The 288,358-nt window shown below is 46.6% G+C and overlaps 1 long non-coding RNA gene and 1 pseudogene across 2 annotated transcripts; one reads left to right on the top strand and one right to left on the bottom strand.

The window, feature by feature from the left end:
• Nucleotides 1-76,627: 76,627 nt before the first annotated feature.
• LOC138504704 (uncharacterized) lies at nucleotides 76,628-273,159 on the top strand. 2 transcript variants are annotated; one of them, XR_011279912.1, is made up of 5 exons: nucleotides 76,628-76,711; nucleotides 186,302-186,383; nucleotides 191,633-191,714; nucleotides 260,775-260,959; nucleotides 273,066-273,159. It is a non-coding gene; the product is annotated as an uncharacterized lncRNA (long non-coding RNA). The 2 variants fall into 2 exon arrangements; XR_011279913.1 differs by lacking the exon at nucleotides 76,628-76,711 and adding an exon at nucleotides 76,927-77,011.
• LOC138504702 (DNA replication complex GINS protein PSF1-like) lies at nucleotides 160,786-161,413 on the bottom strand (annotated as a pseudogene).
• Nucleotides 273,160-288,358: the final 15,199 nt, after the last annotated feature.

Here is a 288,358-nt window from a genome sequence, read left to right as displayed (position 1 = left end):
TGCTGGAGTAAGCCTGAACTAATATTAACTAGATACCACTCACCCTGAACCTCCTGAAGGGAATTAAAAGCATTTTCAGCATATTTCTCACTTCATTGTCACCATATTCAAAGCATTTTGCCTGTGTTTCAAAACTCCTATCTGTTGTATAAGCTGCTGGGGGGGAATTGAACTGAATTCTATTTGATTGCATTCCTAAGAACTGTGTGCTCTCATCTTCATCTCCTTACATTTCATAAAGGGGGGGGGATGAATTGTCCAAGAAAGTGATTACATTGTCTTTTGCTGAAATCCTATCAAGTTATTTTCTGTACTGCATTTTCATTCCACATTGTATCTATTTGAAACCATAAAAGTATTGTTGCTATCTTATCCATCCTATAACCACTCATCATCGATTATAAAGAAGTGTGCTAGTGCCAGACTATCCATTATTGATTACTGCTCAGATTAAGTGTGATATTCAATTATTAATTTATTATAAAGTGTGATCTATATATATATATTGTTTAAATTCTCAAATAAACCTTTTAAACTTGCAAAACAGAACTACTTCTTGGCTCCGTGGGGTCAGGGGGATTCCAAGAGAGGGGTGTTATATAGGGGTAGTCATCCAGAACTCATGAACTGGACACAAAGATATATCAATACGGGTTTCCATTCAGTATCCCAGAGTAGGCATTGACTTAGCTGTAGTGTTGAAATGAATCCTCTTACAAATTGGGGGCTCGAGCCGGACGTCTGGGTTAGATCTATCACTTGTGCAGATTAATACAGTGTGCCAGCTGACCAGATACACATATCCGGTCGGATCACCACGCTGTGTTACGCTGTAAAGCACTCCTCAAAGGAACGCTCTAAGGAAAAGGTCTGTTTTGCAAAAATAAAATACAAACTTCTGTAAGTCAGGAAGGAACTCAAATTCCAGAATGACGACCTTGGTAGATATGAAAATAGCCAGAGAACACTTCTTACATAAGCTATTTGTGAGAGGTGAGTGGACTCATCAGGACCAAACGGTCTGGTTGCAGGCAATCGCGCAACAGGTCACTGTAACAGGGTCAGATAAATGGGGGCATCAGGGTCCCCTACATGTGGCCCTGAGTGAACTATATATGGCCCCTAAGGCTAAGAATGAGCACCACAAGATTGCCAGGGTAGCGGCATATTCATATTTACATATGAGAGCCATGCAGGGCAAATGTGCTGAAGGCCAAGATCTGGCGAGTAGGCAACTGCTGGCATTACAGAAGGCCCAATCTGATCTGGACTCTTCTGAGCAGAGGCTGCACAGAAGCCAGGAGTCCGAAAATGAGAGTAGACAGAACATCATTAAAATAAAGAAGGATATGGATATCCTGCAACAGGAAAAGACAGACCAGGATACCAGAATTCTGGCTTTGCAGAAGGAACGCCAAGACAGTTTGGACTCTCTACTGCAGAGCCAGAAAAAGCTGGAGCAACAGATCAATTTCAACAGGGCATGCACAGAGCAGGTAGCCACCCTGCAAATCCAACTAGACAGAGAGAAAGAGGAGAGCAATAAACTGATCCTGAAAGACCTGGATACCCAGGCAGAGTTTGATCAGGAGCGCCAGAAAGCTGGTGCCTTCCAAAGGCAAAGGGACGACCTGGCGTCACAAATTCAAGCTCTTGGTCAGGAAAGGGACACCTTAGGCCAGGAAGTCTGCCACTTAAGAAGAAAAATGGAAGAAAATCACCTGGCCCACCAGGGACTGGGTGACCTCCAAAAAGAACACCAGGACTTGCTAGAGCACACCAGGAGGGTGGAGGAGGCTCTGGCAAGACAGGAGCAGGCCAATAGGGACACAGCTCAGGAGGTAACCCTCCTGCAGCAAAGACTGGCCCAGTGCTCCAGGACCAATCAGGAAACGCAGAGAGAGAATGAGGCTCTCTGCCAGCACAATGATAGGCTCCAACAACAGGTAGCGATGCAGGAGAGACTGATAGAGTCTAGTAAGGCCTTAACTGAGGAACTGAAGGCGCAGGCTCTTGCATTGCAACAGGGAGCAGGGGCGGATAGAGACCAGGTTCGCTGGGAAAGGGAAACTCCTGAGCATAACCTCAGGAGCCCTAGTACCAGAGGCCTTTATCTCTCTCAGTCCCTGGACTCTGCCACCCCCATGTCCCCTGGCGCACATGAGCACTGGGCCACAGGGATGGCAGATTACTATCCAGCCAGAAGCATGGGGCTCATAGGCCAGTACATCCCAGGAATGGATGGGCGGGCATCTGGGTATGGGCGCCCAAGCACAGTGCAATTTAGTGGGGAACCCCAGGAGAGTAGGCCCATTAAGGGCATCCTGAAACCCTCTGCCCAGTTAGGTCAGTGGGGGGTACCCATCAAATCCTGGCAGCAAAGAGGAATCTGAAGACTCCTCTGAACGGTACAGGACACAGGAGACCAGGTCCCCACATTCTGCCAGCCACTCCCAGGCTCGCAGAATCCAGGAAAACCTGGAAGATCAGACAGGAACCTCTGGGAGCAGTGCCTCTGAGTCAGAGGATGAATGGACCAGGGTTACCCGAACCAAAAAGGCCAATAAGGCAAAAAGGACCTTGCTTAAGGACTCATTGAAACAGATTAAGGCAATCAGGAGTGTCATCACGCCTTATCATAAGAACGCCAAGTATTCTGTTTTGGAACACTTGGAGCTCTATGAGCAAATGATGGAGACCTTTCATTTGAAGGACAGCCAAAGCTGTATTCAGTATGTAAAGTGGACATTCTCCCCAGAGTACTCAAGTTTCTTTGCGGGGCTGGAGAACCAAAATCATTCATGGTGGTCCACCTATAGGGCGGCCATCTTGAAACATTTTTCTGTGCACAGAAATCCCCAAGAGGCTCGCAAGGCAGCCTACAATATGCAATGTGGGGAGGATCAGGCCCCACAAGAATTTGTGCAAGAACTGAAACGTGCCTTTGCGCAGACCACCAGAAGGGTGCGCACAGACAGCAGAGAATTTGTCAGTACATTTTTCCATGCATTGCCCAAATACATAATGACCCAGCTCATGAGAGATTTTCATGAGAAAAGATCTTTAGACTGGGTCATTGAACAGGCTACCCAGATCTATGAGGTGCAGAAGCCTATCGAAAATAAAAATAACGCTCTGAAAAACCCCAAAACCAACAGCACCCCTGCTGCTGCCAAGGTGGCAGAGGTAAAGGTTGCCCCCGTTTTAGATTTGGAGATGGGGGGGCCTAAAAACCTGCCTGCACCAAATAATTCACAGCCCAGAAGGCCCTCGGGCCCGTCACAGACAGAGAGTCGAGGAGGTAGTCCCACAAATGGGGTCCCCCGCTCCCCTGACTATGTAAGTCCCCGCTATAAGGGAAACTGACCAATCCTGGGTTATGTGTGGACTCCTCCAGCCCAAGGGGGGGGATCCGGCCAAGCACCTAACCCAGGGAACTTCCCTCCCAACTTCCCACAGGAGGGCAGAAATTCTCCAAATCCTGGGCAGAACTTTTTCCCCAGGTATCCACCCAATTTCCAGCCCCAAAATCATCCATCCTTCTTTCCCCAATTCCCTGAGCCCAGACAACCTAATCCGGAAGAGGGGAGGCCCAGGGTGGAGGGGTACCAAAATCTTCCCAACCAGGGGTACTACCAGAGAAGGGATAGCTACCCTTCCCGGGATCAGCCCAGGGGAGATAATAGAGCCCTCTATCAGCCTGAGCGGGTTTCACAACTTGAGCGCCAGGTCCGAAATATGGCACGAGATCTGGGTCACATACTGAGGGCTCAACAGAACCCTCAGATGAGCATGCCACCGCAGAATGCCCCAAACTCGGGACCTGGTGCTCCAGAACAATGACGGGGGCAGCACCCCGATAACCCACCGGTTCCCAGGGAGGAGGCACAAGGGGAAGGGGAGTGTAAAGCCTTGGAGGAAGCTTCCTTCCCAACTTGTAAACAGCCCCTGGAAAACCAGGAACCAGAAACAAAATCTCCTGCCCCTAAATGCCTGCCTCCCAAGGAGCAGAGGTGGGGTAGGAGAAACAAAGGACCCAAATAGACCCACTTTGTGGAGGAGGTACAGGTCTTCTAATTTGAGGGAGAGGGATCCTCAGAAGATCCTGGGAAAAGGATCTTCTCCTTCAGAGATGGGGGAACTCCTCCCAAAGAAAAATGGGTCCCAAGGGATTCCAATCCAGACTGAGGAGATATGGAGACTGAGCTACCGCCGCCCATCATCTCATCCCAGAACCCACAATACCAAAATCCCCTGGTTCTAACTCATCCCGGTGACTGCCTCCAAAAAGGGGGGGGCGGCCCTGAACTGGAACCAGGGAACCCACAATGGCTCTGATCTCCAGTTGCCAACTTTTTCTTTCACATTCCCAAGACTCTCCACAGAATTCTGCCCAAATCTCTTTTCTAGCAATGTCCAAAACCAGAAAGTTAGCCCACCAGTTGTCCAAAAATGTGCATTATCTGTGCCCCCTTAAGGAGAAGGAGGGAAGATACTATGCCCCGGTACAAGTACAGGGGCAGGGTACAATTTTGGCACTGGTGGACACTGGATCCCAAGCTACCCTTCTGTCCAAAAGGGCCTTTGAGGAACTAAATGCAGGAAGGGGGGAGAATTACCAAATTCCCCTCACCTCTCTTCCTGGACAACTGCAGAACTTTGACGGGAAGGAAATTCCCGTTGAGGGGACTGCAGGCTTGGACATTAAAATTGGGCGACACAAGGTGAAACACCCGGTCATAGTAGTGACTCCAGAGGGCACCCCTTGTTTACTAGGGAATGACCTCCTGAGAAGGTTGTCACCCCTAATAGATTGTGTAAACAAGATCCTCTGGACCCAGACTAGCCGACCAATAAAATTAAAACAGAGTGTCAACCATGTTAGTTTAAACGGCACCTGCCACATGGTTGAACAAAAATCTGACCAAGTAGAATTTCACTTCCAGAACAACCAAACTCCAGACGTGACAGTAATAGCAGTAGGACAACAGACTGGTGATGGGGGGTCCTCTCTATTTCTGAAAATCAACCTTCCTTCCAGTTTAAGATGGTATTCCACACTGGAAGGAAACACTCTGAAATTCTTCACCAATCCACAATCAGAAACTCCCACTTCTATAGTCCAGAAAGATGGGAAATCAGCTCAGAGCCTGGCTGATATTCAGCAAATTGGAGAGCAGTTGTTCATCCCTGTCCAGTTAAATGATGGGAAGGACTCTGTTCTCGCTCGAGTGTGTGTGAACAACGGTAAGAGCTTCATCAGCGAAGCCATGTTCCTCCAACTCCCAAAAGCTCCAGCCATTCCCACATTCAAACTGATAGACAAATGGGAAATGGACCTGGAAGCACCTAATTCCAAACATCTCCTGCCAAGCAGATGTATGCTCAAAATTTCCATTGGCAACAAGAGCATAGTCCATAATTGTTGGGTCGTGCGAGACGTCACTGCCGCCTTTTACTTAGGCAGTGACATTCTCAATCGCTTTGCCATTAGTTTGGACCTAATAAACTTGAAAGCTTGGTCCCGATTAGCAGATAATCCCATGGGCTTTGATGATCCAGAAAAAGCATTTAGGTCAGCTCAATTGCTACCTTATGCAGTTGAAATTCAGATCAAAGAGGAAGTCACCATCCCAGAAAGGACCCGACAATTATCCCTGGAAGTGAAAGTTTAAAGAGGACAAAAATTGCAAAACCCTGATGCTTATATACATCTAAATGCTTCTCTCCAACAGCAAGGGTTGGGGGTAAACCCAACACCATTAGCCAACATAGAACATAACACCATTCCAATAGAGGTGGATAGCAGCGACTTAAAGAGTATTACTCTAGCCGCAGGCACCATTATTGGAATGGCGGTTGATGACCGACATTTTTCAATTGATTTAGGAAATGAACTGTTAGGAAATTACTGTTTTGACAGTGACAGTGATGACAATACAACACCAGACAGGATTTTCACCCGGCATGGGGGGAACTTCCTGCTGTACACTTCCTGCCCTTATGGTAAGGAAGATGTGACTTGTGACTTCAGGAGGGACGAGGTGATTTTCCAGGTCCATGAGGGTTGCCTTTCCCACCTGAGGCCTCCAGTACAAATCAGCACTCTGACCAGGGACTTCTCCACCCAGCTGGAGGAGGCCGCTGAGATAGCCAAACTAGAAGTCTTTCAAGGCTTCAGGCAGATGGTGGAAGAGAGAGTCAACCTAGCTGATGCCTGTGTTACTCTGGAACAAAAGCAAAAGTTGAAACAAGTTTTCTTGGATTTCCAAGATCTCTTTGCGGTAGACTCATATGACTGTGGTCGCACCGACATCCACACAACAACAATCCCCACGGACCCTGGAATGACTCCAGTGTTTGTGAAGCAATATCGTTTGCCTCTTGCATCCATGGAGTCCCTCACTGAAATAATTAAGAACCTTGAGTCCCGGGGAATAATTTGTCCAATACACAGCACCTTCAATAATCCGGTGCTGGGAATATTGAAGCCAAACGGCCAGTGGAGACTCTGCGCCGACCTCAGGGAGCTCAACAAACGGGTCCATACTTCTTGATGGCCTTTGCCCTACATTGACCAAGGGCTGGCCCAGATCCAGGGGTCACAGGTATTCACTGCAATAGACCTGACCAATGGATACTGGACTGTGCCTGTCAGTAGGGAGGACCAATACAAGCTGGCTTTTACCTTTGGGGGCCAGCAGTACACATGGACCCGGACTCCCTTCGGATACCTCAACTCCGGCAATGAATTCAACATTTTCCTACACAAGGCCATGCCCGACCAGGTTGCAAGGGGTAATCTGGTTTATGTAGATGATGTCCTCATCAAAAGTTCATCTGTGGAGGAACACATAGCGGAGATCCGTTATGTTCTGACCCAGTTGAGGGCCGCCGGAGCAAAACTTTCCTTTCATAAAGCACAGTGGTGTAGAACCTGTGTTAATTTCTTGGGGCATGAGATTACTCCTCAGGGTCTCTGTCCCCAGGAAAAGAAAGTGGAAGCACTTCAGAAACTGAAAGACCCCACAACTCTGCGGGAACTAAGGAGCCTCCTTGGACTGACTAATTACAGCAGAAAGTTCATTGAGGGCTAGGCAGAGATCACCAGACCCCTGATTCATCTCCTGAAGGGGGGGCTCAAGTGGTAATGGAGTCCAGAACAAGCAGAGGCAGTAAGACAACTCAAAAGAAGCCTCTCACAAGCGCCCTGCCCAGCTTACCCTGTCAGAAACAAGGAGTTCTTCCTGGAGACAGGATTCTCTAATACGTGCTTGACGGCAGTATTATACCAAAAGCATGACAAGGTCAATAAAGTAATCTCCTATGCGAGCAACACTTTATCCTCTGTGGAGGAAAAATTCAACGATTGTGAGAAGGCACTCCTGGCAACGGTGTGGGCATTGAAGAATTACCGCCCGTTTATCCATGGGGAACACATCATAGTGGAGACTCCACACCAGTCTCTGCAATATCTCCAAAGTGACAGAATCCGGGCCGGAAATGTGAGTAATTCCCCAATTACTTCCTGGATTCTGTCAATGCAAGGCTTTCCTGTGGAGGTCAGATATGGCCAAAACAAGAAGAGTCCCCTCACGCAAGGTCTGGCTGACTTGCATGATTGTGCCAGAGAAAACTGTCTCGAGGACGAAAGTCTAAAAATCAAGGACAGCATGGAGGCATACCTTAATTCCACAGTAGTTCATGCCCCGCAAGCGGCTTAATGAACATGGACTTTGCGCACACGTGTGGTCTGGGCAGTAATGGGGTGTGTTGTGCCCTGTGCTTTAAGGGACTTGGGGGGACCCACATTTTTTGCTACACCACTGATCTGGCTCTCCTCACCTTGAACACATTTAAGTGTTATGTGAATGTTTGAGAGGAGCCGCAAACACAACCAGGCCCTGCTGTGATGCAACACTATTTAAGAAAATAAGCGCTGGACATGGTGTCTCAGAAGTGAGAGAGCAATGGAAGGACTCACCCCTCCCCACGCAAAGTCCTTCTTGGAAAGGGCTTTGTGGAAGGTTCATTCACAGGCTGGTGCTGGGGGAATCATTGAATAACAAATCTCAGAAATAGAGCTCCGACAATCATAGATGCATTGACCTCCACTCCAGAGGGGAGGTCAGCCCCCACTTCCCTACACCTCACCCTGTTAAAAATGATTGAAGAATAGTGTATCCAAGCCTAGGACATTAAGGTGTTATGTTCGGCTCTAGGTTGTGGGGGACAACATGTGGTTGCTTGGACTCAAAGCTGAATGCACCCAGAGACAGATGGCCTCAGCTTACACCCGCACAATAGGTTTTTTTCTATCGTAGTGGTAGCTAACTCATCAATACATTTATAACCAGAGAATTTTGTTGATACTCAATCCTGGTCAATGATTTAATCTTGGGTAAACAGACAGCACACGCCTCCCCAGGTCAGTGCTTTTTTGGCTTGTGACACATCATGCCACAGAGAAGGAGTACTTCTGGGTCCATTGATCTATTGATGTTTCATGAATTAGTTTAGCTTGCGTTAAAGATTTTGGTTACCCTGTTACAAGTACTGCATTATGTAAGTTTTACATATAAGCCCCACCTCGAATCTTGCAGTAAAATTCACCAAATGTGTGATCGTGGACAAATCACGCCTCCCTCTGTGCCTTGGTTTTTATATGTGGCTGAAATGAGAGTGCCTGGAAACACGAGTGTTAGACGCATCTGAAGGATTGTGTGCCATCACTTTCCGGAATGGCATGTAGGGGTTGGGTCAAATTACATCACTTCCTGTGATGTCATCAGAGTTCAAGGGTCATGTGATGTCACTACCACTACCCAGGGACGTCATTTGGGGGTCGCCAGAGGTCGCAACAGCGACCTCTGCCGATTCCCTTGCGACCTCTGTAAACATTTTGCGACCTCTGGGTTGAAAACTGGTTGAAAACTATATTTTAAATGCAGCAAGGCAGGCGCTGCATTTAAAATATAGTTTTCAACCAGTACTGCTTTGCGCGGCAAGGCAAGCTCCATGATGCGTGCCTGGGGGGCGGGTGTGGCTCCACTAGGTCTGGAGGCTGGCTGGAGCATGCAAGTTCATGGTTGCATGGCAACCATGAACTTTGTCCGACCTCGCCTCACCTCGACTCCGCCATGTTGCATGGCTGGAGAAGCACCTCTGGAGGTGGGAGGAGCGGAGGATGCAGCCGAGAAGAGCCGCGTGGTGCAGAAAGGGGCTTGGCCATGCACGGCCTCCTCCACCGCCAGAGGAGGCTATTCCCAGGCACCGCTGGGGTGCCGAACCGCCTCAGGACCTGGTGCGTCTTCCCGTTAGAGGCAGGGGCAGCCCGCTGACCCGGGACCGCAGCGCTCCCTGTCGCCACCTGGCAACAGCGATATTCAGCGACGAGCGCGAGTACCAGCAGGCTTGGGGCACCAGTGTGTGAGGAGGCACAGTCGCACTCAGTGAAGATGTTGTAAAGCTCGCACTTAGCCCAGGTAGTACGTCCGTTTTTCCATTTGTTGTGTTTAAATAGAAGTTCAGTTTTCAGAAGCTGGAAAGTGACATTTTTGCATCTAGAAAGGAAAGTGGGTCTTTAAATAATGCAACAGACTTGATGAAAAGAAAAATAGATGACCAACGTAATCCTTTGGGGTCTTGGTAAGAAAATGAGTAATGCGTAGTTCATGACAAGGTTGTGGTTGTTGGTGCCTCGTGCCCATCCATTATCCGGAAAGTCTTTTGGGATTGCTTGATTGCCCTCTCTCAAAACATTCCAAATGTTTTTCAGTTCATTGCATGTGTTATAGCTTGCTTTCCCCAGAATTAGGGTGCAAACCAAGTAGGAAAATGGGGTACCAACGCCTTGTGTGACTTGTCACCATCACTCATAGCAGGTTTGGACTTCGCTTTCTCATAGTTTTCAGTTCACTATCACTTTTCTCACCAGCAGTTGCCAATGTGAGCCTATGTAGAACTGTCAACAGTCCTGCGTCTCTTGTTGAAATGACCTCCATGAAGCAGTAAATCTATTTTGTCTGTTCTCATTGCTCTCCTCTTCATGTTGTGTAAACACAGAATTCAAATGAATTGTCAAGCATGGGAATCTCAAACTGCAGTGGCAGTTGTGAACTTTCAAGCATGGAGGGGGTTCACTACTCTTTTTGCACTGAGCAAGGGGAGTCATAAGTGTCCCAGAGTGCCATCCTTCCCCAACCCTACTACTCTTTTTGCACTGAGCAAGGGGAGTCATAAGTGTCCCACAGCGCCACCCTTAGCTCAATTGAACGAAATTTGTATATTTCATTTCAAGATAAGTTCACTTACTCTGCATATATTAATGGGTGGCAGCTTTTGATTTTTGCTACAGGGGAAGAGATTCCCCCACTGAGTGATGCAAGGGAGCTTTAACCATCTCCAGGTTGAAACAGAACATTTTACAGCATATTTTGCAGCGGGAATAGAAAAGGGCCATATGATTTAAACTCTCTGAGCTATCCAATTGTGACACAATATTCTGTAGAATCAATTGTGCAGTTAGAAATAAACATTTATGAGGATATCTAAACACAAACCTCACAAGTTCTTTACAAACTATCTATCACTACAATTATCAGGTTTATTACTGCAGCATGACATATCCCTGCTACTTCTAAGCACTCTAATAATAAGTGTTATGTTAATACGAAATGTTACCCCATAACCAACACATTACCAAATGATGTGGTATGCACATTTAAGGATAGATAGCTGGTAAGACAGCTCAGTGCTCACTGCTGGGGTACTTTTCTGCATGCTGGTTGCCTCTTTGGTTTTCGTTAGGTGCATGTTGTATTAGTTTAAGTGTAATTGTGCACCATGACCATGTGTTGCCATTTTCTTCTATGCCAGGTTTCTGCATCCTGTGGCACAGGACTGGGAGCAGGATGGCCGCAGCATACCAACACCAAGCAGGAGCAACTTCTATTGCCTTGTCCGGAACCTCGAGATGACCGTAACTGCAGGCAAGCCAAGGTAAGTGTAAATGCTTACATTCAAAGTAATTTGGTAATATGGTCATATACACACTGATATTAACGCTACATATGGTGATCCGTTCTTGTATGAAATGTATATCATATTACAGTGAGATAACCATATGTTAGTGTACTGAGGAACTGTGCTATGTGATGCCACTTCTGTTTTGTCAAGGGGCGAAAGGTTGTGTGCCATCACTTCCCGTGATGTAACTTGGGGGCGGGGTCAAATGACATCACTTCCTGTGATGTCATCGGAGGTCAGGGGTCATGTGATGTCACTTCTGCTACCCCTGGCATTTTGGTCAAATGACGTCCCTGCCACTACCCCTGGCATTTTGATGAAATGGCATCCCTGCTTGTTGCCAGTGCTTCATTGGGTGGGGCATAACAGCAATGACACAAAGGGCACTGGAAGGATACTCACTGAGAGCAGTGCTATTATGAGCCACACAAATCAACCCAACAGCCCCAAGCCATTGAATGAACGTGCACTTTCTTGGACAGAAATTCTGCATCAGACCTGTGCATACTAAAATTCACCTGCCATTTCCTTTTCATGTTCGTTTTCGATTTGTGGCACAGTTCATGTATCTCTCACAACAGTTTCCAGCATAAATTATGAAGTTCAATTCTCTTTAGTTGTGGAAATCGTGGGCCACTAACTAGCCCCCTATTCGTTCTTTTCTGCACCCTCTTTGCACATTCGTTCCCTGTAATATAGCATGAACACTTTTTCAAATGCACCTGCCCATATCTTATCTTTTGTAGACACTGATAAATGCTCCCCCAGAGATTTGTCCACACCCATGCATGACAGCCTGACACACTTTATTCCCTTCTTGTGTCTTTCGTCTACTGCCGTTGCTTTCGTCTCTGCTACTGCCCCTTCCTGTCAGCTGTGTATGTTTCATTCTCAGTGTATCACTCACCCCATCCTCATGCTGTCCTCCCGCACCATTTCCCCCATTGCCGTTGTTCATTCCATAGATTCTCCTCATATGCATGTGTTTGTCCTATGACATGCACCAGTCCTACTTTCTTTTCAGCTCCTTCACTCATTGCATCTCTTCCTCGCCTTCACCTTTAGTACAGCCACTTATCAATACGTGCTGTGCCATTTCCTTAGCAATCATCCAGCCCATCATGACATACTCATTCAATACTGATTATACTCATTTAGGCCACTGGCTACCGGCCAGCCGCTCCCATTACAGAGCTTGCAAGTCTGGCAGAGCCTTGTCTTCTGCGCTCTGTGGGTCTCAACCTTTTTCCATTGCCAAGTCCGATAATCCATGCCCTTCTATTGACACCATCATCCCCTAGTTGAAGAGGCATGCACCAATACCTACAACACTCTAATCGCAGTTATCTATATGACTAGAGACCTGTTCCCTTCATTCACCCTCCATCGAATCACTGTTCAGACACAGTTCACAATTTATTAAATCCATGGACTGAATCCTGATGCATCAAGCCTTTACTCCATTGACTCTTTGTGGAAGCATCCACCCTTGCTTTGGGCCCCAACCTCTTTCCAAGGCCCTCTGGGTCGTTCCTGATTCGGCAACCAGCAATGGCACCTGAAGCACAGATGTTCCACTCCTTGTGCAGCTAGCCAACCAGGCTGCTTATAAGTCCATGGAGTTGGCATGATGGGTTTCCCACCACCCAGCCATCGACAATTGTGACATTTGGGTGCTGTGTCTTGGTGTATTCATTTCTCACTCCACTCAAATGTTTCCTATCTCATGCTAGTCACATTGGCATTCTGACCCACAGCCTGCCCTTTGGGGATCAAAACACTTCCCCACGTGAACTCTTTGAGTCTCACCTTTGCTTTCCGAGCGGCCTTCTGAAAGGTAATGGCTTAGATGTAGCACTAATCAGCTAACCCGTCTCCTGATATACTTTTTCAAACACTAGCTTTGGCAAAGCCAACAGCTTTGGCTCTTGTATGGACATTATACGCATTTACTAGGCGCTGCCATAGGATGCCTAGATATTAGAAACATTTGCCAACTGTTGCCATCTTATGGCTAGGTCTGTTGTTCAGTGGACTACTGCATCCACTACAGATGTCAGTGTTTGACTTCATTGTCACAGGTTCGAATCCTGACAGGTCCATTCAGCCTATCACACTTCTGAGGTCAATTAAGTTGGATAACAATAAACATCTGTTATCTGTTTTAGCGCCAAGATAACCCTCTAGGGGTGAACATGCACTCTACAATTATACCAGTTATTTTATGGCCAGTTAGTACCATTATGGAAGAGCTTGTAAAATTGGGATCCCAACCCTACACACAAGCAAAATCTGTTGACTTTGCGAATGTCTGTTTCAATATGCTGCCTCCCCTAGGATTCTTCTGTTATCTATTGTGTTAAGGTCACTCTTCCTCTTTTCTCTAGTGTGTCTAAGTTCACTCACCCTTTCCACTAGTGCTTTCTGTTTTTCCCCCTTTCCTGTCAGTCCATCTGTTTTTATCTCCCCGCATGCATGTTTCTTGTCCTTACTGCACTCGTCTTTTCTCAGCGCGCTGCTTCTTGGCCTCTTTCTCATTGATGCCAGGAAGCACCAATATGCATGCCGAGGAAGCCAACAGAGGCTAAGCTACCTCTACATGTAGGATCGCAAACAGAGGCAGTCATGTGACAGCAGCCGTCAAATGGCAAAAGACAACCCAGCAAGGCAGGGACCCGAGCGTGGCTGGTATGCAGACAGTGGCATAGCAGCAGGTATGGGGAGAATGGGAAGAGTTATTGAGCTGCAGATATGGACTATGCTTCTTGAACACTAGCAGGAAATTAGGTTATGAATGGCATGTCCCTAAGCCTTTTGCAGTGCACCTTGATGCAATACAATATGTGATTGTGGCACCTTAGGTGTGGCACTTGATGGGTTTAACGATAATAATAATTTAACATCTATATAGCACTACGAACCCTTAGGTATCTGAGCGCTGCATATTATTACCCACGGTGTGTGGTGATCATTTATCGACCTCGGAAGGAGGAAAGGCTGAGTTTGGCCCAGCCGGTATTCGATCCTATGTCAGGAGGCTCTGCATAGATGTCAAAGCAATCGACGGACCGGCTGTAATGTAATGATGGCTTACATATGACATATCTTGGTTGCTGATGTCTGTCAGACACACTCTGGCCTATGGGAATCTCCTCATGTTCTTACATGCATCATTTGGCATGAACCAAACGTATGAAAAAGTGTTGATGGTCCAGTACGTAGTGTGCTGGTGAAGGCATGTTTGTGCCTATGGAGATCACTAGCTTGGACTGTGAAGTGCCTTGTCAGAGATGTTTAACATGCTGCGAAATTCAGTCTATGCACCATGCAAGTATTAATCAGCAGGAAGGAAAGTGTATGCGATGCAAGCATAGAACAATTGCCATGGCTCATGTGCAGTAAGAGATTCCTGCTGCACTGCTGAGGCCCACGCAGACTCTATTCTATTGTATATGAGGCAAGCCTGCACTGTTGAGGCCCTTGTGGTTCCTGTGTTGTGTGAGGGTCTCTTCCTTCCACTGCTGACGCCCATGCAGACTCTATTCTATTGTATATGAGGCAAGCCTGCACTGTTGAGGCCCGTGTGGTTCCTGTGTTGTGAGAGGGTCTCTTCCTTCCACTGCTGACGCCCATGCAGACTCTATATTCTATTGTATATGAGGCAAGCCTGCACTGTTGAGGCCCGTGTGGTTCCTGTGTTGTGTGAGGGTCTCTTCCTTCCACTGCTGACGCCCATGCAGACTCTATTCTATTGTATATGAGGCAAGCCTGCACTGTTGAGGCCCGTGTGGTTCCTGTGTTGTGTGAGGGTCTCTTCCTTCCACTGCTGAGGCCCATGCAGACTCTATTCTATTGTATATGAGGCAAGCCTGCACTGTTGAGGCCCGTGTGGTTCCTGTGTTGTGTGAGGGTCTCTTCCTTCCACTGCTGACGCCCATGCAGACTTTATTCTATTGTATATGAGGCAGGCCTGCACTGTTGAGGCCCGTGTGGTTCCTGTGTTGTGTGAGGGTCTCTTCCTTCCACTGCTGAGGCCCATGCAGACTCTATTCTATTGTATATGAGGCAAGCCTGCACTGTTGAGGCCCGTGTGGTTCCTGTGTTGTGTGAGGGTCTCTTCCTTCCACTGCTGAGGCCCATGCTGCACCAGTTCTGCTTGAGGGAAGTCTGAGCAACTGGTACGAATGCTCTGTACCTGTATTAATTAAGGGATGCCTTATGCAGAAGGTGGGCTGACAGAGCTGGAGCTTCCCAGGATCTGGGTTTGAAAGGGGGATGCAAAATGATGTTTCACATTTCTGATTGAAGCCTTGCTAAAATCAGAAGTAGACTCAACTGACTGAAGCTCGGACTGAACCTTTTTCTTTCTTCTTTTTATTTTTAATCAGTAAACTTGTGAATTGTTGTCAAAGGTTTGTAATACACGGTAGTACAAATAAAAAACAAATCCACAAAAATTATGTTTCACCTAGGACCACAGAAATCCTTGTACCTCGATTGAATTACACACCCTTCTTAATCTTCCAACCTCGCCTCCTCCAATTCTCCTCCTCAAGATCACCTCCTACAATTCTCCTCCTCCCCAACCTCATATCCTGCAATTCTTCTGCTCCCCAACCTCACCTCATACAATTCTCCTCCTCCCCAACCTCGCCTCTTCCAATTTCCCTACTCCCCAACTTCGCATCTTCCAATTCTCATCGTTCCCAACCTCGCCTCCTAGAATTCTCCTCCTCACGAACCTCGCCTCTTACAATTCTCCTCGTGCCCATCTTTACCTCCTACAATTCTTCTCCTCCCCAACCTCGCCTCTTCGAATTCTCATCCTCTCCTATTTACCCTCTCATATCCTTTTCCTTGCCCTTCCCTTCCCCTACAGTAATTTGATTCCGCCTGCATGCAGTGTTAACCGCTATATAAGAAGCCTGCAAAGAACAATGAGTAACAGGCTCACAGAAGGTCAGTCTTGGAGTGACTTAAGATGGCGAAGGCCCCACTAGTGGGCCATGGTGACGTTCAGGGCACTTATTATAAGGTTATTTATAAATCAAATGCAGGGTTTGTGTTATCATTGAATCCACCCCAGGCAATGTGGCATCCTTTCCCCGGCGTTCCCAGCTAAGCAGTTCGTATTTTGTTAAAGAACGCTTCCGGAATGCAGCTTTAAATGAAATATAGGAGGGTGAGGAAAGCAATTGTTTTCAGATAGTTCCCTCTCCTTCTCTCTGAGCGAGCTCTGCAGATTGATGGGCCGAGCCGCTAATGAAGGCTGACTCAGCTCCCTGGTGTCCTTCTCACTATTCCTCCAGGTCCCCAAATTCCAGCAGCTGCTGCTCCGCTGTCACTCAGGCGGGACAGATTGATGGCCAACCCGAGTCCATTCCTCTGGTGCACTTTGCTGCGAGATTCTCGTACATCTTCCCTTGTGTCGCCCAGCCATATCTGAGGTCAGGCTTTCAACAGGCGAGAAATGTGCCGAAATAAATCAGCGGGCAGCCTGTGCCAGCGCTGCGTTCTGGGAGGACTGGCAGACCTCAAGTGTAAGCTGAGGAAGAGCGGCACTAATAGGAAACGAGTGGCAGACTGGCAGGCAGGAGCACAGGCGTGAGGGGAGAGGGGTCCAGGTGCGCAGGGGCTTTCACATGGCTGAATTTCCCCTAGGGAAACTGATAGGCACGTTCTTAAGCACCGTTAGCCCAGCATGGGTGCCACCCTTTGATTTGCATTGCACTGGCAGAAATGGCATCATCCACTTGCGTATATGAGAAGGTGACACAGCCCAACATTTGCCTGGAGGGGGCAGGGAGGTTCTGTCCGCAAAAAGTATTGTTTAACAGTTGGTCCAAATGTTTCTTTCTTTATTTATTTTTTATTTCAGAAAAAAATAGAAAAAGTTATAGGAATTACTGCAAAGCCACTTCTGAACTCCTGAGACACTCACAATTTTTCAGATGCCACATGTGACAGTGGAGTTTTTGGGAAGTGGAAAGGGAAGTAAAAAAAATAGCCTGGTGTGGCCTAGGGTACCTGTCGAAAACCTGTCGAGGGACTTACCATGCAATGCCTGAGTAGCCTCCCTCCCGTCCCCTCCATTTATGATCCCACGCGCCCCCACTGAACAATTTTCATGTAAGGCTTGGGTAGTTTATGTCTTTTTGTCTTTTTTCCATGTGTTTTTTTTTTTTTTAATTAGGGGAATTTTGAACTAGCAACTTTAACATGAGGAGTACTCCTTAATCTCCCACATCACAAACAATGAAACAAGGTCACGAATCACTGTTCACGCCTATCTTGGAGCAACCTGAGAGCTTTGCAGATGTCAGTGTCACAACAATGTGTCTGCATGGACATAGATAGAGTGGTAGTGTTACAGCATGGGGGATTCAAGCAAGTAGGTATTAGGGAGCAACCATAGGCTTTTGTACGATAGATGGTACCTGGGGCAGAGGGGACGGTGAGAAGGTAACTTGATTGTTACAGCAAACCATTTTTCGAGTCCCAGACGTTCACTTAACAAAACACGTCGTTGTTGGTGTGAGGAGTTTGACCATCCGCACGGTGGGTGTGCGCGCGCCTGGGCTTTTTTGAACTTTTGCATTAAATGGAATGATGGTAGACAAACCTCAACAAAATGTGTGGGGCTAATTCACACTCATTCTCCTACGCTCACAGCATGACAAAGGCATAGACTTGTGTACTTTGGGATGGCACAGCCTCCAGACACAGTCACCCAGTCATATTTAGTTGGGATATGACAGCCCGGTTCATCTCCAGAAGGGGTGGGGTGGGTGACACATTTTAACACTGCCATGGCCAGGCTCCATGTATCCACCCTGCTCTTTGGATGGGCCCTGAAGCTTGTGGCAGCATTTCACATGCCAATTACAGGGCAATTCAAATGGCCCACATAGGATTTGGCTGCAGAGGTTAACAAAAGAGAAAGGAAACCCCAACAACCTTTCATATGCAACTGTTTCAACCTGAAGCCAGCTCCTGCCATCCGTATAGATGACTGTGAACTGATATGTCTGGTACTGTGGGCTTTCCAGGTGGGAAGTGCCAGAATGTCCCAGAACCCGAAACTAAGGACAAGGAAGCTGCCTGCAACAGACTCCTCCGCTTTGGATCATCCGCCTTCAAGGACAACAAAAGTCCAGTGAAGAAGCTGGGAAAAGTGCCTCGATGTGCATCTACAGATGTCCGCCTTAAGGGAGATTTACGAGCCAGTCGGGTTACTTGAGCTGCAACTGACTGCAATGCTGACTGTTTTTACACTGCAATGATTTATAGATATCTGAGACATCTCGGCCAGTGCTTCAGAAGGTTCTATGTAATTTTACCAAAAACATTTTACTCAAGGCATTTTTACTGAAAAAAAATGGATTGATAAAATACTGATTTAAAAATAATAATAATAACTTTGTGGGCACATGCCCAAGGCCCCTGTTTCCTCATCATTTTAACCCCCCAGCCCACTCCCCACCCATTTTATCCCATTACTCCCATATATACACATATATGTTTTGACATCTGTATTTTTCGGCAATTTATTTTCAGTAAAAAATGTCTTGAGTAAAATGTTTTTCGGTAACATACTGGATACCCTTCAAAACTAATCCAGCACTAAGACAATTTCTGATCGAGAGCTGCTGTCTAGGCCAGCCTGCAGCCGTTCATCCTGCTTCGCTCACCAAACTGTCTTGCTGCCTCATACCCGCACCTGACTCCCATGTTGAACTCTGTCACAGAAGCATGCAAAGTGCACTGACGCCAACTCAACTCTGTCGAGCACCAGGAACATCTACAGCACAAGATGCACTGTAGTTCTGTCAGCTGGCCTTTCTTGGAAGGCCCCTAGAAACATTTTAAGACTGATTTCTCCTTTTTTTGCTGATGCCAAGTAACCTTGAACTGTTGCGATTATTTACCATACCAAGTACTCTCCTGTCAGTATCTAGAGTGCATCACTTTTCCTTCTTTGTAGCTGTCTCTCCTCTGCATTCCTTTACAAGGTGGGTTGTATTTCATAGTGTTGCTAGAACTGTCAGTTGTCATAATAATGAAGTAGATATTTGTACACAACCTTGACTGGACTGTCCCTTTTATCATTAGGTAATAATTGTATTTTTACTGTGCTGCAAGTAACCAACCATCCATGACCCTTCATAGATAAGCCTTATGTCCCATCCATGTTAACAAAATTGGACAGGAGGTTTATCATTCACTTGTTATTCCAATTTGTTCGGATCCCTTCTGGTGCACTAAAGGTGTGACGAGTTTGACCATCCGCACAGGGAGTGTGTGCTCACCTGTTTTAAAAAAATATTTTGTCATGACATTGAATGATGGGACATGAACCTCCAAAAAATGTGTGGGGCTTATCTGCACACATTTTGCCTATGCTTGCCACACAACAAACACATAGTCACATGTACTCTGGGTGGACACAGCCTACATGCGCAGTCCTCCGGTCGTGTTCTGCTGGAATGTGACAGCTGCGGGTAAATCACAGCATCTCAAGAAGGGAGAAGGCAAAACCTCCCTTTTGCCATGGACAGCCTCATTAACTGAAAAAAGCTTTATGGATCCATCTGACTTTTGTGCGCACTGCTGGTGGCAGCGTATACTGATGAGAAGTTTATTAGTTATGAGAGGCCTGGTCGCAGAGCTATCAAAGGGGACAGGAAACCCAACACCTTTTTGATATGCATCTGTATCATCTCCCACCCCTTGTTATCATGGGCAGAGAACTGTCATGTCTGGGACAACTGTTTACAGTAGGCAACCCCCCCTGCCGGGGGACCCCTTTTCAGAGGGTAAAAGTATGTGATTTGATCGAGACAGAGTGTATGTTCATTCCACAACTTCAAGGGAGAACTGCGCTTTGATCAGGAATCAAAGAGAGTTCAATAAACCAGAGAGACCCTTTGATACACAACAGACAGGAAGATGGGAGGGACTTATTAGTACATGTTTTCACCCCTTTACATTTCCTGTTTCAAAGCACAAAGCACTCTCTTTATGACCTCAGGCATAAAAGAAGATTGTTGGTGGGGACCCAGGATTGGTTCATTAAGATATGCTTAACTTGCACCAATCACTGGGGCCCATTTGGCTTTAAAAGAGGGTTGAGCCCCTCTCCTAGTAGATCATATGAAGACTTTGCAAGGAATAACAAGAATTACCCATTTGGAGCGTGGCTGAAGGGACAGTCTGCCGTACAGCTTCTGCAAGTGAAGAAAGGCCAGGATTTCCAAGAGGGAAGCAAGCTCCCTCCCCTAAATATCTCCCAGGGAACAGAGGGAGATACAGAATCCAGAGGCCATCGAAGCAGCTCCAGAACCAGTACCCAGCCAGCATACAGCGTGCCCTGCTAGGTTCTGCAAGCAAGCTTTCTAGTTTGGAAGTGCCAGCGATGCTCTGAACCAACCAAGGACAAGGCCACTGCCTGCAACACTTTCCTCAGCTTTGGGCCGTCTGCCTTAAAGGACCACACATGCCCTGAAAAGAAGCTAGTAGGAGTGCACCACCAAGCATCAACCAGAATCCATGTTTAGGAACATTTTTGAGGCAGCCGAGCCCCTCGAGCTGCAACCGGCTGCACTGTGGACTATTGTCATGCTGCAATCACTCACGCCATCCGAGGCGCCTCAACCAGTGCTTCAGACCTGCCAACCAGCTCTGTGACAGTGATTCCTGACCCTGAACCGCCATGTAGGCCAGCCTGCAGCCTTCCATCCAGCCTCACTCACCAAACAGCCTACCGCCTTGATACACTCAGCTGTTTCCTATCTTGATCCCTGTCCCAGAAGCTGCAATGCGCCCTGAAACAGACTTCATGCTGTCGAGCACCAAGAACTTCTACAAGCACAAGATTCATTGTGGTTCTGTCCCCCTAGTCCTTCTCCAAAGGCCGCTAGTGACATTTTATGACCCATTGCTCCCTTTGCACTGAAACCAAGTAATCTTTAACTATTGACATTAATTACTTTACCAACCTCCATCCTGTCAGTATCCAGAGTGCATCCCTTTTCCTTCTTGAAACTGCTTGTCCTCTGCATTCCTTTACAGGGTGGGTTGTATTTTGTAGTGTGCTAGTACTGTCTGTTGAATAATAATAAAGTTGTTTTATTGATACAACCTTGATTGGACAGTCCATTTTAAAAATTGGGTAATATTTGTATTTTCGCTGTGTTGCATCTAACCAACGATCCACGATCTTGTGGAGATAAGCCTTTCGTTCCATCCAGGTTACCAAAATTGGACAAGGAGTTTTATAATTGACTTGCGTTCCCAATCTGTTCGGTTCCCTTCTGATGTACTAGAGGCATGTGGCTGATTGATGGATTGGCAACCAATATTCATCCGGGACCACTGGTGCCCGGAAGTTGATTCGCCACAAGAGGTGTGGGCTGATTTATGGTTTAGAAACCAATATTCAGCCCTGGCCCACTGGTGCCCCGGAAGCTGATTCAACACAGTGGGAATGGTAGTCTTGGTTAACTCCTAATGTACAAAATGTACTAAAACACTTTACAGTGATGACATGTAAAAGAAAACCCATACGTGGACATATGATGCCCTGCTGGGTCTCCTGTGAAGAATGAGCTTGGCGAGTCATTGAAACCGCAAAGGAAGAGGGAGGAAGGGGGTGTGGAGATTGACAGGTAGAATAGCAAGACACAAGTGGCCTGAGCATTATCCATTGCAGTGCAGTCTCTATTATGCTGATTACCAATTTCAATAGGCCAATAATAGATTGCCCACCTTGTTTTTCAAGCACTCTGAGATGGTAATAAGAGTGCCGCGATGTGGGCTGCAAATCATTTTTATGGACAAGTTAGGACACACAGAAAGGAATAAAAGAGTTCAGCAGGGACTGTGTGACACCGAGTGGGGAGGCAGTGAGCGAAGAGGAGTGGAAGGGTGCCAGGTCCTCACTTTAAAAGACGAATGCTTCATTCCTGCAGGGACGGATGGGAGAGAAAGGGGGGTGATCGATGAGGACATTCTCCTTACATTGAGAACCTAATGTGAAAAGGAGAAAAGGATGGGAGAGAGGAAGACTGATTTATAGGGGAATCAGGAGTGTTCCCCACAGGCCGGTGCACTTGAATGACTCCCCCCCCCCCCCCCGGGGATGGGGAAGTCAGTTACATGTCAGCAAAGTCTCAAAAGTGACAGATCGCCCCCAAACTCTACTAGAAAGATCTTTGTATGTCACATAGACCAGTTCCACCTCTGCCAAAGATAAGCACACTGTAGAAAGAAGGGGAGTGTGATGGCAGACAACCCTAATCTCCCTAAACTCTGGACACTATTCCTGGCACAAAACCAGTACCCTTGAATCAGAGGGGATGGGGAGTTGGAGAAGAAAAATAGGGGTGAGCAAGAGAAAGAGATAGACGGGGAAAGGGACAGAGCGAGAGAGAGAGACAGAGAGAGACAGAGAGAGAACGAGAGAAAGAAAGGAGGGAGAAAGAGAGGAGAGAGAGAGGTTGAGAGAGAGCGCAAGAGAAAGTCTCACGAGGTGATGTAAACATTTTATGGAGTGACATCTGCCAATATTTTTTCAAAAGCCATTCTCATCAGGCCGGGCGCTCCCAAGAAATTCATCACAATATACGTCCTTGTGCATCATCAATCTTAACCCACGTTGACTCATCTGAGCCCACGATGATTTTTTTATTTTTTATTAAGGTTTAATTGGCTCATCTGAAAATGAAAAGGCATCATTAATAGGAAGGGGTTTCTGGCGTTTACGATGTCAGGAAATCTTTAAAGATGCATGGCTCTTTCAAAAACACCTGATCAAGGACTAATTTCGATGGACACACATACCGGCGCACAGACCTCACAGTACTGCGCTACTGTTAAAAGACGCCAGCCCAAATGCCATCTACCCACACACTGTACAACGCTCTTCAGATCGCGACCTAGGTCCCCAGGTTAAACAATAAAATGAAACAATAAAAGTAATGGCTATAGACTTCTGCATCACAGGGATTGTAGCATATAGGGCTGGGGTAACCAAGGTATACAGCAAGGAAGGCTTGGTCGGCAAAGGTTTCCTCTGTATAGGAAAATTAACCTGAGCAGATGGCATGGCCATCTCGTGCCTAACTAGATTCTCCGGCCACCCCATTCTGGGACAAGAGCAACACTGAGCAGACATAATTTGCACAAAGTCATCAGAGTGGTTTATATTCCCATGAGACAAGTAAAGAAGTTATGGACTGATGCATTTGCGCCCCTGCCTCTCAACCAATGGCATTCCTCTTGAAGCATACCCTGGGTTTGTGCTAATGGGCATTAGATTTTGGGCCCATGGTCTAGAGGATTTGCATATGGTTGGTCCTGTCATTGCAGACCTGCAACAGAAGATGCTTGTCTTTGTTCTGCCCTATCCAGTCCATACGTGTCCTGTGTAGTGGCGACTCTGTCTCTATGCTATTCTTTTTGCATGTGTGCACTTTGAATCCATATAAGCTGCCATAGGAAAGAAAAGGGCCAGGCTGGTCTTGGGAATATTTTCTGATCCTGAAAGGAGGAGAGCCATCAGTGTCTGGTTAGGGACTGCTATGCATGGAGTACGATACACGTTGCTGGGTCCTAGTTTGATACTGCTCGTGTGTCCAAGCAATAGCCGTTTTGGCCTCAAAGGTCGCATTGCTCCATGGAGTCAGTCAGGAGTCAGCTCTACTTAGTTGTCTGCTCATTGTCGTGATGTGTCAGAGCTACTCTTGCGCCAGGACGGTAAAAGCTTGCTTCCACAAATGCCATTTGCCTTTTAACATCTTTTGTTCCTGGGGATTCTGATTCCCGGCCTGATCGTGCCCAACTCCATTACTCTGCCTGCTTAACTCTCACCCTTCAGAACTTCTCCTCTGCTGTGACTTCCAGATAATCTATCACAGCCCCATCTTTTGGTCAACCTGGATTCCAGCAACACCCATCACTTCATCATTTGTAGTTTTCCCGCCTCCTAATGGTGTTACCTTCTGGCCCATGGTAATCATGTAATCTGGGGGAGGGAGGCAGAGAACCAGCCGAATGCTTTGTGAAGTCTCAGCTAACTGGACTTCGTGTCTCTTCCTTCAACCCCGTTCCTACCATGTTCTGACTGCATGCCACAAATGACATGTACATGAGTGTCCCAGAGCATTTGCATTTCTGACACACCTGCTAGTCCTTCCCGGTATTACAGGGAAAGTGAGAGGTCCAGTGGCGGGCTTTCATCAGTGCGTGTGTGTTAATGGTGAGTAGATACTGTCATCATTCAATTGATTCTTGACACTGGCTGGTACCTTGCAAGCATGAGTGAGGCAAAACACGAAACCTTTGGGCTTCAGCGAGTTCAAGTGAGTCAGGCTTTTTTGTGCTTTTCCTCATTGTCAAACAAGGTGATCTCACCGGTCAGACCTATATAAAATATATAAAGTAGCACATGCATAACTCGGGACAGTCAGCAGTCAGTGTTTGAAGAGGCAGGAGCAAATGTACGGAATGCTAGAAATGTAAGAAAGCTCTACAGATAGGGGGGTAGTGAAGGATTGTAGTTTAAATCAGGTTAGAGTAGTGTAGCATTGATAATAGAGTCAAGCTACAGTTAGGTAGGATTTGGGTAGGAGTTTGTGGGGGTTGGGTTGGTATGTGGAAGATACATGCCAAATCGTTCTTAGGAATATGTTCATTCTGTAGGTGTGTGAGAGCACACCAACCCATTCCTAGTACCCTTTATTTTTGCAAGAGGAGGAAAGCACAACAAAGCATTCTTGGACACACAAACTATATTTTTGTAGGTGGGAAAAGGAGATGACAAATCATCCTTAGTCACACACCAAAGCATACTTAGTGATAGATTAATTGTATAGGCTGAGGAGAAATCATTCCGGAAAGGTTTTAGGCACATGTTTAATTTGTAGACAGAGGAGAGCACATCAAAGCTTTCTTAGGCATATGTCATATTTGAAAGCGAGAACAACAGATGCCAAGGCCTTTTCAGTTACACCTTCATTCTATAGGCAGGGGAGAGAGCACGGCAAAACATTATTTGGCGCATGCCATTTTAGAGGTAGAGCAGAGAGCATGGAAATACATTCTTGGGCACATGTCATGTTTGTAGGTGGAGGAAACCACATCAACATATTTTTAACCACATGCTCATTCTGTAGGCAGGGAAAACAGGCCAAAATCAGCCTTAAGTACCCTTTGTTATTGCAGTTAGTTTAAAGCACAGCAATACATTCTTTGGTGCATACACTTTATTTCTGTATGTGAGACGAGAGCATGCCAAAATGTTCTTAGGCACATTTTCATTATAAATGCGGAGAAGAGCATGGCAACATATTCTCAGCTGTACAGCATTTTGGTAGGAAGGGATATAACACGCCAAGGCATTCTTAGCCGCACATTAATTTTGTAAGTGGTGGAAAGGGAACACCAACACATTCTTAATCACATTTATATCATAGGTGTAGGAGACCACCAAAATATTCTTAGGCACAAATCATTTTTGTAGGTGAAGGAGACTGCATTGCAAAGCATTCTTAGACAAACATTCATTTTCTATGAGAGTATGCCTATGGTCTTTGGCGCTTTAGAAATATACAGATAGTTAGCGATAGATAGAAGCAGAAGAATATGAAGAATGTTTAGGCATGAATTCATTTTTAAGGAGAGCATGTCAAAACATTCATAGGTGCACATCATTTGTATAGGTGTGAAACATACACACCAAACTATTCTACATCACATGTTCATTTCATAGGTGGAGGACAGAGCACGCCTAATTTTAATTGGCCACATTCTCTTTTTATAGGAGAAGGGAGAGCACACCAAAACCTTCTTAGGTGTGGAACATGTTTGTAGGTGAAGAAGAGAACAACCCAAAGCATTCATAGGCACACATTCATTGCGTTGCTTTGGGATAGCACATCATGATCAATGTTAGGCACACTTGCTTTTTATTAGTTGTAAAAAGCACCCCAAATCATCCTTAGACACTCATGCTTCATTGTTTTAGGTGGGAAGCAGACACGCCAAAGCATTCTTAGCTCAAGCTCTTTTTATAGATCGAGGAGAGGGCACCAAAACATTCTTAGCCTCACATACATTTTTGGAGATCTGAACAGAACACACCAAAGCCTTCTTAGTCAAACGTTCAATTTAAAGGCTACAAAGAGCACGCCGAAACCTTCTTAGGTACACTTAATTTATGTAGTTGGGAGTTGGGAATTGAACTAAGGGTTCTGAGTCACATGTTCATAATATACGTAAAGGAGAGAGAGAGAGCACACCAAAACAATCTCCGGCACACATTAATTACATAGGCAAAGGAGAACACGTTAAACATTCCTAGTCGCATGTCATTTTATAAGCAGAGTAGGAGAGCTTGCTAAAACTGTTGTGTAGTCCTATTGTATTACAGTTGAGTGGCAAATATATCACGTTTCAATCTGCTGCAGTACTCACATGTGGTAGGGAATGGGGTGCGGGCTGAAGGAGGAATGTATATGTTGAGTTGTGTTCCCCAGCTGCAGTGGCAGACGCATGCTTTTGAGAAGTGCTGATAGCCAATGGTGTGGGTGCTAGCCTCGCTGATCAATCTGTGGCCACAGGTCTATTCCTACACATAGCACAGCCGCATCTGCCTCAAGCCAATTGCGACAATTGGCAAGACATAATTGTGAATGCACTGTTGTCACACTTTTGATGACGGAGGAGGTAGCTCAGGATGAGAAAGTTGCTCTTCCATGATCGGAGGTACACAGAACATTCCACAGATGAGGAACAAGAGGAGAACGCTGTAGATTTGGCAGCTCTAATTTCCTTGGAGTCAGGCCACAATTTGGAATGTAATGAGTATCATGCAGTATCCACTGATTTTAAATTGTGACTCGGACACATCTTCTCTGATGATACTTCAGAAAGCAAAAGAGACAGCAAGGTAGAGCAAGAGATTCCAGGCATTGACAACGCCATATGATTTTCATGTAACTTCAAGCACTGTACACATAAAGCAAGCTTCTTATCTTTCCTGTTCATCAATGTACAGTCATTTTCCAAAGACATTGAAAACAAATATGACAGCGGTTGTTTATCTCTGCAGATAGTCACATCAACAATGCGGTCAACCCTATCAGCAAAACGCATACAGTAGATACAGCAAACTTCACTGAGCAAACCACAAAAAAGGAGAGGCCAGATCAGGCCCCGTCTCAGCATCCAAAAAAGCGTGCTGTGTGGACTTAAATTGCAGCTGAAAAGCAAAAATCACATATTGTCACTTTGTCATATATGCAAAACATGTATAAGGGAAGCTGAAAAGCAATTTGGACAACGTATCCTTCTGGGCCCACATGAGATGGAATCAGCCACATGTTCGGCAAAAGTGAAAGGCGACTTATCAGCGTTCCACCTCTCAACTTCAGGTAATGGACACTTTAGCAACACTGTACACAACCAATACAGCAAAGAATCTTGAAAAATGCCATCTCTTCAGAAGTCCCTTTGGAACACCATCTTTGAGATTGTTGCTGTAATGTTTGCAATACATTTGCTGCCCTACTGCTTTGGAAAACAGTTGCTTTAAAGAGTTCCTTATCCAATATGCTTAACCTAACAGTGGTGCACAGATGTTGACTTCTTGTTACTCAGGCAGTTAACACTGATATTGAACTCCAGGGAGGAGGTTCTGTCTCAATCACAGTCCAATCCCAACTAAACGTCATGAGGTCGAATTTACCCGAAATGATCAAGGTTCAGACCAACCCAAAGATTTGATGTCCCTCGGAGTTCTGCCTCTATAGAGGTTCGGTCTCGACGAAGGGTCTGGCTCCCACTAAGACTCTGGCAGTCAAAAGCACACCAAAAAATCCAGTTTTTAGACCAAACCAAAGATTCCACATCCTTGGCAGTCCTGACTTTTTCTACTTACATCTACCTAGCGCTGGTGCCCAATGCCTGGCTTCTTCTTTATTCAGCCCAGTCAACCCCAAAAAATGTACTCCCTGGAGGTTCTGCCTCGATCAAGAACCTGTGCCCACTAAAACACCCATGGTCAATTTCCCCCCAGAAGTCCAGGGGTCAGCCAGTCCAGGGCTGGTCCTTCTGAGCAGTGGTGGAGAATATGTGACTTTTTCTTCATTCAGCCCTTTTAACAGTGACATTGTACACCCTAGTGCTTCTGTCAAACACTATTTGGCTACACCTAGCAATGGTGCCAAAATCCTGGCTTCTTCTTTAGTGAGCCCTGTTAGTGGTAACCGTGTACTCCCTGATAGTTCTGCCTCAGCCTATTTGGCTCTACCTGCCATTTGATCATCCCATGTTTTCTTCTGGACCTCCTTGTTTTTTTTTCTGGACTCTCCCAGTGGACCGTGACTATTCTTGTTTTATATTTTTGCCAAGCCTCGTACATGCCACCTTAAAACGCATAAGGGAATGCATTGAATCACCCCACCAAACATCCTGACCAACACCTGCCATGGTACCCCACTAATTACGGACCCTGTCATAGACCCTCAGGGCTGACGATATCTAACCACACTACCTGAAGCCTTTGCCCAGACTTGACACCCCAATCTTAGTGGCACCAATGTACTTGACGGAATGTATTCATTACCTCATCTGCAGGAATTCTGTATGCTCTGAGGCCCAGAGTAATCTATCGCCATTAATCAGGGCCGATTGTGCTAGACTTACAATCCAAACACCAATAACACTCATGGGCTTCATCAAGGCTATGTAATTATGCATTACACAATCAGTTCAATAAGGCACTTGCCTGCTAATTCTATGCATCTGGAAATTCAAGGGCAGAACTGGAAACCGAGCGGGGGGCATCTAACAGTTTGCTGCTTTAAACTCCAATCAGGTCACCGGCAGGCAAAAAGCCGCCCCCTCCCACCAAGGCACCGTTACCAAGGATCCTGTCTGAGCCTGTCCAAGACAGGACGAGCCACAGCGTTGGTAAACTGATGCTGTTCACCCTTCTCACACACTGTTGGAGGCTCAAATTGCAGGAAGACCCCTCAAAACTGATCCAACTTACTCCACACTCTGCACAGGGACCGGAAGGCGGGGCCAATCTGAAGCCAGTTGAATGACCTTAGCACTCAGCAGCAGCCCCCTGCACTTGGCTTGATGCTGAGCCTGTAAAGTAAGCCGCCTGCTATTAAGCATGGTTTAGGCTTCTCAGGGTACACCAGCCTTTTGTATTTCTGTCTATGCCATGTACTTACCTTGCTACACCTGCACCAACAGGCTGCACCTAACACTGACTCACCCCCTCACATTAGTGCAGCCACTCTCTTGCAGCACAAACCTATCCCCTATGCTATCTCCCCCCTTACCACCGACAATCAATGCACATCATTTACACGCCACCACACCAGCACCCTGTCACACCAATGAGAAGGATGTAGACACTCACACCTTCCCATATATGCTCCTCTAATGCACCCTGCCTACCCACCTTGCAGGAATCACCACCCCCCACCCGGACACCTCTAACACCTTCACACCTAGCAGTTCTCTCCCCCAGTCCTATGCCCTTGCAGGTATTCCCGACCCACATACTAGCAATGTTGCAGTACGGCCCGGAACCCGTGTCCTGCTCATCGCACCCTAGGCCAATCTCCTCGATAAACTACCTTCTTGGTCTGCACACGTACCTTGCCTCTGCCCTAAATTATACCACTGTCATAATCACTAAGCACACTACATCCAAGTCTCCTAAGGTTGTCTCTCCCTGCCCCGCCACAGACTCCAGCATCACACTTCCTTTTGGTAACTCAACGCTCATGCAAATAAAGGGTCACACCATGCCCTCCATTCCAAATGAGACAACCTATCTAATGCACCTCAACACCATTTGTTTCACCCTGCCTCTCCAGCACCTATCAAGGAGTGCTCCATGCTCTCCCACATCTGCCATAGCACTAACTTAGCTTCACTCTAGCACAATCACCTTATGAAAGTTGTCCCCCTTGCTAAACTACCTATAGGCTTCAAAACCACACTTCATCTGCACCCTGACACTCCCTCCTTCTCCTTCACTGGCACCTCCAGCGATCCTCCGACCACTGACCTTACCATAGCCTATGCTCCTGACTCCCTGAAGTTCTCCCCAGCACCATGCCCACCATCACCCCACACTTCTTCTTCCACTTCCCCAGACTCACGCTCTCCAGCACAGTGCACTACAGTACATGCTTTTTCAAAGGCCAGTCAGCCACACTGTATTGCTCCAGCCAATCATGCTGCCTTAGACATTAGAATTCCGCATTTAAAAGCATATCCACCCCTCACGACTGCCACCCCGGCCAACACCGCACTATCCAAAGATGCAATTCCCTCACAAAACTCTAAGCCAATTCCTGTCTGTGGGAATAGCAACTGTGCTGCCTCTAAGGTACTACCTACCTACTCCTCCAGCCTTACTGGCACAACAAACCAAGTCAACTCCAACCTCACCCAAGTCACCCCACCCCACAGCCAATCCTCCACCAACTCCATCAAACCTTAAATGCCCCTTCAATGTGCACTCATCAATGCACAATCACTCCCAGCACAAGCCACAGAAATTTGGGACCTACTCACCTTCCATAAATTAGACATCATAGCTATCACAGAAACCGGGCTCCATGAGGCATCTGGCCCTGTCATTTCCTCAGCCCTTCCCCAACGATACACCATCTACTGACAAGACCACCAGCACATAGAAGGAGGGGGATTAGCCCTCCTCCACCTCCTGGTTGACAACCTAAAAGGCTCCACCAAATCCATCCTACTTGGCGACCTCCTTGATATAAAAGACTTACAAGCCAAGTCCCTAGCAAAGGCACTAGATACCACAGGGTTCACACCACGAGTCACAAATCCCACTCACACTAAAGGCTGTATACTGGACTGGATCTCAATCCACAATCGCCCTGCTACAGTCAGCTCCAACTCCCCATGCTCATGGACAGACCACCATGTTATCCTCTTCTCCATCCCCAGACCTACTAAACAAAAAATGCTCACCACTCCCCTATCGCTGGCCCTAGCATGGAGTTCACATAAGTTAACTAAAGAGAACCTTCTACTTTATATATATTCTCCCGTCTTCACACCCCCCTTCTCCAACGACCCTACAGTCTTAGCTGAGATCTAAAACTCTACACTAAAGAAGCTGTTGAGACAATAGCCACACTTTCATCACAAAAAGCTAAGTCAGTAAAACACTCAAACTCCTGGTTCACCCCAGAACTACTGGAACTACGTGCTTTGAAACGCATTGTGCTTACTAAGTGGCAAGCTAACCCTAAAACTGAAAAGACTTCAACAAGATAGCTACCCAATACAAAAAAGCCATTATCCTAGCCAAATCCACATCCTTTAACACGAGAATTGCAAATGCGAAGTCGGAACCCAAGGAGATTTTCACAATCTTCAGGGAACTAGTAACACCGGCTCCCACCACACAGATCATTCCCAAAGATGAAAACTGGTGCTCAGGCATTCAAACAGCCATGCTCAACAAATTACACCTACTGTATAGCAAAATCTGAACTTGCCAGAATGCCCTAACCACACCTCATTACCCTATCACTCCATCCACCAATACACCCACCCAAAACATACAACTCTTTGCATTCAAATACATCACAGAACTTGAAGTGCTCACCCCCCTCAAACACATCAAACCCTCCAACTGTAAAGGTGATATTTGCCCAGCTACTATCATCAAAGAATTCACAACTACCTTGGCACCATTCCTCAACACATTCATAAATGCTTCCCCTGCCTTAAAGAAGCCTGGGTATGGCTGCTTCTTAACAAAACTCACTTGACCCTGCCTCCCCCAACAACTACAGGCCCATTACAACAGTGTCCCCTTCCTGCTAAAAATCCTTGACAAAGCAGTTTACACACAGGTCCAACACTTCCTAGAAACCAACTGCATTTTTGGTATGCGTCAATCTGGCTCCCGCCTTGGTCACGGTACTGAATCAGCACTACTTGACCTAAAAGATCAATTATGCAAGATCACACATGCAGGCAAGCCAGCACTACTCCTCCTTGACCTGCTGCGTGTGACCAAGTGGACCTCAATACTCTATGCCAACACCTCACCGGCTCAGCTCATTTCCCCCACAAAGCCACAACCTGGACCACCTCCTTCCTCGAAGGAAGAGCCATGAGAGTGTTCTCAGACCAGGCCTGCGCAGCCCCCGCCACCATTCATGGCGGGGTCCTGCAGGGCTCAAGCATCACTCCTACACTCTGCAACATCTTTACGAAACCGCTTTTTGACATCTTGGACTCCATCGGCATAGCATACACCAACTATGCCGATGAGACCCACATTCTCCTCCCTCTCTCCTGTAACTATGAAACTGACTCAAAAGCCCTCAACAAAGTCTACTCCACCATTCAGGCCTGGATGGCGGCCACCTGACTCTGCCTGAACAGAGATAAAACGGAAATCCTCCTAGTCGGCCCCAAGGAAACCTTAAAAAAACTCAACAGTCAATAAACCTCCTTCACTATCGACAACACACAGATTCTGTCTCAATCTCCGTCAAAACGCTAGGGGTCTACCTCGATGCCACACTCTCAATGTCCCGCCAAGTTAACGGTGTCACCTCTTCAGGCAAGTGCTCCACTAAGTTGATCAATATGGTGAAACCCTTCCTATCTACTGAGAATTGTCTTTCCATTGCCTGAGCCACAGTAGGTGCAACATTGGACTACTATAACGTCCTCTTCACTGGCACCTCAGCAAAAAACATAACTAAACTTCAAACAATTCAAAAAAACGCTCTTTGTGCTGCTCTAAACATACCCAAAAGGGAACACATCTCCGTTGCCAGATGCTCTGAACACTGGCTCACTGTCAAAGAACGTCTCCTATTCAAGACCCTTGCCATCACTCATAAGTGCCTCACTCACACAGCCCCACCATACTTGTCAGCGAAAATAGTGAGAGCTGGCTCTTCCAGGCCCACCAGAACACCCTACTCCCACCAACGTAACATCCCCATTGTTAAACGTGGCAAAGCGGGTGGTGCCAGCTTCCCTTTCATTGCTGCGAGACAATGCAATGCCCTGCCATCTACCCTCAGGAATAAACCTTCACATCTTCCTTTCCACAAAACCCTAAAAACAAGGCTGTTCAAATAACCCGCTTCCATCCTTATACCTCTATTTATCCTCTTGTGCAAAGTTATTATTCCGGTTTACCAGGTCCTTCTGTAACCCCACAAACCTTGTACACTGTGTATATTTCTCACCTCTGTAACTAAGCAACATATGTACCAGGTTCTTCTGTAAACACATGAAATGCATAACTGCATACACCGTTATTTGTCTCACCTCTGTAACTAAGCAACAAATGTACCAGATTGTTCTGTAACCCAACAAACTGTGTACACCATAATATGTCTCACCTCTATAACTAACATTTAGCTTTGTGCACTATACATATTTAAAAAATAAATAAATAAATACATTCTGCTAATCACACCAACCAGTGCATGTACATCACAGAACTACCTACCAGTAATCTGAAAAGCAGAGCTACCAACCCAAGCACTAATAGCACTTATGAACTTGATCATCACCTTTCAAATATGCACTAAGATATTAGTCCAGAAAATGCCCTTCCTTTTCTTATCCTACACATCTCGAAATCCCTGAGGAGAATTATATAGCGAGTAACGTTGTAACACATATTCTTTGCTATTCCCAATGATCTAGGAATGTCCCAGTAGAACAACCTATCCGGGATTCCATTTAGCAGAAATGCCGACCGAGGATGTCGCTAGCAGCGATCCATTAACAACTTTCGTTTTGGGACAGACCTGCCTTTCACCACCCGTCAGTCTTTGGCAAAACCAATCTAACCCAACAATAAACAGGGAGATACAACCCCCTCGACAAGCACTGGCAGATAAACAGGAACAAGGTCTTCCTGGAAAACACACACTCAAACACACCACTATGCTAACTCTTTCCTCTGCACAAACAAACAATACAGTGCAGCTACAACCCTCGATCAATTCAGCCTAGCTGCACATATATTACACACCTCCACGTTCACCTCAACATTCTTTAGAATGCAGCTATACTCCTCGAAATCAGCCTAGCTGCGCACATAATGTCATTCTCAAACACCAGCACCACCAGAATACAGATACCCAAGTACTTTGGTTTTGCAGTAAACATTCTACTGATCCTACACAACCACTGCATCACACCTAGCAATTGTATGCAGCTACACAAAACCTATTGCACACTGGCTGCACACATGCCAAGTGCACCAAAGCATGTTTTACTACATTACTCTCTCTACTGACCTGGAGTGCGGTCCCCGAGCGTGTCAAATAACATAACATAACACAATGGTATTATGGTGCTGTACCATGTGCCTCAAAACAACATCCTCCCTTGTCATGTTGTCCAGCTCCCCTGACTTTAATATTTGCCACAATATGTGCCTGCATGCATAACAAAAGAGCTGCTGCCTGCATGGTTTGGATTCATCTGAACCTCTCACATTTGTCTGGGCTACCCTTCAGACTACGGTTTTCATCTGCCAACCCATTACAGAAAGGGGAAAGACCATTGGAAAATCAGACTTGGTCCCATCTCAAAAGGAGCACTCCGGCCTTAACTGCCCAGTCACATCCATTCTGCATGAGACCACAAGACACCTAGGCATGTTTCTGCCTCATAAGGCATCATCAGTGATGTATAGCTTGTGTCTCTCGGCCCAACAGGCATGTAATTCATGTTTTGGCATACACGTCCCACTGAGGGTGACTAGAGAAAAAAACAAAGAGGTGATGGCTGGAAGGTTTTGATTTAATCTGAACCTCTGGCATTGCTCTGGATAAGCCTCCAGACCATCATTCTTCACCTGCTAAGCGAATACAGGAAGGGGAAAGACAATATGTAAATCAGGCTTGGCCCCAATCTAAAAAAGCCAGTCCACCCTGGACTGCTCAGTCACATCCATTCTACATGAGACCACAAGTAACCTCGTGTTCATGTGCCTGCACGCCTCATCATTCCATTTCTTTTCTCCTGCCCAAATAGTACAACTCCATGAACAACACAAAACAGGAGGCCAGACTGCTAGATGTGTGGTGCTCATGTCCAAGGTCCTTTCGTATATGGTGCCACTGGGTCAGTTTGTGGTAGGCTAGACAATGGGGGTTATGAAGACTTTTGTGCTGGCCAATTGTTATGGGGACATACGTGCCACTTCTTTCATGGTAGGCAACGAGTTGGAATGTCATCTGACACTCTTGTGTCATTACCATCACTGATCAAGGAGGGCGCTGCACTACTAGGCTCTGTGGCACATGTTATGTGCTCATCATGCACATTATTGTGCCACATGTGGTAGTGTTTGCTCATCGAGGATGCACTGCCTTTTTTTCGATGAGGTTGCAGATTAGACTGCCTTCCTCCCCTGACAGTGGCACTCTCTGGAAAGCTGAAGTACTGACACCTCCATGACCAGACTGGTGGGGATGTCATGGGTGAAGATAATGTCTGACCAGCCCTTGCGTTCTTAAGAGAAACCTGAGCCTGTATTGCCCCCCTTCTTGATCATATACATGTGCAGTAGCTTCGGACTCCTCCTCCTGCGCTTTCTGCTCTTCCGTCTGCTGCAGCTCCACCACCTCCCTATATTCCCACTTCTCCACAAATTACCCCTTCACCTCTGTGGCTACCAGACCATGCTGCTTGGGTATGACCACCTCACCATCCGCATCAAGTTTAAATGCTGGACTTCATTCTCCAGGATCTCCTTCAGTGGCTTTGCAGCTAACTCAACAGTCTCCCCCTGGCTGCTGATAGCAAGGTCCCACAAACACTATCACTTTCACATTCCCTCAGCAACTGTATACCTCTCCTCAAACTCCATCCTGCTGGCTGTTACGGCGTACCTCCCTGACCCAAAAGATGAGGGGTTGTCCAGCTTCTCCAACCCCCCACCCCGGTGCACCTGCCTCTCCCGCCGCAAGAAACAACATGTTGCTATGTGTGTGTGGCCTAAGGTGTCATTATTGAATTAAATCTCAGTTGCAGAGACATACAAATGGATTTACACAAGACTCACACAATGGGAAAGGGTTATCACAAAACAAACACAGGAAAGGAAACGTTTTAGGACACTTTTTTTGCATTTGATATATTATTTATTGAAACAAAGGTAAAAAAGAACTTGTAAAAGTACAACAGTAACTTTTTAGGATTTGGTAAATGTTTCGGGGCGACAAAGGGAAATATGGAACAGGGAAAAGTACAACTAGAACATTTTTTGGCTTTTTAATGTTTTTATCACATGACATGAAGGAATAATATACACCTATATTTATTTAATGTATGTATTTTTGAATTCGTAGCAGTGTGCTGAACCCTCAGATATCTAGGTGCTATTAACATTCGGGGAAGTGGTGTACATGTAAAGGTACAGGGAAAGTAGGAGGCGTATGTTCAGGACGGTCAGAAGTGATATAGTGTCTGGGATCTGTGGAGCTTAGGCAAAAAGCCAGTTTTTCATGTTTCTACTAAATGACCAATAGGAGGGTTCCATTCTCAAGAACAAGGGGAGAATGTTCCACAGGTTGGCATCGGTGACAGGAGAGCTTCAGCCTCCTGCAGATTGGTGATGAAAGCTGGGCACTTTGAGCAAATGGTCGTGTGAGGATCTTAGTGAACGAGATCAGGTGTAATTTGCCACGCGCTGAGAAAGGTAGGTCCAGTTTCGGAGAGGCACTTGTGAACAATGGAGAGGATCTAGAAGTTGATTCACTCACAGATCGGCAGCCAATGGGCGTCTTTTCTGGCTTCTGAGACGTGTGCATTTTTTGTAAGACTGAGGGCAGCACAGAGGGCATTGTTTTGGATGGTTTGTAACCTTTTCAGGTGGCGTACTGAAGTGCCAGCAAATAGGGTGTTGCAGTAGTTCAACTTGGCCCCAGTGTTGGCTCTGGCAATTTTGAGGCGATTGGGTATGGAGAGGTAATGCTTACTGGCATTGATCAATTTGGTTGTGTATGCGACAGTGTAGGAGATCGTGTTAACTTGACGTGAAAGGTCGGGTGAGGAGTCAAGATAGACACCCAGAGTTTTGGCACTGGGTGAGATGGGGATTAGTTTGCCGTCGATGTTGAAGGAATGTGGATCCAAGTTGTGGAGAGTGGAGGGGGAGCCAATAATGGGAATCTTGGTTTTATCGCTGTTTTCTCTAGGTCCCTCCAGAGTAGGTTGGGTCAAGGGTTCAGAATCCTGTACATTGAATCGACCCTACTTGGAATTCCCAGATATTAACTATGAAGGAGGTATCATGTAGGTGCTATATGCTACCAGTAAGTATTGGGAAGAAGAGGGTGCCGTCACTTGTAGCTGTGGTCAAACATAGTCTATGACTTTTGTTAATGTACAGCCCATCCCTTACACCTTTCTCTTCCGTCAGCATGCATTTCTAAGGTAGAAACACAACACAGTGGTTTCTGTATAGTTATCAAGCGCAGCCTGTGTAGATGGTAATCCTCAATAATTTAACTTACTTTAAGGTGATAGTGGTAGATCACCTCACCACCTACACGATAGCAGCTCAAACTTTACTTACTTTCTTTTGAATATTTCCAGTTGTGCGCATTCCTGTTTAGGGCCCTACTCCCACAACCTCCTTTCTTCACTACTACTCGCCCTGTGGACTGCTGCACTGACCATAACCCAACAACAATAATAATAATAATTTTTATCATTGAATTTCACAATGACAGATTACCTCAAGAATAGAGAAGAGGACAGTGCTGCCCTGTTTGCACCTAGGGGTTTAGATACCAACCCCTTTAAGTCTAGACCCAATGTATCGGAAACCCTTATTCAAAAATTTATCAAATTAGAGAGACTTTGCAAAAAGGAAATCAATACATATTGGGAACAGGTATCACTCAAAAACTACATTCAGCAAGATATTATACCAAGAGGCTTAAAAATATTAATTTTTCCGGACTTTGTACATAAAGATGATCAGGATCTGGCAGCTGACTGGGAAAGCAATGTCACAGCCAGCTCAGAGAACATGATGAAAATCTTGGTCATACATGCTGAACGAGAGCATGCACGAGTACTCAAAGAAATTGATAAACTAAAAATTGAAATTACAGAAATGAATAATCCAGCAAGCTCAAAAGAAAAGAATTATGCCAAGTTGAATACCAGGATGAAATCAAGTTGCGCAAATTCAGGAAATTTTATAGAGACGAAAAGGATTATCTAAATGACAGAGTGTATACCTACCAACCTAAATATGATGGAGACTTATCACAAATAGCCACACCTACAACGTCACCTGTCACATCTGACACAGACTCAGAAATTGAAACTACTACCAACCCTAACAATGAGGAAGAACAGGTAAATGCAGAAGGGTCTCGTCATCTCAGACGAGGCTTCCTGGTGGAAATTAAAAGGTATAAGAAAGGTAACCAATCAACATACAATTTCCAAAACAAACAAGTTCGATTCCAAAAAAATGTCCCTTTAGGACGCAAAAATCTCCCTACACCAACAACCTCAGAGGAGGAAGAGGAAGAGGAGCAAGGAGGAGAGGACGGGAGAGATACAAACAAAAGACTCACCAGATCCAGCTTCAAGAAAACCAAACCGAAGTCCATATTAAAAGTCTAGTCATCAATTTGTCTGATAAGCACCTCTCATCTCAACAGCTATCTGTACTCAATTATGGTCTTTCATTCGCACCATATGCCACATCTGACATGACTGAACTCCAAATTGATCTTTACAAATTTTCAAGAAAACTAAAATTGAAAAAAATCTTTCATAATAAAGTTGAAATGTACAGACCACTGGAACAACTCCCAGCCACCAGTTCCAAAAGTATACAAGAAATAGAAAACATCAATTTCCTTACCAACCTCATGGGAGAGGAACTAAAAACTGTGAGTGATATTCAAGCAGAACTCGGCATCCATCAACGAAACATGGACATCAAAGAACACAAGAACAGATCGAAATTCATGCCACGAATCACTGGAGATAATGTATTGATACATTTTACAAGTCAATCACCAAGGAAATTCACAAACATATAGATGGATTTCAACAAAATTGCTGCAGCAGGAAACAGAATTTAACCAAGTTGGAAAGACAGGCATTACAAGACATATGTGAAGACAGTTCAATCATCATTAAGGAAGCCGGCAAGGGAGGCAACATTGTCATTCTCAATAAATCAGACTACATCAAAATGGCAATAGAACATCTTGCTACGCCGGGATGTTATGAGAAACTTACTACTAACCCTACGTATTAACCTTACAAGAACTACATACCTTACTTCAACTCTGGTATAACCAAGGATTAATTTCAGATGATGAAAAGGCGTTTCTATCGATTTCCAAACCACTTATGCCAACAATCTATTTTTTACCTAAGGTTCACAAACCTTTTCTGACTCTCCCATCAGTTTGACCACTAATGAGTGGACAGGTTGGTGTTACAGAAGCACTTGCTGATTACATAGACAGCAGTATTAAACACTTGGTACCTGAGATCCCAGCATATCTAAAGGACACAACACACATGTTGCAAATACTACAAGGGATTTCCTGGAAACCCACATATTATCTAGTGACTTTGGATGTGGCAGCATTATACACATCAATCCAACACAAACTGGCCCTGGAAATGATTGACTTCAGCTTTAGAACTTACTCTGCTTCCCATTATACACATGTTCAGATGATTAAAAGCTTTTTGCAATTCACTCTCACGCATAACCAGTTTCTCTTCAATGGCGACTATTATTCGCAAATCAAAGGGATAGCGATGGGGGCAAAATATGCGCCCTCTTCTTTGGCCAACCTATTCATGGCCTTTTTTGAGGAAAGATATATTTTTCAGAATAACCCCTTCAAGCACCACATTATCAGTTGGAAAAGGTACATTGATGATGTCCTGGCCATTTGGGAAGGTAGCAAAGAAGCTTTTGAAGCATTTATGCTATATCTTAATGATAACACTTTTGACATTAAGTTCACAGGATACATGGACGCAGCAGAAATCACATTTCTAGATCTTAAAATTAATATTGTATCTGATAACATCGAAACCTGCACGTTTAGGAAAGCCACTGCAGTGAACTCTATATTGCATGCCAGCAGTAGCCACAGACACAGTGTTATTCAAAACATACCTAGAGGTGAAATGTTAAGAGCCAAGAGAAATTGCAGCCAGGATGAAATGTTCCAATCAGAATGTAAGTCTATTGGACACAGATTTCAGGAAAGAGGGTACCCAATCCAACTAATCAGGAAAACTACTGATGCTGTCAAGAAAATACCGAGATCGCAGTTACTAACAGAGAAGACAAAATTGCCCAGTGAACAATATCCCAAGCATGTTAACTTTATTACCAAATATTCCAGTGATCACAAATTTATACAGTATATATTGCAAAAACATTGGCATATCTTACATTTAGATCCTGATTTGTCATTGTACATTACTGATCGACCAAACATTATCTTCACAAAGGCAACTACGTTGAGGAATATTCTCAGTCCCTCTTTCCTTAAACCTGACCCAATTGGACAGGATAATTGGCTCACTGCAAGCTCAAAACCAGCAGGCTTCTATAAGTGTGGGTCATGTAACTTTTGCCATCATGCCTTAGCACCCACAAAAACCTTCAGCTGTCATAATGGACTTCAAACCAAAATACTTGACTTTATCAATTGCCGTACAAAATATGTCATTTATGGTATTCAATGTGTATGTCAGAAAATCTATATTGGCAGCAGAATTAGAGAAGTTCGCTTTAGGATTCGAGAACATCTTAATTACCTCAGCAGTCAGGATATCAGACTCCCATTGGCTTCCCACTGGCAGAAGCATCATCAACTGGACAACACCAAGGATATTAAATGTATTGGACTTAAACACATCAAACAACAGCAGAGAGGTGGCAACAGAGAATTGACCCTACGACAGCAGGAAGCAAGAATGATTTGCAAACTACGCTGCCTGTCACTTGGCTTGAACCAAGACCATGAACTCAATGTGTTTCTTTAAATTGTGAAAATCCAATTGGTTGCATACTGTTCCGTTACCTTGGGTTACTCCAGGTAACAGACACCAAGGATCATATATGTACAATTTACCAATGTCAGGAGTTTCCAGTACTCACCTTGAATGACAACTTTGAACCTATCCGTTACAAGTTAGCCAACATTGACAGCACTTACAGATTTGACCAATCCACCGCATTTGGTGTACTCAGCAATGTGACTATTTTTAATAGATTTAGAGACAGAAACTGTTTGCTCAGTATATGATGTTGCTACCAGTTGTACGCCAAGTACCATTTACCAATTGCAAGGGTATTTTTGCCATTTCGTACCAATGATTGTGTTCTTTTAGTTTGTATAATATTGAATGTTCTGACCTTTACTCAATATTTCCAACAGGCCCATATTTTATATCAGTTCTATTAATTCTATTGCACATGATATTTTCATACTTAGATTCAGCCAGATGAATTTGACCTTTGCACTTGCTCATGATTTAACTATTTAGCTACAGTGGTCGTGCATCACCCGTCCAGCCGAATGGGTCATGTTACCATGGGAACCCAGAGGTAATTTCGAGAATTTTAAGCTAATGGTAAACATATGCTATTTAGCCTATGATCTTTAAGGGGGCTTACCGGCTATGCCCGAGGCGCCTATACATAGTCTAATGAACCTAACTTTAGATTCTATCTATCGTCATTTCTTAACTGGTAATTAAATGACTGTCGATACCTCTAATTACTATTGGCCTATAAATCATGATCTTTCTGGTATCATACCAGTTAATTGCGGTATGCAAAACTGTTAATATATATCCTTACAGTGAACCGCCCAGGTTCCAAATACATGCATATATCAAGCCTCCTTGTCGCATTTCTTGCACGTATACCTTGCGGACAATGATCGTTTCCATTTCTCATGTCATGTTGAGAATTGAGTGTTGGATCTTATCAGGCATCCATATCACTATTGGTGAATGCGGTTCCACTAAATTAGTGCATCTCTGCAAAGTAAACGCACAACAAATGAGTATTTCCACTATTTCCGGCTTGGAAGCTGTTTCCAAGCAACTGGGTCACGTGACTATGTCACCTGACCCATCCTGTGGAGGTTACTATAGTAACCCCCATGTCACTGCCGGTGCCTTCAGCATTGGAGAAACAACCCGCCATTGTGCACACGAACATCAGGAGCCTATGCCGGTAAGCCAGGGTTGCCCCTTACTTTTCTTTCGTGCAAAGTTGATTCAGCATGTCTATATTTTCAAATCACGTAAACCCGCTGTTATGATTACCTTGTAGATTACGGCAGGTATTAAAGGGAAAGCACGTTAAACACGTGCGCTATACTTCATTTCTGCTGCATCAGCGGCACACCAGTCGAGCAACAACTACGGCTTGACTGTAAGATCGGTAAATATAACCTTTATACTATTTACAAAAAATACATGATTACTATTTAATAAACCTTTAGTGCAGGAATTTTAGGCTAAATATACACTATTTTACTTTATGGCTTTACAGTTTACAGACCTGGCCAGCTACGCTTTTGAGAATTACTCATTCCTCAACTATCACAAGCATAACCAAGAATTAACTAAGCACAATCACAACAAGGTATGACTTGATTTGACTACTATACTAATAAAAAGAGGAGCTAATTGCACGCATTATCCTCACGTTATGTTTTTATTTTTTCTTCTCTCCTGTTTCCTCTTTCTCTTTTTTGCTTTGACCCACTACCCCCCATTTTAGTTGTCTTTGGACTAATTATCAAGCTGCATATGTATTTGTATGCCCTGAGGACGGCCTTTTTGGTTGAAACACGTGTTGGCATTTCTTTAGTATTAAGGGCACTTCTTTTGCATAAAGCATTTTTTCGCAATTGTAGTAGTTCAGGTTGTTTATCGCTACCTGGCATATAGCTTGTTCAACAATGTATTTAGACATTACATGGCAATATATTATGTCTCAAGTATAAACCCTTTCTCTTACAATTGTTTAAACTCAACGGTGTATACACAGGTGTATACTGGGTTCAAATTTTGATAGAACCAACACATTGGATGTGTGTTACCTTTTCTGTGAATGTACAAGTTTACCTCTGAATAAAAAACCAGCTGAACATATTTGTGACCACTTCCCCATCCTTTTTTTGTGCAAATTTACCACATCCAGTAGTTTCTGTATAGTTATCAAGCGCAGCCTGTGTAGATGGTAATCCTCAATAATTTTACAAACACAACACATTCATGGTCCTCATTCACTGATACACCAACAAAGCTCAGCAAAACAAATATTTCTGAACTCATCAGTGCCCTATCAAAGCCAGTTTTCTCTACTAGGTGACTTCAGTGGAGCAACCTACTGACCTAGAACTCCCATAGAAAACCTCCCTTTAATAACATTGCTCCGCTCACCAAATACAAAAACAACTGGGCCGAATAAGTACACAGAAAATGGTAGCCACATGAACTCTGCCTCTTGAAGTTAAATGGAAGTGTTGTGGAGGGAACAGAAGAAAGTCAAATGAACGTGCTAATTGACTAACATGCTAATATCCATGAAAAATGCTGCAAACATGACCTCACCAGAAGCAAGAACTCTTAATACACACCACACATACCTTAGCAACAATCCCGTTTTTTGTGGGCTACACCAACCGGTAATGGGCCCGGCCCAAGTTACAGGCCCGAGAGAACGCCGGGCTCAGTGCCGTTGCCAGGCCGGTGTAGCCCATAGAATGTGGGATTATTGCTATAACCATACCGAGGTAAACACTCAAGGTGCTAATAGCAACAAAATAAAAACCCAACCGCGCTGCTTCATTTGCAGAAGCAGCCAGGGAGAATCAGGCAGGGTTGCCATGGAAATGGAACGTGGGGATTCCTTCTGAACCCCTCTTCCATGTCCATGGTTTCATCAGGAAACCGTGCGGCCGAGGCAGGGGAGCCCTGAAAAGGAATGTAAGGAGATTTTGGGGGGGGGGGAGTTGGGGACGTTAAATCGGTGGAGGGGCTGGATTAGGGTGCAGGAGGCAGGGAAGGAGGGAACACAGCAGTGCTGGGTGCAGCAACCCCTTTGGTTCTTTCAAACCCGAGCTTGCATCGATAGATTCAGCCTGGGTTGGCAGTAACCTGACTGGCTGCCACACCCATCGAGGAAGCTACTCAATGCTTGCAAATCAACCTAAGGTACTGTAAGGTTCTACCATAAAGTGATATTCTCACCAAACACACCCTGTGTTCTTCTCCTCTATCGCAATTGTATTGCAACTAGTGCATGGCCCTCTTACATGGAAATCTTGTCAATAATCCGATCTGACATCATAGTGCATGCTTGCATGTTTCAACTAGAATGCAGTGAAGATCATCTTAATCCAGTTACATTCTCAAAGCTAACATCAGTCTAAGAGGAATACACATCCAGGCCATTAACACATTTGAACTTTCAGCAACATCTACAGGTACATGACCTCTGCCGACCCATCCCACAACCAAGCAATGCCTCTCTGACCACTAGAGAGATGGCCGAATACAGGAAATCCATTCCAGGCTGACCTAGATAACCATACAACAAACGTCAGTCTTTTATGAATGCCAAAAGGAAGCAAAACAGTTACAAATCAGCATTTCTATACCTAGAACTAAGTATCATCCACAGGGATTTCCAATCTAGCTTCTGTCAACACTGTGGCTCTGGCATTCCGGGAAGTCAGGCGCTGGCAAATGTTCATCTTAATTCCCATTTGAGTCCCATAGGACTCAATGGGAATGGGGATGCCAGAAGCACCGGCACTGTTAATAACAGTGCCGGTGCTTCTGTGAAAGTTGTAGTGTGCCAGTCCGTTGTTACTGGACTGGGACACTTGCATGAGTTATTGTGTCTCCAACATCACTCTGAACCACAATGTGATGGTTAGAACGTTGTTTGATATCTTTGCGTCATTTGTATTCGTGTTTGCTTCCCTCTACTTTCTAAGTGTTTCCAAAATTAGAAAATGCAATCAGGCTTTTAGGTTTGAACTGCAATCAATATTTTCTTCCTTCCAATACAAACCTACAAGAGTTTCCCATGGTGTTTGGCACTGTTACAAAAAAGGCGACACAAGGACCATTTTATACAAGACGTAGTATATGATCAATATTTCTGTGGTGGTCTTTCAGTCTTAGACATATAACCTTGACCCACTCTTCTATTTTCCCTGTCAAGAGATCCTTTATAAACCAGTAGCAAAGCTTAGTCACTGCTTTATCATTCTTTGTTACTGCAACATGCAACTGAAGTAAGGGTTATTATTATTATTATTATTATTAGTATTAATATTAGTATTATTATTATTATTATTATTATTAGTATTAGTATTATTATTAGTATTATTATTAGTATTATTATTAGTATTATTATTATTATTAAAGGTTAGCAGATAGAGGTTGTTTTTATAACTGCTTTACTGTTTGCAATCTACTCACTATTCTTCTTGTATGTTTATTCAGCTTCTTTGTTATTGCATCAGTCTCAGACCCTCATTATAAGTTTGGTGGGGCTATGTCCATTAGAAGTGCTAAATTCATGCCGTGTTACCGCTTGTGGTAAACAGTAAGCATCTACAAGTTTCAGAGTCCAGCGGACCCTTCTGCTGTTCCCTACTGTACTGCATTGGGGAGTGCCATATTACTGCATTTGTATTACCACCTGTGGTAATATCACCTGTGGTAATGCTTTTGTGTGGGGGAAGTTTCTTTTACACAAAAACAGGTGATTTCTTTGATTTTCATTGAAGAACATCTGGAATTAGTGGAGAGGTAAAACGCCTGGTATTCCAAAATACTGAATGTTTCACCACTATTGCCAGCATCGTAATGAGGCCCTACTGTATATTTGGTATTTTTTCCTCAAGCTTTAACACATTGTTGTGGCTTGACAAAGACCCACGTGGGTTGAAAAACCTGTTGGATGTGGTTGACATAAATCTTGAAAAAGAATCATTTATTAAAGTTGCACTCTGAATGTCTCTATACAGTACTGAAGTACAAGAGCTTTTTCTGCATACTTAATATTCAGAATTGCTGTACCTTATCAAGATTAGGATACTTCCTACAAACTGACTGAGCGTGACATTGCCGATAGGAACCTTCGTATCTCAGACCTCAATATGCACTGCCACATTTAAAGATAAATCAGGCGACGATGATGATGGGAATGATGATAAAGACATGGGTAATTATCCATCAGAGTCCAAAGAGGAAGGCACATTGCTGCTAGAAAGAAGTGACACTGAGGGCAAGACGAGAATGGCACCACAAATACGGAGGCTCCGGGAGTAACTGAAGCGCACACCCTGTCTGGTCTCAGTCCCTTCAAAGAACAGCCTCCTTGTAAAAGATCATAAAACACATGACATAATTACGTGGCACCCAGGACATCACATCCACTGCTATCACCATAGCACCCGGTTGAGCCATGTCAGCGTGCTGGTATCCCGCAAAGGATGTCAAAGTTGTGCCAGTACTTTTCACGGAACCAACAGTAGCTGAATCTGACCACTTGCACATTCTGTTAGAAAATAGTGTGCCAAAGGAAGCCAGAGACCAGCTTGGGTAACACATCGATGCAGTTCCATGAGCTACGGCGCCCTGCACGGACATGTGAAGAAGTGAAGATCTAGGATATGCATCTGTCTCCTTAACATCAGACAAGCACCACCACCGGTCTACACATTTACCACTGGAAAAAATGTGGCGGTGCCATCTCTTAGAGGTGGGACTCCAGGGTTTTCCCCCATACCCAGGCAATATAAAGCAGCGATCTCCCACTGAATCAGGCATGTGACGTGATGTTGTATGTGTATGGCCACAAATATCAGAAGTCACATCATAGACAGTCCCTGCTAGCAAAATACCTTTTGCTCTACTCTTTTGTGGAAAACCCTGGATTCTGGCCACTGGTTTCTCTCTCGCAAGGTGGTTGAAGAATTCTAAAATGAGAATCTGGCCACAGTGGGGCAGCTTCAACAGCAGTGTGTGGGACAGAAAATCCACTTCACTGTAGACATTTCTACCTGTCTTCAGTGCATTGATTAAGTGACAATCACCTCACATTGGGCAGTCTTTCGTTCCTCGTGAATGTAGTTTGATTGGCACCAGGCAATGCTATGCATGCAAGGGTTTCAGGGCAGAAGCAAAGGGGAAATTAAATCTGGGTGAAGGTGGATAGGATTTGGGGAATTGTAGCTGAATTCTTGTAATGTGCATTTTCACTTTGTTTCATCAGACAATTGACCAAATGTCCATGTTCCCTTACAGATTGACAAGACAATGCATGTCCTCAGCACTGCACATCTCCTTCACCTTATGGTTACATCCATTATTAGCTTTTGTCAACCTGATACGCTCCCATTTCACATGGGTTTAGCACAACAGAAATGCACTGAAAAACGGCAGTAACGCCATAAATTACCTTTTATATAGTCAAACCTAAAGACCTCAGAGGCCACCAGTTTGCACATGTTGGCCAAGGCTACATGAGTAGCGCAATGTCAGGTCTTTAGATGGAGCATTTTTTACACTAGGTGTGATCTAATTATTTCTCCCTTTTGAGGAGACCAGCACGTAGAAAGCTGTCACAATGCATGCCTGAGCAAGGATCTCCTCTCTGGTGTACCTGCTTGAGCTAACTAACGTGGAGGTCCCATGCCTTAAATGCTGCTGATATGTAGTACAGGTTGTGAGGACTTGCTTTGTACCTTGTTTGGTGGAAACACTCTGCAAGTGTGGAAAGAGTCTTGGTTGAAACCCTTGACAAATCAATAGGAGAAAGGACACAGGCAGAAATCACAAGGGGATTTTGGGGAACTACATTATCACAATGTAATTTATTTTGATGAAACAACAATATATGCGTGTATTCTAATGGATTAAAATATGGACCCAACCCAGCGAATTTTCCCTGATCCACTTATGCTGGATGTGAATTAAACCCATCAGAGTTGAAAACGTTATAATGACTCAGAACCCTTTCCTGCCACTCTAAAATGGAGCTTAACCTTTTATTTCTGTCTAAAAATAGGCAGTAGTTTAGGCAATGACCACACAAACGAAGATGGCCATTTCCTGGTTGTGGCTGAAATGGAATTACGTGATTATTTAGAATACGAACATTTACAAGACGAAAAGGTCATATTATGAATGTTCATATTCGATGTAAGCCCCACACAGCTAAAACCCCTTTGTAGACCCTGCGCCACCCATCCACCTACTTGCCTTTTTGTGGCACACTTCAATGTGTTCCGCTGAGTCCCGGCAGCGCCAGTTCCCATCACTTCCGTGGATCGGAACCAGCGATGCAGTTTTATGCAGTTTTATTTTCTCCAAAACTTTGTTTTGGATGCGGGGGACACCCCTGCCACAACCAATTATATTATAGCAAATACGGGTGTGGGGTACACCCCTGCAACCCCTGCTTCCCTTGTTTGCTATAATGAAAACAGAATGGTTAAAATGTTCAGCCTTTTCGGCTGTACGTAATTTTGGTACAGCCGATATCTGGTCATTTCAACCATTCGTTTTTTTATATCCAGTATTTTCGTGTGATACCTGGCTGAGCGTCCCATATGGCGCACAAGGCTAGCTCAGTCCCTACATATTAAGAATGATCATGGGTAGCATAATGAATGCTCACATCACTTAGATTGTGTATTCTGGATTGTGTAAGACTATGTAGTTAATTGCATGTCTTTGCTTGTTATGTGTTTCGACATTTGTAAAACTGTCACAGGCGTGGCCTCATAGCGATGAGTGCCATTCGGTAATATGTTACTGCAATGAAATGGATTTCCTTTTGGCCATAGTCTTACATAGGATATATTGCACTCAAACTGACAGAGTAATTACACTGTTAACATGCTGTCATCGAGATGCATAGGAAAAGAAGAAGCTTTGTGTGGTGTGGAGATTTAACAATACGTCTTTTACTAGAGTTAGTTGCAGAGGATAATCAATACACGGCTAGGGTTTATTGTATTGTTGTTCTTAGTATGTCAGCGAGGTACAGGGTTGGAAGAATGAGCCATGGTGGAGAGGAAGGTTTGGTGGAAAGGGTCACTAGAGGTGCCAGATAATTGCCTGCAAGTCATGATCCTTTCAAAAAGCACTGCTTCAATGCTGGCTCAATAGAGACGCTATGCACACACTGGGTGTCATGTGCTAAGCATCTGGTTTGCCCTTCTTCTATAATTAACAGGTAAACTAATGAAGCTAGTACCATTTGTTTGTAATATTATAAATCAACCTTCAGTATTTTCTGAAAATGAATGGCATAAATCTGCAGATGGCTATATCTAATTGTATTGCAAAGATCTTGAAAGCAGATCAAAGGTTATTTTTCTTTTTTTGTGAGTGTTGCATTGCGTTGAGAATTTGTTGGCAAGGATTGGCCAAATAAATGACTGTCAATCTTAAAAAGACTGCTAGTTAGTGTAGATATCTTGCTCGTTAGGAACCAGCGAGTCATCTGGGAAAGAGTTTCTAAGGAAACAGATCTCTCGCAAGGCTCGCAAGGCACAACGGCTCGGAACGGTTGTTGCAGCCCCGGCTTTGAAACATGGTTCGGTCGTGCCGCGTGAAAATGAGATCCATTTCTCAGGAAGGTTTATTCAGTGTCTCCAGCTCGCTTCTGATAAAAAGATTGCGTGTGCTTTATCTTCCGGCAGCACTTTGCAGAGCTGGTGCTCAGCAAAGCCAATGGCCAATTTCCCCGACGGCGGGGTCATCCGTACACTCGGCCCAATTATCGGTTTTATGTGGTCATCTTGCTCTGGCAATCTGCAGTTCAGCTCATTAGTTTGCAGGCCACTTGTGTGCTGGCCTGGATGCTGCAGGTGATGAGCAGAGTCTCGTTATCTTCCTCCTAGGGCGCTCATCTCAGCACTCCAATGCCATCAGCAAGGACGCATTGTGCGTAAGGCGGAGACTCCATCCTCTGTTGCAAGAGAACGTGTTGCGCAATATTTTTGCCAAGACAAAATGAAAATGTGTCCTTTTGGACTCATTAAATATTGAAAGTTCTACATTGCAGTCCTTCCTCTCGCTCATGGTAAAGGCTGCCTTTTTATTCGCAAGTTGTTGAGCATATCCATGCTTTGGTGCTTGTTAAACCTTGTATCTGTTAGCGCCACTTGTGGGCAACACTATGCTCCTTTTCAAGTCCCCAGAGCGTAAATGGAGGTTCTAAAGACAAGCGTAAGAAAGTTACGCCACTCTTAAAGTCTTAATTCAAGCTGCATGGGATTTTCATTAAAGGAAGAGGGTGGAGTAATATAGCATGAGTAACGTTTCCACCTCCCATTTCCCATCCGCCTTCAAAAACAAATTGGTTTCAAGATTTTTATGCTGGCACGAAACTACTGATTTCCTATGAAAAAAAAACGCCTGATTTACCAGCAAAATGCCTGCGGTTTTCATAGAAAATCATTGTAAACGATGCCTGCCATACGTGCATGGCAGGGGGCGTCTTACTCTATTTGCACTGTGCAGTGCAAAGAGAGAGGTGTAAATAAAATTCCCTGGAGGGTACCTCTTTGCACGCAAGTGCAAATGTAAGCGGTTTCCGGAGGGCAATTTACATTTATGAAGCAAATGAGCTCCTATATGGTATCTGTTAATTGCACATTGTTTGCATGACATGATACCAGTATCATATTAAGTGATTCCAACACTACTCTTCATAGACAGATAATCTGTCTAGAAGTGTTGGCACCCACTTCTAGACTAGAAATTGTCTAGAAGTGGGTGCCAACTTAACCTCCCTAACCTTTATGTGCTGCCTGTAACCCTCTGTATCCTGTGCCCTTAATGTTCTATCCTTTTGACTGTAGCATTGTAGTCCGAACCTATCACTCCATGTTGCAAAGTAGACCATTGCTTCAGGGCTGTGTTCTGTAAAAACCAATAGAAACAAGCATACAATATAGAATTACATGTTACTTCCTGGTCTGGAATGCACTGATAGAGGGAGGTTAAGTGGTGGGTTCCTGCGTCCATGTCTGTGGGCCAGGAGACTAAAGCATACAGGCATATCTGCTTGGTGTCATGGTTACAGGTATCTTGACAAGTACACACAGCCCTTCATCCTTATGGGGGCAGTAAAATGAGTGCCATTTAGTAGGCTAAACATACAGAGTTATCAAAGCCAAGATTTTATTGATTTTTTGCAGAGCCAGAGGTCATCCATTCCCTCCTACATGCGTGGATCAAAGAGAGTATGAGAGCTCTCCCACAACATAGCTGACTCAGCATTCACAGTTCACATTCAGTCACATAATGATGCTTTACAAGTGCTCCCTCCAACCCCATTCGTTTTAATTTCTCCCATCACATTGATATGTCGCTGTTATCAAAGGTTCTGCACATTTTCACGAAAGATAACGCTAAGAAGCCCTGGTCACACACAGCATCGATTTCACACAGCATCACAAGAGTTAGTGATTGTTTTACACATCCTCCTCGCAGCTCTCGCTCACAACCTCCCCTCGGCACTTTCCGTGACCGGACCAGACTGGCCTTGCCTGGGGTGTGCTCTGCTCTCTGGCCATGAGCTTTGCTGGCAGCTGCAACCTGCAGAACCTCAGAGCTCCTGCGAACGGCAGGCCTTGTGTTGTGCCAGTGAAATCTTATTGTCGGCATTCAGATCAGCAGCCAGTTTTGATAAGGTTTTAACTTCATTGCTATATTTCATTTCTAGTTATATTTTTCAGCACTTGACAAAAGGGAGTGACTCTGACACATGACACACACAGTGGAACCTTGTTAAAAATTGAATGGTTAATGGATTGATATATTACACATTTTGCATTAAACGATTAACTCATGAGAGCAGTGGACTGGTTACTCCTCGATGTGCGAGTGCAAGCAGTGACTACATAACCTTTCGCCGTCCTTTCCCATGTGCAAATATAACATTCTCAGTAATGATTTTTGATATGGTTTGGGTTTCACTCCCAATCTCTAAACAGTGTTCTTCAATTCCCTATGAGGGGTGGTTCCAACAAGCTGAAAGCCTGACATTTGAGCTGCAATCCACCCATTAATAGAGGTGGGGGATAGGAACGCATTACTCCACTCATTGCGATGTATGCACAATGAAATAAGAAAGTGTTAAGAGCATCTCCCTTAGCATAGTTTTACAGGCCAGGTGTGAGTATATTGTGGTGACCCCTGTAAAGAGAATTGCATCCTGGTGTTGCACAAGTGACTGTTTCTGTTGTTTCTCCTGCAGAGGCGCTTGATTCTCTCCTGGATCCCTCACTCTTACCATCCTGCTTTCAGCATATTCTATCCTGGCTAGCACCATCTTGCACTCTTTTCTCTCTCCCCCGCAAACACACTCTCCCTCCACCCCCACTCACTCTTATCACTCTCGATCTCTTTCCTCAATCTTCTCTCCCTGTCTGTCTCCCCACTTTCTCTTCTCTTCTCTCACTAGCACTGTTGCACTAACTCTCAACCTCTCACTAGCACGGTTGCACTAACTCTCACCCTTTCACTAGCACCCTTGTATGCACCCTCATCACACCTGTTACTCTCACCTTTTCTTGTGGCCCTGCTTTGTGCTCCATCTTTCCTCCTCACACCCTTGCTTTTACATTCCTTCTTTCACCCTCTCATGCACATCTCCTCTTGCTCACGCTGACGAGCTCCGTCTCTCACTTTAATCACTCTTCTCCCTCTCACCCCACAAACTCTCTCTCCTCACACTCATTCACTTCAAACACTTGTGATCTGCCTCCAAATCGGTCTCCCAGATGTCTCCTCTCTTTTCTAACTAGCTTGCACCCTCACACTCGCACCCCCATCCCGTTGCCTCACTCTCACCTTTCCTAGCACCCCAACGTTCTCTGTCATCCTTCCTCTTACACTCAATCTTTTCACATCCCGCTATCTGCCTCTCTCGCTCAGACCGCTTCTTGCTCACTCTGGTTAGCAGGATTGCTCTCTCTCCCTTTCACTCTCTTGTACTGTACACTCCCTGCCATTCTTGCTCTCTTCCTCTTGCTACTGATGCCTCGGAGTGGAAGCTGCAAATGGTAATTAGCAAAGACCGCCAAAACTATTGGCTTTGCCAAAGCTTGTTTTGATTAGTTTGGGTTATAAGCCAAAACTATTGAGTTAGAGTGCATGTAAGGAGGAATTATATGACATGATAAGTCATTTATAACGCATCTGTACACAGCCTGAAGATGTTTGGTTATTTGCCGACCAATTGATCGCCCATGGCCAGGCTAATCCCTATGGCCATTTCCACCCAGTTTCTGCCCTTCCCTACTCAAAACACCTCCTTATGGGAACGCTTTGGCATTGCTTTAATCAAGCTTTACCATCAAACGGTGCACTTGAAGTTCCTGCCAGTGTTTTTTTTTGTTTTCTTCCTGCAGCATATTGAAAGTTAATGACTAATCTGGAGGTTTAAAATTGCTACTGGTGGAATAAAAATTCCTAAACCAGGTCTGCCTTCATCCACTCGAATTATAAACTCAAAAATAAGCATTGGCAAGGCCAACAGTTTTAGATTGTGTATATGTATTAGGCATTTGCCAGGCCCTGCTATTAGATGACCAGGTGCTCGCACCATTTTGCAACTGCTACCATCAATGGCCAGTTACTACCGCTATGGCTGTGCCTGTTTTTTGCTCGAAGTTCATGTATCCTTTGTTCCCACCCACATTCATCCCTCTGTGCTGTTCCTTCCCTGTCCTTGCTTGTTATTTTTGAGCATGTTCTTTCTCTGTTTTCCACCTACCACATCTAACCATCTAGAATAATTAACCCCCTCTTCTCTACACCTTTATCTGTGCTTCCTATTCCACTGTAGCCCACTAGCATCACCGGGCGTTACCTCTACTCTTTGTGCTTCCACTTGTCCTGTGGATCAGGCAGGTCAGGTCACGTACAGCCCAAACAGTTGGCATTGCCAATGCTTGTCATTTTGACTAAACAATTGTCAAGCCATATGTAAATGTGTAGATGCAAATACAATGATGTGAAGCCATGTCCCTTAAGAATGAGATAAGTATTTACTTTTTAATCTAATTGTACGTTTACAATTCTTTTTGGATTGCCTACATATTTTCTATTCCAGTGTATTTTTCTATCAGTAGCTTTGCACAAGTATATACCCGTGAATCCTTTCTGTGCATAACAGGTTATACATTTATAATGACCTGCTGCGGTCCTATATTTTTTTATTGCAGGTCAACACACAAGCCTGGTACGGAGGACACTGTTTTAGCTTCTCTGAGCATAGTCTGCTTACTCTGACCAATTTCACCTTTATGCACATCAAACCAGTGTCTACATTTCGGCACTAGCTGTGCAAGGTCTAGTTTTGATGCTTTGGTGCTACACACTCGACTGCCATGCATGCCAGTCCCATCAGTCACACTTTCTGACGTAGCCATTGTTTTTTCACAAATTCCCATAGACATCCTGATGTGGTTCTAGGTCATTTGGACCATGCTGTTTGCACAACCTGTGCCAGGTCCTGTTTGGATGCTTGGTGCTACGTGCGTCCCTTCCATGCACGCCTGATCAATGAGTCCACTTTTTGACATAGCTGTTGCTTGTACCCGAATTCCCATTAACATGTTGGTGTGGTACTAGGTCATTTGCTTTCTACTTTCACACCACATGGCCAATACCGTGTGTGGATCCACAGTTAGAATAGTATTATCACCAGAAAGAATGAGCAGGAGAAACTCTGTTTTTTGCTGTTGATGATGCTGTATGCCGATGTATAACTCTCCTCTTGTTCCCCTAATCAGAGGCAAAGAAAGCAACTTACTGCCCCTCATAGGATTACCCCTCACCTTAATATAGGGTGGTGAACTGCATATCTATATGTGGATGGAAAAAGAAAAAGCTCTCTGGGTGCTACCATAATAGAGAAACAATATCTAGTTGTGAGAAAACTTTGTATCATAGGAATACTGAATGTCACGTCTCCCGTTGCTCACCCCATTAGGAATCACACGATCACACGCCCCACACCACACCTAACCACAAGAGCAGTCCCTGCACACAGAAAGAACCAGCAGTTTGCCTGGCGTAGGAGGACACCAGCCTGTAGCCCCGGCGTCTACCGTCCTTCGTTTCGCTGGCAGTTGCCATGGAGGCACACTCACGGCTGGTCACGCCCATGGAGACTCCCACGGCAACCCCGAGCATCCGGCGTCTCGTGACCACGTGATCACGTCACGTCCCGCACGTCCATGGGACACATCACGTGATTGCTTAATCAGTTTAAAAGCATCTTGGCAACGTGGGTACAGCGCTTCACAGCTGATCTCGTGAGGATTATTTAGCGCGCTGGTTTACCTGCTTTTGATCACGGACTTTGCGACCTCGGACTGTTCTTGGGACTTGTCTTGCCTGCCCCTCGGATTTCTGCCTCTTGGATCCCGCTTTGTTTCCCCGGCTCCTTGACCTTGGAACTCTCTCTTGGACTGCCTTTGGATTATCCTCTCTGAATCTTGAATCTTGGAACTTGGTTTTGACCTTCTTGCCTTACTGGTCCATCTGCATCAGACCCAAGTGTGACTCACCCATGTGCCGTGAAGAACGCCTCTTTCACCACCATCAGCAGTCTGTAGCTCTCACCATGTTTAGGACCCCACCTACAGCACTCCTGGGTAAGCCTAGTTAATACTGATTGTTACCTGTACCAATTGCACTGCTCCTGTTTAACCATTGACCATTGCCTTGCAGCGGTCAGGGGGTCCTTCCGGCGTTCCTGCTACCTGATTGACAGCTCAACACACCTGTGGCCTCAAAGATTGCACAGACAGTATATCCTTTTTGTCTGTGCGGTACTTGGGGACAGAGGTACAATAATCTGCACGACCATCAAGATCAGAACACTGAACCATAGCACATCCTACTAAGAAGCAGAGGTTATTCAAAAAAAGAACAGCCATCACAAGAAAGTGGGGATCAAAAACAAATATGTAAAAAACAAACACATTGCTTTAAAAATGAGACCAGCTGTGAGGTAGTAGTCTTGATTAGCCCCATACCTTTGTGTTCTCTTGAGACTGAGGCCCCAAATAGTTATGTTAAAAAGGTTTTTGGGTCTGAAACAAATATAGACCCTGGCAGATTAGGTAGTATTTCCAGTTTTCTGCTGTTCCAACAAGTGTGGTCGACTGGTTTCGGCGATATTACAACATATGTGTCACCTTCATCAGGACAGAAGTATTTTCTATGTATACTATCCTACACTGTCTATTATGGACACTTTATATCTACTAACGGTTTTGACTACTTAAATCACTTTTACAGTAGCCAACTTATTTACAAATTCAGTTAATTTAATGATAGCAGTTTGCATCAGCTGTGTACTCCTCGTTATTGTAGCATCTTAAGTGTGCTCATATGTAGCACGACTACTCCGTCCCAGTTGGAGATTCTTCCATTTCTTATTATCAGCTTGACCGCAGATGACTCTCACCAAATGGTATGCAATACTGCACTCTCACGTGTTACTTGTAGACACCATGTAATTGAGCCAGGTAATTGCCTGTCTCCGTGTTTCCTGGCAGTTATACTCCAACCCGGTCATTCACGTACATTGTCCACTGTCGCTGTGCAAGATCTAGTTTTGATACTTTGCTAGTACACACCTCCCTGCCATGGTTGGCTGTGCGTGTGGCTTGTGTCCACAGTTGTAGTGTAAGGTATACATTCCGTAGGCTTGGCTGTAGTTTGATGGCAGTGTTCTTTTTCACATATGCACCTAACCCAAACGTACACGGCCACATTCTACTCCTGCGTGCCATCATCTGACCCTCTTTGGGGCTGCTCTACTTCTTTCCAAAGATGTGTGAGGCCCCTCCTTGGCTGCTGAAAGACTCATGGTGCCGTTACTGCTGCAGGATGCACCGGTCCTTCAGCACTTGACCACCCGAACGTTCACCTTTTGTGCCACCCTTACTGTCACCTCTTCCTTTGCCCATGCCTTTTTGGCCAGCCACACATCCCTTTCCAATATTCCTCCAGCATCTCCATCCCTGACACGATCCCTGTACATGTGTATCCCACTGTCCCCGAATCTCTCACCCATTCCCACACCTTGCGGCCTCTGTTCCGCCATCCACATCTCCAATCTCCAGTGACTAGCCCCAATCTGTTACTAGCCTTGCACTCATTAGCCTTTCCACCTCCACACTGCCATTGTCACTTACAACCTCGCCTTTTCCATATCAACCTTCACACTTTAATAAATACACACTACCTCTGCCCCGAAATGCTGCTAGCAAAAAGATGGATTTGCTTGTTTACCCAATCTACACTGATTTTGTGATAGTGAAAATTACTGATTGCCTTAGAAACACAAAATAACCTTTATGAGGGGGAATGTCCCATTCCCATGATGCCGACAGAAACCTTACTATGGCCTCCTAACAGGTTTTGTAGTGCGGGAAAAAAGTGGAGGTAATTCTGAGTGGTAGATGCTGGAGTTAGATCCTCCACTCTACAGTCATAAATCGGTGAAATTACCACTCGATAATTTTGCCAGTGGTCATTCTGCCAAAAATCCCCAAGGACTCCATAAAATTGGGATTTACACTACCTGCCTACCACCATTTGTATTCCTGTGTTAATCCCACAGGACCAAGTGGCAGTAACTGTAAATTCATTTGGCGGTATTCCAGCAGATTCACCACCGGAATACTGCCAAACTCCTCAGGAGGCCTTGGGCCTCATTATGAGGTTGGCGGTAATGCACCAGTGCTACCAGCGGGTTGACGCCACCAACCTCGTAAGACTGTTTCTGCTGGCTGATAACCCAGTGCCACGAGACAGTCCCGGCTGCCCGGGATGCCAGACGACGGGAACTGTAATCCCCCATTCTCCCACGGGAATGAGAAAACGGAAGCACTGGACCGATTGCAAATGGTGCCGGTGCTTCAGTGAAAACCATGCCTGCAGGGGCCGGTGTTCCGGGCAGGTCAGATTTGACGGGAACAACGGCCCCTACTGGCATTCTCATATCTGGAAGTCCAGAAAGGGTGCCGGTATGTTTTGCCTTTGGCACCCTTATTTCCAGACCACCAGACTTGGAATTAGACTTGTCTCCCCCTAGACCGTAGTACATACTTAGCAGGCAGGCACCAGCACCTTTCACCTTCCTTCATTCAACTAATTTATTTTTCCGCTACGCATTCGCCGAGTGGTTTACAGATGTCACCATTTGCAGCTTAGACTTTTTTAAAGACCCATTTTGTTTTCATTGCATGTGATGATGAAATCTTTCATTTTATTCTTCACATTGATTATGAGTTTGCCTGTATTTACTTTGGAAATGCAGCCAAATGGAATGATCACTACCACATGCGACTAACATGGTAACTTGAAAGGCGCACTTGATTCTGAGTTATGTGAGCCCAGTTATTCCGCAATTTGAATTCCCATAAGACTGCATGGGGGCATGACATATCACTGCATGCGGTAATATCACATTCGTTTCAGCTTGTGTGTGAAGGTAAATTACCTCTACACAAAGCAGGCGGACTTGAAGAGTTTTCGAATGGAAACTGAACATTTGCTACCAGGTAGAACATGTGATATTCAGGGATCCTGCACGTTGTACTGATACCGCCACACGCATAATGACCCCCCTAAGGGTTTGTATAATTATGCGGCGTGGAGTCCTTTGAATTGCAATGTGCATTGTCTGTGCACAAAAATGCAAAGCATGTACATACATGATCACATGTCACTGCAGAGCACCTGCATAATTTGCATATTACAGGGCACTGGAAAATGCAGAATTTGGAACGTCAAAAAGGAAATGTATTTTTTAAATAAGTTAAGAAATCCCGATAACCTATAATAGTCTATTTCTAAATTGTACTTTGTCGCTGTTCATTTATTTCTATGCATGGCGCGAGAATCAGCTAACTTTGTGGATGATTAGATGTTCAAGTACCTGTTATTTAGTTCATATTGTTGTGAAATGTTTCATATTTTTTGTTTTTGTTTGACATTTACTGATGATGTGTCAGCAGTGATTTGTAAAAATACCCAAAAAAAGTTGGTGTTTAATTCTCAGAAAAACAAACTCCCACTCCCTGCTCCTGGAGCCTACTTACCATGCGTTTGAAGCTCTGTGTGCAGCGCATCATTCTGACATTGGTGACCTGATGTGTCACAATGTACATAACTGTATATCACTACCTTATGACTATGCAGAAAACATGTACCCTGTTACCCTTTGTTCCTTGACCCTGACCTTACCTTGTACATACCTGCCTATATTGTAACATTGTTGATGTCTGTATTTTTTTTTCCTACTTTTCATGTACTTGTAACTAAGTTGAGCATATCCTTGTTTGTTTGCGCCCTGATGCCCCAGGGTATGGCGCGCCATATAAATAATAAACTAAACTAAACTAAACTAAACACTGTCTCACATACATTGAAAAGGGGAGCAGGGGAGTTTTGTGTTTTTCTTCTTATGAGTCCTCTACCGGGAAAAATAAGTCTCTGTGGACCATCTTTGAGGATTGTCTGGCCACTCATCAATATAAACAGTAAAGATGACATGCGGCTCTTGGCCAGCACTGTGTATCTGGTAGTGTCAAGCTGTCTAGATTGCCTACCATGCGTGTTATTTACTGCATTGGCTGCCCCCTCAAACCCTGTTAATGCCCACCCTGTTATCCCCTATCTGCCTCAAAGCCTCTTCCACCCTTTTTGTCCTGTTCCGGTGAAATGCCTGCATACACCTAAACCTTTTGACTATTCGGTAGATGAAATCATGTGTGCGGAGGGTGACCACATTGAAGTCAATGGTAATTAGAGGTGGCTCAGGTATGGCCAGTCTGTGCCGTCGCCCGGGGTCCCACGCTCCTGGGGGCCCTGCAGCTAGGTGCTGCCGTGACTATAAGAGTGTAAAGTAATGGTCCATTTAAGAACCTTTGTTTTGGAGACAAGGTAGACAAGGGGCATTTTATTCTGAAAGCACACACAGAAAAACGATTTGCCGCCCAAATCTGTCTTCTTTGAAGACAATTAAAATATGTTGACAAAAAAGACTTGTGCACTATCTCGATAGTATTCATATGTCTGCATTTGTTGTGTCAATTTGTTTGGGAGGGGATGTCCCATTTCACTCATATCATATAAAGAATGACTTTGTCAAACAATGCAAAAGGTTACCATTTCACATTATCTTGTGTTATGATTAAGTCTTGACAGACAGCCTTCAAGGCATTTTTGATGATTTTGGGGAATTGCATTCTCTTGTTTGTAGTCTTCAAAATGGGGTGAAAATAACACAACAGTTGTACTCTTTTTTGTTTAACATATTTCTATAAGGATTCCTATATTGCTGGAGTACTTTACGATGTGTGTACTTTTCAAGTCTGATTTATAAAACAGAGGGCCTCATTACAAGTTTGGTGGTAGCCTTGCCGGTAAAACGGCCAGGCTGCCGCCAAACTTGTGAATTTTTCCGCGAATGGGCAATTACCGGGTCATTACGGCCCTGCCGGACCCGATAATTGCCCATCCGCGGGCGCTGGAATGAAATGCTCCCCATTCCCATTTGAGCCCGATAGGGCTCAATGGCAATAGGGAGGTTGGATGCAGCGGCACTGTTCAGAATGGTGCCGGTGCATCCGACATGCTCTGCTTGCGGGTGCCGGTACAACCGCCAGGTCAGTCCTGGCGGGCGGGAAGGCACCAGTGAGCAGAACTCGTAGTTTGCCGGTCCAGTAACAATGGTACCGGCAGGGACGTCATTTCACCAAAATGCCAGAGGTAGCGGAAGCGACATCACATGACCCTCCATCCCTGATGACATCACAGGAAGTGATGTCATTTGACCCCTCTCCGAAGTGATATAGCGGGAAGCGATGGAACACAACCTTTCACCCGTTGACAAAACTGGAAGTGGCATCACATAGCATTGTACACTACGAAAAATATGGTTACGATATCACTATAATGTGATGTACATTTCATACAAGAATGGATCGCCATATGTATTGCTAAGATCAGTGTGTATAGGCCCGTATTACCAAATTACTGTGAATGCAAGCAGACGTCCATGACCAAATAATAATGATATGTTATTATATAGCACCTACGTTTAAGCGCTTTATATAGAAAAAATGTACACCCAATATCACCCAATCTGTGTTGGTACTCATTTATCGACCTCAGAAGTATGAAAGGCTGAGTTGAGGTGTTTAGGAACAGACTAAATCAGTGACTCACCCCCTTAAGTGTGCCTGAAATAAACATTTAATTAGTCTAGCAATTATTGTATAGAATTCCAGAAAGGCACATTATTTGATATTCCCATTCTTTCTTATTTATGGTCAGTGCTGAAAGTGTTAGACTTGTGGCAGTTCTGTTCTTATTTTTCTTCTTTTTTTAGGGGTCCTGAACAAGAAAGCCAGCCACTCCAGAAGTAAAGATCCTCATGGTGCTGACCACAGCCCAGGAGCTTGCATTACACACAAAAAAAGGTCGCAAGGGAGACCACAGAGGTCACAAGGGAGATCTCAGAGGTTGCAGTTGCGACCTCTGACGACCCCCAAATGACATCCCTGAATACCGGCAAGCTTACCACTACCGTTGTTACCAGACCAGCAAACTTATAATGAGGCCCAGAGTATTGATGAAAGCTAAACGTCGTGGTGAGGAGTGGAAAAGGATCTGAGGGCAAATTTGTTGTGATGATTTTGCAGGTCCATGGATGTGGGAAGAGAGGTTGTTGGACTGAAGATCTTCTACCTGGCCCTGTGGTGAGTTTCAGGGTGCAAGTTGAGATTTCATGTGGGATGACAGCGCCCACCCGCTTTTGTCACACTGCCGACTCCATCCCCCTTGGGTGTTTTTGAGGCTAGCACGCAAAAAAGCTTGTTTCCAAGTTTTCACCCACCAGTATTTGAATCGATTAACCCACAAAACCACATGGAAGTGTCTTCACAGCACACGTCTTGTATTGGTATTTTGCTTTAGGAAACTCTCCTCTAGCTGTTTTGTGTTGTTGTTCTATTTTTCCACGCATTAATTCATTTCATGAAAGAGAATGCTTATTTCTATTTTGAATTTTCTTCTTTTACGAATGGCCAGTTTAATTAAATGTGCGTATTTCACTTCAGGAATATTATCAGTCCCTGTTTGTTTGTTTTTTATTTGATAATGCGCACAAAAAACCCAGGGGTAGCAGGGCGCAGCAGGTACAAGGTTACTTAAGCTTGGGTTGCATACAGGGAATAAGAAGCATATCAATACAGTACATACATGTCAATACAGACAATTGGAGATGAAAGGTTAACATATTACAGTGTTGAAGGAGTATACAAAAAGGTAAAAAGGGTAAGCGCAGAAAAGTCATGGACTAGGTTTCAGGAGAATCATGGCCATATTAGTTGTCGTTGGACCAGAATCAGTTTGTTACCTTACATCGGAAGTTGGTATAGGGTAGGGTAGCCCTTAATGCTGTAGGCAATGCGTTCCACGCTTGGGCAGCTCTGACCGGGAAGCTAGCTCCGCCCGCTTTGGATCGTCTAAATCTATGGGTTTCAAGCAGGAGGTGGTTAGTAGCCCTAGTGTGGTGTCTGGACGATTTTCTGGTCAGTTTGGCCGAGATGTAGGGGGGTGCTGAGTTGTTGAGCCCTTTGTGGGTGAGCGATAGTGTCTTGAGAAGGATTCTGTCGCTAATTTTGAGCCAGTGGTGGTTTTTCCTGATGTTGGATATATGTTCTCTGCGGGGTATGTCAAGAGCTGCTCTAAGAGCGTTATTTTGAAGGATTTGCATTTTATTTATGATGGTTTTATTGGCTCCTGCATAGAGGGCATTGCAATAGTCCAGCTTGGACATTACTAATGCGTTAGCTAGTGTGATGCAGTTAGTTTTGGAAAGGTACGGTCTGCAGGTCCTGATTAATTTACAGGTGTACGCTGTAGACGATGCCAAGGAGTTAACTTGTTTTTTGAGGGATAGAGTGGAATCAAGGTAAAAGCCTAGAGTTTTTACCTCAGTTGCCACCTTGATTATGTTGCCATCTATGTTGAAGTTGCTATAATTGGGACTCAGTTTTTTTAGGTTGGAGTCGGAACCCAAGATCAGTATCTCAGTTTTGTCGTCATTTAGACAGAGGCCGTGGGAGGCCATCCATGCCTGAATGAGGAGGTAAATTTTGTTTACTAGAGCTGTGTCTTCGACAAAGTTGCCAGATAGTGGTATGAGAATCTGCCTATCGTCCGCATAATTAGTGTAGGTTACCCCTAATCTGTCAAGTTTGTCGAAGAGTGGCTTAGTAAATATATTATACATTGTCGGGGAGACACATGTGCCTTGTGGGATGCCACAAGTGATATGGATTGGGTCCGCTGCCGCTATGGGGGAGAACACTCTCATCGTACGGTTAGCTAGGAAGGATTGTACCCATGCTATAGCTTCACTTGAGAAATGGGCGGCAGACGCTAAGTGGTTGCATAATACTGCATGATCCACCAGGTCAAAGGCCACTGATAGGTCAAGGAGGAGGAGCATAGCTGTAGTACCTTTATCCTTCAACTCGTCGATTTGTGTCTTGAGGTCAATAAGGGCCGTTTCAGTACTGTGAAGTGGTCTGAAAACAGATTGCCGTGAGCCTAATAGTTGGTGTGTCTCCAAGTGATTTTGGATTTGGAGGTAGGCTACTCTATCGATGATTTTAAGGAGAAATGGGACTGTAGTAATGGGCCTATAATTAGTGGGGATTGCTGGGTCAAGTGTCTGTTTTTTGAGTAGGGGCAGTACCCAGGATTCTTTAAGGTTGGTAGGTCCAGTACTCGTATTGAAGGAGGCGTTAATAAGTTTTGAGATGATGGGTGCTACATCTCTGGCTGCGTCCTTGATGATTTGCGCAGGGCAGCTGTCGCCTTGGCAGTTCGATGGTTTAAGGGATTGAATGACCTTTTCAGTTTCCAATATGGAGATATTAGTGAATCTGAAGGGTTTACAGTTAGTTTGGATGGATGTGCTCTGTATTTCTTTCTGTGGGGTGGTATGAGTTTCGATAGGGCTCAAGGAGGCTTTTTTCTTAGCAATTTTAGATTGAAGGGTTGTAATTTTATTTGCTAGGGCATTTTGGATGCTAGTGCACCAGGATTTGTCCTTGGTGACATTGTCTGTAGGGGCAATTGGATTTTCCAATTCTCGGAGAATAGTGAAGAGCTCTTTGGAATTCGAATTGGCTTTACTGATTCTATCATTAAATGAATCTTTTTTAGTTTGAATTATTTCCTTCTTGTAACTTTTGGCAAAGTTGGCAAGTGTAGTTTTATTGTCAGCAGAAGGGGTATGCCTCCAGATAGTTTGAAGTTTGCGTTTTTGGATGCGCATTTTTTTGAGTTGGGGAGTGACCCAGGAGTTAAGGTGAGCTTCACGTTTACTTTTATGAAGTTTGATAGGGGCAATCAAGTCCAGCGCTTTGGCCATAGAATTGTTAAATGCTCAACTAACTCGCTAGGGTTGGATTCAATGGAGCTGGCGGTGAGAGCTGGTGGGAGTAGTGGGAGTAGTTTTCCAGCCGTGATTTCTTTTTTGCTTCTCGTTGGAATGGAGGGTGCTATTTTATTCTTGTTAGGTTTGGAAGGCTCGATGCTGGCTGTAAAGCATATGAGATAGTGGTCCGTCCATATTTGAGGTAGAATACTAGAGATGGTGATGTCGCAGTTATGGTTAGCTATCCAGTCTAGTGTGCAACCTTTTGTGTGTGTAGGAGCTAGGACATTTTGGGTAATGTCATGATTGACTAAAATGGATTTGATAGATTGGACTTGTTTGTCTTCAACGTCATTAAAGCCCAGGTTAAAGTCACCTAGTGAAAGGAGCTGGGTGGTGTCATTAATGGAATTCGTGAGGAGACTAGATAGGTCTTCCTCAAAATTGCCTAGAGGGCCTGGTGGTCTGTACACTAGAAGTATTGTTAGTGTGCTATTGTTTGCGATGGATATTTTAGCTGAGAGAAGTTCGCACAATGTGATTTCTGGGTGTGGGGTGAGTCTAGCAGCTAGCTGTGTTTTGGTTATGATGGCCAGGTCGCCTCCTCTAGTGTTAGGCCGGTCGACTCTTAAGATGTTGTAATTGTCCGGTATGGCAGTCATGAGGGCCGGGCCGGCTGCATCATGGAGCCAAGTTTCAGAAACAGCAAGGATATCTAAGTTATCCATAGCCAGTATATCAGCTATTTCAGTATTGTGTGCTATAAGAGACCTAGCATTAATAAGGGCTCCTGATTATGTAGGAGTAGTGATGGTATCTTTGGCAGATCCGGGATTAAGGTGGTTGGGTCTCCTCTGTTTGTAGTATAGGTCATCTTGTGGTTCGGGACGATTTATCATCGCTGAGGCTAGGAGGTTGGGCTTAATGGCGGTAGAGGTACGTGTAGGTACAAGTGGAGTAGTTCTTTTATTTTTGATGTCATAAAGTCGTGGTAGCCTAGCTCTAAGTCACAAGTTTCTCTCTTGCAGGTTGCAGGCGGTGAGGTTGGTGAGGGCCATTATTGTGGTGATGGTTAGAATAGTCCAGGCTAAGGACCAGGATGTAAATAGAGGGCAGGTCTGGATGGTACGCATGTTTGGTAAGAGTACACAGTGACAAGTATATTGGGCTGACCCAGTAGGGCCTGAGATACAATTATGCTGATGCTTTAGCACCACGGTTTGACAGTTTTAGTCAGGGCTAGTATGTCTATATACTTCAGAGGGGTGTATGTTGATGATCCCCACACTTTTTTTTACACTTGAGCCCTATTCATGACATTTGAAGAGCTGCAGGATTGCTTACTCTGACTGCCTCAGTACCTTTCCGGTAAATAGGCTTTGTTATGATTGCACTATCCTGCAGCAAAAGCACTTTGCCCGGTCTGGTCCAGGCCCAACCCCTGCCCTTACATCATTGGAATGCACAGTCACATTAGGTATGTTTGGATTACTTACCGGTGATGTTCATAGCTCTTTGTCCTGCTCTTCCTTTTGAGGTACCCATTTCTACAACTGATTCAGCTCAATCAGTCGGCTTCTCAACAATAACTCTCACTCCTGAGATTGTTACAATCGTAATTGTAACTGTTACAATTCAGATATTGAACGTCAATCTATTTTATCCCCACGGATATTAATGACTAATTTTGGGACACCATTTTCTGCGGTGGAAATAAAGGGGCCCCACACATCTTTTGCGGCCCAGGACCTTGCAAATCCTATGCTCGCCCTAATGGTAATCAATGCATTTCATCAAAGTTGGTGAAGGCTTTCTTGCGTGGACAAGCCCTTTGAAGTCTAAGGAAGACATTGGTGTGTTGAGAGGGTGTCAATATGTGCAGGCCGGGTGACACCCTCCAAATGCAGGTGCATTGTGAGGTCTCTACCACTTCCTCTCCAGCAAGTCCTCTGTCTTGCTCCATTGCGTTCTCTTCTATCCAATACTGGGCACCAACATTGAAAAGTGGCTTTGCTTGCTGAAGGAGATTTCTTGGTAGTTAAACAGAGGTTTTAACCTTTACAGGTAGGCACTGGCTGCGCTGAACTTGTGTGGATTTCTCTGACTTCTGCATTGTCGGATATCCAGTGTGCCTCTGTATTAGCCTAAAATTGCAAACAATGTCATTCAGTGCTTTACTATAATCACAGTGTCTATATTCTGAGCGATGATACTCAGAGCACTGGTGGCATGGAGCCTGAGACCTTCTGCACTTAGGACTGCATGGAGAGTACCTAGTAATCATTCTTATTCTTTCCTACAGTCCTCCACATTGCCAATCTGTTCGGGGAAACCTACACGTTGTATGGATTCATTTGTGAAACTGGGAATTTAGGAAATCTTTCTGTTTCTTTCAGATTTAATCAGTAGAGCATAATCCCCATCACTAATTAGCCCCTAAGGGGCACCGCCCTTCTCCAGCTGTTCATCTCCTTTCACCAGTCGCCCTCAAAATGTGTCAGTTCCCTGCTTCTCATTGGCACAAAGAGGATTGTATTTGAATTGTTGGTTGTTGTAAGGTGTGTTGATAGATGACAGAGTCATGAAAGGATTTGAGTTATTCAATGGCAGATTTCAGGCAAAAGTCCCTGTGAGAAAAACTGGCAGAGGGCTCTGGGTAGGCAGGACTTAGCATGCAAGGATGTAATGGCTGTCGCAAGTGTGACATTGATGTTCCTTAGTGACAAATGTTACATGTATTCTAAGTTCTACTTTCTATTTTCAAGTTTTGTGTTCTGGCTGGATACTCCCAGCCTGCAGTGGAGATGGGGCTTCTTGGGGTGTTTGATTCTCGGCATCTTGTTGGGGAAAAAGAGAACCCCCAGAATTCTGAAATGGGACATTTTCTGGTTTAATGAATTGTGCTTTGTAGCACTAAATTGCATTTTGCTGCATGTTTGCAGCAAATTTTTTTACCTGAGTTTAATGTGAGAACGAGTGCTGGTGTGATAGAGAGAGCAGGGTGTAACGGTTTTGGCCATCGGAAATATAACCAATATCCTCAAGGCAACATACATGTTTAGAAAGAAAATTTGGTACAATCTGTATAGTTAATATGAAGGGTCCTTATTGTTATATATGGAGCAAAACTAGTGTATTAAACCTTGAGTGAGTCTTTTTTGTAATAGTGTACCTTGTGAACTGTAGGGTGTGGGATGTTTTAACCCATGCATCCAAGCCCTACAACAGTACTGTTAATTGCTGGCAGCGGAAACATCAGAATGGCCACTGGAAAGCATGCTGATCACTCAAAACCATCTAAAAATGCGCAATAAAAACCGGAAAAATAGGCTGCCACCCACTTTTGCCTATATTAGTGAGCACATGAGGTCACTGCCTAAACCCACCATTGGGCTACACACACAGTAGCCTGAAACCACTTGGAAATAGCAATACTGATTGCCAAAAGCAACCCGGAGCTGTTTGGGAATTCATTTTATTTGGTGTCAAAAAGTGCTAAAATCATGGCTCACAAAACCACCTAAAAAGATCCAACCTTCTTGTTGGGTGTTCCAAATCATTACTGCAAGAATCCACATCATTACAATATCAGTAAGACTCATATCTTCTCAGAGCAAAACCCCCTATTTTAAAGCTATTTGATGGGAAGAAAGCTGTCAAAAATGGGTGCAGTACCGTTACTCACCTCTACCAGAAAGCCGGCGTTTTAAAACAGCCACTTTTGTAAGGTTAAACAATTGAACTCAAATTATGTCAAAGAAGAGAATTCCATCAAAATGCCAGATAGAGTGCTACACAGTGATTTCATGTTGAAAAAGACTTGATTAAAGACATGTTGCTTATTTTAAGTTAAAAATTTATTTTTTCCATAAGGAACTAGGTTGCAATTGATCAGGAAGTATCCTGATGCAGTTCAGACTTCAAAAGGCTTGCTTTTCATGAGAATCCTTCACACCTGGGGACACCACATCAGAAGGCAGGCAGGATATTGCATGGTCATGTTGATTAAGAGGGAGGAGATTTTCCCTGCAGCCCGGAGAAAAAAGACAATTGGATTCTTTCAGCTGAATAGAATATGCTGATTTGGGTGTAACTGGTCAAACAACTGCTCTGGGAGAGACAGGCCATGTGACATCTGACTCACCAAGTACTGAGGAGGAGGGGGCGGACCAGACTGAGATGTGAATTCAATTGAGAGCAAATATATGTTTTATAAAATTGCAATTTACAAAGTGTTCCAAGCTGACAGAAATGTCAAACTTTGAGATTATTAAATGACATATGCACTCACAGTTTAAGACTAAGCTGGACCCTGTGGGATGTTATGAGACCAAACCCCGGGATTTATTAATATTGTAGATACAGTGTTTATGCTAGGAACATAAGAACTTACAGTAATATGTTCAGAGAGGGTGTGTATGTCTGTGTAAAATTTGGTGCAGAACCAATCTTGGCAAACCCACCAAAATCGCGAATAAGTTGTCATTTCTGAACTAAAGCTCTTAGGAAAATCAGAGTTGGAACAGAATGTACCTTAAGTAATTTGTGATGTGTATATGTACTATGAACAACTTGTGTATATGGGAAGTATGGTTGTTATGAAAAATGTATTTTCTAGGTAAACGCAGTGGGGAGGGATGTCAGCTAAGCCATAAACACAGCATCATGATGACACCTCATGACATGCTGGTCCTTTCTCCAGTCAGAACCCAGCAATTTCTCTGACCTATCAAATCCTTAATGGGTTGGGCATGTAGAATAAGCATTCCCACCCACTTTGAAAACACATAAAAAGATACTGCTTTGGACATGGAAGGACACACTCATTTTTCCACTTTGACTGATTCCTGCGCAGCACTCTGCCGGACCAGATAATATCCAGACAGAGACTCCAGATAGATCCAGAGAACAGACTCTAGAACCAAGCTCTAGAACTTGAAGCATAGAGGCCTAATCCACAAGCTGAATCCTCTTCAGCAGGCCTAAAAATCTTTTGCAACCTGATTCTCAACAGCCGGGCTGTGCAGTTCTATTCTAGCTAAGAATTCTGTGCTAGAACCGAGGTCCAGACCCAGAAAGCAGCGCTGTAATCCAGAACCGTCAGATCCAGTCAGAGGGACTGAGCAGACGAGAGGCCGTGCTGTGGGCAGAACCAGTGCCTGAGATCCTCCTGTGGCGAGTGAAGTCCAAACCTGACCAGACCGTTGACGAGGCCCATTTCCATTCCATTCCAAAACTAGGAAGGAGTATCTAGTCTAGAACCATACAGAACAATATCTCAGTTTAAAGTAACCTTACTCCAACCACCTAAACCTGTCCAGAACTGCATTAATAGACTTGTGTGTCCATTCTGTTGATTTAAACTCTGTAAAAGCGCCATCTGTCATTCTGAAATCTTGACTTTATTTCTGAAAATCTACCTCCACTAAAACATCCGTAACTAGAAAGGAAATTTAACTGTCATTTTAAAGCTAAAATCCTCAGATTTCCAACAAACCTAAAACGACATTCCAATTCCTTATAGTTTTTCCGTAATCATGATTTACGCACGCGGAAAAAGTGCCGCAAATTGCAATTTAGCTCCATTTAATTTTCTGTCAAAATAGCTGGCTCTTGCTTTCCGCTGCTGAATTTCGTTTTCAACCTGATAATCATTCATGAATCATTGCTAGTGTTGACCCGAACCAATCTAAAGTAACTATTACGTATCCTGAATATCCTTTAGTGAATTAAAAGCATTTTAGCACATTTTCCCATCCATTGCATCACATTTAAAAGCATTTGACCTGTGTTTTAAAATCATACCTGTTTCTCTAAGCTTGCTGGGGGGGAACTGGAATTGAACTGCTTCTTGATTGTATTCCTGAAACCTGTGTGTCCTCATTTCCATCTCTTCATATTGCGTAGGGGGGGGGGGTGAGTAGTCACAGGGAAAAAGTGATTATATTATCTTTTGATTGAAATCATATCAAGTTTATTCCTGTGTTGCATTCTTTCCCATCTAGCATGTCCTTGAAACCATATAAAGTATTCTCAGCTACCTTATTCTCCTGTTCCTACTCCTAAGTGATTAAAGAGATTGTGCTATTATAATATTACCCTCTGTTGATCATTGTCAGATTCATAAGTGTGCTATCAAATATTACTTTTTATTCATAAAAGTGTGATATATATATATATATTGTTTAAATCTTCAAATAAACCTTTTAATTTTCAAAAGAAACCTACTTCTTGGCTCAGTGAGGTCAGGGGGATTCAAAGAGAGGGCCGTTATATAAGGGTTCATCATCCAGATTTAAGAACGTTTACATAAAAAATATATAAATAAGGGCTTCCATTGGGCATCCCAGACTAGGCATTGGGCCTCATTACGACCCTGGCGCTAAGGGGTTAACAGCACCGTAAAAGGCTGCAGCGCTGTTAACCCCTTAGCGCCTAATTATGAGGTCCCTTTGCGGCTCCCGACCTTAACGGCTGGTCTGGACCAGCTGTTAAGGTAGGGACCCGCAAAGGGACCTTGGAGGTAATTACGGTACCACAATTTGCGGTACCGTAATTACCACCTTCCCCATTCCCATTGAGCCCTATGGGGCAAAAATGGGAATGGGGAAGGGCAAATGGTGCATGGGGAATTACCTCCCCGCCATCCTTGGAATGGGGTGGTAATTCCCCATTGCACCATGGCGGACTCGTTACAATACCGGCAGCAACCATGGTGCTAATAGCGCCATTGGTTACCGCTGGTGTTGCAATGAGGGCCATTGACTTAGTTGGAGTGCTGAATTGAAGTCACTTACAAGGGGCACCTTATTTTGGCAGATAAATCACAGTGAGATTAAATGATTTACATAGGATCACACACTTTGGTGACGTGGTGAAGCCGGAATTTGAGCCTATTCTGAAATGTAGGTACTTAACCAGGTATCTCCCAAGCTCAAGTTGGTCCAAATTATATTAATGTGTCGGTTTGAAGACCTAAAATAATAATCTGTTTTATAGAGATTACTTAAAGAGAGCACTATTGACATGATAAACCAATCTGACAATGTATATCATTGTAGCTAGATGTTCATCAGAAAATGGAAGAGGGCAATTTTGTTTTGAATATTAAATTGGATGGAGGGGACCACTTCAGTTTGCAGTTGTGTGCTAACAGTCCCCTGAAGGCAATTTTAGCCGGTTCCACTATGTGAGGAAAAAGTAGATAGTAAAACACAGGTAAAATCACCTGTAATACTCTTTACTTCTCCTCTATTTGTCTAGAATAGTGTAAATGCTACCCACAATTAAATAATGTGGCAGCCATCTACAATGGTTTTCTTTGGAATCTGCAAGCTTTTGTAAAATATAAAAGTCAGGCGGATTCCTCAGGAATCTATTAGTTTTCCACCAGCATAGAAATATATGCTGTTGGAAACCGAAGCGGATTTGGCGTTCGCTCTGCTCTCCAACTGCACATTGCAAATTAAACAAAATCCTGTGCGGTGTAAACCGTGGCGGTAAATGGTTTTAAAAAAACCTTTTCCACTGTGTGGGACATGGAAAATGTCCCCATATGATTGCAGTTTTATTTTCCTCATCCTGAATGGAAGGATACAAATTCCACCAGGCAAATTAATTAGAACTTACAAAAAGATCTCCTGAAGACAGAGGGCCTCATTACGAGTGTGGCGGTCTGGAAACAAGCGTGCCGGTAAGCTTACCGCCACCCTTGTTTCTGGACCGCCAAACTACGAGTTTGCCTGTCAGGACGTTGCACCGGCAGGTCTGCCCTGCCAGGTGCTGCGGCCCCGGTAGGCAGACTTTTCATGGAAGCACCGGCACTGTTACCATAGAGTCCTATTGGACTTCGGGGCAATGTGGAGTTACAGAATCCGGCGCCTGACTTCACATGCCGCCGGGACTTGTAATGTCCTGGTGGCACTGGGAAGTAAGGCACCAGATTTGGTGTTACAGGGTTGGCGGCACCCCGCCCATCAGACCAGCGTGTTACCGCCAACCTGCTAATGAGGCCTAGAGAGAAATTAAATGCATGCAAGGGTCATTGTTTCAGACTGCTTGCATCTTATGCTGTACCCTTATAATATCTAGTCATCCAACAATCATAGATTTTAAAACCTTATAGAATTCTAAGGAAACAAGCATTGGTAATGCCAAAGGTTTTGGCATTTGTAGTTGATTGCATTTTGCATTTAGAATGGAGGGAAAGAATGAGGAATCACAGCACAGGGAAGAAGAATGACAGCATGGGAGGGAAGGAAGGGAAGCACCAGGGGAAGGGGAGCACTAAGGGGCCAGGGGGGCGGGGGGCATAATAAATACATGGCAACATAAGCTAGTATAAAATGCATGAAAGCTTAGCCAGCAACAGTACACAGGGGCCTTGCACAACATTTTAAGGAAGGAGTGACAGTGCAAATGGGGGGACAGAGTGACAGTGCAAATGGACGGGGGTGAAAGCACACATGTGGGAAGGAGAAACAGCACAAGGTGGAAGAAATGACAGAGCAAGGGGGAAAGAGCAACATAACAAGAGTGGACGAGCGACAGAGCAAGGGGGGAAGGAGTGACAGAGCAAGGGAGAAGGAGCGACAGAGCAAGGGGGAAGGAGCACTAGAGTAAGGGGGAAAAGGATTGACAGAGCAAGAGGTAAAAGAGCGAAAGCAAGGGGGAAAGAGTGACAAGGCAAGGGGTAGGAGCAACAGAGCAAGGGGGAGAAGGAGCAATGGCAAGGGGAAGTAGTGACAGAGCAAGGGGGAAGGAGTGACAGAGCAAGGGGGAAGGAGCAACAGAGCAACAGGGAAGGAGTGACAAAGCAAGGGGGAGAAGCAACAGAGCAGATGGGAAGGCGCGACAGAGCAGGGAGAAGGAGTGACATCCCAATTGAGAGGTGACAGACAGCACAAGTGAGGGGTGGAGGGACAGCACAAGTGAGGAGAGCAGCGAAAGTGATGGGGGCAGCTCAAGGGGGAGGAGGGACAGCACAAGTATGAGGAGGGACAGTGTACGGTGGATGGACAGCACAAGGGGTAGTTAGGACAGACAAAGGGGAGGAAGGACAGCGAAAGTGGGGAGGAGGGACATCGTAAGGAGGATGCGGGACAGCCCACGGGGTGCAGGGACAGTGCAAGGGTGAGGGATAGTACAAGAGGCGGAGGTGGTATAGCTCAAGGGGGAAGGAGCAACAGCGCAACTGCGGAGTGACTTTTTGATATATATAATTACAGCCTTTGGTCATAGTTGTCGTATGTTGTAGTTTTCTTTTCATTGCAACTTCTTACAAGGACACCTGTATGTTACCATTGCTACTGTACCTATCCAATGAGCTATAAACTGAATATGTCCTCAAACTCGTTTTACTGGAGAGGTGCAATACTACCGACAACATACAAATGTCGTCATGAGAAATAGCACTGAGATTGGAGCACTGCAGTACGAGTGACAACACACAGATGTATGTATCAGTGGTGCTGCACCTCAGGGCCGGCCTTAAGGGCAGCAGTGCCCTGGGCGAATTGCCCCCCCCCCTCGCCCTCTGCACACCCTTGGTTAACAGGGGGCGGGGCGGAAGGGGGGCGGGCCAGAATGGGCCACATTATTATTATTATATATATTTCTTTTTAAACCTCCCCGCTCCGGCGAGGAGGTAATGATAGAATAGGGTGCGTCAGCACCCTATTGTCATTAAATGAGCCTGCCACTGCGGGCGCATTTAATGACAATGAAGCACCTGCCACTCCTTTTGCCCCTCAACCAGCTCGGGGCAGCCCTTGAAAGACTCCCCCAAGCTGCCGTGGTGGGAGGGCTAATGGCACCTTTTGTGATTAAAGGTGTCGGCAGCGGCGGGTGCATTTAACAGCATAATGCCACCTGCCGTGCCTTCTCCCACAACGCCAGCTCGGGGGAGCCCTTGAAAGACTCCCCCGAACTGGCGTGGTGTGGGCAAATGGCGCCCTGGGGAGCGTGGCGCCCCGGGCAGTCCCCTGTCTGCCCCCCCCCCACCCAAGGCCGGCTCTTCTGCACCTCTCCAAAAAAGAAGGGTTCTCACAATGGCAGATAGAACATTTAAATAAAGGATTGCTTCCCGAGAGGGAAATGTAAGAAATGGGCGGCTGTACTACACCATTGTCTTCCAATACAAATTGCTTTTGCGCCTTAATACTTGAGTAAAGGAAGCGCAAGGCGTTGTCACGCATGCCCACCATCAAACGCCGCTCCGTTTATTACACTCTTATCGTCCACCTCCAGAGACGACGACTCAAAGTACTATGCAGTGAAAAGCAGGGCAGAAAACAGATTTAACCTAATCAAAACCCTTGGTGAACAAAACCGGTTCCCCCAAACAAGTCCCTTCGTGGGACAGAGTAAGAAAACAGTGCAATGGTATGCTTAACCCAGGCCAAGCTAGACATGTAAGCTCATCAGATCTCATGGCCATCACCACATCGCATAAAAGATGCGGAACACCTGCATCAACGTTTCAACCACCGTCCGAATAAACGGAAACATGCATTGGGGTGGACAACATTCCAATGAATGTCTTGTCAGATATAATAGGGAAGAGAAAAATGGGAGGAGCTCGAACCAAAATTTAAACCACTCCCTATGGAGGCAAACACGCAAACTCAAGCTACCCTCCAAGCGGATACAGTGTTTCAAGCAGCCTCATACGTCACGCCACGGTGCTACATACATACCTAGCCTAGCAGCAAAGGTGCATGTGGTAAAAAGAAGCTTTGCTCAGCGTTCAAACCAGAGATGCGAGTCGGAATCATTGACACCCCCCCTTTTTGCCCCTCTAGATCTTCGAGCCCAGATACAGGTTAGTTTGCACATAATACATTCTCAAAGCAAAAATGCCATTTGATGGTCAAAAATTCTTTGGACAGCGAGTGCATTAATAACTTGAAAGTGTTAAGATGGAAAATGAAACTGCGAGGTCTTGGAGACATCTATACCAGGCCCTATGCTAAAAGATGAGATACAGCACCCAAAGTGAAAACAGAATGCGAGGAACAAGTTTCCAGGCACAAGCTAACATATGGCAGCAGTTGAAGTAAGGTACTCGTTGCCTTTGTTACAGACTGAACTCAAATCTTGACTTCACCACTTAACTAAAGTGTGTGATCCTCCTCAAAGGGTTTTATATCACTGTGCCGTGGCTCCCCAATATAAAAGCCTGATACAATGTAATAATAATAATAATAATAATAATAATAATAATAATAATAATAATAATAATAATAATAATAATAATGACAGCGATAATTCATATATTGCAGCACGCCAGGTTAAGGGTCTCTTGGGTTGAACCCGTGACTTTATCGTTCTGGCACTTCCTGTGATGCATAGTGTATCAAGAGATCTGTTACTATCTATAGCCTCTTTGTGTAGCTGAGCGTGGGAGAGCGGTCGCCGGTGGCCCCGAGGGAACTGCAGGCCTGGAAGCCCTGCCTCGGCATCCCTAGCGGGCATCCATGAGTAGATTGTGTTTTTGGTTTAAAAAAAAAAAAAGAAAAGTTTCATCTGCGCTCGTAGCGCGTTGTTGTGCCTGCTCTCCCCCTCCCACTTCCTGGTTCTCCTCTCCCTCCTGCCTCCCTGAAAGCCCACCCCCCCCCTCTGATTGGCTTTTGCCTGCCTCCCTTCTGGGCTACTCGACGCCCGCTCCCCCAGCTCGCTTCTTTGTGTAGCTGAGTGTGGGAGAGCGGTCGCCGGTGGCCCCGAGGGAACTGCAGGCCTGGAAGCCCTGCCTCGGCATCCCTAGCGGGCATCCGTGAGTAGATTGTGTTTTTTGTTTAAAAAAAAAAAAAGAAAAGTTTCATCTGCGCTCGTAGCGCGTTGTTGTGCCTGCTCTCCCCTTCCCCTCCCACTTCCTGGTTCTCCTCTCCCTCCTGCCTCCCTGCCCGCCCACCCCCCCTCTGATTGGCTTCTGCCTGCCTCCCTTCTGGGCTACTCGACGCCCGCTCCCCCTGCTCGCTTCTTTGTGTAGCTGAGCGTGGGAGAGCGGTCGCCGGTGGCCCCGAGGGAACTGCAGGCCTGGAAGCCCTGCCTCGGCATCCCTAGCGGGCATCCGTGAGTAGATTGTGATTTTTGTTTAAAAAAAAAAAAAGAAAAGTTTCATCTGCGCTCGTAGCGCGTTGTTGTGCCTGCTCTCCCCCTCCCCTCCCACTTCCTGGTTCTCCTCTCCCTCCTGCCTCCCTGCCCGCCCACCCCCCCCTCTGATTGGCTTCTGCCTGCCTCCCTTCTGGGCTACTCGACGCCTGCTCCCCCTGCTCGCTTCTTTGTGTAGCTGAGCGTGGGAGAGCGGTCGCCGGTGGCCCCGAGGGAACTGCAGGCCTGGAAGCCTTGCCTCGGCATCCCTAGCGGGCATCCGTGAGTAGATTGTGTTTTTTGTTTAAAAAAAAAAAAGAAAAGTTTCATCTGCGCTCGTATTGTGCCTGCTCTCCCCCTCCCTTCCCACTTCCTGGTTCTCCTCTCCCTCCCGCCTCCCTGCCCGCCCACCCCCCCCTCTGATTGGCTTCTGCCTGCCTCCCTTCTGGGCTACTCGACGCCCGCTCCCCCTGCTCGCTTCTTTGTGTAGCTGAGCGTGGGAGAGCGGTCGCCGGTGGCCCCGAGGGAACTGCAGGCCTGGAAGCCCTGCCTCGGCATCCCTAGCGGGTATCCATGAGTAGATTGTGTTTTTTGTTTAAAAAAAAAAATAGAAAAGTTTCATCTGCGCTCGTAGCGCGTTGTTGTGCCTGCTCTCCCCCTCCCCTCCCACTTCCTGGTTCTCCTCTCCCTCCCGCCTCCCTGCCCGCCCACACCCCCCCTCCCCTTCCTCTCCTCCCTCTTCCTATAACTACACCCTTTGGGGCAGCCCTCTGCCCGGCAGCCCCCTGCGGCTAAGGGCCCCAAGGCCAAGGGCGACTCCTTCAGTTGCGGCTCCCTGTGTGTCTGCAGGTGTCCGCAGGGGACGCAAGGCGCCTGTACTTTGCCATTTCCACCTTGCACGGCCCACCCCACCTACACCTGGTCACTTCCTTCGCATGGTGTCTTCACCTCACTGTGTTCCACAGTTGAGGTAAACTTGGGTTTTTTCTCCCCTCGCAGGAGTCTCTAACTTAGGTGGCCTCTGTACCTAATACTCATTTACTGTTCTGAAATGTGGTAAACTTGGGTTTTTTCTCCTCTCGCAGGATTCTCTAACTTAGGTGGCCTCTGTACCTAATACTCATTTACTGTTCTGAAATGTGGTAAACTTGGGTTTTTTCTCCCCTCGCAGGATTCTCTATCTTAGGTGGCCTCTGTACCTAATACTCATTTACTGTTCTGAAATGTGATAAACTTGGGTTTTTTCTCCCCTCGCAGGATTCTCTAACTTAGGTGGCCTCTGTACCTAATACTCATTTACTGTTCTGAAATGTGGTAAACTTGGGTTTTTTCTCCCCTCGCAGGATTCTCTAACTTAGGTGGCCTCTGTACCTAATACTCATTCACTGTTCTGAAATGTGGTAAACTTGGGCTTGCCGCTCACGTCCTGCCTGCATGCTTCTCGTATCGTCTGTCTTCCCGCCCCCACACTCCCTCCTACTCCATGGTGCTCTCTATCTCGCCTATCTTCTCTAACTGCTTCTCTATTGACTATCCTGCTCTCCTCACTAAATCTGGTAGGAAAAAGTCAAAAAAGGACATCCTGGTCTCCAACCCAGGCCTCCCTATCGCTGACACCAACACTAGTGCCTGCTCTAAGGAAACTCTCACTGACATCCTCTTTTTCGTGCCTTCACCTGACCTATGGACCCTTCATATGGTCTCTGTGCTCTCTCCTTTTTCCTCTTCTCCCATTAATGATGGCATCCGTTGGAATGTCCTCTTGGCCCCCTTCCGCTCCTCTAAGGCCATCATTAATGTCTACGCTAATGGGACCGTCTTGGTCCAATGCCATCAGGCCAACCTTCACCTCTTTGATAGACGCTTCCCTCGCCTCATCAACTTCCTTTCCTCCCCTGCTGCCCCCCCCCTGTCTTCGGCTACCATGCCTCTACCCTCCCTCCCTGCCCCCTCTCGCACTCCCTCTTCACCTCCTTCTTCTACACCTGCGCAGAGCGTACCTCTGATCTGTACCCCTCCCCGGAAGTTCTTCAAGGATGGCAACCTTCTCCACTTTGAAACTCTTAACTCTCGCTCTGCCATCAAGCATTCCTCCGATATCTGTCGCCTTCTTCAGGAACTGGACCTTGACGTCCTCGGTCTCACTGAGACATGGTTCACAGCCAGCTCTGTCACGAGCTTTGACACACTCCTACCTGAAGGTTACAAGATCCTCTCTGTGCCCAGGCCCAACCGTGCAGGGGGGGGTGTTGCCCTTATCTTCCCTGAGTGGATTCCTGCCACTGTCACTCCTACGCAGACCTACTCCTCTTTTGAATGTCTTGTCTGCCAACTCTCTCTCTCTCCTAGCCATTCCCTTACCGTGGCTACTATCTATCGGCCACCTGGTCAAATTTCCTCCTTCCTCTCTGAGTGGGCTGACCTCTCCTCCTCACTCCTGTCCTCTACCACTCAACTCCTCTTTCTTGGTGACTTCAACATCCACCTAGATGCCTCCTGTCCCCCCACTGGACTCTTTCATGACCTCTGCGACTCTCTCTCACTCTCTATTCTCCCATCTGGGCCTACTCATTCTGCAGGGCACACTCTTGATGCTCTGATCTCTTCTGACCTTCCCCTCTCTGTCCCTCTCTCCACTCCTCTCTCCTGGAGTGATCACTTTCTCCTATCCTCCCGCCTCACCCTCCCTAACCCACAGGCAAAGCCACTCTCATCATTGCCACCCACCTTCTCGGTCATCCGACCCATGAAGCGTGTGTCAGTTGCTTCTTTCGCTGCCACCTTCTCGCCCCCCTCCCCCTTCGGCTGACTCCCACGCTGACACAGCCCTCTCCTTGCTCCACTCTGCTATATCTGATACTCTTGATATCCTTGCCCCTGTCATGAAAATCCGCCTGAAGCCCAAAGCCAAATGTAACTCCTGGTATGATTCGGATCTCGTCACCCTAAAACGCAAGTGCAGGGTGGCAGAGAAGAAATGGCGTGCTTCATGTTCATCCTCTGACAAACTGGCCTGCCGCCTGCTCCAAAGGCAATACCGTCTCTCTGTTCTCACCAAGAAGAGAGCCCTTATCCAAGCCCACATCTCTGTGGCATCTAACAACTCAGCTGAACTCTAAAATCTGCAAGGAGCTTGCCAACCCTGCTGCAGTCTCTACCTCTCCTGTCCCCTCCCAGGCCCTCTGCACTGCACTGGCCTCTCACTTCATCTCTAAAACTCAGGACATCCGTCCTCACTCTCCTCCTATCACCTCCCCCCCTCTCTTCCCTGCTCTTCCTCTGGCCCTTCTGCAGCCACCCCTCCTCCCTCCTTCTCTGCCTTTCCCCTTTTTTCTGCTGATGAGGTTTCCAGACAGGTCCGATCTATGAAAGTCTTGTCTAAACAGATTCACCCCTGTTCCTCCAAAACTTTCAAGGACCACATCGACTCCCTGGATCCTGCCCTGGCTGACTTTTGCAACCACTCCTTCACCTCTGGAGTCTTCCCATCCCCCCTCAAGCACTCCCTTGTGCACCCTCTCCTTAAGAAACCCTCTGCCGACCCCTCCTGTCCGGCTAACTATCGCCCAATATCCATCACTCCCTTCCTGGGCAAGCTCCTGGAGAAACTGGCCATCTCCCAGCTTAACCTCCATGCTGAAGCTGTTGATAGTCTCCGTGACCATCAATCTGGCTTCAGAGCGGCCAGAATCACGGAAACTGCTCTCCTGAACATCCGTGAGGACCTGCTCTTGAACCTCGACTCGAACACTCCGTGTGTTCTCATTCTGCTCGATCTCTCTTCTGCCTTTGACACTGTCAACCATGCCATCCTGCTCAACCGTCTCCGTGATAACCTGGGTATCACTGGTCAGGCTCTGGCGTGGCTGAGCTCTTTCCTTTCCAATCGACCCTCCCAGGTCCAACTTGGGTTCTTCCTCTCTGACATCTTTTTCTCCACCTGTGGCTTTCCCCAGAGATCTAATCTCTTTCCCTGGCTGTTCAACCAGTATCTGGCACTCCTTGCCCACCGCATCACCGCCCTCTGCCCCAACTTTCAGTGCTATGCGGACGATACCCAGCTCATTTTCAGGCTACCCTCGGCCTCCTCCTCTCCCTCCCTCATCTCTGACTGTCTGTCTGCTATCCAGGAATGGTGTGCTGCCAATGACCTCTGCCTTAATGCTAGTAAGACTGAGATCCTACTCATTGGCACACCCACTCCCTCCTTCCCTGCAGCTCTCTGGCCGGCCTCTCTTGGCCCTCTTCCTGCTCCTACCTGCAAGGCAAAAAACCTCAGGGTCATCTTCGACTCCACACTCTCCTTCTCTCCTCATATATCTGACGTCTCTAAGAAGTCACATTACCAGCTGTACCTCCTCAGAGGTATTCTTCCCTTCCTCTCCTTCCCCCAGAAGCTCACTGTCTCCCGAGCCCTGGTTCTCTCGAAGCTGGACTACTGTAACAGCCTCTATCTTAATCTGCCTGCCTCCACTCTCCGCCCTCTGCAACTCATCCAGAACAGAACTGCGAGACTTGTCCTTGGCCTCAAGCCCAGGGACCGTATCTCTCCAGGACTGAAATCTCTACACTGGCTCCCAGTGGCTGCGAGGATTAAGTTCAAAACCCTCTGCATTGTCCACAAGGCCTTCTGGGGTCTGGGGCCTAAATACCTTCAACTCTCTCTTCCTAAATATCTTCCTTCCCGAGCCCTACGCTCATCCGTCTCCAACTCCCTCAGGGTCAGCCGCTTCTCGAAGCAACGAGCTGGGGGTAGATCTCTCTCTGCGGCATCGGCCTCCCTCTGGAACAGCCTTCCTGCCTCCCTGAAACTTGAGGAGAACCATCTCCGGTTCCGGAAGCACCTCAAAACCTTCCGCTTCACTTCTGCTTTCTCTCTCCCTCTCCCCTGCTAAATTCTTCACCAAAACTGCACTGATTCTGCAACTGGGCCACTCTCCTCACCGACCTCGGTCCTGGGCCCAGTCACTCTTCACTTGCACTGCCTCCCTGGCAACCCCTGCACTGCGGGACTGTCTCTGTATCACTACAGCCCCCCCCACCCTCAGCACTTGTCTGCACTTACCTTGCACTTGCCACCAGCTGGCCCTATTTATTTATTATTTTATTTCTATTCTACTTATTTGTACTGCACTCCCCCCTCCCCCTTCCCCTTGCACTTTTTCCCTTCCCCCTACCCCTGCACTTGCGCGGTCTGAATGACACCTGGCCTAGTAGGATCGTTGTCTGTCTTCCCCTTGTTCCCCCCTCCCTGCCTCGTCGCGCCTTGAAACACTTGTGTATAGGCGCGTTACAAATGCCATATCATATCATATCATATCAATGTTCTATGATGTCACTTCTGGTTATGTCAATACATTTCCAATGTATTGCTTCTACACTTTTGCTGCAGAGGGCCTTGGAATACCTGGAACCGCCCCTGTTTAAATGACCTAGGAATTTCAAAGATAGATTTTGTTAATAGCTTGAGGACCTCCCTTTCATACCCCGGAGAGACATTGTCCTAGCTATGACAGCGGATCTGCCACCATTTGATAACATCTAAAAAGGTTCCTTGAGCTCTTTAGGCTATTAAGCAATCGTGTTTATGAGCCTAAGAGCGGGCCCTGCTACAGCCAGGAACAGACTGGCTTATTGGTAAATCGATTGATTAATCAGCTGGCTTGGTTCTCTGTAAGGCACTAAAGCATAAGCAAAACAAAGGGGGTTCTGGGAGTCTCTCTACCAGCACGAACACAGCTTGTGATATGCAAATGGATATTTCTCCTCTGTACATTGAGCTAAAACGTGGTTGCAGACTCACCCGAGTGGGCACCTTCCCAAAGAACAGGTTGTTTGGACGTGTTTGTTCTCAGAAGTGGGGCTCTCAGCCCTTTTTGTGAATTTCTAAGAACTTTGGGTTTCACCCTAAATTACCAAGGGTAATCCAGACGTGGACCCCTTGCTCACTGTGCTTAAAGAGGCACTGCTTCACCTCACCAATGAAGCCCAGCTAGGTTAAAACACGTGTCTGGGGTTGCTTTTGGTACTCTTGTTCAGAGGAGAATTGCCTTCCATAAGAGGTACAGTGAGATAAAACGTGGTTGTATATCCTCCCGAGTGGGCACCTTCCCATAGAACAGGTTATTTGGCCAGGTTTGTTCTTTTGTGAGGCCCGTTCCTGCCACTATCACCTCTATAAATTCTGTTGGGATTGTTCTTTCTGTCCTTCCATGAGACTAAAAGCATGAATTCTTCTCTTCTCTCTTTTCAGCTAGTGTATTGCTCCTCACTTTTGCTTGGTCTCCATGCATATCAGCTCACTCCCTACAGGCCTATCTATAATTCTTCTAAACATCCTCTCTTTTTCGCTCTCTCACCCCATTACCCTATTTCACCTGCTTTTGAATCTCTTATTATGTTTAAGTGTCTTCAAAGAATGGTCCCTTCTTATCTTTCCTCTCTGATTTCATTTTCTTCTCTCTCCCATTCCCTACAATCCCAGTACAAATGTCTTCACTCTGTTCCTCATCCCACCTGAGCCACTTCTCCTTCCACTCGTCTTAGTTCGGGCTATGAGGTGGGCTTTGGCCCAACCTAGAAGCCACAACTATTGCATTAGAGCACAGCTAGGGAGAAATGTTATATCACGAGGGACACAAAGCTTTTTAGGTGTTTGGTTACTTACCCACTCACTGACTGACCATGGCCATGCTAATCCCTATCACCATTCATACCCAGTTCTTGCCCCTTCCCACCCAAACCCCATCCACATGGGAACTCTTTCAGCTTGCCGTAAGGAAGCAGTACCATCAAACTTTGCACACAAAGCAGTCTTTCAAGAGTTAATGACTTAATTGGAGTTGTAAACTCTCTACTGGGATTAAAATGTCTCAACCAAGTCTGGCTTCCAAAACACTATTTATAAGCACTATATGTCTCCTTCACTGAAGGACTGTTAAAACAAGCATTGGCAAAGCCAACAGTTTGTGCTTGTGTATAAGTATTAGGCATTTGCCAGGCACTGCTATTAGATGACAAGTTACTCATACAATTTCTCAGCTGCTACCATTGATGGCCCGATAAAACCGCTGTGGCAGTGCCTGGCAAGTGTCTTTTCTGTGCCTCACTGGATGAATCAACTTCTCGGGCACCGGTGGTACAGGTGTGAATATCGGTTTCTAACCATCAATCAGCCCCACAGCTCTAATACACCAGAAGGGATCCGAAAAGATTGGAATAACAAGCACATTTTAAATGTCCTTGACCAATTTTGGTAACGTGGACAGAATTTCAGGGTTATCGCAAAAGGTCATGGATCGTTGGTTAGTTGCAACGCATTGAAAATACAATTATTACCCAATGACAAAAGGCACTGTCGAGTCAAGGTTGTATCAGAAATATCTACTTTTTTATATCACAACAGACAGTCTAACAAGACTACTAAATACCACCCATCCTATAAGGGAATGCAGAGGAAAGACAGTTTTAAAGAATGAAAAGGGATGCACTCTAGATACTAACAGGAGGGTAGTCTATATAGTTAATAACCACTACAGTTCTGGCAAGGACCTAAGTGGACAGAACCACAACGTACCTTGTGCTGGAGATGTTCTTGGTGCTCTACAGGGTCGAGTCAGCTTCAGGTCGCTTTGCAGGCTTCTGTGACAGAGCTGAAGACAGGATTCAGCTGCGGGTATCGGGCGGCAAGAGGGTTTGGGGAAGGTAGCTGGTTGAACCGCTGCAGGCTGGCCTATACTGTGGCTCAGTCGTGATCGGCAGTTCCAAAGCACTGGTCTAGACGTCTCAGATGTCTTTAAATGACTGCTGCTTGACAACTGTCAACTTTGCAGTCAGCTGCACCTCGAGGAACTCAACTGGCTTAAAAATGTCCTTTAAGGCGGATGGCTGTAGATGCTTATCAAAGCACTTCTCGTGCCTTCTTCAATGGGCTTGTATTGTCCCTTAAGGTGGATGACCCACAGCTGTGAAGTGTGTTGCAGGCAGCTGCCTTGTCCTTGGTTGTAGGTTCAGAGACCTTCTGACACATTTTCTGCCTAGGAGGTTTGCTGCAGAGCTTAGCAGGGAACACTAGGTACCGGTTCTGGAGCAGCTGGAGGGTCCTCTGAGTTCTGGATCTCCCTATTTCCCCTGGGAGATGTTTAGGAGAGGGATCATGCTTCACTCTTTGCAATTCCTGGCCTTCCTTCACTGGCGGAAGATGTAAGGCAGACTGCACCTTCAACCATGGTCCAAGGATGAGTTCTTCTTTCTTACTTCTTGTGAAGTCTTCATATGATCTGCCAAATGAGGGGCTTGGTCCTTTTTTAAAGCCAAGTTGGCCACAGTTATAGGTATAGGCTAAGCCTAGTTTAATGAACCAATCCTTGGTCCCTACCAACAATCTCCTGTATGTGTGGGGTCATAACCCAAATGTTTTGCAACATGAAAGGAAAAGGGTGACAACTTGTGATACAAAGTCCCACCCATCTTCCTGTCTAATCTTGATGAAAAGTCTCTAGCATTAATGGATCTCTCTGTGCTTCCTGATTAAAGGGGCAGGACTCCCTAGAAGCTGCAGTGAGACCAGACTCTCTGGCTCCTGCAAACCACATTTGCGTACCTTATGAATGGGGTCCCCCTACGTGGCCTACTGTGAAAACACAGTCCCGACATGACAGCTCAATGTCATTGATACTGAGGGCGGGAGCTGGCTTCAGGTTGACCCATATGAATGGGTGTTGGGTTTTCTGTCTCCTTTGTTAACTTCTGCAGCCAGGCCCCATGTGGGCCTGTTTAAAGTACCCTCTAATTTGTATTTGTATCACTGCCACCAGCTGCAGGGCCACACAAAAGAGCAGGGCAGATCCATGGAGCCTTTGTTGGTTAATTAGGGTGGCTATGGCAGGGGAAAGTTTGGTCCTCCTCCTTCCCGGAGAAGACAAAGTGTACTCCTGGCTGTCACATTCCAACTAAATATGACAGGGTGGACTCTGCCTGTAAACTATGCGCACCCAGAGTAGACAGGTCTATGCGTTTGTGATGGTGTGAGCATAGGAAAATGTGTGTAGATTAGCCCAACACATTTTCCTGATGTTGGTCTACCATCATTTCATTTAATTAAAAATGTCAAAAAGCCCAGACGAGTGGACGCCCACCATGCTGATGGTCGAATTCCTCACACTCACAAAAGCCCGAACTGTTGGCATTGCCAATGCTTGCTCTCTATTCACGTCTGCATTCTGGAATAAGCTTCCTCTAGATATTCGTTCTTCTTCCTCTTTTTCGCACTCGTTTGATGACACTTTTTTATCATCTTGAATGTTCTGTTAATTGATCCAATTTTGCTCAATTGTTGTACCGTTTCTTTTTGTAACAGTGCTTATATATTAAATTAACTACATATACTACTGTGTTAGCGCTGGGGCCTATTGTCCCATTGGTCTGGCATTGATTGGGAATCTGTCCATTAACGCCCCTCGGAGCGTTTTGCCTTAATTGCTGTCAGGAATTACTACCGTCGATGCGTCTTCCTAAAGTTCCCATAAGCGGAGAGTGAGGCCCAGTCGCTCTGCATTCTGCTCTCGGCCAAGGCTGGCCTTGTCTTGATGCAGGGGTGAAGGAGAAGAAGGGTCGCGGACCGGCCCGCTGCACATCTGCATTTGATGTCAGCATCTGTCTTTCTTCCTCTCGCTAACTCCCCGCCTCCCCGGAGACGGTGCTTCACAGTGCAGGGTTCCTTTTAGCTCGTTAGCTCGTATTTGTCCTTTCTGTGCTCCCCACCGCCCCTCCCCTTCAGCGCGCGTTGCAGAGCAGCCTGTGGCGAGCGAACCTTCGATTTTCTTAGGTGCCCTCGTGATGATGAGGGACAAAGTGGCAATCAATACCTATTCCTAGACTGATTAATCAACTCTCGTCTTACTTCCAAGGTTGCTAATCTCACGAGGCTACCGTGAAAGGGAAAGGAAACCTGAAGCGCCAATAGAAACCTTGAGCCATACGCCATCCCCTGCAATATATATCCGTGCGACCGCCAACCCTTATGCAGGCCCTCTCCAAAAGACTCCTGGCAGGATCCCATGAACTGCCCAGGTAACAGGATTATTTTGTGTGTATGTATTTCTTCGGATTAGCACCAGTCCCCATCATATAAAGCCCCCAACCCCACAACAAATAAAATAATGTTATGCAATGTTAATGTTGCTCTCCATGTGTGCTCATTTTGCACATCTGATAATGATTTGATATGTATTTATATGGCGCTGTCCGCAAAGCGCTGTCCACAGACCATTTACAAACAACTATCAGCCAACCAAATGTGGAACTCATTTATCAATCCCCGGAAGGATTAAAGGCTGAGTTGATGATCTTGCTGGAATTCAAACCGGCAACCTGCAGATCAAACAAAGATTGCAGCAGCAAGCGCTAAACTTGCTGAGCTATTTTACCAGCTCCAGCATGGGCCCGCTTTTGATAAGGGGCTCGCACAACGTGAGGGAGGGGAAAAACGGGCTGTTGCCATATCTGAGATCAGAGGAATTTGCAAAAAGAGATTCTCATTACAAGCTTTCTGGGACAGTAACAACGGTACCGGTAAACTTGCCAGTACCGTTGTTACCGCACTGGCAAACTACGAGTTCAGCTTGCGGGTGCCTTCCCGCCCGCCAGGTTTGACCTAGCGGGCGTTTCAGCACCCGCAAGAAGGCCATATCGGATGCACCGGCACCATTCACGAATGGTGCCGGTGCATCCGGCCTCCCCATTCCCATTGAGCCCTATGGGGCTCTTTTGGGAATGGGGAGTAATTATTACTGGCACTCGGCAAAGGAGAATTACCTGGTCCGCCGGGGCTGGAATGATCAGGTAGATCCCCATTGCCTGGTGCCAGTCATGTCATGACTCTGGTATTACCGGCACGACTACCGCCTCAATCATACTGAGGCCTAAATTGTGTCCCTGCCGTTGCAGACCTTGAAGTGCATAGGCAGGAATGGGGATTACTGGGGATCTGCGCCTATTTCCAGAGCTGGTGCTTGTCATGTATGTAATCCCTGGTGCACTGGATCGTCAGTAGCCGCCAAGGTAGTGCAGCAAGTTTGGCACTCGCCGCTTACATCTATTCAACACCTTCAAGATGGGGGAGACGAGGTGTTATTAAATTGTGTAATTTAATTTTATTACCTAGTTTACTGATACCCCAAGTAGCCTCTGCCACCTCTGGATTCTAATCTGTTTCTTGCAATAATGTCAATGGTGAAAACTGCACTCACTGACCTATCGTGAGGATGAGTCACAGCATCCAAACAACCAACGGTGCTGTTTAACCACGGTTAAAGGGCTTTCATGCTGCCATTCCCTACAGTCCTCCTTCTGTTTCTGAGTAGAGTCATCACGCAGCAGGCAGACCTTTCACTCAAGGAGCCTGTGTTTTTTAACTGTGGGATGTTTTTACCCATACATCCGAGCCCTACCTCAAAAACTGTGCAGTACTGGCATTGAAAACATCATGATGGCCAGAGCTTCCCAGAAAATGCACAGGGAAGTGCATGAAGAATAGGCTGCCACCCATTTTGCCGATGTTATGGGCACAGAAGGGCACTGCCTAAAACCACCATTGGACTACCCACACAGTAGTCTGAAACCATTGGGAATGGCAATGCTGATTGCCAAAAGCAACCTAGAATTGTGGGGAATTCATTTTCTTAAATCCCAAAAAGGGGTGCAGTACCAGTACTCACCACTATCAGAAAGCCAGCGTTTTAAAACCACCAGATTTTGTTTAAAACTGAATAAATGAACCCAAGGCAAGCCACAGAAAGACTTACTGAGAGGTGGATACAATCTAAAGTTATATTCTGAAGTGACTTGAAGGTTTATAACAAGACTGGCTGAGCTGTGGATTTCAGCAGTTTAAGTAAATTTGGACTGAAAGACACTAAAAACCTAACAGGGTAATTCATAGAATTTCGCAGAAAAGTGTCGCAAGCGGCTGGCCCAGAGTGTCCGCGTGCGATTGTCTGCGCCAGGCACGTGCGCTAAAACCGATTTCCGCGCACAGCGTATTCATGGATTTTAGGCTCCCAAACCAGCCGTGGCGCAGAGTATCGCAGCGACCCTGCAGCAGCGCCAGTAACGCCCACAAGAACGCCCTCGCGCAAGGAAAAGCCATCAAAATCGCTAAATCATCGCAAAGGGCTGCGCTAACCCTGGACCAGTCTACAGGGCTGCCAAACAAGGAACGCAAAGCGGGTAACGTGCATATCAGGGGTACGCGTGAAGTTATACACGCGATTAGCCAGGGTACGTGTATTACAGGGGTACGCGTGAAGTTTTACACGCGATTTGGCTGGGTACGTGTATTACAGGGGTACACGGGAAGTTCTACACGCGATTCGGCTGGGTACGTGTATTACAGGGGTGCGCGGGAATTCTCACATGCGATTTGGCCAGGTACGTGTATTACAGGGGTGCGCGGGAATTATCACACGCGATTTGGCTTGGTACGTGTATTACAGGGGTGCGTGGGAAGTTCTACACGCGATTGGCCAGGGTACGTGTATTACAGGGGTACGTGGGAATTATCACACGCGATTTGGCTGGGTACGTGTATTACAGGGGTACACGGGAAGTTCTACACGCGATTCGGCTGGGTACGTGTATTACAGGGGTGAGCGGGAATTCTCACATGCGATTTGGCCAGGTATGTGTATTACAGGGGTGTGCGGGAATTATCACACGCAATTAGGCTGGGTGGGTCCTCACAGGTGTTCCCTGTACACCCTCCACGGCCCCTGCAGGCAGCCCACAAAACAGGGGACTACCCTGCACACCTGCTCATGTCCCCCTGCACCCCCACCCCCCAGCAGTGCAGGGGCAGCCTCCACCAGGCCCCCACCCATGTCTCCCAACACGCCCACCCCCCAGCAGTGCAGGGGCAGCCTCCACCAGGCCCCCACTCATGTCTCCCACCACCCCCACCCCCCAGCATCCAGGGGCACCCTCCACCAGGCCCCCACCCATGTCTCCCACCACCCCCACCCCCCAGCATCCAGGGGCACCCTCCACCAGGCTCCCACCCATGTCTCCCACCACCCCCACCCCCCAGCCACCAGGGGCACCCTCCACCAGGCCCCCACTCATGTCTCCCACCACCCCCATCCCCCAGCATCCAGGGGCACCCTCCACCAGGCCCCCACCCATGTCTCCCACCACCCCCACCCCCAGCCACCAGGGGCACCCTCCACCAGGCCCCCACTCATGTCTCCCACCACCCCCACCCCCCAGCAGTGCAGGGGCAGCCTCCACCAGGACCCCACCCATGTCTCCCACCACCCCCACCCCCCAGCCACCAGGGGCACCCTCCACCAGGCCCCCACTCATGTCTCCCACCACCCCCACCCCCCAGCATCCAGGGGCACCCTCCACCAGGCCCCCACCCATGTCTCCCACCACCCCCACCCCCAGCCACCAGGGCCACCCTCCACCAGGCCCCCACTCATGTCTCCCACCACCCCCACCCCCCAGCAGTGCAGGGGCAGCCTCCACCAGGACCCCACTCATGTCCCCTATCACCCCCACCCCCCCGCCACCAGGGGCACCCTCCACCAGGCCCCATCCATGTCTCCCACCGCCCCCACCCCCAGCAGTGCAGGGGCACCCTCCACCAGGCCCCCACTCATGTCTCCCACCACCCCCACCCCCCAGCAGTGCAGGGGCACCCTCCACCAGGCCCCCACCCATGTCCCCTATCACCCCCACCCCCCAGCAGTGCAGGGGCACCCTCCACCAGGCCCCCACTCATGTCCCCTATCACCCCCACCCCCCCGCCACCAGGGGCAGCCTCCACCAGGCCCCCACTCATGTCTCCCACCACCCCCACCCCCCAGCATCCAGGGGCACCCTCCACCAGGCCCCCACCCATGTCTTCCACCACCCCCACCCCCCAGCATCCAGGGGCACCCTCCACCAGGCTCCCACCCATGTCTCCCACCACCCCCACCCCCCAGCCACCAGGGGCACCCTCCACCAGGCCCCCACTCATGTCTCCCACCACCCCCACCCCCCAGCATCCAGGGGCACCCTCCACCAGGCCCCCACCCATGTCTCCCACCACCCCCACCCCCCAGCCACCAGGGGCACCCTCCACCAGGCCCCCACTCATGTCTCCCACCACCCCCACCCCCCAGCAGTGCAGGGGCAGCCTCCACCAGGACCCCACTCATGTCCCCTATCACCCCCACCCCCCCGCCACCAGGGGCACCCTCCACCAGGCCCCATCCATATCTCCCACCACCCACACCCCCCAGCAGTGCAGGGGCACCCTCCACCAGGCCCCCACTCATGTCTCCCACCACCCCCACCCCCCAGCAGTGCAGGGGCACCCTCCACCAGGCCCCCACCCATGTCCCCTATCACCCCCACCCCCCAGCAGTGCAGGGGCACCCTCCACCAGGCCCCCACTCATGTCCCCTATCACCCCCATCCCCCCGCCACCAGGGGCACCCTCCACCAGGCCCCCATCCATGTCTCCCACCAACCCCACCCCCCAGCAGTGCAGGGGCACCCTCCACCAGGCCCCCACCCATGTACCCTATCACCCCCACCCCCCAGCAGTGCAGGGGCACCCTCCACCAGGCCCCCACTCATGTCCCCTATCACCCCCACCCCCCGACACCAGGGGCACCCTCCACCAGGCCCCCATCCATGTCTCCCACCACCCCCACCCCCCAGCAGTGCAGGGGCACCCTCCACCAGGCCCCCACCCATGTCCCCTATCACCCCCACCCCCAGCAGTGCAGGGGCACCCTCCACAAGGCCCCCACTCATGTCCCCTATCACCCCCACCCCCCCGCCACCAGGGGCACCCTCCACCAGGCCCCCATCCATGTCTCCCACAACCCCCACCCCCCAGCAGTGCAGGGGCACCCTCCACCAGGCCCCCACTCATGTCCCCTATCACCCCCACCCCCCGCCACCAGGGGCACCCTCCACCAGGCCCCCACTCATGTCTCCCACCACCCCCACCCCCCAGCCACCAGGGGCACCCTCCACCAGGCCCCCATCCATGTCTCCCACCACCCCCACCCCCCAGCAGTGCAGGGGCACCCTCCACCAGGCCCCCACCCATGTCACCCACCACCCCCACCGCCCAGCAGTGCAGGGGCACCCTCCACCAGGCCCCCACTCATGTCCCCTATCACCCCCACCCCCCCACCACCAGGGGCACCCTTCACAAGGCCCCCATCCATGTCTCCCACCACCCCCACCCCCCAGCCACCAGGGGCACCCTCCACCAGGCCCCCATCCATGTCTCCCACCACCCCCACCCCCCAGCAGTGCAGGGGCACCCTCCACCAGGCCCCCACCCATGTCCCCTATCACCCCCACCCCCCAGCAGTGCAGGGGCACCCTCCACCAGGCCCCCACTCATGTCCCCTATCATCCCCACCCCCCGCCACCAGGGGCACCCTCCACCAGGCCTCCATCCATGTCTCCCACCACCCCCACCCCCCAGCAGTGCAGGGGCACCCTCCACCAGGCCCCCACCCATGTCACCCACCACCCCCACCCCCCAGCCACCAGGGGCACCCTCCACCAGGCCCCCACTCATGTCTCCCACCACCCCCACCCCCCAGCAGTGCAGGGGCACCCTCCACCAGGCCCCCACTCATGTCCCCTATCACCCCCACCCCCCGCCACCAGGGGCACCCTTCACAAGGCCCCCATCCATGTCTCCCACCACCCCCACCCCCCAGCCACCAGGGGCACCCTCCACCAGGCCCCCATCCATGTCTCCCACCACCCCCACGCCCCAGCAGTGCAGGGGCACCCTCCACCAGGCCCCCACCCATGTCCCCTATCATCCCCACCCCCCAGCAGTGCAGGGGCACCCTCCACCAGGCCCCCACTCATGTCCCCTATCACCCCCACCCCCCGCCACCAGGGGCACCCTCCACCAGGCCTCCATCCATGTCTCCCACCACCCCCACCCCCCAGCAGTGCAGGGGCACCCTCCACCAGGCCCCCACTAGTGTCCCCTATCACCCCCACCCCCCGCCACCAGGGGCACCCTCCACCAGGCCCCCACTCATGTCTCCCACCACCCCCACCCCCCAGCCACCAGGGGCACCCTCCACCAGGCCCCCATCCATGTCTCCCACCACCCCCACCCCCCAGCAGTGCAGGGGCACCCTCCACCAGGCCCCCACCCATGTCTCCCACCACCCCCACCTCCAGCCACCAGGGGCACCCTCCACCAGGCCCCCACTCATGTCTCCCACCACCCCACCCCCCAGCAGTGCAGGGGCACCCTCCACCAGGCCCCCACTCATGTCCCCTATCACCCCCACCCCCCGCCACCAGGGGCACCCTCCACCAGGCCTCCATCCATGTCTCCCACCACCCCCACCCCCCAGCAGTGCAGGGGCACCCTCCACCAGGCCCCCACTAGTGTCCCCTATCACCCCCACCCCCCGCCACCAGGGGCACCCTCCACCAGGCCCCCACTCATGTCTCCCACCACCCCCACCCCCCAGCCACCAGGGGCACCCTCCACCAGGCCCCCATCCATGTCTCCCACCACCCCCACCCCCCAGCAGTGCAGGGGCACCCTCCACCAGGCCCCCATCCATGTCTCCCACCACCCCCACCTCCAGCCACCAGGGGCACCCTCCACCAGGCCCCCACTCATGTCTCCCACCACCCCACCCCCCAGCAGTGCAGGGGCAGCCTCCACCACGCCCCCACTCATGTCCCCTATCACCCCCACCCCCCGCCACCAGGGGCACCCTCCACCAGGCCCCCACTCATGTCTCCCACCACCCCCACCCCCCAGCATCCAGGGGCACCCTCCACCAGGCCCCCACCCATGTCTCCCACCACCCCCACTCCCCAGCCACCAGGGGCACCCTCCACCAGGCCCCCACTCATGTCTCCCACCACCCCCACCCACCAGCAGTGCAGGGGCAGCTCCACCAGGCCCCCACTCATGTCCCCTATCACCCCCACCCCCCCGCCACCAGGGGCACCCTCCACCAGGCCCCCATCCATGTCTCCCACCACCCCCACCCCCCAGCCACCAGGGGCACCCTCCACCAGGCCCCCACCCATGTCTCCCACCACCCCCACCCCCCAGCATCCAGGGGCACCCTCTACCAGGCTCCCACCCATGTCTCCCACCACCCCCACCCCCCAGCCACCAGGGGCACCCTCCACCAGGCCCCCACTCATGTCTCCCACCACCCCCACCCCCCAGCAGTGCAGGGGCACCATCCACCAGGCCCCCACCCATGTCCCCTATCACCCCCACCCCCCAGCAGTGCAGGGGCACCCTCCACCAGGCCCCCACTCATGTCCCCTATCACCCCCACTCCCCCGCCACCAGGGGCACCCTCCACCAGGCCCCCATCCATGTCTCCCACCACCCCCACCCCCCAGCAGTGCAGGGGCACCCTCCACCGGGCCCCCACTCATGTCCCCTATCACCCCCACCCCCCCGCCACCAGGGGCACCCTCCACCATGCCCCCATCCATGTCTCCCACCACCCCCACCCCCCAGCATCCAGGGGCACCCTCCACCAGGCCCCCACCCATGTCTCCCACCACCCCCACCCCCCAGCATCCAGGGGCACCCTCCACCAGGCTCCCACCCATGTCTCCCACCACCCCCACCCCCCAGCCACCAGGGGCACCTTCCACCAGGCCCCCACTCATGTCTCCCACCACCCCCACCCCCCGCAGTGCAGGGGCACCCTCCACCAGGCCCCCACCCATGTCTCCCACCACCCCCACCCCCCAGCCACCAGGGGCACCCTCCACCAGGCCCCCACTCATGTCTCCCACCACCCCCACCCCCCAGCAGTGCAGGGGCAGCCTCCACCAGGACCCCACTCATGTCCCCTATCACCCCCACCCCCCCGCCACCAGGGGCACCCTCCACCAGGCCCCCATCCATGTCTCCCACCACCCCCACCCCCCAGCAGTGCTGGGGCACCCTCCACCAGGCCCCCACTCATGTCCCCTATCACCCCCACTCCCCCCGCCACCAGGGGCACCCTCCACCAGGCCCCCACCCATGTCTCCTACCACCCCCACCCCCCAGCGCTGTGGGGCACCTGCCAGCAGGCCCCCACCCATGTCCAACCCATGTCTCCCACCACCCCCACCCCCCAGCCACCAGGGGCATCCTCCACCAGGACACCAACTTCCCTGGCACTGAAGCTGGTGCCCCTCTGCCTCCTTGGCCGGGGGTTGCCACTGGTGCCAGATGTTGTAGTGCCCGACATGGCAACTCCAGAGGCAGGAGTGGGTGGGCAACTGGGTCCTGGGGCTGGGCTGTGGGGCGACGGAAAAGCAGTCGGGAGCCTTTGGTTCCAGCAGGGGTGGTCACAGCAACAGCACCCCTGGCTGATGTGCAGGCAGCAAATGGCAGGGCACGTGGGCAGCAGGCAGTCAGGCAGCAGCAGATGGCAGGTGGGAGCGTGCTCAGGGTTCTGGGAGGCAGTAATTTGGCCTCCTGGGCAGGAGCGTGGTCTTTCGTGTGTGAACGCGTGGACAGCTTGATACGTAGTGAGTGATTTTGCACGTGAAAATCCCACACGTCTGCGTGTAAATCGATGAAAGGCCCTTAGCGCGTAAATGCGTATGCGCGTCTATGAAGTCACGTGCACGCGTAGGAAAAAGTTGCGTGACTCGTCCGAGTGTCAAAGCGTGTTATTGGTGGAAATAGCCCTACACGCAGAAGTGTCAAGGCGTGTAATTGGTGCAAATGGACCTACACGCAGAAGTGTCAAAGCGTGTAATTGGTGCAAATGGACATACACGCAGAAGTGACAAAGCGTGTAATTGGTGCAAATGGACCTACACGCAGAAGTGACAAAGCGTGTAATTGGGGGGAATGGGCCTAGCACGTACACGCCGCGTAAGTGACGCTGTACGTGTGGGCCTGCATATAAGGTACGTGTAGAACACCAATTCCTTGTACTGCTTTTCGTGGAGAGCGAGTGGGTGAATTCTGTACTTCTTGTCGTTTCACACGCGATTTACTTCACAGCGTTTCAAGTTCGTACTCCCTGTTACCTCTGACAGCTTTTTCTATTTTTTCTCTTGTACTGGTTTAACTGGGCCTGTTCCCTCAAACAGTGTTCCCTTCTACTGTTGTCCTGTCTCCTCAGACAGCGTACATATCTTCTTTTGCCGGGGGTGTTGCCAACCAAACGCGCTCATTTTTCACGCTCTTTTACCTGGCAGACGGTGAGTCACGCACGTATCTAACATCTGTGCTTGCCCCGTGTGTAGCCTACCCCTTCAGAGGTCATTTTAGGCTGCGTGTGACACGCATACGTTCATTCTGGTGTTACTGGGTGCCACAGCGTAGTGCAGGTTTTTCTTTCTGCACACGTGGTCTAGGAGGGGTTGCGTGCACGTCATCTCCCTTTTTTGGGCCTCCTGTGCGTTGCGTGACCCGTCATCTTTCCCCAGGGGTTACATTCAGCCTTGCTAGAGCACTAGGGTACAATTACCATCTGGTACCCAACCCCTTTGACCCCCAATTGCCCAGGACAATAGTCTACATCCACTCCCATACGCACATTAACATCACTGCCATGGCTGGGAGCCGAGGATTCCGTAAGGGTGGCAAAGGTGGAAGAGCCACAAGTGGTGGCCGTGGTGGATCCGGTACGGGGACGTGGTCGTAACTTGCAGGGTGACCCTGTCCCCCCATGTGTGGAGGACCAGTCACGGGCACCCATAATCCCCCCCTCCCCCCCTCCCGTTGAGGCTGATGTGGCTGACACCATCCATGCTCAGCCCTTGTTGGACCAGCCCATTGTGGCACCAGACCTGGCTGACTCCATGGCTGACTTCCAGGTCAGCAGGGCTACGACACGTGCGCTAGTGCACGTTGATGCCATCATGCCACGTGGATCTGGGGCAGCAAGGTCATCTGCTGCACCAAGGAGGCAGGGCGGAGAGGCTGCAGGGGCAGCTGCGGCTCCATCCACCCCAGCCCTCACACACCCAGCCAGGACAGTGTCGGTCCTAGTCCATGCTGCTGACATTCCCCCTGACACCATCACACTAGAGCCAATGCCTGCACCAACTCCCATGCTGAGTGTGCAATCCCACACTCCTGATACAGAGTCCACCAGGGCTCCTGCCCCTAGTGTCCAGAGCGGCGCAGGACACTCAGGATCACCACCACCTTCCAAGCGGAAGAGGAAGAGTGCTCGTCCGGCACAGGCTGATGCCCCAGACACGGCTACACAGTCCGGCCCGTCCAGGAAGCCCAGCTTCACGGATGACGAACTGAATGCACTTGTCGAGTATGTGTCCGGACATGACAACGAGATGGTCATTGTTGCAGGATCCAAGACCACACCTGCACAACGCCAGGCACACTGGCAGACCGTTGCGGACATCGTAAGTGCCCTTGGAATTGTGAGGCGCACAGCCAATGATTGCTATAAGCGCTGGAATGACCTAAAGCGCAGGGCAAAGAGTAAGCTGGCCTCAAGTCATGCCGCAACTCTAGTGACTGGAGGTGGGTCTCCAGTAGTAGACATGGAACTCACTCCACATGAGTCAGTCGCTGGGACCTACGTCACGGAGGAACAGATCCAAGGCGTGGGAGATCTGGCTGATTACGAGGCATTGTCCGGTGAGTGCACATGCATGTGTGTGTCATCCATGTGCATGGTGTGTGTGTGAGGGCTTCTGTTTGTGTGCCAGGTGAGAGTGTGTGCGCCTGAGTCGTATGGGTCAGCCATGTGCTTCATGCAATACTTCCTGCGCAGCTGCATTTGGCCATAGCAGTATCCCTTCTGCCAACAGTAGACATCTAGCACAACTGCACGCCAGTTGCCCTTGAAGTGTAACCTTGCCACAACATAGTTGCTTATTTTTCACTGTTCATTCAGTCAGATTGTTTGCATTCCCCCACTTTTACTAGCCATGTCGCTGTCGACTAGTCACATGTCTGACATGGCTATGGTAAAGTGGAGTGACTTTGTTACCTGGATATCATTTGTACACACATGTCCCTGTGCAATTGGACCATTTCAGACTGGCAGCTCCAGGTGAAAAATCTGACCTGTTAGAATTAGAAAAGCAATTACATGCGGGAACTGGACTGAATGAATAGGTGCTGCCCTCCTCTCCATCTTCACTCAATAGCAATGGTACATGCCATCTGTGTGATGGCATGTGTGTTTCACCTGGCAATCACAGGCCAATGTGTGATGCCACTGCCAGGCAGCATGCAGAAAATGTGTTCATCTTCCATCTTGGTGTCAACAGTGTGTGCCATTTGCCTGCACTTCATACGCAGTGAGGGTGCATGAATGGGAGGGTTTTAGTCATGTGGGACATGTGTCAATCAAGTACTGGTTCTCTTGCTTCTCAGCCCTCATTGTGTGCCATGGTGCTAATGCCTGTTTCCATTTCTTTGTTTTCATGTCTTTGCAGGGGAAGACGCACATGATACTGCTGGGGTTGTGGAGATGGTGCAGACCCAGGAGGGGTCCGAGGGCCGACCAACCACAGGTGAGGGACGTGGTGTGGTGGTGGGGGAGAACCCACAAGTGCTGCAGGTCGTGCTCTCAAGGGGTGTCTCTGGCTGCACCTCCCCCGAGCTGTACTCAGGTGTTGATTCGGATGAGACCTGCGTGCTGTCGCAGGTGAGTGTTCCAGGGAGGGATTCTGTTCTGTCTCACCCACCTGTACCAGGGTCAGAAGCCTCCATGGGGATGTCAGTGTTGGCAGCTACGCCTTTGGTGGTTACGGATGCAGGGTCACACTCCACGACATCTGATCCTGTTCCTGGGCCAGCAGATCAGAGGGGGAATGCAGTCCTGCAGCCTCAGGCAGTGCCGGCACAGCAAGGCGCAGTTCGCCTTGCCCCAGACAGGTGTGGTGCCCGCCGACGTGGTGGCCGTACGCCACCTGGCAATACCGCATGGGAGCAATCCATTTACGGTATGGCAACCCAACAGGCTGCATCATCCGAGATGATGGCTCAGGCCATGGATAGGGTGGCCACTTCCATTGTCCCCCCAGAAAGGCTGATGGAGCGACTAGAGCAGGCAACCGACTCCATCTGCCAGTCACACAGGGAGGACATGTGGGGGTCCAACAGGGACAGGCGGGCGGCACTGGCGACTCTGCAGGAGGCCATCTCCATTGAGTCCCAGGGCCACAGGGAAGCCCTGAGGCAGGAGCTCCTTCACCTCAGGACGACTCTTGTTGAGCTTGAGGCTTCAACACACCAAAGGACAGAACAGCAGCTGGAGCGTCTCACCCGTACGCTCTCAGCTGAGATGCAGGCAACGAGGGCGGAGGTCCGGGCATCCCGTGAGTTGTTGCATGGGGACCTCCGCACACTCATCCTCCAGAACCAGACCTACCACACCCGCATGCTTGCAGCCATGGAGGAGCAGACTAGGGCCTTGCGTGGGCTGCCTCCCATAGTGCAACCACCTCCGGATGCAGCTGCACAGGGTGATAATAGCGACAGCAGTGATACTCCCACAATAGGGTAGCCGTGTGGGCTATGAGCCCATGGAGGTGTTTTATTTTCCCAGGATCCACGCAGGTGGGTTCTGGTGTGCATCCTGTCCTCGGACCTCCTGGTGGCCTCCCCAACCCCCCCGGGCCCATCAATGGCCATTTTTGATTGTTTCTTATTTTTATTTTTATTTTTATTTATTTTATTCCCTATTTTTTTGGGACGATTTGTTGGCTTCCGTGGTTCCTGTGGGCATACGCTGCATTGTGGCTGGGCACATGCAGGCTTGTAATGTATTTGGTTCAGATGCTTGGGTTTGAGTCACACACACCCCTCCTGCTTCCCGTTTCCATGGGCTTGCAAAGGGTGTGCCCAAGTGACAGTGAATTACACAGTGACGTTGGACTCCCATGAGCTGTGTGGGCAGTCTGTAGTCAATACTGTGTATACATTCCTAGTGCATATTGCTGTTGTGTTGTACACTGCATGTTGCATTGATGTGTAACTCATCTTCTGTATCTACCTCCCAATTTGCAGGTCCCTTCCTCATGTCTACACAAGGACCTCTAGTCTGGAGATGGGGTCCATGTTGGCAGCAGTGCACCTACAAATCTACATGGCGCCAACACTGCACAGTTGGTAGTGGTGGGAGTGCAGGCATTTCCAGGTGGTGAGACTACTAATATGTAACATTTGTGATGTCATGTTAATGGTAGTACGTGCTCAAGTATGTTGTTGGTCCGGCATTGCTGTGAGCATTTCAGGTGTTGCAGGTTTCTAATAGGGACACTGTACATAGTGACACTAGAGTCATGTTGTGGGGATTACTTTGTTTACCTGCAAATAGCATGACATGGCACGGTGTGTCATGTGGCGGTGCTGGGGTTGGGTTGGCTGACATGGCACTGTCCTCTTGTTGCATTTTGCAAGTGGGTATTCTTTTTAGCTGCTTGAATGTGTAACTCCACAAAACTGCATTGGTGGTGTCTGTGTGGGTAGGGATGCACACATTGTGACACTTCCAGGTGAACAATCTCAGGCTGATATGGTATTCACGGTTCATTCTCCAGACATTCAGGATCAGTGTCAGGTTGAGTCATCATTGATTGTCAGATGGAATGTGCCAGGGCAGTGTGCACTCCACAGGGGTGTGATTTCTATGTAAAGTAATTAGCCACTAGCTGTGTACGGGTTGCCTCCCCCTGTGCCCTTTCCCCTCCCATGCGCAGCGGCTGTGCATGTGGTTGGGGATGTGGGGCCACCACCATGTCCACGGCCAGGCCCCGGCGTGTTGCAACGTTGTGCAGGACAGATGCTGCCACTATGATCCTGCACACTACTGGGGGAGCGTATAACAGCTGGCCGCCAGAACGGTCAAGGGAGCGAAAGCGTGACTTTAGCACTCCGAATGTGCGCTCCACTATGCCCCGGGTCGTAATGTGGGCTGTGTTATATCTTACCTCGGGTGGCGTGGTGGGGTTCCGAATTGGCGTCATCATGTGGGGGCTGAGAGGGTAGGCACTGTCCCCTGTGGAGGTGGTGATTGGTATGATTGGTGGGGTTGTGACCTTGCTCAGTATCCAACATGCATGCATGTGCAGTGGCATACATACTCACCAAGCAGCCATGTATCGCCATGCAGCCCAGCTTCTAGGTCCCGGATTAGGGTGGACATTCGGTAAATGAAGCTGTCATGGGTGGACCCGGGATAGTTGGCATATACTGAGGTGATGATTCCCTTGGCATTACATGCTACCTGTACGTTGATGGAATGCCAGTGCTTGCGGTTCCTATAGATGTGCTCAGATGCCCTGGGGGGACGTAGAGCCACATGGGTGCAGTCGATGGCACCTAGCACTTTGGGGAATCGTGCCACACCGTAAAAATCCAGGGCGGCAGCATGCCTTTCTGCAGGTGTTCTGGGCAGGTATATGTGCCTGCGGACTGATGGGCGTGCAGTGATGATGTTCAAGACCTGGTGTAGGCAGCGTGACTGGGTGGCCTGTGACACCCCACCCACTATGGCACTTGTCCGCTGAAATGATCCAGTGGCTAAGAAGTGCAGTACATTGAGGACCTTCTCCAGGGGGCTGAGTGCTTGGGAGCACAGGGTGGGTGATGTGAGGTCATCCTCCCACTCACTCACCAGGTCCAGTATTATGTGTGGTGGAAACCTGTACCTCCCATACACCTGGTCATCAGGCATCCCGAAAAGGCTGGTGCTGGGTGTGAATATTCTGGCCCTGACTATCCTCCTCCTCCTCCTTTGGTAGCCCACTGCCACTGCTGCTAGGAACGGTATGTTCATCCTGGCGTCTGAGCTTGTTATTGTTAAAGTGCGCAAATGTATGCTTTGCGCGTGTTCTAGGCGAGCGTGTGACCCGCGCACCCCTGGAATCCAGTTCCCAGTCCAATAGCGTATGGAAATTCCCATGCACCACGGGATACAGGTGCGCTGACGTACTTGCGTGTGTAAGTGCCCGCGCACCCATGAAATACACGTACATAGGCCAATCGCATGTACGCGCACTTTTGTCCAATTACACGCTGACGTGCAGTATTTCCACGTGTGCTCCGTCATCACGTGCTGATTGGGGAACACCCGTGCGGGTCACGTCACAGACGCGCTTACGCGCTGAGGGACTCTGGTCCAATAGAATCGCGTATGCGTGCTGACGCGCTTACGCGCTAAGGGCCTTTCCTCGGATTTCACGCTGACGTGCAGGATTTTCACGTGCCAAATCACTCCGTATCAAGCTGGCCACGCGAAAACACACGGAAGACCATGCTCCTGCCCAGAAGGCCGAGTTACTGCCCCCCAGTGCCCCGAGCAGCCTCCCACGTGCCATCTGCTGCTGCCTGCCTGCCTGCCTGCCTGCCTGCTGCCACCGTGCCCTGCCATTTGGTGCCTGCACATCAGCCATCTGCAGGGGTCCAGTTGCTGTGTCCACCCCTGCTGGAACTGAAGACTCCCGACTGGGATTACATCGCTCCACAGCCTAGCCCCAGGACCCAGTTGCCCACCCACACCTGCCTCTGGGGTTGCCATGTCGGGCACTTCCACATCTGGCACCAGTGGCAACCCCAGGTCAGAGGGGCAGAGGGGCACCAGCTTCACTGCCACCAAAGTTGGTGTCCTGGTGGAGCATGTTCTGGGGCAGTATGATGCCCTCTTTGGATCGTCCCGCGCCAGCAAGGAAGGACGGGAGAGGATCTGGGCCGACTGTGTGGTTGCCATCAATGCGGAGGGGGTGGCAACCCGCAACGTCCTGAAGATCAAGAAGCGCTGGGAGGACTTGAGGTCCAGGACCCTTGTGAAGGCCCGGCTCCTCGTGGAGGGGGGCCGGGGCCGCATGAGTTCCATCCAGATGAGGGTCCTGGAAAGCGTACGCCCAGCGCTCCACGCCCAGATCCTTGAGAGGGAGGCCCGTCTGGAGTTGAGCGGTAAGTGTCCAAGCATTACTGTGTGAGACAGGGCATGTTGCGGTGTGCTGGTTCTATGATACTTGCCTGTATGTGTGCCATAGGCCATGTATGCATGTATGTGTGCAGGGACATCATAGTAATGCATGTGCGACCAGTGATGTGTGACCCACATGGTTGTTGCATGTGTTCAAATGCCGCATGGGGAGCCCTATGCAGATTTTGAACATGAGAGCATGCCAGTCTCTGTACCTGGACATGGGTGGGGGTGAGGAATGGGTGCTGATGCCAGGTACATATATGGTAGCCATGTCTGTGTGCCTGACCTGCGTGTCTGTGACTTGTGCATGCCATGGATGCATGACACATGTGTGTGACAATGCACAGATTCAGTGAAGCAGCCAAATTACCCTTGTATCCGCTGTGTTTGGTGTATTTGGGGCCAGATGGATGTGACTGAGGTGAAGTGTGTGCATGTGATAGGCATGAGCCATGATGCATGTGAGTTACATATCATTGAATGTTTCAAGAGTCCATTGGACATGCATGGAAATGTCCATGGCATGCACCATGCCTGTTACTGTGTGTGTTTTCCCTGGACTGACCCATGTGTTGTGGAGGGACATGATGGAAGTGGACTTTGACAGTGGTGCTCATCTGCTATTGCTTCCTGTCTAGGGGACCATTGTACAGTACCCTGATGCTTGTGTTCTTTGTCTCCCTCTACGCAGCGGCTAGTGAAGAAGAGGGCGGAGACGGCGCTGTGGAGCAAGGCGGCGGGGATGCCCCACAGCTGCAGCGGAAGGGGTGGGTGACCCCCCACAGGGGCCTGCTACGGTGGGAGACGGTGAGGAGCCATCCAGGTTGGTGGTTTGCACAGAGGAGGAGGAGGCCGCCACTGGGGCACACCTGGGGCCTGGTGGGGGCATCCCTGCTGGTGCAAGTGGTGCAGTCCAGGGCCAGGGGCAGGAGGCAGCACAGGTCACCGTGGAGGGGCCTGTGCATGTCGCTGTCCCTGACCCTGTGAGTGCACCACCATGCACCAGCAGGGATGCCCCGTCCCAGGCCCATCCGCAGGTAGAGGGGATGTCCATGTCACCTGACTCCCCTCCACCTGCGGACGTGGGAACCCCTGGCCGTGTGGAGAAGGTCCTGATTGGGGTCGCGATGCGCACGGCTGTGATTCGTGATGCCGTGCATGCTTCCCGGGAGGAGCACGCACGTCATCACGAAGTGCACCGTGCCGACGTGGCCCAATTGGGATCGGCCATGTTCGGGGGTTTGCTGCATGTGTTGGCCAATCTGGCGGCCCTCTCCTCCTCTGTGCAGGCTATACACCAGTCGTTCTCCTTGCCGTCTTCCGGCCCAGATGCCACCAGGGCCCCCTGTGGACCTGCCCCGACCAATGCAGCCAGCTCGGTGGGGATCCCATCCCTGCCACAGTTGGGAGTCGGAGGTCCAGCAGGGGTGGACAACACAGCAACTGGACCCCAGCAGATGGAAGATGTGACAGCATCATCGGGCAGGGCACGTGCACGACGGCGTCGGTGGTTTCCATCAGCCTGGATGCCGTCATGCTGGCAGAGGCAGTGGCGTCGGAGGCAGCAGCAGGCTCGACGTGGGAGGCATCATGGCTCGGGGCCATCAAGATCAGAGGGGCAGGCATCGGCTGGAGGGCAGGGCAACCCTGGGATGGTGGTGTCTTCCGTGTGGGAGCAGTTGGTCCAGCGGATAGGTGCGGAGCGGCAGCGGGCGGAAGAGGAGCGGCTCACCATGGTCAGGGCGGAGTTATCCATGCGTCGGGCGTTGAGGTGGGCTGAGTGCCTCGAGGAAGCTCGCAGGGAGTTTAAGCTGAACATGAGGTTATCCCTGCGAGACCTCGGGGCCAGGACAGAGTCCCGCCTCCAGGACATCGACATGGAGTTCGATGATGCCCTGGCCAGCAACATCACCGAGTGAGCCGCAGGACTTGCCCGCTGCCTTTGTATATAGTTATTTAGTTAGTTAGTGTTATGTTTCCTTTGTTAATTTTTATTTTTTTGGACCGCTCGGACAATGGCCACTTTTTTGTAGATATTTTTTTCATTAGGTAGTAGTAGGTTTCATTTATGGTGTTGGGCTCATGGACCCTGGAATATTCGTGTATATAGTTTGCTTTTTGAAGAAACATTTTTTTTATTGATTATTGTGTTCACCATGAGGAAATGGTTTTTCATTATTTTCCTTCCACATGACATTGCTTTGGACAACATTTGTTTTTGGATTACTTTGTTTTTTTTTATTTTTACATTTGTTCTCGGACATGGACCATTTATTTTGTTATCCCCATTGTTGTATGTTTGATTTCTTTACTTATTTTTCATCTTTAATACATGTTTTTTTAACTTTCACTTGTGGTATTTTCTCATTGGTTTCATACATGTCATGATATGGGTTTTGACATTCACTTGCACCCGTTGTGTATGTGTGTGTGACGGACATGTGTTCATTTACATACTTGCCATTGGGGTTGTATCATGTAATTGCATTCACTATGTGGGTGGATGCAATCCTTGCCTGGGTGTTTGTGCTGGGTATGCTGCCCATTACTGCCATGATTGAGTATCGTCAGGACCTGGGGGCAGGGGGATATGTGTGGGTGCCTGGTGGAGGATGCCCCTGCACTGCTGGGGGGTGGGGGTGGTGGGAGACATGGGTGGGGGCCTGGTGGAGGGTGCCCCTGGTGGCGGGGGGGTGGGGGTGATAGGGGACATGAGTGGGGGCCTGGTGGGGGCTGCCCCTGCACTGCTGGGGGTGGGGGTGGTGGGAGACATGAGTGGGGGCCTGGTGGAGGCTGCCCCTGCACTGCTGGGGGGTGGGGGTGGTGGGAGACATGAGTGGGGGCCTGGTGGAGGGTGCCCCTGCACTGCTGGGGGGTGGGGGTGGTGGGAGACATGGGTGGGGGCCTGGTGGAGGCTGCCCCTGCACTGCTGGGGGGTGGGGGTGGTGGGAGACATGAGTGGGGGCCTGGTGGAGGGTGCCCATGGTGGCAGGGGGGTGGGGGTGGTGGGAGACATGAGTGGGGGCCTGGTGGAGGCTGCCCCTGCACTGCTGGGGGGTGGGGGTGGTGGGAGACATGAGTGGGGGCCTGGTGGAGGCTGCCCCTGCACTGCTGGGGGGTGGGGGTGGTGGGAGACATGGGTGGGGGCCTGGTGGAGGCTGCCCCTGCACTGCTGGGGGGTGGGGGTGGTGGGAGACATGAGTGGGGGCCTGGTGGAGGCTGCCCCTGCACTGCTGGGGGGTGGGGGTGGTGGGAGACATGAGTGGGGGCCTGGTGGAGGGTGCCCATGGTGGCAGGGGGGTGGGGGTGGTGGGAGACATGAGTGGGGGCCTGGTGGAGGCTGCCCCTGGATGGTGGGGGGTGGGGGTGGTGGGAGACATGAGTGGGGGCCTGGTGGAGGGTGCCCCTGGTGACTGGGGGGGTGGGGGTGGTGGGAGAAATGAGTGGGGGCCTGGTGGAGGGTGCCCCTGGTGGCGGGGGGGTGGGGGTGATAGGGGACATGAGTGGGGGCCTGGTGGAGGCTGCCCCTGCACTGCTGGGGGGTGGGGGTGCTGGGAGACATGGGTGGGGGCCTGGTGGAGGGTGCCCCTGGATGGTGGGGGGTGGGGGTGGTGGGAGACATGAGTGGGGGCCTGGTGGAGGCTGCCCCTGGATGGTGGGGGGTGGGGGTGGTGGGAGACATGAGTGGGGGCCTGGTGGAGGGTGCCCATGGTGGCAGGGGGGTGGGGGTGGTGGGAGACATGAGTGGGGGCCTGGTGGAGGCTGCCCCTGGATGGTGGGGGGTGGGGGTGGTGGGAGACATGAGTGGGGGCCTGGTGGAGGCTGCCCCTGGTGACTGGGGGGGTGGGGGTGGTGGGAGACATGAGTGGGGGCCTGGTGGAGGGTGCCCCTGGTGGCGGGGGGGTGGGGGTGATAGGGGACATGAGTGGGGGCCTGGTGGGGGCTGCCCCTGCACTGCTGGGGGGTGGGGGTGGTGGGAGACATGGGTGGGGGCCTGGTGGAGGCTGCCCCTGCACTGTTGGGGGGTGGGGGTGGTGGGAGACATGAGTGGGGGCCTGGTGGAGGGTGCCCATGGTGGCAGGGGGGTGGGGGTGGTGGGAGACATGAGTGGGGGCCTGGTGGAGGGTGCCCATGGTGGCAGGGGGGTGGGGGTGGTGGGAGACATGAGTGGGGGCCTGGTGGAGGCTGCCCCTGGATGGTGGGGGGTGGGGGTGGTGGGAGACATGAGTGGGGGCCTGGTGGAGGGTGCCCCTGGTGACTGGGGGGGTGGGGGTGGTGGGAGAAATGAGTGGGGGCCTGGTGGAGGGTGCCCCTGGTGGCGGGGGGGGGTGGGGGTGATAGGGGACATGAGTGGGGGCCTGGTGGAGGCTGCCCCTGCACTGCTGGGGGGTGGGGGTGCTGGGAGACATGGGTGGGGGCCTGGTGGAGGGTGCCCCTGGATGGTGGGGGGTGGGGGTGGTGGGAGACATGAGTGGGGGCCTGGTGGAGGCTGCCCCTGGATGGTGGGGGGTGGGGGTGGTGGGAGACATGAGTGGGGGCCTGGTGGAGGGTGCCCATGGTGGCAGGGGGGTGGGGGTGGTGGGAGACATGAGTGGGGGCCTGGTGGAGGCTGCCCCTGGATGGTGGGGGGTGGGGGTGGTGGGAGACATGAGTGGGGGCCTGGTGGAGGCTGCCCCTGGTGACTGGGGGGGTGGGGGTGGTGGGAGACATGAGTGGGGGCCTGGTGGAGGGTGCCCCTGGTGGCGGGGGGGTGGGGGTGATAGGGGACATGAGTGGGGGCCTGGTGGGGGCTGCCCCTGCACTGCTGGGGGGTGGGGGTGGTGGGAGACATGGGTGGGGGCCTGGTGGAGGCTGCCCCTGCACTGTTGGGGGGTGGGGGTGGTGGGAGACATGAGTGGGGGCCTGGTGGAGGGTGCCCATGGTGGCAGGGGGGTGGGGGTGGTGGGAGACATGAGTGGGGGCCTGGTGGAGGCTGCCCCTGCACTGCTGGGGGGTGGGGGTGGTGGGGGACATGAGTGGGGGCCTGGTGGAGGGTGCCCATGGTGGCAGGGGGGTGGTGGGAGACATGAGTGGGGGCCTGGTGGAGGCTGCCCCTGGATGGTGGGGTTGGGGGTGGTGGGAGACATGAGTGGGGGCCTGGTGGATGGTGCCCCTGGTGACTGGGGGGGTGGGGGTGGTGGGAGACATGAGTGGGGGCCTGGTGGAGGGTGCCCCTGGTGGCAGGGGGGTGGGGGTGATAGGGGACATGAGTGGGGGCCTGGTGGAGGGTGCCCCTGGATGGTGGGGGGTGGGGGTGGTGGGAGACATGAGTGGGGGCCTGGTGGAGGCTGCCCCTGGATGGTGGGGGGTGGGGGTGGTGGGAGACATGAGTGGGGGCCTGGTGGAGGCTGCCCCTGGATGGTGGGGGGTGGGGATGGTGGGAGACATGAGTGGGGGCCTGGTGGAGGCTGCCCCTGGATGGTGGGGGGTGGGGGTGATAGGGGACATGAGTGGGGGCCTGGTGGAGGGTGCCCCTGGATGGTGGGGGGTGGGGTGGTGGGAGACATGAGTGGGGGCCTGGTGGAGGCTGCCCCTGGATGGTGGGGGGTGGGGGTGGTGGGACACATGAGTGGGGGCCTGGTGGAGGGTGCCCATGGTGGCAGGGGGGTGGGGGTGGTGGGAGAGAGACAAGAGTGGGGGCCTGGTGGAGGCTGCCCCTGGATGGTGGGGGGTGGGGGTGGTGGGAGACATGAGTGGGGGCCTGGTGGAGGCTGCCCCTGGTGACTGGGGGGGTGGGGGTGGTGGGAGACATGAGTGAGGGCCTGGTGGAGGGTGCCCCTGGTGGCGGGGGGGGGTGGGGGTGATAGGGGACATGAGTGGGGGCCTGGTGGGGGCTGCCCCTGCACTGCTGGGGGGTGGGGGTGGTGGGAGACATGGGTGGGGGCCTGGTGGAGGCTGCCCCTGCACTGCTGGGGGGTGGGGGTGGTGGGAGACATGAGTGGGGGCCTGGTGGAGGGTGCCCATGGTGGCAGGGGGGTGGGGGTGGTGGGAGACATGAGTGGGGGCCTGGTGGAGGCTGCCCCTGCACTGCTGGGGGTTGGGGGTGGTGGGGGACATGAGTGGGGGCCTGGTGGAGGGTGCCCATGGTGGCAGGGGGGTGGGGGTGGTGGGAGACATGAGTGGGGGCCTGGTGGAGGCTGCCCCTGGATGGTGGGGTTGGGGGTGGTGGGAGACATGAGTGGGGGCCTGGTGGATGGTGCCCCTGGTGACTGGGGGGGTGGGGGTGGTGGGAGACATGAGTGGGGGCCTGGTGGAGGGTGCCCCTGGTGGCGGGGGGGTGGGGGTGATAGGGGACATGAGTGGGGGCCTGGTGGAGGCTGCCCCTGCACTGCTGGGGGGTGGGGGTGGTGGGAGACATGAGTGGGGGCCTGGTGGAGGGTGCCCCTGGATGGTGGGGGGTGGGGGTGGTGGGAGACATGAGTGGGGGCCTGGTGGAGGCTGCCCCTGGATGGTGGGGGGTGGGGGTGTTGGAAGACATGAGTGGGGGCCTGGTGGAGGGTGCCCATGGTGGCAGGGGGTGGGGGTGGTGGGAGACATGAGTGGGGGCCTGGTGGAGGCTGCCCCTGGATGGTGGGGGGTGGGGGTGGTGGGAGACATGAGTGGGGGCCTGGTGGAGGCTGCCCCTGGTGACTGGGGGGGTGGGGGTGGTGGGAGACATGAGTGGGGGCCTGGTGGAGTGTGCCCCTGGTGGCGGGGGGGTGGGGGTGATAGGGGACATGAGTGGGGGCCTGGTGGGGGCTGCCCCTGCACTGCTGGGGTGTGTGGGTGGTGGGAGACATGAGTGGGGGCCTGGTGGAGGGTGCCCATGGTGGCAGGGGGGTGGGGGTGGTGGGAGACATGAGTGGGGGCCTGGTGGAGGCTGCCCCTGCACTGCTGGGGGGTGGGGGTGGTGGGAGACATGAGTGGGGGCCTGGTGGAGGCTGCCCCTGCACTGCTGGGGGGTGGGGTGGTGGGAGACATGGATGGGGGCCTGGTGGAGGCTGCCCCTGCACTGCTGGGGGGTGGGGGTGGTGGGAGACATGAGTGGGGGCCTGGTGGAGGCTGCCCCTGCACTGCTGGGGGGTGGGGGTGGTGGGAGACATGAGTGGGGGCCTGGTGGAGGCTGCCCCTGCACTGCTGGGGGGTGGGGGTGGTGGGAGACATGGGTGGGGGCCTGGTGGAGGCTGCCCCTGAACTGCTGGGGGGTGGGGGTGGTGGGAGACATGAGTGGGGGCCTGGTGGAGGGTGCCCCTGCACTGCTGAGGGGTGGGGGTGGTGGGAGACATGGGTGGGGGCCTGGTGGAGGCTGCCCCTGCACTGCTGGGGCGTGGGGGTGGTGGGAGACATTGGTGGGGGCCTGGTGGAGGCTGCCCCTGCGCTGCTGGGGGGTGGGGGTGGTGGGAGACATGAGTGGGGGCCTGGTGGAGGGTGCCCATGGTGGCAGGGGGGTGGGGGAGGTGGGAGACATGAGTGGGGGGCTGGTGGAGGCTGCCCCTGCACTGCTGGGGGGTGGGGGTGGTGGGAGACATGGGTGGGGGCCTGGTGGAGGCTGTCCCTGCACTGCTGGGGGGTGGGGGTGGTGGGAGACATGAGTGGGGGCCTGGTGGAGGCTGCCCCTGCACTGCTGGGGGGTGGGGGTGGTGGGAGACATGAGTGGGGGCCTGGTGGAGGGTGCCCATGGTGGCAGGGGGGTGGGGGTGGTTGGAGACATGAGTGGGGGCCTGGTGGAGGCTGCCCCTGGATGGTGGGGGGTGGGGGTGGTGGGAGACATGAGTGGGGGCCTGGTGGAGGGTGCCCCTGGTGACTGGGGGGGTGGGGGTGGTGGGAGACATGAGTGGGGGCCTGGTGGAGGGTGCCCCTGGTGGCGGGGGGGTGGGGGTGATAGGGGACATGAGTGGGGGCCTGGTGGAGGCTGCCCCTGCACTGCTGGGGGGTGGGGGTGGTGGGAGACATGAGTGGGGGCCTGCTGGAGGGTGCCCCTGGATGGTGGGGGGTGGGGGTGGTGGGAGACATGAGTGGGGGCCTGGTGGATGCTGCCCCTGGATGGTGGTGGGTGGGGGTGGTGGGAGACATGAGTGGGGGCCTGGTGGAGGGTGCCCATGGTGGCAGGGGGGTGGGGGTGGTGGGAGACATGAGTGGGGGCCTGGTGGAGGCTGCCCCTGGATGGTGGGGGGTGGGGGTGGTAGGAGACATGAGTGGGGGCCTGGTGGAGGCTGCCCCTGGTGACTGGGGGGGTGGGAGGGGTGGGAGACATGAGTGGGGGCCTGGTGGAGGGTGCCCCTGATGGCGGGGGGGTGGGGGTGATAGGGGACATGAGTGGGGGCCTGGTGGGGGCTGCCCCTGCACTGCTGGGGCGTGGGGGTGGTGGGAGACATAGGTGGGGGCCTGGTGGAGGCTGCCCCTGCACTGCTGGGGGGTGGGGGTGGTGGGAGACATGAGTGGGGGCCTGTTGGAGGGTGCCCATGGTGGCAGGGGGGTGGGGGTGGTGGGAGACATGAGTGGGGGCCTGGTGGAGGCTGCCCCTGCACTGCTGGGGGGTGGGGGTGGTGGGAGACATGCGTGGGGGCCTGGTGGAGGCTGCCCCTGCACTGCTGGGGGGTGGGGGTGGTGGGAGACATTGGTGGGGGCCTGGTGGAGGCTGCCCCTGCACTGCTGGGGGGTGGGGGTGTTGGGAGACATGAGTGGGGGCCTGGTGGAGGGTGCCCATGGTGGCAGGGTGGTGGGGGTGGTGGGAGACATGAGCGGGGGCCTGGTGGAGGCTGCCCCTGCACTGCTGGGGGGTGGGGGTGGTGGGAGACATGAGTGGTGGCCTGGTGGAGGCTGCCCCTGCACTGCTGGGGGGTGGGGGTGGTGGGAGACATGGGTGGGGGCCTGGTGGAGGCTGCCCCTGCACTGCTGGGGGGTGGGGGTGGTGGGAGACATGAGTGGGGGCCTGGTGGAGGCTGCCCCTGCACTGCTGGGGGGTGGGGGTGGTGGGAGACATGAGTGGGGGCCTGGTGGAGGGTGCCCATGGTGGCAGGTGGGTTGGGCTGGTGGGAGACATGAGTGGGGGCCTGGTGGAGGCTGCCCCTGGATGGTGGGGGGTGGGGGTGGTGGGAGACATGAGTGGGGGCCTGGTGGAGGGTGCCCATGGTGGCAGGGGGGTGGGGGTGGGGGTGGTGGGAGACATGTGTGGGGGCCTGGTGGAGGCTGCCCCTGCACTGCTGGGGGGTGGGGGTGGTGGGAGACATGAGTGGGGGCCTGGTGGAGGCTGCCCCTGCACTGCTGGGGGGTGGGGGTGGTGGGAGACATGGATGGGGGCCTGGTGGAGGCTGCCCCTGCACTGCTGGGGGGTGGGGGTGGTGGGGGACATGAGTGGGGGCCTGGTGGAGGCTGCCCCTGCACTGCTGGGGGGTGGGGGTGGTGGGAGACATGAGTGGGGGCCTGGTGGAGGCTGCCCCTGCACTGCTGGGGGGTGGGGGTGGTGGGAGACATGGGTGGGGGCCTGGTGGAGGCTGCCCCTGCACTGCTGGGGGGTGGGGGTGGTGGGAGACATGAGTGGGGGCCTGGTGGAGGGTGCCCCTGCACTGCTGGGGGGTGGGGGTGGTGGGAGACATGGGTGGGGGCCTGGTGGAGGCTGCCCCTGCACTGCTGGGGGGTGGGGGTGGTGGGAGACATTGGTGGGGGCCTGGTGGAGGCTGCCCCTGCACTGCTGGGGGGTGGGGGTGGTGGGAGACATGAGTGGGGGCCTGGTGGAGGGTGCCCATGGTGGCAGGGGGGTGGGGGTGGTGGGAGACATGAGTGGGGGGCTGGTGGAGGCTGCCCCTGCACTGCTGGGGGGTGGGGGTGGTGGGAGACATGGGTGGGGGCCTGGTGGAGGCTGTCCCTGCACTGCTGGGGGGTGGGGGTGGTGGGAGACATGAGTGGGGGCCTGGTGGAGGCTGCCCCTGCACTGCTGGGGGGTGGGGGTGGTGGGAGACATGAGTGGGGGCCTGGTGGAGGGTGCCCATGGTGGCAGGGGGGTGGGGGTGGTGGGAGACATGAGTGGGGGCCTGGTGGAGGCTGCCCCTGGATGGTGGGGGGTGGGGGTGGTGGGAGACATGAGTGGGGGCCTGGTGGAGGGTGCCCCTGGTGACTGGGGGGGTGGGGGTGGTGGGAGACATGAGTGGGGGCCTGGTGGAGGGTGCCCCTCATGGCGGGGGGGTGGGGGTGATAGGGGACATGAGTGGGGGCCTGGTGGAGGCTGCCCCTGCACTGCTGGGGGGTGGGGGTGGTGGGAGACATGAGTGGGGGCCTGCTGGAGGGTGCCCCTGGATGATGGGGGGTGGGGGTGGTGGGAGACATGAGTGGGGGCCTGGTGGATGCTGCCCCTGGATGGTGGGGGGTGGGGGTGGTGGGAGACATGAGTGGGGGCCTGGTGGAGGGTGCCCATGGTGGCAGGGGGGTGGGGGTGGTGGGAGACATGAGTGGGGGCCTGGTGGAGGCTGCCCCTGGATGGTGGGGGGTGGGGGTGGTGGGAGACATGAGTGGGGGCCTGGTGGAGGCTGCCCCTGGTGACTGGGGGGGTGGGAGGGGTGGGAGACATGAGTGGGGGCCTGGTGGAGGGTGCCCCTGGTGGCGGGGGGGGTGGGGGTGATAGGGGACATGAGTGGGGGCCTGGTGGGGGCTGCCCCTGCACTGCTGGGGGGTGGGGGTGGTGGGAGACATAGGTGGGGGCCTGGTGGAGGCTGCCCCTGCACTGCTGGGGGGTGGGGGTGGTGGGAGACATGAGTGGGGGCCAGGTGGAGGGTGCCCATGGTGGCAGGGGGGTGGGGGTGGTGGGAGACATGAGTGGGGGCCTGGTGGAGGCTGCCCCTGCACTGCTGGGGGGTGGGGGTGGTGGGAGACATGAGTGGGGGCCTGGTGGAGGCTGCTCCTGCACTGCTGGGGGGTGGGGGTGGTGGGAGACATGAGTGGGGGCCTGGTGGAGGCTGCCCCTGCACTGCTGGGGGGTGGGGGGGGTGGGAGACATGGGTGGGGGCCTGGTGGAGGCTGCCCCTGCACTGCTGGGGGGTGGGGGTGGTGGGAGACATGAGTGGGGGCCTGGTGGAGGGTGCCCCTGCACTGCTGGGGGGTGGGGGTGGTGGGAGACATGGGTGGGGGCCTGGTGGAGGCTGCCCCTGCACTGCTGGGGGGTGGGGGTGGTGGGAGACATTGGTGGGGGCCTGGTGGAGGCTGCCCCTGCACTGCTGGGGGGTGGGGGTGGTGGGAGACATGAGTGGGGGCCTGGTGGAGGGTGCCCATGGTGGCAGGGCGGTGGGGGTGGGTGTGAGACATGAGTGGGGGCCTGGTGGAGGCTGCCCCTGCACTGCTGGGGGGTGGGGGTGGTGGGAGACATTGGTGGGGGCCTGGTGGAGGCTGCCCCTGCACTGCTGGGGGGTGGGGGTGTTGGGAGACATGAGTGGGGGCCTGGTGGAGGGTGCCCATGGTGGCAGGGTGGTGGGGGTGGTGGGAGACATGAGTGGGGGCCTGGTGGAGGCTGCCCCTGCACTGCTGGGGGGTGGGGGTGGTGGGAGACATGAGTGGTGGCCTGGTGGAGGCTGCCCCTGCACTGCTGGGCGGTGGGGGTGGTGGGAGACATGGGTGGGGGCCTGGTGGAGGCTGCCCCTGCACTGCTGGGGGGTGGGGGTGGTGGGAGACATGAGTGGGGGCCTGGTGGAGGCTGCCCCTGTACTGCTGGGGGGTGGGGGTGGTGGGAGACATGAGTGGGGGCCTGGTGGAGGGTGCCCATGGTGGCAGGGGGGTGGGGCTGGTGGGAGACATGAGTGGGGGCCTGGTGGAGGCTGCCCCTGGATGGTGGGGGGTGGGGGTGGTGGGAGACATGAGTGGGGGCCTGGTGGAGGGTGCCCCTGGTGACGGGGGGGTGGGGGTGGTGGGAGACATGAGTGGGGGCCTGGCGGAGGGTGCCCCTGGTGGCGGGGGGGTGGGGGTGATAGGGGACATGAGTGGGGGCCTGGTGGAGGCTGCCCCTGCACTGCTGGGGGGTGGGGGTGGTGGGAGACATGAGTGGGGGCCTGGTGGAGGGTGCCCCTGGATGGTGGGGGGTGAGGGTGGTGGGAGACATGAGTGGGGGCCTGGTGGAGGCTGCCCCTGGATGGTGGGGGGTGGGGGTGGTGGGAGACATGAGTGGGGGCCTGGTGGAGGGTGCCCATGGTGGCAGGGGGGTGGGGGTGGTGGGAGACATGAGTGGGGGCCTGGTGGAGGCTGCCCCTGGATGGTGGGGGGTGGGGGTGGTGGGAGACATGAGTGGGGGCCTGGTGGAGGCTGCCCCTGGTGACTGGGGGGGTGGGGGTGGTGGGAGACATGAGTGGGGGCCTGGTGGAGGGTGCCACTGGTGGCGGGGGGTGGGGGTGATAGGGGACATGAGTGGGGCCCTGGTGGGGGCTGCCCCTGCACTGCTGGGGGGTGGGGGTGGTGGGAGACATGGGCGGGGGCCTGGTGGAGGCTGCCCCTGCACTGCTGGGGGGTGGGGGTGGTGGGAGACATGAGTGGGGGCCTGGTGGAGGGTGCCCATGGTGGCAGGGGGGTGGGGGTGGTGGGAGACATGAGTGGGGGCCTGGTGGAGGCTGCCCCGGCACTGCTGGGGATGGGGGTGGTGGGAGACATGAGTGGGGGCCTGGTGGAGGGTGCCCATGGTGGCAGGGGGGTGGGGGTGGTGGGAGACATGAGTGGGGGCCTGGTGGAGGCTGCCCCTGCACTGCTGGGGGGTGGGGGTGGTGGGAGACATGAGTGGGGGCCTGGTGGAGGGTGCCCCTTGTGACTGGGGGGGTGGGGGTGGTGGGAGACATGAGTGGGGGCCTGGTGGGGGGTGCCCCTGGTGGCGGGGGGTGGGGGTAATAGGGGACATGAGTGGGGGCCTGTTGGAGGCTGCCCCTGCACTGCTGGGGGGTGGGGGTGGTGGGAGACATGAGTGGGGGCCTGGTGGAGGGTGCCCCTGGATGGTGGGGGGTGGGGGTGGTGGGAGACATGAGCAGGTGTGCAGGGTAGTCCCCTGTTTTGTGGGCTGCCTGCAGGGGCCGTCAAGGGTGTACAGGGAACACCTGTGAGGACCCACCCAGGCTATTCGCGTGTGGAAATTCCCGCGCACCCCTGAAATACACGTACCCTGCTGTAATCGCGTGTGGGACTTCCCGTGCACCGCTGAAATACACGCGCCCAGGCTATTCGCGTGTGGAACTTCCCGCGCACCCCTGAAATACACGTACCCTGCTGTAATCGCGTGTGGGACTTCCCGCGCACCCCTGAAATACACGCGCCCAGGCTATTCGCGTGTGGAACTTCCCGCGCACCCCTGAAATACACGCGCCCAGGCTATTCGCGTGTGGAACATCCCGCGCACCCCTGAAATACACGCGCCCAGGCTATTCGCGTGTGGAACTTCCCGCGCACCCCTGAAATACACGTACCCTGCTGTAATCGCGTGTGGGACTTCCCGCGCACCCCTGAAATACACGCGCCCAGGCTATTCACGTGTGGAACTTCCCGCGCACCCCTGAAATACACGCGCCCAGGCTATTCGCGTGTGGAACTTCCCGCGCACCCCTGAAATACACGTACCCTGCTGTAATCGCGTGTGGAACTTCCCGCGCACCCCGTTATACACGCACACGTATTTTTTGTCAGCGTGTCCTTGTTTGTGGGTACCCCTTTGCACGTCATTTGTCCTGGAGGGCCACAGTATAGGACATTCATCATGGCAGTATATGGGTGCTATTTGTTGGCGCACCTTTTGGCGCACATTTCTTACAGCCGCAGAGACGCTACCGCCTGCTTTCTTGTGGCGGTCGTGTTTGTGCCTGTGCGCTGGTTTGAGCGTGCGCTTTTTTGCCCTATTCTATTCCATGAATACGTGTTGTAGGCGAGCGTGTGGGCGTTCCGCGCACTTGTGCCCTGTACTTCCCCCGTGACGCCCACGTTTTTGCAAGTTGTTCCCCATTCCGAGTGTTACACCCGTGTTCCGCCTACTTTTATTGCGTGCGCCGCGCTATGTGCGAATTTCGCTGTGGCCTGTGCGATTTTCGCTGTGACCTGGCGCACGCTGTTAGATGGCCTGTGTGCCAACGTGCGCGCCGCACTTTTTTTCGCACATCCGCTGGTTTTCTCGCGCATGGACTTCCATGAATCGACGTGCGCTGCTTTTCGTGCGATTTTCGCACTTGCACTGCGATTTTCGCTATTCCACTGCGATTCGCACGTTTTTGCCCACTTGTGCCGCGCTAATTATTCCATGAATCAGCCTGTAAATGTTTAAAAGAAATGAGTGACCTACTTTTGAGTGTCACATAGGTTGCAATTGTTTAAATGTCATAGTTTTAAAGTTAGAATCAGCATCCTAGCTGCATATGTAAAAAAAATATCTTGACTTAAACTGGGGAACAAAAGTGACATTTTATCTGAAACCTGGCTTAAGGAACTGAATTCTGCCCACCAGCTACCCCCGACAGGAGATGAGACTTGCACAACAGCTGTGTTCCCAGGCCTAGCTGTCCTTTTGCTGCTCCCACCAAAAGGGATATGACACTTCCCTGATTGAATTACCTGGGCTCTGCAGGAAATTGAACAAGGCCCTGTCCTGACTCAGGCAAATGTTTTATTATGGGGGCCGTAAAAAGTGGCTTCCTCCTGGAAGCAAAGGGGAGGAGCACTGCCTGTGAGAGCAAGCTGGCTTGGCAGAACTGGAAAAACCAGAAATTCAACCTTGTGCTGGGGGGAAACCACACCCCTGTAGCCAGAATATGGTTTTAGAAAAAGATGAATAACTCATAGTACGGACTTGTGAAAATTATTTAAACGATACCATAATTCTTGTGATTTTTCTGCTCACATTTTAAGAGGTTTTTAGAACCGGTGGCATGATCTGGGGGCAAGCTAGCAGTTAAGAGGGTATTACTTAAAATGTATGCATGTTAAAAATCTGACACTTCATCAAGTAATGTCCATACTCCTTGCGCACATGTGTGTAAATTTGGGGTAATGTCCGATATTGCGAAACCAGTTAAAAAGTGCAAATGTCGCCATTTCTGAATGCAAGCTCCCAGGAAGAGCAGATTTTGAACAGGGTATACCTCCTGTGATATGTGAGGGGTGCATGTAATTTTAAACAAATGTGTACCTGTGCAAATATGTCTTTTGGATCAAATATAGATTGTGTGTAAAGTTGACAGGGGTGGGTTCTCTGTATCATAAACAGACCTCATCATGATGACACTTCATTTCATTCCCCCAATCAAGTGGAAGAGGATGAAGTGGCCAATGACAAGTGGAGAGGGGTAGAGCCTAGTGATGCTGCACACACACCCACTTTCAAAACACATAAAAGCAGACAGTCAGGACAGATAGGGACCTTCAAATCCATTTGCTGCGGGACGCTCTGCCGGGAAAATCCATACTTTACCTCCATCAATCTCCAGAATCCAGAGAGAGAGAGAGCTGACCCAGATCACTGTGAAGTGCCGAGACCAGACCAGAGTCCAGTCTAAAACCTGACCAGATCCGTGGCGAGGCCCATTTAATTCAAGAATATAGTGTGAGTACCTAGCAGAACTGTGCAGAACCAATCTCTTAGTTAAAATAATATAATTCAATCTATTTTAATCTAAGTAGAACTGCCTCCTAACTGTCACCTGTCATTTGTAAAGCTGTCACCTGTCATTTTCTAGTTGCTAGCTGTCACTTGTCTTTTTGAACTTTAAAATTTCAAATCTGAAAAACGACCTTTACCATATCGCTCATATCTCCGTGACCGTTTGTCTTAGAGACTTGCAGTAACTTTCCTCTGAAAGCTTAGAATCTCAGCTTTTCAACGAATCTAGAACCGCATTCCTATTCCATACACTTTTGCCGCAATCGCAAAAAACACACTCGCGAATTTGCCGCGATTTGCAAATTTCTCAACATGTGAAAACAGCAGTTTTCTTGCTTTCAGTTGCCAAAAATTTGTTTAACCTGCTAGTTACTCCTAGATCCTTGCTAAAGTGAGCCTGGACTAATATTAACTTGATACCACTCACCCTGAACCTCTAGAGGGAATTAAAAGCATTTTAGCATATTTTTCACTTCATTGCCAGCACATATAAAAGCATTTTGGGCCTGTGTTGTAAACTTCTGTAGTCTAAGCTGCTGGGGTGAACTGAATTACAGTTGATTGCATTTCTGAGAACTGTGTGCTTTCCTTCCATTTCCTTGCATTGCATAAAGGGGGGAGGGGATTGCCAGAGAAAAGTGATTACATTGTTTTGTTGAAATCATATTGAGTATTTTCGGTATTGCATTTTCATTCAACATTATATCCATCTGAACTTATATAAAGCATTCTCTACCACCTTATTCTTCTGTTCCTATTCACAAGTGTGCTAGTGCCAGACTATCCATTATTGATTACTGCTCAGATTCAGTGTGATATTCAATTATTAAATTATTATAAAGTGTGATATATATATCTATTGTTTAAATTATCAAATAAAACTTTTAACTTGCAAAACAGAACTACTTCTTGGCTCAGTGGGCTCAGGGGGATTCAAAGAGAGGGGTGTTATATAGGGGTAGTCATCCAGAACGCATGAACTGGACATAAAGATATATCAATAAGGGTTTCCATTCAGTATCCCAGACTAGGCATTGATTTAGCTGTAGTGTTGAATTGAATCCTCTTACAAATTGGGGGCTCGTGCCGGACGTTTGGGTTAGATCTATCACTTGTGCAGATTAATACAGTGTGCCAGCTGACCAGATACACATATCCGGTCGGATCACCACGCTGTGTTACGCTGTAAAGCACTCCTCAAAGGAACGCTCTAAGAAAAAGGTCTGTTTTGCAAAAATAAAATATAAACTTCTGTAAGTCAGGAAGGAACTCAAATTCCAGAATGACGACCTTGGTAGACATGAAAATAGCCAGAGAGCACTTCTTACATAAGTTATTTTTGAGAGGTGAGTGGACTCACCAGGACTGCATGGTCTGGTTGCAGGCCATCACGCAAAAGGTCACGGAAACAGGGTCAGATATATGGAGAGATCAGGGTCCCTTACATGTGGCCCTGAGAGAACTATACATGGCTCCTAAAGCTAAGGATGAAGAAGACAAGATGGTTAGGATAGCGGCATACCTGTACCTATATATGGGAGACATGCAGGATAAATGTACTGAAAGCCAAGATCTGGCGAATAAGCGACAGATGGCGTTAGAGAAGGTCCAATCTGACCTGGTCTCTTCTGAGCAGAGGCTGCAGGGGAGCCAGGAGTCAGAAAATGAGAGTAGACAGCACATCATTAAAATAAAGAGGGATATGGACATCCTGCAACAGGAAAAGGCTGACCAGGATACCAGATTTCTGGCCTTGCAGAAGGAGTACCAAGAAGGTTTGGACTCCCTACTGCAGAGCCAGAAAAAGCTGGAGCAACAGTTAGACTTCAATAGGGCATGTGCTGAGCAGGTAGTCACCCTGCAAAGCCACCTAGATAGGGAGAAGGCAGAGAGCAATAAAGTGATTCTGAAAGACCTGGATACCCAGGCAGAGTTTGATCAGGAGCGCCAGAAAGCTGGTGCCTTCCAAAGGCAAAGGGACGACCTGGCGGCACAGATGCAGGCTCTTAGTCAGGAAAGGGATACCTTAGGCCAGGAAGTCTGCCACTTAAAAAGGAAAATGGAAGAAAATCACCTGGCCCTCCAGGGACTGGGTGACCTCCAAAAAGAACACCAGAACTTGTTAGAGCACACCAGGAAGGTGGAGGATGCTCTGGCAAGAAAGGAGCCGGCCAATAGGGACACAGCTCAGGAGGTAATCCTCCTGCATCAAAGACTGGCCCAGTGCTCCAGGACCAATCAGGAAACGCAGAGAGAGAATGAGGCTCTCTGCCAGCACAATGATAGGCTCCAACAACAGGTAGCGATGCAGGAGAGACTGATAGAGTCTAGTAAGGCCTTAACTGAGGAACTGAAGGCGCAGGCTCTTGCATTGCAACAGGGAGCAGGGGCGGATAGAGATGAGGTTCGCTGGGAAAGAGAAACTCCTGAGCATAACCCCAGGATCCCTAGTACCAGAGGCCTTTATTTCTCTCAGTCCCTGGACTCTGCCACCCCCATGTCCCCTGGCGCACATGAGCACAGGGCCACAGGGATGGCAGATTACTATTACTATCCAGCCAGAAGCATGGGGCTCATAGGCCAGTACCACCCAGGAATGGAGGGGCGGGCATCCGGGTATGGGCACCCAAGCACAGTGCAATTTGATGGGGAACCCCAGGAGAGTAGGCCCATTAAGGGCATCCTGAAAACCTCTGCCCAGTTAGGTCAGTGGGGGGGGGGTACCCATCAAATCCTGGCAGCAAGGAGGGATCTGAAGACTCCTCTGAGCGGTACAGGACACAGGAGACCAGGTCCCCATATTCTGCCAGCCATTCCCAGGCTCGCAGAATCCGGGAAAACCTGGATGAACAGACGGGAACCTCTGGGAGCAGTGCCCCTGAGTCAGAAGATGAATGGACCAGGGTTACCCGGACCAAAAGGGCCAATAAGACAAAAAGGGCCTTGCTTAAGGACCCCTTAAAGCAGATTAAGGCAATCAGGAGCGTCATCACGCAGTATCATAAGAATGCCAAGTATTCTGTTTGGGAGCACTTAGAGTTGTTTGAGCAAATGATGGAGACTTTCCATTTGAAGGACAGCCAAAGCTGGATCCAATATGTAAAGTGGACATTCTCCCCAGAGTACTCCAGTTTCTTTGCAGGGCTGGAGGACCAAAATCATTCCAGGTGGTCCACCTATAGGGCGGCCATATTAAAACATTTTTCTGTTCACAGAAATCCCCAAGAGGCTCGCAAGGCAGCCTACAACTTGCAGTGTGGGGAGGATCAGGCCCCACAAGAGTTTGTGCAAGAACTGAAACGTGCCTTTGCGCAGACCACCAGAAGGGTGCGCACAGACAGCAGAGAATTCGTCAATACATTTTTCCATGCCTTGCCCAAATATATAATGACCCAGCTCGTGAGAGATTTTCATGAGAAAAGATCTTTAGACTGGGTCATTGAACAGGCTACCCGGATCTATGAGGTGCAGAAGCCCATAGAAAATAAAAGCAATACCCAGAAAAATCCCAAAACCAACAGCACCCCTGCAGCTGCCAAGGTGGCAGAGGTAAAGGTCACCCCCGTTTTAGAGTTGGAGATGGGGGGCCCTAAAAACCTACCTGCACCTAATAATGCTAGGCCCAGAAGGTCCTCGGGCCAGTCACAGACAGGGAGCCAGGGAGGCAGCCCCACAAATGGGGTCCCTCGCTCTCCTGATTATGTAAGTCCCCGTTACAAGGGAAATCGACCCATCCTGGGTTATGTGTGGACTCCTCCAGCCCAAGGGGGGGGATCCAGCCAAGTACCTAACCCAGAGAACTTCCCTCCCAACTTCTCACAGGGGGGAAGAAACTCACCAAATCCTGGGCAGAACTTTTTCCCCAGGTATCCACCCAATTTCCAGCCCCAAAATCCTCCACCCTTCTTTCCCCAATTCCCTGAGCCCAGACAACCGAATCCGGGAGAGGGGAGGCCAAGGGTGGAGGGGTATCCAAATCTTCCCAACCAGGGGGACTACCAGAGAAGGGATAGCTACCCTTCCAGGGATCAGCCCAGGGGAGAAAACAGGGCCCCATATCAGCCTGAGCGGGTTTCCCAGTTAGAGCACCATGTTCAAAACATGGCGCGGGATCTGGGTCACATACTGAGGGCTCAGCAGAACCCTCAGATCGGCATGCCGGCGCAGAACGCACCCAACTCTGGACCTGGTGCTCCAGAACAATGACGGGGGCAGCACCCCGATAACTCACCGGTTCCCAGGGAGGAGGCACAAAGGGAAGGGGGGTGTAAAGCCTTGAAGGAAGCTTCCTTCCTTACTCGTAAACAGCCCCTGGAAACCCAGGAACCGGAAACAAAATCTCTTCCCCCTGAAAGTCTGCCTCCTAAGGAGCAGAGGGGGGGTAGGAGAAACGAAAGACCCAAACAGATCCAGTTTGAGGAGGAGGTACAGATCTTCCAATTTGAGGGAGAGGGATCCTCAGAGGATCCTGGGAAAAGGATCTTCTCCTTCAGAGATGGGGGAACTCCTCCCAAGGAAAAATGGGTCCCTAGGGATGCAAATCCAGACTGGGGAGATGTGGAGACTGAGCTACCGCCGCCCACCATCTCATCCCAGAACCAACCGCAAGAAAATCCCCTGGTTCAAACCCATCCTGATGACTGCCTCCAAAAAGGGCGGGGCGTCCCAGAACCGGATCCAGGGGAACCCACAATGGCTCTGATCTCCAGTTGCCAACTTTTTCTTCCAGATTCCCAAGGCTCTCCACAGAATTCTGCCCAAATCTCTTCTCTAGCAATGTCCAAAACCAGAAAGTTAGCCACCAGTTGTCCAAAAATGTGCATTATCTGTGCCCCCTTGAGGAGAAGGAGGGAAGATACTATGCCCCGGTACAAGTACAGGAGCAGGGTACAATTTTAGCGCTGGTGGACATGGGATCTCAAGCTACCCTTCTGTCCAGAAGGGCCTTTGATGAACTGAATGCAGGAAGGGGAGAGAATTACCAAATTCCTCTCACCTCTCTTCCTGGACAACTGCAGAACTTTGACGGGAAGGAAATTCCCGTTGAGGGGACTGCAGACTTGGACATTAAGATCGGGCGACACAAGGTGAAACACCCGGTCATAGTAGTGACTCCAGAGGGCAGCCCTTGTTTACTGGGGAATGACCTCCTGAGAAGGTTGTCACCCCTAATAGATTGTGTAAACAAGGTCCTCTGGACCCAGACTAGCCGACCAATAAAATTAAAACAGAGTGTCAACCATGTTAGTTTAAACAGCACCTGCCACATGGTTGAACAAAAATCTGACCAAGTAGAATTCCACTTCCAGAATAGCCAAATTCCAGACGTGACAGTAATAGCATTAGGACAACAGACTGGTGATGGAGGGTCCTCTCTATTTCTGAAAATCAACCTTCCTTCCAGTTTAAAGTGGTACTCCACGCCGGAAGGAAACACTCTGAGATTCTATACTAATCCACAATCAGAAACTCCCACTCCTATAGTCCAGAAAGATGCGAAATCAGCTCAGAGCCTGGCTGATATTCAGCAAATTGGAGAGCAGTTGTTCATCCCTGTCCAATTAAATGATGGGAAGGACTCTGTTCTCGCTCGAGTGTGTGTGAACAACGGTAAGAGCTTCATCAGCGAAGCCATGTTCCGCCAACTCCCAAAAGATCCAGCCATTCCCACATTCAAACTGATAGACAAATGGGAATGGACCTGGAAGCACCTAATTCCAAACTTCTCCTGCCAAGCAGGTGTATGCTCAAAATCTCCATTGGCAACAAGAGCATAGTCCACAATTGTTGGGTCGTGGGAGACGTCACTGCCGCTTTTTACTTAGGCAGTGACATTCTCAATCGCTTTGCCATTAGTTTGGACCTAATAAACTTCAAAGCTTGGTCCTGATTAGCGGATAATCCCATGGGCTTTGATGATCCAGAAAAAGCATTTAGGTCAGCTCAATTGCTACCTTATGCAGTTGAAATTCAGATCAAAGAGGAAGTCACCATCCCAGAAAGGACCCAACAATTCTCCCTGGAAGTGAAAGTTAAAAGAGGACAATATTTGCAAAACCCTGATGCTTACATACATCTAAACGCTTCTCTCCAACAGCAAGGGTTAGGGGTAAACCCAACACCATTAGTCAACATAGAACATGACACCATTCCAATAGAGGTGGATAACAGCGACTTAAAGAGTATTACTCTAGCCGCAGGCACCATTATTGGAATGGCGGTTGATGACCGACATTTTTCCATAGATTTAGGTAATTAACTGTTAGGGCCAATCCCCCAAGGACTGCTTTGACAGTGACAGTGATGACAATACAACACCAGACAGGATTTTTACCCGGCATAGGGGGAACTTCCTGGTGTACACTTCTTGCCCTTATGGTAAGGAAGATGTGACTTGTGACTTCAGGAGGGATGAGGTGATTTTCCAGGTCCATGAGGGCTGCCTTTCCCACCTGAAGCCCCCAGTCCAAATCAGCACTCTGACCAGGGACTTCTCCACCCAGCTGGAGGAGGCCGCTGAAATAGCCAAACCAGAAGTCTTTCCAGGCTTCAGGCAGATGGTGGAAGAGAGAGTCAACCTAGCTGATGCCTGTGTGACTCTGGAACAAAAGCAAAAGTTGAAACAAGTTTTCTTGGATTTCCAAGATCTCTTTGCGGTAGACTCATATGACTGTGGTCGCACTGACATCCCCAGAACAACAATCCCCACGGACCCTGGCATGACTCCTGTGTTTTTGAAGCAATATCGCTTGCCTCTCGCATCAATGGAGTCCCTTACTGAAATAATTAAGAACCTTGAGTCCAGGGGAATAATCCGTCCCATCCACAGCACCTTCAATAATCCGGTGCTGGGAATATTAAAGCCAAACGGCCAGTGGAGACTCTGCGCCGACCTCAGGGAGCTCAACAAACTGGTCCATACTTCCCGATGGCCTCTTCCCTACATTGACCAAGGGCTGGCCCAGATTCAGGGGTGACAGGTATTCACTGCAATAGACCTGACCAATGGATACTGGACCGTGCCGGCCAGTAGGGAGGACCAATACAAGCTGGCTTTTACCTTTGGGGGCCAGCAATACACATGGACCCGGACTCCCTTCGGATACCTTAACTCCGGTAATGAGTTCAATATTTTCCTACATAAGGCCATGCCCGACCTGGGTGCAAGGGATAACCTGGCTTATGTAGATGATGTCCTCATCAAAAGTTCATCTGTGGAGGAACACATAGCGGAGATCCGTTATGTTCTGACGCAGTTGAGGGCCGCCGGAGCAAAACTTTCCTTTCAGAAATCACAGTGGTGTAGAACCCGTGTTAATTTCTTGGGGCATGAGATTACTCCTCAGGGTCTCTGTCCCCAGGAAAAGAAAGTGGAAGCACTTCAGAAACTGAAAGACCCCACAACTCTTCGGGAACTAAGGAGCCTCCTTGGACTGACTAATTACAGCAGAAAGTTCATTGAGGGCTACGCAGAGATCACCAGACCCCTGATTCATCTCCTGAAGGGGGGGGTCAAGTGGGAATGGGGTCCAGAACAAGCCGAGGCAGTAAAACAACTCAAAAGAAGCCTCTCACAAGCGCCTTGCCTAGCTACCCTGTCAGAAACAAGGAGTTCTTCCTGGAGACGAGGTTCTCTAATACGTGCTTGACGGCAGTATTATACCAAAAGCATGACAAGGTCAATAAAGTAATCTCCTATGCGAGCAAAACTTTATCCTCTGTGGAGGATAAATTCAACGATTGTGAGAAGGCACTCCTGGCAACGGTGTGGGCATTGAAGAATTACCGCCCGTTTATCCATGGGGAACACATCATAGTGGAGACTCCACACCAGCCTCTGCAATATCTCCAAAGTGATAGAATCCGGGCCGGAAATGTGAGTAATTCCCGAATTACTTCCTGGATTCTGTCAATGCAAGGCTTTCCTGTGGAGGTCAGATATGGCCAAAACAAGAAGAGTCCCCTCGCGCAAGGTCTGGCTGACTTGCATGATTGTGCCAGAGAAAACTGTCTCGGGGACGAAAGTCTAAAAATAAAGGACAACATAGAGGCATACCTTAATTCCCCCCACAAAGTCTTTGAAGAGGACAGGTGTGAGGGAATGCCCACTGTCTATGTGGATGGATGCTCTTACCATGTTGAAAACGACGGGGAGAAAGAACTGGTGGCCGGCGTAGGGAATGCATGGGTGAATGAGTCCCCAGAACCCTCCGCTGAATACAAAATTGGTCCCCGAAGTAGTCAGGTGGCAGAATTAATGGCTGTGCATCAGGCCATCCTCACTGCTGTCCAGCATCAACTCTGCGAACTGGTCATAATCAGAGATTCGGATTATGTACGGAACAGGTTCGTGGAGCACCTGGTTAATTGGAAAACTAGAGGCATGTTATGTGCTAACAACAAACCCTTGAAACATGGGAAGTTGATCTAAAACATTGATGATCTGGTCACCTCGAATGAGATGACTATCTATTGGGAAAAGATCAAGGGTCATTCCAAAGTAGAGGGACTAGACAAAACTGGAAATGACTTAGCTGATCAGCTGGCCAAAACCGGGGCCATCCAAGGGGATCTAATTGAGATTGAGTCCTGTTGGGGGAAATCCAGGTCACTGGTATCACTAGGTCCCAGACAAATGCTCACAATGATCTTTCAACTGCCCAATGGAGCAAGGAGACCCCTGATGCTGATTTGATTACCGCTCAGAAGGGGGATCCAATTATTGGTAAGTTTTACCAACACCTTGAGGACCCTGAGAACTTTCCCCTGACGGATACCGATTACATTGGGAAAGAGGACCTAAGGGTGTTGATGAAATGTCCAAAAATGTTCTGAATCCAAGACGGTTTGCTGGTAAGGAAATCCAAAGCTGGCCACCATCAGTGGGTGGTTCCTACCTCATTCCGAAGCCTGATGTTAAGTCACGCCCATGATGCGGCCACCGCCGGTCATAGGGGGTTTCACACAACATTGGAAATCTTAAGAGAGGTTGCATACTGGCCACACATGGGGCAGGACCTCGACCAATACTTGAAGGGGTGTCTTGTGTGTGCACAATTTCAGCCATCATCCCTCACGCACCGTGCGCCTCTCCAAAAGAGGGGGATGACACTGCCATGGTCAGATTTACAAATCGACTTTGTAGGCCCCGTGATTCGCTCTGCTAGGGGGAATAAGTACATGTTGACTGTGACATGCTTGTTTACCAAGTGGGTGGAATGTCTCCCAGCCCCAAATTGCAAGGCAGAAACTGCTGCTGCCCTGATGATTAACCACATCTTTTCCCGTTTTGGTCTACCTCAAAGGATTGAGTCAGACAGGGGTAGCCACTTCACCAGTGAAGTAATGACAAAGATGTGGGAGATACTGGGGGTCAAAAGGAAGTTGCATATTGCTTACAGGCCAGCTTCTTCTGGGGCAGTTGAGAGATATAACCGAACCATTGTGAGCATTTTAAAGAAGTTTGTGGCAGATTCTGGGCCAAGTTGGGATATCCGATTACCTCTGGTCCTAATGGCCATCAGATCTACCCCTTCATCTGCAACCAAAATGTCACCATTTGAGTTGATGACTGGGCACAAGATGGTGCTTCCTCAGCATTTGCTCTACAGGACCCAAGAGCAGACACTGATAAATGCCTCCACAACTCATGAGTATGTGGAGAATTTAAGGAAACACCTTCAACATGCTTTTGCTTATGCTCAGCGGAATCTAGAAAGATCAGCCGATAGCATGAAGACCCACTATGACCTGAAGACTTCCAGGAAGGAATATCAGGTGGGGGACCGGGTCTATCTATACAATTTCCAAAGGAACCAGGCCAAACAGCGAAAATGTTTGCCTACATGGAAAGGACCCTTTGAGATTATAGACAAAATCTCCCCTGTGGCCTACAAGATCCGCATCCCCAAAGGCGGTTTGGCAGAGGGGGAAGACAAGTGGGTCCACATAAACCAGTTGAAGTGTTGCCATCCCAGGCACACTCTGCAACAACTGGAGGAATCCTCTGGAATCCTAGAGGGTACTGTCTCAGATTAATTCAGTTCTAACTTAAAATATCCTACATATCGCCTATCAAATTCTGAGTTTCTCAATGTGGGTGTTTTTGTTTTTGAATGCAAAAAGAAATGTGCATGTTCATATGTTTTGACTATAAATTTATATGCCACCCCACTATATCAATGGTGGGGGAGAAATGTCCATGAATAGGTATTGCCGCTCTTCCTTTGTCGTCCTAGGAGAAAGAAAACCTCGAGACTGGCCAAGGAGGACGATCCGGAGACCAGGAGCAGAGATGCAAGAGGGCCCAGGGTACCGCCCAATATTCCCATCAGGACCGGCGAGGAGAACCGATCGATCAGTACCGGATGGAGGAAAAGATGCTGAACTGTGCCATCTATTGGAAGAAGATGAGGAAACATCCCAGGTCTTGCGAGTTCCATCAGTGAAACCGAATGGCCATCGCAAGAGGGGGGCTTGTGGGATGTTTTTACCCATACATCCGAGCCCTACCTCAAAAACTGTGCAGTACTGGCATTGAAAACATCATGATGGCCAGAGCTTCCCAGAAAATGCACAGGGAAGTGCATGAAGAATAGGCTGCCACCCATTTTGCCGATGTTATGGGCACAGAAGGGCACTGCCTAAAACCACCATTGGACTACCCACACAGTAGTCTGAAACCATTGGGAATGGCAATGCTGATTGCCAAAAGCAACCTAGAATTGTGGGGAATTCATTTTCTTAAATCCCAAAAAGGGGTGCAGTACCAGTACTCACCACTATCAGAAAGCCGGCGTTTTAAAACCACCAGATTTTGTTTAAAACTGAATAAATGAACCCAAGGCAAGCCAAAGAAAGACTTACTGAGAGGTGGATACAATCTAAAGTTATATTCTGAAGTGACTTGAAGGTTTATAACAAGACTGGCTGAGCTGTGGATTTCAGCAGTTTAAGTAAATTTGGACTGAAAGACACTAAAAACCTAAATGTTTAAAAGAAATGAGTGACCTACTTTTGAGTGTCACATAGGTTGCAATTGTTTAAATGTCATAGTTTTAAACTTAGAATCAGCATCCTAGCTGCATATGTAAAAAATATTGTCTTGACTTAAACTGGGGAACAAAAGTGACATTTTATCTGAAACCTGGCTTAAGGAACTGAATTCTGCCCACCAGCTACCCCCGACAGGAGATGAGACTTGCACCACAGCTGTGTTCCCAGGCCTAGCTGTCCTTTTGCTGCTCCCACCAAAAGGGATATGACACTTCCCTGATTGAATTACCTGGGCTCTGCAGGAAATTGAACAAAGCCCTGTCCTGACTCAGGCAAATGTTTTATTATGGGGGCCGTAAAAAGTGGCTTCCTCCTGGAAGCAAAGGGGAGGAGCACTGCCTGTGAGAGCAAGCTGGCTTGGCAGAACTGGAAAAAACAGAAATTCAACCTTGTGCTGGGGGGAAACCACACCCCTGTAGCCAGAATATCTTTTTAGAAAAAGATGAATAACTCATAGTACGGACTTGTGAAAATTATTTAAATGATACCATAATTCTTGTGATTTTTCTGCCCACATTTTAAGAGGTTTTTAGAACCGGTGGCATGATCTGGGGGCAAGGTAGCAGTTAAGAGGGTATTACTTAAAATGTATGCATGTTAAAAATCTGACACTTCATCAAGTAATGTCCATACTCCTTGCGCACATGTGTGTAAATTTGGGGTAATGTCCGATATTGCGAAACCAGTTAAAAAGTGCACATGTCGCCATTTCTGAATGCAAGCTCCCAGGAAGAGCAGATTTTGAACAGGGTATACCTCCTGTGATATGTGAGGGGTGCATGTAATTTTAAACAAATGTGTACATGTGCAAATATGTCTTTTGGATCAAATATATATTGTGTGTAAAGTTGACAGGGGTGGGTTCTCTGTATCATAAACAGACCTCACCATGATGACACTTCATTTCATTCCCCCAATCAAGTGGAAGAGGATGAAGTGGCCAATGACAAGTGGAGAGGGGTAGAGCCTAGTGATGCTGCACACACACCCACTTTCAAAACACATAAAAGCAGACAGTCAGGACAGATAGGGACCTTCAAATCCATTTGCTGCGGGACGCTCTGCCGGGAAAATCCATACTTTACCTCCATCAATCTCCAGAATCCAGAGAGAGAGAGAGCTGACCCAGATCACTGTGAAGTGCCGAGACCAGACCAGAGTCCAGTCTAAAACCTGACCAGATCCGTGGCGAGGCCCATTTAATTCAAGAATATAGTGTGAGTACCTAGCAGAACTGTGCAGAACCAATCTCTTAGTTAAAATAATATAATTCAATCTATTTTAATCTAAGTAGAACTGCCTCCTAACTGTCACCTGTCATTTGTAAAGCTGTCACCTGTCATTTTCTAGTTGCTAGCTGTCACTTGTCTTTTTGAACTTTAAAATTTCAAATCTGAAAAACGACCTTTACCATATCGCTCATATCTCTGTGACCGTTTGTCTTAGAGACTTGCAGTAACTTTCCTCTGAAAGCTTAGAATCTCAGCTTTTCAACGAACCTAGAACCGCATTCCTATTCCATACTAGTGCCAGACTATCCATTATTGATTACTACTCAGATTCAGTGTGATATTCAATTATTAAATTATTATAAAGTGTGATATATATATATATCTATTGTTTAAATTATCAAATAAACCTTTTAACTTGCAAAACAGAAATACTTCTTGGCTCAGTGGGGTCAGGGGGATTCAAAGAGAGGGGTGTTATATAGGGGTAGTCATCCAGAACGCATGAACTGGACATAAAGGTATATCAATAAGGGTTTCCATTCAGTATCCCAGACTAGGCATTGACTTAGCTGTAGTGTTGAATTGAATCCTCTTACATAACCATGTGGCTCTTTGAATGACAGGGCTGCCTGCTACGTCTGAGAGTTTGGGCACACTGGTGTCACACCTTTGGTGTTTCCCAGCCCCTCCTTTTATTTAAAAGGAGGGTTGGGAGCACCAAAGGTAATAATGCCAATTTCTCCCAGCTCCCCTGCTTTCGTCAGCCCCCCACCCTTAGGCGAGGGGGGCTCTTGTTAGGGGCATGGCCTAAGTACACCCATACTTAGGCCACGCCCCATAACAAGAGCCACCCCTCGATTTAGCATCCCACTTAAAGCACTGTTCATGAGTTAAGCCTAACAGGTTCACCTCAGGGTCAAATTATGCAGTCCACTTAGTGATGTCTTGAAGAGCAGTCTGGATATGCTTCCAATATATTGCTACTCTAGGACAATGCCATGCCATATGTAAGAACCCTGCATTTAATGCCTGACATTGTGGACAAGCCACAATAGAGGACAAGTCCTATTTCTTAACCTTTATAGGAGTGACATATGCTTGGTGTATACATTTGAAATGCAGTAGCATGTGTTTATAGCCCAGGCCCCTGGGCCTGTGTGCACTTGTCCCCCTCCCTCGCACTTCCTGTTATGTGCACTTGCACAACCTTGACCTTGAATGTTCTAGGCCTTGCAAGTCTTCCCTGTACTCCCTCTGTCTCTCCTCCCTAGCTTGGTCCTGCTTGAAATACTCATGCATAGGCGCATTGGATGACCAACTACCAAGCAACCTAAAAGTCGTCAGGCCAGTATTGTAGTTTATTGATCTGTATGCGCCCCCCCCACGATCCCCCTTCTCCCATCACTCTTTGTCAAGCACTTCACTAGTATATATGCCTCTGGCCTAGTATGCTAGCTATTGTTGAAAGTTCATTCGGCATCTTTAAGGCTTAAGAATGACAACTGTATTCCCTTGTTCCCTTCCCGCCTTGAAGCGCTTTGAAGCACTTCACTTGTGTATACGCGCTTTAAAAATAAACAATTACAATATCATTCATTGAGACATGTCGTGTTTGAGAGCAAATATACTTCCAGTCCACATATACTGTGGCCATCATGTTCTCCTGTTTAATGCTAGCTTTCACTTGTTTCTCCTTCCGCCAGTCTTTCACCAACAAGTGTAGTTTAGGGATTACATGCTGCGTTTCTTCTTTACCTGTGAGAAACAGCACTGCATGCGACTGCTGAGGGGGCTGTAGAAACGAATTCAGCCGAGCGCCCACCTCTCCTTCGACCCTAAGGTAATACATCTGGTGCTTAAGTGTCACTCCTCCCTTGTTTCTAAAGTCATCCATAGAGATAAAGTCACCTGTCGGGAACCATTCTCCCATTTTACATATTCCTATTGCAGCCCAATCTCTACACAGCCCAGTATCCAATGTTCTCTACAGCCCTCCAATTTTCCTAAATGTTCTTTCTGTTATTAAGGGTCCCCGGTCGTGTTTCTTGTGTAAGAGACGAATAGCCGCCAAGGGCGTGTGCACCTTGTTCAGTATGAATCTTCTTACACACTGATTTTCCCACACGCTCGCAGCAAGTCTGTATGGGTCCCCTATGGCTCTGTCCAGAGCTACCTGCTGCGTGAATGGAGCTGTGCCATAGCAGTATTTCATATGACTTATCTGTGATATCAGGTAATATCATTCAAGATCTGGCACCACTAGCCCTCCGTCCTCAGGCCGAGTGAAATCTTCCCACTCTTGCTTGTTTGTCTGCCCAGAAGAACCTGCCCACCATCGATCATATCATATCAAAATATACTTTAGGTGGTGTACAGGGAACATTAAGTAATATATAAATAAGGGTAGAATAACCATCTTTATCATGGAAATACAAGCAATAATTGCCAACGTAAGTCTATTCCAACAATCCGGCATAACCTCGGCCATTTCGGGCACTAATACATAAGTGTCACTATAGACCTTATTAACATCCGTGAAAACTCATACACCTAGATATTTTACACCATCTGGACACCAAATACACACCCAGCCAGTATGTATCTGAGTTGTCAAAGATGTGAGCGGGAGCAGTTCTGACTTTGTCCAATTTAATTGTGAGCCTGAATATTCTCCAAATTCTATAACAGTGTGGGTTTTGGGATCAATGTTGTCAGTTGGGTCTGATACATAGATGAAGAGGTTGTTTGCATCTAGTGAGACCAGGACCCATTGTGTATAGTGAGAGAGTCCACAATGACTATGGCAGAACATGCAAGACAATGGCTCTATGGCCAAAGCAAATAAAAGAGGCTACAGCGGACATGCCCGCCTCGTACCCCTATACAATTCAAAATGACAGGATGTCCTGGCGTAGATAAGAAACCTGGCCATAGGCTGAGTACATAGCAACTCTATCACACAAATCAAGTCGGCCCCTTTGCCCTTGCACCATAGGATGGTAATCAGAAAGTTCCAAATCAGGGATTCAAAGGCTTTTCCCAAATTATTACAGCCCGTTTCTCTTGATTCACATGGGATAAGCCAACACACAGACAACGGAGATTGTGCTGAGTAGGTATTCCCAAAACGAATCCACATTGATAAGGTAAAACCATTTTATTCATAACAGGGGTCAACCTGTTAGCTATTAATCCGGCTAAGATCTTATTATCCAGCTTTAATAAGCAAAGGGGTCTGTATGAGGAGCTTATACTTGCCTGGCTTAAGGACTCAGGTAATAGTGGCATCTTTCGTCGTAGGAAGCAGAGGCGTAGACAGGTTTGGGCCTGAGCGGACAATGCCCACGCAAAATCTGTAAATGCCCACACTGCAGAGCTGTGTGAGCATTTACAGATGTTATGTCACTGCAGACGGCCCAACTACATTAGCTTCAAGCCCCACTTGTTAGACAATCCTGGCTACGCCTCTGGTAGGAAGTAGGGTCTGTTTAGCCAGTGCTTCCTGATATACCCCCAATTACAAGGGAGCTAACACTGTCATTTGTTCTTTGCAGCACTCAATATGCTGTCCGGGCCAGAGGATTTACCTCCTGCCAGATCTTCAATAGGTTTGGCTTTCTCAAGAATTGTAATGGTGGTATTATTTAAGGGTTCACGATGTTCCTTAACTACCCAGGCAAGCTGTATCTATTCCAGATACTGGGCCCACTGTTCCCCAGAGACCTCCACTGGCTTATTATACAGCTTAGTTTAATTGCAGACAAACCCATTCATCATGGATTCCTGATCTTTTAGCAGTACTCCGGTTTCCTCCATTTCATTGACTAGCGTTGGGGATTCACCGTACGGATAGCCTATGGGAGCAACTTGCCCGGCCTGTCCCCCTCCTCATAACGTCTAGCAGTGACTTTTTCATTCAAAAATGTTATTTGGCAAGCAGCATTCACCCAACGTGTTTTTGATCTCTGCTAGTGTACCCTGGGATTGATCAGTTGTGTATTGCAATGCCAACCCCTTCAGAGCCCGCTCAGTTCTATCTAATGGATCCCCTAAGCACTCGTAGGACACCATTTTCTTGCATGCTGGGACAAGAATGCTTACCTTTCCATTGAAAATGGCATATGTGCTACTGTTCAGCTTGGAAAAGGTAGGTGATGTATATGCTGCTTGGATTAATGAAGCACGATCTGAATCCTTTTCAAAATTAGAATTAATTATATTCAAAGACATCTAGAATGACCTAAGGGAAATCATTATTGACACATATTTCTGTGGGGGTCTGCAACGTTTGGATCTTCAGATGTTTTGGTCAACAAATCCCATCAGTCCTTGCCAGTGCATTTAATGGTAAGGAATCGTGGGAGTCCTAGTCCAAAACATGTGGAGAGCCTCAGGTTGCAGACAAATGTTCAAGAGCATATATATATATATAAGCATATGAGGCAATCTAGGGGCCTAGACTAGGGTCATTATAACACCAACACCAACACCAACCTTCAGTCCACACCAGTTTTAAGAAGAGTCACAGGCACTAGCGATGCAATGCAGGAATTTGACACTGGGAGTAAGAGCAGTCGGAAAGCCTGGTGCAAAATAAGGCCTCTGCAGGCAACTGTTAATTCCAATTCATACATGGAAGCTGCTGTGTTCCATCAAGGTGGCCCATTGAATGGGCCAGGCTCCTTCTACTTGGTTTTGCCTTGCATAATCTTTGTGGCGTCCATTGTACCCTGGATCCTACCCAGTACACGGTTTGGAAATGACACAAAGATTTCCAGAAAGACAGATGTTCCATACTTTAGTCCAGTGGTCCATTGATAAGGGTTTCTTCTCCCATTCCAATGTAGCCCTAGAATTCATGTTACCTTTACACTGAGTGGACCAGGGTCATAATTATACGGTACCTATTTCCATGGCTGCTGACTAAGAGTGCGCTCTTTCCTCTGCCAGTGCCTCTTTCTGCAATCGCTCTTTACCCCGGCCTGTTCTCTTTACTTGACCATTGACATGTCTGCTTCGTGCACCAGCCTCACTCCCCACCTGCCCACCCAACACCCCTCCAACACCCCTCGCTTATCGATTTTCTCTACATCTTGGGCGACCCCTGCTGCTCCCATACCTCCTTCCACCCTGTGTCCTTGTCATCCGCAACTTTGTTTCCCAGTCAGAGGGATGGCGGCACCTCTACTGTCCTGGAGTGGGGCCATTATCGTCCATGGATGACATCCCAGCGATACCCTGACTTTTCATTTTGGCTTTGCGACACTCCCATAAAGGAAGACTTTCCTGGGACAATCCTGTAGTTTCACTATTATTCACCATCACTCCCTAAGTGAGAAACTATAAGTTAAAAAAGTGCATTTTCCTTGCACATAAATCTGAGAGATGTTATGAAAAAATCCACACAAAGAAAGCACAAACATTTAAAAATTAGTCAAAACAAAGAAAAACGTGTCCACAAATATCCAAAGTAGCAACACAAATGTACAAACTTTAAATCCTGAAAGCATGGGGCCACTTGAACACTTTAGATAACGGGGGAGTTTCAAAGTGTACTGTCATTCGTAGAAAACAAAAGCCTTCCAGAGCGCAACCTCAATCTATTCACCCTGTCACCCAATCATGGCCTCATGGTAACCCAGCTGCTGCCAACCCTTATGTACTAGGGTCTTTCAAATGACCTCAGTTTTGAAGTTACAGGCTTTAGTTAAGGTAACAGGGTGTCAAATGAGTTGCATGATCCAAAGAAGTCATCGTAGGGAGGGCGGGCAGTCATACTTGGGTGCATGTATCCGCTTTCTTGGATGAGTTGCCTGATCCAAAGGAGCAGCAGTAGCAGGGGTGGGCAGCCTTACTTGGGTGCTGGTAGCCGCTTTCTTGGATTAAACATGATGGAATGGGGCACCACTTCTTTCCCTTGGTAGCTTTCTTTTTCCCTCCCTCAACCAACATGCTTTACTGGAATAGATGAGCTGCCAATTCCAATTGAACCACCACTATTGCTATCTGTGAGGCAATTGATGAATCAGATGTATTGAGGAGGACAAAAAATGTATGTAAAATATAACACATGTTGAATTCTTGAGGTCATGTTAACCCAGAGTTTAACCCTTGGTAAAAGCCATTTAATCTGCTGTGTGACTCATTATTTACATTGCCCCCTTATTTAATGCCCCCCTCATTGATGTTTATTAATCAGTTTCATCCTTGTTAAAGTAGTAATTTAAAACACTGTGTAACCCTTTGTTTTACCCCATCCCTTGATTAAGCGTTAACCCCTTGGTTATTGCTGATTAGCCCCCATTTAGGGCTTGTTAAGGTAGTAATTCCACCTGCTGTTCGTCCCACGTTTAAATCCCCCTCCCCACCCCAATGTTTGGTGGTTAATTCCCCCAGTTTCATACTAGATGATTAGCCATTGTTTTACCCTTAGAAAACCAGTTAAATTTGTTTCACCACTAATTGAAATCCACCCCCCCTCGTGTTTAATGGTTACTGTTGTTTGATGTGATCACCCCCCACCAACGCCCGTTCGACCCTTGTTCCATGTTGGGCTCCTCCTTGGCATGCTTTTCTTCAGCAAGCTTAACACACAAAACAAAAGTACGTTTCTCCTTTCAACAGTTTTTTTGCAAGTGCCATTAAATACCTGCACATTTGCCCTTGAAGACATTTTTAATATGCTATATTACCTTGACAAATGGTGAAATGGTCATTCGGTTTTCTTCGCCTCCCCAAACACCTGTAGTCAGAGAACACATTCCAATAATGTATTATACCCTCCACACTAAAGAAGTAAGCGTGGAGAAATATTCCTACAAAACATCATTTGCTGACATTTTTCTCACACATCTATTACTTCCATTTCCAGGTTAAAAGGGTGAGCGAGTTGTGCATTCCCTGCACTTCACGCAACATGCTAGACTGACTGCATAACATTCCCAAATGCTGCTTTTCTCCCGTAACTTCTCTGGGAGTAATGAGTGAATGCATCCCATGAGTGGAAGAGTCTGGATGCATCATCCTTCGGTCTTCTGTGTGATCCTCATTTTTCTTCCATACTAAACACAGGGAATTATTGATTACATTAATTAGAACACATTATTTCATATGTGGCTTATTTTCACTTTGTGTTACCTTTTTTTGGGAGAGATGGGTAGTATTGGAAGAGGAGGCAAGGCCACACAATATGAGTTTATTTTATATTGTCCTTTCATTATTTGTCTCTGAATGCACATTTCAGTATTCAGGCCTGGTAGGAGAGCGTGTTTACACCTTCAATTAAGTCATTACCTCTTGGAAGACTGCTTTGAAAAAACACTGGCAAGCACATTGAATGTAAGGTCTGATGGAAGGGTTTGATTAGAGCACGCTCAAATTGTTCTCATGAGGCAGTATTTTGGGCAGGCAGAGGCAGAAATGGGTGGGAATGTCCATAGGGATTAGCAGGGCCATGGGCAGGGAATGGGTGGGTACATAGCCAAACAACACCTACAAACTCTGTGCCACTACTCATATGGCATTCCGAACAGGGCCTCTTTTGGTTTCCAGCCCACCCTGTTCCAACCTATCTCTGCTCCAGTGCAGTAGTTTTGGTTATCGGTATTGCAAGCGAGACCTAATAGCCCTAACTGAACATAGGTGTCACATGTTGCATAAGCAATGGTGTATAAAAGTTTGTTGACAATGTACATTTTTTTAGATAGAGCATATAAAATGCATTTCTATTTCTGTGTGGAAGGTATGACACAAATGTGCCTTGTAGCAAACTGCCATCAATTTGAGTAAATGAAAATAGGGGCAATTTCACAATTTCTTAAGTAGTAAATATGACAATCTGCACATATCGGCTGGCAGAAATTTCACACACTGCTAATAGCAACTATTTTAAACTCTATGAAAAGCTCTCCAGATTCGTAGACTTTCTGGGAATAATAACAACTTTTGTTTTGCATAGCACTTCATAACTCATTTCTATTTGGGTTTTTAGCGTTGAAACTATTTGATGCTATTTTTGGTCAGGTTCACTGTACTCATCCACAAAGATTAGAAAGATAATACATTTGAGCAACCAGAATTTGAAATTCTGGCCTTCAGGGGGCACACAACCGTTTAAATAGAAAATGTGTTAGTTAACATAACTATTTTAGAGCCATTCTGCCATTTTGATAAAGGCATTGGCAAAATTAAGCCTCAAGGAACTTCATAAAGTATGAATCTTTTTGGTCAGATTTGCCATATGTAATAAGAATTCATTTGTTTGGGTGCAGTCAAATCCCAGACTGAACTCTCTGTTTCCAGGTACCTTGCATTGATTAATGCTCCAATCAAGAGCTTCGGATCTTAGGTCACATCTTATTTGTGTGGTCTATTTAGGCAATCAAAGCCCTCTTGGACTGATTGTTTGAGTTAATTCCGCCAATCAGAGCAATTGAAACTCCTTAAGGAAGTTCAATTCTTTATAAAAGACTCATGTTACTTTTTTTCTTTGGTGGGTTTTGCCAGGCTGGGAGGGACAAAGAATACTCGACATTAGAGGATTTTAGGAGAGTTAGGACCAGATTTAGAAGCAATTTGTTGGCTTCACATTTGCTTTTTGAATAATTTGGTATTGTTTTCAGAGTTTGTGTTGCCTCTTATTGTGACCTTTTGTCTGTTTAGCGTTTGTTCAATATTTTGTTAGATCCTCCCCACACAGAGAAAGCTACACAAACCTTCTATCCTTTCCTCATGACCCTTTTCTCTTTTGTTTGTGCAGATAAAACTTTATTAAAAGCCAAAAAAAAGTCCTATGTCTTGTCAGGTGTATCGACCCACATTCAAGTTATTATGCTGCAACATTTGGTGCTGTGGGCTTAGAAAATCCAAGATGGCCGAAAAGCCCACATTTGCGCCAGAATCCAGGAAAACCACGCAGTTTTTGAGCACACCAAAATGGTCGCCTGACCTGCCACCCGCCAGTGCGAGCGTGATGGGCCAGAAGCGCCATGAGTGAAACGTGGTGCCAAAGGAAAAACAGCAGTGCCTGTTAGCTCAAAAAGTTCTTTGAAATCACCTTTGTTTCTCGGAAATGCAAGCTCAAAATGCCTATTTCAAACATTGCAAGACATTCAAAAATCTTACTGAACACCAGCAGACGTCTGGTAGAATGAAGTCTTGTGGTCAAACCAAATCTGGAAAGATGAAGAGCCTAAAATAATGTTCATAACACAACTGGCTGAGCTGTGGATGTCAGCAGCTTAAGTGAAATGGGATTTAAAGCCACTAAAATCGAAATGTTTAAAATAAATGAGTGACCTACTTTTGAGTGTCACATAGGTTGCAACTGTTTAAATGTCATAGTTTTGAACTTAGAATCAGCGTTCTAGCTGCATGTGTCAAAATTTTAAGTTTGATTTGAATAAAGAAAAATGGGAACAAAAGTGACATTTGGCTGAAGCCTGGCTTAAAGGGATTGAATTCTGCCCGGCAACTACCCCCGACAGGAGTTGAAACTTGCCCAGCAAATGCATTCCCAGGCCTGGATGCATTCTGCTGCCCCCACCAAAAGGAGATCACACCTCTCTGATTGAATCAGGGGAGGAGTACCTGAGAGCAGGGAAACAGAACAATCAACTTCCCTTTGCTACAAGCAATTTCTAAATCAGGGGGTCGTAAATGGCTTCCTCTTGGAAAGAAATGGGAGGGGCACTGCCTCTGTGAGCCAGCTGAGTTTGGAGGCTGGGACAAACAAGGAATTCCCCATGTGCTTTGGGACCTAAACCACACCCATCTGGGCCAGAGCATCATTTTAGAAAGATGGATAATTCATAGTACATAATTGTCAAAATGATATCAATAATATCATGATTCCTGTGATTTTTCTGTGCACATTTTAAGAGGTGTTAGGACTCTGTGGTATGTTCTGGTGGGTAGTAGCGGAAAATCGGGTATTACTCCAAATGTATGTATGTTAAAAATCTGACACTTCATCATCTGATGCCCATATTCCTTGTGCACATTTGTGTAAATTCTAGAAAAGTTTAGAGGTTGTGTTCTGGATGAAAAGGGCAGAATTCTGTCAGAAGTGAACACAACATCTTACAAAGACAGGGATTGGATGGTTTGGTGCTACAGAAAATATGTTAACTGGACATATAATATCAGAAAAATTGTACATAGATAAATATGCATTTAAGTCAAAAATAGATTTGTGTGCAAAGTGACAAGGGGAGTGTTCTTTCTGTATGCCATAAAAAGGATGCCGGATGACTCACAATTCAGTTCCCCAGTCAGGCGACAAAGAATTTTCTAGCCTATCAGGATCCTCAGAGGGTTGGGCATAGAAAGTCAGCCTTCCCACCCACTTTCAAAAGACATAAAAAGACCCACTGAAACCCATGTAGGGACTCTCTTTCCACTTTCTTGCGAAGCACTTTGCCGAACCAGACAATATCCAGAAGAACCATATCCAGAACATAGACTCCAGATAGACTCCAGAACTTGAAGCAGGGAGGCCTGAACCAAAAGCTGAATCCTTCTCAGCAGGCCTCAGAATCCAGCCACCTAACCAAACTATTCAACAGTCGGGCTGTGCTGTTTTATTCTGGCTAGAACCCTGTGCCAGAACCCAGAAAGCAGAGCTGTATCCAGACCCAGACCAGACCGCTGTGCAGTGCCAGAACTTTTGCCAGAACCAGAGATCCAGGCCAGCAGAGCAGAGAGAACCGCAGCTAAACCTGTTGACCAGATCTGTGACGAGGCCCATTCCTTCCAAAATTAGGAGTGAGTATCCAGCCAGAGCTGTGCAAACCAATCTCTTAGTTTAAAATAATCTAATTCAAACCATTTCCATCTATTTAGAACTGCATAGAAATCGTGTGTCCATTCTATGATTTCAAACCTGTGAAAGTGTCATTTGCCATTTGAATCTTACTTTATTTCTGAAAATCTACCTCCACAAACTCTTCCATATCTTTTGAACCGCACATGCTAGGAACGAGATTTAACTTTCATTTTAAAGCTAAGATCCTCAGCTTTCTACTCGTTATAGTTAGTTTTTCCATAATTGCGCTGTACGCACTCAGAAAAAGTCCAGCAAATTGAAAACTAGCTCAATCTGACCACACGTTAAAATAAATATCTGTCTCTTGCTTGCATTGCTGAAATTCGTTTTCTACCTGATAATACCTCCTGAATCATTGCTAGTGTTGACTAGGACTAATTCAAAGTAGCTGTCACCTACCCTGAATCTCCTAAAGGGAATTAAAAGTATTTTTAGCATATTTTCACTTCATTGTAAATCACATTAAAAGTATTTCTGCATGTTTTAAAAGCATACCGGTTGCTCTAAGCTTGCTAGGGGGGAACTGAATTGGTATTGCATTCAATTGTATCCCTGAAAATTGTGTGCCCACCTTCCATCTCCTTATATTGCATAGGGGGGGAGTGAATTGTCAAAAGAAAGAGTGAACATATTATCTCTTGTGGAAACCATCTCAGTTATTTCTACGCTGCATTCTTTTCCATCATTGCATTTCCTTGAAACCATAAAAGTCACCTTCTTTTGCATTGTCCCTCCTTAACGAATGAACGCACCGCTTTCCTATCACCTTGCTGGCTCGACCCCCGTCTGATAGAAGAAAATACTTGGTGGTGTCGTCTCATTTCAGGGGAGAAAACCCGATGGGTGATAGCCTCAGCTAAACTGTTGGAAGCAGCGTTTAGTAAAATCAACGCCGTGGGATGTAGCGAAATATAAAAAAAAAAAATAAATAAATACATTCGATGTTTGATGTTCAGCCTTGTAAAAATCATATATTTTGATTATACACAAGTAAATAAATAATAATAAAATTATTCTCAGCTACCTTATCCTTTCTCTACCAACTCCTAAGTAATTAAAAAAGTGTGCTAGTGTAATATTATCCATTGTTGATCACTGTCATATTCATAAGTGTGCTATCAAATATTAATTTATTCATAAAAGTGTGATATATATCTTGTTTAATTTTTCAAATAAATCTTTTAATTTGCAAAACAAACCTACTTCTTGGCTCAGTGCGGTCAGGGGGATTGAAAGAGAGGGGAGTTATACAAGGGTTTATCATCCAGATCTATGAACTTGTCATAAAAATATATAATTAAGGGCTTCCCTTGGGCATCCCAGACTCGGCATTGACTTAGTTGGAGTGCTGAATTGAAGTCATTTAACAGTCTGTTCCTTCCATATGATATGATATGATATGATATGATCGTTTATTTATATAGCGCCTATACACAATGTGTTTCAAAGCGCTTCAAGGCAAGGGAGGGAACAAGGGAAAATACAACCACATTCTTACAGGCCATGAACAGTAAGGATGTGAAATTAACTATCATACTCGGCCTGATGACATTTCAAGAGCTAAGACATAGATAAGGAAGGGAGGGGGAGAGTGGGAAGGAAATGGAAACAGACAGGCAACAAACGTACTAGGCCTGACAACATTTCTGGTAGAGCCGGAGAAAAACAAAAGGTGAGGGAGAGGGGTGCCGAAAGGGAGGAGAGGAACAAAACAAGCGACTATCATACTAGGCCTGACGATATTTCAGATAGTGCTGAAGGGGTGGTGGGGAGGAAAAAAACAGTAATGGGAGGATGGAGGAAACAGACATGGTTGCTATCATATTAGGTCCAGGGACAATTCTGATAGAGTAAGTGCATAGAAGAAAGTAAGGGGAGGAGATAGGAAAAGGGAGAAGAGAAAGGAGGAGAGAAAAGAGAGTAAGCAGTCAAAACGAGTGGAGAAGCAAGAGTGGAGAGTGAATACAATTGCAGAAGTCATAATGTTGCAAGCCAGGATACAAGATGAAGATGAGAACAGCATGATTCAGGGCCACCATGAGTACAAGATGCAAAGGAAGTCCAGCATGAGAGTTGAGAAAGAGTGACGCACCGTGAATGAATGAAGTCCATAAAAGTCAAATCCAGCATTGGCCACAAGACAGTGATGGTGAAGGAAGGCACCAGGTAGGCGGGGCTTGCTAAGTGGTGAAAAGGAGCAGCAGGCAGGAAGGTACTAGGTGGGCGGGGCTTAGGCCAGAGACCGAGATCCACTTGCACCTGCTCCCCATCTGCAAAGGATAAGAAGCTGGAGGGCTCCTTAAGTAAGGAAACAGAGCGGCAATCAGGAAGGCACCAGGTGGGTGTGGCTTGCTAAGTGGTGAAAAAGAGCGGGAAGCAGGAAGGCACCAGGTGGGCGGGGCTTGCTAAGTGGTGAAAAAGAACGGCATGCAGGAAGGCACCAGTTGGGCGGGGCTTACTAAGTGGTGAAAAAGAGCGGCAGGAAGGCACCAGGTGGGCGGGGCTTAGGCCAGGTGACCTAGATCCACTTTCACCTGCTCCCCATCTGCAAAGGAAAAGAAGCTGGAGGGCTCCTTAAGTAGGGAAACAGAGCAGCAAGCAGGAAGGCACCAGGTGGGCATGGCTTGCTAAGTGGTGAAAAAGAGCGGGAAGCAGGAAGGCACCAGGTGGGCGGGACTTGCTAAGTGGTGAAAAAGAGCGGCAGGCAGGAAGGCAACAGGTGGGCGGGGCTTAGGCCTGGTGATCTAGATCCATTTGCACCTGCTCCCCATCTGCAAAGGAAAAGAAGCTGGAGGGCTCCTTAAGTAGGGAAACAGAGCGGCAAGCAGGAAGGCACCAGGTGGGCGTGGCTTGCTAAGTGGTGAAAAAGAGCAGGAAGCAAGAAGGCACCAGGTGGGCGGGGCTTGCTAAGTGGTGAAAAAGAGCGGCAGGCAGGAAGGCACCAGCTGGGCGGGGCTTAGGCCAGGTGACCTAGATCCACTTGCACCTGCTCCCCATCTGCAAAGGATAAGAAGCTGGAGGGCTCCTTAAGTAGGGAAACAGAGCGGCAATCAGGAAGGCACCAGGTGGGCGGGGCTTGCTAAGTGGTGAAAAAGAGCGGCAAGCAGGAAGGCACCAGTTGGGCGGGGCTTAGGCCAGGTGACCTAGATCCACTTTCACCTGCTCCCCATCTTCAAAGGAAAACAAGCTGGAGGGCTCCTTAAGTAGGGAAACAGAGCAGCAAGCAGGAAGGCACCAGGTGGGCGTGGCTTGCTAAGGGGTGAAAAAGAGCGGGAAGCAGGAAGGCACCAGGTGGGCGGGGCTTGCTAAGTGGTGAAAAAGAGCGGGAAGCAGGAAGGCACCAGGTGGGCGGGACTTGCTAAGTGGTGAAAAAGAGCGGCAGGCAGGAAGGCACCAGGTGAACGGGGCTTAGGCCTGGTGATCTAGATCCACTTGCACCTGCTCCCCATCTGCAAAGGAAAAGAAGCTGGAGGGCTCCTTAAGTAGGGAAACAGAGCGGCAAGCAGGAAGGCACCAGGTGGGCGTTGCTTGCTAAGTGGTGAAAAAGAGCAGGAAGCAGGAAGGCACCAGGTGGGTGGGGCTTGCTAAGTGGTAAAAAAGAGTGACAGGCAGGAAGGCACCAGGTGGGCGGGGCTTAGGCCAGGTGACCTAGATCCACTTGCACCTGCTCCCCATCTGCAAAGGATAAGAAGCTTGAGGGCTCCTTAAGTAGGGAAACAAGGCGGCAATCAGGAAGGCACCAGTTGGGTGTGGCTTGCTAAGTGGTGAAAAAGAGCGGGAAGCAGGAAGGCACCAGGTGGGCGGGGCTTGCTAAGTGGTGAAAAAGAACGGCAAGCAGGAAGGCACCAGTTGGGCGGGGCTTACTAAGTGGTGAAAAAGAGCGGCAGGCAGGAAGGCACCAGGTGGGCGGGGCTTAGGCCAGGTGACCTAGATCCACTTTCACCTGCTCCCCATCTGCAAAGGAAAAGAAGCTGGAGGGCTCCTTAAGTAGGGAAACAGAGCAGCAAGCAGGAAGGCACCAGGTGGGCATGGCTTGCTAAGTGGTGAAAAAGAGCGGGAAGCAGGAAGGCACCAGGTGGGCGGGACTTGCTAAGTGGTGAAAAAGAGCGGCAGGCAGGAAGGCAACAGGTGGGCGGGGCTTAGGCCTGGTGATCTAGATCCATTTGCACCTGCTCCCCATCTGCAAAGGAAAAGAAGCTGGAGGGCTCCTCTGTAGGGAAACAGAGCGGCAAGCAGGAAGGCACCAGGTGGGCGTGGCTTGCTAAGTGGTGAAAAAGAGCAGGAAGCAAGAAGGCACCAGGTGGGAGGGGCTTGCTAAGTGGTGAAAAAGAGCGGCAGGCAGGAAGGCACCAGCTGGGCGGGGCTTAGGCCAGGTGACCTAGATCCACTTGCACCTGCTCCCAATCTGCAAAGGATAAGAAGCTGGAGGGCTACTTAAGTAGGGAAACAGAGCGGCAATCAGGAAGGCACCAGGTGGGTGTGGCTTGCTAAGTGGTGAAAAAGAGCGGGAAGAAGGAAGGCACCAGGTGGGCGGAGCTTGCTAAGTGGTGAAAAAGAGCGGCAAGCAGGAAGGCACCAGTTGGGCGGGGCTTAGGCCAGGTGACCTAGATCCACTTTCACCTGCTCCCCATCTTCAAAGGAAAAGAAGCTGGAGGGCTCCTTAAGTAGGGAAACAGAGCAGCAAGCAGGAAGGCACCAGGTGGGCATGGCTTGCTAAGTGGTAAAAAAGAGCGGGAAGCAGGAAGGCACCAGGTGGGCGGGGCTTGCTAAGTGGAGAAAAAGAGCCGGAAGCAGGAAGGCACCAGGTGGGCGGGGCTTGCTAAGTGGTGAAAAAGAGCGGGAAGCAGGAAGGCACCAGGTGGGCGGGACTTGCTAAGTGGTGAAAAAGAGCGGCAGGCAGGAAGGCACCAGGTGGGCGGGGCTTAGGCCTGGTGATCGAGATCCACTTGCACCTGCTCCCCATCTGCAAAGGAAAAGAAGCTGGAGTGCTCCTTAAGTAGGGAAACAGAGCGGCAAGCAGGAAGGCACCAGGTGGGCGCTGTTTGCTAAGTGGTGAAAAAGAGCAGGAAGCAGGAAGGCACCAGGTGGGTGGGGCTTGCTAAGTGGTGAAAAAGAGTGACAGGCAGGAAGGCACCAGGTGGGCGGGGCTTAGGCCAGGTGACCTAGACCCACTTGCACCTGCTCCCCATCTGCAAAGGATAAGAAGCTGGAGGGCTCCTTAAGTAGGGAAACAGAGCGGCAATCAGGAAGGCACCAGGTGGGAGTGGCTTGCTAAGTGGTGAAAAAGAGCAGGAAGCAGGAAGGCACCAGGTGGGCGGGGCTTGCTAAGTGGTGAAAAAGAGTGGCAAGCAGGAAGGCACCAGTTGGCCGGGGCTTACTAAGTGGTGAAAAAGAGCGGCAGGCAGGAAGGCACCAGGTGGGCGGGGCTTAGGTCAGGTGACCTAGATCCACTTTCACCTGCTCCCCATCTGCAAAGGAAAAGAAGCTGGAGGGCTCCTTAAGTAGGGAAACAGAGCGGCAAGCAGGAAGGCACCAGGTGGGCGTGGCTTGCTAAGTGGTGAAAAAGAGTGGGAAGCAGGAAGGCACCAGGTGGGCGGGGCTTGCTAAGTGGTGAAAAAGAGCGGGAAGCAGGAAGGCACCAGGTGGGCAGGACTTGCTAAGTGGTAAAAAGGAGCGGCAAGCAGGAAGGCACCAGGTGGGCGTGGCTTAGGCCTGGTGATCTAGATCCACTTGCACCTGTTCCCCATCTGCAAAGGAAAAGAAGCTGGAGGGCTCCTTAAGTAGGGAAACAGAGTGGCAAGCAGGAAGGCACCAGGTGGGCGTGGCTTGCTAAGTGGTGAAAAAGAGCAGGAAGCAGGAAGGCACCAGGTGGGCGGGGCTTAGACAAACAGATAAACAGAATAACCCTGCATGTTTGTTGTTGTCCTCTTCTCCCCATGTATTTCTTGTGCTAGTTTGCCATTCTTGTTGTGCTTCGCTGTCAATCACCTTTTTTCGTGTAGTATTTTGATCCTTTGCTTCAGTTCTTTGGTTTTTTTGGTTCACTAGTGCTCTAAATGTTTTGTTCTCTTAGGCGGGAAATCATGTGCTTGATCCACTGCTGGTGAGGTAGTTGAAAGGAGAGCTGGAGGAGCTGCATTTCTCCTTTAAGCACATGGAGGCTTCCCCTATGATTGATGAGGAGGTTGGGGGTCCTTGTGTTATTTTTTGTAAACGATTCATTGGCATCGGCCATCTGGCATTGTCGGACCTCTGAGTCAGTGGCGTAGGCAGAGGCATTGGGGTGGCTTAAGGATAAGGGGAAGAGGAAGAACAAGTGGAGCCATTCAATAACAACCCCCGTTGCACACAGAGTTAGGGAGATAGTTCCTCTAATAAAGGCTCCCTTAGACATAGAGGAGTGAGGGCATCCGTGGAGTCCCCCATGGGGGTAAGCCCATGTATAGCAGGAGGTCCTACAGGTGGTTCAGGAAAAGGACTGAGACATGTTCACTCATGTGGCACGAGGGGAACGTTGCTGTATGAACCCTGAAGAGTACAGTACGATGGTTTGTGACAGGGTGCGGGCCATTGCAGAGGACAAAGTGGTCTTTACACTGTAGGGAGAGTGTGAAACAGAGGAGTGGTCCTTGAGGAGGAGCCTGGATATACTCAAGTGAGTTGTAGATAGGATAGGGGGCCAAGCTCTTGACATAGCTGCCAGTTTTCTTGGGTGTTGCAATAATTTGACTTTCTACTGTGAAAGACGGAAAAAGTTGAGAAGTGTGGGGCTTTTTGCATTGTGGAGGTCTGTGGCAAGAAATTTAGCTGAGGCAGAAAAGCAATGGTCAGACCTTGTGGATGATTGCAATGCTCATCAACATTTGTCGATGGAACCAAATTATTTACTGTGAGACTGAATATGGCACCAACATTGATTTCACCAAAAAAAGAGCTGCCAACACAAACCCTTCAAGTAGTGATTACTGTGAGGAATTTGACCATCCACATGGTGGGAGTGCACTTGCTTGGGCTTTTTTGATGGACACCGACTGTTATGTCTACCGCCTCCATTTAATCTCTTCTACTTTCTCCCACAAAAGCCATGCAAATGTGAGTCTATCACAAGCTACTCTCAGAGTTTATCTGCTCTTCCTGTTTATCTCCAAAGTATGCCACACATGCATGGGTCTCATTTACTCCCTTCATAAGATGAATAATGGCTTGTGGATTTCTCTACTCCCAGAATATCTTCTGTTTTCTCCTTCAAAATTCACATGAGTTTAGATCGTGCACAGGTCCACAGCAGGGATTCTCTGCTATTCCTCCCAAGTGTCAACCAATGGGACACGTCTCATACACTCACTTCAAGATGCAGACATTTACTAGCTTATCTCCTGCCTTACTAAATCTCCTGTCTTACTAAATCTCCTGTTTTACTAAATCTGTACGGCATTTTCTCTAAAACATCACACAAGGGGGAATCTCGCAGAAGCTTCCCCCAGACGTTTTATGCTCCTTCTCATATTTGTTACCCGATGGCACATGTCTTGTTCACTTCAAGAGATAGATATAACATCATGGAATATCATCTTCTAACTACTAAATATCTGCTACTTTCTCCTACAAAAATCATGTGAGTGGGTGTCTTGTGCAAGATGACCCACCTGTTTTTCTGCTCCTCCTCCTATGTGTCACAAAGACTTGTTTGCTTCCTTTAAGTGACAAATATTGACTGGTATATCTTCTGCCTTAGTGAATCGTACTTACTACCCAATGGCATGTATCCCGTTCACTCACTTCAAGAAAAGGACACTGTCTGGTTTATCTCCTGCCTAGATAAATATATGCTACTATCTCCCCCAGAAATCACAAGAGCACGAGCAGCCCTCAGGGATTTACTTCTCTTTCTCTCCCTCCTTATCAGTGTTACCTGATGGCACACATCTCTTTCTATCACTTTAAGTACTCTCTGCCTAAAAAATCACATGAGCATGAGTATCACACAAACTGATCTCAGAGATTTATGTGCCTCCTCTGAAGTGTTAACCAATGGCATATGTCTGATTTGCTAACTTCAAGAGATGGACACTGACTGCTATAACTTCTTCGAACCATAAATCTCAGCTATTTTAACAGAAATCATGTGCTCACGAGCCTACCAGAAAATGCCCGTGGGATTCTCTACTTCCCCAGTCCTTATCATAATTGTCATCCAGTAACATGTGTCGTGTTCACTCACTTAATGTGGCATATACTGATTGCTGTAGCAACATCACACTGAATCACTGCTACATTCAAACCTAATAAATTGCCATATGGGCGGCTCTGAATCAGCACTCAGGGATGCTCTGTTCCCCTTCCATGTATCACACTTTGACACATGTCTCATTCACTCGGTTCAAGAGATGGACAGTAACTTGGATATCTCCCTCCACCCTGAATAACGTATACTTTTTCCCACAAAAATCATGCAAGCACGAGTCTCTCACAAGCTGCCATCTTATTCACTTGCTGTCATCCAATAACATATTTTGCATTCGCTCACTTCAAGAGATGGACACTTGCTGGTGTCTCCTGCCTCTCTGAATCTCTGCTCTTTTTTTCCACAAAAATCATGTGATTCCGAATCTCTCCAAGTTTCGCTAAATGATTCTCTTCTTCTCCTTGATCTGTTCCACCCCCTAGTTGTCAGCTAATGACACTTTCCACGGTCTCTCTTGAGGAGACAGGGACTGACTCATGTATTGCCCAGCCTCAGGAATGTCTGCTGCTTTGCCTCCCAAAAATTGCTCAAGCAGGTCTTCAAGAGACACACATTGACTGATCTATATTCTATCTCCCTTGATCTTGAACAATGTCTCCCTCATAAATCATGCAAGTGTGAGCCTTGCAAAGGCTACTTTTTGGGATTCTCTGATCACCCCTCTGCTCCTCCCAATTGTAACCTGATAGCATGTGCCCCATTTTCAAATTCCAAGTTACAGACACTGACTGGTGTATCTTATGCCTCCCTGAATATTTACTACTGTCTCCCTCAGAAATCGCCATGGCATGAGTTCTGCTCCAACTGTCCTAATGGAATCTCTGTTCCTACTGCTCCTTCTTGTAAGTGTAAGCCAATAACATATGATTTATTTGCTCACGTCAAGAGATGTCTGCAACACTTATTGATATGTTCTTCAAACTTTTATAGAAGTCTCTCATAAAATCAAAAGAGTGTTTCTATATGTGTGTGTCTCTCGCGGTCACCCAGCTTCCAACTCTCAGGTGTTCGCTCTCCGAAGAAGCATCACTTGCCACTTGTCTTGTTCACCACCCACAACACATCACTGAATGTGTAAAGGTGCATCAGAAAAACCTACCCTAAATCTATCTCACTTAGTTTTCAGTCACTCATGACCTCTCTCCATCCTTCTTCCTACTGAATCATGCTATCTTCAGTCCAGTATTTTAATCCTTCTCTAAATTTGCTAATCCTAACTACATCAACAGATGCCTGCTTCTCTGGAAGATGCCAACGACTGAATACAAGTTTCAAACCAAGTGCGTCTCTTTGTATCCCTTGACCATTAGCTTGAACTCAGTGTAACCTCTTTAAAAAGTTTCTCTGAAGTTTGACCTGGCCGAACCACCCGAAATTCTGGTGATTCAGAATTCTGCTGTCTAGGTTCATCCAGGTCTGTTCAATGTAGTAAAGCTAATACTGCATCATTTAAGTACCAAACAACAGAGGAAAACACAAAACATTATTTTAAAAATCTCCAAAGCAATTTCAATTTTAATTACAAGAAACATGATTTCATTCATGTTAATTGAAATAATAAAAAACCTGTAATACATATGTGACACTGACAAGTACAATTATGGAAGTATGGAAATCATGTTGAAGTGACAACAATAATTGCGAAACATAACAGGTATCATGTGATAATCGTAATTTTTCACGGCATGGACGTGGGGTGTTAAGGCAACAGCACAAAGCAACAATATACTTCCCTGGTCATTTCTTCATGATTCGTGATCAGTTATTTTAGTTGTGATCATTGTGTACTATCTGTTCTCTCTCTCTCTCTCTCTCTCTCTCTCTCTCTCTCTCTCTCTCTCTCTCTCTCTCCCTCTCTTTATCTTTCGCTCTCACTTTCTCTCTATCTCTCTCCATCTGTCTATCCCCCTCCTTCTTCCTCTCTCTATTGTTCTTTCTGCTCTCTCTATTCTGTCATGTTTCTCACTGAGAATTGTGGTTCAACTGTACTTGATTCTGATTTTGACTTTTCGTTTCTGTATCTTTTGGTCTTAGATCATCTCTCTTATTTCTTCCCTACCCCTCACTTCACTCAGGTAACTTGCTTCACTTCCTCAATGTCTTTCTCTCTCTCTCTACCAGTTTACTGTCTACTTCCCCTCCATTGGAATCTGACTCTGTTTCTGTCTCTCTCTCTCTCTCTCACTGTCTCTCTGCCTCTTTTCCTCTCTGTGCCTCTCACTCTTTTTCTCTCTCTCTCTAATCACTGTCATTGTGGTTAAGATGAAATTGGGAGACCACTTTTTCTGATGCTTGTAACTTTGGCACCGTTTGATAAAAATGTTCAGAACAACCCTAGAAAATAGACCTGATTCCAAATATCTTTGTATCTATCAAGGGAGTCACCAGCTGCACATCTCATTGAAACTGCTAATGAATTTGAAATTTCACTTGAAATTGGAGCAAAAAACACTGGATATGTGTGCACCGGATCATCAGACACCAGATCCCGCTCATGATCTTAACTAGGTCTGTCAAAAATCTGTCAATCTTTTCTTTCTTGAGCACTAATTTGTGGACACATCATACCACAATTGCAGACTTCTAATGGCCCATTTCTGTCCGAGGACATGGACCAGTCTTTGGCCTTCAGTGGAACCCAATACAAATTAATACTTTAAAGTGAGCATTTCTGTTTAGGGAAAGGCTGAACATTATTTGTTCGGTTACATGTCTTTATAACGAATCATTTTATAACGAATGCACATAAAACGAAAATTATATAACAACAAAATATAACACATTTTCTTTCTTTTTGGGGGGGTCCCCCCAAACCTCATTTTCCCACCCCTAAACCCCCCAACTGTTTCCCCACACGATTTAACCCTTTACCCCACCCCACATACATTTTTGTTACATACGTTTCGTTACATAGTCATTCTGTGTAACATTTTTGTTAAAAGTATATGAAATGTTTTCTTGCCGCTATTGCGATCCTTGGACTTTACTTTGTTTCTTCCAGATTATGCTGGGAAAAAAAGGTGTACTTTTCAGTCTTGTGGGGCTCCCACCAATCCCTGACAGTGAAAAGGATATCAATGTGCCCCAAAAAGTGAAAACCTATACGACATATTTGCCAGCTTTGCTTAAAGCTGTGTCCCAGTGGGCAGTTTGTTGCTCTTGGAGGAGACTGAGACAAGGATTGTTCAAAGGCCTCAGTGGGTTATTTGAATGTATTTGAGGTGATAGGGCATGGCTGAAATGAATGGTCCAGAGCAGCAACCACTAGGCATAGCTGTGTCATGCTGTTTTTGTGCATGACAAAGCTATGCAAGATGTGCATAGTTCCTCTGGGGCTGGGCTTATATGTGCATATTTGAATTCCATGACAAACCAAGAGTATCATTGGACTATAGTAAAATGCACATTTGGAAAGCTTGTGACTTTGCTCCCAGTAGACAGAATTTTGTGTGTTATTCCAAAATAGCTGTACAGCCTGCTTTAAAAATCCATGAGAAGGTTTGTGAAGATCTGTTTAGGGTAGCCAGAGTTATTTGGATGGTACAAAATTAATCTTTCGGAACATAATTCATGTATTCCAAAAATGATGAACGAATATTGGAAAAGAGTGGGTGATCAATTTAAGGTTAAGGAATGGTCTGGGAACATTGAGGCTCGAGCATGGCGAGTGAGATGGGAGTATTTGTTCTTTCTTGAAGACAAGTTATGATCTCTCTGTTCACGTTAATGGATAATTGGGTTGTCTCGGAGGGAGGCAACATCCAAGATCACCCTATGATGTGCCAACCAATGGCATAAAGAATGTGTATCACTGTCAGCATGAAACCTGCCAACCAGCCAAGTTCTATGAAAGTGTGCCCAATCCCGCAGATGGCCCACTGGGCTAGGTGCTGAAGGCAGTTGAGAGAGGAGGCTCAGCATCGGTGGACCTCGGAGATGCAGAGAACGTTAGTGTACCCATGCATGAAAAAACACAGCTGTGTATTTATTTGAGGTTTTATTGTTGTGATGATTTAACAGGTTGAGGACAAGGAGAGTGCTCCCAGTATATGGGAAATACCACACATTGTAGTTTTACGTGTTTTTTCATTGTGAGCAACTGAGGAGAATTGAAGTACACCCCTTATAAGGGGACGGGCATTGCTGCATAGACTAGAGGTTGTCTAGATAAGGGAAGGTCATATTTTAGTTTTTGTTTTTCCCTACATAAAGAGGGGTGGGGGGATGAAAGGAGATCACTTCTATTTGAATTGATTATCAATGGTGTGTATAGCAGGTGATCATTTGTTGAAATTTGTTTATATTTATGTTTTTTGTTGGGGTCATGGGAGGGCTGTTGTTCTGATCGTCTTTGGGGGTGAAAGATTTGAAATTGTTGTGTGAGTGAAAGCGCTTTAGCGTGTAAAAAACTAATTGGAAGGGTCATTGAATTAAGCGAAATTGGTTTATTAAGAGGAACATGGTATTTTGTGTGACAATGCTGGAACACTGTTGGCAGGCTAACTAATAAATGGTTGTGCCATTATGGATAATCCATTGGCCCATATGTGCAAGGCACTCCTGCAATATAGGGAGAACATAATTAAACACCACCAAAGTGGGTACAGGAGACGGCTGGTAAAATGCTAAAATCTTGGCCCGCAGAAGGCACACATACTAAAGAAATATTGCAGCACATGTACACGCATTTAATAGCTACACGTAACGGACAAAAGTTCAAGAGAAGATAAAGGGCTTGATCATGAGTTGGGCAGTAGCACGTAAATACGGCGGTAATGGTGTTACTGCCGTATTTAAGGGTCCACCCAGTCTCAAGTCTGGTGGGACAGATCCTGTTGGATCCTAATAACTTTAAGAGGGGCTTACGTATATTATATTTTAATACATTTTGAGGACCGCTCTATGATTCAGTAGGCATCTTGACACTAATATACACTAGACTTAAACGGGCAGATGGAGTGGAGAAGGTCTACAAATGTTCATACAGTATCATTTTAAGTTATATTCTGTAATGTTTATAACCAATTTTTCTGTGCCAAACACTACTGTAGTTCACTGATGTTCCAGGGGCCCCTGCAACCTCACCGCACGGCTGGTCTCGTTGCACCATTTCCGGTGGGGGGGGAGAGGCACGTCAAGCTTCATAAAGAAATTATCTGGTGACAGCACGGTATGGAGGCCTCAGCTCTTCACTGAGCATGTCAGGTGCCAGGAACCTCTCTTACTTCCTGGTTCTTGTCAGCATGCTGGATTCTTAATCTTTGGGAGCTGGAGGACTGCGGCTATAGGGGTAGGGTGACCAGACATCCCGGTATTTGCCCCCCTCGCCCGTCCCAGTGTCCCAATATTACCATACAGTTTTTTTGTGAAGGGATTGAAAAATCCTGACATTGAGCCGGTTACCACGCTCCCCATTCACAATGAACCCCCTCCTCCATACCTTCCTCCCTTTCTCTAGGTCTTCTATCTGCCTCTTTGCTTCCCATTTGCGGGGACAGCTCATGGTACAGAAGTAGGACTACCCATTTGCCAGTTCCGGCCACTAATATAGAAGTAGGACTACTGTTCTATTAGCATCACATTTGTATTTTAGTCCTTCTTTTGTATTTATTGGCCTTGACACTGTAGTGCTACTTTTATGTCAGTGTCTGTCCCTTTTTTTTATCGGGCTAGGGGAAGCAAAAGTATGTGCAGGGATGGCAGGGAACCAATGTTCCGGACAAGTCAGGACTTATTGAAAACACACAGCTACTGTATTTCTTGCTCAGCCTCTTTCATTGAGTTTCAACTCTATTAAAGGGGATTGACCCTGCAATTAAAAGCACGGATAGGGTTACTTTAAAAAGTTCTATTTCAACCGGGGCCAAATTGGGTAAAGAGAGAGATGGTGCGTTACAATAAGTACAAGAGGCAAGTAGATGTCAGAAAAACACTGTGAAAGTGAAAAGTAACTGCGATTGCCTTGGAAGCAGGCCATTGTTGCTATAGCAGTGGAAGTGAAGATGTGGGTGGAGTAGCCACCTGCTGCCATCTTAAGGATGGCTCCTCTCTGCTAATAGGAAAAGACGAAATCAAATGCTTGGCAAAACAATCTGAAAAGTGCGTTGTGGTTTTGGATGGGTTCCATGCCTTGAACGATTGCGGATGCACATTCAATATACTGATAAACTGCGCCAGGATACAATAAATACGTAAGTGCGAACTGTTGTGTCGGGTGTTGCTGGGGTGGATAACGCATGTCGCATCTTGTAATACTCAAATAAAATGTTTCAGTACTGCAACCTTTCGAAAAATGTACCAGTTTAATCACATGTTCATTCTCTGTGTTCTTTGGTAGGCTGTGTGGTGGGCCGCCCAAGGGAGACGCGGGAAGAGCGGTTGGTGGGCCACATACCCCACCTGCGTGCAAACATGCATTCATGCAGGCCGTTACTGTGCTGAATAAAATGGAACTCCAACTGCATGGGCCAGGAGTCCCGCACCCGCAAATACACCTAACCTGACTTCTGTGTATCATTGCGGCACCGCCCCACATTGCTTGTAGTGCACATGCGCTGCTCTCAGGAGAGTGAGAGGGACATGGAGGTCCCGGCCCATATTTCCTGAGGTCTGACACCCTGTCAGGAAGCCATCGTATCCTTGGCTGAACACACCCAGATTCTCTGCAGGTTGGACACAGCCATTGGCGAGGAAGGGGGTGGGGGGACTAGGAAAACGAGGGTGCAAAACGTGTTGCCCCATACACAGAACATCAGGAAGACCTGTCACCACCTCAATTCCCATCCAGGAGTTTGAGAAAGTGGGAGCCCCCAAGTGCTGTAGGGCTGCAATGGGCGCTAAAGGGTAGAAGGGCTTAGAACTGTACCTCACCACCACAAAGGAGACTGACAATGAAGAGAAGAAATGAGCAATGCTATTCCATGTTGGAATGGAGTGCATAACATTTTCAAAACCAACGGCCCCAGCAGACAACTCATTAGGGGCAGCAAAACGATCACTAGACTATGCAAACCCCCCCCAGCGAATGCTGACTTTAAACGATTCCACCCCCACCATGGCCTCCACATGAGGCTGAAGCACCTGGCATTCACATGCACCCTTGTGGGCACGATGGATGAAGACTGTGCGCAGCTTGTGCAAGGGTGCTATTCCAACAAACAAAGTAAGCAGATACTACCAGAGTCAAGCCTTTCCTTGGAACACATGCTAGAGTGAAGCTACTCCCAGGAGCTGACCGAGGGCCGGGTGGAGAAGGCGGAGGCCTTGTTCGAGAGCGTAGCACTGATAGGCCGAGTGACGTCACTTGGGGGAAGCCAGGGGTCATAGCTGCGACCACTGGGGCTTCCCTTGCTACAACAAAAAAAATAAAACATGATATATATTTGTTTTTTGTAATTTATTTTTAATGGAACGTCTGTGGTCAGCGCCATGTGGCTCTTTGTTTCTGGTGTGGCTGGCGTTCTGGTTCAGGCCTCTTAAAAAAGCTGGTGGTTCCACAAGTGTAACACATTGAGCAGCGACCCTAAATAAGAAAGAATAGGAATAACAAATAATGTGTCTTTCTGGAATTCTTTACAATAATTGCTAGACTCCTTAAAGGTTTATTTTAGCCACACTTAAGTGGGCGAGTCACTAAAGTTTGACCATAGGACATAAAATGTCCCTTGATTTCGGCGTGACACAATTAATGCTTTGTTGTAATGTGTCTATCTTTCCCATCTCCATGACATGCTTTTCAGGATGTTTGCATGTATGAGGTATGGGATGCTGTGTGAGTGCACTGCCTTCCCTGCGCTACTCTAAATTCTTTAATACAAAGTTATGAACCATTCAAATGGTATTTATTTTGCCATCCTCTGAAGCCTAAAAAGTACATCCACGCAGACTTGACATGTGGCCAACTTTGCACCAGACCTGCAGATGAACTGGCCTTCTGTTAAATCTCAGTTAGCAGTTACAGAGTGTAATTTGCTTTCTGACTATGAGAAAATTCAGAAACTTAAATGCTCATTTTACTATAGCCGGTAAGATACCTATAGCCAGTAAGATAGATCAGTGGGTTGAGCGCTCGCTGTTGCAATGTGTGTGTGATCTGCCAGTTGCAGGTTCGAATTCCGGCAAGGACTTAAGCGTAAGTGCTATATAATAACACATCAATGTCATTTGTCCTCGGACGTCTGCTTGCAGTCATATAGGCCTATACACACTGATGTTAACCACACGTATGGTGATCCATTCTTGTATGAACTGTATATCACATTACAGTGATATCGTAACCATAATGTTCGTAGTGTACTTAGGAACAATGTTATGTGATTCCACTTTCTGTTTTGTCAAGGGGTGAACAGTTGTGTTCCATCACTTGCTGTGATGTCACTACAGGGTGGGGTCAAATTACATAACTTCCTGTTATGTCATCACATGTGAAGGGTTGTGTGATGTCACTTCTGCTACCCCAGGCATTTTGGTGAAATTACGTCCCTGGATAGAAGCACAAGCCTTGGCAGCAAACATCCATGACAAAAAAGCGATCAAAGCCAAGAGAGGATACTAAGAAGGCGAGGCACACCCATATTGCCCAAATCCTCCAAAATGTGTGGTTATAGTGGAGGCAACCTGCTCCACAATGGTCGCTGCACAGAAAGAGGGGTGAAAGAGGGGCAGAATGCTCGAAGTGTTGCAAAATCAATCACTTTGTGAAAGTGTGCTGCTCAGGAGATGCACCAAAGCAACATCGCTGTGGGTGTGCGGTGAGCTACAGGCCAAAGCTTCAGGGACACAAAAAATGCAGATACGACAATTGCCCATCCAGCAGCCTTCACAGGCAGAGCACTGACACCACCTTAGACAAGATTTTCTCAAATAGAGAAGGAAACAATTGCAGTGATATGCATGTGTTGGCACTTTCATCTGTACATCTACGGCCGACCATTCATAGTTCTGACAGACTGCAAGCCACTGATCCCAATTGTCAACCAGTCAACCCTGTGCCCTCCATCAAGGATACAAAACTTGGATTTTTCAGTACGTACTGCCTATAGACCAAAGCTTCTTCTCACTGATGATGCCCAACAAGGCTGAAACATGTCTGGGGCTGCTTGTGGTCTCATGCAGAAGGGATATGACCTAACAGTTTGGGCTAGATTTCCCCTCCTGGGGTGGGACCATGTCAGATTTGCGTATAGTCTTGCCCCTTCTGTAATGGCCTGGCAAGCTAAAAAATTGATTGTCTCGAGGGTTGCTCAGAACTGTGCCCGTTGTTATGATTTATTCAAAACCTTCCAGCATCACCTTTTTGTTTTGATTAAGTCATCCCGAGTGGGACGGGTATGCCCAGAAGTGGATCCCGAGCCTGCTGGGCCTAGAGATCCAAGCAACTCCTCACTGACGACGCCCAACAAGGCCGAAACATGTCTGGGGATGTGTGTGGTCTAGTGCTGAAGGGATGTGGCATAGCAGTTCAGGCTGGACTGCCCATCTTGGGTGGGACCAAGGTTGATTTGCATATGGTCTTTCCCCTTCTGTAATGGCTTGGCAGGCAAAAAAATGATGGTCTGAAGGGTTTCCCAGAGCCGTGCCCATGGTTATGATTAATTCAAACCCTCCTGCCATCACCCTTTTGTCTTGCATAGGGGATTTAGAACCTGGCGGATTTCTTATCTTGGCACCCACATAAAGTCACAGCCAGCGAGGTGTGGCCAAGCATGTGTTTGGAATGACACAGGGGATGTTATTCGATCCCTACCCTTGGAAGAGGTCAGAGAGGCATCCAGCCATGCTGAATGCATCGAAATCTTGAATGGAGAGCTAGGCACATCAAGGTGGAACAGTTCCGGGAGGCACATCAACTTTGCAAGATCGTGTTGTAGCAAGATGCATCCTGTGTCAGGCAACGTGTGCTATACCTCCTAAAGCCCCATTAGGGCCAGGTCCTGTGAGGAAAAACCCTTTCAGAAAATCAGTGGGGACATCGACTTGCTCCCCAATAGACAATACACATGTGGGGATATATATGGGGATTTTACTGCCAGTATGCAGTATGCACTACAGAAATGCGGCCAGGCACAATTTTTCAAACTGCAGGCATTATTTTTAAAAGCATTTAGTTTGTTGGCAGTATACAGTATGCAATATATAAATGCACCCATTTCAAAATAGGTGCAAAATAGGTTCACAATAGGTGCAAAGCAGTTTTCAGTAACAGCCAGCAAGCAATTTTTCAGAGCATTTAACAAAACGTTTTAGCACAGTGTGCTGTCATTTTAAAAATGTGCCTATTTTACAATGGGGATATCTTCATCTGTGTGGAACTGCATTAGAAATACATAATTAAATAACCCTATACTAACTGCATTACTAATATATTAACCCCAATCTCTCTAACATCAGTAATGCAGTTCCTGTGCACAATGAAATGTATCCTATATTTTTCCCATGAAGAGATGCACACTCTGAAATTCATACCATGTTAGTGTTTTCTGTGGAAAGCAGAAATATGCCACTGGCAGGAAGGCAAACGGAAACAGCTGCTTTGCAGGACTGAAATGTTGATTGTCTTAAAAACAAGGGCTGGTACAGGTCACATTCTTTTATTCTGAGTGGTAGGGATTGGAGGTGGATGGGCCATGTCAATAGAGGGCTGACCTAGAGTGATAGACAGGGGGAGTTTTCTTGATGAATAAGGCAGTGGGAAGAGGGCAGTTTGAGCTGGGACTGAGGTACAGATGGTGCTTCCAAGGAAATGCTGCCTGACTCCATGTGGGTGTGAGCACTGGCTGCAAACTTAAACAGCAGGGAGTTCCCCACACAAGGAGGTCGAGTTGCTGGCTTTGATGCGAAGGAGTCTTTAGCACTGGGTCATGCGAAGCGGCAAAGTCGTGCAGATAAGGTCATGACAACGAGAGTTTCAAACTTCGCTTGTCCGGGTTGAGTTAGGTGCCAAGTGAGGAATGAGAATGATTGGGAGATGATGTAATTTGTTGGCAGTGCAGGGAGTTAGAAACAATCATACTGTATGTTCATGTCTCTCTCTCCAAGTTTAAAAGTGCTGAACACCAAATTTGGCTTATTTATTTATTTATTTTTCATTGCGAAAGCCTTTTTTTGTACACATTAATTGGTCAAACAAAAAACACACTACAGCTCAAGCTATAAGTACACATCTGGGTCTAGTTAAGACATTACATGTTCCAGGACTCCTTGTCTGATCAATTATTCACATTTTCCTTTGGGTAGAAAATGCTAGCTGTTCTTTTTCAGCAAGATTGTTGCACCATTGTCAATCTCAAATTTGCCATAGTCCCTCAAGCATCGCACTTCAATATAAAGGCTCTTCAGTGGTTTCATATCCTGTGTGATAGCCAGTCCCTCATTACCTCCCAACGACCTCATGTATGTAGCAATCAACTTCTTATATTGACTGAACCAGTCTGTCTCTTCTGTCGACATGTGGAATCTGAGTGTATTTGGTAGCACACTGCTGTATTCCCAACAAAGTGCTCGGATCCGCAGCACACGGTCATACAAGTAGGCCACAATACAGTGCCTATTTCTCAGCAAAGAGCAATGACAAAATGTATTTGTAGGGATAAGGTCACTTCGCCCTTCTGACTTGGCTTTGTTGACATCGCCCTAGTTCTGTTCATACAAAGCCTTCATCTCTTCAGGAACCTGTTGCACTCCATCTTCGTTGAAGGCGGGCAGCTGCCATCTGTGGCACACTGCTGCTCCTGGATCCACTAGATTGCCTTCTCGCAAAACATGATGACGGGGCTCTCACTACCCCAGATTAGTGGAGGTGGAAGCTGGGAGTTGAAAGTGCAATTGAAATGATGTAGCTTGGCGCCAATGTCTCAACCACCAACAGAAGGGCCTTAGTCTCCATTGTTCTGTATGGTATGATCAGACGTGATTTCATTTAGTCTGAATCATATAAGCTGAAGATCTGTTAGAGAACATCTCATGGCCAAGGGTCAGTGGTCTATTTTAGAAAGTGACAAGGAAGATACATTATCTTAAAGATTGCTTGATGGGAGAAGGAACAGTCGTAACATTCCAGTCCTGTACTTGGCGGATACATCTAGTGTTCCCACCAGGCAAAATATGCACATTTAGATTTCATGGTTATGTATGACTTTAACATGCAAAATCAGTCCTAGGTTAATTATCCAGCAGCAGTCAATTGGTTACACAAATCCATTCCCACTACATGTGATGACTGAATTTTTAGCCTTTTATACATTTCTCCAAAAACTGGGTACCTGGCCAGTAGCGGCATACTTATTTCTAATATAGACAGTTGGTGCATTTCATACAGGCGGGCGGAGGAGCTAAACGTGTAAGTTCTGCTTTCAAAAGCTGATTTAGCACATTCACATTTTGAATGCATTAGCATTTAATTGCTAATGCAAATGTCTTACCAAATTGTCCCTAAATTCTGTTGCATTTGACAGTCCACATAAAGTCATTGTACCCATGTTGCTCCAAATTCTCGAAGGCTCCCATTGATCACCTTTTGGGTTCATAGTGAGTCTCCCCGCTTGGAGCTTTTGCCAAATGCAGCACCCTTGCTTGATTTGCCAAGAGAATCAACCTGCACACTTGTCTGCCTCTCTTGGCCCTCTTCCTGCTCCTACCTGCAAGGCAAAACACCTTGGGGTCATCTTCGACTTCACACTCTCCTTCTCTCCTCATATATCTGACGTCTCTAAGAAATCACACTACCAGCTGCACCTCCTCAGAGGTATTCTTCCCTTCCTCTCCTTCCCCCAGAAGCTCACTGTCTCCCTAGCCCTGGTTCTCTCGAAGCTGGACTACTGTAACAGCCTCTATCTTAATCTGCCTGCCTCCACTCTCCGCCCTCTGCAAATCATCCAGAACAGAACTGCGAGACTTGTCCTTGGCCTCAAGCCCAGGGACCGTATCTCTCCAGGACTGAAATCTCTACACTGGCTCCCAGTGGCTGCGAGGATAAAGTTCAAAACCCTCTGCATTGTCCACAAGACCTTCTGGGGCCTGGGGCCTAATATCTTCAACTCTCTCTTCCTAAATATCTTCCTTCCCGAGCCCTTCGCTCATCCATCTCCAACTCCCTCAGGGTCAGCCGCTTCTCGAAGCAACGAGCTGGGGGTAGATCTCTCTCCGCGGCAGGGGCCTCCCTCTGGAACAGCCTTCCTGCCTCCCTGAAACTTGAGGAGAACCATCTCCGGTTCCGGAAGCACCTCAAAACCTTCCTCTTTGCTTCTGCTTTCTCTCTCCCTCTCCCCTGCTAAATTCTTCACTGAAACTGCACTGAATCTGCAACTGGGCCACTCTCACCGACCTCGGTCCTGGGCCCAGCCACTCTCCAGTTGCACTGCCTCCCTGGTAACCCCTGCACTGCGGGACTGTCTCTGTATCCCTACAGCCCCCCCTTCCCAGCACTTGTCTGCACTTACCTTGCACTTGCCACCAGCTGGCCCTATTTATTTATTTTATTCTACTTACTTGTACTGCACTTCCCCCCTCCCCTTCCCCATGCACTTTTTCCCTTCCCCCTACCCCTGCACTTGCGCGATCTGAATGACGCCCTGGCCTAGTAGGATCGTTGTCTGTCTTCCCCTTGTTCCCCCCTCCCTGCCTCGTCGCGCCTTGAAACACTTGTGTATAGGCGCATTACAAATGCCTTATCATATCATATAATATCATATCATATCATGATAAAGCCCACCAAGGAAAATGAACAGCTAGGGTTGCATGCATTTTAGAAAAAGGGGTGTGGCTTAGCTGTTGGGGCTGGGATGCTAGCAGTGGGGTTAGGACCGAGATTGATGTCCATATGCCTTGCACCTTTCTAAAATAACAGAGAGGGAGGGCACTCCCAATCAGCCCTTGTAAATCCAGACAGAATCCGTTAGTTCATAAGCGTGATTGGAGCAGCAACATGGATACCCTTGAAGACACTCACTCCCCACTTCAGCAACAAAAACTCAGAATAAAGGACACATCCCAGTAGGGAATGAGACCTAGAGATTGGTTTGGAGATTCAGCAAAGCTTCATATAAGATTCAGCATCCAGAGGACTCTGCTGCCTTGAGAGCGCTCTGGCAAACAATACAGAAACAATATGTTTTAAAGGGTTACAGAGTCATCAGTGGTGATTTCTATACAGTCTACAAGTTACATTCATATTGGTTAGGGAAAGGGTGCGAGTATAGCGCATTATGGGCATGCTCCACAAGATTGGCTGATGACTTGGCAGGAGGTTGGACATCACGTGTTTCAGCTGAGCCGGTCCATGTGAGGAAAAGGTTGGGTCAGGTCCGGAGAGGCAGCTGGTTCTGGCTACCCTAATCTACACACTTATCCCAGGCATGCAGTAAATAATGATCATCACATTACCTTTAAAGTATTTATTAGAGGCCTATAAATTGTACACATATGTTTGCACTATCCCACTTTTGGTCACCATTGAGGTGAAGGGTGTGGGGGTCTTGCCCCTGAGGTAACCTGTAGGGGTCGGGATTGATAGCTGACAGGTTTGGCACTTCAGAGCAGGAAGGGGGTGGAGTGACACCTGTTATATTAGGACAGAATGTACTGTGGCAGGGGTCTGGTTTTATTGGGGGCATTCTAGGTTGGTCAGCAAGGAAGGGTCACACTTCTGGTAGATCAAAATAATTCCTTTGGCGGGGCACAAGGTTGAACAAGCAATAATTTTCCAACAGTGGGGGTGAGGGGTGCAGGAGCAGGTTTGTTGAGATGGATGAACTACAAGTCATGGTTCGGCCCGGTCACCCACAGGACAGTGATCTTAGAAGAATGAAATAAATACATTGTTTGCTTGCAACATCTTGTCTCAGCGCATCCATGAGAAATGGACTTGGAAGACACAGGCGCAGGAGGAAAAGGTGGGGCTGTCAGTGCTTGCTGTGTGCGCGGTGCTGCGGAGGGGAGGGGAGAGGAGACTTTGCAATACCAGAGTGCGGCCTAGTCCAAAGATGGGGTCGAGGGTACACAAAATGGAGCCCAAGTGTATCTTGCAATAGCCCCACCTCTGCTTATGCCAAGGCCTTGTTCCCCACCGCCGAAGCAGGGCAATGGTGTAGTCCCCCCACTAGTGCAAGAGCAAGTGGTCGCTTTCGTGTAGAATGTATAGGGGGGCTCAACCAACCCCCTACTCCCTTAAACCCGCTAGGAGAGTACCCCAGGCATCCAGTGAGTTTATCATCATCCTGCAGGGAACATAATTAGGCCTTGTTTTGCCCTGCTACGGAGATACACAGCAGGCCATCCTGATGCCTCACTCAATATAATGGAGGAGCAGTAGGCACGGAGGTCCGGAAGTATGGTATGCCGCATTCATCAAAGTTCTGTGGTGTGGTGCCATGTGGGCATAGATCTAGGGGTTGTGATGGTGAATTACTGATGGAGAGATCCCATCTGGCATTGGATATGCAGTAGGGCAACTACAACAGCAGTTAGATTGGGGAAGGAGAGGAGGAGAGAAATATAATAGTGTATGAGAGACTGGTCTGGCTGTTGTGGTACAGGGGAGGAGCGATTAGTGTGGAAGCAGCCCCAGACACTGGCTAATCCTAATTTCAAGTTGCAGAGTGCTGATGATGGGCAACCAGTCCGCTTTCCAGCCACATTGAAAGTCGATAGTGGAATTGCGACAGTAGATTGAGGTGAGTTAGACAATCTCTTTTGTCAGAAGAGATTCTTTTTCCTCCACTTACAACACAGAGAGATTGTGAATTGAGCAAATACCCGCCTCACAAAACACGGAGCTTCTCCAGATCTGTATACAATGAAACGGGGACACTACTGCAGGATGCTTGGCAAACGGTCACTGGCTCAGAGAGACACAGAGGAAATCTTCAAGGAATCTGTAATGGTACTTTGTACACAACCCGGTGAGGATAGGTGACGCTTGGTACAACCCTTCTGCGGCGTGTGTGGTCTCCGATCTCTGGTGATACTTTTGGCGCTGTCATGGGGCCTAAAATCGCAATATCCTCGACTGGGAATTGAGTTATTTCCCTGTTTAACCTTTTTCGCATTGGTTGGATGTAGATACGTCGTTGTGGCACATAATTTGAGAACCCCTACAGGATGGGTAATTGCCAACTCACTCCCAGGGCAAAAAGAATACATCAGATTTGGCGGCACATGACGATGCAGATTTACTGTCCAGCACCACTCTGGGAGCCTTGCAAGGTATTAAGGTAATGTTAACAGAGCTGCAAGGAAACATGCAGTCATTGGATAATAAGCTTGACACACTGACCTGCAAAGTGGACCACATGCAGGTCAGACGAGATAAACACGGATCTACTGTTGAGGATGAAGCCTTGTCGATCATGTGATGAAATGACCCAAATTAAAAAAAAAAAAAACGCTCAAAGATATTTTGGATAAACAAGATCCATTGATACCGGGCCGGGAAGTATGTTTAGGTTGTTAGGTGGGATTGGTTGGTCACTATGCTTTGTTTCTGGATTTACAAGGCAAATAATAAATCGCCTCTGTTTGCCATCATCAGAATAAACGCGTGTGACTGATTACTTCCACAGCATAGAGATCTTTCCTCTGACATTTATTTGTGCAATGGTGTCATCCTGTGCCGTTACATACCGTATTGTCACTCTAAGAGTTGGATTATCTCCGTATTGATGTATGTCGAATTACATGCGTCTTCATTAATGACAGGTTACTTTAAACCACTTTTTGTGATATGTTTCTGTTTTTCATTGCCATGTACTCACAGCACGATAAACGGTACCAACATGTATTCTGATTATGTGTTTAATTTGAATGTCAAACCAATCTTTAGTGAGTCTTGCCCACCTTGACTTGTCATGTGGTTATGATTTCACACACCCTTAACATCAAGTTAAAATATCTTCTGAATACAAGTCCTAAAATAAACCGTGCGCAGATGTATGGCAAATAGCGGTCGTGCATGCAGGCGCGCACACACACACATGCCCGCTTTCACAAGCATTCTTATTTATTTTATGTTGGGTTCCTTTAAGGTGGGAATAAATAGCTCATATCTGCAGGTAGCTGAGAACCTACAATGGTGCTGATAAAGGGGAAGCGGGTGGAACAGGGCTTGATTTCTGAAGTGTGGTTGTCAAGAGGGCTATTGTGCACAGTGGGTTGGATGTGAGTTATTTAAAAGAGAGTGTGAAGAGGGTGTTCCCTCTTCACACACTGCTCGTTCTAATCATCCCAGGACCCGTCTAGTGCTGTGGAGGAGCACAGACACCCGCTCTTAGCTCCCTGCCTTTTCATCCTATCCCTTTCCCCGCCCCCGCCCCTTGTGAGCCCCGGTTTTAGATCCAGCCCCATCATTCCGCATTTTAACCAGCCGGGGAAGCGTTTTGAAGTTGGTAGTGTGTGAGACGATGTGTCTCAGCCCTGCTCCCAGGGCCTTATTAAGATGCAGACTGCAAATTCAGCTACTGTAAACAAGGTCGCTGGAGAATGAAGGTCAGCAGAGAGCAAGCACAAGTAATGCTGAGTATTAATATTCTGATGCATGAGCATATCCTAAATATTTTATTAGTTTCAGCTCTTTTTTGGTATTGAACGTTTTCAGGCTTTCTTCTCTCTCCTCGTCCCAGCCTTCCCTAGTCAGTTTCCAATCGCGTCCCAAGGGACACCTTATACCTAAGCATGGTTTCTGAAGCTGACTGCTGCTAACTGACTTGCATATGGGTAATCTGACCAATGCTATGACGGTCCATTTCTATAGCACACAACACAAGCTGTAATGCTTCCATGCGCTCAAATGGTGCAACCATTATTGTCCTGTGTATATGGAAGGATGCAACTCGTTTTATTGACATTGTGAAAACTATAGGCTGAACTACCTCTGCCAGGATTCAATCCTGTGACTTGCAGGTCTCCTTGTAGGAGATCAGTCCACTGAGCTACATTACTAGCTTAGCAGTGTGAGATTCTAGGATAATTAACTAATGTTATAGTTTACCTTTTATAGAGATTAATGAGCAGTCTCTGCCCTTCTAATTTCTTCCAGTGTATGGCTTGCTGGGGCAGAAGGGGGCATGGAAGTGATGGGCCCAGATCAAGCTCTGAATTTGTCAGGTGCAAGAAGTTGCACCGAACACTTTAGATACTATGCCAAGCTTGATATGTATAACGTGCAGTGGAGCAGAGCAACAGAGAAAGCCTCACGTACCTGTTGGGATACCATCAGAATGGGACGGACATGTAGAGGCCAGAAACCTTCCTTTGAAAGGGAATTTGAAATTGAATGAAGAGGAGCTTGCATAGTAAGATGTATATTATGAACACTATGCAGGAACCACGACTGCATTAATGACTCTGTGGTATTACGGAAAAGGCTTCCACTGGTTGTGTGTCTCGTCTGTGACACAGAATGTGCGTGCACTAAAGATGTCTCAAATTTTACCAAAGGTTTGTTCCTCATGTGCATGGAGGTATCGCCCATGCAATTGAGTACAATGGCTTTTGCATAGAAGAAAACGGACTGGAATTGCTGTTACCTCAATTGTGAAAAAATGACTAATGCTCTGCAGAAGTACAGTGATGAGTAGTGAATACAACGACTACTCAGCCCCATGCTACTACTAAACCAGAGGCAATCCCTATCAAAAATCTGAAGCAGGCACAGCCCGGCAAGTATACCGGATTCACCTCTCAGGGTAGCAGGCAGAGGACAGCCTATACTTAGAAGGGAAGTGGGCTGGCACATAATCAAATCAAACATAAATAGTACTAGTGTACCAACATAAAATAATGTCCAACCAAAGATCTATAAAAATAGATGCCTTAATTAAACTAGAAAATACACAACTAACAAAAACACTAATGTCCCACACATGTAAGGGAAAACACAGACTTTGGCATAAAGTGCACTATGGATCTGAAGACAGTGGTGTACAGGCAAAAATTGCAGTTGCAATTTCAAAGATATTGGAGATGTGTTTTGAAAGGTAGAGAATGAGGTCTTTTAAGTCACCTTTTAAGGCAGGCTAGGTAGACAAAGGCACTTTGCCTTTATTGCTTGTTCTTGGGACTCTACAACATCCCTCCGTCTTCTCTTGAGGCCCTGGAAAGTGTGCTAAATGAGGCTGCATGCCTCATCAGTGGTATACTCAGATACAACCACATCACCCCGGCCCTCATCGACCTTCACTGGCTCCCACTGTATGCACAATTCACCTTCAAGTCTTGCTGCATCATCTATGAGGCAGTCACCCTCAAGTTACCCAGCTCCCTTGCAGAGAAACTCAGCATCTCAGACGGACAGCGCACCACCAGTTGCCAGGACACTTTGAGACTTGAAATCTGCCTCTGGAAAAAAAGAAAGCACCATAAAACACGCCTTCCCTGCCCATGCCTGCAAGACTATGGAACCTCCTCCCTGACAGCATCAGGCTCGCCTCCATGTGCCTACAATTCCGAAAAGAACTCAAGACCCACCTCTTCAAGGAATCTCTCCTCCTCAAAAACCTAGTGTTAGGAAAGATTTCGTAATTGTAGGTAATTTTCCTTCCATGTGGCAACCCCTAAACTTTTTGCTGTTGTTTTTCACCTTGTTCTCGACTTTGTCAGAGAAGTGCAGCCTTCTGCCACACTCCTCTGGGCTTTCGCTCCTTTCTTACGGGGAAACTGACATGCCCTTAAGACAGTCAGTACCGGGAAACGCTGTTTTCCGTAGTTTCTTTTATCATGTTGCGGCTTTCGTGCAACATGACACAAGAGGGCACTGTAAACTAAGTTACTGCTCTCTTGGGTCTCTAGCCTTCTACAGGCCCTAGATACTCTTTTAGGATTGTAACTGATCGGTGCAAGTGATTCACGGACGGGAATGGTGGCAGCGATCATTTTTTGTGTTTTGAGCACCTTTTGGCGTTTTAAGCGTGTTTCTCGCGCTTAGCCCAAAATGGTGGCCTGGCTCCCAAAATGGCCAGACCACGAGGCTCCTTTGTCCTGTCCGCTGACCGTCTTGCTCCCTTCACCTTCCCCAGGTCGAGCCGACCCGGGGCCTTCCTTATTTGGGCATGTATTTTCCCGCGAAACACGGATGCTTTCGCGGGCTTCTACATGCCTGGTGTGTGCCTCTAGGATGTGGGCTGGAATGTCTGGTCCCAATACACATCCTGGGTGCCAGAGAGTCTAGGGTGGTGTGAATGCCTGGGACCACCGTGGTCCGTGATAGGTCCACGTATGGTGTGAGTGTTGATGAGCGGATCTCCCAATGGGTCCCCTCCGTTTTGGCGCGAAGGGAACCGTGGATAAGAGGGGGCTGGAAACACCACTACCATGTCGATCTCCTGAGTTCTCACGAACGAACGAATACAGGAGCCAAGTATCCTGCAACCAAGAGGCTGAACCGAGGAATCGCTGGTGACCCGCTGAAGGACTGCTTCTCTGCACTGCTGTCGCCTTGTGAAACCCTTTTCACCTTTGATCGAACCAGAAGGCCTGTACTGGTACTTCGACCCTTGGAATAGCGGGGACAGCTATTCTCGGCATCTTCACCATCTCCTGCTAGTAAGACTTCGGAGGCGTCTCTGGGCCATCCAGCAGACTGACCAGCCTACACAGGAGTCTTGCTCTGTAACCGCCACCAGGTTGTGTAGTATTTCGAGTCCTTGTCACTCTCACACGATTCGTACACTCGGCGTTCCCAGGTCTGAAGTGAGTAGTGTACATTTGGCTCAGATACACACGGCCGCTCCGTTGCCCTGCTGTGGTAACAAACTGTGCGGGTTCCTTCATTTGGGACGCCTTTTACTCAACTCTGCTGCTGCAGACTCAACACGATGACGAGAAGTCCCCTGCACTTCTGAACCTGCCAGCGACTGAAACTGACGCGGAGAAGCCTGGGTCTGCTTGCATCGGGGACCGGTGAGTAGCATAGCTAGGAACTGGTCGCCCTCCTGCAGGAGCCCATAGCTTTTCCCCGCTGTGTCAAAACAGCATGCCTTTCCGTACTCGCGCTCTGCTTCTGCCCACAGTGGAGGCTGCGCTTGAGTCACGGAACACTGTTCTTCTTCATTTGTGCACTAAACTGAAATGCCTGATTTCCCTCAAAGAGACTCCCCTTTTGCCCGTTGGCGCCAGCGTGTGCAGGTACTTTTGAGCACAAGGCTCCACTCTTCGTAGGGCTCGGACTTCCTTTTAGTTAGGTGTCTCTGAAGGCGGACTGGGTCTAAGCATTATTTTGCACTGCCTGTTTTTCTTCCCTTTTAGGTGGACTACACATTTCGTGCATCTAACGCTTGAGACTTGTTTGTATTTGTATATATATTGTATTGGCATGGTATGTGTTGGTTTACTAGAGTTGTATTGTGATTTCTCGCTACGGTCATTGTTTTAAAGGCCCTGGAATAAATGTGTATATATTTTTAATATAACACCTGTTTGGAGTAGTTTGTAAGTGTCCTTGCTTTGTGTGCTCATTGCAGGCTTTCAGTCACCCTCACCCCTCTTGAGACCTAGTCTTGACCGCCGCGATCGTTACCCTGATTGGTCTGGCTTGTCCAGAGGTTACCCTGTTCCAAGTAATTAGGTTGGCCTTCTGAACTTCTGCGCCACCAGGACAGAGTTCAGAAATCCGTCTTAACACCTAGGCAATCACATTGCCCCCCATGCCACCTGACTAGCTTGATGCCAGCCTCCCCTCTCTTCCTTGCCAACCTGTACAGTTGTACCCCCTCTCTGTTCTCCTCTGCATATTTCCCCTGCTGTATTTTGGTACTGTTGTTACCTCTGTAAATCACACCGTTGTGTATCTGTATTGCTGTATACCTCTGTAAAGCGCTCGATTGCTTCTTGAAGTTACACCGACGCTCAATATATACCATAATACTATTTTAATAATAACATAGAGGCAAACTTCTAGGCTATTTTAATGGGTTGAGTCAGCAGTGAACTTTTCTTTACTGTGATTCAACAAGATCATTGGTGTCAAACCAGTAAAATTGGCTCAAGATGATCCAATGATGCAGAACAATCCTATAGCTGTAATCGTCTCAAATTCGGATAGAGAAGCGTGGCAGGGATGGGTCAAGTTGGCATCTCAAGCTGATTGTCTCAATGTGATGTTATTCTTCTATGGCGATTATTTTGATAATGCTGGAACACTGTCAGGCAATTGTTTGAGTCAGGGGCTTGATTTCTTGACAGCAGTTCGAAGAAAACAGGATTTTCAAAGGAAGCTCCAAGGGCTTCCAGAAGTTGAAAAAGCATCCCGAAGCTGTCTCAGATACAAGCTAGAAAAACAGTCCTAAAATAGCGCCTGCATTTTGAGTGCTGGCTGGGTGGTTGGCTGTCCAGCATCTACTGAGGCCAGGTGGGTCCTTTCCTCTGCACTTCCCAACCAGGAAAGACTTAGACAGAACTTTCAGGGGCCTGTCACTGCCATTAAGCACATTCCTTGATATCATTGGTATCAGCAGCAATAAGGCGGTTGATCAGGCCACCACAAATATCCCACTGGTATGGTTAGGAAAAAGGACCTCCTCTTCTTTGGAGATCTTGATCATCAGCTCTATGGTAGAGGACTAGGGAACAGACTGTTCTCCCAACCAGGTTTAAGATGAATTTTTTTCTTCAAATTTTCAAAGATGAATCAACTAAGTGGGATCTCCCCCTTATATAGGAAATCTTCTACAGTGGATTGGTTTCATTGTAGTCTTCTAGGCTATAATAGGTCTAAGGCATGCTGCTGTTTCAGAATCTTCTACCCAGTGACTTCACTGTCAATTAAACATTCAAGGCTGCACAAGAAAATGACCTGCATTTAAAATGTCATCGCACTGATGATACTTTCATTTTAACATCACACGGTTGTGTTCTATTAAAACACAGCCCTGTCTGTATATTTCATTTTGATCACTATCAAATAAGGCCATCCCATCCACAACGGCATTGCTACATCAGTAAAAGCCATGAAAAGCAAAAGAAATCTACTTCAAGTCCGCAAGGCTTGGATTTACTTTTGAAATAAACCAACACATGCAAAGTACTTCAAAGGAAAGGTGTTCTCTCTTGCATGTGTCAATTACCAAGAAACCATTTCAAGCATGTCTCTGTGTCCAGAAACTGACCAGATCTATAAATAGCCTTTCTCGAAGTAAATGCCAGGGAAGCTGTGTGCGGGGAAAAAACACATTTTGTGAAATGAACATGAGAACAAAAATGAACACATGTAAATCTGTTGTTGCAAAGCAGAAAATGACATTGGGAAAGCTAACTGTGAAATAATATTGTAGCTCGCACAGAAACACAATTGCACATGTGAAGAGAGGGGCTGCAAAGATATGTATTGTGCTCTGTTTTACTCCCCAAAAGTCAAATCATCCTGGCTGAGGCCCAGGATTTTCTGTCAAACCAGTTTGGCAATAAGGCCAATGTCACACCTCCCCATGAACTGATACTGCAAGGGAAGGGGCCTTGTTCTTATGGACCTGACAAGTGTGATAGTTGCAGGTTCTCCCAGACTGCTAGGCAGAACTGCTCCCAAGGACAAAGAATGGGGGTGAAGCCCTGTGTTTTGCCTCGTAGGTGTGATTTCCTATGCATTAATTCCCATTATCCTCTGGAGGAATTCAAAGGGGAGTCATGGAAACCCCTGTGCAAGCTGACCCAGGGGAGCCAATTTGGATTGTGGGGGTGGTGGGGGCAGCGCCACCCATATCTTTTGCCAATACGCCTCATTGACAATGCAGGACATTTATACTTTAAGACCGTTTTTCCCTGCAACATGAATGAACAGTAATGTGATATTATGACAGTTTTAATATGATTTTTTTGACACGCACAATACGACTAGGTGCATCTTTCAGGCACGTGGCAAACTGAAATGGCAGGAGAAATGCAATTCTGGGGGAGGCATAAATGGCACAGATACTAAACCTGGGGAAACTATTCCAAATACTATTATGCATATGTGTAGCCATTTGCAGAATTTTAGATAAAACACTGCTCCTGAAAGTGGCAAAATTGTGCCCAAGGATGAGGAAACATCACACAGAATTGGGATCTGTCTATCTGATTTTTATGATGGTGACTATTGTAAATATGAGGTTTTGTTCCATAACCCACTTTTGTGAAAAATAGGCTTGTGAGACAAAGGGAGTTATAAAATGCACACACCTAAGGGGAGACCACCTCCCTTGGACCAATCAGCCCAGAGTGAGGAGGCAACCCCAATAGCCTGACCTATCCCATTCAGGGGGTAAATCCAGGATACTTCCGCCCATATTGGAAAATTCTCTGATGTCATTCTGGGTATATAGGGGGTAGACAGAGACACAGGGAGATTCAACATTCAAAACTCACCCTTCAAGATTCCAAGACTCCAGATCCAGGCAGAAACACCTATCCAGACCCAGGCATTCCCAAAACTCCAGGGAGAAAGGAGAAAAGGTCACTGATCCCCGTTAGGAGAATCCATTGTCCAGACCTTTTGCCCAGCTGACCCATCCTGCTGTCCACAGTGATCCAGCTGTTCATTACCAGGAGAGACCAGCGGACCCAGTAACTTGATCTCTTGACCCTGCTGCCTGTTACCAGATTCTTGATCCTGCTGTCCAGAAACCATGCTGACTGTCCAAATTACCAAACCCAATTTTGCCTTGTATGTATCCCATCACCCAGTCCCCAAAAACTGCATATCCTGCTATTTTTCCTTGCTATCTGTGCAAACCCTATTATAATCCCATAAAAAACCCTAGTCATTTCCCAAATTGCTAGTATTCCCTCTTCACCCTTTCCCTAGAAGAATCGGTTTACTCTATATAGGTTAGCATATTTCCTTTCTATTTCCTTCAGTTACCTGTGTAAGTCCCTGGTTTCATTTGGAATAAATTAATTGATTTCGTATTGAAAACTCAAGTTAATTACTGTTGCACTTCGAAACTAACATTTTTGTTGAGTGTTTATACTAATTATAGCCTTAAAATATAGTTTCAATAGAACTAATCATTGTGCTAACAAAATCGATTTTGCCTGTGTAGTTTGCTTTCTTTAAAATTCGATTTACATTTTCCATAAAAAAACATATCATCATCATGTAAGAGTCATCCCTTCCCCTCAGTATCCTATCTGTTGTGTGTCTTTGTTTCCCATCCCAAGAACCGATTTCCTCTTTTGATTTCTAAGCCCATTTTCTTAGCTGTTTGCCAGTTTCAAGCCTGTTTGAAATACTAAATTGCAATTCTTCTGTGTGTGATTTTTGTTGCATTGTTTTCCTCCCCAAATTGATCTTCTGACCTATATTCATGTTGTTTTAGTGTCCTGCTCAGTAGCCTGTAAGCTTCCTTGTCTCTTTAGTGCAGCCACACACATTTCTCTCCTATCTATCCTACCGCAAGTGTAAACTGTTCTACAAGTAACAAGTGCAATCCAAGTATGTTATTTTGCTCAATTTAAAGGTTTTCATTTTTCGTTTTTGGCCTCCCATTTTGGGGTGTTGGGTCGAATTTAAAAATTCTTGCCACTGCTTTCCATCCACTGTAAGCGATATTCAATCAACACTACAGCTAAGTCAATGCCTAGTCTGGGATGCTGAGGAAAACCCTTATTGATGTATTTTTATGTCCAGTTCAGTACTCTGGATGACAACCCTAGTATAACACCCCCCTCTTAGAATCCCCCTGACCCCACTGAGCCAAGAAGTAGGTTTGTTTTGCAAATTAAAAGGTTTATTTGAAAATGTAAACAATATATATATATATATATCACACTTCTATAAATAAATTGATAACTGATATCACACTTCAGAATACGACCGTGATCAACAATGGATAATGTTACAGGGGTACACTGATTTGGTTACTTAGGAGTAGTGTAGTGTAGAGGATGAGGTAGCTGAAAATGCTTGATGTTTCAAGGAAATGCAAGGTGGAATAAAATGCAGTACAGAAATAACTTCTTATGATTTTAGCAAAAGGTAATATGATCACTTTTTCTTTTGACAATTCACTCCCCCTCTATGCAATACAAGAAATGGAAGGAGAGCACACAGTCTTCAAGAATCCCAACAAATCACCCTTTATAATGCAATACACAGTTCCCCCAGCAAGCTTAGAGAAAACAGGGATGAGTTTTAAACACAGGCGAATTACTTTAATGTGGTTTGCAAGGAAGTGAAAAGGTGCTAAAATTGCTTTTAATTCCCTCTAGAGGTTCAGGGTAGGTGATGGCTACTTTATATTAGTTCAGGCTCACTTTAACAATACTCTATGAATGATTAGCAGATTGCAAACGAATTTTAGCAAAGAGAAGCAAAAAGCTGCTGATTTCTACGGATGAAGAAATCGGGCCAAATCGCAAATCGCTGTAAATTTCGCGAGTGCATGTCTCGCGATTACAGACAAAGTATAGGGTGTTGGTTCTAGGTTCGTTGGAAAGCCAAGATTCTAAGCTTTCAGATGAAAGTTAAATGTCGTCCCTAGCCCAAACGGTTCAAGAGATACAGACAATTTAATAAAGGTAGATTTTCAGATTTAAAGTAAAACTCAAAATGACAGGTGACAGCTTGCAGCTGCAGAATTGACAGGTGACAGTTGTGCAGCTTTAAAAATGACAAATGACACGATTTCTAGGAGGCAGTTCTACTTAGGTTAAAATAGTTTGGATTAGATTATTTTAACTAAGAGATTGGGTTCTGCACAGTTCTGGCGGATACTCACTCCTAATTTTGAAATGAATGGGCCTTGTCACGGATCTGGTCAACTGGACTGGACTTCGGTTCTCTCTGCTCGGCGGGTCAATCAGGCACCGGTTCTGCTCACAGCGGTCTGGGTCTCTCTGGATCTCTGGTCTGGTCTCTGGCAATTGTTCTTGGCAAAGAATTCAAACAGCTCGCCCGGCTGTGGAATAGTTTACAAATGATTTTAAGGATGCTGAGGCCTGCTGAGAAGAGTTCTCAGTTTGTGGGTTTAGGCCCTTGCTTTAAGTTCTGAAGTAAAGTTCTGGTCTTTGGAGATTGATGGATGTGAAGTCTGGAGTCTCCCGACAGAACGTCCCGCAGAAAATGGAATTGAATGTCTCTACCTGGGTTTCAGTGGCCCTTTTTATGTGTTTTGAATATGGGTGTGTGCCTGGGCCAAGATAAGCCTGCCCCTCTCACTTATCATTGGCCAATCTTTCCTCTCTCCCTTGATTGGGGGAAGAAATGGAGTGTCAGAGTGATGCTGTAGGTTTTATGGTCAGAGGAACCTCCCCTTGTCAAATTGCACACAAATCTATTTCTGATCCAAATACATATTTATCTATGTACCATTTTTCTCATATTATAGGTCCAGTTTACATATTTTCTGTAGCACCAAACCATCCGATCCCTGTCTTTGTACGATGTTGTGTCCACTGATGACAGAATTCTCCCCTTTTCATCCAGATAACGACCTCTAAACCTTTCCAGATTTTACACAAATGTGCACCAGGGAGATGGGTTTCAGATGATAAAGTGTCAGATTTTGAACATGCATAAATTTGGAGTGAGACCCTATTTTCCGCTAGCAACCCCCCAGAATACACCACAGGGTCCTAACGCCTCTTAAAACGTGCACAGAAAAATCACAAGAACAATGATATTAATTATATAATTTTGACCAGTCCGCACTATGCGTTATCTATCTTTTTAAAATTATGCTCTGGTCAAAAAGGGGTGTGGATTCCCACATCATAGGGTGGAATAACTGGTTTATCCACTTCCCCAAGCTTATCTGCTAGCAGAGGCACTGCCCCTCCCAGTTTCCCCCTAGAGGAAGCCACTTTACGGCCCCCCAATATAACATTTGCCTGAGCCAAAGAAGGCCCATTGTTCAATTTCCTGCAGTCTCCAGCTGCCACTCCCCTTTCAATCAACAGGGCCATGTGACCTCCTTTTTGTGGGGCAGCAGAATGCAGCCAGGCCTGGGAACACAGCTGTTGATCCAGTTTCAACTCGTGTCGGGGGATGTTGTCAGGCAGAATCCAGTTTCATTAAGCCAGGCTTCAGCTAAATGTCACTTTTTGTTCCCAGTTTTCTACATTCAAATCAAACTGACAATTTTTACACATGCAGCTAGAATGCTGATTCTAAGTTCAAAACTATGACATTTCAACAGTTACAAACTATGTGACACTCAAAAGTAGGTCCCTCATTTAATTTAAACATTTCGATTTTAGTGGTTTTCAGTTCAGTTTAACTTAAGCTGCTGACTGGTTTTGGGCTATTTTTCTTTCCAGATTTTGTATGTACACAAAACTTCATTCTGCCAAATGTCTGCTGGTGTTCAGTGAGATTTTTGAATATCCTGCAATGTTTGAAAATAGGCATTTTGAGCTTGCATTCAGAGAAACCAAGGTGATTTCATAGGGCTTTTTAAGCTAACAGGCACTGCTGTTTTTCCTTTGGCACACATTCCACTCATGGCACCCCTGGCCCATCACGCTCACACTGGTGGGTGGAAGGTTAGGCAATCATTTTGGTGTGCTTCCAAACTGCACGGTTCTCCTATTCTGGCGTGAATGTGGGCGGCGATAGCTCATCCCCACATCCACCCAGTCTATTGATTTAGTTTGTTCTGGGATAGAATAATGGGCGGCGACAGCTCATCCCCACATCTACCCAGTCTATTGATTCAACATGGGTCAAAACCCTTGACACCACACAAAATTTAGTTAGCAGGTGTTTGGGGGAGTGTTGCAGGGGGTGTGCTGAACATACGTGCCATCAATGATTGTGAAAAAAAAGTGATTTTATTTCCATTTCTATTTAAGGTTTATGTAGATGATGTAAAAAATTGAATTAATTGTATTATAACATTTTGCATTATATTGTCACCACACTGGTGGCTGCTGCCCTAAAAATTTGTTTTGACCTGATTTTTATTTGAATTAAAAGATAAATAAATATTTATTTGTTACACACCGGCCAGGTTCACAGTCCATTGCGACACAGGGTGTTTGTTAAGGTGGGTGTGGGACGGGTTGGGTGTCTCTTCAAGAAAGAATTCAGGGTTCAAATAAAAATAAAAAGGCATTTTTTACTGTGCGCCACCTTCAGTATCAGTAGAAGAAGTCTCTGGCTGGAGTGTGCCGTGTCATTAAATCTGTTACACTATACGTTAATTTGCCCTGCCAGAACTTGGTCTTTGAAGCACAGGACCTCTCCCTGCCCCACAGGGCTCTTCCATTTCTTCCTTACGAGGTGACACCCTTTCCTATGAAAGACAAATGTTGTTGCTCGGACTAATACCAAAGGGCTTATTTTGGTTGAAACTGAGTTCCACATAGCAAATATACAGGAGGCCCTATTAGAAAGGTTACTAGGAGCCAAGCTGATAATTAAATGACAGCACAGGTTTGGCCAGTATAATTGTGAATCCACAGAGAACACAATGTCATAACCAGACATGACTTATATTTAGATTTGTCCTCTACCACCTGATCCCTGTGCCCACAATTATGATTTCATTTGAATCAGGACTGTTTATGGTTAAAGGCAGGTCTGGTTGTTGAAGCTTTCTGCTCCACCATTCTGGTGGCAGGAATGCCCATGTCACTTTGCTCTGCTATCTGACAAAACTACAAGACAGTTGCTGGGGGTGTCATGAAACAGGCCAACCGGAGACACGTGTGTTCACTATGCTTTTCAGCATGGAACATTATGAAAGGGGGTTCTGATTAGCAGACATCACTTTCTGAGAAATATCTACCCACATCATCCTATTACTAAAAATCCAACATGCACAGGCTATTGTGCCACATGACCCCTGCCAAAAATGGTTGAGCATATCTAGAACAGGGGCCCAACACAAACCATCTTTCAGTTACTGAAACTCTGTTTGACTATTTGTCGGATCTGCAGGGATGCAGATATGCAGTGTGGGCTTTGTCCTAGATAAATTACCATGGAATTATCAACTGAGAGAATGTTCCAATTCTCTCACAAGACCACACAACCACAGGTTGTCTGTGTATTGGTTACCCCACCCGAATGACCAGAGTCTTGACAAGTCTGACAGGATGGTACTTTATTTGAACACTACTATGGGGCCAGTAAAAATTATCTGTCACACTGTCAGACATCCAGGTCACTTCTTTTATTGATATATATTGATATTTTATTTCTATCGTGCTCGTACGGAAGTGTTTCAGAGCACGACAAGGCAAGGAAGGGGTACAGTGGAGAAAAAAAACAGCAATCTTTCTAGGCCTAGTGACATTGAGAACATGCAAGTGCATGGGAGAGGGGGAGGGGAAAGTGCTTTGAAGGGGGAGAAGTGGAAAGTGCAAAGAAGAGGAGAAACAGATAAATAACAATAATTAAATAATAAAGGCAAAAAACAGTGGTAGTGCAGCCAGCAATTTGCAAGTGCTAGGTTTAAGGCAGCAGACAGGGTAGGTCTGATATGTGCAGGAAGAAAAGGGGGTGCTGTATGGGTACAGATACAGACCCCAGTCCAAGGAGTGGCCCTGAGGCAGTGTGGGAGGGTGGCAAGGTGAGCAGGTACCTGGCCCTGAGGACAGAGGGTGGCCAGGTGCACGGTGTCAATAGAGAACAGATCAGCAGGGGAGAGGGGGAGCAAAGGCAGAAGAAAAGAGGAAGGTCTTGAGGTGCTTCCGGAACCAGAGATGGTTCATCTCAAGTTTTAGAGTGGCAGGGAGGCTGTTCCAGAGGAAGGCCCCAGCTGAAGACAAAGATCTACCTCCAGCTTGTTTCTTTGAAAAACGACTCATCCTGAGGGAGTTGGAGGTAGAGGAGCGAAGAACTCAAGAGGGGAGGTATTTGCAGAGGGATAGCTGAAGGTATTTTGGACCCATGCCCCAGAAAGTCTTGTGGACAATGCAGAGGGTTTTGAATTTAATCCTTGTATCCACTGGGAGCCAATGGAGAGATTTCAGAGCTGGTAAGATACGATCCCAGGGCAGAGGCCAAGGACAAGTCTTGCAGTCCTGTTCTGGATTAGTTGCTGAGGGTGTAGAGTAGAGGCAGGTTGATTTAGAAAGAGGCTGTTACAATAGTCCAAGCTAGAGAGAACCAGAGCTTGGGATACCATGAGCTTCTGGTGGAAGGGGAGGAAAGGCAGAGTACCTCTGAGGAGGTGCAGTAGGAACTTTGACTTTTTAGAGACCTCAGAGATGTGGGCGGAGAAGGAGAGGGTGGAGTCAAAGATGACCCCGAGGTTCTTAGCCTCGCAGATGGGGGTAAGAGGAGGGCCAAGGGAGGTTGGCCAGAGAGTGAGCGGAAAGGATGGTAAAGGTGTGCCGATGAGGAGGATCTCTGTCTTGCTGGCATTCAAACAAAGATCATTGGCGGCACACCAATCTTGAATGGCAGTTAGGCAATCAGAGATGAGAGAGGGAGCGGATGAGAGAGGGAGCGGAGGTGGCAGAGGGCAGCCTGCAAATGAGTTGAGTGTCGTCAGCGTAGCACTGGAAATTTGAGCAGAAAGTGGCAATGCAGTGGGCGAAAGTTGCAAGGTATTGGTTGAAAAGGCAGGGCGAGAGGTTAGATCCCTGGGGAACACCACAGGTAGAGAGGAAGATAGATGAAAGGAAGGACCCAAGTTGGACCTGGGAGGGTCCCACTTGGTTCTTCTGGAACCTAGTAGGGACTTGTAGAACAACCAAACTCTGGCTGCAATCTGCCTCAGGATTCTTCGGCTCACTGTTTTTGAATAGAGCAGGGTTCTCATTGTGGGTCTGCTCGCCTGCATGCTTTGGGAGACCTGCCGGAGTTTGACAGTTCCTCTGTTCCTGGACAAAGTCAGCCTTTCTTGGGCCACAAGCTGAGGATATCTCACTCAGTTCTCCCTCGGCTCTGATTACTGAAACTACTGTGTTCTTTATTTCAGGTTCTTTCTTTCCACTAGTAGCAAACCCTGAGATCATTGAATTCTGTGCTACCACCGTAGGCATAGCACGGGCCACTGGGATCTCTCCTGCAGGAGAATTTACTTCAGTTGTTTTAGGATCTAGGCTAAGCACTACAAGAGTGTCCATTCTCTCACACTTCCCAGCAGAAACATCTGTAGGGCCTAGGACATTGAGTGCTTCTTCACTTTCTGCTTGCAGAGCTTGAGAGTGACTGCCAACACTATGCCTGTTCAGGACAGTTATTGCCTACCATATATCCTACCGAAATAGAGTCTTTGACAGCTATGCAGTGAAAGGAAGTATACCATCTCCAGTGAAACTCTACATTTACCATGCAGCACTGGCTGGGGCCATCAAACCCTCTGATATGGTGATGGGGACTCTATGTTCTGCCCAGGTTGCATGCATTCTGTCCATACAGTTGTGAGATCAGCAGCTGTATCAAGAGATGCAGGACACGTTTCCCCATTTATAAATGCATGATGCAAATATTTCTTAGCATATTCTGGAACTGGGGTCTCTGTATGTGAACTTTTTTGTCCCAATCAGAGTGACTAAGGAACAGTTGGCCACTCCCTGTCATAGTGGAACTTCATCTGCTAGAAGGCCCACATTGACAATGGCCTGTTCCATGAGATTAACACTGACAGTGGCCTTTCTGGGTTTGCCCTTACAGGCCGTATCTCACTTTCTATTGGCAATGTCTACACAGAGAAAAATCCTCCGGGTGTTGAGGGTGTTAATGGCCCAATGTAGAAGGTACCATGTTTGGTTTTGTGCAGAAATTGACATGTTATCTAATGGGCATATCCTTTCAGAATTTGAGAACCATCCTTGGGAGAGGAATCGGAAATGATGTCCTCCCCTTCCTATTCGGATTTGATAAAAGCCTTCTCTTCTGATCTAGGTGTGCTTGCTGGAGTCTTTTTCTGGACGGACATGAGCACTCACATACCAATTGGCAGCCTTTGGTAACTTAATAGTGTCTGTGATAGTCATGTCATTTTGGTGTAACTCTGCTTCACAATTCTTCACAATTCGTGAGAATATGCTTTCATGCAACCAAATTATACATTCCCTCACATGCGTCAGCTTTGTTACCAGTGAACTACCCATTGAAATACTTTAAGGAAAAATGTGTAAATGCCTCAACAGTTTGGTTGCCTCCATTTAGATTCCAATAAACACCTACGGTATGTTTTGGGGTCTTGCAGAACATGTTGATGGTGATGACATCTATTTTGTAATATATGGACATCTCCTTAGACACTAACTCAATGATGATACCCTACAACCCTTTATTCACTTCCTGAATCAGGAATTCTAACTCCAGTGCATAAAACCAATCACCACCTATTGCGGGTAGACTATGTCGTTGGGGATACAGTGTTTCAGCTTTCCTTGTTTGCCACCATTTGATACACTTCCCTCCTCTTAGACGTTTGTCTCTTTTCTCCTCATGCTCTAGTTTTCACAGTTCCAACACTATCCAATCCTTTCATTTCAGCTCCGTTAATGCTATCCTCCTTTCCTCTGTAAGGAGCTACTTAGTGGCTAGGTTGATTCCAGTGCGGCTGCCCTGAGACCTATCAGAAAGTCAGTAACTAAGTGAAGCCTGGGAACTAAGTGAAATCTGGAGGCTCTGGGCACCTTACAAGGTCTGCATGTGTTGTCCATCAGGAAAATACATTCACTGTCACCAGGGTGCGAACCCTTTTGCCAGAATTTGATCATTCATCTGCACTGAATCAACAATTCAGGGAGACCGAGGAACACTAAAGGTGTGGGTGCAGTCTGCAACCAGGTGCACCCACGAAAGGGCAGTGTGTGTGTATGCACACCCTCTCTCTCCGCGACATGGAACAATGAGAGCGGCAATGCCAAAGACCACATGAGAAGGGGGCAAATTGAGTTACAGAAATCATAAATGCACATTGTTTTCCCCCTTACATAGCCATAAGCAATGACTGCTTTGAGAGGTTCAAGCCTCTAGTGTCACTATAAACTTGTGGCCCCCTTTCATGTGCGGCATTAGTGCTAGGGAGCAGCATCTAAAGGAGACAAAGGGACAGAAAAGCATGCGCTGCACCTAGAGGTGAACGCAGTCTGGGGTTTCCTTAACACGACCATGGGTATGATACATAGGATAGGAGGCATTTATAATGACATTGTGCCCACGTACCCATGGGATAGTGTGTGTAGGAGAGGCAAGTTGGTGTGATCCTACTAGCACAGGTCTCTAAATCTAAGCTGAACACAGTTGATCTTCGTACATCAGTGTGCACTATGCATTTAGTATGGGTATGGTGCAGGCACCATAACAGTGAAGCCAGTGATGTTGCCTGAAAACCCAATGAGGCAAAGAGAGAGCTAAAAGAAAAACTGCAGAAGAGGTGGAGAGCTACCTTGACAATATATCGGGTTATTTCCCCACAGCCCTGGTGTGACGAATCAACTTGCAGGGCACCAGTGGTACAGGAATGAATATTGGTTTCTAAATCATCAATCAGCCCCACACCTGAAGGGAAACCAACAGATTGGAAACACAAGTCAATTATAAAACTCCTTGTCCAATTTTGGTAACGTGGATGGAATGGCAGGCTTATCTCCTCAAGGTCGTGGATAGTTGGTTAGTTGCAAAACAGCAAACATACAATTATTACCCAATGATAAAAGGAAATATCCAGTCAAGGTTGTGTACAAATATCTACTCTATTATTATTTTTACAACGGACAGTTCTAGCACACTACAAAATACAAACCACACTGTAAAGGAACACAGAGGACGGACAGTTTAACAAAGGAAAGGGATGCTCTCTGGATACTGACAGGAGGGTAGTCGGTTAAGCAATCAGTCTTAACTGTTCAAGGTTATTTGGTTTCAGCACCAAGGGAGCAAGGGCTTGTAAATGTCACTAGGGGCCTTCGGAGAAGGACCAGGGGGACAGAACCACTATGTACCTGGGGCTTGAGATGTTCTTGATGGTCGACAGTGTTGAGTCGGTTCCAGGAAGCTTTGCAGCTCCTGTGATAGAGTTCAAGACGGGAGTCCTTAAAAGATAGGCGCTGGTTGATGCTTGTGTGTCACTCCTCCTAGCTTCTTCGCAGGGCTCGTGGCATCCTTTCAAGGTGGACAGCCCAAAGCTGAAGAGAGTGTTTGCAGGCAACAACCTAGTCCTTTGTTCAGAGACTCATTGGCACTTCCCACCTAGGAAACTTTCTGACAGAACCTAGCAGGGCATGCTGTGTGGTGGCTGGGTACCGGTTCTGGAGCTGCTGGATGGGTCATCTGGGTCCAGTATCTCCCTCTCTTCCCAAGGAGATGTTTAGGGGAGAGATCTTGCTTCCCTCTCGGAAATCCTGGCCTTCCTTTTCTGGTGGAAGCTATAAGGCAGACTGTACCTTCAACCAGGGTCCAAATGAGTCCTACTTACTCCTTTCAAAGTCATCAGATGATCTCCTAAGTGAGGGGCTCAGTCCTCTTTTAAAGCCAAATGAGCCCCAGTGATTGGTGCAGGCTAAGCCTACCTTAAGGAGCCTATCCTGGGTCCCCACCAACAATATTCTCTTATGCGCGAGGTGAGGACCAGTGTGCTTTGCAACAGGAAAGGTAAGAGGTGACACCATGTACTCCTATGTCCCACCCATCTTCCTGTCTTTTGTAGATTAAAGTGTCTCTCTGGTTAACTGAGCCATCTGTGGCTCTTGATCAAAGTACGGGTCTCCCTTGAAGTTTGTGGTGAGAACAGATTTCTGTTTCCTCAATCACATACTTTGTCCCTCTTAAAAGGGTCCCCGCTGCAGGGGTTGTATATGGTAAATAGTGGACCCAGACATGAAATTTACTGTCCTTCATACAGAGGGGTTGGAGCTAGCTTCAAGGTTACACATTGCATATCAAAGAGGTGTTAGTTTTCCTGCCAATAGTTAAGTTCTGTGACCAGGCCTATTCACCTGCCTGCTTCAATTAACTCTCATCAGTATGCACCGGCCACCACAGAGAACTTAAATAATGGAACAAGGCAGTTCCATGGAGTCTTTGATATTTAATTAGTCTGGCCATGGGAGGAGGAAGGTGTTGCCCTTCTCCTCTGGATGTTTTCGTGCACCATTCACTGTCACCTGTTAAATAAATGTGACAGAGAGGACTACACCTGTAGGCTGTGTTCCGCAGAGTATACTGGACTATGTGTTTGTTGTGCGGCGAGCATTAAAAAATCTGTGTGGATTAGCCCCACCCATTTTCAGAGGTTGATCTCCCATCATTCCATTTCCTAGAAAATCACCAAAAAACAGCCCAGCCGAGCGCACACTCTCCTTGCGGATGGTCGAATCCCTCACACCTGGCAACCTGAAGGGCTACAGAGTACAGAGGGTATGGCAGTCAGTCACAGACCTACCCTGAATTTGCATGACATCACCATTACCCCAGCACTAGCGTTTAGAGCCACAAATCTGTGAGAAATATCCTTGTTTCGCTTTCGCCCAAAATGATTCCTTACTGTAGTATAAGCATGCAAGCCAAACCCTACAAGTGAGCAACATGACCATTGTGGAGGTGGTGTGAGTTTGGTTTAATGAAACGTGATGAGTCCTTCTCTTCCTTGTCCCAGTTCTAACATCATGAGACATACTTCCTCATTGAGTGTAATGGCTAAAAGTAAACCCCCACTGTGACAAGTTAGTTTTTTTCAAACATGAATGAGACTCAGAGCCAATATGTAGGTGGTGAGAATTGCAACGAGAATCCTCTTTTTTTATTGTAACAACTGTTTTCTATCTTTCTTTTATAGGTTGAAAAGGATACGTTTTCGCTTGCAGTAGGTTTGAAACCCAAGACCTTCTTGTAGAACACTCTAGGACTCTACTTCTCAGGTAAGTCTCTAAATGTCTTTTCCAGATCTTTTGCTCTTTCTTTCTTACACTGTATATGTCTCTTAACTTCCTCTTGAATTAGTCCCATTCAACTTGGAGGAAACATTTAACTTAGCAGTCTCTTTTATTTAGGTTTTCTTGATGAACTGTTTATTGGAAGTTCGTAATGATGTGGACTACTCAACGACATTGCCCATACGAGGTTTATGACGGGCGCTCCGTTGGTACACGGCCTTTCTGTCTCTTTTCTCTGCCTACGCAGCCTTCTATAGCTCCTCCGCACTACTCTATGTACATATGCTCTCTTTCTTTGCTTTTTCCCTCTCCCGGTGCTTCACGTACCTTCGTAGCAAAGTGTGCTACTGCTGGTTTCAAACAGGATTCCCTCGCGTTGTCTTCACTTATCTCGGTATTTTCTTGTCAGCTGGTCTTCTGACTTCAGCGCCCGCTGTCTCCGCCTCCTCAGATTCCCCTTGCTGGCCGCATCCGACAGGCTGACACGGCAGGCTGGGAGATCAGCTGTCTTCTTCGTAGAAACAGCTGCGGAGCACACGCCCCTCTTCGGCTACTCTGTAATGGCACCGACGCCGGCGTTGTATTTCTTCGATCTCTAGCCTCTTAACTCTGTAAACTTTATGTGGCGACAACCGGTCGTCGTATCAACTCAAACGCAGGATTTCCTTAGTGCAACGGCACCTCAGGACGAGCAACAGGAATCCTTTTCTTTCCAGCCCGGACAGCCTAATATGCCCAGACGTAACCGTCGTCCTCCTGCTTTTCCTCTCCTCCCGACGTTTCCTAGGCAACACAAGCAGAGTCATAAACATTAGAGGAAAGCCCATACATCTGTGGCTTCCTGGTCTTCCTGAATGGGCTAATGTCTATATTTTACTCCCCATGTAGAGACTGACTCCGTCACACCCCCTCTACTAAGCCCTTACGCTCGGGAAGGGTTTCTGCTCTGGACAAGAAATCAGCCCGTGAAAGCATCTTCCCCGGTTGGTGAATAGTTTTAAATGAGAAGGGCTGAAGGGAAAGGAACCACCTCAACACTCGTTGGTTCGAGTCCTTGTTTCGGGATAGCCAAACTAACGGTGCATGGTCAGTTATCAGTGTAAACTCTCGACCAAGTAGGTAATACCTAAGTGTTTCAATGGCCCACTTGACTGCCAAACATTCCTTCTCGATGGTTGGGTAGCTTAGTTCATGAGGTAGCAACTTCCTACTTATGAATAGGATAGGCCTTTCTCTTTCTCCTTCCTTTTGGTAAAGTACTGCCCCAAGACCTGTACCTGAGGCATCAGTCTGTAGAACAAATGGTGCACTAAAATCAGGACAGTGTAAAACCGCCTGATTGGTGAGAGCTTCTTTTAAGCCATTAAAGGCCCTTAGGGTTTCAACCGTTTTCCAAGCTTTTCTGTTCCCAGTGTGTTTTTTTAATAGGTCTGTTAAAGGGGAAGCCAACGTGGAAAAATGTGGGATAAACCTTCTATAATACCCCACAAACCCCAGAAGGGCCCTTACTTGCTTCGGGGTCTCAGGGAATTTTAATTGCTTGATGGCCTTCACTTTCTCCTCTTGTGGCTTTATCATCCCTTGCCCCACATAATACCCCAGATATTTCGTACGAAAGGTTGCCACATGAGTTTTCTTGGGGTTTATGTGCAATCCGGCCCCTCTCAGAGTCTCAAACATCTTCCGTAGATGTATTAGATGCTCCTCCCAGCTCTGGCTGTAAATGATAATGTCATCCAGATATGCTCCGACATAACTTTCATGTCCTTTTACTAGGTGGTTCATCAACCTCTGAAATGTTGCCGGAGCCCCATGTAGGCCAAAAGGTAGTACCGTGAATTGATATAACCCAGTAGGTGTTGCAAACGCCGTCTTTTCTTTGTCCGATGGTAACAAAGGAATCTGCCAATAACCTTTGGTTAGATCAATGGTAGTTAGAAACTTGGCCTTCCCCAGGTTATTCAAGAGGTCCTCTATTCGTGGCATTGGGTAGGCATCAAATTTGGAAACTTCGTTTACTTTCCGGAAGTCCATACAAAATCTTACGGTGCCGTCGGCTTTCGGTACTAAGACCACCGGAGAACTCCAGTCACTATATGAAGGTTCGATGATCCCTAAATCTAACATTTCCTTCACTTCTTGATTGATAGCTTGTATCTTTGATTCAGGGATTCGGTAGGGTCTGAGACGAACGATAGAGCCGGGTTTGGTGGTTATGTGATGACATGTTAGATTAGTTCTCCCTGGAAGAGAAGAAAAGATTTCCGCAAACTCTTGCAAGAGATGGTTCAGCTCAGACTTTTCGGCAAACTTCAGTTCAAGATTGATATTCAAACTTTCAATTCCTATTCTTTCTTTAAGTTGGGGAAAATGTTCTTCCGATGAGGGTTCACTAGAAATCATAGCTATAGGTTGAATGGGTGGCATCCATTTTTTTAATAAATTCACATGATATGTTTGGCACGACAGTCTCGTACCAGGTTGTTTCACCTTGTATGTTAATGGTCCTAAAACTTCTTGAATTTCAAAAGGCCCCTTCCAGGTAGCCAACATCTTATTGTCCGAAGTGGGTAGTAGTACCAAAACCTGATCTCCTATATTAAAGGTACGTAGCTGGGCCTTTTGATTGTAATATCTTTCTTGGTTTATCTGGGCTTGAAGAAGGTTATTGCTAGCTGTAGCCTGCAATTTCTCTATCCTCTCCCGTAATTGGGAGGCATATTCGGTCAACGACACCTCATTATCTAACTGCTCTTCCCAGTTTTCCTTCAACACATCTAATAGAGTCCTTACAGGCCTCCCGAACAACAGTTCGAAGGGGGAAAACCCTGTTGACGACTGGGGAGTGTTCCTCAGGGACATCAATATCCAGGGTAGCATTCTGTCCCAGTCTTTGTTTTCTGGCGAGGTTGTCTTCCGTAACATTTGTTTGATCGTTTGGTTATAGCGTTCCACTAAACCATCAGTCTGTGGGTGATAGACTGCTGTCTTTAAATGTTCAATTTTGAGGGTTTCACAGACTTGCTTCAAAACGTTGGACATGAAGTTGGTTCCACGGTCCGTGACAATTTCTTTAGGAATTCCCACTCGTCCAATGAAGGGAACTAGGACATCACATATTTGTTGCGTATTTGTTGCCTTTAGGGGAAAAGCCTCCGGATACCTTGTAGCATAGTCTACGATAACCAGTATATATTTATGACCTCTTCTGGTCGGTTCCAGGGGTCCGACAACATCAATTCCTATTCGGCTGAAGGGCTCAAGTACCAACGGCATAGGTTGCAGGGGTGCCTTCTTGATGTTCTCTCTATTTTTCTTTTGACACTCCTCGCATGACTGACAAAATCTAGCCACCTGCTGGTATATCCCTGGCCAGTAGAATCTATCCAAAATCTTCTTAGACGTCTTTTCGGTTCCGAGATGTCCCTCCCCGATCTGTACATGAGCGACCTCTAGAACCGTCGTATAATATTTGCTTGGGACCACCAACTGCTTCAACACCTCCCCACTCCTAGTTTTGCTCACTCTATACAGTAGTCCCTTTTCCTTGATGAAATGAGGACCTTCTCCAGGTGAAACCTCTTTAGCCCGCTCTCGTGCATATTGGAGTAATGGATCCAGGTCCTGAGCGGTTCTGAAACTATCGCCCTCCTCATCTAACCTCCAATCTACGGATACTGGACACACATTCTTAGTTCTCCACTCCTCCTTCATTTTCCTCCTTAGTTTCCGACTCGTCTGAGGTTTGGGGTACGGGGAGGTTATTTCCTCTCCATGAAAAGGGGCCATTTCCCACCAGCTCTTCTCAATCTCATGAATTAGTTTAGAGAATTTCGGTAGATCGGAGCCAATTAGTAAGGGCTTCGGTAGACTGGGTAGTACCGCTGCTTTCACTCCGACTGTTTCTCCACCCACCTTAATTTGTATCTTTCTTGCAGGGTACGCTTTTATATCCCCATGCACACATCTAATAGGAATTTCCCCTGCTGAATGAGGACTTTCACCTACCAGTTCTGAGGTCACCGCTGTCTGTAGACTTCCGGAATCAACTAGGGCAGTGGTAGGCTTCCCGTCGACCTCCGCCTCACAGGTATATAAATATTGAGACTGTCTTCCGTGTATAGTTTCCGGGTAGTCTCTTTCTTTCATAGATTCTAGAACACTCACATCCATTGGTTCTGGTTTTAGTTTCTTTGGACAGAATCTGGCGAGATGCCCCCATTCTCCACAATCAAAGCACTGTGGGCCTCGAATAGACGTTGTCGCTGTACGATAATTCGAGGGTCCCTCACTGCTAGGTCTGATCCGGAAGTTCTCCCCTTCGGGTTTTCTCAACATAGGATGAGGCCATCTTGGTTGGGGTGTAGGTTTATTCATCATGACGTGTGGTTTAGAACTAGATGCATAGGTCAACACCCGGCCCTGTCCTGCCTTTTGATACGCCGCCGCTACTTCCACTGCCTCTAACAATGACAATCGATGGTGTTGCTTGACCCATCGTTGTACTGGGCCGGGTAGTCCTTCTATGAATTGCTCCAAGATGACCTTTTCCAATATCTCAGCCGGTGCGGACACAGTGGGTTGTAACCACTTCTCGGCCAGTTCTTTCACTCGGTAGAACAACTGTCTTGGGGTCTCCTCTTCCCCCAGTCTAACCTCTCTGAACTTGATACGATAGGTCTCCTCATCTTGTCCCATACGTTCTAGAACCACCTTCTTCATGTCTCCATAAGTGGTATTCCCCGTGGGATTTGCGGTCTGATAAGCTGACTGCATCTCACCGGTCATCAATGGTGCGATGTAGTGGCACCATCTCTCGGTAGGCCATTGGGCATTTCGAGCGACCCTCTCGAAGTTCACGAAAAAATGTGCTGGGTCTTCTCCTACTGAGTATTTTTGTAATACGGAAGTAGGGACTTGAGGATTATTCCTGATATTTGTGACTTCCAACAACTGCGCTTGCTGCATTTGTAATGCCTGTTGGAATGCTAATCTATCTGCTTGTGCTTGCTGATTCTGCATTTGTATGGCTTGTTGTAGCATCTGTTGTCCCTCGGAAAGGGTCTTAATGAGGTCCTCCATGACGTTCTCAGAATCCCACTTCTGACACCACTTGTGACAAGTTAGTTTTTTTCAAACATGAATGAGACTCAGAGCCAATATGTAGGTGGTGAGAATTGCAACGAGAATCCTCTTTTTTATTGTAACAACTGTTTTCTATCTTTCTTTTATAGGTTGAAAAGGATACGTTTTCCCTTGCAGTAGGTTTGAAACCCAAGACCTTCTTGTAGAACACTCTAGGACTCTACTTCTCAGGTAAGTCTCTAAATGTCTTTTCCAGATCTGTTGCTCTTTCTTTCTTACACTGTATATGTCTCTTAACTTCCTCTTGAATTAGTCCCATTCAACTTGGAGGAAACATTTAACTTAGCAGTCTCTTTTATTTAGGTTTTCTTGATGAACTGTTTATTGGAAGTTCGTAATGATGTGGACTACTCAACGACATTGCCCATACGAGGTTTATGACGGGCGCTCCGTTGGTACACGGCCTTTCTGTCTCTTTTCTCTGCCTACGCAGCCTTCTATAGCTCCTCCGCACTACTCTATGTACATATGCTCTCTTTCTTTGCTTTTTCCCTCTCCCGGTGCTTCACGTACCTTCGTAGCAAAGTGTGCTACTGCTGGTTTCAAACAGGATTCCCTCGCGTTGTCTTCACTTCTCTCGGTATTTTCTTGTCAGCTGGTCTTCTGACTTCAGCGCCCGCTGTCTCCGCCTCCTCAGATTCCCCTTGCTGGCCGCATCCGACAGGCTGACACGGCAGGCTGGGAGATCAGCTGTCTTCTTCGTAGAAACAGCTGCGGAGCACACGCCCCTCTTCGGCTACTCTGTAATGGCACCGACGCCGGCGTTGTATTTCTTCGATCTCTAGCCTCTTAACTCTGTAAACTTTATGTGGCGACAACCGGTCGTCGTATCAACTCAAACGCAGGCTTTCCTTAGTGCAACGGCACCTCAGGACGAGCAACAGGAATCCTTTTCTTTCCAGCCCGGACAGCCTAATATGCCCAGACGTAACCGTCGTCCTCCTGCTTTTCCTCTCCTCCCGACGTTTCCTAGGCAACACAAGCAGAGTCATAAACATTAGAGGAAAGCCCATACATCTGTGGCTTCCTGGTCTTCCTGAATGGGCTAATGTCTATATTTTACTCCCCATGTAGAGACAAAATCTGTGTGGATTAGCCCCACCCATTTTCAGAGGTTGATCTCCCATCATTCCATTTCCTAGAAAATCACCAAAAAACAGCCCAGCCGAGCGCACACTCTCCTTGCGGATGGTCGAATGCCTCACACCTGGCAACCTGAAGGGCTACAGAGTACAGAGGGTATGGCAGTCAGTCACAGACCTACCCTGAATTTGCATGACATCACCATTACCCCAGCACTAGCGTTTAGAGCCACAAATCTGTGAGAAATATCCTTGTTTCGCTTTCGCCCAAAATGATTCCTTACTGTAGTATAAGCATGCAAGCCAAACCCTACAAGTGAGCAACATGACCATTGTGGAGGTGGTGTGAGTTTGGTTTAATGAAACGTGATGAGTCCTTCTCTTCCTTGTCCCAGTTCTAACATCATGAGACATACTTCCTCATTGAGTGTAATGGCTAAAAGTAAACCCCCACCCAAATTTTGTAAGGTCTATGGGCATGCCCTTAAGGGGGAGGGTATATAAATAGGTCACAATCTAACCAGCAAACGTCAAAGCAGTCATCAGTAAGCCATATCCACCCTGGGCTAGGGACAGTGAGTTGTAACACTGAGAAGAGAAAGAGAAGGACTCAGTGTAATGAGAATATCGGTAATTAATCTGTGCATTACCTCTTTGTCCCTTTTCCTCATCCCAGTCCTAACATAATGAGAGCTCAGAAGCAATGCACCAGATATTTCCAAGGACCAGCCAGACCATGAAGTGATTCACACATGACATTTAATGATAAAATGAGTCAGGACAGGTCAGCTGACCCAAAGTAGGTTTGATGTGGGCCCACATAGAGTGTGTAATAGGGGATTCAGGTGTCTGGGGATGACAACTGTCATCAAGCAGAATCCCCTTAAAAGCCACCCATGATAATGAACCTCCCAGGACCGTTTGTGCCAAACCCAGAGTTAATCAAGATCATTCCCAGTAATGGCCCACCTACTCAAATAAGACACACATTGATTATTCCCTGTACAGCAAGAACTGAAGGAGGCAAACAGGGAATTGCCCTATTTGCCCTGTTTGGGGAAAAAAAGTGTTTTCAACTAGATTCAGACCACTATAGCAACATATAGAGGATTTGGGGGTGGATTGAGGCAGAGTCACAGCCCAGGGTTGCAAGGACTAGATCTTCATTTAGGTGAAAGCCAGATATCACCTTGGGGAGGAACAGATGTGAAGGCTGCCAAATCAATCCCTCGGGGACAAACCACAAGTAAGGAGGAGTGTTGATGAAAGCCTATAGTTTGGCCAGACTTTGGGCTGAGGGAATGGAGACCTGGAAGTGACAGGTTATAAGGAAACAGGAATGGATTCTAATGGCTCAGACAGCTCTGATGACAATGCACTAAGAACAAGAGGAAGGTTCCACATAGGAAAAGGGGACCTGTAACAAGGGCAGGAAATCTCAAACTCCTTTACGAGGTGGGCTTCCAAGGGCCTTTCTCTCTGTATCCCAACCAAGAACCTCTGCAAGTGGGGGAAGAGAGGGAAGGAATGAAGCTGGTCACATGGCCAGGCTGTGGACAGGGCATATGCTTCCAGGTGTTTGAGGTCCTTGACTGGGAAGAAGAAGAGTGGAAGGAGAGTGTACAACTGGGAGACAAAGAGGTCTATTGAGGGTGAGCCCAGGTGGGAGCAGACAAGGTGCAAGGTCCTAACCGATAGGGCGTACTCCACTGATGACAGAAACTGGCAGCTGACTACCTGGTGTTGAGGATACCCACGAGATAACCACTCTCAGGGCGAGAAGATAAACCTACAATGTATCCTTTTTTTAGGGAAGCCACTTCATTGAAAGAGGGAGACAGGGTCCCTCACTGTTGGTTGATATTGAACATGGCAAACATGACACAAGGACAACCTTCCCACTGAGGTGTGGCACAAGATAGTGAAAGTCTTGTCAGATTGCCTACAGTTCCTTCCAGTTGGATGATCTGCTGCTGGCTGAAGGTGACCACCTCCCATGTATGCCAAACTGACTAATCAAAGGTGCCCCCAAGCCTTTCTGGGGTGCATTGGTTGTGAGAATGATAGGGTCAGTTTGTGCCAGGGAAATCCCAGGCGGGAGTGTAGAGTCCCCCAAAAACTCTTTTAATCTCTTGGCCCAATACCTTGCCATGGGGACCCACTTTTCATAATTTCATCAAAGATCTGAGGTGATTCGCTTCCTAATAAATGATGAAAACAGTAGTTGCTAGATCCTTCTGAACCATCAACCAATGCAGAGTTAAGTAGAGAAGAGAGTCTTGTTTTCAGCTTGCATGCTCTGGCGGGATGGAGCTATACTGTACCATTCACAGTGTCAAATTGACACCCTCCCCACACATTCCAGTGTCTGGGGCAGAGACAATAATGATTGCTGAGAGCTGAGAAGCCAGCCGAAGTGAGAGATGCAACAGACCAGGGCTGTATCCTGGGTGAACTGAACCTGGGATGGTGCATGGATCAAATCAGTGTCCAGGTATGACAGTAGGGAAAAATCCTTTTGATAGAAAAGGCCATCTAGAGGGAACAGAACCTTGGTGCAGACTTCATGCTATAGGGGAACACCGAAAACATGAACTGGTCTCCTTCCACTGGAAAAAAAAAAAAACAGGAATTGCTGGATGGATAAGCATGTGGAAAAGGCATCATCCAGGCCAACTAATGTAAGGACATCATCCAGGTTCATTATGAAAATGATGGAAAAGAGGGTTTCCAATCTTGGACAGCAGTCTCTGAACAAATAAAATCCTTCTATTCAGGTATTTTACAGGTCTCCATTCACCTGAGGGTTTCTGCACAAGCAATACAATGGAAAATACCTCCTTGTTCTCTTCTAGGCATGGCATTGGAGTCACTGCCCTCTAGAATCTAAGAATTGAATGCCCTTTTGCAGTGCATTCATTTTCAAGTGATCCCTTGGTCACTGTGGAATTACCCACCCCGACTTTAGGAGGAAGGAAAGAAACTATATGCAATAGTAATCCTGTACAATATCCTGAACCCATACATTGGAAACCTCCTTTTTAAAAACAGTGTGGCAGTCATACAGAGGCCCCTCTGCTCATGAAGGTGTCGGGTGAATATGAGGGGAACAGGAGGCCTGCTCACAGTCAGGAAGGTCGATGCGAGGCAGTTGTCTTTGGTTGGGAAGAGATGGGTTTGAAGGTACTACTTCCTTGGTAACAAGCCTTTTGCAGTCCTCTGGTAGATGGAGGAGTCCATCTAGACTGATAACTATTTCAGTCTAGTGGCGGTAGACAGCTTTCTCCCATCCTGAGTTTCCTTAACTATTTTGTGCATTCTGGAACCAAACTGGAGTTGACCCCAAAATGGGAGTTTAAGAACAGCCCTCTGAGAAGATTCCCTGTTCCATGGCTTCAACCAGAGGTGGTGTCTTGATGTAACCTCAGACAAGTTCTCGAGGGTGAGTGCTCTGAAGAAGTTATCAGAGATATCAACGCAGAATATGATCTTCTGCTTCACGGATTTCAAAATATCATCACAGTCAACCTCCCTCCTCCAGGAGGAAGACCAGAAGCTATCAGTTATGGTCCTCACCTGCTGAGGTTTCTTTACTTTACACCTTGCTGGTTATTTTATTATCTTGTGGCATTTTATATTTTATTTTCAAGCACTGGGCTATACAATACCCTTTTACTCAGCCAATGCTTGCCTGTGCCCGTCCCCACTGTTACGAGGGAGAAGGACTAGGTTAAGGAATGGGAGGCGAGAGGAGGAAGAGGAGGAGCCTGGCAAGGTAAGTGAAAGTTAGTCAGTAAATAAATGCTGAAATCTATAGACGTGTCCTGTCATCCTTCCGTCCTGAGTGAGGGACAAATCCTTATAACAACAGGTGATAAGGATTAACCAAGAAATCCTCATTCTCCTTCATTATGGCACTGCGCTGTCCTGTCCTTGCGTACTGCACATTTCATCGCACCATCCGGCGTCCTTTGGCCCGCAGAGCTGTCCTTAGAGTCTCCCAGCCTCACTGTAGCACCCGTGCTGGCACCCTTGAACTCACGAGAGACAGGGAACAGAAAGGAGGAGGAGCGCCACCCCGTGGCACACACATTGAGCGAGCAGCCCACCAGCAAAGGCCTGCAGAGCAGCACCGTGGAAGCTGGCAACGTTAGCACTGCAGCCCTGCGGGCCCGAGCTATGGTGGCAAGCCCCACTAGCCCAAGCGACACAGAAGAACCACCACTATAGGAACACCAGCAATGTTCACATCAACTGCTTGCAAAGGAGTCGTGCAAGCCCTAAAGGAAGACAAATATGCAAGTCGGTTAAACTCAGCACCAGTGACTGTGGAATAGCGCGACACTAACGCTGGGCACAAGAAAAGAAAATAGTAAAGGAAAAAGCAAAATACCACACACAAGCCCACAACTGCAGGGCAGCCAGACCACAAGCCACGCAGTGAAGGACCACACACCGCTGACACAGCAACTGCACCACGGTCTGCACTGGGGTCCTACACTTACTCAGTCCACCTGGACATGACTAGACCCTTGAAAAAAAAAAGAACACACAGCCAGAAATGTGCCCAACTTACACGCCTGATTGTCAAGGAGCATGGTGGACCAGGCAGATGGGCAAGATGCACCCCTGTGCACCACAAGCAGTGTAGCATTCCTTAGGAAGCCTACACCATTCACCCTTCAGCCACAAGCAGCAAGGGGGCCTAGATGGACATAATGGGTCGATGACTTTGCCGGTTTCATCAAAGCTGAGGTGAAAGAAAAGTCTCCAGTGCTAAAAGACATTTTCACAAATCTGTCTGGGACTGAGATTAACAGCATCATGAAGACCATTCCGCCCGAAGACAAAAACACCTACTAAACACTTTGACCGCATTGCACAGGAAACTCTTGATATAACCAAATAGGGACTATGAACGATATGTGTTCAGCCAACGCTATTAAGCCTCACACGAAACGGTGGAGGAGTTCATTACGCGACCCCGTCCACTGCGCATTCTCTGCCTTCTCGGACAAAGAGGTGGTCCAGCTCCGCATAATAGAAGAGTATCTATCATCCGTACTCTCAAAACAACTTCTGGAGAAACCCCTATCGATAGAGGAGGTGATAGAGATGGTGAGGGTACATGAGAGAGTGGAAATACAGGCCACCGCCATTGAGACGCGAAAGAATAAAACGGACAGAAACGAGACAGTTGCAGCATTCACCAGTGGCAGACAAAGGGAGAGAACCAGCACAGGCCACTAGACCCTGCTGATAATGCCACGGAGAGAGGGATGTGCCCAAACGAGACCAGGGCCCTGGCTGCAGAGATCATGCTATCAATGCAGCCAGTCATTCCTACATGAAGGGCCATGCCCGGCAATGACGCAGAGGTGATCCAGATGCGGGAGAGAAGGGTACTTCAAGACAGTGTGCCGGGAAGGGAGACCATTGCTGCCAACACGACAGCCGCAGCTGACACAACCCAGCTGGAGGATGCCATACAGACCAGCTAAATCATTCCCACAGTGGCGACAGAGCCAGTCCTACCTGCAACCACCGAGGAGACTGATAAGGTCAATGAAAAAAGGAGGAGGTTACAGTGAAGCCTCCGTCAACGAATCACTATTTCAAGCTGAGTACTATGAAGACACACATGGCTACCCCGAGGACCAATATACAAACTGGGATGAATTCTCTTATGCATTAGACCCGGAATTCCCGAATGAGTTTGTGAATCTCATCCAGGGAACACACGAAGGCAGCAAGGCACCCAAAGTGTGAGTAATGATGGATACAGTAATGCAGATTCCTCATCAATACCGGAGCAACCGTCAACATCAAGAGGAAACAAGAATTCAGACTTAAAGGAAAAACGCAAAGACTGTTACCATCCAAAGCAAGGAACTTTCACTGGGGAGCCAGTGTGTCACAACAGTCGATTGGACAATTTGAGAAGTCATTCTCGTTCAATGGGAAAATATTCAACGGCATCATTCACGTTCTACGTAGCTCTGTCAAAGGAAAATGTCTCCTCAGCTACCACACTGCAGAAGCGATTGACCTGATTGACATCCACTTCAACGAAGGAGACATGGTAATGTGCACTAGCAGCCAACCAAGCCGCGGATCGATCTGGCACTTAGCGGGATCCCCGCTTAACAAGGAATCGATCTAAGGAATGTTTCCAGAACTCTTTCAAGGGTTGGGAAAACTAAAAGGGATGGTAATCAGCCTCCACATCAACAGTCAAATCAAACCCGTCCCTGAGCAGCCGTGCAGAGTGGGTTTCCACTGGCAAGACGCCAGATCACAGGAACTACAGCAGCTTCTGGAAAATGACATTATTAAACGAGCGACAGGGCCTACCCCAAAGATCTCACCACTGGTAGTGGTGCCAAAGGAAGGCAACAGACTATGCAACTGTGTCGATAAAGAGAGACACCCAGGGCCCAGAATAGAAGACATGATTGTCAGCCTGAACTGCACCACACATTTCTCGCAACTTGACCACAATCAGGGGTAACACTAGCTCGAACTGCACCCTGACTCCAGAGGGATCACAACATTTGAGTCGCACAATGGCCTCAGTCGGTACAAGCGGCTACATTTTGGGATCCCCTCCACCACAGAGATCTTTTAGAGACTATCAGGCCCCTACTCCTCCCAGTTCGAAGAGCATTCAACTACTCAGATGACATCCTGGTTTATGGCACCATGCAAGAGGAGCATGACAAAGCTCTCCTAGAAGTGTGTGAGATCCTGAGGCCCGCAGGACTCATGCTGAACTATGACAAATGCAACATCAGCAGGGATAAATTAAGGTTCTATGAACACATCTTCTCCGGAGAGGGGAAGCAGCCCGACCCCGACAAAGTATGTGCAATCAACCAACTCAAAGGACCTGCCAACGTGGGAGAAGTTAGATCCTTCCTGGGAATGGCAGGATACAGCGCCCGCTATCTACAAAGCTATGCCATTACAACTGAGCCGCTGCAATGTCTCCTGAGAAAGGGCGGACCCTTCGAGTGGTCAGGTGAATACCAGATAGCGTTCGAGGCAATCAAAAGGGAGCTGGCGAGCGCAACACACCTAGAATATTTCAACCCGAGCTGGCACACAAAACTAGTCATGGATGCCAGCCCAGAAGGCTTAAGGGCCATCCTGGCGCAACATGAGAAGCCGGACACCCTGACGAGTTGCATCATAGCATACACAAGCAGATCCTTATCCCACACAGGGAGCGCATACTGACTGGCAGAGAAAGAAAGCCTAACAGTTGTGTGGGCAATCGTGTATTTCCGCCACTTTGTAGATTGAAAAAGGTTTTCGCTCATGACCGATCACCAGTCCCTCCTACCACTATTTGGTAAACCAAGGACACATATGCCTGCCAGAATAGAGAGGTGGGGTATCCGCCTCCAGGAATATGACTATCATATAATACACCGATTGGGAGGAGACAACAACCCGGCCGACTACATCTCAAGACACCTGACAAGATCCAGTGGGTCACCACGAGGGGGCGATGCAGAGTACTTGTCCTATGTCTTGGAGTAGGCCCTACCACCCGCACTCACCATCGAAGACATAGCCACAGCAACACAGACAGATCTGTAAACCATGGGGGCCAGGAAGCTCACCATCACAAACAAATGGAGAGACTATAAAGGGCTGCCACGACAACGTGAGAGTATAAACAGACAAGAACTAGATCACATGTTGAAAGTCAGCATTGAATTAGCAGTGTCAGAACAAGGGATACTGCTGAGAGGAAGCCGGATAGTCATCCCGCCATCGATCCTCAGAGGGCTTGTACAGTTGGCACACAAAGGACATCGGGGGATAGAGGCGTCCAAGTACCTACTAAGACAATCGGCATGGTTCCTGCAGATGGACAACATGGTAGAAGAGACAGTGAGGAGCTGCCTTCCTTGTCAATGAACCAAAAGAAGTGTTCCTCTACACCCCCTACAGCTGACAGGCATCCCTGAAGAGGTGTGTAAGGGTGTTGCGATGGACCTCTATGAGACACTTGAAACTGGGGGCCATCTCCTACTGATCATAGACGTATTCTCCAGTTTCTCATCGTCAAACATTCTCAGTCTACATCCTTCAACCAAGTTGGCGGTATCCTGGATGAAGTATACAGTGAATGGGGCATCCCACCACAGTTAAGACAGACAATGGACCGCCCTTTAACAGTCATGCATTCAGAGGTTTGCATAACACCTAGGATTCAACCATAGCGATAACACCGTTATGGACGCAGTCCAATGGGTTGGTGGAGCGGTTCATGTCATCAATCAAAAGAACCACCAAGAAGCAGTCATCGAGGAAATGTCAATCCAGCAAGCTCTATGCCGCATGCTCCACCACTACCAAAAAACACCACATTCTGTGACTGGAGTGCCACCTGGGGATCTAATGAGGCCAAGACAAGCCTACCCCAAGGGGCCACCAGGACCTGGAGGAGCCTGGAAGACAGAGCAGCACTGGAAGGCGAAGTCAGAGAATGGGATGCTGTGGCAAAGGAAGCACCCAAAGAAGGCAGACCAGACGCGGGGAGCACAGGAGAAGACCTTTGAGGAAGGAGAAGTGTGAGTGAAACAACGTATACAGAGGAAAACATGATGCACGATATGACATCATGTCCCTGTAGGTGACAGAAATAAAAGGATCCATGGTAATGGCCGCCAATGCACAGAAGGTCATCACAAGTAATCTGTAATTCTTTAGACGCTTCAAGCCTGAGGATGACAACGGGCAAGGGACGAATGCGTCCGGAGGTGAGATTGAAGAGGCAGGGGGTAATTCCACAACCCCAGAGGGAGTAGGGGAAGGAGACCCAGCTGAGCCAGCCTCCACCCCCACAGCAGCCCATTAAGAAACAATACTGACTCATCGAATCAGTGTAACATGGATGTATGGAGATATGTGAGGGGAAGGTGTTACAAGGTAGAAGGAAGAGCACAAGGGGTTAGGGAATGGGATGCAGGAGTAGGAAGAGGAGGAGCCCACCAATGGAAGTGAAAGTTAGTTACTAAATAAATGCTGAAATCCATAGATGTGTTCTGTCATCCTTCCGTCCAGAGTGAGGGATGCATTCTTATAACACCCACCTCTCATCTGCCCTACATCCTTTCTTTCACACACACTTCTTCCCGAGTTCTTAATTGCCCCAACCATTACTGCCTTCTAGCCCCTGTAATAATGCCATATAGCACTTAAATAAGCAAAAACAAGGGGAGTCCTGGGAGTCCCTTTGCAAGCCAAAACATCCCGGTTTTGAGAATCTTACCCAGATTTGTGTGCTAACTATCTCTTTCACAGGGGAGAAATATCCATAAAATATTATCCTGGGCAGTCCAGCACCAAAATGCCAGACAATTCTCCTCTGAACAAGAGTACCGACAACAACCCCAGACACTTGTTTCAGCCTCATTGGACCTCATCAGTAGGATGGAGCTGTGCATCTCTAAGAGCAGTGAGTCCACATCCGATTACCCTAGTAATTTAGGGTGAAACCCAAAGTTACATTAAATATGCAAAAACAAGGGAGGTCCTGGAAGTCCCTCTTTCAGCCAATAAGTCTCAGTTTCAAGAGTCTTACCCAGATTCAACTTAACTCAGTGGTAGTAGTACACTTACCAGAAAAATAAAATGAATGTGTGTTATGCACTCATTTGGCATGAGGGCTTTTTTTAGGTACAGCTGCTAAATATCAATATTTAGCAGTTGACAGGGGTGGACTGGGAACCAAAAGAGGCCCTGGAAATAATTTTGAAGTGGCCCCAGATTACACGTTTTCAGCAGGTCCAACCATTTTCCTATGGGATCATTTGGAAATGGCACACAAAAGAGTGTCATGGTGCAGATGTCTACCGGAAAATCTCCAAAGTTCCATATAGGCCAGTCCACCCCTGACAGCTGACCTTGCAGCATGTTTATCTCCTGAAAATCATCAGTTGCCAAGGTCATTTAGAAATGACCTGCAAATTCAGCTGGTAAATGCTGACACTTAGCAGCTGCGCCTAACTGACCCTCGTGCCAAATGGCCGCCACCAAATTGGCTTTTGCTCTACTCTGGCAGCACCAAAAGGGTTTCTGTTGCCAAAGTAGTGCATCAAAATGGCCGTCACCAAAACATGGCGTAACGGCAGATCAAGTGCAGCAATGGTTTGGAGGAGGTGGGAAAGGGAGTGGAAGTTTGGCATCCACAGTAGCATAAACCATATCTTGATCATTGCCTTTATCTTTTCTACCGAAAGTGTGATGGAGACAGAGAGAGACCAATGCAGGATGGAGGAGTTTGAAGCTGGAGTGGCTGGCACTCCAGGCATTCACTTTCGAAGTCTGGGAGAGTTGTGCCTTCTGCATGAAGGCACAACATAGTCAACAAAAGAGGTGAAGGTAAGGTGCAGGGTCAAAAAAAGGCGAGGCCACTGGGCTGCGAAATTAGAGAGTGGGGCTTTCACACATTGGTTCTGTAACAATTTTAGAACATGGCACACTCCAGCCAGAGACTCTTTCGACTGACAATGAATGTGGCGCACAATAAAAACGCTCTATTTTTATTTGAATCCTGGGTTCTTGGTTTGAGTCAGCACCCAACCTGTCTCACACCCACCTTAACAAATACCCAGTGTCGCCATGGACTATGAACCAGTACGCTGTGTAACAATGAAATATTTATTAATTTTTAGAATTCACAGAAAATCAAGCAAATCAAAATTAGGGCAGCAGCCACCAATGTGTGGCTGTATACATGCAAAAATCCACCAATGCAGTTACTTCACACTCCTAACATAAGATACATAACCTTTATTAGAAACAGAAACAAAATTACTTTTCTTTAAATTAACAGATAGCACAAAGGTTAAGCACTCCCCCTGCATCACTTCCCAAACACCTGGTGAAGAAATTCTTTCTAGATGGAAAGCAGTGGCAATGAGTCAGAAAGAAGAGGGGAAAATCAGATTTAAATTTCAGCCCACCACCCCAATATGGGAGGGCAGAAATGAAAATGAAAACCTTCAAAAGGAGCAAAATGGCATACTCAGATTTTACTTATTACTTGTATTTCAGTTTACAATTGTTTTAGGATAGCTATGACAGAAATTCATGTGGCTTCACCTAAGAGACCAGGAAGCTTACAGACTACTGAGCAAGGCACCAAAGCAACATGAACATAGGTAAGAACATTGATTTTGAAAGGAAAACAATGCAGAAGAAAACACACAAGGCAGAATTGCAACTCTTATTTTACACAGGCTTTAAAATGACAAGCAGCTAAGAAAAGGGGCTTAGCTGTCAAAACCGGAAATCAGTTTTTGGATGATAAACAAAGGCACATAACAGACAGGATTCTGAGGGAAAGGGAATATTCTTAATGGGATTATGTTTGGGTTTTTTTATGGGAAAAAGGCAAATCAGAATTTAGAGAAAAGCACAATACAGGGCAAATTCGTTTTTTGTTGCACAGTGACAGGTTCTACTGAGGCTATATTTTAATGACTATATTATTAACGAAAGACACTGCACACAAGGGGGTTAATTTCGAATTTTAACCGCTTGCACCACATACCTCCTTATAGGGGAATTCGTTAATTTATTTCAAAATGGTACTAAGGACTTATACAGATAACTGAAATAATAATAAAAGGAATATGCTAACAGATATGGACTAACACAGATTCTTCTATAACGGAAGTTGAATAGATGATACTGGTAATTTTGTTTTTTTTCTTTTGGGATTTTAATAGGATTTAAATAGGATGCAAGGGTAAAAGAGCGGGATATGCAGTTTTTGGGTACTGGGTGATATGATGCTTACACGATAAGCTTGAGTTTGGTAATTTGGACAGCCAGATAGGTCTCTGGACAAGGAATCTGGTCACTGGGACAGCGGTCCAAGAGATCTGGTCAAAGGAACAACTGGGCTCTCTGGAATGGTATCAGCTGGGCAAGGTCTGGTCACTGTGGACTGTGGGATGGGTCACTGGGCTCTCCTAGAAGGGATCAGCTGCCTTTCCTCCTTTCTCCCTGGATTATTGGGTATGGCTGAATCTTGATGGGTGGTTCTGCCGGAATGGAATCAGCTGCCTCTGGATCTGGTTTTTGAGTTTTTGAATCCTTGAATATCCCTTGTATCTCCCTCTCTCTCTCTTACATAGCCAGAGTGACATCATAGAATTTTTCAATCTGGGGGATGTATTCTGGAATTACCCCTCTACTGGGATAGGCCAGACTACTGGTGTTCCCTCCTCCCTATGGGCTGATTGGTTCAAGGGAAATGACATCATTTTATGTGTGTGCATTTATGACTTCCTTTGCCTCACCAAGCCTATTTCTTGACCAAAATGAGTTATGGAGCAAAACATGAAATCTATGCTAGTCACCATCATAAGAAACATATATGCAGATTCCATATTTCAACGGGAATCGGACCGCCTGATCGCCAACTCTGTGCTAGGTAGCATCACTTTCAGGGAAAATTTTAATTTTTTATGAGAAACATAATATTTAAAATTCAGCAAATGACTACATATATGCCCACTATTATTTCTCATATTTTCACCGAGTTTTATGTCTGTATCATTTATACTTCATCTAGAAATGCCTTTTTCCTGCCATTCCAGTTCCCCAGGTGCTAGCAGCATGCACTGGGTCTCATTTTGCTTGTTTAAAAATCACATGAAAACGGTCATAGTATCACCTTGCTGCTTATTCAGATTGGAGGGAAAAATGTCTTAAAGTGTAAATGTCCTTTATTGTCAATGGGGTAGATTTTACATAGATGTGGGTGGAGCTACAAATCCCCACAGCAACTGTCTCTGACAAACTTGGCTGGCAACAAAGAGCTTTTATGATGTCTTTTGAAGTTGTTGACAGTTCTCCCTTCAGAGGGATGCTGGAGGAAATCGCACCTCTTGGTCAAAACACAGGGCCCAGTCACCTCCTTTGTATTTGCTGGCAGTCCTGCCGGCCAGTCTAGTAGGACCTGTAATTATATTATGTTGTGTATCTCCCTCTCTCTCTCTTACATAGCCAGAGTGACGATTGTTTCAGGGGAAATGACATATTTTATGTGTGTGCATTTATGACTTCCTTTGCCTCACCAAGCCTATTTCTTGACAAGAATGAGTTATGGAGCAAAACATCAAATCTATGCTAGTCACCATCATAAGTAACAGATATGCAGATTCCATATTTCAACGGGAATCGGACAGCCTGATCACCAACTCTGTGCTAGGTAGCATCACTTTCAGACACAATTTTGCAATTTTTAGGAGAAGCATAATATTTAAAATTCAGCAAATGGCTACATATATGCCCACTATTATTTCACAGATTTTCACCGAGTTTTATGTCTGTATCATTTATACTTCATCTAGAAAAGCCTTTTTCCTGCCATTCCAGTTCCCCAGGTGCTAGCAGCATGCACTGGGTCTCATTTTGCTTGTTTAAAAATCACATGAAAACTGTCTTAGTATCACCTTGCTGCTTATTCAGATTGGAGGGAAATATTTCTTAAAGTGTAAATGTCCTTTATTGTCAATGGGGTAGATTTTACATAGATGTTCGTGGAGCTACAAATCCCCACAGCAACTGTCTCTGACAAACCTGGCTGGAAACAAAGAGCTTTTATGATGTCTTTTGAAGTTGTTGACAGTTCTCCCTTCAGAGGGATGCTGGAGGAAATTGCACCTCCTGGTCAAAACACAGGGCCCAGTCACCTCCTTTGTATTTGCTGGCAGTCCTGCCGGCCAGTCTAGTAGGACCTGTAATTATGTTATGTTATGTTGTGTTAAATGAATTTATAAGAGCGCACATACACCCAAAGGCATCTTAGCGCTTAGCAGTAGGATGAGGGATGCAAAGCAAACAACGCATTCAGAAATAAAAGGTCTTAAGGGACCGTCGAAAAGCAAAATGATTGGAAGTTGCAGAAAGTGCTAAGGTTAGCTGATTCCACGCTTTGACAGCCACCACTGATAAGGCCCTACCTCCCATCCATTACTGTCTAATATGGGGTAAAGAGAGGAGAATTATCACACCCTCACCCTCAGCATATGTCCTCGCAGCATCAGTTCACGTGTAGGTAGGTGCGAAAGTGGTAGGCAATCCTCCTGCCAAACTGGTTTGACTGGAATTCCTGGGCCTCATACAGGCTGATTGAAGTCTTGTGGATAACAATACTATACATTTATATATCAAGAGCTCCCACCGAGCAAAAGCTGTCATCTGACATTTGACTTTTATAATAGCATTTTCCTGATTTTACAAATAGCAGATTGACATGTGTATTCATTACCTTTAATTTCCAGTTTACAACTGTCGCTTCTGCAAACCACAGTTTCATTTCACTTTATCTTCTGAGTCTTTTACATCTACAGCTAATTTATGGATTCAAAAAGGAGGTTGCACAGGATTGCCTTGAAATTGACATGGGAAAAAGAAACTCCATGTTGTTTCTTTCATTTTACTGCAATTTGGGCACAATGATTCACGGAAACAGAAAACCATAGCCGTGTTGAACACAAAAAACAAATTCCTTGCTTTTCAAGTGATTCAGAAGCAAAACAATGCCCTTTTTTAAATGTATGGCCTCTCTTCGTGGTAATTAAAAGAAACAAAACACACAGGGCGTGTTTCCATGACACATGCACTTTGTGGTGTTTTAAAATGAAATGCAGAATACATTTCAAAGCCATTTTGGTGGCAATTGTGCAACTTTTGTATTCATAGGACAAACAGCAAATGTGGTGCCGTTCTGTATGCAGATCCCCCTCTGATGATTTCACTGAAGGTAGAGCCATTTTTTGGGGTGGCATTCTTGTGCCCAATGCTCGCCGCACATGTGCCAGGGAAAGAAAGGCACAGCTGTTTTGTGGCATTATTTCCAATGCAGTTTTTGTTGTTGTAGGGGGGTTCTGCCTTAGGCCTTAAATGTACCCCACAGATTCGCTGAGCTCCCAGTATATAGAAAGAACTAAAGGTATAAAATAAATCACTACAATTAGCAAACTTCCCTTCAGAGTCCCTGACTAGTCTGAGGACAGGAAGAAAACAGAAGTTGTTCATGAGCCTCAATGTTTTTCATGTTACACAAAGTGTCTGTCTCTGAGGTGAGATCCCTCATTATGTTAGGACTGAGGGTGGGGGGACACAGATGTAATGAGTGAACTTCACACTGATGCCAGTTGTCATACATAATCCAGAGGCATCCATCAACCCAGCTCAAGTGTGCCAAGGCATTGTTCAGGCCTCAGGCTCTGTCAATTCTTGCTCTCTTGTCTTAGGCTGCCAGGAAGGGTGCAAGTCAGTGGTAGAACAGTGTAGCATGTGCTGATTGAGTCCTTACGATGCTTCCTTCACCACCCAAGACATAACCCATTTTCATTGACCCGTGAGTAGGAAGTGGAAGTCATTGAGAAGCGATGGGTGAGGGGCTGGAGCTAGAGTACTCCTATGCCTGCAACGAATGGATGTTGTCCCTTAGACCGAGGCCATAAACCTAACGTGTGTTCTTCATGAAACAATCATTTTATTCTAACCTGTTGGCCTGTAACAATAAAGAACTGGATTCAGTATACACGTGTGTCCACTTCTTTTTGCCCAAGCTCCTCAGTTGATCACAGCCTTCTACATGGACACAACATACTTTGGTCAAAGGACTCCACATTTTATGGAGGATTAAACCTGGATATTATTTGCTCATTATGTATGCCTACTTATGAATCCCCTACAGCCCACACATGTCTACGTGTACTTAGGTTCTAAAGTGACCAAAATTTAAAGGCAGACCAATTATTATTGTTATTTTTATGATGATGATTATTATTATAATTATAATTATTATTATTGTCAGGGTATTTATTGTGCTAGCTTTGGCACATAACAGACAAACTTTGCAAGTCATAGGGGAAGTTCATGGCCAGGGGAGCAGATTGCAGAGGAACAGAGCAAGGGAATGGGGAGCTAACATCAGTGGAGGGGGAGGCGGGCAATTTGTCTACAATGGATTTACAAGCTGGCAGGTTACAAAATAGGGAGAAGCAGGTTTCCCAGTCTCAGTTTAAATGGGGCACAGAGAGAGGGTGTGGACCTAGTTGTTAAGAAGGTGACATTCCTTGAAGAGAAGGGTTGTACTCTCCTTACTGGTATGCAATGTGATGGGGCGAGTCTGCTGTAGTCATGGAGGAGGTCCCAGAGTCTGGAGGCATAGACAAAGTAGGCCTGTCCTCTGGTCCTTTCCTTCCTCACTGGAAGAGTTCATGTCTGCACATGTCCTGACTTCTGGTGGGTCATGTGCCTTCAGAGATACTGAGCTCCACAGTGAGGTAGCTTGCGAACTTGAGGGTTACAGCCTTGTTGATGATTAAGCAGGATTTCAAGATGATACATGCTTGCATCTGAAACCAGTGCAGTTCGATGAGGGTTGGGATGATGTAGTTGAATTGGCAGATGTCTGTGATGAGTCATGCTTCAACATATGCAACACATCTCAGTTGTGTCGGGTAGTCATGTGAAGGCCTTCCCGAAGGGCATTTCCTCCATCCAGATGGGAGAGCACCAATGCTTGGAGAGCAGATCTGAAGTTGTTTAATGGGATGAATGGGTTCAAAGTTGGTACCAAGCCTTTTGGGCCCCCCCTTGCTATTTGCTCTTTGAATGAGGGGTTTCATTTGATGTAGAACCCAATGGACTTGGTGAATGTCATCAGGTGGAGTGTGGAGCCATCAAGGTTCCTAGAGAAGTGACAGGTCTATATATCAGGGCTTTTGTGATGTAAGTCAGCAGTGTGAATCTGGTTTTAGATGTGTTACATTTCAGGTAAGCACTGGACATCCAGGACTGGGAGAATGGGAGGCAGGCCTTGAAACAGTGAACTGACACATTGATATTGTAATTGGAGGGTGAGTTGGTTCCTGGCTACTTGAATTGACTACAGCAACCAGAATTCTCTCAGTCCATAATTGGTACTAACCATTAACACCAGAACAGACTGCCTACCTGAAGATTGCAAGAGGCATGAAAGTGCTTGGAGGAGAAGATCTACTGGACTGTGGACGGTACACGAATCTGGGAATCAGAGTGCACCCCTCACCCCCTTTCTTTCAAAAAATGTTTTGGAAGTCCCGGGCTCCAGAGGTGACGGCACCAGGGTGACACATGGCCCTACTCTGGAAAGCCACACTGCTGGTTTTCTCCCCTCCCCCAATTGGGGATTTACACTGTGTAATTGGAGGGGGAGTTGGTTCCTGGCTACTTGAATTGACTACAGAAACCAAAATTCCCTAAGGCCATAATTGGTACTAACCATTAACACCTGAACAGTCTGCCTCCCTGAAGATTGCAAGAGGCATGAAAACACCTGGAAGAGAAGGTCTACTGGACTGTGGAAGGTACATGAAGCTGGGAACCAGAGTGTACCCCTCATCCCCTTTCTTTGAAAAACATTAGTTATTCAGTATGCACTTTCACATGTGTGAACATTCACTCATGACATGTTGTAGTTCATGCATGCAGGGCTGGCAGTAGATAATGGGGGGGGCAATTTTAAATGTTGTTTGGGGACCCTGGCAAACAGCTAGTGAAACCAGCCTGAAGATGTGAACAACACAAGTGCATTTATCTGGTGAGGATTAATGTTTTGAAATGCAAAAGGTCAGTGGAAAAAAATGTTTTTTTGTGGCACTAGCCATTTCACTTGTTGCAGTTTTGCATTCCAGGAGCCCATGTAACACAATCAATACATAACATACATATGAATTCAGTGTAATGTAGGTAAAGGGCTTTGGTTGGTGAGGCAACTAAGTGGTACATCCATTATAATGGACATTATGTTTCCTAATCCAAAGTCCAAAAGGTAATTTGCCTGGTTGAATGATTAAAGTTGTATAACATGAGGCTGGCTTTGAACTTCATTAATCTCTAACCACATTTTCTGATTCACACCAAAGACCTGACAGCAGGGTAAAACTTGTCTGTGATTATTGAACACATTTTGGAGAGGGCAGTATAAGACCAGCAAGTGACACAGCATTTAATTTGTGAAAATGGTACACCTTTTGGAATATATGCATATCATCTGCCTCACCTTGAGGCTTCATTCTGTGGCCAAATCTTAGATGAAGCAACCAAGGTTACGGGCCGAGTGCCTGCAGATGGATCTATGTGAATTCAATGAATGACATTTCAGAGAATACTTTTTTACCAAACCTTTTTTACCGAATAAAATGTAGATTTCTGTATTTGTTTTTATTTGGGGGGTCCCCCTAATCCTCCTGTTTTCCTGTGCTTCTAAAGCCTCCCCAATCTCCTCCCTAGCCCTTTCTACCCCTTTACCCCACACCCCAGGTACATTTTAATCAACAATTCTGTATTTTTTCAGTATTTTCGTTTCTGTAAAAAAGTTAATCTCTGTTTTTTATTCAGTACCATTACTGGATACCGCTGCAGATTTTCACAGCACAAGTTTATTGTCTTTGGCACAGAAGAGCAAGGAACGACTGTGGGCTGGGAGTTGAAACACCAAATGACCACTTGAGTAAACATATTAAGCTTTCTTTGTTTAAGTGACATCCCCTGCACCTCCCTCAATCCATCCGCTCTCAAACGCTGGGCTTGCATATATGTGTGTTTGTGTTTTTATTTATCTATCTATTTTTTCATTCAAATCACAAGGAAGTAAAGCATTTCTAGCAAAAGGACACTTAGATAATGTAATAAATTGTAACATTGATAAAAGAGCTGAGGACATGGGTCCCCTGCTAATTGGGGGAGCGAATGTGACTTGAAGATCAGATGGTTCATGGGAAGGTGGAAACATAAAGCAGGGATGAGGACAGGACCGAATAGCATAAGAACGGCATTGTGGAGGAAGTCCTGCATTAAGGATGGAGGGATGACAGAAAAGTATTAATGCCTGAAAGAGCATTCCAGAGTAGGGGAGCAAGGAGAGGGAGAAGGCAGAAATGAGAGGGCGCACAAGGGGCTTGAGTAGTGGCAAGGGAACGAGCCAAGGATGATCATTATGAGCGAGGGGGATGGTAGGGAGTGGGATGTGCATATACGTAAGGAGAGGAAAGTACATGGATAGTTTTGAACATGATAAGAAGAAGTTTATGCTTTGCTCTTTGTTTCATAAATAGCCAGCCAACTGCTGGCAGGCAAAGTAGGTAGAGTTAAAGGGAGAACAGTGGAAAATTGTGCGAACTGTGAAGTTGAGGACTTTGTCCAGAGGAGAAAAAGCATTGCTGGAATGGCCATAGAAGAGACTGGCACAGTAGTCAGATTTAGAAAAGACTTAAGAGATAAGCTGTTTAGCATTATTGAAGGAAGACAATTTTTCTGATATTGAGAATGTTGAGCATGGCTGCAGTGGCAGATTTGGAGATGAAGAGCAAGAAGTTGTAAGATGGGTCAGAGATGACACTAAGGTTATGAGTAGAAGCAGAGTAAGGAAGGCAGTCAGGAGAAAAGAGAAGAAGAAGGGGAGAGGAAGAGATAGTCTGGCTTAGTTTGGCTCGGAAGTAGAGAACTTAAGTATAAGTGGAATTAAACATGAGCGATTGAGGCACCATCCAATATTTAATGACAGAGAGAGCATTTAAAATGTTCTACAACAGCCTCTTGGATAGAAATGGGAAGAATATCTGAGTATAATCAGTGAAGCGTTGATAGGAGAAGCCGTAAGAAGAGGTCAGGGTGCCAAGAGCTGAAGTATATAGAGTGGAGAGAAGTAAACAAGGACTGTTCCTTAGGGGACTCCAACAGTAAGGAGCTTGAGTGGTGAGATGAGGCTATTCCAGGACACTTGAAAGTGTCTAGGGGCAAGGTATGAAGTAAACCAATGAAGGGTTCTATATTGAATGCCAAGGAGAGATAATGTAGAGTAAAGGTCAGAATTGTCGACAATATTGAAGGCAGTAGATGGTTTGAGAACATTAACAATAGATGAACGCGGTGAAGAGATGAAGTTGCTGATATTGAAGGGTGCTCTATCAGAAGAATGCAGAGGTCAAAAGCCATATTGAAGAGGGTCTCTGAGGCTGTATCAAGGAACTCATTGAGTCAATTGAATACTACTCACTCTTGGAGTTTTGAATAGTGTGGTAGAAGAGAGACAGGATTAATGTTGGTAGGACAGATAGGATTGAGAAAACATTTCTTAAGGAGAGGGATGACAGGATTTACAGGATGACTTACAGGGTGAGGCAAAAGTAACATTAACAAGAGAGGAGATGAAGAGGGAAGTATGATCTGGAGTAAAACCGGGAGCACAGGCAGCACATTCCAAACCAATCAGAGTCTTGAAATTGCCACTGCATAGAGAGTGAGATGTCATATATGCCGTACCATTGTAAAGAAGACTCAAACAGTCTACTTAAAAACAAAAATAATCTCCCTATAAATGACAGTTATTATTTCCAAATGTAACCAATTGGTAGACAATGGCTTTTTGAAATTCTTGGCATTTAAGAAAAGAAAAAATAATGTAAGCTTTGAATTTGACACCTACAATGTAAAGTTAGGCAAGGCACATTCCAATACATGGCTGCAATTACTGTTAAAGCGCGGCCATTTTGTTATTCTGCAAATAGTGTATAACGGCAGAATGTAAACCTGCACTTCTTGCTAAGCATCACTGCTAATACCCTCATTTAAAAACGGCACTTTGTAAAGAGGTGATCAAGATATTTTTTTTCCTTCTCATGTTTGGAACACATTTATTGCTTAAGATGTCCAAAAGGACCCATTTCCAAAAACAGACATTGTGTATCAGAAAACTACATCTTTGTGCGTTAGTATTATTGATAGCGAGTGAAAACACCATACACAGATACGTGTCGAACAAAAAGTTAGAGAGAAAGGGTAGAATTCAGCCCTCGCATTCCAATTATAAAGCATAAGCCTTGATATCACCGTTGGTGTGTCTCCAGGGGGCATTCTAATCCACCTGTGATTGTCCTACATGCTACTGCTCATCACTGGTGGGCCACACTGCCTGGCGCAATGGGTACTTTGCTCATCCTCAGGGACGGTTAACATCATGCATGACAACTCCAGAGCAGGCAGGCTCCTTCAAGCGAGTTTCTTTGAACCATCCAACAGAGAGGGACGTTCAAGCCTGGCAGGTCCCAGGGAACCTTCCTGATGCAGAAAGAACAACATACTGAAACCGGATTCCTCCAAGCTCTCCCTATAGGTAGAACATTCCTATTAGACAATTGCATTTCCATTTTTAAGGTGTCACCGGAAATACGATTGCAACCTTAAATCCGGAAGCTGCAGTTCGCCAGTTTGAATTCCCTGTGTACCTTCTAAATTGAGTGCCATTATATCGGGTATAAAACAAATATCAATGCAGCGCTTATAATCAGTATCCTGCATGAAGCACTACAAACAAACAAGATGTAATCATTTGAGTGATTATGGGGACAATAAATGCTGCTTATCAGTAGTATGATCAGAGACGGTGGGCATGGCCCAACAGCTGAACAATTGATAGATGCCAGCGAGGACAACAATATTTCTTGCTTTTGTAAAACGACCATCAAGAAAATGAACGTAAACTATTCAACTCTGTGATCCTTCTGGAGGATGACTGCTGTCTTCACACCTTGAAAACACTCCCATGTGCACATTTCCGCCAGCGAATGGAGCGTCAATAGCTTCAACGTCCTGGTGAATTCCAACCAGTCTGCTCTGGGTGGTACTTGAAGGATCATCGCCGCTGCTGTTTCCATATTTCCTGTATTTCTTCATGATTGGTTTCATCTCACATTGACAATCCTATCCACTGCATCTTTAAGTGGCTTTATGAGGCAACCACTTCGGAAGCAATAGTACAATTGAGACTTAATGGATTCTGCCCAAGCGCCCACAACATCCCAGATCCAGCAACAGCCAGGCATACTGGTAAAAAAAGACTCCTTGGCAGCCCAATGACTCTCTAAAGGGTAACGTTGACAAAACACAAGGCTTAAACCTGTCAAAAGTGCTGGCCACTCTTGAAACAACAAGCACAATTCAAACAGTTGAGAAGTAAAGAACACTAAATTCAAGTAAGGGGTGCTCTGCCAATTTAAAAGTATGAATTAAATGCTGCAACAGTTTTGAAGGTAAAATAGAAGAAATGAGAATACAAATCACACAGGATCAGATAGACAGAAGTTCCCAGTTAGATAGTTAGCTGTTAATGGGAGACTCATAGACAACTGTAGCGTGGATACTATGGTGTTGACATGTCCTTACTCATCTTGAAGAGTTTTCTTGGTTACACTTACATTTCATTAAAAAGTTTGACTTATTTTATTTTTAGACAGCTGTTTTAAATTACAACATCCTGCATAGTACATTATAATCACCAACATAGTTGGTGGCAGCTATCAGACCCTACTGTGTTCCTGGTGTTCCAGTTGCAATTGAAAGTGCTATTCTATTTGTTCTTCTTGGATAACACTCAAGGTTGCACTTGCAAATATTTGAATCCCTCTGGACCAAATTTCCACAGGACCATCATCTACTAAGCATTGCTCTTCAGGGCTTCAATGCACCTATTCTCAGAGAACGAAGCAGAAGGACCAACTTTTCCTGGGAATGTTCTTAGAGTGCACCCAGTCCTATGATAATAGCAGACTTCCGTTCTGCAGGTACGCCAATGTTTAAAGAGCTTTTTGATTGAAAAGGAGACTTGTCCTAATAGATTGTGCAAAGCAGTGTGCTACAATTTATCATTTGAATATGAAATCTTGATCCAAACGTAGTGGAATTAAAAGCCCTTTAATACATTTGAAAATGTCACATGAGTGGACCGTTCCTCTCACCTTTATTACACATAATACTAAGGAGGTTTAGGTGAGCTTTGGCAACTTGTAAACCCAAAGGGGAGTCCTTTTTAAATCCCCATTGAAGATGTCTGCCTGTAACGCGATCTGGGCAAGTTATTTTAGTCCTCTTTATAATTTACCAGATAGTTTGACCTGTTGCCCATGTCATTGTTAGTAAACCTTTATGCCAATGGTTTGGAAAATACATTTGCAATCCGATACTCATTGAGTTGGTCAGAGTCATGTATCCCTTCTTCTGTATGCTACCAGAGAGGTTTTGCTTTATGCATTTAATAATGAGCAGTCTTTTCCAGCATAATTCTTGTTCATTGTGAAGGAAGGACTTACTAGTGTTAGGTAGTTTGATTAATTACTCAAAGAGTTGGTTTAGCAGATCCTCTCTTGTGGAAAAGTTATGATGAAAAGACTTAAACATTGTTGGCCGAGGTAAAAGGAGGCATCTGTACATTTACTGTAGACTAAGGTGTAAGGCTTTATTATCAGCAGTTAAAAACGTGTAGGGAAAGTCAGAGGCTCTAGGAATATTTGCTAGTAGGAAATGTTGTCACTGTATCTCTGTGGAAATTAATAGGGTGGAGTACACATCTCTATAAGGAATTTGAGACTGAGGGCCTTGATTCTGAGTAAACTACTGTGTTATGATGTTGTTGTTAGCTCACTAGCTCCTAAGCACAGTCTGGACTCTTGAGGGATATGGGCTTCAACATGATAAAATGTCTCAGCAACTCAGACCCTCTCTTCTAAGGGATGTTCTGACATCAATCTTGGATCAAATTATTGAGAATAAAGTTAATTTAAAATAGGGGTTTACGAAATATACATTTCGTCTTTGTACATGTGTGAAATTGATCATTTTTGACTTTGCAGCATTGTACATTTATAATGTTATGTTTTCTAACTAAGATTCTGGCAATAATCACTTTATGGCCATTCTCATTAGCTCTTAAACTTGTTGAGCTGATATCATCTTTCCAGCAGCTTCTCCATCGTCTTACAGCAGTTCGCTAAATAGAAGACAGCACTCGAGGATCCTACCCCACTAGCCAATTCATCAGCTTCAATCGCCATTATGACTTTGTATAAAAGTACTGCAACTGATTTGGTGTCAGAGAGATATTAAAGCATGTTGGTAATGCTCCCTTTCATGAACTTCATTTCAATATAAAACAAATCTGCTTGGTACTGGCATATAGACATACGCAATGTGGGTTCACACGAGAGAAGGTTTCAGAAAAACCCACTCATCCAATGTGCCCAATAATATATCCAATACTTTACTTATTTATGAAAATGCTTGCATTTAATAATATTATCCCTTGCTAATAGGTCAGTCAACACAATTTCTATATTGACCTCCACATTCGTCATCCATAGTTGTGAGGAAAAAAAAAAAATAAAACTTGATGTTACTTCATTACTTGGATCGATTGAAGCAGTGTTCTATTGATATTTACAAGTACTCTTTAATTTAGCAAAACTATGTTGTGTTTCTTTGGAAAATTGTGATAATTCCTCATTTGAGTGTGCTAATAAATGCATACATGTAAGCCCAACATGTTTCTATCATTGGGATTTATTGCAGGCCTTCTTCAGGGTCTTTTATCAAAATTGAAATTTTAGACCTAAATCAGGGGGAAACTGTACACATTGCTGTAAGAGCAATCATGGGAACATTATTTACAGTAACTGTACTACAAATGAAAACTATTTGTGTCAGACATGTTTAATTCAGGTCCTGCAGGCTGCAAAGTGTGTGATTTCCCTTCACAAAAAGCAATCTATTGTTGTAAAGGTTCATTTGGAAGAAAGTACATAAATTCATGATTTCCCTTTAATATACATTTGACCTCTATTAGCAGTATCTGGCTTGCCAATGACTTAAAGTTGAATGGGTGAAAACATGGATCATGTCATCTCTCCTGTAAATAAATATGCACATTTGGTAGACGTATTTACATAATGGTTGCCCTTTTGAGGGGAACAGGAAAGGGCGAGTACAAGTATAAGCCTTTCATTTGAGTAACTGTGTAAATGGCTCACCACAAGGAGTGTCATCAATGTGGCGAAGCAGACATCTTTGTCTATCCAACTGCAGCAGCAGTGAGTTGGGACGCAAAAAAAATCCTCATGCCCCTTATTTAATTTGTGAGTTCTGTCAGGAACCAATTCAAATCCATATGATTGAGTAGCATCTTCTATGCATACTGTGATGAACATGAGGATATTGTCCCTTCTCCTCTAGGGGGCCAGGGCATTGCGTCCATAGTACAATAATCCCCCTGGGTGTCGTGACTTGCCACGAAGTGAAGAGTATTGAGCCTCTGTCCACAAATCACCCACAGGGAGAGAAAGATAAACACTCCCTGTGCGAGCTTTGAGGCCACAGGTGGTTGATGGTTCGCTGAATCAGATGGCGCTGAGGACCCCAGAGGCTGTTGGAAGGAAGTCGGGGTTAATACAGGCAAAGACAGTGCTTTAGTGAAATGCAAATAAATGATACTCTCTTACCTATGTTCCGTGGAAGGGAGCCTGAGGTTTTGGTGCAAGGGAGCGCCAACGATTCAAACAGTCAGGTACCTGGAGGCAGGTACGGACTGACCACCCGTAACCCTTAAGGTGCACGTAATGGTTTCCAAGAAAGAACGGAAGGAAGGTCGTAAGGAATCCAAGGGTCAAAATCCGTGTTGTAGTAAGTGAGCAGATAGGGAAAATCCAAAGCAGTCCGTTATGCGTAAGCCAAAGGTCCAACGTACCAGTATCCGTGCAAAGTTCCAGCAACCGTATCCAAGGAGCAAGAGTTAACCAAATCCGTTATGTGTAAGCCTGAAGTCGAAATCCGATGTGGCCAAAAAACAAGAGTCAAGAACGCCGAACAGTGTTGTGAAACAGCTGTGAAGCGGCGAGTGATTCAAAGCTCCCGGCTTTTATGTGAGCCACCTCCCGATCACGTGAGGGGGACTTCGTGCACGTGATCGGGAAGTCGATGTGAAACCAGGAAGCAATCGCGATCGGCTGTTCCAGCCTGATCGTAATCTCTATGGCAGTTGCCATTGGAGACGAGGAAACAAACAACGCCGTCCTCTGCGTGTGACCTGAAACCATCGGTGATGGCGACTCCCCTGCACCCTAGGTGATGGGACAACTTGAGGGTTTGACTGTGACCTGGGGAGCCTGACAGTCCTTTGTGTCGGAGTGTTATGCAAGCTGTTGTATGAGTGTGTAACTGACCTATTGTGCATGACACTGGGGGTGGTGCACAATGGGAGGATCACCTGGGAAGGGAAGGCCCTTATGGGACCGGGAAACAACATCTTCAGGAGACGCAGTATATGTCCACTGAAAGTCCTGTTACTCTTTTTCAGGTGTTAGATTCCCGTCCCACCTGCCCTGATGCAATTGATATGTGTTATTGTAGAGCCAAGATAACTAACGCATTGATACAGAGTAAAGGGCAAACCAGCATTGACTTACTATTTTTAAAACAATGTACTGATACGAAAAAGAGCACTGTCAGCATGAAGATCACTCTGGCTAACCAAAGTGCGCAGTCTACTACTGCAGTGAATCTGATTGGCCCAGAATGACTCCCTTTTCCAATGCAGTAGTTGAAATCTACTATAGCTGAGAGGCCACAGAGAAACCCTCCAGGTAGATGTGACAGGAGTAAGCAAAGCTGTCAGCTGGAGAGCAGAGCTGCAAGTATTACTTCAAGTCCCTATTTGGAGCATTGTTAGAGTCAGTGCCAAGTAGAGTCCTTTGTGCATCTAAAAACTTAATGGGAGGGAAGTGATTAAAAAAACATGTGTCATGGTGGGATGAATATGGAAGAGAACGGTTGGATTTGGATTAAGGTGCTATATAAATAAAAACAACATTATCATTATATGTTATTCATATTCAGTGAATGTATCATTCAGATGAACCTCTCAATCTCTTCATTCAAGCCTGGAAAATGGCTCTTAATGCTATGGATCAGTCTTTGATATGCCTGATTTAATCATTTCACTAACTCGTTGTTAGTATCCCTTGTCAATTGTCTCAGGAAAGTCCACCTAAGGGCATCTTTTCCATTACCATTTTTGGATGCAGTGTCGGTTCGATGAACTACATCTTGATGGGTCTATTGGTCTTACCAATGTATACTTATGGCCTGGGTATTTGACCATATATATCACCATAAAAAATATTACAGTTGGTTTTATTGTTTTGTTTCCACTTTCTCTTGATCCAATATTCACTTTTGTAGTGTTGTGCCACATATTTACACACATGACAATCCTCACATGGATGGTGGCTTTACAATTCAAGGCCAGCCCCTCAGTTGTTTTAAGGTTAGTTAGTTGTGTGGTTGGGGTTTCTTGAGTGTTCATGCAATCAGCATTTTACAGATATATGCTCTTCTTTGAAAAGCAAATAAAGGTCAGTCTAATTTCAAGGGAGGCTTTTCGGTTATTCACCACTGTTTTGTGATGAATGATTTACTCTGAAGGATAGGTTTGGAAAGGTGTTGACACATGCCATCAAGTTGTTGAGTTCCTTTGTTGATCCTTGTAGAATAGCTTTGTGGGTGTTTTGTGTTCTTTGACTTGGCTATCCTGACCAATATTTATGGGTAGGCAATCTGATGTATTTTCTGGCTCTGTGAGTTAATGCCTTCTTCAAAGTGTACCTGGATAGTGCTTTTCCTGTTTATTCATAACGATTGCCTCTAATCTTATAGGTGCTTTTTGTAGAATGTACTATCAAAGTACCCAGTTACTGTCAGAGTTGCTTTCTTTTGGAATATTGCCATGCAAAGAACGTTGATCTGTTATTGACCAATGGAAGTAGTGTGCTAGAGTTGAGGAGCATGGATCAAGGCCGTTTTTCTCTCCAGGCATCTTGCCAGATGTTGAAGATGTCATAGAAGAATCTTTCATATGATGATATGGCAACAGAGGATTCTGTCAATGAAGTATGTGTATTGCATTTCAAGCAGTCCAACATAAATATGTGCGATCTCGGTGGCTACATTTGCTCCCATGGCTGTACTTTCTGTTTGGTGGTCAATTTGGCCCTTGAATGTAACTTTTCAGTGGAAGACATCTGGATGCATCAGACAATTAATGCATTTAGTCACACTTCTTATTTGGTAAAACAGTCATCAAGCTGAACGTGTGAATCTCAATTACTTGAATGTGTGGTAACCTTATATAAACAGGTTCTATGATGAGTCCTATGAGAAGATAGTGCTCTGAGTTATATGTAGTCCTTTCCATGGTATTAATGTACGTGGTGTTTTTAACATAAGACCTCATCTGAGATACATTTTGTTTTGAGTAGAAGTCAGAGTAACAGGATAGTTGTTCAAGAAAAGAGTTGACCCTTCATAGGATGAGGCATCCTGGGAGTGTTGTTATGGTACTTGTAGACCTTGGGAAATGTATAGTGGTGTGCCAGGGAGTTTATGTACTAAGAATATGGCGTATTGTGCAAGATGCGTTCCAGCATCATCCTCATTCTCTAGCCGTTCTCGGTTCTGTAGGGTCAATTGACCTGTGAGGTCTGTAGTTATTCGCACATAACCTCTGCTGTCTGAGTTGTCTCAGACATTCTTCTTGATACTGTTCTTTCTTCTTTAGGACTAATGAACCTCCATTGCTGGTTTAATTGCTGATTGCTTGTTTATTGATTTGGAAATCGTAACCAATTGTTCAGTGTTGTTCGAATTCACTTTTTCCACCCATTCCCGATTCTTTTGGGTCAGTTTATCTGTGGGCTCGGTCCTTATTTTCTCAAAACCTTTGGTACCAACCAGTTATCCCCGAAATTCTACTTCATAAGGTTCTTTGCCCATTAGGACAATGGCACCTAAATTTTCGACTGGTTTGATCGTTGCTGTTTTTGGGGATTCCTTCCCTTCTGCTTTTACTGTAATCAGCAGCACCATCTATTCAAATGTGTGCATATCAGAAGTGTGAAATTTGCTTTTTCATCATGCCCTCTAAAATTAACAAAACGGTTGACTGTTTTTTTTTCAACATGGGTGCCACCCTGAAACCTCACACTGCCTTATGTACCTCCTTTTTATGCAAGCTTTTTATGAACCTTATCGTTTCTTTTTTTCACTTTTCCTCCTTTTCGTTTGCCTTTCCATAACAATGCTGCATATGTATGGTCGCTATGGAAAGTCATCAGAATGGAGTGTTGTTGCCTTTTCTACTGCAAGCTATTCCAAAACATTATATTCAGCATATATGTGCTGGTGGTGATTCCCCGAGCCTGCGGTGTTTTTCATCATGTATGGTAGTATGTTAGTATGTTGCAAACACAACTGTGAAGGTTTATTTCCATTAAGCTATCAAATGCACCAACATTGCAAATGGGTCATGGATATTGTTGTGCACATAGCCCAATCCTAGATTAAGGATGCCCTTCTCCGTCGCCAACAAACTATGGTGAGAAAAATTAATAACCACCGCTGACAAGACATTCAACCTTCTAAATGGTAGGGAAATAGAGTCAATTGTAAACCAACTTATTATGCCATAGCAAATTTAGTTTAGCATAGTTAATTTTGCTTTTGCAACATTCAAAGTAGGTTTTCGAGAAAGGAAACAGCAAAACCGACATTATCTTCTTCTAAACAAATAGTGGAGCTAACATAAAAAAGACATTAATATGAACATTCATTTCCCCTTGGTGCATTCTTAAGTTAATGAACTGAAATATGCAACGAGCTGGGGGTAGATCTCTCTCCGCAGCAGGGGCCTCCCTCTGGAACAGCCTTCCTGCCTCCCTGAAACTTGAGGAGAACCACCTCCGGTTCCGGAAGCACCTCAAAACCTTCCTCTTTGCTTCTGCTTTCTCTCTCCCTCTCCCCTGCTGAACAGCTAATTAATTCTTCACTAAACTGCACTGATCCTGCAACTGGACCACTCTAAACTGCCTTCGGTCCTGGTCCCAGTCACTGATCCCCTGGAACCCCTCTGCACTACGGGACTGTCTCTGTATCCCTACAGCCCCCCCCTTCCCCAGCACTTGTTCTGCACGTACCTTGCACTTGCCACTAGCTGGCCCTTTTTTATTTATTACTTACGCCACTTACCTTTACTGCACTTCCCCCCCTCCCCTTCCCCTTGCACTTTTCCCCCCTCCCCCACCCCTGCACTTGCGCGATCTGAATGACACCTGGCCTAGTAGGATCGTTTGTTTTGTCTCCCCTTTTCCTCCCCTCCCTGCCTCGTCGCGCCTTGAAACACCTGTGTATAGGCGCGTTACAAATACCATATCATATCATATCATATCAAAGTTATCCCTGGAGGCAGTTAACACATGGGCATTTCAGATTCCCAAATCCTCACCCCTTCAAACATGATGCACAGAAAGGTATTTACGTTATGCATATGCATCAGTATCATCCACTACTACATTGGAAAAATGGCTCTTTGCATTCTGCATAAACGTGGCAGGTCAAGCATGGGATGCCGATTTTCAGAATTAGTGGAAGCAGTATTTCAGACATATGAAAGCTTTGCTGCCGGTAGGGCAATACATGTCGAATACTTCGGAAACACTCAGATTACCTCATATGGTTTCTTTGAGTGTCAAATTTGCAAAAAAGGGTATTCAGACCGTTGGGTGCAATCTCAATCCCGCTTGTTTGCTCATAGGACATCAGGCCCCAAAGGCAGGGAATACATCATTTGTCCTGTTCCTCCCTGGGTGAGCAACCACCATAGGCTGGCAGTGATTAGTCTGCACTAGCACTCATTTAATCCACATTAGGCCAGTTTGTTCAGAATGAATAATAAAACCACCACTGATTTTAATAAATGCAACACTGTTTTTATGAATTGGGATTCTTAACCTTAGCCCCATTTCCCCAGAAATATTGAAGGTAATCGTATGTAAGAAGATGCCTCATCTGAAGATGGAGTGTTGAACTCTACTTCTGAAACTGCAAAATACTCCATGACCACCTAACAGCAAAGCTATGCGAGATGCCTGAGGAAAGAGAAATCAATGACTCAGACCAGGCCCTGCGCTCACTGCTCCAGCCTCAGCGTGACCAGCTCGGATGATAGCCTCAACCTTCTTGACCTTATAGTCTCGAACGCTTCGGTGAGAGAAGTGATCCCTCAGCTGGCAGAAAGATGAATAAAAGGACTGAGATGGCCTGGCCCAAAGAGGCAGAGCGAGAGAGAGACTGTAAACGGCAAGTTGTCTTGTGTAGTGCCACATTATTGTGTTGTCTGTGTATCCTCAGAGTGCCGTTACATGTGCTCTTCATTGTTGTGGCCCACCTACACCTCACCCAATGCCATTGTCATATAAGCTATGCCACTTCTGGACTGCATGATACGCGTCAAATGCCAGCCTCTCAAGCCTCCCTCTGTGGCCTATTTGCTGCACTGTCGCCAAAGGGCCCTTTCTGCAGTCACGCTCCACCACCGACCTTCAAAGACTGACAGACCATGCTGATAACAATCACCAAACTGAGAAGACCTGAGTGGGTGTTACCCTCTCCTTGGTTGGATTGCTTTTACCCATGGATCGTGTTCTTTGTTCCTGATCCTGACACTCAAAACGGTTCGTTGTGAGAGGCTGTGATGATCTGGACTGCAACATACCAGTCATCACATTTCCCGCCGATACTTGAGAATCCCTACCACGTGCCTTGCTATTGACTTCATTGTCAACCCTTCTCAACATCAGCCCCATTTCCCACTCAGCCAAACGGCGCTCACTTAACTTACAACCAAAATGCAAAGCTCACCCAAGACCATTGCGAGACCAATGAAGGGGGTATCCTTGCAACGGTATGATGCCTTTGTTAATCCCTACTGTGCCTCTGGACAACTTTAGATCCCACACTTGGGCCTAAGCCTCAAGTTATGTACTTTGTAATGGCGCGCAACTATGGTAGGTACATACCGATCTAACTCAATCTTACCACATTCAGGACACATTTGAGCTGTACCTCAGTGTAAAAAGCCATTCATTTAAAGTGATACATACGCCGCTGTTTCTTGCATCTGCTCCATGCCACTTGCGCACGTTTGACAGAGGTGTTACAACCATGATTACCAATAGCTGAGCAAAGGGCAACTTACAAAGCCATGTTCCACCTACCTTGACTCTTACAACATTCTCCATGCTTCAGGCATAATTTCCTCTTTCCATAATTCTGCAAACTCTCCATGCTTATCCTTTCTCCCCCTAACTCTCTTTCCCTCCTGGTTTCTTCCCATTCTCAGCCTCTCTCTTCTATTATCTAGCTTTTTTTTATCGTGTCAGTACTTACAAAACTATTTTCCATCCCAACATCCAACCTTACTCGCTATGCCTCAATAAGGCCATAGCTGACTGACCGCATTGGTCAGAGGGACAACATGCCACGCAGTAGATGTTGGGGGTAGGTGGATAGAGGAACAGTAGAATATAGTTGGGGTGGGAAGGTTAAGGGGGAGTGTCAGGGTGAGTCGAGTGTATGGGGGTAGCAGATGAGCAGGAGATATGAGGGGCAGGAAGTGGGCCTTCATAAAGAAAACGCTGCAGTAAAATGCAGTAAGTGGTCCCATGTGGTTGGATGTCCCAATTGCACCTTTGTCCCCAATTCCATTCCGCCTTCCGTAAATGGCCTACTGCATTCGCTTCTTCTCTAATTTACTTTCTCTCCATCCCTTTCAGCCCATTTTCAATATCAGCCACCTACCCGCCATCCAGTCTCTCTGGCGGTAAAGTATCGAAGTGTATTTGCTTATCACCATAAAGAAGACATAAACTCAGACAGAGCATGTCAATTCATTTCAAATAAAGAAAACATTTGTTTTGTTCATTTCAATTAAGGCAATCTGATGTCCTCGGGGCTGTATAATATATCATTGTCATTAAATGAAGTGTAGACGAAGCAAGTCAAAAGAAGGATGATGTTTTCATCAAACGTGTCAATGCTTCAGACGAGACGTGCAGAAAACTGCAAAATGGTTAACACAAATGCACATCAGAAGGAGAGAAAAATCTACATACCTCTGCCATTCAGATGTTACTTTACTTTGAGTGATATTAGGGGAGGCCAATTGTTTTACTTAGGGAATTGAATCCTGATCTTGATGAAGGCAAGGCAACACAATAAAAATAAACAAGCATTGACGTATTCCACAGTTTGGACTTTTGTGCAGGGATGAAATAAGGCATTTTTCAGGCACTACCATAATGGCACTACCTGGGCATAACATGTTAAGAACAGGCAAGTGGACATAACCTTTCAGAAGAACATTGGTGTCCTCTTAAAGTGCAGAGCTTGTTCAAAGAGACCCTGGAAGTGCGTGTGGAATGTTGGGTCGTGAGGAGCAGGTAGTGGGTAGGAACGGCCATAAGGACTAGCATGGCAATGGGCAGTCAAGGGTGGCAACAATTCAAACAACACCCACATTGTGTATGTGCCTGCTCACATCCCATCTCTCGCTTCTATCTATACTGCAAATGGCAAAAGCAGCACTTGCAGTGCCAGCTATGTGTAGAATCAAACAAGCGATGCATAAAAAACAATGGAAAGCTCGATGTGTCACTGCTTCCCTGGACATAGTGGCACAGCCACCCAACTCAAGGTCTCACCTCCATCTTCTAACAAGAGACAGACTTGCCTATCGTGAGATGGGGGAGTTACTAGTGGTTTGATGCTCTGAAGGCGAGATGGGCTTTCAAAGAGTCAGTCATGTGTCAGGCTGTGACTGCTTCTGCCATGCTTTCATCAACCGTGGTCATATGAATACCACGTCCCATCCACATCGGCATTCCAGGTCCATCCTTTAGTTTGGAATGATCTCTGCCATTAATTCCCTTAGTCTGTCTGTGGTATAGGATCACTCCAATGAAAAGTACATTTACAGCTCACTTTAGGAGTGTCCACTCCCCGAAATGTCTCTCATATCCGTTTTTGGTATTCTAGCAAGATATTATGAAGATGCCTCAGCAAGCAATGTGATGAGGTGACTGGGATTTCATTTCTCCATCAATTACACTCTTGGAGTCGGAGTTGTGTCCACTGTTTAGCTTGTTGGCAACGCATCTGTCTTGGAAACAAGACAATGCAGAACAGCATGGGATCGATATAGGGTCGTGTGTTGCATGAAGCACAACATAAAGAAGCTATTGCTATTTGCTATTGCTTTGGTAACTTCAATTGAATGAAAAGGACCAAAGTGAAACACGGGTGAATGCAAAGCCTAAGACTAGAGTAGTTTGTGCCAGGTAACATGGAGTAACAAAGAGAAAAAGGCTATGGTTACTCTTTAAGAGCGGGCTTTGGAGTGTTTTAACCTAGAATTACTTTGTTATTGCCTGCAGTCTTTTGTTTTTAGAGCACATTGTTAAATTGCTGAGAGGGTGAAAGGATTGTTATCACACTTTTGATTGGTGTGAGAGGGTTTCCTTCGAAAATCATAAGAGTGAGACTACAAAATGATGCATTTAAAACACACATCACATTGCTCCAATCAGTACCCCACTCCACCCTGCTCGATCGCCTTGCCAGGAGAGGGTTAGCCTGTCAGGTGTTACTTTGGTTTAAATCATGTTTGGCTGATCGTATCCAATCTCTTTCTCTCCCCCCCTCCTGCCTACCCCCTCCCCCTTTTATTCTTCACCTGCACCTCTGTGTTGTGGTGTTCCCCAGGGGTCGGCCTTGTCCCCTACTTTATTCAGTGTGTACATCCAGCTGTTGGTAAAGCTTTTCCACTTTCACAGCCTCCAGTGCTACTCTTATGCTCAGGACACCCAAATCATCTTCCAGCTTGATCTTTCTCAGCCAGACCCGGCATCTCAGCTGCAGAGAAGCCTTGAAGCCGTGGGCTGCTGGATGAGTGATAACTTGCTGAAATTAAATGGGGACAAGACTGAGGTCCTGGTGATGGGTCCCACTTCTGTTACTTTTTTATGGATGCTTTCTTTGTGGCCCCCCTCTCTTTGTCCCTTTCCTGCACTGGTGGCCGTAGTGAAGTATTTAGGAGTTAAGTTGTTAGACTTTCTGTCGCTCGAGGCACAGATATTGTCAGTTTGTCAATCTCGGCACTATAAACTCGGGGTTTCGTGTAATGTTATTTCCACTGAGTTTCATGTGCCAGTTGTTGACTCATTGGTATTCGTTTTTGGTTGACTATTGCAACTCCCTCTATCTAGCTCAGCCATTTTATTTGTTGAGTCACCTTCAGATACTGCAAAATGATGTGGCTAGAATGATAACTCAGACACCTTTTACTATGCACATCTCTCCCGCTTTACTGCAGTTACATTGGCTTCACATTTTTCAAAGGGTCCAGTTTAAATAAATGTGCATTGTGCACTGGGCCTTCTATGGCACTAGGGCTGAGTACCCTCAGCATAAGGTTCACCTGTATGGACCTAATGCTCCCTCTGCTCTCAGGAGTCTTTTACTATCCAGGTGAACTGTGCGCGGCTCAGGCGGTTGGGCGGCCATGCTTTTTCTGTCACGTCGACCTAGGTATGGAACTCGCTCCCTCTACCTTTGCGTGCTACCGAAGATCATCTTTCTTTCTGTCGCTCTCTAAAAACGTTCTTGTTTAAATCATTTTTCACCAGTTAATGCCGTGTCCGCCGTTCCTATGGTACTAGCAGCACCAAGGTGCCTTTGGGCGAATGTCGTGCTTTATAAGTGCTAGTAAGATAAGAAAAGATAAGTATGAGTGCACCCTCCCCCAAGCAGCAGAGTAGCAGATCTATTGTAAGACTGCACATTGTGTAGCAGATCCCCTCCCTGCCCCCAATGAGCTGTGTAGGGTTGTTTATCATCGAATAGCAAGTAGCTCTGTTGCCTGTAGGATATGGGGGCTAGGCTAGGAGCAGATTGCACAGCATAAGCACAAGCATTGCCATAGAACCAACTACAGCACAAGAGTAGTTGGTGGTAGAAGAATCCTTAGCCAATGTTTGGGTATGTTGCTCCATTCTGCTGATACAGCCATGTCCATTCTTTCTATAGGAAGTCACAACCCTGATCTGTGAATGATCACTCGCAACATGTGTTATTTGCACAAGCACTCATCCAGATCAGGGACCTCCTTAAAAATATCTATCAATCTCAGCAGAAACCAACACATGTACTCCAGTGTGAATATAACAGAGATATTCACAATAAACTTCAACCCTTGCTCCCTTTTGGACCCTGCATTGGATTGTACGTATTCTTCCGGATTTTAGCACTTGTATTATTAATCACATTTGCAAAATATTATTGATTAGCGCCACACACAGCGAACAACGGCTCTGCTTGTTGAGCCACTTTTGTAGAGGCATCTGTTTTTGGCTGACCAAGGGCCGCAAATCTAGAAAGGTTTTGTTTTTCCGTCGAGGAACTGCACTTTTCCTAGGAGTTCCATATTGGTGTAGGTAAGAAAGTGGCATGCTCACATTACAAACTCAACTCTTTACAGCTTGACAATGGCCCTAGTGACCATCAGAAATGCAGAGCAGACAGTCGTAGATCATTCTCCTAGCAAAGCCCCACATGCATTAATAAAAAATAAAAAAAGTTAAAATATATCACTGGTTGAGGTGTTGTTAACATCTACTGCACGAATTTTTCCTGTATAAGGTAGGCATTTGCCGGATGGCAGCAACAGTTTTCTGATTTACTGAAGGCTCAAGGACACTTTCGTAAATCAGAAAAGCAGGATATTTTTTACAAATACTTGCAGGGCCACTGGTATACACTCTGCTCAAACCAGTGATAAGATGCCTTTGTCATCTTGTGCAGTTGGAAAGCACCACAGCTCCCCTTCGGCTCTTCCAGCAGCCTCAGAATCGCGGTGCTGGAAACTGGAGGGGTGGATGCCCGCTTTACACACTACTTTTCCCCAGAGTTCAGAACCAGACCCTAACAATTCTGCAAGTGTTATTTCTTATCAGGGGAGTTTATTTTGAATCGTTCCTACTAAAATGTGTGTTCTTCCCATTGTGAATCTGAATAGCTAAAGTGTGCACCTTGACCCGAGCATGGCCCCATTTATTCAATAGAGTGTTGGGATGTATTGGGTGGGTCGTTTGAATCACATATTACATACTAAAACATGGTTGTCATGAGTTGGCCCTAATGCTTTTCTCTGGTTGCTAGAGGAATACATGGTCACTTTTTTTTGCAGTAGCCAGATATGACACAGAGTAGGATTTCTCCATAGGATAGTTCCCTATGCTGGACATAGAATACTTTATACGAAGACTTGACTTAGATCGCTTGGTTAGCCATGGTTTACACAATTAAAAGCAGCCTTTGCATCTTGCGAAAGATACTAGCCTTGCTGTTCAGAGAAAAGTGAATGGTACACCTGAGGCAAGAATACAGAAACTTTGCACTGGTGCAAGTGCAAACTTTGCACGGTATTAGAAGTAGGGCAAATTCTTCCCTATTTTTAAAAACACTGGAACATATATATATATATATATATATATATATATATATGAACATTCTGCCCTAGTGCTAATGCGGAATGGTATAAGCACTTTGCCCTGATGTAGAAATGCATCAACCATGTATCATTTTAGCACTAGGGCAATTTTTGCCCTGGTGCTTTCAATATGCCAAACTGCCCTTGTCGAGGTGCAATTGTAGTTTTAATGTGTCGCTGTGTTTTTTAAAATAGGGCAAACTTTGCCCTAGTGCTAATATCGTGCAAAGTTTGCACTTCCACTGGTGCAAAGCTTCTGTAATCTGGCCCCATATCTCTTGTCTTCAAACGTGCGTATCATATATTAACATTTTAAAACTATTCTGTACTAATTTGAAATCTCTTAAACTATTTGTATATTTCCTGAATTATTTGTAACTGTTTCTTATGGTCACTTTAAACAAATGTATTTATTACCAATTCTTTATATTTTTGCACATTTTCTAAACTACTTTAACCTTTTAGAACTCTAACTTTTAACTTCTTCATGTTTAAACAGCTCACACGTGGCTAGCCTGCTACTAAGTACAATAATACCTCATCGGAAAAGGGATTATAGCTAGGCATACATCTATGAGACCAGTCCAACATAATTACACTTTTTCACAGCCACTCATATTTTTCATTGCTCCACAGTTTACTCGATCGTTTGCGTGCCCGTATTTGTAGATGGAAATAATTAGACTGGTCTTCTTGGAAAAGAGGATTTGAGTGGTTTCGTGAATTGCGTTAAAGGCAGCATTAGTGGTGCATGACATTCAATATGCATTCATAAAATATCTGGGAGGCAGTAATCCAGGGTTTAGGCCTATTTACACGTCGACCTGAAATGGCCTTCCTGCCCTCTTCAAGGTTGCTGTCCAACTCTCCTTCTGCCCAATGGGGAAAGACGTACATGACAATATGCAAAACAATTCTTCTGCTGGTGTTAGATAAAGGGCAATCCACCAATTTGGAATTGCTTAAGCAGCTGGCTGTATTCAACACTACTGTTTGAAGATACAACCCAGGCGTTAAGGGTTTAACGGCACCGTCGGCGCCGTTAACCCTTAACGCCTGATTACCATTTTAAAGCCTGCTTTTAGCAGGCGTTAAAATGCAAGGCGCTAACCCGCCTTGGTGCTAATTACGGCACTGTAATTTACGGTGCCGTAATTAGCGCCTTCCCCACTCCCATTATGCCGTATGGGGCAAAAATGGGAATGGGGGAGGGTAAATGGGGAATGGGGATTTACCGCCCCACTCACCTTGGAATGGGGCGGTAAATCCGCCATACACCATGGTGTAAACAGAGTTTACACCATGGTGGTAAAGTAGGGAACTTACCGCCTGGGTTGTAATGAGGCCCAATAACATGCGTGTAGTAGGTACAAACCCCTTTGCAACATACTCGAGTAAATACTTGATGTGCAAAAGAGCAGATCAGGTAAAGAATAAAGGGACTGGGCGAGGATGTATGCCTTTATAAGCAAAGTTAGTTTTTAACAGAGGATTGTGGTATACATCCCAGTAACGTAACATAATATAACATAACATAAAGAAAGCCACATTTGATGCTCTTATGGCACATGATTGGCAGATTTTCAGACGTACATTTCAGCCATTTGGCAACTAATATCCGAATACCACTTGAAAAAATTGTAAAACAGATGCAGATTTTGTATTGTTTTAGTTTGGAACAATGCTTCATTTCATTTTTGAGTTTAAAGAAGATCCACAAAAACAGTCAAAGGGGATCTTTACAAGTTGGATGATAATAGTAAGTCTGGCAGTATTTGCCAAATCTTGCCGAATTTACCATCTGACCAATTCAGGGTTGCTTTATCCACTTCCGGCTTTAAATCCAAAAAACAACACCAGAGGTATTTCAAGGTAGTCTTTCAGGCCTGTCTATGTTTACCTCCACTCCAGAGGTGCAGCTAAAAACACATTGTAAAATGCCAGATGTTTGGAAAGTTTTTAAAATGTATAGAAAGAGAGTGAAAGCCCTTCAATTCAATACAGCAGAAATACTGTTACAAACGAACATTTCTAGGGGGTGAAAAGCGGGCATCCCTGATGTAACCCTTTCACCATCTTTCCCACATAAGTCCGAAAATGGTCAGAAATCCAGGCACACTACAAACACCACTAACTGTACCAGGCACATACCAGACCGCACCTGAATGCACCTGCCGCATCTATGTTAGCATCTAGTTGCAGTTAAAAGAACGGGTTGATGCATCGATCGAGACCCACATATGGCACAATGGACAAAGAGGACTCAAAGCAGTAACTCCCCCAATGGATTTCGCAGGAGGGGAGCTGAAACAGGAGGGAGGATCCCTGTAAAAGCTGGGGAATGTGTTCTCTCTATTGTGTAATATACCATGTTTGTTTTGTTCGTATTGAAACCAAGCAATAAAAAGATCTTACAAATAAAATGGTCAGAAATTATTCTTTTGTGCATTTAGATAAAAGAACAGTAGTTTTATGAGCCACTATCGCAGATTATTCATTTCCACCATCAATATGACAATGGGAAGGGATGTAAATATATATATATATATTACACAGCCACGTTAGTGGCTGTGTAGTTATGGTTAAGTTGCTATTTCCATAGGAAGAACACTTTTTGGGCAGCTTATAACTCTGCTCCCCCTGGACGAATCGTGACCAAACAAAAAAGCATATGGGCCACTATGATTTTTTTTCAAAGTTTGGTGATGTTTGGTCCGGGGGTTGGGGGGGGAATGTATAGGCGGGGTCCCAAAACGTCTTTTTTTCCCATAGACTGAATGGGGGAAAAACTTTCCGCACGCCCACAGTCCAAACCGCTGGACGGATTTTCACCAAATTTGCGGCAAGAGTAGGAGCTTGGTCTCGAAAGCGTGCTTTTGTAAATTTGGTGACAATCCATCCAGTAGTTTTCTTTGAAATGGCCAAAAAGTATGTCTAAAAAAATTAGTGATATCTATGTCCGCTCCGCGGTCACACTTCCCTGTTCGCTCCGCGGACAAGATAATGATTGGTTAATGGGCTTGTGTCATGCCCGCGGACGCGCGACGTGTCCGCTGATTGACTGGAGTGAGGCGTGATGGGCGTCAGTTTGTTTGGATGGGCCCGACATCTTGGATCCGCTGACAGCGCATCAGCAAACAGAGGCGAAATGTAGTTTTGGGGAGTGTTTCGGTGTGTCACAGTGCTTGGGGAGGTTTAGAGAGTAAGAGATGGGTGAAATACTGTATTTGTTTAGGCGGCAGGTGCTAATGATGTATTTGCCATGCCCGCACTGTCCGGGATGTTTCTAATTAATGAAAATGAGGGGTCTTATAAGGATAGCATTTCCGTCTGTGCTGTGCGCAGGTAAGTTGAAACTGTTCTAAGGACATGCGTGGTGTCAGCAAGCATTAAAACTGAGTACATGCCGCAGTTACAATTTTTGATTCTATGGGTGCGGTACAGACTTATAAGCCGCCATGGGTGTGATATGCTGCGGTGGTTGTGGCCAGGGGCTGCACCTAAGAACAAAGTTAGAAGCACTGACGTTATAAGTCACCATGTGTTATATATTCTGCACACCCATATATTCGAATATCTACGGCCATACATCCAAGACTCTAGGCCCTGGCCACAACCACCACAGCATATCACAGCAATAGATACACCTGTAGTATCAAATATCTATCAGGTGGTTGTGGGGAGGGCCTAGAGTCTTGGGTGCATGGCAAAAGGGAATACACCCGAGAACAAAGTTATAAGCACTGAAGTTATAAGCCACCATGGGTTTCATATAGTGCGGTGGTTGTGGCCATAAGCTACCATGGGTTTCATATAGTGTGGTGGTTGTGGGCGAGACGTAGAGTCTTGGGTATATGGCGGCAGGCCGTAGGCCAAAGACCCAAGACTCTAGGCCCTGCCACAACCACCGCAGCATATCACACCCATACATCACACCCATACAATCGAATATCTATCTGGTATGTGTAGCCAGGGCCTAGAGTCCTGGGTGCAAATTGAGCACATGCTGGAGTTAAAATGTTTCATTCTATGGGTGTGTAATGACTTATAAGCCATCATGGGTGTGATATGCTGCAGTGATTGTGGCCATGGCCTAGAGTCTTGGGTACATGGCCGCAGGCCGTAGGCCATAGGCCTTACACCCAAGGCTCTAGGACCTGGTTACAACCACTGCAGCATATCACACACATACATCACACCCATAGAATCGAATATCTATGAAGTGGTTGTGGGCAGGGCCCAGAGTCTTTGGTGCAAATTGAGTATATGCTGCAGTTAAAATGTTTATTCTATGGGTGTGACAGTGAGTTATATGCCACCATGGTTCTGATATGGTGCAGTGGTTGTGGCCATGGCCTAGAGTCTTGGGTGTATGGCCGCAGGCCCTGGCCACAACCACCGCAGCATATCACACCTATATCTATCAGGTGGTTGTAAGTACCAAAGTTATAAGTCATGATGGGTGTGATATGCTGCAGTGGTTGTGGCTAGACCCAGAGTCCTGGGGCTGCACCCAAGACCAAAGTTATAAGCAGTGAAGTTATAAGCCACCATGGGTTTGATATGCTACGGTGGTTGTGGGTAGGACCTACAGTCTTGGTTGCATGGCCGCAGGCCGTAGGCCGTAGGTTATACTTCCAAGACTCTAGGCCCTGGCCACAGCCACTGAACCATATTACAGTCATAGATCACATGTATAGATTTGAATATGTATGAAATGTGTGAAATTATACTTACTGTTTCATTTGCTGAGATTCAATATATTTTTTACTTGACGTTAGTACTTGGAGGAAATATTATTTTTCAATTTCTGTGATAAAAGAAAAGAGCATGTTAGTGTTTGTAATTTATAAAGACTTATTACATTGCATAATAGACATTTTAGCTTTTATTTTACCCTCATATTTAGTTTACAAAGGAGTGTACTGTGCATTTTGCTCAGTTTCTGTGTTTGTTGTTCAAATTATTGGGTCTGGGGAAAAAAAATCATTGTCAGATTAAAAAAAAAAACCTTTCTTTGCTATGCTACTAACTATTTTTTTGTTTCCTTTGAGCGTTCACTTGTTGTTTCTGGTTAATGTTCTATCTGTTGCTGGTTGCAGATTTTTGAAGCAGTTAGATGCCTGTTAGCGTATTCTAACTGTGTATTTTTTGTTACAATTCAGTCCTATTCATTTATCTGTGTGGTTGTTATACAATCTTGGGCAGTTAGATACCTGTTGGCGTATTCTAATTGTTTATAGTCTTTTAATTGCATTATTGTTAATGTTGAAGTACAGATTAGTTATAAAATTTTGGCTTTAAGAAGATTAAATAAGTGTTTGTAAGATTTGCTCTTAATCTCTGCTTTAGAGTAATGGTACTATCATTATATTTGAACAATCCACATTTCTTTTTAATATATGCAGTGTAATGACCTACATTGGTTGTGTCTCCTGCATGGTAGATTATACCTATTGTTGTGAAGGTTTTCTTATCAAGTGACACATGACCGTGTGTGAATCAAGTCAGCTTGCAGTTGTTGTTGGTACCATCTGCATTGTAATGTAGAAGCATTAGTATTACACAGTTACTATGTGTTTGTATTAGTAAAGTGGAGCGATTATCTGAATTGCAGATAGTACATAATCTTCCATGGTTTGCATTTTGTACAAGTTTTTGAAATGGAAGGGATTCACAATTAGGTATGGATACATACACAAAGCGTTCATTAGGGATTTCTTTCTGTGTCACATTGTTGCAGAGAGTGCATGTATCTTCCCACATGTATGAAATCTGGAAGATTTCATTTATAGGTATATTTTTGTTTTCCAGTACTTATAGTAAGTACATTAGAAATTCTTGTGGATCTTCTTGTGAATTTATAGTGAACCTCACCATTCCAGCACAGTAGTCCAATTCTTGTCTTATTCCGTGAACACTATACATGTTGTCTGGATTGTTTGTTGCGTTTCTATGAAGGACTAACATTTGCAAACACAATTTGTCTGTACTGTGTAAGTAAATGTTGTTAACAATTGGCGGCAATTGAAATAGAATATTAATTGCTACATTTGCGTAGCAACTTACACCAGTTACATATGAAAATTTGAATGGACCAGATAGTTCTGTGTCTGAGTCATTTTTTCAGAGTTTGTGTTGCTTCTTTGAAGAAGTACCTGAGTTACTTTCAATAATAGGTTCTTCTTTGGTTGTGGTAAGAGATGAAGTATTGGCTTCTTTTATTCTCTTTGAAGGATTTGCAGTCAGATCCTGTTGCATTTCTCTTTGAATTAGTTTTCTTTTACAACATTTTCCTTTTTGTGGAACAGGATATGATTTGAGATGGGGGGGTGTACAGTGAACGTACTCTATTGTATTCTAAAATGCAAGGAATATCAGCGTTTACTTTACTTGCATCAAAGTTGATTAGAAATAGACCGTCAAGTGTATGTAAGTGTGATAGTGCTATGTAGCTCATGCCTTCTTTAAAGACAGTGTTGCCAATATCTATCAATGCTTTGTCTAGGATAAGACCTTGGGATTTATGAATTGTGACTGCATATGCAAGAGTTAGAGAAAATTGTTCTCTACGTACATACATGTCTTTGAAGAGAAGGAATCAAGCTGCTGAGTGCCCTATCCTTTTTACTTCTGAAAGTGTGTCAAAGAGAATATTGACAAACTGAATGTTGTTGTCACGTGGGTATGCTTGAAAGCCAACAACTGTACCCAGTGCTCCATTAACTAGTCCTTGGTCCACGTCAATGTTACGTTTAAGCATTACTCTACAATTTAAGGATAATTTTAATATTTTTTCCAACCCAGCTGTGTTGGAGATTGAATTTTCTAAGGTATTTAGTCTTGTTGTGGCTTGTTGACACATGGGTAGTGTCATGCCATGTTCGTCCATTTTGTCCGTGGAACAAATTTGAATTGTTGTTTGCATTTCTTTTTTTAACATTGTTTCATTGAATTTGGAACAGCTTGCAAGAGTTGCCATTAGGCCATACAATTGACATTTGTGTGCGCTAATTGTTCCATAACATCAGTAGCACATGCTTTAAGTGAATGGATATGCCAGGTTTTCAATATTACATGTGCTTCTTGAGATAGTAAACCAACTCTAATACTTTTAAAAATGTTGGCGTAAGTGAAGTCTGCAGATTGACGCATGTTTTCTGTTAACTCTCTATATTGGAAATGTTTCCAAAGGTTGACAAATCCTATGCTGCCAACAGTTTTACGGCACATTTTGTGTCCTAAGGTTTTAAAAATAGGTTCAAACTTTCACTGGTGTCAATTGCAGAAGATCTTCGAAAACAATAATGTGTTTTCCTCCAAAGTGTTCTTCATAGTTTCTTTTGAGTACTTCTTGCAATCTGAGGTGAATCAAAGCCAACATTAGTTAGGAGACCATGCTCACTTCATCTATTAGTAGCATTTTCATTTGTTTTAATACTGTGCGTAGTTGCAGTGCAGCTTCTGTAGCAAGTTAGTAATAGTCTAATTTGTTTTGGTGTTCTACTGGAAGGAGAAGTAATCAGTGCAAAGTGACACTGCCTATGTTGTAGGCAGCTAAACCTGTGGGGCAGTTACAACAGCTGACAGTTTGTTGTTTGTCAATTGTTGAAGGAACTTGCTGATGATTTAGATTAAGAATGTTTTGACTGAACCAGCTTTACCACTGACGTCTAGTAGTATAGGTTTGTAATTTTGGCAGGTACATTCTTTATTTTCGTGTTGTGCACCATATGCAATGTCTCTTGTTACTGCTTCGAAAATGGTGCACTGGTCTTTGTTAAGTTTTGATTGTAGTACAGTTAAGTCTTCTGTATCTTATTCATAGTGTCACATGGTGTTTTCTACTTCTGTCATAGCTAATTCTGCCTCATTTGCTAATAGGGGCTGTCCAAGTGGTTCTTGGCTTCCCGTTACAGAAGGTTGACTACTGTCGGAAGTGTCCTTATCTAGTTGGGCCTGGAGTTCTTCTTTGTGTTGCTGTTCATTGTGCAACATTGTTTTGTACTGCGTAAAGTTCACATCGGTGATACTGCTTTCATTTGCTTTGAAAGTGTCTTCATAGCAGTCATAGTTATCTAGTATCTCTTCTTCTTTTCTCCATGGTTTAAAAAGTTGTAACAGGGACATCTAATATAGTTTTTTTTCTGTTGAGGAGTTTTTTGACATGACAATTTGACATGATTAATTAAGCTTTGTTTGGTAAATTTCACTAATCTGCCTTCACAATCTGTCACTCTATATCTACCTTTGTTTTCATCAAGTTTTATATTATTTTTGTATGCAAAGTTTTGGGCTATGCTATAGACACATTGTTTCCAAAGTGGTACTCCTGTTCGGGTAGTATGTGTCTAGTAAATTGTTTTTCAAAATGTCTTGGCTGTTGGGATCATTTTGTGCTATTGTTTCTATGTCCTCATATGATTTGAGAACTATTTTTCTAGATTTAGAAGGACCAAGACTTGGCCATACTATACTTTCAGATTTTCCATACAAAGCAGTGCCGGTTAAACGATCTGCAGCTTCATAGGTGCCACATTCTCTATGAGAGAGCATTTTTATGCCTAGGCTGTACAATTTCTAAGATAGAGTTTTGTCTGATGATAGGCCATTCCAGAGGTCTTGAAGCTCTGTTTTTTCGGCTTTTGTTAAGTAGACTGTAACATATTGTGCAACTGCAATGGAATTGTCTGCAATGTACTGCACATCTATGTTTGCATTCCATAAGAGGGCAATGATTGCATTGTAATCATTGATATATTTTGATTCTTCTGTTCTTTTTATGTAATACATGTTCTTAGGTGATTTACCTTTCACACTATGTCGAACTGAAGACATGAAGTTGTTCACTTCACCTGTTCACTTCACCTGTTTCTGTAACTGGTCTTGGGAAACCAAAGTGGAAACCAAAGTGGCATTTGGTGTAGTATTCCCCTTTGTTTTTGTATTTGCAATGACAATATTTGCCACATTTGTGTCTTTGAAATTGTACAATTTGTTCATGCAGGTCACTATGTGTCGTTTGTGAAGGGATTTCACAATTGACATATTTTTGGATTTTGGATGAACTGCAAAACAGTGGTATCACTTTCCTGGCCCAATTTAGGAGCATCTTTAATCCACAAAAGCATGTAGAGATGTGGTGTTCCTCTGGCATGGTATTCTGTTCTCCAAAAGAAGTGTTGCACTTCTCCGAGGGGAGGAACAGTTTTATTACAAATAAAGTGTAGCATAGCAATGAAACAATGGTGGAAAATCTTGAAACATTAACAGGATCTAGAGCGCAAAGTTCTCCAGGTGTTTGTATATCTATATTGGTTTTGTTTTTGTTTGATATGCGTAGGAATTTATGTAAATCTTCCCATGCATATTCTGCCCAACTTAATGTAACAAACCAAGTGGGTGGTCCAAGGTTTCTGATCATACAACGTACATCTCCATGACATCGGAACCAGTATTCTTTCGTACCACGCATGCTTGCAAACAGATTTGTTATGCTTGATTGTAAAACGTCATCTTTTTCTTGCACTTTTTGTATTAATTGCGTAGCTGACATATTTTGAAAGTGGGTTCCCGATTTCAATATATGTGCAACTCTGTAACATAGGGTTGCTAGTTCACTTTCAAAGAGTAGGTGGAATATGTATTCCACATTTTGTCTAAATCTGGTATCTTCAGAATACATTCGTAATGAGCGGTTTACTGATGCTCTTATCTGAGTGGGTCTGTCATCGTACCTTCCTCCTTTGCCAGTAGGAAATAGTACAGGAAAAGCATGTGCTTCTATACTTTTTTCCCATATGCTCATTGGTGAACCTTTGGTTTGTCGCATGTGGTAAGTTTATAGTGCATCATCTATGCTGTCATCAGAGTGCAATGGATGAATTGTATAATGGTTCAAAAGAGTGGATACTGCAGCAGGATCCAGACGTTCAAATCGACCAGTTTCTGATGACTCTTGCATTATTTTAGTTGTTTCCCTTAAGCTTTCTTCAATATTTATGTCTTTGTAGTATTCATTATTGTCTTTCAGATATAGCAAGGCTTGTCTAACTTTATGTAAGTCCACGAGTTGTTGCCAATTTTTTTTGTCTTTTGTTGGTACACAATTTACTAAGACAATTAAACATTGCTCTATTGGACATTGCACTCCTAGAGTGTGCACATTTTCTGTCAGATCTAATGGTAAATAAACTACTTTGCCACAAATGCCTTTCACCAATTCAGAGGGAGGTAATTTTGCTGTTTTTGGTAGAAGGCGTATTATTGCTTGAAATGGGTGCACTGTTTGAATTATGATGCTCTCATACAAATTGAGATGTTTCAGGGGTTTTGGTAGTGGAATAATTCCAAGTTATTTGTGAGAGCACGTGAAGGAGTTTGGTTGTTGTCAAGTTTTGTAGTGCAGTAACTGCAACATATTAAGGATTCACTTATTTTGTATTTGTTTTCTGCTAAAAGGTAGAGAGCTAGTTCAAACCATTTAGATTCTTCATTGTCTTCTATTTTGTATGTTATGTCTATAGTTTTTGTGTTACTTTTGTAAAATGTTCTGCGGCAACACACACACACATGGTTTGGTACTTCAGAGGATGTACTTTTAAATTTTAGTATTTCTTTTTTGTATGTGTGTAATACAGGGTTGCCATGTGCAGAATTGTTGCTTGTCTGTTCTAAAGCTATTGCATTTTGTAAGTGGCTTTCACTTCCCAAATACTTTCTCTGGATACGGTTGATTTCTTCTTGTAGGTATCTGGGTGTACCATGCGGAAGAGTGTTATTCAAATTGGCTAGTTCTAAAGCTGGACTTTTCGCATAGTACACTTTATACACTTGATTTATTACATTTGAATGATGTGTTGATATCATTTTGATATTATGGAAGGTACTTTTGCAAATAGGTCCTGAAATGCTGGCTAATGAATGTCCTTGTAGTCCTGTGTATTTGCACACTGGACAGGTATCCATATTTTGTACCACTTTCATTTTGATTTTGTCTTTACCTTTCACATACTGATTGAGGAACTGGTGTAAAGATTTGAAAGATTTTTTGGGAATGTTACACATTGACATCCACAGCCATTTGTAAACTGGACGTTCTGGTTCAGTCGAATGGAGAAGAAATTCTGGGTTTTCTGAGGATACTTTTGTAAGCAGTGTTTCTTGTTCCATGATGGTGTCATTGATTTTTTCATATCCTCGTCCACTGCTATGGATGGCAATTGTGTTTGTTTGGTTTTGTTTGTATGCTTCTTCATTAAAATATTGTTCTGTGGTCATGGTGTGACTCCATTCACCTCCACGGATATTTAAGAAGTTATTTTTGTTGACATTCCGTTTATTGAGAAGTTTCTTTTGTAGTTTAGTACTTGGTTTTGTTAGTGGTTTCATCCTGTTTAAAACTAAAATAAATAACTTCCTTTTGAGAAGGATTGCACTGTCTACGAGAGCTTCTAGGATTACTTTTCTATGGTAGGTTTTAAGGGTTGTGGATGATTTCGCTCCTCTACTTATTAGATTCTGAAGGGCTCTGTGGCGGAACATTTTCGCTAAAATACATTTTTTTACTATGGTTTCTTGCTAGTATATGAGGATTTATAGGAGCACTGTTAGCAGTAGTGGTAGCCGAATTCTTGTTAAGCATTGTCTGTTTCATGCCACATTTTGATAGAGGAGGCAAGGTTTCTGTAGTTGAAGCTTCTTTTGTTTCACTAAATGACTGCATTACTTGTTTTGTTTGAACATTTTGTACAAACCCTGGTAGATATGGATACTTACTTTGGACACTTTTAGTTTCATTTGCTCTATTTCTGCATTGCTTCCTGCGGACTTGCTTTTTGGTATTTTTGGTAGGCATTCTTTGGGGTCTGTTGAAAAAAAAAGAAGGTATGGGTTGGTCTGTTTTACAATCTATGTGTGCTGTGTGCATGCGTGTATGAGTTTGATGGGGAAGATGTTTGTGGTGGTGTGTGAATGTGCATTGGGCAGTTACAATGAGTTGGGAAGGCTATTTTCCTGTTTGTATGTTACTACACTGTGCTTCAGATGAGAGTAGAAAGTGAGCTAGTGGCGAGGAGAAACATTAATAGTAAACCTAATCATATAAAATTAAAACAGTTATTTGTTTTGTAATACTAACATTCTAAGGCTTGAGTATGTTATTTGTGTTCCAAAAAAACGGGGATTTGTGTGCCAATCTGCCTGTTAATCTTCGTTTAATAAATGGGGATTTGTGGGCAGAATGATTCAGAAATCAATGTTTTTTTTGGTGCGCAAATTACATGAATGATCCACACAGTCTCTTTGAGGAACAGTAAGAATATAAAAGTAGTAATGTACTTACTTTTTTTTGTGGAATTAGCAGGTTTCTTCAGATATGTTGTTTGCAGTTTAGATGCTGTTGATTTTCAGGAGAGTGGGCTTCAGTGCAATTGTAAAAGGAAGAAGCTAGTAATTTTGTTTGTTTATAGCACTGATGTTAATGTACATGTTGATTTGTATGCATTCATGGTACTATTCTCGTTTCATATCTGAACATAGTGTATGCATGCATTTCATTTGACTATGTGCAACCTTTATATGTTATTTGCAATATGTTAGTTCAACCTGCTTCGCAAATAAGTAGAATTTTAAGTTCATGAAATTTCCTTGTTGATTTGCAGCTGTGTTGTAGATAGCAGAGAGGTTTGGAAGTGATAGTTTATTTTAGTAGATGGGAAAAATTTGAACAATTTCTTAATATAACTAGACATGCGAACAATCGGGAGCACCTGAGAGGGAGATTTCACCACAGCAATTAGGAATGTTTATTTTTCTCATACGCTTGCATTGGAATTAGCATTAATTACCTATCGAGTTTCTTGCTCGAACAATAGGGAACCTCATCTACTCATTCAATAATAAATATCAAACCGTAGGAAACCACACACCCACCCTCACACGTAGTCGCGATTTAGGCCAATCAGTGTCTTACGAGCGGCTGCACGTGATGTTTTCGTGCCCCGCCCCCCTCTTTCGCGTAACGTTAGCTCACTGTTACGAGCGGCTGCACGTGATATTTTCGTGCCCCGCCCCCCTCTTTCGCGTAACGTTAGCCGCCTGCTCTCGCACTCGTTTCGCTACCATTCATTCCATTAGCAACACTCAATTAAACCCTCGCCGCTTTACAATACCTCCCTCCTCCCTTATTTACTTCCTCCCCCTCCCTCACAATTTCGCATTGCTTGTTGTGCGTGTCATGCTCACCAAGTTCTCTCGATGCAGGGCCGCTCGACTGCGTGCACCCCTCCAAGCGGCTCGCCACCTCCCCTCGTCTGGACCACGTCTGGACACTCGCCGACCGCGGGCGGGATACTTCTCAACCGGCTCCCGAGGGCCAATATCCGGATTGCGCTGTCCGGTCCTCTCGCAGCTCCGCGATGGTCCTGTAGTCCTCAGAAGGGGGCAACGGCAGAGGGGGCCGCGCCGCCGGGCCTCCTCGCAACGGGAGTGCCTGGAAAAATTAAAAATAAAAGTCGATCTTAAACAGATCTCAGCAGTGCCTCCAACTTGTCGGGGGGAAATTCTGCCGGGGTCGGCCGGGCCGTCCGCAGACCTCCGGGCAGGGAGGCCCCAACTCCTCCCGTGTATATCTCGGATCGAGACAGAGTATGAGGCACACACAAGGAGCAAGGCAACTTCTGCTGTTTATTATGCAAACGGCAGGGATGGGTCAAGGAGCGTACGCGTTCGTCCTGACACACACACTCGTGGGGCTCGCAGGCCCTTTTTATTGTAATATGACGCGCTACTTGCGTCACTTCAAAAAGTTAACAAAAAACCTATCGCCATTCTTAATTGGTTGCTCGAGTGGTAGGGTTAGTATAGTACACATATAGAGAATGATATTAGTGGTCAAGGTGTAGTCAGGTGGTATATCTGGGTTGTCCCTATATATACCTTCACATTGACTATGTTGATATGATCAACATATGTCAAGGTAATAGGTATATGATTGTAGTAGTATGCCCATTTTCTAGGTGGATTGAAGCAGGGCCCTGTTCACACCCTGATGCGTTTAGAGCAGCCAAATTCATAGTAAGGGAGGTCTTCCCCAGGTGGGGAGTGTGCGAGGTGTTAAGATCAGACAACGGGCCCCATTTCGCAAACGAAATGTTCCAGCATATCACATCCCTGCTGAACATTAAACACAAATTTGCATGTGCATACCACCCACAGGCTAATGGTGTATGCGAACGCCTGAATGGCTTATTGAAGGAGGCAATTGCTAAAATACAACAAACAACAAAGAAAAGTTGGTTGTATTGCCTTCCGTTAGCATTGTTTGAACTTAGAAACAGGCCAGGGTCCGACCACCACCTCACCCCACACGAAGTGGTTACTGGACGCCAAATGCGCCTTCCCCTAACACCAACGTCAAGGGCATTCACCGACCACGAAAGTTCAGCGAATGTGTTAGGTGATGAAATGTATCAATATGTGTCTTCTTTGATTACTAGTGTCGTGTTTGTGTCTCAACAGCTCGAGCGCACACGGGGCGGGTCTACCAGCAACCAAGAAAAAGACGAAAATACAGAATTGGGAAAGGAGAACTTGTGCAAACTTGCCAAAGGTGACCACGTACTACTTCGCAATTTCAATAGGAAGTGGAACCAGAAGAGGTTCACTGGCCCCAATCTGGTAGAGGACGTATCAACAAGAGCAGTAAAACTAAAGGATAAGCGTGCCTGGAACCACCTACATGACGTAAAGATCTACAAACTGCAGACCCGCCCCAGCGCCAACGACAGATCCATTGGAAGAACAGCAACCACATCCCCTACAGCGGAAGAAAGTTTAACCACAGACAACGACCCAATTGTTCCCTCGGAGACAATAACTAACGAAGAAGGGAGTGATCCCCATACTGCCCACCCCATGATCACTCGCTCAAAGAGTAAAAATACTTCCGCCATTTGAGCACAAACCCCCCCATTGACTGCTAAGTACAGTTGTAACTAAAACTGAAGGACATGCTTGCACTAATACACATGTAAACACGTGAATGTTCTCTTTTTTTTCTCTCGCACATACAGGAACTGCGTAATATTGTATTGTTAAGAAAGCTAATTAACAAATTCAGTGTGCAGGTGTAGATGGTGCTGCCAGACGATAACTACCCAGAAGAATTGTCACACCAGTTCGTATACGAAATAAAGAGGCCAACATACTTAAAAAGGAGAAGGGTACGTGTCTACTACACAGCCTTCCTCCTGGCCATAGAATATCACATGCCCCACCTCCACCCATACTTGCCGGTCTTAAGAGACCCATCACTTAGAGTAGCGTGGGAGCAGCTCTTCGCCTGGGCACTGAATGACTACTTGATAGGGAGAGCTTAAAACTAACATTTAATAACAAGCACTTTTGAGAATTTTTAGGCGGGCAACTGTAACGTCGCAAGAATAAGCTGCCAGGACTGCAGCAAGGTAAGATATTGAGTCTTCACACCCCTCCTCTTCCCCCATTTCTTTTACTACTTCAAATTCTTCCTTACTACCTCTGCCCCTACCTCCCTCTTCTTCCTTTCCCCTTCTTTCATCATTTCCTGTGTTCAATATGGGTATGTTTATTTGTCTGTCTTGCCTGCGACTAGGGAGGTCCCTAAGCCGACATGCATACGGTGTAAGTTCGTTCATGAAGGGCGCGAGCTTTATTCTGTGCAGAGAGCGTGCGGTGGTTGAACATGTAGGTAGTGACGTGGGAGGGCGGCGTGATGGAGATGTGGGTGGCGTGGTTTCATTGGTTTGTGTTTCCCCTATTCTTTTCGTTTCCTCCTTACTTCTCTCCAGCTCCTCCCCTCTTCTACTTATCCAGGGCGAATCTATGTTTGTTCTAGTGAGGTACAGTTTATCTAAGCTTTCCCTTTCACTCTCTCTTCCATCCTTCTCCACTCCTTCTTCCTCCTCACTGCAAAAATCATTTATAAATGACACCCCCCACTCTGCCTTTTTTCCTTTTATTGTTACTGTTTTTAAATCTATTAGGTCTCTTTCTCCCCTTTCGTTGTTACCAACTGTCCCCCCTAGTGCTGATGTCGTTGCTACCTCCCTACTTTTATATACATCTCCCCATCTTTCACTCTCCCTACCCCTCCCTTCTCTTCCTTCTTCCCTTCTCTCCTCCATTTCCCTACTATTTTCCTCTCTTTTCCTTTTTAATTCCTCCATTACTTCGTTGCTCATCTGTTCCAATATCCTTTCATCCTCCCTCTTCCTTTCCCATTTCACCCTTTCTCTTTCTACTATACTCTCTATTACCTTCCCCTCTTCATATTTTTTAGCTGTCTCAGATATTATCCTCCTCCTCCATATTTCCATTTCTTTTTCCTTTTCTTCTTCTTCCTTCTTCTTCTCTCTCAGCACTACTCTTGATACCCTATCTGCTGCTGCTTTTACCCTTTCAGCTTCTCTCTTTTGTTCCTCGCTTCGTTCCCTTAATCTTTCCAATTCGTCCTTACCTTCTTTCCTTTTCCTCACTCTCTCTCTTTCCTCCCTCTCAAGTTGTTTGATCAGTTCATTCTGCTCATCCCTTAGTTTTGCTAATCTTTCCTCCAAAATCTCTTCCTTCTGCCGTAGTAGCTCCTCTCCCCTCATTTCACTCTCTCTGGCACTATCCTCGTTTGTTCTCCTTACCGCCTCCCTTTCTTCTCCAGTTAGTGAGCCTCGTAATTTCAACAATATCTGTGCAGCTACCCACTCATCGTCTCCTATCTCTACAGTCTGCTCTTCTCTAATCCTCCCTTCCCCCATTGGTATCTTCCCATGAGCCACATATGGTGGAGGGCTGTATGCCGGGTTTGAGTATCCTTCAGCCGCCCTTAACTGTCCTTCTATTTCTCCTAATTCTCTTAAAGGGTACAACCCTCCTCCCTCTGTTTTCACTCCCGGTGTTATGGGTATCTCATTGCTCGGTTCCTTTTTTATGTCGTCTGATTTATCAACCTTTTCTCCTCTCTTTCTTTCGTTCCCCGTATTTTTTGTGCTTTCGCTCTCCTTTTCCCCACCCGTTCCTTCTTTCTTAATCTCCTTTTCTTCCGGTGTTTCCCCCATAGTGAACATTCCATTTGGTCCTGGTCGAGACCCCTGGAACATCCTCCATAAGTTAAACACCTCCACGTGGTTTGCCAACTTCTTCCCCTTGTATGTATTGTGCAGATGGTTCAGTAGTGAGTGTTGGGCATATGGATCGAAACTACCATTAGGCGGCCATGGTGTTAACATTTTGTTGTCTGTCCCCTGGGTCCACTCTATGCTGTACTTAATTAACTTCTCCCTGTGTGGTGGCAGTGTGGTGCATATGTGCTGTAGTGGGGTAGTGAGGGTGTTCCCCCACCCTCCCGACCCTCTCCCGTATGACATGGTTGTACTCCCCTTGTTACCCTTCCCCTTACTACCAATTTACAATATACAACCTTGTATTGCTTACCTCGCCCCGCAAGTGTGGGGACTTACGACAATCCTTTGACAAATTATGCAATAGTAATAAATGTGATGTTATATTATATTCCTTCCCCTACGGCCCCCTGCGGCCGAAGCGCACGCAGCCCCCTGCGGCTGCGTACCCCTTACGACGATCTTATACAGTTGTCCTGTTTCTCCGTTCTCCTCCCCCTTTTACACTTGCCGTGGCCGGCGTTCTCCGTGCGCAGCCACGCCCCTTTCCCCTTCTTCTTTCGATCCACTGGTTTATAGTTTATCTCCGTATCAGCTCCTTTATCATGCTTCTCCTCCCCACCACTCTCAACCCAATGTTCCTTGTGCTCGCGATATCCTATTAAATCCCTACTGGTGACGTCACCGATTTCTTCGAGCTACTGGTATATTCGTGTTATGTTCTTTAAATTCAAAATACACTTGTAATCTACCCCGCTAACCCTACAACTGTCTTCCTGTCTCTCCTGGAACAAGGTAATCTCATCAATACTATAACCGGACTGCGCACGCTGCGTCGCCTCGCGTGTGATACGCCCCTCAACAGGAGGGCTTAACCAGCCAATTATCTTCCGTTTTGGGCAACTACGTAACTAGCCACCGCCCACAGGGAAACGTCATCTACCTATCGAGTTTAATTAGATACATAAGAATTGTTACATGAAGACTCCTGAGGATTGGCTAATGTTACTGACGTCTGAGATAAGAGCCCCATGTTCTGATTGGTGCATCCGTGAGCTCCCCAGCCTGGGACCACCGTTGTTCCCAGCTCTCGGTGTACCTGTGTTTGCAACAATGTTTCAATAAGGGTACGTGCAGACAATGTGAGGATTTATTCATAGGTGGAAGGCTGACCGCTCCCACTGTAGCAGATGTCCATTGAGCCTTTCAAGTGTATCGGCCTATGTCTCGTAGCGAGGGACCCAGACGCCTTTCTTTCTCCTGGGCTTTGGCATCTCATCAGGTTCGGCTTGGTCACGTGAGGCGGGACCGTGTTTGAGGCAGAATTCTGCACAATTAATATTGCTTTTCCACTGTGTGTCTGGTTTAATTTGTAGATATGATTCTAACGTTGGTACGCGGAGTGCAAGGTTGCAACATCATGCCTTTGATGATTTGTTCTTGGATGTGGGTTTGCAACATTGCGACCTTGGCTGGTTGCTCCACCAGGCTCATTCTGCGGGATCAGCAACCTGACTTTTGCTTTGTTAATGTCCACGGGAACTCTTGCCTGAGGCCTACTTGGGCCTGGTGTATAAGTGATCCATTTCGGGCATGGGTGCTTTAGGTTATAGTGGTGTATATTTCCATGACCAGTATCGTGTTTCTATTATACCTCTCATGGTGGTAACGGGTTTCAAGAGAAGCGTGAGCAAGCGGCGTTATAGATGAATTCATGATGCATCTTGCGTTTCTGCATTCTGAAAGCCTATGTAAAAATAATAAAGATGCACGTCCGTGAATATGCCTGTCGCCTACGTCAGAGCACTGAGTATGTTCTTCGTGTAGATTGTTGTGGGAATGTTAGGTGTGTATATTTGTACAGATGTGCTTCCAGTTGTCTAGGTCGTCATGGCATCTCTAACGACGTGTGGTTTTTTAGTCTAGCTGATCCGAGCCGCAGGTGTCGGCATGGCCAGTGCGGGCTGCTGGGCAAACAGGTGGACACATTCGTATGTTCCTGTACCATGGTACCTGGTCGTCTGGTAACTGGACAAACTCTTCTCGCGGCGGGTGTCTGGGCCGTGACCCTCTAAGCCAAGCGCGAGAAGTGAAGGACGGGAGCCTGGTCTTCCATTCTCCCACTTCAGCGGAGTTCGGGATTGGTCAGTAAAGTTCAGTGGGTGTGTTGTGTATGGAGAGATTTAGTGAGGATGTCTTTTTCCTGAGAGGAGAACAGACAGCTATGGCTGTGTGTGCTCGAAAACAAATAATCTGGATTTTGGGAGACTCATGGATACATTGGTTGAAGTGCATGCAGAACGTTGCGGTATATCTGCAGATCTTGGATTCCCTAATGTTGAAGTGCACTGGCATGGAGTGCGTGGAATGAACTGGCAGACTTGGTACCTCTCTGTGCTACTTTACAGACAGAGCGTCATCCTGACATAATTATAATTAATTGGGGAGGGAACAGTTTAGGACATGTGTCCGGAATTTCTTTGCAATTTGCAATGAAGGAAGGACTTCAGAAGGTCATGGACATGTTTCCAAATTGCCAAGTAATTTTTTCACGTATTGCGCAAAGACAAATGTGGCTGCGTTCTTTCTCATTTGGTCCACAAATGGAGAAAGAGAGGGGCAATGTCAATAAGGGTGTTTGTGCCTTTCTATGAGATGTTGGCATGTCGTCTTTCCACAATGAAAATATTATGTTTCGCAGCACAACCATTTTTCGCAGAGATGGAGTCCATCCTACATATGCTGGCAATCAGATTTTTAATCGAAATGTCCAAAATGCATTGCAACCTTTTTTGGAAGTATAGTCATCTATTTTGCATTACATGTTGATGAATTCAAGTTTTAGACACACACACAACACCACCAAAAGGCTCTTTTCAGAGCCACCACTTACTCCCAGAGAAAAGTGCATTGATTTTGCTTGGGTTGCCCCCCAAAATGTTATCTGTCCTAGGACGGTCCGCGGACATTTAAAAAATGTGCGGGGGCCTGCACCATTTACTTGATAGTTCTATTTTTAAACTGAGAAAGGCGGCTCTGAAAAGAGCCTTTTTTAAAAACTTTTTGTTGTTTTACATATTTTGGGTGGCTTTTTCTACACATGACACACTAGGAGAGGAGGGGAAAGTAGGGTAAGGAAGGGACACCAACCACAGGGATAAGAAAGGGCAGGTGGAGAGAGGAAGATGTAGGGTGCGCCTTATTTAGGTAGGTATCAACTTCTGGTGCTCCTTGACCGTAGTCACAAAAGCACTTCGAAGACACTCCCCCCTGCAGAGTACTGCGTTGCAGTACATACACAATATTGTGACCCTCGAAAGGTAACGGTCAACAGCATCGCAAATGGCATGTGAAGCGGCAGCAGGGATGCGCTCTCCCACAGGAGTGTCTCTTGTGGTGAGAATATCGGAAACGGAGGATGCTGCGGAGGAACTCAACCTACTACATTCTTTACATGGTACCACCTTGTGAATGTCCACAACGTGGAACGAAGTTAGGTGTCGCTTCAGGGACGTCGTACTAAAGCTCTACGAACTACGTCTCCCTTGACTCAGCACCAAATTGCACTGGTTACAGGTGACCTTGTTCGCACGTGCTTTCGGTACGTTACCATGAACGGTAAACAATCACCAAACCCACGACTCCTGGCGAGTGTTGGTAGTAGGGTGTTCCTCGAGCTCATTCTCTTCATCCTCTTCATCCTCGTTCTCTACATCCTCACGCGTATTCCTCTCTGCAGGCCCTTGGGGAGGTGGTGGTGGTGGAGGGTTTGTGGGTGGTGCTGAGGCTGATGTAGCAACAGCAGCCATGGATGTCATTAGGGTTGGTGAGGTAATCTCCGCTAGAGCACTAAAGGCAGAAAAAATCAATCTCCAATAGCCAGAAGTACAATGAAGATGAGCTCTGGGGTGTGGCCTTTTATAGGAGTGGAGGGGTGCGCCTTGTGACCATATCAATTACTCAAAAGCGATGAAAAAGTTCCAAAAAACATGTGAAAAGCTAGGGCCATTGTCTGGGACATGTGAAATGGTGATTTTTTACTGTACAATAATTTGGATTGTCTGCATAAGTTCTTTTTAAAATGTTGGGGAAGCGGACAAAGTGCGCAAATTAGGACACACGCTCAGCGTGGATGCGGTCACATGATGATGTCGTGAACACGCCCGCGAAGGGAATGGGTGTCCGCAGGACACCAAATGTACAGGAACGGTTGTGCGCATTCACGCGGGTGTTCTACGGACAGTGTTCAGGTCCCAAAACTAATTAAAAGTGCAACACAAGTGAGACGGACAGTTATGGAAAGGCGCGATGTTCGCAGGATTTACGGGTATGATGCGCATGTGCGTAGCTGTTCTGCGGACTGTACGGCCAGGTATAGTGTCCTTAGGACACCTACATTTTGTTTCACTACGATAATCGCGGCCATCGCGCCAGTTCTATGGACAGTTCCATCTTGGCTGTCAACGGTACGGACAGGTAAGTGTCCTTAGGACACCCCCATTTTGTTATTTTATCGACATCCCGGACACCTGGTGTGTTCTAAGAACAGTTTCATCTTGGTTGCGAACGCTGCAGAGAGGTATAGTGTCCTTAGGACACCCCCGTTTTGTTGATTTATGGACATCCCGGACAGCTGGTGTGTTCTAAGAACAGTTTCATCTTGGTTGCAAATGGTACGGATAGGTGTAGTGTCTTTAGGACATCCATATTTTGTTAATTACAGACAGGCCGGAAAGGCGCGCTGTCCGCAGACATTTGAACTGTTTTTACAACAACAAAAAATAGACACAAACAATTTCATTAAAACTAACATAACATTTATCTTATTACACACATATACAGCAATTAAGAAAGCAGAGTTTTAGTAGCGCAACTTAACCATAACGTCCCTTTAACAAAGTTTTTTTACTGAATATACATATACATACTGTGAATTTGATGAATGTTTACTAGGATTCCCTTACTTTATATACATGTATCATAGAACATGCTGAACCCCCAGCTAGTGATTTTGAAATCTGCGGACTGTGCGTATGTCCGCGGACCGACACTGAAATGGGGGATGAAAGCCATTAGCAACCTAGGTTCCCAAAGCGGAACCCGGGGTGCTAAAAAAGAGGATTTTGCTTCTTACACCGGGACGCCTGTGGGGTCCCAGTGTAGGAAGGAAAATCCTTTTCCAAGATGGCCACCATGGAAAAGGAAGGCGAGGGTTCCATACAGGGCCCTCTTCGCTTTCCATGGCAACCTGCAGAAGGCAAAAAGAGAACCCTATGACCATATTACCATGAGCACATTTGTCTTCCCTTTCAGATCTATCCTAATTTCAAATAACTTTACCACAAAGCCAGTCTCAGGTGGACATGGCCACTTTAATCCTATGTTTTGTCCCTTGTGGTCATGGCCAGTAGCCAGTTTGTCTGGATCATGACCTTATTCTATGACCCGGACAATCTGGCCACTGCCCATGGCTACAAGGCTACCCCTAAGTCACTAAAGGTATACCGGTATTTTTTGTAGCTACATTATGACACTTGTCAAATAATAAAACACTTGCACATTTGCAAAACCATGCTTGTAGGTCCTTGCCAATGCACCTTACGCAAGTTTGCTGGAAATCCACCCATGTTTTATTTTTTCAAAAGTGTCAAATGTATGCACATACAATCGTCATATAACCTAGCCCCCACTTGACAAAATCCATTCAGACTTTACGAAAACATCTAAATCAGATTATTTGATAAGTTTGGCAAGTGGAATTCTGTGTTTTTTCATACATTTTTACTGCGATGTCCACGGACATCGGCCTCTGTCCGCGAATCCAAGATGGCGGGTGTTTCCAAAAATCTGACGCACTTCGCGCTCCACACCATCCAATCAGCAAACATGTTGCATGTCCGCGGACATGACCCAAGCTGATTAGCCAATCAGAACACTGTCCGCGGAGCGAACAGGGAAGTGTGTCCACGGACCGGACATAGATATCACTAATTTTTTGTGACCTACTTTTTGGTCATTTTTAAAAAAAACTACTGGACAGATTTTCACCAAATTTACAAAAGCACACTTTTGGGACCAAGCCGCTGCTCGTGCTGCACATTTGGTGAAAATCTGTCCAGCGGTTTGGGCTGTAGGCGCTCTTTTCCCCATTCAGTCTATGTGAAAAAAGACAGTTTGGGACCCCCCCCTATAACTTTGCCCCGTCTGGACCAAACCTCACCAAACTTTGCAAAAAAAATCACAGTGGGCCATATACTTTTTTTTTGTTGCAAAGTTTGGTGAAGCTTCGTCAGGGAGAACAAAGTTATAAGCCGCCCAAAAAGTGCTCTTCCTATGGGATTAACAACTTAACCATAACTACACGGCCACTACCGTGGCCGTGTATTATTAATATATACATATATATATATATATATGTATTTAATAGTTGATCCAGAGTTTGCCACTGGCATGGGGTGGGATTGCTGGAATACTGTAGGCAGTAAACTGCATTGTGTAGATTTTCAGAAATAATGCAAGCTGAGGTGGTAATTTCGTCTTTCAGCATTTTGCCAAATAAATCTCTCAACTCACAATGGGACCCTCAATCGATGATAAATGCAGAGATCTGTCAACTATCGAGTTGTATAAAGCCCCAAACCTGACCACCCTCCATAATGAAGCCTTCTGGCGAAGCACGTTAGTGGTAAAAGGACAAAAGAATCAACTGCACATTGCAATGTGATAGTTTGGGAAAGAGCAAGGAAGCAGGCATATTATATCCATCATATAACATTTGGCATCAGGAACAGTTAGGATCTTATGCGCCATCACATTAGTAGCCATGGGAGCCCAAATAACCCTGACAGATTTCCTGGAACATCCTCATCCTGTTGAAGACTGTAAAGTGACCCATTCCATATTGGCCACTTTGCTCAGCTCTTCGGTGTTAACCAACTGAGAAGGACCGTCTCCTTTCCCACTCCCAATCTTGTCCCAAGCCACATCCTTTGACACTCAGTGATGGCAGGAAACTCACTGAGGCAACTGAAGAGGACAGCTTTCACGTCAATCTTGAAGTCTGCATGCAAAAACAACCCGATCTTTTTTACAAAATGTTGTCCCAACCAGGGTGTACTTTGCAGCAGAAAGCATGTGTGAATACAACCCTTCCCCTTCCCCATACTTCCAGCAGGTTGCAAAGGGTCGCACTTTTGCTCAGCACATTCATTCGGAGGTCCAGTTTAGACATAGTAGATGTTTGGGTATTAATTCAAAAGACCTTTTATTTAAAAGCGAAAAAAGATCGATTTAGAAAGGCCGTTCTGTGACGAGACAGAGCAGTCTTTCTAAATCGAACTGTCACGCCCCTGCCGCACACAGTGCACGCAAAGGCTGACAGGCGCGAGAGTGTCAGGTTAGTGAGTGTGTGTATGTGTGGGTGGGTGTGTGTGTGTGCGTGTGCGTGTGTGTAGTTAGTGTGTTCTGCGCCAGGAAGGGCGTGGTGGGTGGGGAAAGGGTGTTTTGGGGGTTAACCCCTCAATTAAATAAACAACTAGTTGGAGAGGCTGGGGGTGGGGAAGGGATCACCTTGCGAGGGGCTGAGGAGGGGGAATATGTCATATTTCGGCATTTTAAAGCTGACACAAAAAGGCCATTAAAAAATTGTCTTTTTTATGTTCCGTCCTTAAAATGCAAACATAGGAATGGTACTGATGTTTTGGTATTGTAGCCAGTTGGCCACGTTGACTTAAACATTCGGGATATTAGCCAGGTATTTTACCCATTTACACCAGTCAAGATGATTATACTTAGGTCCTCATTTACAAGTATGGCAGTGAGGTAGAAAAACAGCAGTAATCTGGTGGTAATTCTGTTACCATAGCATTACTGCACCGCTTTACTATAGGTTTATAGGTGAGGTGTAGGATTTTCCTCCAGCAGAAAGCTGGAGGAAAATATGCGGCCTTACCACCATGTGGTGGTAACAGTAATTCTGTTTGGCAGAATTCCAACAGATTTACAACTGGAATACCGCCAAACTTGTAATGAGGCCTTTAGCTAGTAATCACTCTCAGGCAATGGTTTATTTAGCAGGTGGCCAGGATATGGCCTCAATAATTTGTGGATATGAAGCATGAGAATGGTTTTGTGTAGCAGGTCAATCAGAGAAGAGGTTTCATCTTCTGATACCCATAGTTTATGGCAAACTCAGTTCCATTCAGAAACTACAAAAAAGTTGCCTCTCATTGATAGTGATACCAAGAATATTCCTCTGTGACAATTCCTTTGCAGGCCCCATCACATGTACAAAGGATTATACTATTTACATGTAGCAAGGGGTAGTACCATTAAGATGTAGCAAGGGGTTGTGCCATATTGGTGCAGCTCTTGACCTGAATAGGATTGATTTGCCCTTTGACCATAGGTTTTGCAAAATGCTTTTGTGTTTGTCAGCTGTCATGGGCAGTGACATATCTAGGGTGGGGCTGTGGGTGCACATGCCTCCCCTTCAAAATGTTGTGTCCCCTCTCCTAAGGAGGCAGGTGTGGGCTCGGGTTGCCATGCTTGCTGTCTCTCTGTCGAGGAAGCCAGCATGGAAAAGAAGAGGAATGCTCTTGCAGGCTGATGCCTTGGGAGTAACAGGAGTCAGGTATGGGACTCCTTCACTGGCTGTTGGGGACAGGATGCCAGGTATGGGGTTTGCAATCTTGGTGGTGGGGGTGCAGGGTGCCAGGTATGGGAATTGTCCTCTGGTTGGTGGGGAGGCAGGAAGTCAGATATGTGGCCTGTGCTCCAGGTAGTTGGGGGCAAGATGCCAGGTATGGGGCTTGTGTTCTGGGTGCTGGGGGCAGTAATCCAGTTTGGGAGCTTGTGTTCTGGGTGGTGGGGGGCTAGGATGCTAGATATGGGCCTTGTGGGGGCAGGATGCCAGGTTTGGGACTTGTGCTCTGGTTGGATGGGGATAGGATGCTGCTTGTTGGTTTGTGCTATGATCAATGGGGGACAGGATGCTAGGCATTGGGCTTGCATATTTGGTGGTGGGGGAGAGAATTTCAGGTATTTGGTTTAATTTCTTAGTGGTGTGGAGGCAGGAGGCCAGGTACAGGGCGTGTTCTCTGTGTGGAGGGGGCAGGATGCCAGGTATTGGGTTTGTGCTATGGATGGTGGGGGACATGTTGCAAGTCATGGCGTTTGCAATCCACGTGGTCAGCAGGCAGTATGCCTAGCATAGGGCTTCTGCTCCAGGTGGTGGGGGGTCAGTATACCAGGTTTGGGACTTGAGTTCTGGGAGGTAGTGAGGAGGGATGCCTGGTAAGTGACTCATGCTCTGGGTGGTATGGGGGACATGTCAGGTATGGATCTTGTGCTCTGGGTGGTGAAGGGAGCAGAATGACAGGAATGGCACTTTTGTTCTGTGTGGGGGCAGGGACAGGATGCCAGATATGTGGGTTGTGCTCAGGTTGATGGGGCAGGATGCCAAGCATTGGGCCTGTGTTCAGGGTGGTGTAGGAGGAGGATGCACATAAGGTGGCTTGTGTTCTTGGTGTCAGGATGGAAAGAATGGGGATGACAAGTATGGGGCTTGTGTTCTGGGTGACAGAATGTTATGTTATTCACACTTTTCCTGTGCAAGTTCACCAAAGGGCATCTTGGCACTAAGCCTAGATAAGTATACTCAGTGACTCTGGAGCTAGAATATCAGAGTTTTTAGCACCCATCAGAATTGCAAATGATTCACAATGGAAAGTAGAGCTAGCAGTAATTCATTCCATAGTTTGGCGGCAGCAACAGAAAAAGCACAACCCCCAACCCTACAGAGTGAAATGTAGGAATCACCACAAGACAAGCATTACTCAAGTGGTGTGACTGCTCCGGGACATAAGACAGATACTTGTCACGGAGGTAGTTCGCTCCCTGGCGATAATATGCCCGGTGGACCAAACAAAGGGATTTAAATGTAATCCTTTTGGCCACTGGGAGCCAGTGAAGAGAATGATATACCAGGCTTAGATGGGAGCCATAAGAAACAGAAGTGGCAACATGGGGAGCAATATTCTGCCGAAACTGCAACCTGTGTATCAGTCCAAGATGCTGGGCCAAAAACAGGGCATTGCAATAGTCCAGGCGACTTGTCACCAATGAGGTGACTACCGCAGGGCACTGGTGAACAGGTATAAAAGGTAAGACCTTGTAAGAATTTTAAGCAAGAAGCGGCCTGCTTCGAAAACTGCTTGTCACCTGGGGAGCCATCAACAGTGACGAAGAGAGATTCTTGACTACTGTCACCGGGATGGGAAGAGCACCCAGCACAGGCGGCCAAAAAGAAGAAGCACATGACATAGAGTCAGTTGGAGAACTCACCACTTGTTCATCTATCTCCACACGGCCACCAGGCAGTCACATAAGCGAGCCAATACCTCAGCCTGGTCAAGATCTAAATGGACCAGCATCTGGGTGTCATCAGCATACAAATAAAACCTGAAGCCGTGGGAGCGACTGAGAGCTAAATAGATGTTAAACATCAGGGAAAAGGCAGAGCCCTGGGGAACACCACATGAAAGTAAGTGAGAGGAAGCAAGAAAACGTGGAGGAGACAGCAATTGGCCCATTCAGTCAGTAAGGATGTAAACCAGGCCAGGACAGGAACAGAGATGCCTACCGAGGCCAGGCGAGAAAGCAGGATGGAGTGGTTGACAGTATCGAAAGCAGCTGAAAGAAATAATAATATCAGGGCACCCACTCCTCTGCAATCAACCAGCCTGGCCAGGGTGTCCACAACGGAATCTAAGACACTCTCAGTAACACATCCTGGTCGGAACCCAGACTGAAAGGGGTTAAGAGAAAAAAAGATTCCAGGAATTAAGGGACAAGAGGGGACACAAAGCCTCCAGTAATTTCATGAACACAGAGAGATGAAAAATAAGGCAGATGTTGGCCAAGACTGGAGCATCTAATGATAGCTTCTTCAAGAGAGTAACCACAATGGCGTGCTTGTATTTCTTTGGGATACAGCCAGACTGGCAAGAAACTTTAATTGCGTTAGTGAACCAGTGAATCATGCCAGGCATAATATCCTTAAGAACACACAACGGAACAGGATCAGACAGAGCACTAGACTTAAACTGGCAGAATGCCCTGGAAACTGCCTCAGCAGAAACTCAGGAAAGAGAGACCATGCTGAAGAACTGGTGACAGTGTGAGTGTTCAGTTGGATAAGTTTACATATATCAATGATTTTAGTAGGAGGAAAGTCAGCCAGTGAGTCACATAAAGATTGAGTGGGAGTCCTTGTAGGTGTAAATCACAAGTGGAGTAGAATGATTTAACCACTGTAAACAGTTCCCTCAATTGTTTCAAGATTGTCTCAATCTTCTGGGTGAAAAAACCCTGCTTGGCCACGCGAATCGCTCCTAGACATTGATCGGAAAGCCAATTTCTCAGTTGAACCATAGGCGCTATTTGCGTTCGGGCTGTTCTAATTCTAAACAAGCTCCCATTTGTTCCTCAGAAAACCATTGTTGGGAGGTGCATTTGCGTGGATGGGTAAGTTTCAGAGGGGCCACCTGGTCAATTTGTGCAGAATTCATTCATTTATCATGAATCAAAGTAAGCATCTGACCAGTATCCACCCCACGCCAGCTATGTTTTAGAATGTCAACTTGGTGAGAATGGATTATAGGTATAGTGCTTTGCACTGAAAACGGTAGAACTGGAGTGAGAGGCAGGTCCACAACCTAAGACTAGCTGAAAAAATAAGTTCTAAAATGCCTCCTGACAAATGGGTCGGCTCAAGTACCAATCGTCTAAGATCAAGATTTAATCATGAGTCAAAGATGCCAGATGTAGGCCATGCATTCTTGGTGGCAGGGAGCAGGCTGCCAGGTATGGGGCTTGCGCTCTAGGTCTTGGTGGTGTTGTGTCATGTGAGTTTGTATTTGTGCAGCTCTACAATACAAATGGTGACTAATGACCATAAAATGGCTTTATTGGGGCATTTGAAGCTGCAACTTGCATATTATGGCAGGTACTGCAAGGCTATTCATTGTTTATGGTTTCTGACTAGGCACATGATGGTATTATTGGTGGATTTGAGGTTGCACTTACATCAGAATATGTCATATTGAGGCTGTGCTGGGCAACACTGGAAGGGCACTTTTGGAGCTGCCATTATGTTGATTGTGATTAAGTTGAGTTGTTTGAAAGCGGAAATGCTATGCTTAACTTGCAGGATGGCACATTAGGCTGAACATTGCAGTTTTTAAGAGAATCATGGTGAATTAAATTATTACCCCAAGCAGGATGGCACTTTTATTAGCAACTCCCTGTAATAGAGGAACACAGGTTACCCTGAACTGGCAGCACTCTGCAGCATTTGAGCAACACTAAGGTACACTTTAACGTAACCTGGTATTTTGATACACTTAGCAACCAGTGTATTCTAGGCCGGGGCACGGGTGGGTCCTACTTTTGCATGTGGCCCCTTCTATGCCCCCTAAATCTGATTCCGGGAGACACCGCTGTTCATGGGCCCTCTCTGTTATATGATTCTGCAATCTTTCAGAAGCAGTTATACCTGGGTGTCAGCCATATTATTCTTATGAATGTTTGCCGATCCTGGCGTTGTCAGATGTGTTCTGTCTAACCCGTGTCTGACTTTCTGAACCGAACCTGCAATTACTTCCAAGATTGTTTTCACTTCCAATCATTCTAGGTGAACTTGTGGGTTTGTGCTGAAAGTGGTGACTTTTGACTCTAGAATATAGCTTGAATATTGCTCAGTACCTATTGGTTCTTTGGTAATATTGCGATTTTGATTACATTCATTTTTGCCCATACTCCCAGATCGACAACAGCATCTTCCTAGGAAAATTCTGCTGGAGCATACTAAAGGTTTTTTATAGAATCATGACTCCAAAATATATGTCTCTTTCACTCTCCCTATTAATTCCCCTTAGCTGATACGTCCATCTGATTGGGAGTCTTTCATAACACTTATTATTTTGGATTACATCCAATTGACTTTGTACCCAGAAAACCTTTCTAACTGGCCGAGGATCTCCATCACTGCAGGCATTGAGACGTCTAGTTCAGTTTCTCTGGATGGACAGCAAGCTATCAGCACATGTCGAGTGTTTAAACAATGGTGCTCAAGCATTGCCCCCTTTACCTCAAGATTCCTCTCAGATTGTTCTCAGGAGACTCAACTACAAGGGCAAATAGGAGTGATGACAGTGGGCATCCTTTTTGCTACTTAAACCATTCTTATACAACTAAATCTACAGAGACCTTTCCCCACAATCCAATATACAAGGCCTGTTGTGTGAATATGAATGTTGGTGGGAATTCATTTCTTCGAGCACTTTGAATTGGTAACACCAGTAAACATCATACAAAGGTTTTTCAATGTCAAATATGAAGATGACTGTTGGAGTATCATTGCGGTTGCTCATCTGTGCAATAGCTTTTAATAACCTTGTGCTTACAACACCACTGCACATCTTAACAAGTGTTTCCGGGTCTCAGTGATGCATTAGAGTCTGTATCAGAGTGTTCTCTTGTGTAGAAGCAGCGACAAGAAGCAGGCTAAAACTGAGGAGGATGGCCACCCCGCTTTGGCATGCGCTCAGTGCCAGGTGTTCCCCCAACCCAACTCCCACAGTACTGGTGGGCTTGAATTTAAGATTTTAAGACTAATAATAATTTGTTTTTGTTTTTTTTAAAGATAAAACACCCAAGCACTGGAGGGTGTGGTGCGGCACACATGTGATTCCCAGTTTGCTGAGCAACCAAGTTGCAAGGAGATTGTCCAGTGCGTACTGTGTTTTCAAATCCTTCTGTGGTGTGCCAGTGCTGCCTGCTCCTTTTTCACAAAAAGAGACCACTGCAGGCAGACCAGAGGATGTATAGGTAAGACGGTTAAACAGTGTTTGCATTTTATACAACTGGAATGTGTTCTTGTTAGGATGTAATGCATGCAGTGTGTGTCTGTGCAAGAGTTCTGAGTGAGTCTGTGCGCTTATGCATGTGTATGCTTGTGTCAGAGGGAGTGTTGTGGAATCAGAAAAATACAATATTAAGGCTTTTATACCAAGCAAAGGAAAATACACTGACACAGGCTTGTAAAGATTCCCAGAATCTTTATTAAAAAACTGAACACTATCGAACAAAGTACACAAATAGCTATTTGGCCGTCAGTACATCACAGAGACCACCAGCAGGGTTCAATGTAAACAGGAATTGCTAGCTGGACATCGGCGTATTTATACATTTTCGTTATAACGATGTCCAGCCTCTTTCAGGTTAATTATGAACTGGGGTCGCGCCAGGTTCGTTTCCTAATTTACATATCTCGTGCATGCGGTTTACTTTTTCAACATATTTACTAACACACACTATTATTCTCTAGTTTAACGTTACACTCTTTACACATTGCTTTAATACAGATCAAACAAATGTTTCACATGTCGTATTTGGATAGCGTTATTGTTCTTGTATACTTCTAGGTTAACATCGCCGATTCAAGTAATCCCCTGATCCCGAGGTCAACGAAGGCCAAGGTCTACATGACCCTAACATGTAGCCTGAAGGCAGGTTGGACATTAACTCCCCTACAGAGGTTAAAGAGGTTAAGGCAAGAACAAGAGCACACAAGGCGGCTATTTTAGACTACAGGGTGACTTTGTACAATAAACTAAAATGGCGGCATTAACCTAAAATGGAGGCTTGATTCATTTGAGGTCACACCTTGTAATACGAATTTCCTCGCAAAGCGACTGGGCATAGGCCAACATATACAATGAGGACGAAACAATATTATATCAGTTCTAACAAACCCTCCTTTTGGCCTATGCCAAGCGCTAAACTACCTTCAATCGTTTTGCGGTTAACTCCACATTTCAATGTCTATACATCCCGAATCATTGTCGGACATATCTATTGCCATTAGATCAGACACTAGAGTTTCTTTCAACAAATACTCTTTGGAAGCCTTGTCTGGGGCGTATATTTTATGACCTAATACACTTGTTGCTTGCGCAACACCCCCCTAATACTGAGCATATACCAGGGAGACCCTGTATACAACAACAAAGGAATAGAAAACTTCCCAAGATAATCAGCAGGGCCGAAAACAACTTCCATCCCCATGACCGTAGGAGGTCCCAAAACCATGCACTAAGTTTCCAGTTTCCCTCAGGAACATGTACTTCTGAACTAAGAACATGTAGATTTTGGATAGCCCTAAAGATCGTTGGAGAGGAGTCTGGTACGTAAAAGAAGCAAGCGGACCCCACTAATTTACATACTCCACCACGCACTGCCAGAATGACATCTAATGCCATCCGGTTCTGAAGAGCCACTAATCTTATCGCTTTCTGTTCTAACGTCATATTATAGAGTATGTCAGTGGTCCGGTTGATGGTTCTCTCCAATACTCTCGCTAGTCTTCTGATATCTTCTGAATTCGTAACTTGCCCATAAAATGGCACAAAGGATTTCATGATGTCCCCTAGAGTTTGCGCTGGAGTATCCCCTTTCACACCTCGTCGTGGACGAGTTTTCAAAATTTCTGCAGTACTGGCAATAAATACCCCAGGTAGTAGAATCCCTAAATAGCAGGTTCCTTGCCAATCCCTGGGCAACCATGAAAATGCCACATCACCGCAAACAAAATAGACAGGTTTGCCTACGTACAGAGGTCTGTTCTCACTAGTCAAATTCGCAACATTGGCGCACTTCCTAAAATTACCCATTGACCGTGTTCCATTCCTCTGTATGCAGAAGGATACTGAATCGGGGCTATGGTTAACAGAATAAGATGGAGGCGCGGCATCCTAATTGCCTATAGGAGCCATTTTGAAAGAGATTAAAGACTGAAAAGGACGAGAAAATCTATCAGAGGGCCTAACAGAAGCAACGTTTGGCTTCCTTCTATTTGCAAAAAGCGAGCATCCCAGGGGCATCAAAACATGCTTTTCAAAACTATTCAAATTTGTACCATCAAAGTTCCCTGAGATGCTGTCATTCCATCGGCCAAAGAATAGTGCTCTAAGAGAAGCATAACAAGCAGTTGTCAAAGGTAAAGGATGAATATACCAACCTAGCCCCTTATCCCCATGTTGCGGTAGATGTGAACAGATCCAGCAATTGGTTCTATTTAAAATTGCATGAGTGGCATTCATAATTAACAAAAGAGTATTATTCTGATAGTTCCGTCTATGCGAAGAATCTCTAGGCGATAAAGTATGCAATTGCACGGAAGGAGTGGGGATAACAGATACATTTTCAATAGGTAAAAAGTCCTCTGGCGGATATGCTTCCTCCAGATAACATAACCCAAAACCAACAGTTACTAAAAATCCAGTGATTATTACAAAAAGGCAACAATACACTTTGGGGGTCCCCTTACATGCTTGATCATTGTCTCTGCTAATCACATATTTATCTAAAAGTTCGGTACGAGCAGTAGCGGGTGCAGGCATTGTAGTCTTCAATCGAAAAATACCAATTGTTCATTTGCTGGTGACTCCAGTCGCGCGTATTCTTAATGTCTTTCCCACAACCCATAGCCAACAGAATCCTTCCGTACAGTCGGGCCAAAAGACAAGCCCTCAAATGATTTTCTCAATCGCACAGTCAGACCGTGCTGTACGTCTGTTTCCTTGGACGCAAATTATATTTCACAGTTTCCGGTGAGAACAAAGTGTCGTCACTTCCTCCTGGATGCGGCGAGTGAATGGAAATGGGATCAGAAAAGGATTGATCCGGAAGTTCCACTGTTGGAGAGTGCAGAGACAAGATGGCCGTTTTGACTGGCCTTGCAAATTCTGGAACGGTCTCCGATACTCCCTTGTCGGTTGTTACTGTTTCAGGCATGTTAGTTATAGCAGTGGGAAGGGATTCTGTGTCTTCTGTATCGTATGGCACGGGCTGCGGGATCTGTTTGGTGTGCGTCGCATGGATCCAGTTCTTACGACCCGCTACCCACACAGCAGTCTGAGTGACTAGCAGGACTTGGTAGGGACCCCTCCACCGAGGTGCAAGGCAAGACGACCTCTCAAAAACCTTCATGAGGATTCCGTCCCCCGGTCGTAGACTGTGACCAGGACCCTCGTACCGTACAGGTAATGCCTCTCGCACCTGGTGATAAATTGAAAACAGATTTTTAGTCAACTGGTTACAGTAATCTGAAAGAAGCACATTTTCTATATCCCGCAGCAAACTGCTTTTTGGCATACCCCAAATATTAGCAGGTCTCCCCATTACCACCTCAAAAGGAGAGAGCCCAGTCTTAGTTTGAGGGGTTGTTCTCATCGACAGCAACACAATCGGTAAGGCGTCTGGCCATTTTAGCTTGGTGCCAGCACACGTTTTAGCGAGCTTGTTCTTTATAATGCCATTATGCCTTTCCACTAATCCGGCACTTTGGGCATGTCTGGCCGAATTGAACCGTTTATCAATCTGCAATCCTTTGCAAATTTGTAGGATTACAGTAGCGATAAAGTGTGGCCCATTATCCGACCAGATGACTCTCGGCAGTCTGAACCTAGGAAAAAACTCTTTCAACAAAGTTTTTGCCGTGGTTATGGCCGTTGCATCTCTAACAGGGTAAGCCTCAACCCACTTACTAAAAACACAAATGACAACCAACACGTATTTAAGATTGTTGCAACGTTCCATTTCAATAAAATCAAAGTGAATAACCTCAAACGGAACAGAAGGTGGAGCGAAACTTCCTCTAGGAGTCGTACCTTTTCCTATATTGTGCTGCAAGCAGACCATGCACCCTTGGACAAAGCAGTTTTGAAAATCTTATCATTGGCCCATGCACTGTGTAGCATTTTAGTCAATTTACGCGCACAAACATGTGTCGGACCATGAGCCATAATAACCATCATTGTAATGTAGGCGTCAGGAAGTAACCATTTTCCTTCAATATTGTCCACCCAACACCCATCATAATCCAATCTCCCTGTACCCTCGATCCATCTCTTAGTTTCCTCTATGGTAGCATCTGCTTGAATGTCTTTTACAGAATCAATACTTTCACCCAAAGTGCAAATATTTACAGTTTCTCTTACAGCATACATTTCTGAACTGAAATCAGTGGCAGTTTGCTTAGCTATCTGATCAGCGAAAACATTCCCTTTTCCTACATCATCTGTAACCTTTTGATGTGCTGAACATTTTATAATAGCTAACTGAACAGGGAGTGCGAGTGCTGAATGTAATCGCACTATTAAAGTGCCATGCTGAATTTTCATTCCGTGCGAGGTCAAGAAACCTCATTCTTTCCAAAGTCTACCGAAGTTGTGGACCACCCCAAAAGCATATTGACTATCGGTATATATATTTACTGTAAGCCCTTCAGAAAGTTCACAAGCTCAAGTTAACGCTATAATTTCTGCGGCCTGCGCAGAATTATGCATAATTCTTTTGGTTTCCACAATCGTGCTTAAAGTAGTAACGGCATAAGTAGCCGTGGATGTACCATTCGGAAGTTTAAAACAAGAGCCATCACAAAATAGCTCTCCTTGTGGGCTATTCAAAGGCGTGTCTCTCAGATCGATTCTGCCTTTAGTCTCTTGTTCTGTCACATAAAGCAATCATGTGACATTTCGTCACCATCAACAGTATCTTGCGGGACAGGTAAAAGTTCAGCCGGATTTAATACACAACACCTCTGAATTTGAATGTGGGGGGCAAACAAGATTAGTTCATATCTCTTCAATCGTGCGGAAGTGAGGTGTTGCGTTTGAGGTCTATTCAATAAAAATATCCACAGAGTGAGGCACCATTAGGGTTAACACATGCCCCAGGACCATTCCCTCACTCTGTTTTACAGACGCAGCAGTGACAGCGCGCAAACATCTTGGCAAAGTGCCTGCTACAGGATCAAGTGCAGAGGAATAGTAACCGCACAGCCTATTCTTCCCTCCATGCTCCTGCATTAATACAGCCAAAGCACATCCATCACGTTCATGCACAAACAATACAAAGGCCTTGTCATAATTCGGAGTTCCTAAAACCGGCGCTGAATACAGCGCGGATTTGAACAAATCAAATGCTGTCTGGTGTTCCGAAGTCCATGGCAATGGCAAAGAAATGCCCTTCTTTGTCAAAGCCAGCATTGGTTTAATTGTTAACGAAAAATTAGGGATCCACAATCTACAGTAAGAAGCCATACCTATCAGGGCTCTAACTTCTTTCTGCGTATTTGGGACATACATGCCAGAAATAGTCTTTATTCGTTCAGGTGTCAACCGTCTTCCCTCCTTTTACAGGAGATAGCTTAAATACAACAATATTGGAATTTTTTGAGTGAAGCTTTGTGGCCATGTTTCGCTAGATGACAAAGCAACAACATGGTGCCTTCTTTACAGGCGCTCTCAGCTTCAGCAGCCAAGAGGAGATCATCTACATACTGTAGTAACGTACAAGCAGGAGGCAACTCAAGAGTATCGAGCTGCTCTTTCAATGCCCTACTGTAAATACTTGGACTCTCAGTGTACCCTTGTGGTGCACGAGTGAATGTGAACGAGCGTCCACCTAGGGTAAACGCGAACAAATACCTGCTATCCTTGTGTATAGGAATACTGAAAAACGCGTTTTTAAGATCAACAACACTAAAATGAGTGGCAGAAGCCGGAATCATGGTTAGTATCATTGTAACATCAGGTACAATAATAAATTGAGGAGCCACAATTTTGTTAATAGCGCGTAAATCAATTATGAACCGAAAGGGAATCGCATTATCAGCTTTTTTGTATACTGGCAAAATAGGGCTGTTACATAGGCTACCCGTAATTTCCTCAATTACTCCACGATGTACAAAATCAGAAACTATACATTTCAAAGCCTGCTCGCCTTCAACTGAGATCTTATATTGCGGGATGCGAGGCAATTTTACTCCATGTTTCAGAATAATTTTAACAGGTTCAATTTGAAGAATGCCCACATCATTATCATCAATTGCCCATAAGCTTTCTGGAACATTACTGAATTCTGGCGGTAAAGGACGAGTCAAAAACTGAGAGGCGAGTGGTTGCTGAGGAAAAATTGTTAACCGAACTCCGTCCGGAGAACATTGTATTACTGCATGCAATGCCTTCAACAAATTTAGCCCCAGCAAGTTCTCCCCACAGTTTGTGGTAAGTAGAAATGGACAGTGCTCTGTGAAGAGACCCAGTGTTATCAGAACCGGCAAAGAGACCGGACAAACTACGGGTGTGCCTGAAAACCAAACGGAAAGTTGGACTGCCCTGACAGGGGAATATTTGGAACCTGTGAATGATCAATGGAACATTTCTGTGCTCCCGTATCTACTAAAAATCGATGCTTCCTATTTCCCACCGCCATCTCAACGTAGGGGCCTTTCTGATGAACGGGAATAGGCGTCGATTCCAAATCCTGCTTCGGGCAATCCTAGCGAAACAGAATATTATCAAAAGGAAGTTCTTCAGAGAGGTACGCGGCAGAAGGTTGATCAAAAATGTTTCTATTATCCACATTCGAAACTTGCATATCTTGCAAATGAGGTTGCTGTGATTCTGGTGCAAACTGACCTCTACCAGGGCCCCCTGCACCTGAGCGACTTCTGGATCATCTACCCATGTTCCCAAATGACCTCTGCTGCAAGGTCGGACATTGTGCGCGCCAGTGCCTTCCTGTCGACAATAGGCACACTGGTTAATGGTTACTGGAGCCAAGGGCGCACTTCCCTGTGGAATGTACTGACCTCTAAATTGATTAACCCCTCTAGGGCTTCTAACAATCTGTTGTAATAAGACTTTTGTTTTCAGGTCACCCTTTTTCTTCTCAAGCGCTTTCGGAAGACATGATCTGTAACTGGATGTCAGGCGGCAATCTACGTACAAATTTGTCGACAAACAGCCTTTTCCCTAACTCTGTGCCTAAGTCGTGTCCACTGAAATCTGAAAATTCCTGCTCGAACCGATTGAAGAAATCGGTAGCACCCTCAGATTTTCCTTGGACACAGGCCGTAAGCTTGTACCAAATGATTCTTTTTTCAGGAACTATAGTTTTCAATTTTACAATAATCCTATCAGGCAAGGTTAATATCACTTGAGGCAGTCGTTCGCCAGCTGGTCTTTCTCTTTCTAGCCTAACCATGTTATCCCATTTATCTCCCAACCCAGTTATATCATCTATAGTCCTAATCTGTTTCCACAAATCGACTGGCAGGAGTACGGGAAATAATAAATCAATATCGCTTAAGGTGAATACCGACGACTGTAAGACCAACTCCATTTCTTTATAGAACCCGGTCGGATTCTTTCTTACATCAGGAATAGATTGCTTTATGGTGTTCACTTCCTGTCTTGAAAACGGGACTTGAACAAACTGTGATACGTAATGTGCAGGAATTTCTCCCGCAAGTATTCCTCGTCCAGCATCGGCCGCAATCTCAACTTTCGGGACAAATGTCGGAGGGACCTCTCTCATAGGCAACTGAGAAGTAGGCAGCTCTGAACGCTTACCAAGCAACAGAGCCAAATCAAGTGCTAAGGCAGTCGAAGAAGTATCAATCGAAAAGGCTCTCTTATAAACACTCATCAATTCTGCGGGACAACAAATCTTTCTTTTTACACACTCATTCTGCAGTTACTCCACCATCACCTGTATCAACTTCTTTTGCATTTCTGTCGTATACTGACTATATGTGTCATATACTTCATTGGAGTTATAGACATATCCGAAATCCATCTTATCGCATCCTTTGTACAAATTTGCGCTTTCTCACCCTTTAATTCACGGCGAGGAGAAAACCTTTTCTGTAAGTACATAATACCTAAACTACCACCATCTGCTTCCTCATTCTGTAACCCTTCCAACTCCTTCCTACACTCAGAAATCCTCTCAACATGCTCATATACCTTCTTCGCAGTATCTCTGGACAACGCTAAGGCATTCAAATCCCATAACCCTTGTGGGAGATCTACATTGTTTAATCTATTCCACATTATAGTCAAATGAATCCCTAATACTTCAATAAGGACATTTTTCTCGGGAATACCTTTTAAATTTTCGAGTGTGGAAAAAACATCAGCTTGTTCACCCTTCTTCATGCAATGTTTAGCCCAAGCAGTCAATTCATTCTTTTTATCTGTGGACACAGTATTACGAGTCACAACCCTTGGTCTCACTCCCTGGTCTACTACAAGCTATGCAGAATCACTTGGAAGAGGAAGAATAGGCACATTCTGGATATCAATAGGTGGAGGCAAGTGGGCAGGCAAAGGAGCGACGGCTGGAAGAACAACAGGAAAAACAACAGGGGGGACCGGAAGAACTATAGGAGAGGGAATAACAACAGGAAGAGGCAAAGCGCCAGGAGGAGGGACGTACGCAGGTGGTGAGGAGGCATCGGGCCTTCATTCATGCAAAAGTTTATTAATCAACTCATCTGACGTATGAAAATCTTTTGAAGGGTACATTTTCTGAATGCCTAATTGGAACGCCCTGTCCATGTTCCTAACTGACTCCAATTGTTTATTTTGATCATATAACCGTGCCTTTTCGACATCGGTCATATGTCTATGCATATGTTTCTCTCTACTCTTTTGTTGCTGCAAAGCTTCTGTTTTCCAACTATGCAATGCGTCAATGCTGCAGGTATAGCCTTTTTCTTTACTAATACAGACTCTAGATATTCTATATGAGGGATTTCAAAAATACCATTGGTTGGCCAGTGAAGATTAGAATTATGTCTGGTCTGTCTGTGCCAAATGTCATTAAATGCTATACTACCAAAGCCTTTCTTACAGTACATAGTACATGCCGGCGACCCCTCCTGTGGTGCGGGATGGCTATCTTCCAAAGATTGTCTGTCGCTGCGGAATAATGCCCTAAAGCAGGCAGACAATTTCCCAGGCATATCAAAGTTCTGCTGTTACCTGGTCAAGTAATTGTGCTCACGAGTACAATGCGCCAAATTCAAATTGTCAGGGTTAAATTAAGAATCGGGACACGATTCACCTGACCAAAGGACTGGGAGGCCCGATCGGGTTACTAAGGACAATGCTAAGGAACCACGTGTCTGGAGATTTTGGGCAAATGTACCCACCTCGATATATGGACCCTCGTCAAGACATCGTCTCGGGCTACAGTTCACCGTTCAGGGATCGGATCATGCAGTTTTGTCGAGGAATTCACTTCTCGTCCAGAGTGGCCATTTCTGTTGGCACCGTCCGATCCTGGTCCGATAGCCGAGCCAACCTTCAACGAGACAAAGTCGATCTTGAGGGTCCCTATTCGGGCACCATCTGTGGAATAAGAAAAATACAATATTAAGGCTTTTACACCAAGCAAAGGAAAATACACCGACACAGGCTTGTAAAGATTCCCAGAATCTTTATTACAAAACTGAACAGTATCGAACAAAGTACACAAATAGCTATTTGGCCGTCAATACATCACAGAGACCACCAGCAGGTTTCAATGTGAGCAGTGAGCAGGAATTGCTAGCTGGACATCGGCGTATTTATACATTTTCGTTATAACGATGTCCAGCCTCTTTCAGGTTAATTATGAACTGGGCTAGGGTCGCGCCAGGTTCGTTTCCTAATTTACATATCTTGTGCATGCGGTTTACTTTTTCAACATATTTACTAACACACACTATTATTCTCTAGTTTAACGTTACACTCTTTACACATTGCTTTAATACGGATCAAACAAGTGTTTCACATGTCGTATTTGGATAGCGTTATTGTTCTTGCATACTTCTAGGTTAACATCGCCGATTCAAGTAATCCCCTGATCCCGAGGTCAACGAAGGACAAGGTCTACATGACCCTAACATGTAGCCTGAAGGCAGGTTGGCCATTAACTCCCCTACAGGGGTTGAAGAGGTTAAGGCAAGAACAAGAGCACACAAGGCGGCCATTTTAGACTACAGGGTGACTTTGTACAATCAACTAAAATGGCAGCTTTAACCTAAAATGGAGGCTTGATTCATTTCAGGTCACGGCCTCGTAATACGAATTTCCTCGCAAAGCGACTGGGCATAGGCCAACATATACAATGAGGACGAAACAATATTATATCAGTTCTAACAGTGTGTCTTTTTGTGTGTGCCTGAAGTGTGAGTGTGAATGCAAATATGTGCATGTGTGTTTGCATGGCAGGAAGAGTATAAGTACATGCTGATATTTATTGTGGGCTAGGCTTCATGAAAGGCATGTACAGTGGCATGTTGCCATAGATATTCTGTGGCCTTTTCTGAGCTACATGAAAGCAATCTACAGTGACCATTACTGGTATAGTTTGTGAGCTCTTGCCATAGCATCATAAATTTGATTTGAAGAGACCATTACTAGTGTAGATACTTTGTGGCCACCAGTTCTTTAATGTGGTGTCCAATGACAATTACTGGCATCCATAGTTTGTGGCCACAGTTGCATGCAAGACATTTGCAGTGACGATTGTTGGCATAGATATATTGTGTCCTCAGCATCATGATCATGATTTACATTGATCATTACTGGCATTGAAAAATTGTGGATGAAGCTTCATTTATGTAATGTGCAGTGACCATCATTGGTATAAATATATTGTGGCCCAGCTTCATGCAAGGGATTTACAGTGATCACTACTCGATTAGTGTCTGAGATCTGGAAACAGCTTCATAAAAGTCATTTAAAGTGAACATTACTGTCATAGATTGAGTGTGTTTGCATATTCATGAAAGTGATTTACAGTTACCACTACTGGCTAAACTAGATTGTGGCCACAGCATCATGCAAGTGATTAACAGTGACAATTACTGGCATACAATGATTGTGGCTGAAGCTTCATGAAAGTGATTTGCAGACTGTAAATGCCATGCCACCATCTTACACTATGTTATTTTAAAACATTGGACCTCATTCCGAGATTGGAGGTAGTCATGGCGCTATTTGCGCCATGACTGCCTCCAATAAAGTGTCTGGCACTGGTATGGTTCAATGGGGATTTAGAAGTGTAGTCCGACATTTGCGGGACTGGTAAGTCCCCATTGAAAAAGCCATTCCCCATTCCCATTTGAGCCCCTATAGGGTTCAATGGGAATGGGGAAGGCGCTAATAACGGTACCGCAAATTGTGGTACCATTATTAGCTCTGAAGTCCCTTAACGGGTCCCGTCCATAACGCCTGGTCAGACCAGGCGTTAAAGGAGGGACCCGCTAAGGGAACTCATAGTAGGGCGCTAAGGGATTACCGGCACCGGTCTCCTTACCGGTGCCCGGCATCCCTTACCGCCCTACTCGTAATGAGGCCCATTGTCTTGTAGCTGCATCCTCAATATTTTAATACCAGTAGTGGCCATTTTAAATCACGTGCTTAAAGCTGTGGCCACAATCTATACATGACAGTTATTATTATTTTTATTATTATTATTATTATTATTATTATTATTATTATTATTATAATATGGTTTAAATTGCACCAGCTCACCACTATAGGAGTTATAAAAGAGGGCAAACCTCGTCAGAATTAAGATGCATTAAGTTGGTGGTATGGCAGTTACTGGATTTTTTCATGCATTCCCCCATGAGAAGCAACTGTAAATTACATTACTTTTTACCCCATTTTTCTCAAATTTTGGGCTGCATAATTCACAACTTCAACACATTATTTAAAAAATATTCCCAGGGGGAGAACCCACAACCAACCCACATAATTTCAACTCCCTTGCTATGCTAGGTCACTCATTCTAATTTGGTGATACATTTAGGTGCCTCCACTGTAAATATTAACCAGCCATGACCAACCATGAATCATTTAGAATCCTGGTGCCGCCTCAGACGCTGCTCAGCCTCATAACAAAAATGTTGCCTCTTCCACTGTGTGGTGGGTGACCACTGCTCAAGATAGTGGTGTGAAGTTGAAGCTGGGGGTCTATAGCCAGAGCAACTGTCATCTAGCACACAATGATATGATATGATATGATATGATATGATATGATATGATATGATATGATAGGTTATTTATAACCCGCTTAATACCCAAAGGTTTCTAAGCGTGGACCCGGCGATCGAACCTGTGGTGCTCCATGTCGTCTTGCTTCCACATTGCCCCTGAGGTATCCTCCCGAGACTGATGGAGCATAATGGTAAGCTGCTAGAGCTTGTGAAGGGGGGAAATGGTGCAACCACTTCTGGGGCTTTCTGCAACACAGCTAATCCATGTCTCCTTAATCATATCCCCATTCATACACTTCTCAAGGGGAAGTTTGGAATGCAGCCTTTACAAGCAATTGAAGCTTCAATTCCCAGTTTGCTAATTGATAAGAGAGTTGGAAACTGTGAGAAGAACACATGAGAAGCAAAGGAGGCAGGTTTCTACTGTGGTTAAAGCTTGGAATCCACCCATTCTGATTGTCTTGAGAGAATAAAACATGTTCTAAAGGAGGATGCTGAGGCCATTTCCAAACTTCACAATCTTCATTACGACTTTAGTTCTGGTTTTTTAGTCTACATTGAGAAGACAAAATGTCCGGTAGCTGCCACATGATTAGGGGTTTTAGGGCATTATAAAAAGTGGTGGTAACTTAGTTACAATCTTGTTTTTGGTGGTAACAGAATAACTGCTTATTTTTACCACACCGCCACATTCTGTGTTTGGAGGGTTGAGTTCCAGCAAAAAACTGGAGGCGAATCCCTACTTTACCTTAAAAAAAACAGTGACATTTCTGTGACAGAATAACCATTCATGGTAATTCCACCGGAATCCCCATGGGCATCTTATGGATCCCAACATGGGGATTTACTATGCCATTCCACCACTTGGAATCCTGTGGTAAGCTTACAGGCCTGAGTGGTTGTAACAGTAATCCAGTTTTGTGGTAAATCAGTAGATTTATTGCAAAATTATCACCAAACTTGTAATTAGGCCATTATGTCAGACTAAAGACTGAGCTTTTAAACTCCATAGGAACAAATGTAAGTTGCCAGCATTCCTAAAGTAGGTTTTATTACAAAACTGACAGCACAATTCCTTCACTAGGCCATTCTGAGGGAACCCCAGCATTCAAATTGTTTTTAAACCATACATATTGCATTTTATAACCGTATGATATGATATGATTGGTTATTTATAACGTGCTTAATACCCAGAGGTTTCTAAGAAGGGACCCGGGGATCGAACCTATGTTGCTCCATGTCGTCTTGCTTCCAAGTCGAGCATGTTGCCAATGAGCTATCCTCCAGGGACGTAACCATCTTTTAATGGTAGCGTGCACATTTCCAATGTCTATATAACATACAGTCATCAAGTCAGCCTTCACCCTTTGTCACCCTCCCACCTCTTCTCTGCTCCACTCAGTATCCCCTCACCCTTCCCCCTCCTATATTGCTTTGGAGCCATCTGTGAGGCCAGTATTTTCTTAAACCTTATTTTGAGTGACCACAATCGGTATTAGGTGTGCAAATACCACCTCCCCCATATCTTTTACTGTCACCTGTACCTGTATGTAATGCGTTCCATCATTCGGCAGTGTTCCATACCCTTCTTGCACGTTCTCAAAGTTGGCATTTCACCAGTTGCCCAGATGGCCGCTAAGTCCCTTTTGACAACTATCAGCGAGGTATGAATCAATTTCTCCTCCCATTTAGTACCTTCATATTACCCCTATACATGTTGCAATAACATCTTAGTATCTCTCAGAATTGTGTATTCCAGTAGTCTTGAGAGTTTGGCCAGTATGCCTTGATCTTGGAGCAATCTCACAGCAGGTGGAAGAAGGTTCCCAACATTCATACTCAAAAGAGCTCTACAAAACTCTCTGCAGCAGATTTCCTCCACTTAAGCATTAAAATCCAGTTTACTCAACTAGGTTAGTTCTAAATTTTTTGTGATGATTGCTACTGCAATAGCCGTTTCCTGAATCTACCTTCTTCCACTTTACGACCCCTCTGGCTAATCCAGAATAGGACAGCACGACTTATCTTTGGTCTTAAGCCCATGACCACATCTCTCCTGCCCTAAAAACTCTTCACTGGCTCCCGTATGAGGCACAGATTAAATTCAAATCCCTCTGCATCATCGAAAAGACTGTTTGGGGCATGGGACCATGCCTTCTGCAACTTTCTCTTACTAAATACTCTCCCTGTAGACCTCTATGGGCCTCTGGCATCAACTCTCTGTGTGTAAAGCATTTCACTGAACCGAGGGCTGGCGTGCGATCACTTTCTTCAGCTGGCTCCCTCTTATGGAACAACCTTCCCCTCCCTATTCGTCTTGAGCAGGACTTACCCAAATTCCAGAAGCTCCTCAAGACTTTCCTCTTCACCTCCTCCTTCCCTTCGTCCCTCCTCTGCTAATCTCTCTGTCGTTGTGATTGGTGGCCAGGGCCCTTATGTATAGCTCGGGGACAAGGCCACCTATACCCAATTGGCCAAGCCTCTGCTTGCCTCGGCGCCCACCATCCTATAGGCTTGCACTTTCTACCCAATGTGTGCGGTCCCAGACTGCATAGCACTTACCATGCTATGCACTTAATCTGCTGTGCACCCACAAGCACAGACATTCCATCACTTACCCCACCCCATTTTCAAGCTATTCTCACAATCAATGCAAATCTGCTTCCCCATAAGACTTCCTTGAAAACTTTGCTTCATTGTCCTATTACATTCACCCAATAGGCAAACAATTGTCAGCACTTTGAAGCTTTATCCTAATGTTTGTGATTAGTTCAAAGGAAGGCAATATCTGCTGTCGAAAAATAGACTAGTTAGGACTCAAAATGTATTGCCAAACTTCACCTTGAACTAACTTCATGCCTATTCCTGACTTTGCATTTCCTTTGGAAACTTCATCTTGGTTTGAACGTACTACACGTCCCACAATGGAAAAATCAGTGGTTCTGAAAACATGGATAGCTCTAATGGTCTCATTTTGCATGACACTATTGCCCACGATCCTCAAGAGTTTGTCTAACTGTGAATAACCATGAATAGTCCTGAACATTTAGAGGGTATCGCTTGTTTGTATATACCGTGTTCATTTTATGGGTGTATTTGTCAACAATGTGGAGTTTAAAATTGAAACCATATATGGCCACGAATGGCCAAGCTTAGCAATTTTTGCCCGAGAACAGCAGTGTTCTTTTAACTAACCACCTCTAATTAAATCTTTTCAGACAGATCAGGTAATGTCTCCTTGGTGTCGGTCCAAATCTTAGAAGTATCCTAGCAATTTCAGGTTGACTTTACTTTCAATCGTTAAAAGATCTCAAAAGATCTCAAATGTTTTAGAGAGAAAGAGACATTTATATGTGCATGTGCACTGTAGACATATGGGGCCTCATTATGACCCTGGTGCTCCTGGATTGAAGGGAGCCGGTACAGCACCGGCCCCCTTCATTCCGGGAGTGCCGATTACAAGCTTCCTATCGCGGGACCCGGATCGCATGCCTGGTAAAACCAGGCGTGCTTTCCGGGTTCCATGAGGGGAGGAGGGAGGCAATAACGGGCCAGATGTAATCAGCCGTTATTACCGCCCTCCCCATTCCCGTTTGAGCCCTATGGGGGCTCAAACGGGAATGGGGAGGGTTCCTGCATGGAGGATTTACCGGGTACTCCTATCTCGGAGTAACCCAGTAAGTCCCTATTGCAGGAACCAGGTAATGGAGCCCAGAACGGTGGCAGCCATGGAACTAATAGCTCATGGCTACCGCCGTTCTCGTAATGAGGCCCATGTACATTAATCTTGGAATACAAAAATTGTGCAAAGGAGTTTTGGGAAAGCAAATCATCTCCGCCTGGGGGAACACATGTAGTTCTCTGTCCTGGTAGAAGAGGATTCAGCAGCTTAACCCTAAATTGCGTAAAATTGCACCTGCTCTCCTTTCACGATGGTTGTGAAAAAAACATGATTCCCATCAACTAGATTTTCATGGGTGGAGAGATGGATGAAAAGGGATATCTTCCGGGTTGAGCTGGGTTTCTTTCTGGGACTGCAGAAAAACAGTAATTCACATCAGGGATCATTGACAAACCATTGACAAATTATACTGAACCCAATCCAAGATGACCACTAAGGACACAGGCCATCGTGGTTGTCTATGATGGCATTCCACTGATATCTGCACACTGATCATGGACCCAAAGATCGTGATTCATGCACAGACCAAGGACACTTCTACCATGGTCAAATTGAGATACAGAACAGGGATGACTATGTTAACATATGCCAGTGATTATATTCTAGGTAGGCGTTCTGCACTTTTCCAAAAATCTCCATGTGCAGAAAACACTGAGATTTCATACGATGCATAGCTTATATAGAAATATGCAGTTCAGAATTAATTTTTTGAACAGGATTATCATTAGCTTTGTCCTGATGAACACTGGCACAATAATCTCCCTGCTATTGTTAGTGATGACATGAATTTCACCCAGAGGGCTTTCTCAGGGCATTGTATAAATTCATCAGGCATTTTCCAGGCACTCCTTTAATAAGGGTCATTCTTAAACATGTGAATGGGAAACCAATAATTGTCTCCCATCCCCACCATCGAACACAAATTCTCTGTTCCCCACTCACTCCCTCTCCCATCCAGAACTCCCACACATACCATGATCAGCCAGCCTATGCTCCACTGCATCACTGGCCTAGGCTCTGCCTTTTACTGCTTCAAAGAACTAGAAGACAGACTTGGTCCACATCCCACGGTCACATTTTTTAAATTACAAAAATGGATATCAACACCTAAGGGTTTATCCCCATGGTGCTAATTAAGCAATATACCCCGAGCCGCAGGGGCATTACCGAGTCATGTAATGTCCTGGGGCCAAGCGGGCCTATAACTATGGGCCCTGGGCATTACCTGACTTGGTAATGCCCCCACCGCTTGGGGCATATTGCTTAATTAATGCACCAGGGCCAGGTGTTAAAGCCTTTGACTTGCTCAAGTCTGAAACGTGGGCCCTGGGATGTTACTTGTCAATCAAGCCCACCGGCACGTGTTCTTGCTTAATAAAAGGGACAAGAATAATAAGAGAGGCATTTCTTATTATAAATGTTATGGTAAAAAGCTATTTTAAACAAAAACAATTCATATACGTTGAAGCGGTTTTATCTACATATTATACTTTTCCTTGCAGTGTGCTTCAGCGGGTGATGTGGGCAGTTTGGTAGAGAGTAGTTGCTGTTGGGATCCAAGGAGTGGGAGTTTAGGGTCGATGTTGTGGAGGATTTTATTTCGGTCAGCCTGGGGGTGGAATTCTGTGGGTGGTCATTGTTGTGTCTTGCTCCCTTCTGCCTGGTTGTGTTCGTGTGTGTTTTTTGCAGGAAGAGAGGTGTGTTGTATCCTGTCTCCCTTCTTGCATGGATGGTGTGAGGTCATAAAAGAATATTCTGTGTGTGCATGGAATGTTTTTGTTGGCGTGAGTCTTTCACTCCAGGCAGGTGTGGGATCGGTGTGTGTGTGTATGGTTCAGTGTGAGAGATGTATTGGTTTGCTTGGATGATCATTAGGTCTTCAGTGTTTGGACTCCTCTGCATGGACTTTATCTGCTTGAGATGGGTTTTCCTCGAATGTCAGTAAGTATTTTGCTTGGTTGCAGCACGCCACTGTGCCCGCCCAAAGAGGGACAGGTTTGTGCTCAAGCGTGGCAGGCTTGAGGTATGCCAGTGGCAGTGGTGGATGGAAGGTGGTTTGTGTATCTTTGGTGGATATGTGGCAGTAAGTTGTAGGTCCAGGAGGGGCAGGTTTGTGCTCAAGAGTGGAATGCTTGAGCTCATCAGGTGCAATGGTGTGAATATAGTTGAAATGTGCAGTTTGCATTAGTTGTGAATGTAGAGTTGTGGCACAGCCTTCTGCTGAATGTTAGTTATGCATGGTTGGGTTTATTGCATCGTTGTATCATGCAGGTGGTTATGTGGTGTTGGTTGTTGCGTGCTATTTGTTCTTCCTGGTTGTGTGGTGAAGCTGATTGAGTGGTGATTTTCCTTCCCATGTGAGCATGTTCTTCTTGGCCTTGCTCCCTCCTGTGTGGTTGTGTTCCTGTGTAGTGTGTTGAAGGAAATGGGGTGTGTTGTATCTTGTCTTCCTTCCTGCATGGGTGGTGAGGTCATGAGAGGATGTTCTGTGCGTCCATGGGATGTTTGTGCTTGAGTGAGTGTGAGGCCTGCGTGGTGGGAGCCGGTGAGCTTCCCCTGAAGATCTCTGCTCCTGATCCTGTTGACCTAATGTCCTGATGTATACCGGATTGTCCTGTAACTACAATAAAGAAGCTTATCATCCTACCAGCTTCCTCAAGAAACCTGCTTTATTTCAGTTCTGTGTACCCAACGGTGCTGAGATAAGCCCTCCTTCTGATTAGACAAGTAGGTGACAGAGGCAGTGGCCAGAGTGATGGCTGGAGTAGAGAAGTGGAAAGAAGGATCTGAAGAGAGGCCTGATGGCAGTGACGGCTTGTACGTTGTGCATAGGTACTAGTAGCAGGTCAGGTAGGAGTGTAGATGCTGGGGAAGAACACAGGAGGCGGGTGAGAAGGGGTATCGCCTCATGGTGATAGGATAGAGTATCAGCATGTGGGGGCAGAATGGGAGTGTTAATGGATTAATGGTTGAGTGCTGTGATAGACAGGGAATTGTGTAGGGACTTAGGTAAGAGGCAGGGAATAGCACAGGGGCAGGCCAATACGACCCCAGGGGACACGTGAAATGGAAGATGTGGGGATCATAGTGGTTGTGGGTTCAAAACCAGGGAGACAGCACTGGCAGAGTAGGGATCATGTGGTGTGACGTCTCTGACATGGTACCATTGAAGAGGAGGAAGAGAGAGAATGGAGTAGAAAAATAAGGGTTGTGGAGTGGGATGTAATAGCCCAGTGGCCTGGTGCCTCAAGGTGGGTTTGTACAGGCCATCAGAAAGTTGCCACTGAATTTGCCTTGAGTGTGGAATGCCCAATCCCAGCAGCAGTGGCAAAGGTGTTGGACTTGCAAACACCCCCACAACGAATACATCTGTGCAACACACAACTAAGGATGAACTGGTTGGGGACAAGACAGTGATATACTGTCCAAGAAGAGGATGGTTTGGATGGTCTGGTATTGGATTGGGAAGAGGGTGATCGGGTTGAATGGAATAAAGGAGAGGTTGGAGGGAGTTTTGAAGAGTGGTTAGCCTTGGAGAATGAGGTGGGAAGTGCAGTTGATGGTACACATGGTAAAGAGGATGAGGCTGTCCATGGAGAGCAAGAAAGTGAGAGGAAGGAGAAGGATTTCAGTAGTGAGGTTGGACATAACAAAGAGGAGATGTGTCTCGTCCCACAGCAGGAGCCTACTGAGCATTGCATGAAGTAATATAGACGTTGGGGTGGGAAAGAAGACGTGTATGATGGAGAGGATAATCCAGTTGAGAGGTGGGAGAGCTGCAGGCTGGGCCACATAATGCAGCTGATTATGGGATAGAACAGCAGGACAAATGGGGAGCTAACCAGGTGTGAGGGACGGGTGGCCCAGGTGAGAGGTGGACTGGTCTGGAAGTGCCTGTAAGGGTAAGGTTGCAGAAAGGGGGCAAAGGGGTCAGGCATATGAGGGTGCAAATGGGACAGATGAGGGCCGGAAGCAAGGGTGGAAGCAGGGCTGAATACAAAAGGGCATGATTTGGTGAGGGGAGACAGGTGATGGGAGACTGTGGGAATAGTGAGGGGAATGGTGAGGAATTAAGAAATAAGAGAACACTAAGGATGTGAGTGGTGAACTAAAACAAATGGAGCTTGGTGGAGTAAGGCAAGGGGGAAAATGAGTACAGGCAAAGGTAAGGGAAAGAAGTTGCACTACACTAAACCACTGGGGTCACTCCAGATTTAAACTACTAAATAAATCACATGGAGAGGTAAGTGTTGGGACTTTTTAAGCTGCTCCATAGGTAGTTGAGGCCGACATAGGGTTCTGAGGTGGACGAGATGGAGCAGGCATAGAGACTGTCTAGCAGTTAACAGAAGTGGGCATCAGAACTCATCCTAAATTCCAGTATTTAATGAGAGAAGTATCCTAGAGCTGTGTGTACTGCTTGTTAAGTATATAAATGTATTATAAAAGACGTTTGCCAATTTTGGGATATGGTGTGGGTCAGTTATGATGACGAATTTGGGGCTAAGACTTGGGAAGAGGAAAGTGTAGAATGCCAGCTGTGAGAGTGGAATAGTCTGAGCTTCATCTTTTTTTAAACGTTTGTAAAAATATATTTACTGAATTTTATGTTCAATTCAAAACATACAGTATCTGTTACAAGAATATACACCAAGTGTACCCACAGATAAAGCAATTGATACGGGTTTTGTGTGTATCTCTATATCCGCAAGTGATATATCTTCAAGTCTATAGCAATTGGACAATACGCTGTATAAACTTCAGAACAAAGCAAAAGCAAGAACATGTAACTTAACCCATCTACATAAAGTACTATGACTCGATTACATGAATACAAAGCTGTGTCAGGGTGCGGGTCGGGCAGGGTAGAAGGGTGTAGATCGTTGAATCAGGGTTTGAATAGGGTAGTGCAGCAGTGTTGTTAGTATCAGTCCGATGAAGATCATTTTGGTGTGTGAGGATGAGGGGGATGCCCTTCAAGGTGGTTTCTCATCATTGGTTCAAGCTAGTTTCAAGATCACCTTTTCCCAGTGGATCAACGTGTCTTGTTTGATGTGTGCGTATTTTCCCTCATCAGTGCAACCTCCGCTCTTGCCCAGTGTTGAAGATCCGATGACCATATAGTAAAGGAAGGCTGTTTCGCAGATTTCAATGCCTTCGCAATCCTCCTGGCGGCTAGTATATTAGCTCGATGCAACAGTTTAGTTAGGGTCTTGTTCAGTTCTGCCTTCTGTCTGAGACCTACCAAGCAGTCCCCTGCATCAGTCATAATTGGTGACAGATCTGCTTGTATTAGAATGGTTTGTATACCCTTCTAGAAGGGGGTGATGGGTCGGCATTCCCAGACCAAATGTAATAGATTTGCATTTCACAAGCCACATTTAGAACAGCAGTTCAATGAAGTAGGGTATGATTTATTTATTTATTAATATGTACACAGTCAACAAAGACTTTACATATAAAAACAACACAATTTCCACGTTAATAATAGAAAACATGTAATTTACTGTAACAGATGCATATCAGCTAAAACTAACTGCATAAAATACATTTCTAAAATCAATTTATCAATATAAAATCCCTTCAGATAAGTTTTTAAGAATATTTAAACACGCCGTATAAAACAACATCATATGAAATTATAAATGAACATCATTACCCAGTAAAAGATTTGCCCACATTTCCTTTACATTTGTCAGATCAGAGGTATTGTTATTGGCTTTTATATATGTTAGTCTTAATTTCACTAGACTTTTGCATGTACATATTATATGTTTAGCTGTTTCAATGTGTAAAATACCACACAGTCTACACCATCTATTACTTCCAATGATACCACATTTGGCTTCCAAAATTTCCAAGGTATCAGATGTATTCAATTTAAAAACTAAATAGTGTCTGATAGAATTCCTATCGGGGAATGCATAAAGATACCTTGATAGTTTAGTGCGATTCATCCAGTATTTGATAAACATACCACTGTTTACTTTAGTTCATAGTTGTATCAAGTCTCTTTTTTTTGCCAGCCTCATGTATTGCAATTTTCAATAGACCCTTGGTTCTAGCAACCATATATGTCAACGGGAGGATAGCTCAGGGGCAACATGCTTGCCTTGGTAGCAAGATGACATGGAGTACCACAGATTCGAACCCCGGTCCGCGCTTAGAAACCTTTGGCTATTAAGCGCATAATAAATAACATATCATCATCTCAACCTGTTTTGCCCATTTCATTTAGGTATTTCTAAGGTGCATTACAGTGCTCAATACCGCCCTTTTGTTGATGGTATCAAAAGTTAATATTAAGTCCTCAATCGTTGTTGCATTATCTAACACATACACCTTGGTATATAGCATCACAGTCTTATGTTCCAGAATGTTCGCTATACACATCAAATTGCAATCTAACAGTATATCTTCATTGGAGAGAGATGTGGGTAGTCTAAGTAACATTTTTAAGATTTTACCTTCAAATCTAGATAGCTCAACCTTAATCTTTTCCCTCCATATCTCTGCGCCATATAATAAACATGGGACCACTTTTGCTAAATATAGCATCAGTATCGTGTTGACAGAGTAGCTACTTTGTTTACCTATGAAATGGCTTAATGCCATTGTGGTTTTCATACATTCCTTTTTTGTTTCACACCAATGTTGTTTCCAGGATAGATTATGATGAATGATGACTCCCAAGTAGCGATAAAAATTAACCATTTCTATATTTTGTTGTTATATACTCCACCTCAAATTTTTTGATTTCCTGTCTTGTTTTGCCCAAAAAGGCAATCACCTTAGTTTAGTATAATCCAGAAGCATGAGGTTGTCAGCATAACCCAGCCAACCCAACTTCAATGCACAAATATTAACATCATCTGAAGTATACGCACTAAAAGCCAATGATAAATCTGCCAAATACAGGTTAAAAGGGTCACAGCCAAATTGCATCCTTATTTGACTCTACGACATGTGGGAATCAAAAGGGAGACTTTCCCTTCACCGTTCAATCTTACTCTCACTGACGTATTGGAGTATGAAAGCCTTATCATAGTATGTAACCCTGCTGGTGTGTACCACTGTATTGATTTGTTCCATAGTTTGTTACATGAAATAGTATCAAAAGTGGAGCTAAAATGAATAAAAGCGCCATAAACTGCATATTCAATTGAGGACACTAAAATGGCAATATTATGCATTTTAGAGGATTTTCAGCAAAAACTAGACGGTTAGGTGGGAGTATATGCTTATCAGTAATGCAATGATTCAAGCGTCTGAGAAGGAATTTGGCTTGGATTTCCTGTCTTGTTTTGCCCAAAAAGGCAATCACCTTAGTTTAGTATAATCCAGAAGCATGAGGTTGTCAGCATAACCCAGCCAACCCAACTTCAATGCACAAATATTAACATCATCTGAAGTATACGCACTAAAAGCCAATGATAAATCTGCCAAATACAGGTTAAAAGGGTCACAGCCAAATTGCATCCTTATTTGACTCTACGACATGTGGGAATCAAAAGGGAGACTTTCCCTTCACCGTTCAATCTAAACTGCATATTCAATTGAGGACACTAAAATGGCAATATTATGCATTTTAGAGGATTTTCAGCAAAAACTAGACGGGTTAGGTGGGAGTATATGCTTATCAGTAATGCAATGATTCAAGCGTCTGAGAAGGAATTTGGCAGATGTTTGCCGGAATATCCAGCATCGCTAGCATTCGATAGTGATTAGGATCCTTCCAGCAGCCTTTTTTGTTTTTAGGTAAAAATTGAGCTTTCTTGCCATGATTTAGGCACCTCTAGATGTTTGGCAATTCATGTAAACCGGAAGTGTAACGCTTGAGCCCATTTTTCTGATGATAATTTTAATAAGGCATGCAGTACATTCCCATATAGTTTCTTCAAATTCTGGTGTTACAGCGTGCAGATCATGTATCATGTGCACCAAGTCTCTTGGTCACATGCACTATCCACACCTGTTCGCACACGCTATTAATAGGTAATACTCCCTTTTTGGTTCCATTGTTTACGGATCATACACCTTGATTATTATTTGTCCTAGTCATCTGAGCTAGATTTTTCCATATTTCAATTTCAATCTCAGTCTTCTCTCATCGCAACCATTTTTCTATGTGCTTTTTTGCTGCTCTTATTCTAACATCAGCATCATCGATATTAGCATTGTTGTGGTAACCAATCATAATTCTTATTTTTCTCTTAGCCTCATGAATCCCTTTTTCAAATAAAGGTTTACGTTTGTGCTTCACATTCCATCTTTCACATGTGGAGGTGCATAGCCGTTGTGGCAAAGTAGTTGTTTTGATTGCTTGTGTGACTTGTTCAAATGCTTCAATCACCAGAGCATCATTCATCTGCATCTTTTCAATAAAGGACATAAGTTCCTGCTCTGCAGTAACTTTACCCTTTTAAAGTTTTACAGGGTTCCAAATAATACGGTTTGTACTATTATTTATGAGTATATTTCCATTTTTCTCGTGTTTGTTCTTATTACTATCACCTATCATTAACAAAAGATACAGTGGTAGATGGTCACTTTCTTCTCTATTTCCGATGGTCGTGTCAAGCATGATTTCATTTGCCCTTTCATCAATAATTATATAATCAATGGTAGTTATTGATTTCCCACTGACTATAGTAGGGCTTCTTTTTGCATCACTTAGACAATTTCCATTTAATAACTTAGGTTATGGGTTTGTATCATCTTGGCCCAGGGGACTTGGGGTACTAGTGGACCAGAGTCAAATTTGTCTTCCACACTCACATTGCAATCAGCTATCATCATGTTAAAATCACCTCACAGTATATTGTTTTTTTTAGTCACATTCTTCAAAAATATGCGATACCATCTGAATATTGATTCTAATATATACTCCATTCGGAAGATTATATATATTTATGATTACTATCGATGATATCTTAGTACCTTCACAATGCATACCGGTCGCTGGTACCATATCGTTACACCAAATGGTGTCTTCGCCTATCCATGGATGTTAAATCGATGTTATGAGCCCTGCTTTTAGTCCATCTCTAGGAGTTTTTGATGCCAGTTTTCGTATGGTACAACAGCCATTGATTTCAAAATGCTCACACATCCATGTTTCCTGTAAGACAACCACCCAGGAAGAATTCATGTTAGCTAGGAGTCCTACTTCCGCTCTCCAATGAGAGTGACCTCTGGTATTCCATGAGAGGACAATATTATTGGTAGGTATACGTAGGGTATAGCCATGAAAATCTTTTAGGGGTGATGTACGTTCTATGCAGGAGGTTGTATCGGATTGCCCTCAGTCTTTGATTATGTGACACCACTTTAGGTTGCAACTGTAGGGTGTATCACTGTGTTTTGTCAAATGTGATTCCCAGGGCGTCCTCCCATGTTTGTTTCACCATCAAGGTTCTTTGCGTCTCCCCAGTAGGTAGGGTGTTGGGCCCTCGCCCTTCTCAGAAAGCATTGACAATACTAGTTCATGTATGGGTTCCTCCTGGAACATGTCCCAGGTAAGTTTGGCTATGTTCTGTAAGGACATGTAAGCCAGGAGCTGTCCCCTTGGAAAGTAATAGCCCCCTTGAAGCTCTGTGAAGTTGCAAAATTGGCCATCTGAAAACATGTCTCCCCATGTAACCAATCTCTGTGACTCCTATGCAACACTAAATAGTGCCTTTTTGTGGTTGCTAACCGAAGTCTGACACGTAGTGGAAGATTTGGGGAGTTGGGTGTACCTGTTGTAAGTTTTCTGCGCGCATGGTGTCATGTCCAATCAACTAATGTCAGGATCATGGGGGGCATTCAATGTCCAGTGGAAAAGTGTGATCACCTCCCTTTTGCTTGCAAAGAGAATGATCTTGAATGCCCATCCCAATTTCAGTACAGCTTTTGGCCTTCCCACGGTAGGCATTTGGATCACCACAAATGATCACTTCACAACTTAGGCAGCCACATTCGCATTCAAGCAGAATGCTAGTTATATATTATATATATTTCATAGTTCTGAAAATGTAATTCCCCCAGGAGGGTCGTAAACATTAATCACCTTGTCTACATCAAACACACTCTTGCCAGCGATAACTGCCCCTTGCACAGTGTGTTTCATGAATGGAGAACCCAACTCAAAGGAAAAAAAATGTAAAGGACACAATACAATCCACACTCTGCTTATTGTGGAGGTAGAAGCAGGACCAATTTTGTTCCCACTCAAATTCTGGCAAAGTCACCATTGCTACATCCTTAGAGGTTATAACCCTCAATTGAGGGAGCGTGTGTAGTCATTTCAAAACCTCAATTTGATTAGGAAACTGAATGTTCTTTGTAGCAAATAAGTAAACTATACTGAAGTGTGACTCTTCCTTCCTCATAGACTCTCTGGGTGGATTGTACCAACTTGGCGGCTCTATCTGTTGGGTAAATCTCTGGTGGCCCCACACTATAGTCACAGGAGGCATTGGCATTGCCCTCCCCAAATCATGTGCTTCTGAGGCAGAAGATCTCTTGCCCGGCAAGGGCCTGCAAATCTAATCATCCAAAAGCCCTCTATTAGCACCCTGCCCCATTTTCTGTATTTTGTTTACACTTCTTTTTTCCACTATTTGGGGCAGCGCATTTCTCCACTAGCAGATATGTCGTATCTGTAGAGATGCATGTCAGGCTCATTGCGTTTGGTGCTCTTTCCTTGGGAAGCAGACTTATTATACGATTGTTGTCTAAGTCTGCCCTTTTTGTGAAGGTCGTTAGCCTTCAACTTCTTCCTTCTCTGCCACCATCGTTTTTTCAGGAGGAGACAGGCTAGCTTTGGTTCTACCATCTTCACCATGTTGAGGGCCATGGGTAAGCAGATCCTCAATTTCTAAAACTTCAGCTACAGAAGAGAGCCCACTACTCTGACCTTCTGCCTCAATCCGAGACATCTGAAGACTGCCTATTACAAGCAGATCTTGGTAGGAAAGGTCTACAAAGGTAGAAGCATGTGCATTGTGCGCAGCCATTGGCAGATCAATTGCATTCAATACTAAGCTACACCTCTTTTGCTCTTTAAAGTTGTCAGTACCTAAGGCATAGCAAAAACAAAGAGGTGATGGCTGGAAGGTTTAGAATTAATCTTAACCACTGGCATTGCTCTGGCCAACCCTCCAGACCATTTTTCTTTGCCTGCCAAGCCATTACAGAAGGGGAAAGACCATATGCAAATCAGGCTTAGTCCCACCCCAAAAGGGGCAGTCCAGCCTGAACTGCTAGGTCACATCCCTTCTGCACGAGATCACAAGCATCCCCAGACATGTTTCAGCCTTTTGGGCCTCATCAGTGAGGAGTAGCTTAGGTCTCTAGGCCCAGCAGGCACGGGACCCACGTCTGGGCATACCGATACCACTCAGGGTGACAAAGCAAAAACAAAGAGCTGATGGCTGGAAGGTTTAGAATGAATCTTAACCACTGGCATTGCTCTGGGTAACCCTCCAGACCATTGTTCTTTGCCTGCCAAGCCATTACAGAAGGGGAAAGACCATATGCAAATCAGGCTTAGTCCCACTGTCCCAGGAGGATAGCTCAGCGGCAGCGTGCTCGACTTGCAAACAAGAGGACACGGAGCAACACAGGTTCGATCCCTGGGTCCGCACTTAGAAACCTCTGGGTATTAGGCGCGTTATAAATAACCTATCATATCAAAAGGGGCAGTCCAGCCCGAACT

The sequence above is a fragment of the Ambystoma mexicanum genome, chromosome 11 (genome assembly GCF_040938575.1).
Source record: "Ambystoma mexicanum isolate Mex_15411 chromosome 11, UKY_AmexF1_1, whole genome shotgun sequence".
Taxonomy (NCBI): domain Eukaryota; kingdom Metazoa; phylum Chordata; class Amphibia; order Caudata; family Ambystomatidae; genus Ambystoma; species Ambystoma mexicanum.
Note: the sequence above shows the minus strand (reverse complement) of the source record. Positions and strands in the feature narration are given on the sequence as shown.